General features: G+C 44.7%; 1 protein-coding gene, 1 long non-coding RNA gene and 1 pseudogene across 2 annotated transcripts; all 3 read right to left on the bottom strand.

The window, feature by feature from the left end:
• Positions 1-11,091, bottom strand: part of LOC121003107 — a 363,872-nt pseudogene extending 352,781 nt beyond the window's left edge.
• A 56,002-nt stretch (positions 11,092-67,093) lies between these two features.
• On the bottom strand, positions 67,094-266,043 carry LOC121003106 (canalicular multispecific organic anion transporter 1-like). The gene is made up of 32 exons (XM_040434685.1): positions 265,848-266,043; positions 254,476-254,649; positions 252,981-253,127; positions 252,506-252,640; positions 248,397-248,507; positions 243,205-243,260; positions 240,758-240,986; positions 239,642-239,802; positions 190,306-190,483; positions 189,844-190,098; positions 153,963-154,028; positions 153,733-153,870; positions 142,900-143,046; positions 139,936-140,020; positions 134,042-134,108; positions 133,515-133,641; positions 133,223-133,399; positions 98,174-98,341; positions 97,759-97,942; positions 90,598-90,721; positions 90,371-90,488; positions 88,206-88,425; positions 87,790-87,944; positions 87,264-87,419; positions 86,616-86,815; positions 86,132-86,258; positions 84,286-84,387; positions 83,285-83,428; positions 81,553-81,711; positions 68,526-68,692; positions 67,999-68,193; positions 67,094-67,464 (listed from the first exon to the last, which is right to left on the bottom strand). The coding sequence occupies exons 1-32, from the start codon at positions 265,887-265,889 to the stop codon at positions 67,335-67,337; spliced, it is 4,644 nt and encodes a 1,547-aa protein (XP_040290619.1). The 5' UTR covers positions 265,890-266,043; the 3' UTR covers positions 67,094-67,334.
• Positions 157,007-177,570, bottom strand: LOC121003109. The gene is made up of 3 exons (XR_005779419.1): positions 177,389-177,570; positions 169,635-169,637; positions 157,007-157,018 (listed from the first exon to the last, which is right to left on the bottom strand). It is a non-coding gene; the product is annotated as an uncharacterized LOC121003109 (long non-coding RNA).
• Positions 266,044-288,358: the final 22,315 nt, after the last annotated feature.

Genomic DNA, 288,358 nt, shown 5'->3' with positions numbered 1-288,358 from the left:
AAGTGCACTTATTCTTTGTTTTATTTTGTTATATGTCCCAATATTTTGGGGGATACCCCAATTTTAAAATAAAAAATAACACAAATCAGTGTTGGCTACCTATTCCTACTTCACCGCCGCTTCCACCTACACCGCCACATCCACCGCCTCCTCAACCTCCTACTCCTAGATCCAGATTGTTATTTTTAATTTTTCTGTATTTTATGTTATTTTAAGTCATTTCCCTATCCACATTTGTTTGCAGAACAGTTGTCATGCTCTTAAGCACATTTTGATGCCTTTTGCAGCCCTCTAGCCCTTTCCAGGACTATTTTAGAGCCATTTTAGTGCCCAAAAGTTCGGGTCCCCATTGACTTCAATGGGGTTTGGGTTCGGGGTCAAGTTTGGGTCCCGAACCCAAACTTTTTTTTCAAGTTCGGCCGAACCTGCCGAACCCGAACATCCAGGTGTACGCTCGACTCTAATCACCATATGTTTGCATGTTCGGCAAATCGCGAACGAGCAAAGTTCGCCGCGAACTGCAAGGCCATCTCTACTTGAAGGTTACTTCTATAGAAAAGACGGGGACACCTTCCAACAAGCTTGGGAAAAATTGAATGCAAGATATGGTCATCCTTTCTTAGTACAAAGAGCTTTTAGAGAGAAATTGAATAACTGGCCTAAAATAGGTCCTAAAGAACACTTCAGACTTCAAAAGTTACTATCTGCAAGCATGCAGCAATACCACCCCTCATGTTCAAGGGCTAGAAGTACTGAACGACTATCTAGAAAACCACAGGAATCTAACTAAGCTACCTAAAGAAGTGACTTCTAGATGGAATAGCTATGTGACTGAACAGTTTCTGTAGATCTAGGTAAGAACTTCCCAAGTGTTAGAGAGTTCTCTGAGTTTGTCAATAAGGAAGCACAAATAGCATGTAATCCAGTAACAGCATCTTACGTCTTAAAAACCTTAGAAGAAAGGACTGCAAGAGATATAAGACGCGCAAGAGCAACTAGCTTTGCAACCAACGCAGCAGCTAAAGGTCTAGATACCTACGAGAACAAGTTTAAAGTCACTACTGGGATCAGTAGAGAGACAAAACTGACAAATCTTCAGACTACCTTCAAGTGTATGTTCTGTGGAGAGAACCACTCCATACACAAGTGCCAACAATTGTTGGAGAAGTCCCCAGATGAAAAGAAAAAAATTTGTACTTGATAACCAACTGTGTTTTGGATGTCTAAGAAAAGGCCATATTACTAAGGAGTGTAAGAAAAGGGCCACATGCAGCATTTGCAAGGGACGCTATCCCAAACCACTACATGAAGAATGTCCAAAGAAAGGTAAATCCTCAATACCAAAAGATGCTGAGGAAGATACAGTGGGGGAAATAATTATTTGACCCCTCACTGATTTTGTTTGTCCAATGACAAAGAAATGAAAAGTCTCAGAACAGTATCATTTCAATGGTAGGTTTATTGTAACAGTGGCAGATAGCACATCAAAAGGAAAATCGAAAAAATAACTTTAAATAAAAGATAGCAACTGATTTGCATTTTATTGAGTGAAATAAGTATTTGAACCCCTACCAACCATTAAGAGTTCTGGCTCCCACAGAGTGGTTAGACACTTCTACTCAATTAGTCACCCTCATTAAGGACACCTGTCTTAACTAGTCACCTGTATAAAAGACACCTGTCCACAGAATCAATCAATCAAGCAGACTCCAAACTCTCCAACATGGGAAAGACCAAAGAGCTGTCCAAGGATGTCAGAGACAAAATTGTAGACCTGCACAAGGCTGGAATGGGCTACAAAACCATTAGCAAGAAGCTGGGAGAGAAGGTGACAACTGTTGGTGCGATTGTTCGAAAATGGAAGGAGCACAAAATCACCATCAATCGACCTCGCTCTGGGGCTCCACGCAAGATCTCACCTCGTGGGGTGTCAATGGTTCTGAGAAAGGTGAAAAAGCATCCTAGAACTACACGGGAGGAGTTAGTTAATGACCTCAAATTAGCAGGGACCACAGTCACCAAGAAAACCATTGGAAACACATTACACCGCTATGGATTAAAATCCTGCAGGGCTCGCAAGGTCCCCCTGCTCAGGAAGGCACATGTGCAGGGCCGTCTGAAGTTTGCCAATGAACACCTGAATGATTCAGAGAGTGACTGGGAGAAGGTGCTGTGGTCTGATGAGACCAAAATAGAGCTCTTTGGCATTAACTCAACTCGCTGTGTTTGGAGGAAGAAAAATGCTGCCTATGACCCCCAAAACACCGTCCCCACCGTCAAGCATGGGGGTGGAAACATTTTGCTTTGGGGGTGTTTTTCTGCTAAGGACACAGGACAACTTATTCGCATAAACGGGAAAATGGACGGAGCCATGTATCGTGAAATCCTGAGCGACAACCTCCTTCCCTCTGCCAGGAAACTGAAAATGGGTCGTGGATGGGTGTTCCAGCACGACAATGACCCAAAACATACAGCAAAGGCAACAAAGGAGTGGCTCAAGAAGAAGCACATTAAGGTCATGGAGTGGCCTAGTCAGTCTCCGGACCTTAATCCAATCGAAAACCTATGGAGGGAGCTCAAGCTCAGAGTTGCACAGAGACAGCCTCGAAACCTTAGGGATTTAGAGATGATCTGCAAAGAGGAGTGGACCAACATTCCTCCTAAAATGTGCGCAAACTTGGTCATCAATTACAAGAAACGTTTGACCTCTGTGCTTGCAAACAAGGGTTTTTCCACCAAGTATTAAGTCTTTTTTTGTTAGAGGGTTCAAATACTTATTTCACTCAATGAAATGCAAATCAGTTGCTATCTTTTATTTAAAGTTATTTTTTCGATTTTCCTTTTGATGTGCTATCTGCCACTGTTACAATAAACCTACCATTGAAATGATACTGTTCTGAGACTTTTCATTTCTTTGTCATTGGACAAACTTACAAAATCAGTGAGGGGTCAAATAATTATTTCCCCCACTGTATATAAGGAGGTTATTTTCCCTAAATTGTTGGGGGTCTTTGCTGAATCAGTGGAGGAGGGGACCCTACCGGGTTCAATGTCGGAAGCTGTAATAATATTAATTCCAAAAAAAGGTAAGGACCCCATAGAATTGAGATCCTACAGACCGATTTCATTGTTGAACGCGGGCGTAAAGCTCCTTGCAAGGAATTTGGCCACAAGACTCTCTGGGGTCATCTCCTCCATTGTCCACCCGGACCAGAACGGTTTCATCCCAAATAAGGGTACTCATCATAATCTTCATCGGCTTTTAGCTAATATACAGGCCCCTGGGGGGTCTGCTCGCTCCATCCTGTCATTGGATACCTCTAAGGCCTTTGACAGGGTGGAGTGGCGATTCCTGTGGAGGGTCCTTGCCAGGATGGGCTTTGGGGAGAGATTCATAAATATGATTAAACTATTGTATAGATCCCCCACGGCTAAGTTGAGTCTCAATGGGAGCCTTACTACTAGTTTTGATTTAAATTGAGGTACTCGCCAGGGCTGCCCACTGTCACCACTCCTGTTTGATATTTATATTGAGCCCCTGGCTCTGGCTATTAGGCAGGACACTCAAATTAAAGGATTTGGAATACTAGGCGTGGAGGATCAGATTTCCCTATATGCGGACGATGTCCTCTTTATAGATAATACAGAAATACAGTATGAGGCGCCAGTCGAGGCAGAGGAAGGTATCAATGAAGGTATCTGGAAGGTACGTATATTTGACCCCTACAGATCAGTAATACTGCCACCAGAAGTGTCTAATATTAAGACCAATTGTTAGTCGCTGGATGGCGATAAGTGCATTCAGTAGAATGTAAACAGGAAAAATCCCAGAACATTCAAATCCTGAATAGGTATGGTACAATAAAATCAAATAGCAATGAGATCCACACTGATAATACCAGGTTTGGTCCCATATATAATCAATACAAAAACATGTATATGAATAAAATCAATATAAAATCAATAGGTATTAGTGGTCTCCACTCACTTCACTGGGAGGAAATTTTGAGGGATAAAGCTCAAGACACCCAGCAAAAAATCGCTTCAAGAATCTTAGGATGAGGCAGCAGTCCCAGAGTCGCTACTTCTTGCAAAATTCCTTTATTTTCAAAACAACAGGAAAATAGAGCTATATCTATTATATCACACAGGTTGTTAAGAATAGAGAGATTAAGTCGTTTGTGGAATTATCACATAATATAGTGAACCTTTCTTGGTTCAGGTATTTTCAGCTTCGGTCTGCACTTTTTAGTTTGAATGACAAATCACTGTTAGAAATAGATAATACTTCTCCGCTAAATGGGTGGTTAGGGAAGATATCACAAAGAATGAAGATTTCAAATATATATAAACTATTACTTAAGTCACGTTTTGGAGATACACAATCGCCGGGACAAAGGTCCTGGGAGATGGATTGCCCAAATATACAATCGGCAGGGTGGGGAAGCATTTTTACTAATTTTGACTTACTATCTCACAACTTTAACCATGTTTTAATACAGTTCAATATCTATCACAGATTATATGTTACCCCCAACTGGTTAAACAAGTGTGTATTAAGAGATACCTCCAAATGCCCTCAATGTAATACTGTAGGTGCGGATATTTGCACGTGATCTGGGCATGCCCAGAACTTGGAGTTTACTGCAACGGTATTAATAATCTCCTCACTCATAAATTAAAAATATTGATTCCTCTTGAGCCACAATTGTTCTTACTGAATGATTTTTCGTCATTAGGTAGCCATAAATATCAAAAGATCTTGTTAGGTAGAATACAAAATTACTGGCCAGAGTTCTGATTAGTCGGAGCTGGTTTGTACGCCATACTCCAGAGGTAAACAACTGGATAAATCTGGTTAAGGTTAAAAACCATGAACGGATTCTCTATAAGCAGAGAGATGTACTAGAGAAATGGACTAAGATATGGGATGACTGGAAGTGCTGATTTAACTGTATCTGGAAGTTACTAACATATATATATGCTTGAAAAAGGATCATTTAGAGCCGAAACGTTGCACCGGATGGTTGAATAAAAGGTATCATCATTTTTTTCATCTTACTGGAGTGCCGTCCTTTTTCTGGATTCTATATATATTGTAAGCATGCAGTGGGTGACATCATAGATGGTAGGTATGTGTCACTGAGGCTGCTACGCTCAGTGATGTAAATCCCGGAGGTAAGTAGTGACCAGTGGTGGTAGATCACTGAGTTGGTGGTAGCTGGAATTTGGGTCCGGGATTTAGGAGTGACTGAAGAGCTTGGGTGGGAAGGTCACTCCCATACTCCATCTCGGGTGTTACCGCCACACACACAGGTGCGAGGGTGATTTTAAAAAGACACTCTGCCAGAGAGCAGTGTGTGTGGATGGTGGTCTGAGAGGAAGACTACTGAACCAAACCTCTTGGCAGTGAGGATTTGCTGGGAGAAAACTGCAGCTGGTGAGAAGCCTGTATCACTGTGTTTTGTTATTTCATTTGGACTGTTCTGTTATTTGAAGAAAGCAAGCCTGTACGGTACTGTGTGCCTAATAAACCCTGAAAAGAGACTGTTTGAGTGGTCCCGTCTCACAATATATATATATATATATATATATATATATATAAAAGGAAAATCCAGCTGGAGCACCAACCAGGATATGGGTGCACGGTCCGACGTAGGGTAACGGCAATACCCAATGATATAAGACGAAAAATGTAGGACTGCACTTCGGAGTAGTAGTGAAATAAAAGATTTTAATCACCCATAATATGGAAAACTTGCTAGTATATATATACAGCACAGACCAAAAGTTTGGACACACCGCAGAGTGAAGGCAAAAGGGCCAACAAGTGCTAAGCATCTCTGGGAACTCCTTCAAGACTGTTGGAAGACCATTTCAGGGGACTACCTCTTGAAGCTCATCAAGAGAATGCCAAGAGTGTGCAAAGCAGTAATCAAAGCAAAAGGTGGCTACTTTGAAGAACCTAGAATATGACATCTTTTCAGTTGTTTCACACTTGTTTGTTATATATATAATTCCACATGTGTTAATTCATAGTTTTGATGCCTTCATAGTCATGAAAATAAAGAAAACTCTTTGAATGAGAAGGTGTGTCCAAACTTTTGGTCTGTACTGTATATATATATATATATACACTGCTCAAAAAAATAAAGGGAACACAAAAATAACACATCCTAGATCTGAATTAATTAAATATTCTTCTGAAATACTTTGTTCTTTACATAGTGGAATGTGCTGACAACAAAATCACACAAAAATTAAAAATGGAAATCAAATTTTTCAACCCATGGAGGTCTGGATTTGGAGTCACACTCAAAATTAAAGTGGAAAAACACACTACAGGCTGATCCAACTTTGATGTAATGTCCTTAAAACAAGTCAAAATGAGGCTCAGTAGTTTGTGTGGCCTCCACTTGCCTGTATGACCTCCCTACAACGCCTGTGCATGCTCCTGATGAGGTGGCGGATGGTCTCCTGAGGGATCTCCTCCCAGACCTGGACTAAAGCATCTGCCAACTCCTGGACAGTCTGTGGTGCAACGTGACGTTGGTGGATAGAGCGAGACATGATGTCCCAGATGTGCTCAATTGGATTCAGGTCTGGGGAACGGGCGGGCCAGTCCATAGCATCAATGCCTTCGTCTTGCAGGAACTGCTGACACACTCCAGCCACATGAGGTCTAGCATTGTCTTGCATTAGGAGGAACCCAGGGCCAACCGCACCAGCATATGGTCTCACAAGGGGTCTGAGGATCTCATCTCGGTACCTAATGGCAGTCAGGCTACCTCTGGCGAGCACATGGAGGGCTGTGCGGCCCTCCAAAGAAATGCCACAACACACCATTACTGACCCAATGCCAAACCGGTCATGCTGGAGGATGTTGCAGGCAGCAGAACGTTCTCCACGGCGTCTCCAGACTCTGTCACTTCTGTCACATGTGCTCAGTGTGAACCTGCTTTCATCTGTGAAGAGCACAGGACGCCAGTGGCGAATTTGCCAATCTTGGTGTTCTCTGGCAAATGCCAAACGTCCTGCACGGTGTTGGGCTGTAAGCACAACCCCCACCTGTGGACGTTGGGCCCTCATATCACCCGCATGGAGTCTGTTTCTGACCGTTTGAGCAGACACATGCACATTTGTGGCCTGCTGGAGGTCATTTTGCAGGGCTCTGGCAGTGCTCCTCCTGTTCCTCCTTGCACAAAGGCGGAGGTAGCGGTCCTGCTGCTGGGTTGTTGCCCTCCTACGGCCTCCTCCACGTCTCCTGATCTACTGGCCTGTCTCCTGGTAGCGCCTCCATGCTCTGGACACTACGCTGACAGACACAGCAAACCTTCTTGCCACAGCTCGCATTGATGTGCCATCCTGGATAAGCTGCACTACCTGAGCCACTTGTGTGGGTTGTAGACTCCGTCTCATGCTACCACTAGAGTGAAAGCACCGCCAGCATTCAAAAGTGACCAAAACATCAGCCAGGAATCATAGGAACTGAGAAGTGGTCTGTGATCACCACTTGCAGAACCACTTCTTTATTGGGGGTGTCTTGCTAATTGCCTATAATTTCCACCTGTTGTCTATCCCATTTGCACAACAGCATGTGAAATTGATTGTCACTCAGTGTTGCTTCCTAAGTGGACAGTTTGATTTCACAGAAGTGTGATTGACTTGGAGTTACATTGTGTTGTTTAAGTGTTCCCTTAATTTTTTTGAGCAGTGTATATATATATATATATATATAGTACAGACCAAAAGTTTGGACACACCTTCTCATTCAAAGAGTTTTCTTTATTTTCATGACTATGAAAATTGTAGATTCACACTGAAGGCATCAAAACTATGAATTAACACATGTGGAATTATATACATAACAAACAAGTGTTAAACAACTGAAAATATGTCATATTCTAGGTTTTTCAAAGTAGCCACCTTTTGCTTTGATTACTGCTTTGCACACTCTTGGCATTCTCTTGATGAGCTTCAAGAGGTAGTCCCCTGAAATGGTTTTCACTTCACAGGTGTGCCCTGTCAGGTTTAATAAGTGGGATTTCTTGCCTTATAAATGGGGTTGGGACCATCAGTTGCGTTGGGTAAAAGTCAGGTGAATACACAGCTGATAGTCCTACTGAATAGACTGTTAGAATTGGTATTATGGCAAGAAAAAAGCAGCTAAGTAAAGAAAAACGAGTGGCCATCATTACTTTAAGAAATGAAGGTCAGTCAGTCAGCCGAAAAATTGGGAAAACTTTGAAAGTAAGGGCTATTTGACCATGAAGGAGAGTGATGGGGTGCTGCGCCAGATGACCTGGCCTCCACAGTCACCGGACCTGAACCCAATCGAGATGGTTTGGGGTGAGCTGGGCCGCAGAGTGAAGGCAAAAGGGCCAACAAGTGCTAAGCATCTCTGGGAACTCCTTCAAGACTGTTGGAAGACCATTTCAGGGGACTTCCTCTTGAAGCTTATCAAGAGAATGCCAAGAGTGTGCAAAGCAGTAATCAAAGCAAAAGGTGGCTACTTTGAAGAACCTAGAATATGACATATTTTCAGTTGTTTCACACTTGTTTGTTATGTATATAATTCCACATGTGTTAATTCATAGTTTTGATGCCTTCATAGTCATGAAAATAAAGAAAACTCTTTGAATGAGAAGGTGTGTCCAAACTTTTGGTCTGTACTGTATATATATATATATATATATATATATATAATATTTTTTTTTTCTCTTCTCTTCCATTTCTTCCTATTCTTTCTCTGGCCTTTTAGGTTGGGGGGGGGGGGGGGGGGGACGCATCACGGGGGGGGGGGGGGGGGGGGGTTAGGGGTAAAATGGTATTAATTACACTAAGCTTGAATTTTTTTTTGTGTATTTGTTTTGTATATCAATAAAGAAATTGTCACGAGGGTATCGAGAACCACGCCTGACTCCGTTATACCCGGGGTCAGGAAGTCGCAGCGGTTGGCTGCACGCTCTATTTAAGATAGGGCTGTTTTCCTTATGGTAGCTTTCTGGGTTTGCTTTGCAAACCCTTTTGGCTCACTCAGGGATCCGTAGCTCCTTCTCCTCAGCTGTTCCTTGTCCAGCACTCCCAAACCTCCTTATATTCCTCTCTCACACTTCTCTGGTTGCCAGAGATAGAACTTCCTGCCTGGACATCTATTCTGACCTTCTGGAGCTGTGTTGCTGTGTTCTCCGGTAGTTGGGCCAGAACGCTACCCTCCGGATCCCTGTTGGACCTTTGTGGTCTATTGTGATCGCCCACCTGGGTGTATGTGTTTGTCTGTTTTGTCTGTCCTCTCCCTGGTGTTTCCCTCTTAGTGATAGTGGTGCGGACTAGCGATCCCACCGGCCCGTTCACTATCTAGGCCTCATTTTAGGGAAAGCCAGGGTTTAGGCACGTGATCACCGCACGGGTGAGGAACCCGTCTAGGGACGTCAGGGCAGTCAGGTGCCAGCCGCAAGGTGAGTTAGGGGTCACCACCTTTCCCTCTCCCTTGGGCAGGGCTTTCCCTTTTATCCTCCCTGTGCGTGACGTCGGTCATTACAGAAATTGAAATAAAATAAAAAAAGTTGCTAAGGAAGAAAAGAAAGTATCGGTATTCTCTTGCAGAGTGAGGGAAGGAGAAAGCAATGGCACATCAATGGTTGTACCAGTGTGCATTTCAAATCCTAAAAGGAGGAACAAGAAGGTATACGCCTATGCGCTACTGGATGCCCAGAGTGATGTCACCTTCCTTGATCAAGAAATCTGCAAGAAATTACAAGTGGCTACAGAACCAGTGAAGCTCAAACTCACCACAATGACGGAAAGAGACACATTAGTGAACAGTCAAAAGGTCAAAGGACTGAGAGTTAGAGGACTTCATTCAAACTTCACATTAGATCTACCTCCAGCTTATACAAAAGACGATATACCTCTAGATCGAGCTCTCATACCTACCTGTGAAACAACCAATAAATGGGAGCACCTATCTGAAATCTCCCCGCTGAAGGAGTTTGGTGTTGGACTGTTGATAGGTTATTATCCTGAAGCCTTGGTACCACAAAAGGTAATCATAGGAGGAAAGAGTGAACCTTACGCTGTTCAAACTGATCTAGGATGTGGAGTTGTTGGAGGAAAACAGCAGATTGCAAACTCAAGACAGGTGACAGGATTGTGTCATCGAATATCTGTCCAAGAGTTACCAATTGTAAGTCCAGCGAATGTAATCAAGATCCTTGAATCTGATTTTGAAGACACAATTTCTAAAGAAAAGATTGTAACCCAAGAAGACATAAAGTTCATACACTCTAGAAGAAAGCATTAAGCAGAATCAACAAGGTCATCTCGAAATGCCCTTACCATTTAGGAAATGACCTCATCTGCCAAATAACAGAGATCTTGCCCTAGCGACATTGAAATGTTGGAAGAAAAAGATGGGAAGAGATCCCAAATTCAACAAGGATTATTTTGAATTCATGGAAAGCTTCCTCAAAGAAGGACATGCAGAGAAAGTTAATAGTCGACCTAAAGAAGAAGTGTGGTATATCCCACATCAAGGAGTTTACCACCAAATACAATGGTGTTGCATTGAATGATCGTCTATTAAAAGGACCAGATCTTACGAACACTCTGCTTGGAGTACTCTGTAGATTTAGAAAGTATCCCGTAGCAGTCATGTGTGACGTTGATGTTCCACAAGTTTTGTGTGAAGAATGAAGATAGAGACTTCCTGAGGTTCCTATGGTGGGAGGACGGAGATACAGATACAGAACCAGCAGAATACAGAATGAAAGTACACTTGTTCGGAGCAGCAACGTCTCCAGGTTGTGCCAATTATGGTATGAAGTACCTGTACCAATCAGCATGAAAAGGATTGCCCATCAGCAGCAAATTTTCTTAAGAAAAACTTTTATGTATGCAGCATGCCGGGGCTTCCTATGGATGATGCGTGCGTGACCGTACTAGTGATAAGGTGCCGAGGATAGTAGTACTCACTGTTTAGTTGTCCCTTGGGCCTCGCAGTGCAGTGGATGGTAAGACAGCACGAAATCCTCCAGGGCACTCTCAGTTCCAGCAAACACCAGCCAGATGTTTGTTGAGGTGCCCTTGATGGTAATTTGCGTAAGGTGCTTTTGCGACTCGTCCCCTGGTTCAAGACACCAGCACCATTAGGTGCAAATGTTGGTGGTAGTAGTTGAAATGATCATATAGAATAAGGGAGACTAGAGCTTTTAACAAACTCCCAGTACTTTACTGAAGCTAAACCACAGATCAACAAGGTATGCAACTGTTATTTACATAAAGGCAGCTTTCACAGTGATTCACATTAGTTCCCAGAGGTTGCATAAGGAATCATCCTCTATAACAATCAGTCTTTCTCTCTCTTATTTCTCCAGGTTGGAGGGATGAATATCTCTGTTGTACTGTATAATGCTGTACTTCTGTATCCTCTTCTAGGAATACTATACTCAGACAAATGGTCCTTTTGTCTTTAATTATGGTGGGTAGCTTGTAGCTTTGGATCTCTCCACCTGATGCAAAGGAGTCTGGAGTCTGATAAATGACAGTTACCTTCCTTTGTCAATATTATCATTCCCTCTCTGGGTTCCCTGGAGATCCATAAAAACCTTCATAACCCTCCCGGCCGACCCATAGTGGCATCCACAGAATCGATTTTATCCCCTCTGTCCATTTTCCTGGACAAGGTCCTTACTCCTTATGTGAAGCGGCCCAGATCCCTCCTCCTAGACACTAACTCCTTCCTTGAACTGATCAGACAATTAGACCCGTTACCGTCAGATACGTTTCTTGTCACTTGGGATGTCACAAGTCTGTACACCTCAATACAACATGAAAAGGGCATTACCGCAGTAACTACCATGCTGTCCAACACTGATTTACATTAAGATACCATCACACTTTGTCTGGACCTTCTTAAGCTAGTACTGTATCACAATTTCTTCATGTTTCAAGATTCATTTTATCTACAGGTACAGGGTACCACGATGGGGTCAAATGTGGCCCCCCCATATGCCAATTGCTTTATGGCACACTTTGAGACAACCCATATATACCCACACGAACTCTTTGTATCCCATTGTCTATTATGGGGAAGGTCTATAGACATTGTTTTCTGCGTCTGGAATGGAACAGAGGAATCACTCCTCACTTTCCATAATCACCTTAATTCTATCTGGCCCGAACTCTAGTTCACTATTCATTACAGCAAATTGCCCATAGCCTTTCTTGACACAGTCGTGACAATTAATTCCCAAGGCAAACTCACAACTGACTTATATCGCAAACCTACCGACCGCAACAGTCTATTACATTTTACCAGTTTCCATCCACCTATGACTAAGAAATCCCTTCCATACTCCCAACTGAAAAGAGTCCAGACTATAGTGGAGGACCCCATCATGCGAAAAGAGAAAGAAAACGAAATGAAACAAAGATTTAGGGCCAGGGGCTATCCAGAACATACCTTTAAGATTAATACCAAAAACAGAAGACCAAGGGACAATAGCAAAATAATCCCATTTGTCCATACTTTTAATCCCAGCTCCAATAAGATTCTCCACATCTTTCGTAACCACTGGCCAATCCTTAAAAAAGCTTATCCGAAAGTTAAGGAATTCCGCAACCCAGTCCTGTCTTGTAACCGACGTCCACGTAATCTGCGAGACAATTTGGTGAGGGCAGACTTGGGCTCTGAAACACATTTACCCAGACAAATTTTCCTACAAACCCAGAGGAAAGGTACTTTCCCATGCCTGACGTGTTCACAGTGCTCCAATGTACAAAAGGGCTCTCAATTTACACACCCCCAAACTGGCAAAACATATAACATCAATGGCTTTTTTACAGCGACACTGATTTTGTGGTATATCTCATAAAATGTCCTTGCAGAATAGCGTATGTGGGAGAAACCACACAAAAAGCAAGGGATAGAATCTGCCAGCATAAATCGATAATACGGAGAAAAAATCTGCTTTTACCAGTTTCGGCACACTTTGAATAATACAAACACTCCATTTCACAACTTAAATATCAGATAATTGAGCAAGTGCATCCATCCCGGAGAGGAGGCAACAGAATCAGGAACCTGAAGCTCAGAGAGGCCTATTGGATCCACACATTCCATATGCTTTATCCAAAAGGAATGAATAAGGAATATGAGATCCAGTGTTTATTATGATACAATAGTGTCTTTGTGTTGCTCTGAACTGTATTGATCATGTTTGATCTCATCACTATACTAATTTGTTTTTCCCCTTTTTTCCGATAGGCCTCCTGATCCCCATCTCCTGGACCACGTGCCGTTCCTTATATCCTTTATCAGTTTTTTTTCCTCATACAGCTCACACTCATACCTAACAGGATAAGGTAATACAACAACACAGACACAAATTACATGATCATCTCTTTCACGTAACATACACACACTTATCTCACTTACCTATCTCATACATCCTATATACACACTATACTCATCAGACACATTTCATTACTATAGACCTACCATGGTACAACCCACACGGACTACACAATTCTAGTTTATTACATACCTGATTTATTTATATTGCTTATATTTACCATACATTTCTAACTCTATATACAATAAACCGCAGACTCTTATCATTATATCATCATATCCCTTGTTATCATATATATATATATATATATATATATATATCACACTCCTTTTCTCCTTTAATTTCTTTTCTACCCCTTCTCTAGGTCGCCAGTGTTGTTCTCGGCATTTGCATTCCACGACCGAACTACTTCCGGTCCGTGGAACGCAATCACATGACCCGATGCTTTCCATTGGCGGATCTACTTCCGGCAAATGGAACGCACGGCGTCACATGTGCAGCAGCCTTCCAGGCCCGCCCACCCCTTAGGCGCGCTTCCTGGAATCTTTTTAAGCAGTATTCACTACTGCTAGGGGCACACACAGAACCACTGGTGTGAAATAGCTGATTATGTTAATTAGTGTGATGCGTTCTAGTTGCAAAATTGCAGCTCTTTATAATGTATTGGTTCACTGGATGAACTATCTGCATACCATCTTCTTTATGTTACTTGTCGTCCATGGTACTATATGTTATATATATCTATGTAAGCACTTTGCACATGTATATGATACCATTGCTTTTCTTTTCATAGTGTCTGATGAAGGCTAATGTAGCCGAAAACGCGTTAACACGTTGTTGCCGCATTTCACTGTATCAGAAAATAAAACGCAATTTAAGGAATCTTCTCTACTGCTGTGATTTCTATTACAATTCCCTGGAGATACTGTAATCTTTTCCCTTTTATGGGCTGGTGCATGGATCTAAATATGGAGCTTTTATATCTCTGCAAAATGGCTGCTGAGGTTCAGCTTGTCCTCAGACATCACACACTGACCTTCTTCTTCCTGCACTGTGCACTGAGTGTGGGGCGGAATTAGCCCTGGGAGGCTTGTTAGCACCTCCCCCTCCCTATGCAACTGTATGAGAACAGATTTACAAGTAGAGTTTACATGAAACACAATCACAACATTAAGCAGTGTGTTTCAGGACACTCCATGTAGATGATGGTCTTATAAGTCTAGAGTCCATAGAATCTGCAATCAAACTAGTGAAAGAAAGCGAAGAGTTATGCGCAAGAGGAAACCTGCGCCTTCACAAATTCATCTCAAACAACAGAGAAGTACTGTGTAGAGGGAAGGGTGATATTTAAATATATATATATATATATATATATATATACACTGCTCAAAAAAATAAAGGGAACACAAAAATAACACATCCTAGATCTGAATTAATTAAATATTCTTCTGAAATACCTTGTTCTTTACATAGTTGAATGTGCTGACAACAAAATCACACAAAAAAAAAACACACTACAGGCTGATCCAACTTGATGTAATGTCCTTAAAACATGTCAAAATGAGGCTCAGTAGTGTGTGTGGCCTCTACGTGCCTGTATGACCTCCCTACAACGCCTGTGCATGCTCCTGATGAGGTGGCGGACGGTCTCCTGAGGGATCTCCTCCCAGACCTGGACTAAAGCATCTGCCAACTCCTGGACAGTCTGTGGTGCAACGTGACGTTGGTGGATAGAGCGAGACATGATGTCCCAGATGTGCTCAATTGGATTCAGGTCTGGGGAACGGGCAGGCCAGTCCATAGCATCAATGCCTTTGTCTTGCAGGAACTGCTGAGACACTCCAGCCACATGAGGTCTAGCATTGTCTTGCATTAGGAGGAACCCAGGGCCAACCGCACCAGCATATGGTCTCACAAGGGGTCTGAGGATCTCATCTCGGTACCTAATGGCAGTCAGGCTACCTCTGGCGAGCACATGGAGGGCTGTGCGGCCCTCCAAAGAAATGCCACCCCACACCATTACTGACCCAATGCCAAACCAGTCATGCTGGAGGATGTTGCAGGCAGCAGAACGTTCTCCATGGCGTCTCCAGACTCTGTCACGTCTGTCACATGTGCTCAGTGTGAACCTGCTTTCATCTGTGAAGAGCACAGGGCGCCAGTGGCAAATTTGCCAATCTTGGTGTTCTCTGGCAAATGCCAAACGTCCTGCACGGTGTTGGGCTGTAAGCACAACCCGCACCTGTAGACGTCGGGCCCTCATATCATCCTCATGGAGTCTGTTTCTGACCGTTTGAGCAGACACATGCACATTTATGGCCTGCAGGGCTCTGGCAGTGCTCCTCCTGTTCCTCCTTGCACAAAGGCGGAGGTAGCGTCCTTCTGCTGGGTTGTTGCCCTCCTACGGCCTCCTCCACGTCTCCTGATGCCTCCTACCTGAGCCACTTGTGTGGGTTGTAGACTCCGTCTCATGCTACCACTAGAGTGAAAGCACCGCCAGCATTCAAAAGTGACCAAAACATCAGCCAGGAAGCATAGGAACTGAGAAGTGGTCTGTAGTCACCACCTGCAGAACCACTCCTTTATTGGGGGTGTCTTGCTAATTGCCTATAATTTCCACCTGTTGTCTATCCCATTTGCACAACAGCATGTGAAATTGATTGTCACTCAGTGTCGCTTCCTAAGTGGACAGTTTGATTTCACAGAAGTGTGATTGACTTGGAGTTACATTGTGTTGTTTAAGTGTTCCCTTTATTTTTTTGAGCAGTGTATATATATATATATATATATATATATATATATAAAACAAAGAAAGTTCGCAGCACTCCTTGAAAGATAAAATGTGCTCTTTTATTCACACATATCAAGTGACAACGTTTCGGTTCTCTCACAGAACCTTTCTCAAGTCAGACCTGACTTGAGAGAGGTTCTGTGAGAGAACCGAAACGTTGTCACTTGATATGTGTGAATAAAAGAGCACATTTTATCTTTCAAGGAGTGCTGCGAACTTTCTAGTGGTAGCATGAGACGGAGTCTACAACCCACACAAGTGGCTCAGGTAGTGCAGCTTATCCAGGATGGCACATCAATGCGAGCTGTGGCAAGAAGGTTTGCTGTGTCTGTCAGCGTAGTGTTCAGAGCATGGAGGCGCTACCAGGAGACAGGCCAGTACATCAGGAGACGTGGAGGAGGCCGTAGGAGGGCAACAACCCAGCAGCAGGACCGCTACCTCCGCCTTTGTGCAAGGAGGAACAGGAGGAGCACTGCCAGAGCCCTGCAAAATGACCTCCAGCAGGCCACAAATGTGCATGTGTCTGCTCAAACGGTCAGAAACAGACTCCATGAGGGTGATATAAGGGTCCGACGTCCACAGGTGGGGATTGTGCTTACAGCCCAACACTGTGCAGGACGTTTGGCATTTGACAGAGAACACCAAGATTGGCAAATTCGCTACTGGCGCCCTGTGCTCTTCACAGATGAAAGCAGGTTCACACTGAGCACATGTGACAGACGTGCCAGAGTCTGGAGATGCCGTGAAGAACGTTCTGCTGCCTGCAACATCCTCCAATATGACCGGTTTGGCATTGGGTCAGTAATGGTGTGGGGTGGCATTTCTTTGGAGGGCCGCACAACCCTCCATGTGCTCGCCAGAGGTAGCCTGACTGCCATTAGGTACCGAGATGAGATCCTCAGACCCCTTGTGAGACCATATGCTGGTGCGGTTGGCCCTGGGTTCCTCCTAATGCAAGACAATGCTAGACCTCATGTGGCTGAAGTGTGTCAGCAGTTCCTGCAAGACGAAGGCATTGATGCTATGGACTGGCCCGCCCGTTCCCCAGACCTGAATCCAATTGAGCACATCTGGGACATCATGTCTCGCTCTATCCACCAACGTCACGTTGCACCACAGACTGTCCAGGAGTTGGCAGATGCTTTAGTCCAGGTTTGGGAGGAAATCCCTCAGGAGGCCGTCCGCCACCTCATCAGGAGCATGCACAGGCGTTGTAGGGAGGTCATACAGGCAAGTGAAGGCCACACACACTACTGAGCCTCATTTTGACTTGTTTTAAGGACATTACATCAAAGTTGGATCAGCCTGTAGTGTGTTTTTCCACTTTAATTTTGAGTGTGACTCCAAATCCAGACCTCCATGGGTTGAAAAATTTGATTTCCATTTTTAATTTTTGTGTGATTTTGTTGTCAGCACATTCAACTATGTAAAGAACAAAGTATTTCAGCAGAATATTTCATTAATTCAGATCTAGGATGTGTTATTTTTGTGTTCCCTTTATTTTTTTGAGCAGTGTATAACCATTGTAATATAAATATATACATACATATATATATATATATATATATATATATATATTGGCCTTGAATGGCCAGTGAGGATATATAGTACAGACCAAAAGTTTGGACACACCTTCTCATTCAAAGAGTTTTCTTTATTTTCATGACTATGAAAGCATCAAAACTATGAATTAACACATGTGGAATTATATACATAACAAACAAGTGTGAAACAACTGAAAATATGTCATATTCTAGGTTCTTCAAAGTAGCCACTTTTTGCTTTGATTACTGCTTTGCACACTCTTGGCATTCTCTTGATGAGCTTCAAGAGGTAGTCCCCTGAAATGGTCTTCCAACAGTCTTGAAGGAGTTCCCAGAGATGCTTAGCACTTGTTGGCCCTTTTGTCTTCACTCTGCGGTCCAGCTCACCCCAACCCATCTCGATTGGGTTCAGGTCCAGTGACTGTGGAGGCTAGGTCATCTGGCGCAGCACCCCATCACTCTCCTTCATGGTCAAATAGCCCTTACTTTCAAAGTTTTCCCAATTTTTAGGCTGACTGACTGACCTTCATTTTCTAAAGTAATGATGGCCACTCGTTTTTCTTTACTTAGCTGCTTTTTTCTTGCCATAATACAAATTCTAACAGTCTATTCAGTAGGACTATCAGCTGTGTATCCACCTGACTTCTCCTCAACGCAACTGATGGTCCCAACCCCATTTATAAGGCAAGAAATCCCACTTATTAAACCTGACAGGGCACACCTGTGAAGTGAAAACCATTTCAGGGGACTACCTCTTGAAGCTCATCAAGAGAATTTAACCCAAGTGGTTTCACACTTGTTTGTTATGTATATAATTCCACATGTGTTAATTCATAGTTTTGATGCCTTCAGTGTGAATCTACAATTTTCATAGTCATGAAAATAAAGAAAACTCTTTGAATAAGAAGGTGTGTCCAAACTTTTGGTCTGTGCTGTTTATATTCCCTGTATGTGTACATTGGCCCTGAATGGTCAAGTGGGATACATATGTAGAGGGCCAGTATGTACATATATATTTATATATGTTGGCCCTGAATGGCCAGTGGGGGGGGTCCAAGTCTGTGTGTGTATGTGTATATATAAATATATATATATATATATATATATATATATATATACCCCATACATACATATCTATATATACTTTTATTTTCCCCAGGTTGTGCTGCCAACATGTCCCGCCAATAACGGGTGCCCCCCCAATCTATTGTATCCTCCTGCAGACGCATGCCAGCGAAATGCCGTCCAGACAACTGGACAAATATTAGATGTGGAAAAACCAGCACTCGCTCAGGTGCATGCTGCCCGGGAGAAGAGGCCACTCCACAGCAATGGTACAGGAAAAAAAAATATGTCCAGTTGTGGGCGCAGCAAAAGGCAGAGGATCAAAAGAGATCTTCTGCCTTTTGTTAAACATCTCCAGCAGCACCGGAGATGTTTTACATAGCAAGGACAGGGGAACAAAGAGTTTCTCTGCCCCTGTATGTCACATACCTCTGACACTGTAATTACAGGACTAGAGGTATGCGGTCACTTCACAGGTGGTAGGATCAAAGCGATCCTCCGCCTGGAAGCGCGTGCCCGGATGTGCAGGCTGGTGCGGTGACATCCTATCACCGTGTCAGCCCACGTGGACTTGCCTGCAGGCATGCGAGCGCCTCCGGGTCTAAACAATCCGGCAGCGCTGCACTCAGGGGAGAAGATGGATTGAGCAGAGAGAAGTTAACCCAAGCATCCCCAAGTGAGAATTAACCCCTAAGGAAATGAGCCAAGGGAGAATCAACCCCAGGACTATGAGCATTAACCCCTGGAGGACGAGAATATACCTCTGGACTGGCTGAGTAACCCTTTACCCCCTAGATAAATGAGGCATTTAACCCCTTGTTCCCATTTAACCCCTGTTACCCTATATACCCCTGCATTCCCACTGCCACCAATATTCCCCTGCCATTAACCCCTGCAATTCCTGTCCATTAACCCCTGCATTCCCAGCAGACCCAGAATTAACCTTAATAACCCCTGTAATCTACCATACCTATATCCCTGGCCTGCATATTTTAACCCTTGCAGTGGCACCATAACCCCTGATCCCTACCATTAACTCTTTGTTAACCCCTGATCCCTGCAATATCCTGTAGGGACAGTGTGTAGCCAGGTGGGTGGGCACTGCTAATTACGTGTGTGAGTAAGTGTGTTGTTTAGATAGAGTTTGGCGTGGAATGGTGTACTGTTTTGTGTTAGTGTAGTCAGGTTTTGTAGTGTTGTTACTGTATTGCGGTGTATGTCTATATGTATATATATTTATAACCATTGATATAAATATATATAGATATAGTAGAATATATAAAAAAGAAAAGAAATCAGCAGCACTCTATAGGTTTGCCAGGTGCAAATTCCGCAATAGTTCCCGGACCAGGAACAGTAAAGTAAAAATGATGAAGAAAGGGAAGCACTCCGGTCTTGTAGTGAAAATCAGGTGATGTTTATTACACCCAAAAGCAATGCTGCATTTCAGCTCTCTCAATGGAGCCTTTGTCAAGCTAGTCAAGCTTGACAAAGCCTCCATTGAGAGAGCTGAAATGCCTCATTGCTTTTGGGTGTAATAAACATCACCTGATTTTCACTACAAGACCGGAGTGCTGCCCTTCATCATTTTTAGTAGAATATATAGATATACAGACTGTCGACTTGTATTTGTTAAATAAATTCCTTTTATTGTTCAATACGCAGTTTATAGTCTTTTGTAGTCGCCGCTGTAACATAGCGCACGTAGTTAGAGAAGTTTAGCATCAAGGTAGTTTGTATTTATAGTATAAATAGGCGGAGTCATCAGTTGACGACTCACGTCTATTTATAAATATTAATTATTAACACTAACACAAAATTGTAATAATTAATATTCCCTTTTACATACTGGAATCCATCAGTGACTCTGAACGTGTATCAACAATGAAAAATGTAGATCTCAATTAGGATTATCTTCCACATCAGAATGTACAGTACTTGGAATGGGATGGAATGTAGAGAACGACATGTTCTTCTTTGAAGTATCTACGGAAGAGAAAGTTGCAACTAGACGTACCATTCGTTCCGCAGTGGCTTCTATATTTGATCCATTGGGATTCTTGGCCCCAGTGATCCTCAAACCAAGAGAAATACTGCAAGAATTATGCAGACAGAAGTTAGGATGGGATGAACCCATACCTGAAAATTTGAGGCCAAGGTGGGAGAGTTGCATAAGAGACTTGCAAAACTTGAGAGAAGTTTGGATACCCAGATGTTTTGTACCTCATGATTTCGGAAATTACAAGAAAATAGAACTTTTCAGATGCCAGTAGTTATGGTTATGGTCAGTGCTCCTACATTAGAGTGATCGGAGAAGGAAAAATACACTGTGCCCTGGTTTTGGGAAAGGACAGAGTTGCACCTACCAGTATTCAGACAATATCAAGACTTGAACTGACAGCAGCTGCAGTTTCAGCATCAGTAAGCAAGTTTCTGAAAGAAGAATTGGAATTGAAAATAGATGAAGAATATTTTTGGACAGATTCACAAGTTGTCCTAGGACACATAAACAACGAAGCTAGAAGATTCCATATCTTTGTTGCCAACAGAGTTCAGAAAATTTGGGAAACAACAAATCTAGGACATTGGCATTACATTAATACAAAGCGGGAGGAAAGGGATGCAAATGATCTCTTAACAAGCTCTGCCTCTAATGCCACCAGATGTAAGGCAGCTATCCTATAAGTCAATGTTCAGCTCTTTAACTAAGCCTTGAGACATGACTTGGATATTAAATAAGCCAGCACCTCATCTGCAAACAGCTGTTTCGGGGTGATTGCCCCTCATCAGTGCAGAGCAGAGAGAACTGGGTAAGAGGCCTGTCAGGGTTAGGGGGGTACTATCTCTCCTTAGGGAGAGAGCGCCCAGCAGATCATGCTTCAAGGGGTCTGAATGTAATAGAATTGAAGAATTCAAATTGGTTCACAGGTTCATAGATCCTTTGGGAAAAAGAAATCATGCCCAGCAAAGGTTACTAGTGTTGAGCGTGAATATTCAAATAGTGAATTTTAATTGCTAATATCGGCACTTCGAGAATTCGCGAATATTTAGAATATAGTGATATATATTCGTAATTTCAAATATTCGAGATTTTTTTTTTCTTTCATCAGTAACATCCCTTTATGCTTGTGGGCCAATAAGAAGGCTGCACTTTCTTTGTCTGAGCTTAGCAACATCCCTAGCAACCAATAGGAAAGTTGCCTACCCCTTACTATATAAGAAGCAGCCATTGTATGCAGTATTTTGCAGATCTGAGAGAGACATCAGTGTTATTGCTGTGCTCTGTGCTTTCCTGTGTCATTTCATTAGATAGTTAGTTAGTTAGTTAGATAGCTTATATATATAATACAGATAGTTAGTGGTCGATGGTCAGTGTAGGTTAGATAGTGATATAGTGTAGCTGATAGGTTCTGCTGTCCATACATACATGCTACATACATAGTGCTGTGATTTCACAAGTTCATAACAATACTTAGTGCACCAATCACTAATAAGTAGTCAGACCTGTTAAAATGTGTAGTTGCACGTATTGTGCCAAAATATTCGCATCATTGGTGCCAATTTCGCAATCGCGAATATATTGGAGCACTCTATCTGCATGCAAAGCTATTGTAATGTTCTGCCATGCCAACAATTTTCTCCAGTCTCAGAAAACTTCTAGCAGCTTGAAAAATGTAGCTATAGTGACCCACGTCTGTATTGTGCGAGCTTTACGCGAATATTACATTGTCGATTTCCGCAATCAAGAAAATAATAGCGAATTCTCGAATTCGCGAATATATGACGAATATTCTACAAAAGATTCGCAAAATATCGCAAATTCTAATAGCCCCTGCCACTCATCACTAAAGGTTCCACAGAATTGTCTATGGGTGATCCAGAAGTAAAGGTTGTACAAACATTGACCACTGCAGCCAAGTGTCAAGATGAGATACTTGAAAGACTAGCCAGATGTTCAAAATGGAATACGGTCATAAACGTAGTAGCTTGAATTCAACGTTTGGCAAAGGGAATCAGAAAGAAGGAATCATTGAACGTAGAGAAAAGAATGAAAGCTGAACAAACAGTCATAAGACTCATTCAACAGAGATTCTACAGTGATCAGTCAAGAACCACCCATTGTACAAGCTTAATCTTGTTCTGCAGGATGGTATACTTAAAGGGAACCTGTAATCAACTTTATGCTGACCTCACTGAGGGAAGCATACTATAGTGACAGACATGCTGATGTCAGCGGTGTGTCACTCATGAGCTAAAAGTAAGAGGTTGCTGAGAACCAGGATCATAATCATTGCAGCACAGGCCATGAAATGAGTCAAATCTACCTGAAAAGAGTCCTGGTTATTATAATCTCCTGCTCTCTCGCCCAACTGCTGATAATTTGCAGTTCTCTCCTAGAGAGAAAGGGAGAAAACTAGGTAGAAGCCTGTCAATCACCAGCAGGTATGTAGCGAGAGCAAGAATTCATGAATAACTATGACTCTTCTCAGGTGGCTATGACTCTTTTCCAGGCCCAGTCTGCAATGATTGTGAAGTTGATTCTCGGCAACCACTTACTTTTAACTTTTAAATGACAGACCGCTGAAATCAACTCACCTGTCTCTTCTTTATGCTGTCGTTAGTATGGGCAACATAACGTTGATGACAGGTTCCCTTTAAAGTGGGAGGGAGATTGGAAAATGCATCGTTACCTAGCAAAGTTAAGAATCCATAAATTCTACCCCAATATTATACCTCCACAAGTTTGATTATTGATCAACAAATCCTTGCACCACGAAAGAATCTTTACCCAAAGCTATTTGAGAGAAGGTGGTTACTGGATAGTGAAGGGAAGCAAAGTTATAACAAAGTATATAAGTAAATGTGTAATCTGTAGAAAGGCACGTAGACCTACCGAAGAGAAGAGCAAAGAATGGCAGATTTACCAGCAGATCGTGTAAACCCATCACCACCATTTTTTTTATAGTGGAATGGATTGTTTTGGCCCATTCATCACCAAGCAGAACCGCAAGGAGTATAAAAGATATGGACTAATATTTACATGTCTAAGTTCCAGAGCGATTCACCTGGAATTGTTAGAAGATATGTCAACTGACGCATTCATCAACGCCTTATGAGGTTTCATAGCCATTAGAGGTACAGTCAGAGAGCTTAGATCTGACCAAGGATCTAATTTTGTTGGAGCAAAGAATAAATTGAAGAAAGCCATAAAGGAGATTGATAAAGAAAAGGTAACTGAGTATTTGTTAGAGAAACAGTGTGATTTTCACATGGATGCTCCAAACACAAGCCATAGAGGAGAAGTTTGGGAAATACAAATCAGAACTGTAAGAAATGTGTTAAGTTCAGTGTTGAAAAAGAATGATGATGCTTCGCTTAGGACCCTATTCTATGAAATAATGTCTATTGTTAACAGTCGTCCACTTACAGTTGAGAACATCAACGACCCAACAATTTTGGAACCTTTAACTCCCAACCATCTACTTCACCTTAAGGGCTCATTCAGGCGGCCGTATGCTGCCCGCAAAAATGCGGATCCGTTTTTTTGCAGACAGTTCAGCATGTCCGCAAAAAACGGATTGCATTCAGTTTTTTTGCTGACCCATAGACTTCAATGGGGCCATGTCCTGTGTCACAGTCGTTACCTCTGGCTGTGACATTTTGTCTATGCTCTCGCTGCAGCTCCGTTCCTGTGTGTTGCTTGTGGTTCGTTATGGGTTAACTCCCCTATGTTCCTATCTGGAGTTAATCCTCTCTGTCTGTTCCATGGGTGTGGCCTCTCTGCTGCACCCATGGGACCTGTATATAAGGCTGAGGTTTCCTCAGTTCTGGGTCAGCTCTCCTGGTATGTGTTGTCTTGTCCTGCTCCTAGTTTGTATTCATTCTCCCATGCTGCTGACCCATGGGATCCGTGTCTGTCTGTGCTCTGTGGGTTTCCTACTTGTTCATTCCAATCCTCTTTCCTGTGTTTTGTAATCTGTTCTGTCAGTTATGTTTGAGTCACCTTGTGTATATTCATATGTCTCTGTTCAGCAAGCCATTGCTGCAGCGTGCTTTGCTGCAGAGTGCTATGGGCAAGGCCACGCAGTATACCACTGGTGGAGCTAGTCCTTCTCTGCTCATTGCCACACCTGCTCCCTTGCGTGAACTCCTGCTTGTGTTTTCAGTTGCCTGCTTGTATTTGCTTGTTTGTTATGTTTGCCTATGTACCGTCGGTACCTTCTGGTACCTGTTGTCCGTTTTCTCCTGTTGTCACTGTCTAGTTCACGCTCCAGAGTGGACCCTGGCAACTCCCTGCGGCAAAGCCTAACCCTACCATCTGGGGCCCTAGTGAATACCAGGAGTTGCTTAGTCACGCCCCTCTGGAGTATGACTAGACAGTGGCGCAGTGGGGGTTTTCCTCCCACTGTGCGGACGGTACATAGAGCTCTCAATTTCCCTGTGTTTCCCTCCTTGGATTCTGTTTGTGCAATAAACTCTTGTGTGTCTGTACCTGATTTCCATTTGTTTTTGCTTGACGACGCAGAGGTCTTTCGCTGGATCTCTAACTCGTGACATCCTGATTTTCACTGGACATGTTTCATTTGTTTTGCTGAGCCGTGCAATGGAAGAAAAGGCCCCATAGAAGTGAATGGGACAGCATCTAATTTGCAAAAAAACGGATCCGCATTTTTGCGGACAGCATACGGCCGTCTGAATGAGCCCTAAATCTGATTATATACAGCCACCGCCTGGCAAGTTCACCAAAGAGGATTTATATGCTAAAAGGAGATGGCGAAGAGTTCAATATCTATCAGAACAGTTTTGGAATAGATGGAGGAATGAAAACTTAGCCAATCTGATGCTAAGAAGTAGAGTAAATGGCTAACACGCAGAAGAAATGTCCAAGTTGGTGACATAGTGTTAGTAAAAGAAGAAGATTTACCTAGAAGTCAATGGAAATTGGCCAAAGTTCTAGAAGTTCAAGAGGATGAAGACAGATTAGTAAGAAGAGTGTTGTTACAAATAGGAGACTCAACACTTGACAAAAAAAGGAAAACGTCTCACTTCTTCACTCAAGTTGGAACGTCCTATACAGAAGTTAGTTGTTCTGCTTGAGAGTGATAAAAGACACTTGGAAAGTTGAGAACCTGAGGGAAAATTCCCCAAATTCATGTTTAAATCCTACCACTAAGAACATAGAATTATAAGCAATTTTGGTGGGAGTGTAGCTAAGACCTGTCCTAGGTTGCTAATATGGCCTACATGTTTATACAGCTAGAACTGCCAATAATGTTAATACAGTTCCTATGTTTATATGTTAGAGACAGGAAGTTAGAGTTATTTACAGTAACTTCATGTTTCTGGATGTCATATAACAGTTAAACACTGCCTGTCCCAAAAAAAGTCGCCACCAAAAAAATAAAGATTCTCAATGGGGTTAAAGGTCTGGACTCTGTGGTGGCCAATCCATGTGTGAAAATGATGTCTCATGCTCCCTGAACCACTCTTTCACAATTTGAGCCCAATGAATCCTGACATTGTCATCTTGGAATATGCCCATGCCATCAGGGAAGAACAAATCCATTGATGCAATAACCTGGTCATTCAGTATGTTCAGGTAGTCAGCTGACCTCATTCTTGGAGCACATACTGTTGCTGAACCTAGACCTGACCAACTGCAGCAACCCCAGATCATAGCACTGCCCCCACAGGCTTGTACAGTAGGCACTAGGCATGATGGGTGCATCACTTTATCTGCCTCCCTTCTTACTCTGATGCGCACATCACTCTGGAACAGGGTAAATCTGGACTCATCAGACCACATGACCTTCTTCCATTGCTCCAGAGTCCAATCTTTATGCTCCCTAGCAAATTGAAGCCTTTTTTTCTGGTTTGCCTCACTGATTAGTGGTTTTCTTACGGCTACACAGCTGTTCAGTCCCAATCCCTTGAGTTCCCTTCACGTTGTGCGTGTGGAAATGCTCTTACTTTCACTATTAAACATAGCCCTGAGGAGTTCTACTGTTGTTTTTCTTCGATTTGATTTCACCAAACGTTGAAGTGATCGCCGATCACGATTAATCAGGATTTTTTTCCCGCCACATATTTATTCCTCGAATACGATGGGTCCCCACTATCCTTCCAGTTTTTAATAATGCGTTGGACAGTTCTTAACCCAATTTTAGTAGTTTCTGCTAAGATGTTTTCTCTGCTTGATGCATGCCAATGATTTGACCCTTCTCAAACAGACTAACATCTTTTTCACGACCACGAGATGTGTCTTTCGATATGGTTGTTTAAGAAATGAGAAGCAACTTTTGGACAGGTAGTGTATTCTGTGCTCACAGAAGCAGAAAAGATAATATGCCTTTAAGATTCAGTAAATGAATGCAAGTTAAGCTCAATGACACAGCAGAATTAACAACAGAATGCATAAAGTTAAGGCTACTTTCACACTCGCGTTTTGGGTGGATCCGTCATGGATCTGCAAAACGGATCCGTTACAATAATACAACCGCATGCATCCGTCATGAACGGATCCGTTTGTATTATCTTGTAACATAGCCAAGACGGATCCGTCATGAACTCCATTGAAAGTCAATGGGAGACGGATCCGTTTTCTATTGTGCCAGATTGTTTCAGAGAAAACGGATCTGTCCCCATTGACTTACATTGTGTGCCAGAACGGATCTGTTTGGCTCAGTTTCGTCAAGCGGACAGCAAAACGCTGCAGGCAGCATTTTGGTGTCCGCCTCCAGAGCGGAATGGAGACTGAACGGAGGCAAACTGATGCATTCTGAGCAGATCCTTTTCCATTCAGAATGCATTAGGGCAAAACTCATCCGTTTTGGACTGCTTGTGAGAGCCCATGATGGATCTCACAAACGGAAAGCCAAAACGCGAGTGTGAAAGTAGTCTAAACTGTTGTTACTGCCCAGAAGTCTTGACTAATCACAGCCAGCCTCACACTTCAGAATCTTCTGGAGTCAGTATAGACCAGAGAAGAGGAGCTGAATAGTCACATCCAGTCAAAGCTGTGTTTTATGGGAACAAAAGGCCAAATAGGTATTTAGAACAGTTATATGATGTTCATATTGTTAATACTGTGATTCGAACTGTATAATGAACCAGTTATATGTTTGTTTACAGTTCCACCAAACTGTGACCAAACTGCGCAAACTGAGCAAAGCAAACCAAATAGAAATATTGGTTAAGAATAGAATACACGATAAACACCAAATAAGGATATGATTCTTACTAAAATAAGATTGTAAGGTTGATCTATAAGACTAAAATACACGTATATAATATCAATCATCATTTTTATATATCTTATATGAGTATACTATTTGCAATGACCTCATTACTCTCACATTACTCCCCTCTTTTGTTTATCATTACTCCACGAGCCGTACAGATTCCCTATCTCCCTGTTAGAGGAAAATTGTTTAAAAAGAATCCTCCTGCTTACACAAAGTGACTGAATGCTAATTCTGGCAAATTGTGGGATGACCAGCATCCATCCAGAGGGTCCCAATCTTTCAAACAATCTCCACTACCTATCCTTCCTATTTAAACTAAACAGTTATTCAATACATTCCAGAACTCTAAGGCCCCTTTCACACGGGCGAGTATTCCGCGCGGATGCGATGCGTGAGTTGAACGCATTGCACCCGCACTGAATACCGACCCATTCATTTCTATGGGGCTGTTCACATGAGCAGTGATTTTCACGCATCACTTGTGCGTTGCGTGAAAATCGCAGCATGTTCTATATTCTGCGTTTTTCACGCAACGCAGGCCCCATAGAAGTGAATGGGGTTGCGCGAAAATCGCAAGCATCCGCAAGCAAGTGCGGATGCGGTGCGATTTTCACGCATGGTTGCTAGGAGACGATCGGGATGGAGACCCGATCATTATTATTTTCCCTTATAACATGGTTATAAGGGAAAATAATAGCATTCTGAATACAGAATGCATAGTAAAATAGCGCTGGAGGGGTTAAAAAATAAATAAATAATAATTTAACTCACCTTAATCCACTTGATCGCGAAGCCCGGCTTCTCGTCTGTCTCCTTTGTTGAACAGGACCTGTGGTGAGCATTAAGTACCGTTACAGGACCTGTGATGATGTCACTCCGGTCATCACCTGATCCATCACATGATCTTTTACCATGGTGATGGATCATGTGATGGATCATGTGATGACCGGAGTGACGTCATCACAGGTCCTTTTCCTGTAATTAATGCTCACCACAGGTCCTGTTCAACAAAGGAGACAGACGAGAAGCCGGGCTTCGTGATCAAGTGGACTAAGGTGAGTTAAATTTTTTTATTTTTTTTTTAACCCCTCCAGCACTATTTTGCTATGCATTCTGTATTCGGAATGCTATTATTTTCCCTTATAACCATGTTATAAGGGAAAATAATACAATCTACAGAACACCGATCCCAAGCCCGAACTTCTGTGAAGAAGTTCGGGTTTGGGTATCAAACATGCACGATTTTTCTCATGCGAGTGCAAAACGCATTACAATCTTTTGCACTCACGCGGAAAAATCGCGGGTGTTCCCGTAACGCACCCGCACCTTTTCCCGCAAAGCCCGTGTGAAAGAGGCCTTAGGATTACATAGCATCATAAATCATCTTTAAGTATCTCTTTATGTTGAATGACAAGTTTGAACAGTTAAACCACCATTTTGTGCATACTGCCATTTTGTGATACTTTATGCAACACGTGTTTGTACATGGACGATCTGCTGCGGAGGTGGCAGTGTTATATATTAAGAAAAGTTGACGTTAATAAAGAAATTATTTTAAGCATTTGGTGTGCTCCTTAAGCCTACTGTTTCCATAGAACGGCGCTAGAAGAATTGAAGGGCTTCTGTCACCCCACTAAACTGATTTTTTTTTTTTGTGTACTTATAATCCCTATCATTCGATATTGCTATACCTTATGTTATTAATAATTTTCGTTCAGTAGATTTTGCAAAAAAATTACTTTTATAATATGCTAATTACCTTTCTACCAGGGGCGTCTACTTGCTGGTAGCAGCCGCAGAAAACCGCCCCCTCCTCTTGTTGATTGACAGGGCCAGCCGCGATCTCCTCCTCCGGCCAGCCCTGTCAGCATTTCAAAAATCGCGCGCCTGTGTTGATTCGGCGCAGGCGCTCTGAGATAAGGAGGCTCGCCTCCTCAGCACTCCCTCAGTGCGCCTGCGCCGATGACGTCTTCTCCTTCGGTGATGTCATCGGCGCAGGCGCACTGAGGGAGTGCTGAGGAGGCGAGCCTTCTTATCTCAGAGCGCCTGCGCCGAATCAACACAGGCGCGCGATTTTTGAAATGATGACAGGGCCGGCCGGAGGAGGAGATCGCGGCTGGCCCTGTCAATCAACAGAAGGAGGGGGCGGTTTTCTGTGGCTGCTACCAGCAAGTAGACGCCCTACTTGCTGGTAGAAAGGTAATTAGCATATTATAAAAGTACTTTTTTTGCAAAATCTACTGAACGAAAATTATTAATAACATAAGGTATAGCAATATCGCATGATAGGGATTATAAGTACACAAAAAAATAATATCAGTTTAGTGGGGTGACAGAAGCCCTTTAAAGCAGAATAACAGACAGTCTGGTTGGACTAAAAAGTTAGAGATATCAAATTTTTCTAATGCCACAGAGCAAAAGACATTTCATTGTGCTGCTCCTGTCACAAGTCACTCCCTGCCCGTCTAGCTGCTGTCCATGCTACACGCAGCGATTACTCTGGATACTGTCTGGCTGTCAGAATAATGGGACTCGACTGTGTAATACGTATAAAGCGAAATCACCTCTAACTATAAAGGAACTAAATGCACGTAATTGTTTTTATACTATTTAATTTAATAAACTTTGAAATCCATAATACTCCATACTGTCATATTTAGAACACTTAATAGACTCATTAACCAATTCTGTAACCTTACCGGCTTTTCCCCCACTTTGTAATCACCACACTAGAGATGGAAACAATAATGGTAATCAGAACTATAGCAGAATTCAACAAACTGAACTAAAACCATGAATTAAGGTACAAAATCAAGGTGTTCATAGGTATAGTATCCGTAAAGGTACATTCCCAGCTGGGGCATTTATGATATCTATAGGACGGGCATGCTCAACCTGCGGCCCTCCAGCTGTTGCAAAACTACAACTCCCATCATTCCCGAACAGCCTACAGAAGGGCATGGTGGGAGTTGTAGTTTTACAACAGCTGGAGGGCCGAAGGATGAGCATCCCTGCTATAGGATATGCCACCAATGTCTGATAGGAGTTGGGTCCCAGAGGAGGAAACAACAACTATCTCAAGAATAGGACCTGGAAGTGAATGAAGAAAGTTTTTCAACAGTCCCATAGCAGTGAATGGAGGGGTGGCAGAGCCTGCACAGCACACTCTCCATTGACTGCTATTAGACTTTTAAAAATAGCCAGCCTGCTTATTTAAAATGGTTGTCCGGGCTTTTACTATTGATGACCTATCCTCAGGATAGGTCATCAATATCAAATCAGCGGGGGTACAACACCCGGTACCCTAGCCGATGAGCTGTTTGAGGAGATGGCGCGCGCAGTGCGTACTTGCCATCTCCTTTCTCTCTTCCTGTTCGCTGCTGCGGTCTATGGTCTTTGCCATAAACAGCAGCAGCAGAGCAGGAAGAGAGACTGGAGACGGCACATGCGCACTGCGAGCACCGTCTCCTCATACAGCGCATCAAGCGGGGGTGCCGGACCCCCGCAGATCTGATATTAATGACCTATCCTGAGGATAGGTCATCAATAGTAAAAGCCCGGACAACCCCTTTAACTATTTCTATAGCATAGCAGTTAACTGAGAGGATGCTACGCATGCTGTGTGCTCTCTGTCCCCTGCGGGACCTGTTCTTCAGATAGGAGCAGGTCCCAGAGGTGAGATCAGACATTTATGGAATATATTCTGTTCATATGCTATAAATGTCTCAGATGGGAATACTCAACTGAAATGAGGATATGTTGCCTATTGTGCCCAAAATATGAATAGAAGGCGGATTATAGGTCCTATAGACACCTTTAGGGGTATAGACGTAAGGGCCAGCCTAGACATGAGGGGCGTAACGTATTGATTAGACAGGCACAGTGGCTCATCCGCATGGACAGCCACAGCTGGTATCTCAGGTATTCTTGGTATTCTTATATTTAAGAAAACCACCTAAAAGGTTAAGCTCCAGTAGCAGATTTCTAGGAGCACTGGTGTCTACCCTGCTTTAAAAAAATAGTAATGAAAACATTAGAGCCGTGTATAAATCCAGACTTAGGAGAAGTCCACTACAGTTGCCTTTTACCTACTTTTAGGGCTTCCATGTGAAAGAAAATGATGATTTCACTCACCGGTAATCAGATTTTCCAGACCCCCACGACAGCACCACCAAGAGAGGATCTGCCCTCAGGGACAGGAAACTTGCAGAATAAAAAAGGTAGAGCCTCTCTCCCACCTCAGTAGTTTACAGAGCGTGAGTGACTTCAACCTAGTTTAGCTCATCTAATTATGTATACATTTATTTATATTTTTATTGCTACACCCTGTGCAAGTTAAAACAGAGAACCATAAAACACCAGGGAGGGAAAAAGGAAGGGTGCTGTCGTGGGGTGTGGAAAATCTGATTACCGTGATTGTAATCATCATTTTTTTCAACCTTAACCCCTTAAGGACACAGCCTTATTTCACCTTAAGGACCAGGCAATTTTTTGCAAATCTGACCAGTGTCACTTTAAGTGGTGATAACTTTAAAACACTTTGACTTATCCACGCCATTCTGAGATAGTTTTTTCATCACATATTGTACTTCATGACACTGGTAAAATTAAGTTAAAAAAAATCAACAAATTGCAAATTTCCAGGTTTCAATTTCTCTACTTCTATAATACATAGTAATACCTACAAAATAGTTATTACTTTACATTCCCTATATGTCTACTTCATGTTTGGATCAATTTGGGAATGATATTTTATTTTTGGAGGATGTTACAAGGCTTAGAAGTTCAGAAGCAAATCTTGAAATTTTTCAGAAATTTTCAAAAAGCCACTTTTTAGGGACCAGTTCAGGTCTGAAGTCACTTTGTGAGGCTTACATAATAGAAACCACCCAAAAATGACCCCATTCTAGAAACTACACCCCTCAAGGTATTCAAAACTGATTTTACAAACGCCGTTAACCCTTTAGGTGTTCCACAAGAGTTAATGGCAAATGGTGATAAAATTTCATAATTTAGATTTTTTGGCAAATTTTCAATTTTAATCCATTTTTTCCAGTAACAAGGCAAGGGTTAACAGCCAAACAAAATGCTATATTTATTGCCCCGATTCTGTAGTTTGCAGAAACCCATCATATGTGGCTGTAAACTACTGTACAGGCACACAGTAGGGCGTAGAGGGAAAGGTGCGCCGTATGGTTTTTGGAAGGCAGATTTTGCTGGACTGGTGTTTTTGAAACCATGTCCCATTTGAAGCCCCCCTGATGCACCCCTAGAGTAGAAACTCCATAAAAGTGACCCCATCTAAGAAACTACACCCCTCAAGTATTCAAAACTGATGTTACAAACTTTGTTAACCCTTTAGGTGTTGCACAAGATTTAATGGAAAATAGAGATACAATTTCAAAATTTCACTTTTTTGGCAGATTTTCCATTTTAATATTTTTTTCCAGTTACAAAGCAAGGGTTAACAGCCAAACAAAACTCATTATTTATGGCCCTGATTCTGTAGTTTACATAAACACCCCATATGTGGTTGTAAACTGCTGTACGGGCACACGGCAGGGCGCAGAAGGGAAGGAATGCCATACGGTTTTTGGAAGGCAGATTTTGCTGGACTGGTTTTTTTGACACCATGTCCCATTTGAAGCCCCCCTGATGCACCCCTAGAGTAGAAACTCCAAAAAGTGACCCCATTTTAGAAACTACGGGATAGGGTGACAGTTTTGTTGGTACTAGTTTAGGGTACATATGATTTTTGGTTGCTCTATATTACACTTTTTGTGAGGCAAGGTAACAAGAAATAGCTTTTTTGGCACAGTTTTTTTTTGTTGTTATTTACAAAATTCATCTGACAGGTTAGATCATGTGGTATTTTTATAGAGAAGGTTGTCACGGACGTGGCGATACCTAATATGTATTCAATTTTTTTTATTTATGTAAGTTTTACACAATGATTTCATTTTTGAAAAAGAATCATGTTTTAGTGTCTCCATAGTCTGAGAGCCATAGTTTTTTCAATTTTTGGGCGATTATCTTATGTAGGATCTAATTTTTTGTGGGATGAGATGACGGTTTGTATGGCACTATTTTGGGGTGCATATGACTTTTTGATCGCTTGCTATTACACTTTTTGTGACGTAAGATGGCAAAAAATGGCTTTTTTTACACCGTTTTTATTTTTATTTTTTTACGGTGGTCACCTGAGGGGTTAGTTCATATGATATTTTTATAGAGTCGGTCGATACAGACGCGGCGATACCTAATATGTATACTTTTTTTTATTTATGTAAGTTTTACACAATGATTTCATTTTTGAAACTAAAAAAATCATGTTTTAGTGTTTCCATAGTCTAAGAGCCATAGTTTTTTCAGTTTTTGGGCGATTATCTTGAGTAGGGTATTATTTTTGCGGGATGAGATGACGGTTTGATTGGTACTATTTTGGCGTACATGTGACTTTTTTGATCACTTTTATTACCTTTTTTGGGAAGTAAGGTGGGCAAAATTTCAATTTCCTCATAGTTTTTATATTTTTATTTTTATGGTGTTCACCGTGCAGGGAAAGTAACACGAGCATTTTATAGATCAGGTTGTTACGGACGCGGCGATACCTACTATGTGTAGTGTATTTTATTTTTTAAAATTTTTATCCAGTGATAAATGTGTTTTTTTTATTCTTGAAGATCCAGTGGGTCTGATGTCTGTATAATACAGTACAGTACACTATATAGTGTATTGTACTGTATTTTACTTACACTTTGTATGAATAGATCATGGGAAACGTCTCGTCTGCCACCACTGAGCAGACGGGGAAGGGGAAGGAGGGGGGCTGTCTGGGGGCGTACGGACCGCGGTATGGAAAGGGTTAAACGGCTGACATCAACAGCACAGATTTCAGCCATTTATACCAGAGTGTCAGCAATGTGCTGATACTCTGGTATAACCACTGGGCACCAATGATTATTCAAGAGGAGGCGGGAGGGGGATCGCGATCCCGCCTGCCGCACCGCCCGCCTCCCGCACCGCCTGAAACTGGGGGGGGTGAAAAATATATATTTTGGGCGATTTAAAGTTTCTGATCCCCGCGGTCAGGACCGCGGGGATCAGAAACTGCAGAAAGCGCAGCAAACCGCAGGTCTGAATTGACCTGCGGTTTGCGGCGATCGCCGATATGGGCGGTCAGGGGACCCCCCCGCGCATTTAGCCGAGGTGCCTGCTCAATGATTTGAGCAGGCACCTTGTTCCGATCACCGCCCGCCGGGCGGCGGTGATCGGAACAACACATGACGTACTGGTACGTCATGTGTCCTTAAGGACTCGGGACACATGCCGTACCAGTACGTCATGTGTCCTTAAGGGGTTAAATAGGCGTAATAAATTATTGTATATGATACAGTTTATGTGTCCTCTGCGTGTAACCAGATATAGAGTGTCAGTCTACCAATTAAGTTTTCTTACCTCATACTACTGACTGGGTGAGTCAGCCAGACTTTGAGCACCAGTACATGACAATAGACGGGTGAGCGACTTTATAATTCTGTATCTTTTATAATCATCATTTTTCCCTTCCCCCACGACAGCACCACAGAGAGAGATTACAGAAAAGAAAATACCCCTTCCTTACGGGGGGCCACCACTTGTAGAACTTTCTTACCAAAGAGAAGATCATAGGCAGAATTTAGTTGGAACCGATAGTGACGGTAGAAGGTAGAAGGAGAAGACCACGTGGCAGCCTTACAGATTTTCTCAATAGAAACAATAGCTCTTTCAGCCCAAGAGGTAAAGACGGCGCGAGTACAATGTGCTTTCAGAGAAAGAGGAGGAGAACTTCCAGAAGAGATGTAAGCCAGAGAAATAACTGTCCTAATCCATCTGGCTAATGAACTCTTTGAGGTCATCTTACCCTAATTTATGCCAGAAAAGAGAAAAAATAGCGCAGGGGACTTTCTCCAATCTTTGGTTAACTCTAGGTAATATATAAGGCATCTCCTAACATCCAGGCAGTGGAAAACTCTTTCCTCCTGGTCCCTGGGTTTATCAAAAAAGATTTGGACTATCTCCAAAAAAAAGATTTGGACTAAAAAAGGACTATCCCCTGGAGTCTGTTACATTTGGACAGAACCTTAGGTAAAAAGAAAGGATCTGGTCTAAGAATCACCCTATCATCCAGGATAGACATAAAGGGAGAATTGATAGAGAGCTTGAATTTCGCTGACCCTTCTCGCAGAGGTTAAAAAAATGCATGAGGGAATTAACACATAATTGACTGTCTGGTACAAGCTATTGCAAATATAGTTATGTGCACATATCCAAACAATCGAATAGGGGTAAGTGTAAATACAAGTGTATCATAAAGCAGCATTCAATGTCCCCACACCTAAGGTTTGCAAATGGTTCAAGTGTGCACATCATGGCATTTGTCCCAGACAGCGCATAATATCCCTCATACAACTAATAACACGTGTTACAGACCCATAAAAAAATGGGATGGGTTCCCATTTTTTTTATGGGTCTGTTACACGTGTTATTAGTTGTAGGAGGGATATTATGTGCTGACTGGGGGAAAATGCCATGATATGCTGATGTGATTGTGCACACTTGAACCATTTGCAAACCTTAGGTGTGGGGACATTAAATGCTGCTTGTATTTACACTTACCCCTATTCGATTGTTTGTAACCTCTGGTTTGCACGTGACCAAGATGTGGATATGTGCGCATAACTATATTTGCAATAGCTTGTACCAGACATAGTTAATTATGTGTTAATTCCCTCATGCATTTTTTATATTTATGCTCAGCCGCCGTAGGTGTACACTGCGTGCAGAATTATTAGGCAAATGAGTATTTTGACCACATCCTCCTCTTTATGCATGTTGTCTTACTCCAAGCTGTATAGGCTCGAAAGCCTACTACCAATTAAGCATATTAGGTGATGTGCATCTCTGTAATGAGAAGGGGTGTGGTCTAATGACATCAACACCCTATATTAGGTGTGCATAATTATTAGGCAACTTCCTTTCCTTTGGCAAAATGGGTCAAAAGAAGGACTTGACAGGCTCAGAAAAGTCAAAAATAGTGAGATATCTTGCAGAGGAATGCAGCACTCTTAAAATTACAAAGCTTCTGAAGCGTGATCATCGAACAATCAAGCGTTTCATTCAAAATAGTCAACAGGGTCGCAAGAAGCGTGTGGAAAAACCAAGGCGCAAAATAACTGCCCATGAACTGAGAAAAGTCAAGCGTGCAGCTGCCAAGATGCCACTTGCCACCAGTTTGGCCATATTTCAGAGCTGCAACATCACTGGAGTGCCCAAAAGCACAAGGTGTGCAATACTCAGAGACATGGCCAAGGTAAGAAAGGCTGAAAGACGACCACCACTGAACAAGACACACAAGCTGAAACGTCAAGACTGGGCCAAGAAATATCTCAAGATTGATTTTTCTAAGGTTTTATGGACTGATGAAATGAGAGTGAGTCTTGATGGGCCAGATGGATGGGCCCGTGGCTGGATTGGTAAAGGGCAGAGAGCTCCAGTCCGACTCAGACGCCAGCAAGGTGGAGGTGGAGTACTGGTTTGGGCTGGTATCATCAAAGATGAGCTTGTGGGGCCTTTTCGGGTTGAGGATGGAGTCAAGCTCAACTCCCAGTCCTACTGCCAGTTTCTGGAAGACACCTTCTTCAAGCAGTGGTACAGGAAGAAGTCTGCATCCTTCAAGAAAAACATGATTTTCATGCAGGACAATGCTCCATCACACGCGTCCAAGTACTCCACAGCGTGGCTGGCAAGAAAGGGTATAAAAGAAGAAAATCTAATGACATGGCCTCCTTGTTCACCTGATCTGAACCCCATTGAGAACCTGTGGTCCATCATCAAATGTGAGATTTACAAGGAGGGAAAACAGTACACCTCTCTGAACAGTGTCTGGGAGGCTGTGGTTGCTGCTGCACGCAATGTTGATGGTGAACAGATCAAAACACTGACAGAATCCATGGATGGCAGGCTTTTGAGTCTCCTTGCAAAGAAAGGTGGCTATATTGGTCACTGATTTGTTTTTGTTTTGTTTTTGAATGTCAGAAATGTATATTTGTGAATGTTGAGATGTTATATTGGTTTCACTGGTAAAAATAAATAATTGAAATGGGTATATATTTGTTTTTTGTTAAGTTGCCTAATAATTATGCACAGTAATAGTCACCTGCACACACAGATATCCCCCTAAAATAGCTAAAACTAAAAACAAACTAAAAACTACTTCCAAAAATATTCATCTTTGATATTAATGAGTTTTTTGTGTTCATTGAGAACATGGTTGTTGTTCAATAATAAAATTAATCCTCAAAAATACAACTTGCCTAATAATTCTGCACTCTCTGTATACCGATCTTTATTCTTGATGCCTTTTGTCTTCATTTTTTTATGTTTTGTAATTCTTTGAATAAAAATATACTGTATACTTGTAGCCCGTTAGGACTCAGTTTTGCTTGTTTGGGAGTTGGTTACGTTGTTTAATATTGGTTGTTACTCAAGTGGCGTAACTAGAGTGTTATGGACCCCAGTGCAAACTTTGGATCCCCCCCATTTTTACAAAGAGGCAGCAGATTTCCTTTACACTAAGCCCAATACATGTCTACACTCACCCAGTCCTAACTAATAAAATCTGGTCCTACCTCATCCAGGGTGTCGCTGGCGTTGGCATGATGTTCACTGGATCCAGAAAAAGGTCCCTGTGGTGATAGAGAAAAAAAGAATAATCACATAAGGAAGGGATGGTGACTGCCCCTGTGAAATCACCAGTAGGGGCGCTGTGCTGGCCTGTAAGACTGAGCTATGCCAATGTATAGCAGGGAAATCTAGGACATTTCCCCTAAGTGCTACCACACTGTACTAATTCCCATATTGTGGCCACTCACAGTACTAATGCCCACCTTGTGGCCCCACACAGTAATTAAGCCCACCTTGTGGTCCCTTTAAAATAGCTATGTCCTTCTTGTGGCCCCTCACAACAGTTATGCCCACCTTTGTTCCTGTCACAGTAGTTATGCCCACATTTGTGCCACCTCACAGTAGTTATGCCCAGATATGTGCCCCCTCACAGTAGTTATGCACAGATAAGTGCCCCCTCACAGTAGTTATGGGCAAATATGTGCCCCCTGACTGTATTTATGGCCAGATATATGCCCACTCACAGTGAATATGGCCAGATGTGTGCCCCCTCACAGTGGTTATGCCCAGATATGTGCCCCCCACAGAGTAATTATGCCAGATACTGTATGTGCCCCCTCACAGTAGTTATGCCCACATATGTGCCCCCTCACAGTAGTTATGCCCAAATATATGCCCCCTCACAGTAGTTATGCACAGGTATGTGCCACCTTACAGTAGTTATTCCAGATATGTGCCCCCTCTCAGTAGGTATGGCCAGATATGTGCCCCTTCAGAGTAGTTAAGACAGATATGTGCCCCCTCTCAGTAGTTATGGCCAGATATGTGGCCCCTCACAGTAATTATGCCCACATATGTGCCCCCTCACAGTAGTTATGCACAGATATGTGCCCCCTCACAGTAGTTATGCCCACATATGTGCCCCCTCACAGTAATTATGCCAGATTAGGTGCCCCCTCACTCAAAGTAGTTATGCCCCCCCTTCCTTGCCTCTGCGCCCATGGCGCATATTACACATGTTTGAAGAGCGCCCTGATGGGATCCGGCATTGTCACTGTACTTCATGCTGGGCCCCGTCAGAGCGCTCCCATTACATTTGAGTTCAGCAGGCCCCCGCCAGGCCCGGTCGCGATCGCACCCTTTGTGACCTTGATCGTTACACCCCTGGCTACAGCTGACTGATTGTCCGACATTATCCTCACATGTTTTAAATTAATAAAATGTATTGCTGCCTCCAAGGCCAGCCTTATAGCTAGCAATTCTTTTCTGTTTGAGGAGTATGTTATCTGTACAGGTGACCACTGTTCCTGAATGATCTGGTTCAAAATATGTGCCCTCCATCCCCAAAGGCTGGTGCAATGTCCGACAGCGGCAAAGGGTCCCTTTAAAGGGTTTCAGTCACCAGAATTAACCCTCTTAAACTGTCTGACATTAGCGATGTGCTAATGTCAGCAGAATCCAACTCTGCTATTTTTATGTTTATTGATGCCCCCTTACTGCACAATTCTTACTTTTGTAATATGCAAATTAGCCTCTAGTAGCAGGGGTGGGGCATTAATCCTGCTCCTAGAGGCTCCATTCTCGCACCTCATTCCACGCCCTGCCATCCTTGATTGACAGGCCAGCTTTCGTCTTCTGCCGGCCCTGTGTGCTGGGTAAACGGCACTGCGCAGGCGCGAGACTTAACCAGCACATAGGGCCGGCAGAAGACGAACGCTGGCCTGTCAATCAAGAACGGCAGGGCGTGGAATGAGGTAGTAGAACGGAGCCTCTAGGAGCAGGATCAACGCCTTCCCCTGCTCCTAGAGGCTTATTTGCATATTACAAAAGAAAGAATTGCACAGTAAGGGGGGCATCAATAAACAAAAAAATAGCAGAGTTGGATTCTGATGAAATTAGCACATCGCTAATGTCAGACAGTTTAAGAGGGTTAATTCTGGTGACAGAAACCCTTTAAGAAGTGTTTTCGTGATGCAACAAAGCAACAATGGGACAGGGTCCCTTGAAGAAATGGTGTTAGTGGTACCCAGGTGTAGGAATGGCCGAGTGGTATAGGGTGGCCTAAAATGTCCCTTTATGTTTTGTATGAGTGTGTTACGGTGCTCCTACCTGGATACGCTGCACCCCAGGCGTTGTCTTCCAAAGCAGACAAATATGGTGAATAATTGAGGGATTTGAAGAAATGATTAAGCCCAGACCTTGTATATAGTTGAACAGCAGCTTTACTTGAATAAATGTTTCTCCAAACGGTTCACAGACTTTGTCTTGGTTCCCAGCAGGCGTTAGCATTAACTCTGGCAGGCAAACAATCTCAACTCTGCTCTCTGGCTCTGCTGTACTGACCAGCTTAAATGGAATCTTTTACTTTGCTGTATGCTGCAACTTCTCTCTGTAGTCTGTCTCCTAAGTAGTACCTGGGAACTATACCTCCTGGCTGCAGAAGCTCCAAGATGTGGCCTCCACATCCAGCAGAACTGAAGGTGCTCTAGCTGGCTTGGGCAGGGCCTGTCCAGCCGGGGGTAAAACTAAACTTTCCCCTAGAAGGGGGTAAGCTGAACTGACCTCTAACTAACTAGTCCCCCCCCCCCTTCCCTAGAGGGAGAGTTGGAATGGAAAGAAGGGTTCCATTCTCTACAAATGTAGCTCTGCCATGCTTGCTGCCAACTTTTGGTGAACCAGGTAAATTACAAGAACAATAACAGTTTCATAAAAATAGTTATGCATATAGTACAGGACCTAGATAATGTCACGGCAAGTGGGGATAAGAGGAACACTAAGTAAACAAACAGCAACAGGTAAACAGACTAGGCCCCAAAGCTAGGGAGGAGGGAATGGTAACCTCCTAACAATCCCTGAGCCTCTCCCTGACTGCTGACAGTATGAGTAAGTCCTGATGGTGAACGAACTCATACGCTGGAACCTAAGCCCTGCTGACACTGCAGCAAACCCTAACTTAGGGAGCGGGGAATGAGACAGCCGGTATCTTCCACCGTGAATGGACCAGCGTCTCCCTGAGACCTAGAAGCAACACACGCACAAAGGAGAAAACAGGAGGACTTAGCTTGAGACGAGAGGGAAGTAGAGGATCCACAAACAACCAGTAAAGAACTCCAGAAGGAAAATATTAACCGCAAAGTCAGCAGTAAGAGGCAGACTTAAATAGAGCCTTATAAACAGCTAACGAGCAGAACCTGTGGAGAGGTGGGATCCTGCCCACAACAACAAACAGAAAGGAAACACCGAAAGACCTGTCAGATAGACTCACTGTCAATCCGGTGACAGGTTTTAGAAGGTCTGAAAGATTATCTGCACATTAGTGATCTGACAGCCTCTTTTCGTTTTGGCTTCACTTTGTCTGTGTGTTGCTTGTATGTCCACACCTCCTGTTCAGGTGTGGTTCATGTGACCTTTACCTCCCCCTATTTGGTATGACTTTACCCATCACTCCTTGCTCTGGATAGCTTAATTTGGTTTCTGGAAGAGCTGGAGTGTGGTTCTAGTTGAAGTCCTGTTCATCCATCATCCATCAGCCTCAGAAGTTAAGTGTTGCACTTGTTGTATTTTGTATTCCCCCCCACCTTTGTTGTTTTTAACTAGGCCTCAGCAAGACGCTGGTTCCTTCACCAGGGAAGGAGCGGGTTGTCTCTGCCCTGTCATTACCATTAGGGCATCCGAGGGCCACCAGGGTTTTCTAGGTTCCTGTGTATGAGCATCTCTACCATCGAGAGGTGCCCATACGGATAGGAGTGAGGGCCAGGAGCAGGGTTTTATAGGTGGTGACCCTTTTCCTTCCCTAGCGGTGAGGCCTAGTGTCTTTTCCATTCCTTCTTGTTGTCTTTTGGTGTTCTCCCCTACTACATCCGTGACACTCACGTGCTGCAAGTCTATCCGATCTTCTCAGATCTCTCACAGGGCAGGTAGTGACAGATAAATACACAGATGACATTAGGTTAGACCAGTAGAGATAGTAGCGGGGTGCAAAAGATGGTAATGCCACTCTGGGGCGTTACATTAACCCTTACTTAAAGGCAAGCCACACTCGGCTTGTGATTAGGGTATTCTCTAAGGGTACCAAGGAAAAGTCAAAGTTCTGCATGAAAATGTAGACTATTACATACATATATAGACGTAGACACAGCTACCAATAGATTCCTGCCTGTATGAGTAGGGTGTCTAACCATGGTTTTCCCTCTCGCAGTGAACCAGTAAACCAAAATGTCTGCACAAAGCGCTCAAATACTCCACGACGTGGCTATAGTCGTATATGGAGCGTGAGGGTGTCATGTACTTTAATCCTTTCACGATGCTATGCGACGTCTGCAAATAGAAGGGTGGCTTCATCCTGTATTCCCTTCCAAGTACCAAGGTCTAATCATGCTTTACGCTTTGTCACCTTGATGTCTGAACTGGTAGCTTTTCACACATCTTTCCTAAGACAGTGCACAGTACCTTAAGGCACCTAGAACTAGGAGACAGAACCAGCCCACCTTCCATAGCTCCCATGAGGGTTAATCCCCTCTTAACTCACATCTATAGCAGCGGGGTTACCCTTTAAAGATGTTTAGACTGCTTGTGACTTTACCACTCACTCAGTCCTCCCTGTGTAGCAACAACACATGAACCCAAAGACACAGGACATAGGGGCTCCTTCCCCTCCCAAGTCTGTGGAGAGAAAAAAGTTAAAGGCATATGCAAATCAGACAATATTATACTGTCACGGACGTTCCCAAGACAGGTGGCAGGAGATCGGTGAGACTGGCAACATGTGGTTTGATATGACAGGTTTTCCTTTTGGATCAATAGACGTCTGTGTTGTTTCTGGTACTGACCACACCCCTTGCTCATGTGGTGAATTTAACCTTCCTTATTTATTGTTGCTTCTCCCACAATGCTGTGCGGGTTATAGCTTCAGTTTCGGTTGTGGATTGCTGATGTGTGGATCTCGCCGGGTCCCTGGTGCTTCTATAGCCCTTTGAAGTTAAGTCTTTCCTTTACCTTTTTGTATTTTGTATGGGTTGTGTGCTGACTTTCCCTATTGTTTGTATGAGGCCTGAAGGAGACTCCTGTTTGTCCTTCCTTTTGGAGGAACGGGTAGTCTTGTCCCTTCCATTATTACCAGGGTCCTATAGGGCTAGATAGGACTCTAGGTATTCCTGAGTATGAACACACCTACCACTGGGGTCTGTTCATACTAGTAGTCAGTTGGAATTTTGATTAGGGTTTTGCTAGGAGGTGTCCATCTTTCTTCCCTAGTTCTCAGGCCTGATTCCCTGTTCCCCCTTCCCTCTTATGTTCGGTGTGGTGTTTCCCTTCCACACCGAAGCGTGACAAATACCCAGGTTTTCTAAAATAAAACAAGGTAAAATAGGACCATTAGTATTTTTGAGTCCTCAGAGGCAGTCCATATGAGCGATGGAGTAAGGATGCTAACTATTTAGCTAACAATGTAAAGTCCAAAGTCCATATAAAAAGTGCATAAGAGGTCACATTGTTGTACCCATAAAAGAGTCCATACAATGGGCTAAAGTGCTTAAAGAGGACCTTTCATGGGTCCAGACTTTATAAACTAAGTATTAGGGTACGTACAGTGGGGATTTAATAGCGCTTACTATTTTTTCTGGGCGCTGCTTGGTTCGCCCGCTGTGGCCCCCTGTTTAACCACTTCAGCCCCCCTAGCTTAAACCCCCTTAATGACCAGACCACTTTTTACAATTCTGCACTACACTACTTTCACGGTTTATTGCTCGGTCATACAACTTACCACCCAAATAAATTTTACCTCCTTTTCTTCTCACTAATAGAGCTTTCATTTGGTGGTATTTCATTGCTGCTGACATTTTTACTTTTTTTTATATTAATCGAAATTGACCGAAATGTTTGCAAAAAAATTACTTTTTTCACTTTTGGTTGTAACATTTTTCAAATAAAACTACATTTCTATATACATTTTTCTCTAAATTTATTGTTCTACATGTCTTCGATAAAAAAAATGCAATAAGTGTATATTTATTGGTTTGGGTAAAAGTTATAGCGTTTACAAACTATGGTACAAAAATGTGAATTTCCGCATTTTGAAGCAGCTCTGACTTTCTGAGCACCTGTCATGTTTCCTGAGGTTCTACAATGCACAGACAGTAGAAACACCACACAAATGACCCTATTTCGGAAAGTAGACACCCTAAGGTATTCGCTGATGGGCATAGTGAGTTCATGGAAGTCTTTATTTTTTGTCACAAGTTAGTGGAAAATGATATTTTTTTTATTTTTTTTCTTACAAAGTCTCATATTCCACTAACTTGTGACAAAAAAACTTTTTTTTACATGAACTCACCATACCCCTCACGGAATACCTTGGGGTGTCTTCTTTCCAAAATGGGGTCACTTGTGGGGTATTTATACTGCCCTGGCATTTTAGGGGCCCTAAAGCGTGAGAAGAAGTCTGGAATCCAAATGCGTAAAAAATGCCCTGTGAAATCGTAAAGATTCTCATTGGAATTTGGGCCCTTGGGCACATAGGCTGCGAAAAAGTGTCATACATGTGGTATCGCCGTACTCAGAAGAAGTAGGACAATGTGTTTTGGGGTGTATTTTTACATATACCCATGCTGGGTGAGAGAAATATCTCTGTAAAAGTCAACTTTTCCCATTTCTTTATACAAAGTTGTCATTTTAGAGAGATATTTCTCTCACCCAGCATGGGTATATGTAAAAAGACACCCCAAAACACATTGCCCTACTTCTCCTGAGTATGGCAATACCACATGTGTGACACTTTTTTGCAGCCAAGATGCGCAAAGGGGCCCAAATTCCAAAGAGTACCTTTTAGGAGGGCATTTTTAGGCATTTGGATTCCAGACTTCTTCGCACGCTTTAGGGCCCCTAAAATGCCAGGGCAGTATAAATACCCCACATGTGACCCCATTTTGGAAAGAAGACACCCCAAGGTATTCCGTGAGGGGCATGGCGAGTTCATACAAGTTTTTTTTTTTGGCACAAGTTAGCGGAAATTGATTATTTTTTTTTTTCTCACAAAGTCTCCCTTTCCGCTAACTTGTGACAAAAAATTTAATTTTACATAAACTTGCCATGCCCCTCACGAAATACGTTGGGGTGTCTTCTTTCCAAAATGGGGTCACATGTGGGGTATTTATACTGCCCTGGCATTTTAGGGGCCCTAAAGCGTGAGAAGAAGTCTGGAATATAAAGGTCTAAAAATTTTTACGCATTTGGATTCCGTGAGGGGTATGGTGAGTTCATGTGAGATTTCTTTTTTGTCACAAATAAATCAATTTCCGCTAACTTGTGCCAAAAAAAACCCCATCTTCTATGAACTCGCCATGCCCCTCAAAAGTGATCTTTATAGCGCCGCAGCGATTTTACGGTGTTTTTGCAGTGATCAGAAAAAAAAATTTCTGTCACTGCGCTGGGGCGGACTGAACGCAAGTGTGCGCACAAGATCAGGCCTGATCGGGCGAACACTGCGTTTTTTGTAGAGCATATAGAACATGTCCTATACTTTTTTCCTATGCATTTTCCATATAGTTCTGGCAATGTGCGGATCCGCAAAAGTGTCCATGTTTTGTGGATCCGCGGTGTCCGTGTTTTGCGGATCCGTGGATCCGCAAAACACATACGGACGTCTGAATGGAGCCTTACAGGGGGGTGATCAATGACAGGGAGGTGATCAGGGAGTCTATATGGGGTGATCACCCCCCTGTCATTGATCACCCCCCTGTAAGGCTCCATTCAGACGTCTGTATGTGTTTTGCGGATCCACGGATCCGTAAAACACATACGGACGTTTGAATGGAGCCTTACAGGGGGGTGATCAATGACAGGGGGGTGATCAGGGAGTCTATATGGGGTGATCAACCCCCTGTAAGGCTCCATTCAAACGTCCGTATGTGTTTTGTGGATCCACGGATCCGTGGATCCGCGGATCCGTAAAACACATACGGACGGCTGAATGGAGCCTTACAGGGGGGTGATCAATGACAGGGGGGTGATCAGGGAGTCTATATGGGGTGATCAACCCCCTGTCATTGATCACCCCCCTGTAAGGCTCCATTCAGGCGTCCGTATGTGTTTTGCGTATCCGCAGATCCATGGATCCGCAAAACACATACGAACGTCTTAATGGAGACTTACAGGGGGGGGATCAATGACAGGGGGGTGATCAGGGAGTCTATATGGGGTGACAGGGGTTAATAAGGGGTTAATAAGTGACAGGGGGGTGTAGTGTAGTGGTGTTTGGTGCTACTTACAGAGCTGCCTGTGTCCTCTGGTGGTCGATCCAAACAAAAGGGACCACCAGAGGACCAGGTAGCAGGTATATTAGACACTGTTATCAAAACAGCGTCTAATATACCTTTTTGGGATTAAAAAGATCGCCTCTACAGCCTGCCAGCGAATGATCGCCGCTGGCAGGCTGTAGATCCACTTGCTTACCTCCCATTCCTGTGAACGCGCGCTCCTGTGTGCGCGCGTTCACAGGAAATCTTGCGTCTCGCGAGATGACGCGCGTCAAGGAGGAACAAATCGACCGCCTCCAAAACGCAATCCTGCGTTAGGTGGTCCAGAGGCGGTTAATTCTCCCGCCCTGTATGCTAATTTTTGCATCGGAGCAATGAGGAGGAGACTGAGGGTTTCTCTGTGGGCGGCTCCTTCTCCCTGGCTATGGGCTGTCCAATCGCAGCGGAGAGCGTCACAACCAGGGAGAAAAAAAAGAACTCGCCTTCTCCCTGGCTGTGACGCTCTCTGCTGCGATTGGACAGCGCTATAGCCAGGGAGAAGGAGATGCCCACAGAGAAAGACTTTCTTTGGGTGCAGGCTTGTAATGTTGCAAAACTGGAACATATAATGCAAAAAGGAAAAAAATTAATTTGTCATCCACAAGTGCACAACCTGGAGATAATTTTTTTCGCTGATGGATGGAGTCTTTACAAAACATTACCCTCTGGGTGAGGACCAAACAAGGGCAACAAAAACAAATATGGGCCAACAAGTTCTCACCTTTAAGACTCCGTTCACACTGTGGCTCCAATAGTCCAATGGATGGTTTTCTTCACAGCACAAAGGTCTCTTTAGATAAGGGACCTGAAAGTCCTCCTCCTGGGTCCCATACTTGAGGGCGCAAAAGTCCTTCTTTAAGGCTACTATTACACTAGCGTTTTTGCTGGATCTGGCAGGGTCCAGCAAAAACGCTTCCATTACTGATAATACAACCATCTGCATCCGTTATGAACAGATCCTGTTGTATTATCTTTAACATTTCTTTAACATTGCCAAAACGGATCCATTTTGAATTCCATTGAAAGTCAATGGAGGACGGATCCGTTTTCGATTGTGTCAGAGAAAACTGATTCGTCTCCATTGACTTGCATTGTGGGTCATGACGGATCCATCCTGCTCCGCATCCCAGGACGGAAAGCAAACTGCAGCATGCTGCAGTTTGCTCTCCGGTATGAGAACGGAACAGAATGCATTTTGGAGCATTCCGTTCTATTTAGTTATGTTTTCTCCTCATTGGCAATGAATTGGGACAAAATGACGGATCTCAAGACCGGAAAATATTAACACTAATGTGAAAGTACCATAAAACAGCTTGTTGACTTAAATACTTAAAGGGGTTGTTTCACTTCAGCAGATGAGATTTATTATATAGGGAAAGTTAATACAAGGCACTTACTAATGTATTGTGATTCTCCATATTGCTTCATTTGCAGGCTGGATTCGTTTTTCCATCACATTATGCACTGCTCGTATCCATGGTTATGGCCACAGAGTAAAACAGAGTGTGGTCTTACACTGACAAGCAACAGGGGCACAATGTTGAGAACTTTTGACTTTCCGGCTCCATATCCTTATCAGGCTGGGGATTCTGATGGGGTCTGATTTGTAGCTAGGGGTCCGATCTGAGGCTGGGGGGTCTGATAGGGGCTGATCTGAGGCTGAGGAGGCTCTTATGGGGATGTGATCTGAGGCTGGGGGTCTGCTCTAAGGCTGGGAGGTCTGATGGGAGTCTGATCTAAGGCTGGGGAGGGGAGGAGCAGATCTGAGGTTCAGAAAGGGACAAAAGCAGGGACAGTTGCCAAGGCAGTGTCAGGGAGAGTGAAAGCTGGGTGAACCCCTCTCTGGACCCCCCTGGGATGAGCTTGGCTGCTATTAATGCAAATAAAGTCTAAATATGTAACATTCTGAACCTGAAAATTAGACTGCTATGTGTGGTCAAAATGGCACCTGTACTATATGTAATATAATACAGCACTCAAATTTTTTTTTAATTGAAGAACTATTTCTGTAACTTGCCCCTAAGTCAGTTATATGTTTGACCAAACACACGGATCCCCCATTGACTTTCAAGTTTTTTCCCAACATTTTGGATTATTGTTTATTTATTCTTCTATTAAGGCCTCCTGCACACGACCGTTGTGTGCATCCGTGGCCGTTGTGCCGTTTTCCGTTTTTTTTTTTCGCAGACCCATTGATTTTCAATGGGTCCGTGGAAAAATCGGAAAATGCACCGTTTTGCAGCCGCATCCATGATCCGTGTTTCCTGGCCGTGAAAAAAATATGACCTGTCCTATTTTTTCACGGCCAACGGTTCACGGACCCATTCAAGTCAATGGGTCCGTGAAAAATAACGGATGCACACAAGATTGTCATCCGGGTCCGTGATCCGTGTCCGTGATCCGTGTCCGTTTTTCCCTATTATTTCAATGGCAAACTTGACTTAGATTTTTTTTTTCATTTTTCATGTCCGTGGATCCTCCAAAAATCACGGAAGACCCACGGAAGAAAAAACGGGCACGGATCACGGTACAACGGAACCACGTTTTGCAGGACGTTAAAAAATACTGTCGTGTGCAGGAGGCCTAAGCATGTTTTTTCTATCATGGTTGTATATTTTTTTCTCTTCTTAGTGTCGACTTGGACTACCAATGCTCAGTGTGCATCAGGAAGTCTACGAAGCAGTGCGGCCATCTTAGATGGCAAAAAAAAGTCTGGAGATTGGCGAATCTGCAATTAAAAAATGAAAAGGGCACCATGTGATTGTCTGTTCCTCAATTAATGTGAACTTTTTTTCTTGAACCAGGGCATCTTTTAAGTCTGTAAAGTAGGGAAGGTAAGCCTTACCACCCATTACCCAAATGGCAGTATGCTCCCATGTTCACAGTTTTTTTTTTCTTTTGGTTTGATTTATACAGTAGGTAAATAAATGCATTGAATACATATCTGCGATATTAACTGTTGTCACTAGATGCCACCATAGTTCCATAGACAGGAAAGGCTATATAAAAGGTTGTTGACAGGAAAGGAATCAGTGCGTGGCTAAGCCACATGGTAGGCAGAAGTCACCCGTACTGAGAAGAGCAAAGAAGTAGATGGGAGGCATGGAGTGATTCCCAAAGAAAGGGCCTGACAAAGGTAGTGCCTTAGTAAAGCCTGCAGAGAAAGATACTCTTACAGAGATGTGATATTGGTAGAGGGGTTGCAGTATTTTTCAGGTCAGCCCCTGTGAGAGGCACCCAAGGTGATAGAAAACACATTGCAAGGGCACAGCATCCATGATGGTAGAATGTTGCCAAATGGTGAGATTGTGCTTATTTGGGGCAAAGAGGGCATTAGCTTTGGGACAGGTTAATACACGTTACTTTCCTGGGGACCCAGTACCTCTAAGAAGTGTACCCAAGCTGCTTTATCTGTACAGGGCGACAACAATAGCCCCTGTGAAATCACACTTTGTGGCAATTGACAAAATGACTTCCTTTCGGCCAATAAGAGACCGCCACTAGCTAAAGACACTCTCAGAGTGTACCATGGGGGGTCTGGCCCTACCAGATTTGTATAAATATTATTGTGCAACTCAATTGTCATATGCAAGCTGGTGGCTAAAAGCAGATGCCAATAATCCAGCGACGGTATTGGAAGTGGCGCTCCTGGGGTCCTATGAAGCTTTGACAAATTTTCCCTATAGAGCGGGTAATTACTCAGTTCGATGTCTCACTTCTAACATGAAAGCAGTTATTAAAGTATGGAACCAGTGCGCTTGGGTGTGGGGGGGACGGGGGTGTGGGGGACGGTTGGTCTCCGGTAATGCCATTATAAAGAAATTCCAAACTACCAGAGGTGCAGAAAATGCAAGATTTTGAGTTCTGGCCACAGAATGGGGTTAAATATTTGACACAACTGTACACGGGGGGACTCATTAGAAAACTATGTAGATCTAAAGAACAAATTTCTCCTACCGCGGTCTTGTCTATATAGATATCTCCAACTTAAACATGCTTGCACTGAACAATTTGGAAGGGGCAGGATCAAGGTAAAGTACGGAGAAGTAAAAAAAAATTGCCAGACAGACAACACTATACAAACCAGTTTCTTCCTTTTATTTATTACTACTGAACCGACAGACTTCCCCGTTGTCCAGTGCCATAGCAAAATGGAAGGTAGATATCCGCGAGCTGATGTATAACTGGAGAAACACAGTCATACAGTCAGGTCCATAAATATTGGGACATCGACACAATTCTAACATTTTTGGCTTTATACACCACCACAATGGATTTGAAAAGAAACGAACAAGATGTGCATTAACTGCAGAATATCAGCTTTAATTTGAGGGTATTTACATCCAAATCATATGAACGGTGTAGGAATTGCAACAGTTTGCATATGTGCCTCCCACTTGTTAAGGGACCAAAAGTAATGGGACAATTGGCTTCTCAGCTGTTCCATGGCCAGGTGTGTGTTATTCCCTCATTATCCCAATTGCAATGAGCAGATAAAAGGTCCAGAGTTAATTTCAAGTGTGCTGTTTGCATTTGGAATCTGTTGCTGTCAACTCTCAAGATGAGATCCAAAGAGCTGTCACTTTCAGTGAAGCAAGCCATCATTAGGCTGCAAAAACAAAAACATCAGAGAGATAGCAAAAACATTAGGCGTGGCCAAAACAACTGTTTGGAACATTCTTAAAAAGAAGGAACGCACCGGTGAGCTCAGCAACACAAAAAGACCCGGAAGACAACGGAAAACAACTGTGGTGGATGACCAAAGAATTCTTTCCGTGTTGAAGAAAACACCCTTCACAACAGTTGGCCAGATCAAGAACACTCTCCAGGATGTAGGTGTATGTGTGTCAAAGTCAACAATCAGGAGAAGACTTCACCAGAGTGAATACAGAGGGTTCACTACAAGATGTAAACCATTGGTGAGCCTCAAAAACAGGAAGGCCAGATTAGAGTTTGCCAAATGACATCTAAAAAAGCCTTCACAGTTCTGGAACAACATCCTATGGACAGATGAGACCAAGATCAACTTGTACTAGAGTGATGGGAAGAGAAGAGTACGGAGAAGGAAAGGAACTGCTCATGATCCTAAGCATAACACCTCATCAGTGAAGCATGGTGGAGGTAGTGTCATGGCGTGGGCATGTATGGCTGCCAATGGAACTGGTTCTCTTGTATTTATTGATGATGTGACTGCTGACAAAAGCAGCAGGATGAATTCTGAAGTTATTCAGGCAATATTATTTGCTCATATTTAGCCAAATGCTTCAGAACTCATTGGACGGCGCTTCACAGTGCAGATGGACAATGACCCAAAGCATACTGCAAAAGCAACCAAAGAGTTTTTTAAGGGAAAGACCTGAATCCGATTGAGCATGCATTTCACTTGCTGAAGACAAAACTGAAGGGAAAATTCCCCAAGAACCAGCAGGAACTGAAGACAGTTGCAGTAGAGGCCTGGCAGAGCATCACCAGGGATGAAACCCAGCGTCTGGTGATGTCTATGCGTTCCAGACTTCAGGCTGTAATTGACTGCAAAGGATTTGCAACCAAGTATTAAAAAAAGAAAGTTTGATTTATGATTATTATTCTGTCCCATTACTTTTGGTTCCTTAACAAGTGGGAGGCACATATGCAAACTGTTGTAATTCCTACACCGTTCACCTGATTTGGATGTAAATACCCTCAAATTAAAGCTGACAGTCTGCAGTTAAAGCACATCTTGTTTGCTTCATTTCAAATCCATTGTGGTGGTGTATAGAACCAAAAATGTTAGAATTGTGTCAATGTCCCAATATTTATGGACCTGACTGTATGTGCTAGAGACCAGCTGATACAGGTTAAATGATTGCACAGGGTTTATTTAACTCCGGTCAGACTAGAACATATGCGCAAACTTACTAGTTTGCAATGTACCAGGTGTAATAGAGGGAGGGGCACTCTGTTTCATATGGTCTGGGACTGTCCAGTAATAGCAAGATATTGGTCAGCGGTTCATGAGTTTTTAAGTTTGAAGTTGGGTTTGCCAGAGATGTGCGCCCCAGAGAATAGTTTGCTAGGTTTGGTCAATGAACTGATGCAAGCTAAATATTCTAGGATATTATATCGTCTCCTAATGTTTTATGCTAGGTTATTCTGCTGAATTGGAAGCCCCCAAAGGTTCCCTCGGTCCAGCAATGGGTGCAGCTTATTGACGAGGCTTTGCCAATGTACAAAATGATGTCGTAAGAGAAAACCCAGGGAGATTTGAGAAGATCTGGGGCTCATGGCTGTCTGACGGGATGGAGATGCTCTAAATCAAGGTAGGGGGTCTGCGGCGCTGCGGTGGTGTGTATGAGTGAGCGAATGGTATTTAATGACATTTTGCAGTCAAAATAGCTACAACGGCGATTTTATAGGCTTACACAGATATACTGTTGGTACTTTATGAAGTCTTTACAATGTATCCAGCTAGCCGCTGTAATGTCTATGTACTACATGTCTGGTGTGTGCAGTGCCCTACTTTTACATCATGTTTTTTTCTTTTTTAAAAACAATATATAAAGACTGTTAAAAAAAAAAGTGGCAGGGGCCACTATTAAAGAGGACCTTTCACTTATATACAAACTAAAAACCATCTATATCAGTGGGCAGAGCGGCGCCCAGGGGTCCCCCTGCACTTACTAGTATGTCTGGGCGCCGCTCCGTTCGCCCGGTATAGGCTCCGGTGTCTGCGCTCACTGGACTGATTTTTTGTATGAGGCGTGTCCCTTGCTGCAGCGCTGGCCAATCGCAGCGCACAGCTCATAGCCTGGCTCATAGTGCCATCCACAGATCCCCCTCCCCTAAATAGTGCCATCAACAGATCCCCCTCCCCTAAATAGTGGCCATCCACAGATCCCCCTCCCCTAAATAGTGCCATCCACAGGGGAGGGGGATCTGTGGATGGCACTATTTAGGGGAGGGGATCTGTGAATAGTGCCATCCACAGATCCCCCTCCCCTAAATAGTGCCATCCACAGATCCCCCTCCCCTAAATAGTGCCATCCACAGATCCCCCTCCCCTAAATAGTGCCATCCACAGATCCCCCTCCCCTAAATAGTGCCATCCACAGATCCCCCTCCCCTAAATAGTGCCATCCACAGATCCCCCTCCCCTAAAAAGTGCCATCCACAGATCCCCCTACCCTAAATAGTGCCATCCACAGATCCCCCTCCCCTAAATAGTGCCATCCACAGATCCCCCTCCCCTAAATAGTGCCATCAACAGATCCCCTTCCCCTAAATAGTGCCATCCACAGATCCCCCTCCCCTAAACAGTGCCATCCACAGATCCCCCTCCCCTAAACAGTGCCATCCACAGATCCCCCTCCCCTAAACAGTGCCATCCACAGATCCCCCTCCCCTAAACAGTGCCATCCACAGTATCAGGTGCCTCTCTCCCCCCCATGTGCCAGTATCAGGTGCCAACCCCCCCCCCCCAGGTGTCAGTATCAGGTGCCAACTCCCCCCCCCCCCAGTATCAAGTGCCCCCAGCTCCCCCCCATTAAAAAAAATAAATAAACACTTCTACTTACCGCCATGTCAGCGATGCGATGCAGCCTCTTCCTGTGTCCCGCCCTGTATGTCCATATATGGAGTCAGTGCTTGTATTTCAGAACAGTTTCTACTGGGATTCGAACCCATGACCTTCTGTATCAGAGGCAAAGCACCTAACCACAAGACCATAAGAGCTGCCTTGCTGCTGAATGAAAAAATATGAGACTTCTACTGTTATAGCTGGCTAAGTGTACATCTATACACATGACAGCTGCTCATATATAGAGTTATAGCAGAGCTGAGTGTGCTGGGACAGCTCTCATATAGAGATATAGCAGTGCTGGGTGTGTTGGGGCAGCTGTCATGTGTATAGATATACACTTAGCCAGCTATAACAGTAGAAGTCTCATATTTTTTCAATCAGTTGCAATGCCTCCTTTATGGCTGTGAGGGTAAATGCTTTGCCTCTGATTCACTGAAACATTGGAGGTTGTGGGTTCAAATCCCAGACACATCAGGAGACTTTAGGAGACAGTAAGATTAGCTCACATTAGCGAGGGGGCCAGAACATTAAGACAAGAATCGATATTTAACTAACTTGAAAATAAACTGTCACACACGCTGCCGGGGCGCCGGGCCCCGAAGCAGCTGCTTCCACGGAAGTTACTCCACTGCCTGTGTGCTAGGCATGGTCTGTCGATCTGTTGAAGGACGGAGGAAAGTCCTCCCCAGCAGCTGATAACAGTGCCTGGGCTGTGTGCACTTCTCCCTGTCAGCAGAGCTGGAGAATGCAGAGTTGAATCAGCGCAGACCAGGGAAGGGAGATCTGCCATCTGCTCAGTGTATAAATGAAAGCAACATGTGGTAAGAGGACCCCTTTGTGCTGCAGGAGATTAACCCTGTGGGGAGAGCTCTGGTTACTGACACTTTTGGGGGGCTATTGTTACTGGCTAGTGAGGGCAGGTGGGATTAGCCTCAGGGTGAGGGCAGTGGCGGCCATCTTAACTGAATAGTGAAATTGCAGTTTTATGCAGACTGGTTGCTAAGCGCTGCATCTCATTAAATATGGGGTAAGTCAGTCTAAGGCTGCGTTCACACGGGCGAGATTTCCGTGCGGGTGCAATGCGGTAGGTGAACGCATTGCACCCGCACTGAATCCGGACCCATTCATTTCTATGGGGCTGTTCAGATGAGCGATGATTTTCACGCATCACTTGTGCGTTGCGTGAAAATCGCAGCATGCTCTATATTCTGCGTTTTTCACGCAACGCAGGCCCCGTAGAAGTGAATGGGGTTGCGTGAAAATCGCAAGCATCCGCAAGCAAGTGCGGATGCGGTGCGATTTTCACTCATGGTTGCTAGGTGACAGTCTATTCACTGTATTATTTTCCCTTATAACATGGTTATAAGGGAAAATAATAGCATTCTGAATACAGAATGCTTAGTAAAATAGCGCTGGAGGGGTTAAAAAAATAAACAAATTAACTCACCTTCTCCTCTTGATCGCGTAGTTCCCAGTCTCTTCTGATGAGCTGTCAGCCTAAGGACCTTTGGTGACGTCAGATCACATGCTCCAATCACATGCTCCATCACCGTGGTGATGTACCATGTGATTGGAGCATGTGATCTGACGTCACCAAAGGTCCTTTAGCCGACAGCTCATCATTAAAGAAGTAAAGAAGAGACCGGGAACTACGCGGAGGAGGTGAGTTAATTTTTTTATTTTTTTTAACCCTCAATTGATCACCTACTAAGCATTCTGTATTCAGAATGCTATTATTTTCCCTTATAACCATGTTATAAGGGAAAATAATGCAATCTACAGAACACCGATCCCAAGCCCGAACTTCTGTGAAGAAGTTCGGGTCTGGGTACCACAGTCAGTTTTTTATCACGCGAGTGCAAAAAAACATTGCACCCGCGCGATAAAAACTAAACATCGGAACGCAATCGCAGTCAAAACTGACTGCAATTGCATTCCTACTCGCGCGGGTTTGCCGCAACACACCGGGACGTATCCGGACCTAATCCGGACACGCTCGTATGAACCCAGCCTAATAGTAACTGATTCTGGAATATCATGTTATTAGTAACTACATATATGAAAATTGAAATTAGGGTCTAAGTGTGAATTATCCTTTAAATGAAATAGATGAAATATACCTGTGCGATAACTGATAACCTCCTTTAAGCAACTTACTAAGTTAAAATAAAATAAAAATTGCAGGGTGTGGAACCCTGTTGGAATATCTAAAATTGCTGAGAACAATTATGTTTTAATATATGCAAATGAGCCTCTAGGAGCAATGGAGGCATTGCCATTACACCTAGAGGCTCTCTCTGCAACTGCCACGCCTTCTCCACTTTGATTGACAGGTGTGATCACATTTACACTGCTTGGCCCTGTCAGGTCTTTAACCACTTAAGGACCATAGGTTTATACCCCCCTAGTGACCAGGCCCTTTTTTACAAATCGGCACTTCACAACTTTAACGGTTTATTGCTCGGTCATGCAACTTTGCACCCAAATGAATTTTACCTCCTTTTCTTCTCACAAATACAGACATTTTTAGTTTTTCTGATATTAATCAAAATAGATTGCAATTTTCTAAAAAAAAGTGTATTTTTAACTTTTTCTGGTAAAATTGTTCAAATATAATTACATTTCTATACAAGTTTGTGTCAGAATTTATTGTGCTACATGTCTTTGATAAAAAAAATTCAATAAGTGTATATTTATTGGTTTGCGCAAAAGTTATAGCGTTTACAAACTATGGTACAAAAATGTGAATTTCCGCATTTTGAAGCAGCTCTGACTTTCTGAGCACCTGTCATGTTTCTTGAGGTGCTAGAATGCCAGGATAGTATAAATACCCCCCAAATGACCCCATTTTAGAAAGAAGACACCCAAAAGTATTCACGGAGGGGCATGGTGAGTTCATGTATTATTTAATTTTTTTTCACAAGTTAGCGGAAAATGACAGTTTCTGAGGAAAAAATAAATAAAGTTTCCATTTCTGCTAACTTCTGGCAAAAAAAATAAAAATCTCCCACGGACTCACTATGGCCCTCAGTGAATACCTTGGGGTGTCTACTTTCCGAAATGGGGTCATTTGTGGGGTGTGTTTACTGTTCTGGCATTTTGGGCGGGGCTAAATTGTGAGCAACCCTGTAAAGCCTAAAGGTACTCGTTGGACTTTCGGCCCCTTTACGCACCTAGGCTGCAAAAAAGTGTCACACATGTGGTATCGCCGCACTCAGAAGAAGTAGGGCAATGTGCTTTGGGGTGTATTTTTACATATACCCATGCTGGGTGAGAGAAATATCTCTGTAAATTGACAACTTTGTATAAAAAAATGTAAAAAGTTGTAATTTATAGAGATATTTCTCACACACAGTATGGGTATATGTAAAAATACACCCCAAAACACATTGCCCTGCTTCTTCTGAGTACAGCGATACCACATGTGTGAAACTTTTTTGCAGCCTAGGTGTGCAAAGGGGCCCAAATTCCAATGAGTACCTTTAGGATTTCACAGGGCATTTTTACGCATTTGAATTCCAAACTACTTCTCACGCTTTAGGGCCCCTAAAATACCAGGGCAGTATAAATACCCCACAAGTGACCCCATTTTGGAAAGAAGACACCCCAAGGTATTCCGTGAGGGTCATGGCGAGTTCATAGAAGTTGTTTTTTTTGGCACAAGTTAGCGGAAAATGATTTTTATTTTTCTTTCTTACAAAGTCTCATATTCCACTAACTTGTGACAAAAAATAAAATTTTACATGAACTCGCCATGCCCCTCACGGAATACCTTGGGGTGTCTTCTTTCCAAAATGGGGTCACTTGTGGGGTATTTATACTGCCCTGGCATTTTAGGGGCCCTAAAGCGTGAGAAGAAGTCTGGAATCCAAATATCTAAAAATGCCCTCCTAAAAGGTACTCATTGGAATTTGGGCCCCTTTGCGCATCTTGACTGCAAAAAAGTGTCACACATGTGGTATCGCCGTACTCAGGAGTAGTAGGGCAATGTGTTTTGGGGTGTATTTTTACATATACTGTGAGACAGTGACAGGTCTCACTCAGGTTAGAGGCAAGGAAGGGGTGGATAGTGCGGTCCACACCCCTGTTCCACCACAGGTGAGAGAAGCTGGAGGTAATCAGCCTGGCATAAGGCACCTCCCAGAGTGTCAGAAAGGGGGTAGTGTGTTACCTGTGGACAGAGGCCTGGAGGCTCTGTCTGTGTGGTCTCAGCTGGGCAAGGCTGAGGGACCACAAGGCTGGGAGATAGCCTGGAGTTGGGGGACGCAGCGACGCCTGGGAGGGTCGCAGGGCCATAGTCAGGCAGACTACTGAGCCCCAATCCCCAACAAGAAATACTGAACTGGAGACAGTGGGCGTACTGTGCTCTGTACAGCCAGGAGGCTGTGGGACATTGGCTGACAAAAGCCGCATGAGTTCACAGGGTGTGAACTGGGACCTAGGTGAGTCAGGAAACTTTATGTTTAGTTAGAGCCTGGACGGGCGAGTGTTTATTATTTTGTCATTTTATTGTTGCTGGTGTTGAACAATAAATACACTGTTTGGACCTGAAACCTGGTGTCCTAAAGGTGTATCTGTGAGAATGACCCCCGGTGAAGAGCTAACCCCCCACAATACCCATACTGTGTGTGATAAATATCTCTGTAAATTACAACTTTTTACATTTTTTTATACAAAGTTGTCAATTTACAAAGATATTTCTCTCACCTAGCATGGGTATATGTAAAAATACACCCCAAAACACATTGCCCTACTTCTCCTGAGTACGGCGATACCACATGAGTGACACTTTTTTGCAGCCAAGATGCGCAAAGGGGCCCAAATTCCAATGAGTACCTTTAGGATTTCACAGGGCATTTTTACGCATTTGGATTCCGTGAGAGGTATGGTGAGTTCATGTAAGATTTTATTTTTTGTCACAAGTTAGTGGAATATGAGACTTAATAAGAAAAAACAAAAAAACAACAAAAAAAATCAGTTTCCGCTAACTTGTGCCAAAAAAAACATCTTCTATGAACTCGCCATGCCCCTCAAAAGTAATCTTTATAGCGCCGCAGCGAATTTACGGTGTTTTTGCAGTGATCAGAAAAAAATAAAATTCTGTCACTGCGGTGGGGCAGACTGAATGCAAGTGTGCGCACAAGATCAGGCCTGATCGGGCGAACACTGCGTTTTTTTGTAGAGCCTATAGAACATGTCCTATTCTTGTCTACAATTGCGGACAAGAAAAGGCATTTTCTATATAGTTCTGGCAATGTGCGGATCCGCAAAATGCGGAAAGCACATTGCCGGTGTCCGTGTTTTGCGGTTCCGCAAAACACATACGGACGTCTGCATGGAGCCTTACAGGGGGGTGATCAATGACAGGGGGGTGATCAGGGAGTCTATATGGGGTAATCAGGGGTTAATAAGTGACAGGGGGTGGTGTAGTGTAGTGTGGTGCTTGGTGCTACTTACAGAGCTGCCTGTGTCCTCTGGTGGTCGATCCAAGTAAAAGGGACCACCAGAGGACCAGGTAGCAGGTATATCAGACGCTGTTAACAAAACAGCGTCTAATATACCTTACTGGGGTTAAAAAAAATTGCATCTACAGCCTGCCAGCGAATGATCGCTGCTGGCAGGCTGTAGATCAACTCGTTTACCTTGCGATCCTGTGAACGCGCGCTCACAGGAGCGCACGTTCACAGGAAATCTCGGCTCACGCGAGATGACACCTTTCGGCGTTAGTGTGACCTGGGAGAGCCGCTGCACTCACGCCTTTCGGCGTTAGTGTGAAGGCAAGCGGTTAAACATGGCACCTGCTCTGGTGTTGAGAGAGTGCCATAGCTAGCAGGTGCCTATTTCATACAGCAGAAACCAGCTGCTAATGTCCGTGATTGGCGGTAATGGCGATCGCGGACATTTAACCCCTCAGATGCCATGGTCAAATGTGACCACGGCATCTGAGAAGACAAACAACCCGGTACCACGCGCTACACAGGCAGGAATGCCTCCCCCTTGCAGAGATCAGGGAAGGCGTTCCTTGAAAGTAATGAAATGAGTCTGTACTAGGCTTCTAGGTTCATTATTTTAATATCAGATAATGTACAAAATTCCATTACCCTATACAAATTGTAATCTGAAGATGAATATATATTTATTTTTTGTCACCCCCATTTGCCCAAAATAAAAATAAAATAAAAATCATGGGCTTGTGAAAACACCTGTACTATTCAATTATTCTTTTTAAACATATCGCATACGGTGAATGGCATAACGGGAAAAAATAAAAATGGTTGATTCGCCGGTTTTTCTTCACTTCACCCCACAAAAAAATGAATAAGAAGCGATCAAAAAGTCATGCACACCCCAAAATGGTATTAACAAAAACTATGGCTCGTCCCACATAAAATGAGCCCCCACACATCTCTGTAGACGTTACTATAAAAAGTTCTGTGGGTCAGAAAATCGTGACGAAAAGATTATTATTATTTTTTTCAAAAGTTCTTCTTTTTTTTCAGTATTAAAACGCAAGAAAAACTACACATGTATAGTGTAGCCATAATCGTACTGACCTGTTTAAAGAAGAGCACAAGTCAGTCTTACTGTATAGTGAACGCCGTAAAAACCTAAACCCGTAAAGCTGTGATGGAAATACGTTTTTTTTTCCAATTCCACCTCATTTGGAATTTTTTGCCAGCTTCCCACTATGTTCTATGCAATATTAAACGATTACATTAGAAAGTGCAAAAAAAGAGCCCCATACGGCTATGTGAAGGAAAAAAACTGTAAAAAAATAAAATTATGGCTCCGGAAAGGCAGGGAGCAAAAAACAAAAACGCTGCATCAGAAAGTGATTAATGCAGTCTGTCTACATGTATTCAATGTTTTAAGGCCTCATGCACACTACGGTATTAGATTCTTACAACCTGTCAGTTGTAACGAGCTGTAAGATGGTATTTATGGAGCCATACTGTACCTGCGCGTCTAGCTTCATACATCGGTATACAAAAGTTCTCTGTTGAATTCCATATACCATGTTTCCTCAGATGCCTTATGGCATCTTTATAGTATAGTCATACCTAAATCTAGGCAGAACCCACATAGATTCTGCTGGCAAAGCTATGAGCAGCATAACCTCCCCCAACACAGGAGCAGGGAACTGTACAGTTGGGGCGGCGATAACATTAAAGTCACTGGTTTGGACAATCCCATTTTGTCACACAATGATATGCTTGTTAGAGGATGTCCTGCTGCTTGACCCTCAGCAATCAGCTGTGATCTATGGGGAGATCCAGCAACAAATGTGCCCTTTTTCTGCAGCACCACCACAGGAGAAATGAAGCATTACACCTTTACAATTAAATGATTTAGGTGCAAATGCCTCAAAGTACAAAACTGTATGATACTGGACAAATTCCAAAGAACGGCACCTGAAGATGAATCTCCTTAACCCCTTAAGGACACGGCCATATTTCACCTTAAGGACCAGGCCATTTTTTGCAAATCTGACCAGTGTCACTTTATGTGTGAATAACTTTAAAATGCTTTTACTTATCCAGGCCATTCTGAGACAGTTTTTTCATCACATATCTTCATGACACTGGTAAAATGGAGTTAAAAAAAAAAAATGTATTTACAAAAAAATACCAAATTTACCAAAAATTTGGAAAAATTTGCAAATTTCCAAGTTTCAATTTCTCTACTTATATAATACATAGTAATACCTCCAAAAATAGTTATTAATTTACATTCCCCATATGTCTACTTTAGATTTGAATCATTTTGGGAAGGCCATTTTATTTTTTGGGGACGTTACAAGGCTTAGAAGTTTAGAAGCAAATCTTGAAATTTTTCAGAAAATTTCTAAAACCCACTTTTTCAGGACCAGTTCAGGTCTGAAGTCACTTTGTGAGGCTTACATAATAGAAACCACCCAAAAATGACCACATTTTGCAAGCTACACCCCTCAAGGTATTTAAAAAATACCTAATTTACCAAAAATTTGGAAAAATTTGCAAATTTTAAAGTTTCAGTTTCTCTACTTCTGTAATACATAGTAATACCCCAAAAAATTGTGATGACTTTACATTCCCCATATGTCTACTTCATGCTTGAATTGTTTTGGGAATGATATTTTATTTTTTGGGGATGTTATAAGGCTTAGAAGTTTAGAAGCAAATCTTGAAATTTTTCCGAAATTTACAAAAACTCAATTTTTAGGGACCAGTTCAGGTTTGAAGTCACTTTGCGAGGCTTACATAATAGAAACCACCCAAAAATGACCCCATCTAAGAAACTACACCCCTCAAGGTATTCAAAACTGATTTTGCATACATTGTTAACCCTTTAGGTGTTGCACAAGAGTTATTGGCAAATGGGGAGGAAATTTGAGAATTTGATTTTTTTGTCTAATTTTTCATTTTAACCCATTTTTTCCACTAACAAAGCAAGGGTTAACAGCCAAACAAGACTGTATCTTTATTGCCCTGACTCTGCTGTTTACAGAAATACCCAATATGTGGCCGTAAACTACTGTACGGCCTCACAGCGGGGCGTAGAGTGAAAGGTGCGCCGTATTGTTTTTGGAAGGCTGATTTTTATGGACTGGTTTATTTACACCATGTCCCATTTGAAGCCCCCTGATGCACCCCTAGAGGAGAAACTCCCTAAAAGTGACCCCATCTAAGAAACTACACCCCTCAAGGTATTCAAAACTGATTTTACATACATCGTTAACCCTTTAGGTGTTGCACAAGAGTTATTGGCAAATGGAGATGAAATTTGAGAATTTCATTTTTTTGCCTAATTTTCAATTTTAACCCATTTTTTTCACTAACAAAGCAAGGGTTAACAGCCAAACAAAACTGTATCTTTATTGCCCTGACTCTGCTGTTCACAGAAACACCCCATATGTGGCTGTAAACTACTGTACGGCCACACAGCGGGGCGTAGAGTGAAAGGTGCGCCGACTGTTTTTTTGACACCATGTCCCATTTGAAGCCCCCCTGATGCACCCCTAGAGTAGAAACTCCATAAAAGTGACCCCATCTAAGAAACTACACCCCTCAAGGTATTCAAAACTGATTTTACAAACTTTGTTAACCCTTTAGGTGTTGCACAAGATTTAATGGAAAATAGAGACACAATTTCAAAATTTCACATTTTTGGCAGATTTTCCATTTTAATATTTTTTTTCCAGTTACAAAGCAAGGGTTAACAGCCAAACAAAACTCATTATTTATGGCCCTGATTCTGTAGTTTACAGAAACACCCCATATGTGGTCGTAAACCGCTGTACGGGCACACGGCAGGGCGCAGAAGGAAAGGAATGCCATACGGTTTTTGGAAGGCAGGTTTTGCTGGACTGTTTTTTTGACACCATGTCCCATTTGAAGCCCCCCTGATGCACCCCTAGAGTAGAAACTCCAGAAAAGTGACCCCATTTTAGAAACTACGGGATAGGGTGGCAGTATTGTTGGTACTAGTTTAGGGTACATATGATTTTTGGTTGCTCTATATTACACTTTTTGTGCGGCAAGGTAACAAGAATTAGCTTTTTTGGCACCGTTTTTTTTTTTTGTTATTTACAACATTCATCTGACAGGTTAGATCATGTGGTAATTTCATAGAGCAGGTTGTCACGGACGCGGCGATACCTAATATGTATTACATTTTTTTAATTTATGTAAGTTTTACCCAATGATTTCATTTTTAAAACAAAAAAAAGTTTTAGTGTCTCCATAGTCTAAGAGTCATAGTTTTTTCAGTTTTTGGGCGATTATCTTAAGTAGGGTCTCATTTTTTGCGGGAGGAGATGACGGTTTGATTGGCACTATTTTGGGGTGCATATGACTTTTTGATCGCTTGCTATTACACTTTTTGTGACGTAAGATGACAAAAAATTGCTTTTTTTACACAGTTTTTTTTTTTTTTTTTTACGGTGGTCACCTGAGGGGTTAGGTCATGTGATATTTTTATAGAGTCGGTCGATACGGACGCGGCAATACCTAATATGTATACTTTTTTTTTATTTATGTAAGTTTTACACAATGATTTCATTTTTGAAACAAAAAAAATTATGTTTTCGTGTCTCCATAGTCTAAGAGCCATAGTTTTTTCAGTTTTTGGGTGATTATCTTAAGTAGGGTCTCATTTTTTGCGGGATGAGATGACGATTTGATTGTTACAATTTTGGCGTACATGCGACTTTTTTGATCACTTTTATTACCTTTTTTGGGAAGTAAGGTGAGCAAAATTTCAATTTCATCATAGTTTTTTATTTTTTATTTTTATGGCGTTCACCGTTCGGGTAAAGTAACATGACCGTTTTATAGATCAGGTCGTTACGGACGCGGCGATACCAAACATGTGTAGGGAATGTTATTTTTTTAATTTTTAATCAGTCATAAATGTGTTTTTTGATTTTTACTTTTTTTTCACTTTTTTTCACTTTTTTTTTACCCAGACCCACTTGGTTCTTGAAGATCCAGTGGGTCTGATGTCTGTATAATACAGTACAGTACAATATATATTGTTCTGTACTGTATTTTACTTACACTGAACAGATCTATGCTTTCAGCACAGATCTGTTCAGCACCATGGACAGCAGGACGCCTGAGAGGCGTCCTGTTGCCATGGGAACCTTCCCCGTCTGCTCAGAACTGCGCAGACGGGGAAGGGTAAGGATGGGATCTGGCGGGGGGCTGTCTGGGAGCTCTCTCCCTCTTCATCGGGGGGCTGCAAAGGCACAGCAGCCCCCCGATCGGAGAGGGAGGGAGCTCCCTCTTACTGTTAACTTTTTCCATACAGCGGTCCGTACGGACCGCTGTATGGAAAGGGTTAAACGGCTGACATCGCATCACCGATGTCAGCCGTTTATACCAGGGTGCCAGCAATGTGCTGGCACCCTGGTATACCCACTCTACACCAACGATTATTCAATGGGAGGCGGGCGGGGGATCGCGATCCCGCCTGCCGCACCGCCCGCCTCCCGCACGGCCCCCACCGCCCGCAACACCCCCCCTGCACCTCCCACCGGGCTAAAATCATTCAGAGGTGCAGGGGGGGTGATAAAAATATATTTTCGGCACACTAAAGTTTCTGATCGCCGCGGTCAGGGACCGCAGCGATCAGAAACTGCAGAAAGCGCAACAAACCGCAGGTCTGAATTGACCTGCGGTTTGTTGCGATCGCGGACATAGGGGGGTCACGGGACCCCCCCGCGCATTTAGCCGAGGTGCCTGCTCAATGATTTGAGCAGGCACCTTGTTCCGATCACAGCTGGCCGGGCGGCAGTGATCAGAACAACACATGACGTACCGGTACGTCATGTGTCCTTAAGGACTCGGGAAACATGCCGTACCGATACGTCATGTGTCCTTAAGGGGTTAAACGGCTGACATCACAGCACAGATGTCATCCGTTTCAAGCAGAGTGTCAGCAATGTGCTGACACTCTGCTTGCTAACTGCTCGGCCATCCTGAAAATGAGGGGGCGGGATGATCGCGTGCCCGGACGCCCGCCCCCCCAGCACCTCTTTCCCTGCACAGCCAGCCGGCATATAATGAGGGCTGAGGGGGAGGGGGGGGGAATGGGGAGTTAAAAATGAAAATTTAGGTAATTTTGAAGTTTCTGATCCCCGTGGTCACGGACTGCGGGGATCAGAAACTTCCGACAGCGCTGCAAGCCGCAGGTCTGAATTGACCTACGGTTTGCAGTGATCGGCCGATGCGGGGGGGTCACAGGACCCAGGGTGTCTTCTGATTGATTTCAGCAGGCACCCAGTTCCGATCACTGCCTGCCGCATGGCGGTGATCGGAAATACACACGATGTACCGGTACGTCATGTGTCCTTAAGTACCGTGACATCATGACGTACCGGTACGTCATGTGTCCCCAACAGGTTAAACTAGCAAATCCCATGCCCAAGACAATTTCACCAGAGAGCCACAGAGCGGCACACAGAAAGTCTTGTTAGCTACCCACCAGTGTCAAGTGACCTTAACATCTTAGAGAGATGCAAGTGGACATCTGCCTTATTTGCCATGATAACCCAACATACAAGAAAAAGGGGCACTAAAGCAGAAGAATTAGTTCCTTGGATGACCGGGTGCCACAACTAGAATCCCAACTTTTTGCAGCCCATTCTTTCCGGGTTGTTCTTCACCATCATATGCAAGACCAGGAGAAAAGAATCCACTGCTGAAACTTACAGTTTGTTGGCATACCCAAAGACACAGAAGGTTGTGATTCTTGGAAAACCTCTTTTTGACAAAACTTAGCCATGGCAGCTTCTCCACCATACATGCAGTAGAAGGTGCCCATTGCATTCCCACACAGCTCATCTGGCCTGGGACACCTCCATTAACTTTTATAGCAAAGTTTTTGAGATAGAGACCAGGACATCCTCCTATGCTTCACAAGTATGATGTTCATATCCACGTCTACCCTGGCTTCACAGTTGAAGTCAATTGCAAGAGATCACATTTTCCCTCAGTCAAAAAAGTGTCTAAAGATGCAGTATTTAAATATGCCATGTTCCGCCAAAGTACCCAAGACTTTTACAGAGAAGGTATGATGAAGCCATATGGACAGTGCTACAGTCACATAATTATTACCGTATATTTACTTGTTACTATAAATTCAATGACATCACACAAGATTGGTCATCTTAGCTTATAATCCACTTTCCAATCAACAATATTCCCCTCCATTGCTGAGAATCTTTTTCCCAAAGTTTACATTGCTTCATGACTTGGGTTGGCCGCAGTCAATGCTCAAAGAGTTCTAAGAGAGTCCGTGCTGAGGTCTCATCACACACGTCTACATCCTCTAGGCCTCACAGTGATATGGTGTTGGTGTCTTCAATGCCAGCATCTCTGGCCATAGAGGCAAAGTGTCCTTTGCTCACCAGGAGGTCTTCTGGACTACCATATTCTATTATCTTTCCAGCGTCCAACACCATGACCCTGAAAACGAAAAAGACAAAAGATACTATTATACTACTATTTTTACTTACAAAATCCATTTTAGTTGTTTTAAAACCTGGAAGTGTCCATGATTTTCTAAGATGAAACTTGGAAAATCACTAGGACTTATAGCAAAACTACAACTCCCGAGCAGTCCTGACCCTGGGTTACAGCTCATAGTCTGCCTCTAATGTACTTACTCATTGAAGTACATATTTTTACTGTACTTAGGGGACAGTATCTACTTAGGTCAAGAACTCAGGGGACTTGAAATGTGACAACCACTTTTTATGAGTTAGATATATGCTTACAGTTGTCAGTTCCCTTCACACACTCATGTGATGTCAATCAGGTGTGGTGGACGTTGGTGGGGAAATTCATACAAAATGCCAGAACAAAATTTACATGAGGTCCTGTCAAACCATGGACCGTGCCTACAGAGGTTGTCAGCTTTGACTCTACACTAACACCTATGCTGCCCAGTGTCTGACATGATTGAGCCTAAGGAGAAGGGAAGATAAGCATTGTCCTCACTTGTTACTGTGCATGATGGTGTGCAGCCGATGTGCAATGGTCAACACTGTGCAGTCTGCAAATTCACTGCGTATGGTCCTCTGGATTAAATTATCCATCTCCAGGTCCACGGCAGCCGTGACTTCATCCAGAATGAGGATCTTGGATTTGCGAAGTAGCGCTCGAGCCAGACACACCAGCTGCCTCTGCCCGACACTGCACACAACAACATTTGTGAGGGAAATGCAAGACAATGTACAAGTTTACAAGTTAAATTTTTCAATGAAAACGGGATACAATTAAGACTAAAGTAGATTAAAAGTAGAAGCAAGAGCATGACAAGGTGTGAATGTGAAGATGTGCAGAATTTGGTAAATCACTAAAACTGTGAAATTAACAAAATCACAAAAAATACAAAGTGGCTTAATAAATGTCATTTAGCCAAGGGGGGGGGGGGGAGCAACTTGTGTCTTAAGATTTGTCTGTCAGAAGGAGCCTGCTGTGATTAACACAAGATAGGAGACTCCTCAGTGCGGCTGTGCTCTTACCTTAGGTTCTCTCCTCCTTCACTTACTTCGTAGAAGAGCTTTTCCTGCAGCTCTTCTACATATGGCTTGAGGTGAGAGAGTTCAAGAGCTTTCCAGACTTCTTCATCCGTGTACAGATCGGACGGGTCCAAATTCATCCTCAGTGTCCCAAAGAACAGCACCGGGTCCTTCAGAGGAAAAGTACATTAAGTGAATAGGCCAACAGACTGCAAGGCAGTGATATCACTATTGCTTTACGGGAGCCAAACTGCTGTGGTAACCCGCCACCAACCGTTCCACGTGTTATAGATATCCATTTGCCTGCAAAATTATGTAATCATATATTTTGTTACCTCCAGTCTATCCCTGAAAATATCGGTAATGTTTACAAATTAGTCCCTGTCTCATTGTTTTTCTACCTAAAAGACATAAGCACAGATAGTACTGCTGCCTGGACTCCTTGAAGAAAGACCATATAGTACTGCCTCTGTCTCTCCTTGTAAATAATATACAGTCGTGGCCAAAAGTTTTGAGAATGACACAAATATTAGTTTTCATAAAGTTTGCTGCTAAACTGCTTTTAGATCTTTGTTTCAGTTGTTTCTGTGATGTAGTGAAATATAATTACATGCACTTCATACGTTTCAAAGGCTTTTATCGACAATTACATGACATTTATGCAAAGAGTCAGTATTTGTAGTGTTGGCCCTTCTTTTTCAGGACCTCTGCAATTCGACTGGGCATGCTCTCAATCAACTTCTGGGCCAATTCCTGACTGATAGCAACCCATTCTTTCATAATCACTTCTTGGGGTTTGTCAGAATAAGTGGGTTTTTGTTTGTCCACCCGCCTCTTGAGGATTGACCACAAGTTCTCAATGGGATTAGGATCTGGGGAGTTTCCAGGCCATGGACCCAAAATGTCAACGTTTTGGTCCCTGAGCCACTTAGTTATCACTTTTGCCTTATGGCACGGTGCTCCATCGTGCTGGAAAATGCATTGTTCTTCACCAAACTGTTGTTGGATTGTTGGAAGAAGTTGCTGTTGGAGGGTGTTTTGGTACCATTCTTTATTCATGGCTGTGTTTTGGGGCAAAATTGTGAGTGAGCCCACTCCCTTGGATGAGAAGCAACCCCACACATGAATGGTCTCAGGATGCTTTACTGTTGGCATGACACAGGACTGAAGGTAGCGTTCACCTTTTCTTCTCCGGACAAGCCTTTTTCCAGATGCCCCAAACAATCGGAAAGAGGCTTCATCGGAGAATATGACTTTGCCCCAGTCCTCAGCAGTCCATTCACCATACTTTCTGCAGAAGATCAATCTGTCCCTGATGTTTTTTTTTGGAGAGAAGTGGCTTCTTTGCTGCCATTCTTGACACCAGGCCATCTTCCAAAAGTCTTTTCCTCACTGTGCGTGCAGATGCGCTCACACCTGCCTGCTGCCATTCCTGAGCAAGCTCTGCACTGGTGGCACTCCGATCCCGCAGCTGAATCCTCTTTAGGAGACGATCCTGGCGCTTGCTGGACTTTTTTGGAAGCCCTGAAGCCTTCTTAACAAAAATTGAGCCTCTTTCCTCAAAGTTCTTGATGATCCTATAAATTGTTGATTGAGGTGCAATCTTAGTAGCCACAATATCCTTGCGTGTGAAGCCATTTTTATGCAACGCAATGATGGCTGCACGCGTTTCTTTGCAGGTCACCATGGTTAACAATGGAAGAACAATGATTTCAAGCATCACCCTCCTTTTAACATGTCAAGTCTGCCATTTTAACCCAATCAGCCTGACATAATGATCTCCAGCCTTGTGCTCGTCAACATTCTCACCTGAGTTAACAAGACGATTACTGAAATGATCTCAGCAGGTCCTTTAATGACAGCAATGAAATGCAGTGGAAAGGTTTTTTTTGGGATTAAGTTAATTTTCATGGCAAAGAAGGATTATGCAATTCATTGGATCACTCTTCATAACATTCTGGAGTATATGCAAATTGCTATTATAAAAACTTAAGCAGCAACTTTTCCAATTTCCAATATTTATGTAATTCTCAAAACTTTTGGCCACGACTGTAGACACAGATAGTAAGATAGTACTGTCTCCATGTGTGTCCATGTATATAATGTAGGCACAGATAGTACTGTCTCCATGTGTGTCCATGTATATAATGTAGACACAGATAGTACTGTCTCCTTGTGTGTCGATGTATATAATGTAGACACAGATAGTACTGTCTCCTTGTGTGTCGATGTATATAATGTAGACACAGATAGTACTGTCTCCTTGTGTGTCCATGTATATAATGTAGACACAGATAGTACTGTCTGCATGTGTGTCGATGTATATAATGTAGACACAGATAGTACTGTCTCCTTGTGTGTCGATGTATATAATGTAGACACAGATAGTACTGTCTCCTTGTGTGTCCATGTATATAATGTAGACACAGATAGTACTGTCTCCTTGTGTGTCCATGTATATAATGTAGACATAGATAGTACTGTCTCCTTGTGTGTCGATGTATATAATGTAGACACAGATAGTACTGTCTCCTTGTGTGTCCATGTATATAATGTAGACACAGATAGTACTGTCTCCTTGTGTGTCGATGTATATAATGTAGACAATGCGGCAGCACTCTGCAAATCAGACAAAGTACAACAATGCTTACAAAAATTATGGTGCTAATACTACGCTTATTAATAAAAGCGAGATGCTTGGTCAATGCATTTTGTACAAAACCATCTAAGCCCGTATGCCAAACGTCAAGGCGATCTCTGTTACACGGGTCCTAACAATAAATACTACCTGTTATGCGCCATAATGACCGCCATAAAATTCAGGGAGTGTTGGACCCACATGCATGTTGGATCCACTCTGCCTTTTTCCGTTTTTTGTGCCAAAATGGCCTCCATTACAAGGGATGCAGGTACCAACATGCATGCTGAGCCCACTCTATACCCTTCCTGGTGCTAGACAGCTTCCAATGAATGTAGTGAGAGCAGGCCACAGCTTTATACTGAAAATAATTAAAATCAGCCTATGGGGCAGACAGGCTAATCAGGAGTGCACGACTCGCTGGAGTGCCACATCTCCAGCATTGTAAATCTGCAAAAAAAGAGGGTTAGTCAGCACCTCCCAGTGCGCAGGTGCACGCCGCCATGGCAAAAACCTAGAGGAAAAAAAGGAGACAATGCGGCAGCACTCTGCAAATCAGACAAAGTACAACAATGCTTACAAAAATTATGGTGCTAATACTACGCTTATTAATAAAAGCGAGATGCTTGGTCAATGCATTTTGTACAAAACCATCTAAGCCCGTATGCCAAACGTCAAGGCGATCTCTGTTACACGGGTCCTAACACTAAATACTACCTGTTATGCGCCATAATGACCGCCATAAAATTCAGGGAGTGTTGGACCCACATGCATGTTGGATCCACTCTGCCTTTTTCCGTTTTTGGCGGCGTGCACCTGCGCACTGGGAGGTGCTGACTAACCCTCTTTTTTTGCAGATGTATATAATGTAGACACAGATAGTACTGTCTCCATGTGTGTCCATGTATATAATGTAGACACAGATAGTACTGTCTCCATGTGTGTCCATGTATATAATGTAGACACAGATAGTACTGTCTCCTTGTGTGTCGATGTATATAATGTAGACACAGATAGTACAGTCTCCATGTGTGTCCATGTATATAATGTAGACACAGATAGTACTGTCTCCATGTGTGTCCATGTATATAATGTAGACACAGATAGTACAGTCTGCATGTGTCCATGTATATAATGTAGACACAGATAGTACTGTCTCCATGTGTGTCCATGTATATAATGTAGACACAGATAGTACTGTCTCCATGTGTGTCCATGTATATAATGTAGACACAGATAGTACTGTCTCCTTGTGTGTCGATGTATATAATGTAGACACAGATAGTACTGTCTCTTTGTGTGTCTATGTATATAATGTAGACACAGATAGTACTGTCTCCTTGTGTGTCAATGTATATAATGTAGACACAGATAGTACTGTCTCCTTGTGTGTCCATGTATATAATGTAGACACAGATAGTACTGTCTCCTTGTGTGTCGATGTATATAATGTAGACACATATAGTACTGTCTCCTTGTGTGTCGATGTATATAATGTAGACACAGATAGTACTGTCTCCTTGTGTGTCGATGTATATAATGTAGACACAGATAGTACTGTCTCCATGTGTGTCCATGTATATAATGTAGACATAGATAGTACTGTCTCCATGTGTGTCCATGTATATAATGTAGACATAGATAGTACTGTCTCCATGTGTGTCCATGTATATAATGTAGACACAGATAGTACTGTCTCCATGTGTGTCCATGTATATAATGTAGACACAGATAGTACTGTCTCCTTGTCTCTCCCTGTAAATACATTAGGCACACATAGTGTTGCCTCCTTGTAAATTATGAAAACACACATAGCCTCCCTTTAAACGATGGAGACGCTGACAGCACCACCTCTCTGCTTCTCCATGTAATTAATCTAATAGCTGCAGGGAGATTCCTCCATTATTAACCACCTCAGCCCCCATAGCTTAAACACCCTGAAAGACCAGGCCACTTTTTACACTTCTGACCTACACTACTTTCACCGTTTATTGCTCGGTCATGCAACTTACCACCCAAATGAATTTTACCTCCTTTTCTTCTCACTAATAGAGCTTTCATTTGGTGGTATTTCATTGCTGCTGACATTTTTACTTTTTTTGTTATAAATCGAAATTTAACGATTTTTTTGCAAAAAAATGACATTTTTCACTTTCAGTTGTAAAATTTTGCAAAAAAAACAACATCCATATATAAATTTTGCTCTAAATTTATTGTTCTACATGTCTTTGATAAAAAAAAAATGTTTGGGTAAAAAAAAAAAATGGTTTGGGTAAAAGTTATAGCGTTTACAAACTATGGTACAAAAATGTGAATTTCCGCTTTTTGAAGCAGCTCTGACTTTCTGAGCACCTGTCATGTTTCCTGAGGTTCTACAATGCCCAGACAGTACAAACACCCCACAAATGACCCCACTTCTGAAAGTAGACACCCTAAGGTATTCGCTGATGGGCATAGTGAGTTCATAGAACTTTTTATTTTTTGTCACAAGTTAGCGGAAAATGATGATTTTTTTATTTTTTTTTTCTTACAAAGTCTCATATTCCACTAACTTGTGACAAAAAATAAAAACTTCCATGAACTCACTATGCCCATCAGCGAATACCTTGGGGTGTCTTCTTTCCAAAATGGGGTCACTTGTGGGGTAGTTATACTGCCCTGGCATTCTAGGGGCCCAAATGTGTGGTAAGGAGTTTGAAATCAAATTCTGTAAAAAATGACCAGTGAAATCCGAAAGGTGCTCTTTAGAATGTGGGCCCCTTTGCCCACCTAGGCTGCAAAAAAGTGTCACACATGTGGTATCTCCATATTCAGGAGAAGTTGGGGAATGTGTTTTGGGGTGTCATTTTACATATACCCATGCTATGTGAGATAAATATCTTGGTCAAATGCCAACTTTGTATAAAAAAATGGGAAAAGTTGTCTTTTGCCAAGATATTTCTCTCACCCAGCATGGGTATATGTAAAATGACACCCCAAAACACATTCCCCAACTTCTCCTGAATACGGAGATACCACATGTGTGACACTTTTTTGCAGCCTAGGTGGGCAAAGGGGCCCATATTCCAAAGAGCACCTTTCGGATTTCACAGGTCATTTTTTACAGAATTTGATTTCAAACTCCTTACCACACATTTGGGCCCCTAGAATGCCAGGGCAGTATAACTACCCCACAAGTGACCCCATTTTGGAAAGAAGACACCCCAAGGTATTCGCTGATGGGCATAGTGAGTTCATGGAAGTTTTTATTTTTTGTCACAAGTTAGTGGAATATGAGACTTTGTAAGAAAAAAAAAATAAAAAATCATCATTTTCCACTAACTTGTGACAAAAAATAAAAAATTATATGAACTCGCTATGCCCAACAGCGAATACCTTGGGGTGTCTTCTTTCCAAAATGGGGTCACTTGTGGGGTAGTTATACTGCCCTGGCATTCTAGGGGCCCAAATGTGTGGTAAGTAGGTAAATGACCTGTGAAATCCGAAAGGTGCTCTTTGGAATGTGGGCCCCTTTGCCCACCTAGGCTGCAAAAAAGTGTCACACATGTGGTATCTCCGTATTCAGGAGAAGTTGGGGAATGTGTTTTTGGGTGTCATTTTACATATACCCATGCTGGGTGAGAGAAATATCTTGGCAAAAGACAACTTTTCCCATTTTTTTATACAAAGTTGGCATTTGACCAAGATATTTATCTCACCCAGCATGGGTATATGTAAAATGACACCCCAAAACACATTCCCCAACTTCTCCTGAATACGGAGATACCACATGTGTGACACTTTTTTGCAGCCTAGGTGGGCAAAGGTGCCCAAATTCCTTTTAGGAGGGCATTTTTAGACATTTGGATACCAGACTTCTTCTCACGCTTTGGGGCCCCTAAAATGCCAGGGCAGTATAAATACCCCACATGTGACCCCATTTTGGAAAGAAGACACCCCAAGGTATTCAATGAGGGGCATGGCGAGTTCATAGAAAAAAAAAATTTTGGCACAAGTTAGCGGAAATTGATTTTTTTGATTTTTTTCTCACAAAGTCTCCCTTTCCGCTAACTTGGGACAAAAATTTCAATCTTTCATGGACTCAATATGCCCCTCAGCGAATACCTTGGGGTGTCTTCTTTCCAAAATGGTGTTATTTGTGGGGTGTTTGTACTGCCCTGGCATTTGAGGGTCTCCGCAATCATTACATGTATGGCCAGCATTAGGAGTTTCTGCTATTCTCCTTATATTGAGCATACAGGTAATGAGAGGTTTTTTTTCCGTTCAGCCTCTGGGCTGAAAGAAAAAAATGAACGGCACAGATTTCTTCATTCGCATCGATCAATGTGGATGAAAAAATCTCTGCCAAAAAAAGAAAAAGGAGGGGAAAGGCGTCTGCCAGGACATAGGAGCTCCGCCCTACATCCATACCCACTTAGCTCGTATGCCCTGGCAAACCAGATTTCTCCATTCACATCAATCGATGTGGATGAATAAATCATTGCCGGGATTTTTTTTTTTATATATACAAAGTGTGTGCCAAAGTATATGAACACCGCCACCTCCTCAGCTCATATGCCTCGGCAAACGTATCTTTTACTGCAGAGGAGAAATCTTGTCTTGCAGCGCCGCATACACCGACTTGCGTGTAATCTGACAGCAGCGCAATGCTTCTGTCAGAATGCACATCAGTGCTGCAGCTAGTCGATCGGTTGGTCCACCTGGAAGGTAAAAAAAACAAAACAAAAAAGAAAAAACCAGGCCGCAACGCAATAAATTTATTAACTTTTGAACAGAACATATAAACTTTTTTTAACTTTTTTAACTGAACGTTAACTTTTTTACTTACCGGTATTTTTTTTTTTGTTTAGTTTTTTTTACCTTTATAGAACAAACCTCTCCTTCCCCATGGGACAATGTGCAAAGCGCAAATTGCCCAAAGATGTGGCGAAGTACGTTATGCACTTTATCCCAGGTGAAAGGAGAGGTTTGCAGCAGCTGTGAGTAAAAGGGCCCTAATAGCCCTGTGTGCCTGTCCTGGTGAGATGCGATCCCTATGCTAGGTGTACCTGTGTGTGGTACTTCCGGAAACACTCTCCATAGCATAGGGCAGGGTGGTCAGGACAGTCAGGACAGAAATAGCAGGTGTCACGCCTTATTCCACTCCTGCTACAGACACGACATCTTTTTCGGGGTGACGGTTGGGTTGAGGTACCAGGAACGACACTGGGGAAATGTCGCTCGTGTAGACGGCTAACTACACTGGTGGATGGGGCCACGGAACCTCCTGGATAAAGGAGGTTCTCGATGATCTCTTCCTGGAATTTGAGGAAGGATCGTGTTCTCCCAGCCTTACTGTAGAGAACAAAACTATTATACAGCGCCAATTGAATTAAATATACAGACACCTACTTATACCAGCGTCTGGTGCGTCGGGAAACTAAATACGGAGAAAACATCTGGTCATTGAAGTCCACCCCTCCCATGAGCGCATTATAGTCGTGGACACAGAGGGGCTTTTCAATGACACGGGTTGCTCGCTCAATTTGTATTGTCGTGTCTGCGTGAATGGAGGAGAGCATGTAAACGTCACGCTTGTCTCTCCATTTCACCGCGAGCAGTTCTTCGTTACACAAGGCAGCCCTCTCCCCCCTTGCAAGACGGGTGGTTACAAGCCGTTGGGGGAAGCCCACGCGACTAGTTCGCGCGGTGCCACAGGCGCAAATCCGTTCTAGAAACAAATGCCTAAAGAGGGCCACACTTGTGTAGAAATTGTCCACATAAAGATGGTACCCCTTGCCGAATAAGGGTGACACCAAGTCCCAGACTGTCTTCCCACTGCTCCCCAGGTAGTCAGGGCAACCGACCGGCTCCAGGGTCTGATCTTTTCCCTCATAGATCCGAAATTTGTGGGTATAGCCTGTGGCCCTTTCACAGAGCTTATACAATTTGACCCCATACCGGGCACGCTTGCTTGGGATGTATTGTTTGAAGCCAAGGCGCCCGGTAAAATGTATTAGGGACTCGTCTACGCAGATGTTTTGCTCGGGGGTATACAAATCTTCAAATTTCTGCTTGAAGTGGTCTATGAGGGGCCGAATTTTGTGGAGCCGGTCAAAAGCTGGGTGGCCTCTGGGACGGGAGGTGGTGTTGTCGCTAAAATGCAGGAAACGGAGGATGGCCTCAAATCGTGCCCTGGACATAGCAGCAGAGAACATGGGCATGTGATGAATCGGGTTCGTGGACCAATATGACCGCAATTCATGCTTTTTTGTCAGGTCCATGTTGAGGAGAAGGCCCAAAAAAAATTTAATTTCGGAAACTTGGACTGGTTTCCACCGGAAAGGCTGGGCATAAAAGCTTCCCGAGTTGGCGGATATAAATTGTGTGGCATACCGGTTTGTCTCTGCCACGACTAAGTCCAAGAGCTCCGCAGTCAAGAACAGCTCAAAAAATCCCAGGGCCGAACCGATTTGAGCCGTCTCAACCCGAACTCCAGACTGGGCGGTGAAAGGGGGAACTACAGGTGCGGCTGAAGTTGGGGACTGCCAATCAGGGTTTGCCAGCACCTCAGGGACTCTAGGGGGTCTACGGGCCTGTCTGTGCGGTGGCTGCGACGAGGTAACTACTGCACGTGCCACCGTACCAGCTTCAACTGCCCTTCTGGTGCTCGCCACGTCACCATGTTGTACGGCAGTGCTGGTACTAGGTCCAGGGAGGGCTGCGCTGCTGGTGTATGCCTCACCACGTGATCCGGCAGCGACAGCCCCACTCTGCTGCTCTTGAAGCGGATCCTGCACAACCTGTGGTCTAGCGACACGGGGCCGGGTACGCCTGGTGCTGTCAGGGACCTCCACCTCCTCGTCCGAACTTTAGGTCAGAGAGCCACTGCTTTCTACAGGTTCATATTCTGACCCGCTAGATTCGTCAGATGAGGGTTCCCATTCCTCATCCGACTGGGTCAGAATCCTGTAGGCCTCTTCAGAAGAATACCCCCTGTTTGACATTTTGGACTACTAAATTTAGGGGTATTCCCTGAGACTACCCAAGAAAAAAAGCAAGCCTGTCTTACAAAGGGGAGGCTAGCGAAGTACCGGAGGCCGCTGCGGTTGATAAAAAATATCAAAACAGATTTTTTTATCGCCGCAGTGCGTGTAAAATGAATGTGCAGTGATCAAAAAAATATATATTTTTTGTCACTGCGGTGGGGCGGGCGTGGGTGAACGCACGTGTGGGCGACCGATCAGGCCTGATCGGGCAAACACTGCGTTTTGGGTGGAGGGCGAGCTAAGGTGACACTAATACAATTATAGATCTGACCGTGATCAGTTTTGATACTATAAAAGTACAAATGCTGATTAGCGATACGCTAGAAACAGCGAATAAGTGACTGCGGTGCGGTGGGCTGGGCGCTAACTCACGCTAAACTACCTAACCAAGGGGCCTAAACTATCCCTAAAACCTAACAGTCAATACCAGTGGAAAAAAAAAAGTGACCGTTTACACTGATCACTTTTTTTCCTTTCACTAGTGATTGACAGGGGCGATCAAAGGGGTGATCAAAGTTTTAATTGGGGTGCAGGGGGGTGATCTGGGGCTACAGTGAAGTGTTTGGTGTACTCACAGTGATGTCTGCTTCTCTGCTGGATCCAACCGACGAAAAGGACCAGCAGAGGAGCAGAGAAGCCATATAACAGATCATATTTACTAATATGATCTGTTATATAACTTGTGATTGGATTTTTTGAAAATCGCCAGCCTGCCAGCCAATGATCGTTGCTGGCAGGCTGGTGATGAACTTCTTCTTATATGTACTGATGCTTTTTCCATTTCTTAAGTTACTTTATCAGATTTCTTATTCTGTCTTGTGTCTTGTCTTTGCTTTATGTCACATTTCTTGATAATGAACTGACAGGCAGATTTATTTTCATGGTGCTCTTTGATACAACTCAGAGCTGCTCTGCACATTCATTGTATGCAGTGGATTGACAGCAGAAGATCTGTTCAGTTTTTAAAGGGTAGCTGTCGTATTTTTTTATTTGCTAGGCATGTACACCTGAGTTAGTCTGTCAATGATTGTCAAAAGATCAGTAATTACCTTATAATAACAGCTTTCATTAATGTCCTCTGTCTCTTTCCACTGCTCCCTTAAAAGACAGTTGCTATGGCTTGTCTGTCTCTGGCTAAGAAGACAGGAAGACAGAGGGGCGGTCCTTCACACTGCATGCCTGCATTAGGCTTCAGAGTGAGGAGGCGTGTCTCTCAGTAATCCAGTCTGATTGGCTGGCAGGGAGCTGCTGGCTACAGCAAGTGTGTATGGGAAGTGAGGGAAAGCAGTTTTGGCCTCAGAGAACTGGCACAGGAGCCATCTTGAGAAGGTCCTCATATTGTAAATGTTTAAACAGTCGTAACTAAGGGAAAAATGCAAGGAAAACAGTGGTATGTGAAGAAACTAAAGACTGCTTTATGCATAATGCTGCTGCAGCAGTAGCATATGCAAACTTTTTTTTTAAATGAAAACATGAGTTACCCTTTAAGGGCAGAGAAAGTGAACGATTCTGGGCATTTATACTCATACATGTTCATATAGCAGATTAGATATGTAGAAGAATTTGATGTCATCCCTCCACGCACAGTTGAGGGTCACTTATTTTTCCTGTTAAGAAAACAAGGTGACTACTATTGTTGGGTGAGCCGCTATTGTGTCCACATCACAGTGGACTCCTTTTTCTGGCATCTTAATAGTTTCCAGCTCACAGATTTCAAATACTTCATGTGAGTGATGTAATCCTTATATATTAGATATCCACATGCTGTTAAGCCACCTGTGAAATTAAATTTTACAAGCTAAGTCTTGCCAGGAAACCTCAAACATCAAGAAAGTGGAGGAAAGCAAATGTAATTTTTCGCTGAGTAAACAGTCGCTGCTCACTATGGCTTTACATGTGTAACTGCAGCCACCTAGTGTTAGTTCTGATAAGTGCGATCTAAAGAAACACACAGCGACTTTATACACGCAGCTATGGACAGACCTAGTCATTTGGGGTGTGGGATCTGCTGATGATTTAGGGTACGGCCACACAGCGATTTTGGGCATAGCAGTGTAGCAGGGCTGCCACAGAAATGAATCAGGTCACAGTGCAGCTCGCAAGTAGGCTGCAACGGCAACATCCCAATCTCAAAAGAATTCAGCAGTTCGATTTTTTTCCAATACATGTGTCGCAGCACACCCCATTCATTCCTATGGCAGCCTTCTACACTGCAAAACTTGGGCCCACCATCCACTTAATGTGCACTAATGTACATGCAAAATCTGTAAAATGGTCCCCGTCTACCATATGACATTTGTAATACTGGTGTCTTTATGTAGCATCGGGTGCCCCATCAGACACCAGGGCCTGGGTGCAGCAGTCACCTATGCACAGCTTTGCCCCAGTCTGGAGAAGTCAGGGTTAATAAGTCAGCCATGTCAGATTTTTTTCATTATTTACTCTATAGAAAATCAGTTTCTAAGGACATTAATGGTGATAACTAACATTACATGTCTATAGCGTGTTCACCCTTGAACACCATTTTTTATTTTTATTTAAACCAATCCATTATTATGTGTTGATGGATTTCATATTAAATCTTTAAAGTGGTCAGAGCCCTTTTTGCTGAGACAAATATACAAATTTGTCGCTTAGACAGAATTAAAGCGATTGTTCCATCTGGGACATTTATGGTAAATAAACATTTATGGGACATTTATGGTAAATAAACAGGATATGTCATAATTGTCTGATAGGTGCTGATCCCAGGAACCTGCTCCTGTCTCAAGAACAGGGCCCCAAAGTGAACAGAAAGCACATCATGCATGCGCGGCTACCCCTCCAATCACTGCTATGGGATTTGTGAAAATAGCCAAACCAGTGCTCGGCAATTCTGGTCCCACAGCAGCGAATGAAGGGTGGGTACGTATGCACAGCTTGCTCTCCATTTACTTCAGGCCCTGTTTTTGAGATGGGAGAGAATCCCAGAGGTGGAAACCACACTTGCTGGACACTTACGGCATATCATGTTAATATGCCATTAATGTTCCAAATTGGGATAACCTCTTTAAAATGAGAAAATTATGTTTGCCTACAACCACCACTAGAGGGAGCTTTCTACTGTTTAGACACTTAGGTCTATATAAACACAATGTGCAGAAAGCATGTAAGCTCCCCCTTGTGGTGATTACAGGAAGACATCATTTTAAATTTAAAGGGGATTAACAGGATCATGAAGAAATGGGCCAAGGGGAAGGAGGGGTGTACTGCCTCAGCCATGAGACCAATCACAGTTTTACCACTGAGACCAGTGACTATGTGATTAAACTTATTACATATGAAAGCTAGCCTTCTAGTCAGCCATAAATGATGGGTGAATTACCTGAGGAATTATAGTTAGTTTGTTGCGCAGATCATGGAGGCCAATGGTGGAGATGTCCAGACCATCAATGATTATCTTCCCCCCTGCTGCCTCGATGATCCGGAAGAGGCAATTCGTAAGGGAAGATTTTCCAGCTCCCATCTTTCCAACTATTCCAACCTGAGGGACAGATCAACAGTTATATGCAGTCACATGGAGTGTTCAGTTACAGATGAGGGATGAGTGTTTCATTTAACTCATTACTGATCCCGATCAGGACCTGCATTTCTGCTGACTGCTGCTAGCATCCATCAACACCCTGTCAGCAGCCACCATACAATGCATTTAGCTGATCATGCACTGATCGAGCTGCACTGAATTCTGGGAGATTATGTTTGCATTACAGCATAGTGGCCGCACTTTCCACAGTCCAACTCGCCAGAGCAGGAATATACAGGGGCGGACGGTGAACTTTAAGTATATTATATTACATAGTAGTTTATCATCTCCTTACATACATCCTTCAATGGAGGACCTCCATAATATGGAGTCCATATACAGACCCTGAAAAAAATAAAATAAAAGTGGCCCCATGGTGTAGGTGGGTCCATACTGACAGAAGACCAACACAAGGTGAATACAGGACAGAAGAAGTAGGTGGGCCCAGCAATATCATAGTGCAGCACAAAATACCAAACCAGCAGAACCAAATACCACTAGGCAGCACAAAATACCGCCATTGAATACAATGGCCATAATTCAAAACCACAAGAAGTCAGTATCTGAGCGCTTTGAAAAATGGTGAAAAGTGAACCACCATTGTAATATTTCCTTCCTAATTTCCTATATAACACCTTTTGGGATACAAAGTGCACATATTGTCACCACAGTAAACATTGTAGAGCGGTGAACCTGAATATTAACCTTTTAGCAGTAATTTAGAACATTAACCCTTTTAGCTGTGAACCACTGGGTTACTGCACCTCCAGTGCAGAGTACGTATTACCACTAGTGCCTGTGGTGAGGAGAGTATTTTTTTGGGATCTATCGCTCTTGTAGCCAGCTAATCAAATCTCTCTCTCATATCCATTTCGTATCTATCTATCAATCTATGGATTAAAAGCAAACAAGAACTACAAGTTGCAGCATGTTACTTTCTGCACAAAGACATTCTGGGAAAAGTAGAATCCAGCTATGGGATACTCTGAATCAATGCACTAGGCAGAGTGACCTATAGCTGGATTCTGCATTGTCCTGAATTTTGTAGGACAAAAGCACAGAAGACAAGACTGGTAGTGTCAGTCCTGCTTGATAGAAGCCACCTTGTCGCTGGTAGATGGGCCCGACATTCTTGATCAAAAATATGTGCAAAGAGCTTTAAATATTGATATAGTAAGTACAGCAGAAATGCAGTTTACATTTTTTCATGTTTTCAATGTTTGCATGTGTATTTGCGCATAAAGCAGTATGCTGATACTTGTAGTCCTTCTTTGTTTTTGCACTGCAGCCATGGTAGCATGCACCTGAACTCCCCTTATACATAGCTTTGAGTGGCTGGTCTAACTGTCTTTTGCATTATCTATGGACCCATCCATCTATCTGTCTATGGACCCATCCCCATATCCATCTATGGATCCATCCCCATATCCATCTATGGATCTATCCACCAACCTATGGATCTATCCACCAATCTATGGATCTATCCACCAATCTATGGATCTATACATCCATCGATCATACAGTCTCGTATTACCTTTTCCATACTGTTAACAGTGCATGAAACCCCATGTAGAACAAGGTCTAATTCAGATCGGTAACGGGCCTTGTAGTCCACAAACTGCACAACGCCTCTATCTGGCCAGTTCTGTGGGGGGCGCTTCTGATTCGTCCACTCTGCCTGATAGATGAACATAGCAAAGAACACTGAGTTTATACAATGATATATACAGTATATGTATAAAATATTTACTTTCTACATGTACAATACACTGAACTATATGGGAGTCCATCACGCTGGGGCTGCAGGGGGGAGGGCTGAAGCCAGAAAGCTCGGCAAAGTGTCTGACATACTGACGTCAGAACTCCTCCCTGCTCAGGGCAATGTTGCCGAGGGCCCGCTCAGAGTTAGCTGTGGGTGGGAGCACCGCCAGACAGGACGTGTCACAGTGCCGGCCACCAAATTGCCAGTCCGGCCCTGCCTGCCTGCCTATAACCGGGCCCTGTGCACATGCCCACAGAGAGGTCTCTGAGTGCCCCATTTTGCATGCGTGCCATAGGTTTGTCACCACAGACCTATATCAAAACCCCTGCATAAACCTAAACATGACCCGTAAACAATAATTACTGTATACAGGACGTCTAGCAAATATATCAAACCAACATAAGCTATTCAATTTCTGTTTAGAATTATCTAGTTATATAATGAATAACTGTTATGGCTCCACAGGTTTTCTAAACTCCGGTGTCAATCAGACCAGAGACTTCTACCTAGTTTACAGCCTATATCTATAGTATTACCAGGAAGGACATGGAGTATAGATTCTCAGTGTCATCCGTGAGGGAGGTAGCAGCTAACGTCTCCTCATACATGCTAATTTCAACAGAAATCAATATAGAAACAGTCTGTGACATAACTTCATAAAAAGAGAAGTATGACATGGGATTTTTATGACAAATAAGACTTAAAGGTAATCTATGTGATAAACTGACTTTATCCTTAGGTCTATGGCGTTGGCCGACGCCCTCAGAACTTACTTCGTTCTCTACTTTAACGTACTCATCCACACGCTCAACTGCAACAATATTGGTCTCCAGCTCTGATGTTATCCGCACCAACCAGTCCAGTGTCTGTGTAATCTGTACAATAAGAAATTAAAATATAATATAAAATGATCTGATGATCAACGGTCGCAGGAGCCCTCCTCAACTATATTACCGTCCTCATGAAGGTGATACAGTTGAATAATGTGGCTGAGGCCGCAGTAGTTTTTGCTGTCCTGCAGTATTTGGTTCTGCTGGAGCGTAAATCTGTGCTGCACAAAGAAAATGCAGGTCCTGCCTACTTCTGTTGTCCTCATCTACTTGTTTCGGCCCATCTTCTGTCAATTTGGACCCACCTACAACATGGGGCCACTTTTATTCTTTTTTCTAGGGCCAATTTAAGTTCCAAATCTGCCCCTGCATGGAAACACTGGAGAACCAACGAGTAGAACTAGTCCAAAGTTCATGACATACAGTACAGACCAAAAGTTTGGACACACCTTCTCATTCAAAGAGTTTTCTTTATTTTCATGACTATGAAAATTGTAGATTCACACTGAAGGCATCAAAACTATGAATTAACACATGTGGAATTATATACATAACAAACAAGTGTGAAACAACAGAAAATATGTCATATTCTAGGTTCTTCAAAGTAGCCACCTTTTGCTTTGATTACTGCTTTGCACACTCTTGGCATTCTCTTGATGAGCTTCAAGAGGTAGTCCCCTGAAATGGTTTTCACTTCACAGGTGTGCCCTGTCAGGTTTAATAAGTGGGATTTCTTGCCTTATAAATGGGGTTGGGACCATCAGTTGTGTTGAGGAGAAGTCAGGTGGATACACAGCTGATAGTCCTACTGAATAGACTGTTAGAATTTGTATTATGGCAAGAAAAAAGCAGCTAAGTAAAGAAAAACGAGTGGCCATCATTAATTTAAGAAATGAAGGTCAGTCAGTCAGCCGAAAAATTGGGAAAACTTTGAAAGTAAGGGCTATTTGACCATGAAGGAGAGTGATGGGGTGCTGCGCCAGATGACCTGGCCTCCACAATCACCGGACCTGAACCCAATCGAGATGGTTTGGGGTGAGCTGGACCGCAGAGTGAAGGCAAAAGGGCCAACAAGTGCTAAGCATCTCTGGGAACTCCTTCAAGACTGTTGGAAGACCATTTCAGGGGACTACCTCTTGAAGCTCATCAAGAGAATGCCAAGAGTGTGCAAAGCAGTAATCAAAGCAAAAGGTGGCTACTTTGAAGAACCTAGAATATGACATATTTTCAGTTGTTTCACACTTGTTTGTTATGTATATAATTCCACATGTGTTAATTCATAGTTTTGATGCCTTCATAGTCATGAAAATAAAGAAAACTCTTTAAATGAGAAGGTGTGTCCAAACTTTTGGTCTGTACTGTACTTCTCCTCAACTAATGAAGCACATTAAAAGGACTTGGATGGATTGATGTGTTGGTGTAAATCAGAAAAAAAATAGGGAACACACTATTGTTTACTTCTATGGGTCCTCCTGTAGCCAATGAATACTTCAGATACAAGGATATTTAAAGGGTTTCTGCTTTGAACAATCTCTACTCAGTTCCTTGTCAAAAGGTTGATTACGGAAACTGTCCCTGTTGGGACCTCTAGCAATCAGAGGTAATCAGTGGGGAAAACTGGAAGTGCTTAGTTTCCCTGCAGCGACACCACTGGGAAAGTCAATCATTACAATGCAGTAATGCAGGACAGGTCCTCCAGAGGCTTAGATGCTCTTTGTAACAGTTATCCATTCTAGGGTTTCGAAAAAGCACAACTCATTTATCGTATTTCTGGTTCACATTGACTCACATTGAAAGCTGTGGAAATGGATAGTCCAACAGTCCCACTGTCCACCGTGCCACGGCCTAACACAGCGAATAGAGCAGCAAAGAACACTGTCAGGTTCCCAACAAATTCAAGTCGAATGGCCAGCCACCTGCAGACACATCACATAAGGAGATTACTAGAGATTACTCCAGATTACCTACTCACTTGCCTTATAAATTTCTTAAGGTCCCTTTACACGGGACGATACAGCAGCAGATAGTCAGGAAGGAATCATGCTATCGTTGTGTATGCCATCGCTCGTCCCCATACACAGCACAATCTGCTGCGGGCAAACGATAATTTTTGTGAACGCACAAATGATCTATTACTCGAATGAGCATTTTGCTCGTTCATCAGGAAAATCGCTGGTACATTTACCCCACCAGATAATTGCTATGAAGCGTTTTTATGAATGCTCGTTAGCGAATATCTACGGAATTTTCAGCCCGTGTAAAGGGCCCTTTACCTGTTGGACACAACCCAGGAGTAAACACTCTTCTGGTTGATATTTAGGGTGTCTTCATTCTGCTGGATGAATCTCTGTTGATGTCCATAAGCTCGGATGACTGACAGACCAGAGACTGTCTCCCCAAAGTGAGAGTAGATGGGTGACCTGGTGACTGAATCCAGACGTCTCAGCTGACGTGAGGTGGCAACATAAAACCTCTACAGGTACAATGACAATAAATTATTGTTATAATAAAAAGACATTTACAGGATTATGGGTCTTTAAGGGAACATGTAATCTATAAGAGAAATCTAGGAGGGGTAGGAGCATGACACAGTGATTTTTAGAACATCAAAGACATAATCCCTGTGTTACTTTGTAAGTTTGGGGATTATTTTATAGACTTGAACACTTATTGCCCTGAAAAGGAAACTTTAGACTCCTCGGATGTTGTGTCCTTTAGCTAGCCATTTTCCCAATAGATTTTGTAGGTGTTTTGCACTCCATTGGTGGCTTTTCTTGAGGTCCAGACACTTTAACTAGCCCTTTAAGGAATGTAATAGAAAAAAATAAACATGGGGAATATAATGGTACTGGATGCCCTGGGAGAACTGTGAAAGTAGGACATTACCCTATGGAAGATGAGGAAAGGAAACAGATGCTTACCTGGACTAAATAATACACAATGGCCAGTGGTATGATGACAGCGGCAAAGATTGGTGTTGCAAAGGAGATCATAAACAGGATGCCTATTACTCCAAAGATGCAGGCAACCCAGTTCCGGAACGACATGGGGATGGTTTCATCTACATTGTAGATGTCCTGGAAGCAAACAACAACATATTGTCCTATTTACATCACTATAGATAACCCATCATGGTGGCCAGCAGCAACTGGACAATGTGGTCAAGCGACATCATTATGGACAACATGTTGTCCAGCCAGAGTCTAAAAACAGGAGCAAATGGAGAAAGATACAGAATTTCACAGATAGGTATTGAGCAGTGTTTCTTACTATTTTATGTGGTGGAGCGTCTAGGTGTTTGACTATTCAGGAAACTCAATGTCTTGTTACTTCACCTTTACAAGGATTCTTACAAAGATAATTTTATCTTAATATGCTAACATTCCTGTCCCAAACCTGTGAGCTTTAGATTAGTAAAAACATTAAATGAGACTAAAAGGAACTGACCTTGGCAAACCTGTTGACAATGCGTCCAGTTGGAGTGGTGTCAAAGAACTGCATAGGAACGTGCAGGATATTTAGAAGTAATTGTGAATGGAGGAGCCGTGATGCACGTACTGTACCGACAGCAACCAGAAAAGCACCGAGGAACACAAAAATACCTAAAAAAAATTACATATAGAACCCATTAGTACCTCCATAGCATGTAATAATGCCACACAATAGTGGAATATGGATCAGAGACAGCCTCTCTCAGAAAGGATCCAATTAACAGCTGAAGGACATCACACCCAGTCAGACATTTCCCCTGTAGCAGCCATAAAGATGAATGGCTGTCATGTATTACATAGATGGCTCAATTGTTGCTTGATAATCTTTTTTTCTTGGTTTTATAAATAAAATACATAACAAAACAAAGTTACCTTGTGCCACCCCCAGGGCTGCATACACCCCGACCCGCATGTCTCTCTGTGAAGTTGGATAGCTCTGATTAAAATAAGTCACAGCGTCCGACGTCCAGTCATTGATCCAAATGTTCTGTCCGACAAAGGACACGGTCTGTAAAAAGTAGCTCGCCAATACCAAGGAAGAGTAAACCCATCCAACTGCACGAAGGTACTTCAGATACAGAGAGAACTTCACCTGCAAAAAAAGATACAATGGATGAGATTGATCAAAATAGAACAGGGAGGGATAAGGAGAAGTCATCCACAGCAACCACTTCTAGATCTGATTTTATTTTTCAACATGAAAGCAGAATCCAGATCGGTTGTACGAGTAACTGTTCCACTTTTCTTTTGCCCGACTTTTCTCTAAATCTCACCTTGATGTTATTGTCATAATGTATAAATCTTCATTGTCTAGTATGAGCCTTATCTTAAAGGAGTTGTTGAGGATTTTGATACTGAAGACCTATTCTTGCTGGGCCCCTGCCGATTTGATATTGATGGCCTATCTTTAAAACATCAAAGTCCTGGACAACCCCTTTAAAAATCTGAAAAACAGATCTGTCAGGTACCTGGCAGAGCAGACAAGTTTGCCACAAATGCTGCCAGCAACTGCCACTAGGAAGAGTTAGCTAGATCTATTTCTATTATTTCCATTGCGTTCAATAGAAGTACAAGTGCACAGCATGAGCAGTGAGCTCCCCCTGGTGGTGGATGCAGGCAGCCAGAATACTTTCATTGAATTCGGTGGCAAACCACTGAGCAGCATTCTGTTATCAGTAGTGTTTATCGGGGGCTGCACTGCTTAAATATTATGCGTGGTACTGTTTATAGGGGTACTCTCTTGGCAGTTGATGACAGAAGGTTAGCAGATACACTGGCTGTTGTTGTAGAGACTAGTGATGAGCGGCAGGGGTCATATTCAAATTTGTGATATTTTGCATATATTTTGTAGAATATTTGTTGAATATTCGTGAATTCGAATATTCGTTATATTCTACATTTTTATTTTTTACTCGAAAATCGGCAAGGTAATGATCGCGTAATATGCGAATTTCTACGCGATCAATACAGGCGTGAGTCAAAAACTAATATATAGAACTATAGAATATAGTGCTATATATTCGTTTTTAGAATATTCATAATTTTTTCCATCTGAACACATGATTCCTCCCTGCTTCTTGCTTGTAGGTCAATGAGTCATTGGTCCACAAGCAACTTAAAGGGATTCTGTCACCTCTTTTTACCCTATAGAGATGCGGACATGAACGGCTAGATCGCCGCTAGCATGTCCGCAATATACCTGTCCCATATCTGTGAGTGGTTTTATTCAGTTTAAAAAATGATTTTATATATATATGTAAATCAGCCTGGTAAGGAGCCCAAGGGGCTGTACGCATGCACAGTGCCGGCATAAGTTCCTTCCCTGTGCTGGCATCAGCCTCAGGGAAGGAACTGCGCATGCGCGAGCTTGTGCATCGCGAGATTACGCGATCTGACTTTGTGAGCAAGGAGGAGATTCGTGTATACAGGCGGTGCTGGGCTCCTTCACAGGGGGGCGTGGCTGGTCTCCAGAACGGTTAGTACAGCCCCTTGGGCTCCTTACCAGGCTGATTTACATATATATAAAATCATTTTTACACTGAATAAAACCACTCAGAGATATGGGACAGGTACATTATTCCTCCCTGCTTCTTGCTTGTGGGGCAATGAGTCATTGGCCCAGAAGCAACTTAAGCAGGGAGGAATCATGACTTCAGATGGAAAAAATTATGAATATTCTAAAATACGAATATATAGCACTATATTGAATATAGTGCTATATAAATTAGTTTTTTAGAATATTCGTCATTTTTTCCCATCTGAAGTCATGATTCCTCCCTGCTTAAGTTGCTTCTGGGCCAATGACTCATTGGCCCACAAGCAAGAAGCAGGGAGGAATCATGTGTTCAGATGGAAAAAATGAAGAATATTCGATATAACGAATATATAGCACTAAATTCTAAATATTTGTAAATTCTCGAAGTGGCGATTCGAGATAAAAATTCGCTATTCGAATATTCGTGCTCAATACTAGTGGAGACATGACCTGTTACTATGGGTGCTGCCTGAGAATGATTGCAGTACATTTGTATTTGTACCTTTCCAGTCTCCACTGTCTCCTTTTTAATCAGCTTTTGTCCTTTTGCAATTGTCTTCTCATCTTCTCCCTTGTTCTTTGCTACTTCCTTCAGTGACCTCCTTAAACTGCCATTCATACTGAATCACATAGTTGCAGGTAGAGAAGAAATCATAAATTACAGATTAGATGGCGTGCATAATCTATGCCATAATGTAAATTACAAATCCATAAATCAGTCAGACTCACCTGCTAAGCTTCCTCCTGTGTAGACTGTTTTCTCTCTTAAGTGTCATTGTCACAATGTCTTCTGCTACTTCGGGGGCTTGTTCTACGGGATCTTCCCCATCATCTTCATCTGTATTGAGTAGTACTTCAAGAAAGAAAAAGAGAAAATCAGATGAAGACTCAAAACCATACAACAGTTTGTTGACCTTATGGAGTCAACTACTCAACCACCACCAGTGAGATGTATGGCATCAATTATGGAGCGTTTGAAGGACCAAGCAAGGAAAATTTTTCATCAACTCAGTAAATAATCATATACTAAATTATTTTAAATTTTAGGTTTCAACTCTCGCAACATATACAACTGAAATTATACACTTAAAAAGGGGCATTCCTCCTATTCAGAGGAGGGGGATAACCATCAGATCGGTGGGGGTACTACCACTGGGACTGCCACCGATCACAAGAACAGGGGCCCTGTACCCTCTACAGGCCCCCTGCTGCTCCCCTGAAATGACTGGAGCGGCTAGTTGCACATGTCAACTCCATTAATGTCTATAGGTGTCCTGGAGATAGCCGAGTACATCGCTCCACTATCTCCAGAACTCACATAAAAATGTATGGAACAGCCGCTCCGGTCATTTCAGGGGAGCAGAAGGGGGCCTGCAGAGGGTATGGGGCCCCCGTTCCCTTGATTAATGGGGTTCCCAGATGTAGGATCCCCACTGATCTGATAGTTATGTCAGATATATTGAGCAGAAAAGGAATCAATATTATCAAAGCCTCTATACAGATTACATTTAAAGATGGGTATATGGACATTCCGGTAGCCATCTTGTCTGTTTTCTGAAAGGGAAGTGTGAGTTCAAGCTTTCTCAAGACAGAGAATCACTGACTAAAAAGTTAAGAATGCTTGCTTAAACAATTCCCAGGTCGTAAATTGAATGGGGGAGGTAAAGATGTACCATAAAACATGCAGGCCCCTGCAAAACCATGGACTAATTATTATTATTATTAATTATTAAAGCGCCATTCATTCCATAGCGCGGTACATATGAGAAGAGGTGCACATACATAATACAGACAATTGCACTAATCATAAACAAAACGAGTTACAGACTGGTACAGAAGGAGAGAGGGCCCTGCCCGTGAGGGCTTACAATCTACATGGTATGGGAGAAGGACACAGTAGGTGCGGGTGAAGTTGGTCATGGCGGTATAGAGGCAGCAGGGTCACGGGTTGTAGGCTTGTCTGAAGAAGTGGGTTTTTAGGTTTCTTTTGAAGGATTCCACTGTAGGTGAGAGTCTGATATGTTGGGGTAGTGAGTTCCAGAGTATGGGGGATGCACGGGAGAAATCTTGGAGTCGATTGTGTGAAGAGGTAATAAGAGGAGAGAAGGAGGTCTTGTGAGGATCGGAGAGTGCGTGTGGGGGTGTATCGGGAAATTAGCTCAGAGATGTAGGGAGGGGACAGGTTGTGGACGGCCTTTTATGTATTTGTTAGTACTTTGAACTGAATTCGCTGGGCAATGGGGAGCCAGTGAAGGGATTGGCAGAGGGGAGAGGCAGAGGAGTAATAGGGTGAGAGGTGGATTAGTCGGGCAACAGAGTTGAGGATAGATTGGAGGGGTGCGAGAGTGCTAGATGGAAGGCCACAGAGGAGAGTGTTGCAGTAGTCTAGGCGGGAGATGATGAGAGCATGCACAAGCATTTTCGCAGATTCAAAGTTACGGAAAGCACGGATGCGGGAGAGGTTTTTGAGTTGGAGGCAGCAGGTGGTGGAAAGGGATTGGATGTGCGGTCGGAAGGAAAGGGCAGACTAATGTGCTAAAGTTTTTTTTCCCATCCCAATTAATAGAAGGGGATACATTTTATATTCATTGTATGGAGTATATAGCTATAAAGGGATTGTATTGTGCATTATATATTTTATCCTACATGTTATGTTCTAAGAAACTGAAATCAATTAGAATTCATTATTGGTAATTAAAATATATTCCTGGTATATAGAATTAGGTGAGGTTACATAGAACCATAGTGCCCCCTTGTGGTAAAGTTAAGGTAAGAAAAAGGGGATGATATAATACAAAATGATGTCATAGTCCCGTGGAAGACCAAGTCAAGCCCCTTTTCAGGAAAGAGATAAAAGATAGTATGAGGGGACACAGGGGGAGGCCATTACATCAGATCGATCCATCCATCAGATGAATCCAGGAAAGCCACAACAAGACGACAAAGCCACATAAGAGAGAGGAGAGATCAGAAGGAAAATAGAACCTTGAATCTTGAATTTGAACATTGACGCTGGTTTCTTCCAGACAGATTCTCTGGTATAGTATACATTTTTGTATGTATATTAGGCAACTGATTGCCATATACACATATACATATTTATTCAAACAGACCATATTGTTCTTTGTAGGATCTAGATTGATTTGAGATAATTGTACCTGCAGCATCAATTGAGTCTTTTCAATCTAGGGAGATTAATCTCTATACAATTGATATATATACACAATTGTGTGATCTCCAGAGAACCGATTATAGTTCTAGTCATATAGTCTAATTGAATTGATATATATTACATCAGATGGTGAAAGCCTAACTTTACTTTGAATCAGGAAAATCTGTTCGCTGTGAGAAATCAAGTGTCAATCTTAAATTTTCTTTTGTGTCTGTTATTACTAAAATACCAGTTTGATTATATCTACATCCTATAGGCTATTTTGTCTTATTGATTGCATATACTGTATTTTTCGCCTCATAAAAAGCACTTTCTTTCCCCCAAAAGTGGGGGGAAAATGGCACTGTCACCGGGCCCCCCACATAGCGGTATTCATATGTAAAGTGTAGGCAATCCATATGTAAAGTGTAGGCAATCCATATGTAAAATATAGCAATCCTCTGCGGTAGCGCAATCCACCTAGTACTAACTATGAAACTCCCTTACTAGCAGGCAGGCTGGCAGGTCACTCACTTCGTCACGTGCATGCTCCACCTGCTTCATTAATAAAGTGGGAGGAGCATGTGCGTGACGAAGTGAGTGACCGGCCAGCCTGTCTGTTAGTACGGGAGTTTCATAGTGAGTACTAGGTGGATTGCGCTACCGCAGAGTATTGCTATACATGGATTGCCTACACTTTACATATGAATATTGCTATGTGCAGGGCCCGGTGTAATAGAGTACAGTGACTGCACCGGGCCCCACCGCGATTTCCACACCATTTGCCGGCCTCCACCCCCTGTATTGGGGGTCACTATTTACACAGGGACACTGTTATGGAGTGGGAGTCTGTGAATGACACATATATAGCATAAGATGCTATATATGTGTCATCCACAGATCCCCCCATAGCAGTGTCATCCACAGATCCCCCCATAACAGTGCCATCCACAGATCCCCTATAACAGTGCCATCTACAGATCCCCCATAACAGTGCCATCCACAGATCCTCCATAACAGTGCCATCCACAGATCCCCCATAACAGTGCCATCCACAGATCCCCCATAACAGTGCCATCCACAGATCCCCCATAACAGTGCCATCCACAGACCACCATTAGATCAAACCCCACTAAAAGCACACCTTTTGGTTTAAATTTTTTTTTTTCTTATTTTCCTCCTCAAAAACCTAGGTGCGTCTCGATTATTCTTTAATTGCCACCAATTTTCTATCATATTATATTTTATTTTATTTTTTATTATTGCACTGAAATATTATTAATAAATATATATACAGTACAGACCAAAAGTTTGGACACACCTCATTCAAAGAGTTTTCTTTATTTTCATGACTATGAAGGCATCAAAACTATGAATTAACACATGTAAAATTATATACATAACAAACAAGTGTGAAACAACTGAAAATATGTCATATTCTAGGTTCTTCAAAGTAGCCACCTTTTTGCTTTGATTACTGCTTTGCACACTCTTGGCATTCTCTTGATGAGCTTCAAGAGGTAGTCCCTGAAATGGTCTTCCAACAGTCTTGAAGGAGTTCCCAGAGATGCTTAGCACTTGTTGGCCCTTTTGCCTTCACTTTGCGGTCCAGCTCACCCCAAACCATCTCGATTGGGTTCAGGTCCGGTGACTGTGGAGGCCAGGTCATCTGGCGCAGCACCCCATCACTCTCCTTCATGGTCAAATAGCCCTTACTTTCAAAGTTTTCCCAATTTTTCGGCTGACTGACTGACCTTCATTTCTTAAAGTAATGATGGCCACTTGTTTTTCTTTACTTAGCTGCTTTTTTCTTGCCATAATACAAATTCTAACAGTCTATTCAGTAGGACTATCAGCTGTGTATCCACCTGACTTCTCCTCAACGCAACTGATGGTCCCAACCCCATTTATAAGGCAAGAAATCCCACTTATTAAACCTGGCAGGGCACACCTGTGAAGTGAAAACCATTTCAGGGGACTACCTCTTGAAGCTGATCAAGAGAATGCCAAGAGTGTGCAAAGCAGTAATCAAAGCAAAAGGTGGCTACTTTGAAGAACCTAGAATATGACATATTTTCAGTTGTTTCACACTTGTTTGTTATGTATATAATTCCACATGTGTTAATTCATAGTTTTGATGCCTTCAGTGTGAATCTACAATTTTCATAGTCATGAAAATAAAGAAAACTCTTTGAATGAGGTGTGTCCAAACTTTTGGTCTGTACTGTATATATTTTGTATACAACTGTCTTCCTTTTGTCTTCAACTTAGCACAAATCACGAGCACTTGTTAACTTTTTATATGTGGAAAATAAGTTGGAATCTCCTCGATTATAGATCCTAACTTGTTTACATAAATAAATTAAACTGTTTATCAGAGCAGTACAAACATTCTGATAGTTATCCCCTATCCTGTGGATATGGGGTAACTTTTACCTATCAGAATACACCATTAAACCAAAGAATAGTAAGGTATAAATAATCCTGGCTCAGTGTGGTATATAAATTGCATATAATAATGCGAATGCTTAAAGAGGACCTGTCACCGCTCCTGACATGCCTGTTTTAATAGCTTCATGCATTCCATATGTAATAACAATTCTAGAGCATCTATTTAATGGCTCTATGGTGTGCCATTCCTTTATCATACTGCGTGCAGAATTATTAGGCAAATGATTATTTTGACCACATCATCCTCTTTATGCATGTTGTCTTACTCCAAGCTGTATAGGCTCGAAAGCCTACTACCAATTAAGCATATTAGGTGATGTGCATCTCTGTAATGAGAAGGGGTGTGGTCTAATGACATCAACACCCTATATTAGGTGTGCATAATTATTAGGCAACTTCCTTTCCTTTGGCAAAATGGGTCAAAAGAAGGACTTGACAGGCTCAGAAAAGTCAAAAATAGTGAGATATCTTGCAGAGGGATGCAGCACTCTTAAAATTGCAAAGCTTCTGAAGCGTGATCATCGAACAATCAAGCGTTTCATTCAAAATAGTCAACAGGGTCGCAAGAAGCGTGTGGAAAAACCAAGGCGCAAAATAACTGCCCATGAACTGAGAAAAGTCAAGCGTGCAGCTGCCAAGATGCCACTTGCCACCAGTTTGGCCATATTTCAGAGCTGCAACATCACTGGAGTGCCCAAAAGCACAAGGTGTGCAATACTCAGAGACATGGCCAAGGTAAGAAAGGCTGAAAGATGACCACCACTGAACAAGACACACAAGCTGAAACGTCAAGACTGGGCCAAGAAATATCTCAAGACTGATTTTTCTAAGGTTTTATGGACTGATGAAATGAGAGTGAGTCTTGATGGGCCAGATGGATAGGCCCGTGGCTGGATTGGTAAAGGGCAGAGAGCTCCAGTCCGACTCAGACGCCAGCAAGGTGGAGGTGGAGTACTGGTTTGGGCTAGTATCATCAAAGATGAGCTTGTGGGGCCTTTTCGGGTTGAGGATGGAGTCAAGCTCAACTCCCAGTCCTACTGCCAGTTTCTGGAAGACACCTTCTTCAAGCAGTGGTACAGGAAGAAGTCTGCATCCTTCAAGAAAAACATGATTTTCATGCAGGACAATGCTCCATCACACGCGTCCAAGTACTCCACAGCGTGGCTGGCAAGAAAGGGTATAAAAGAAGAAAATCTAATGACATGGCCTCCTTGTTCACCTGATCTGAACCCCATTGAGAACCTGTGGTCCATCATCAAATGTGAGATTTACAAGGAGGGAAAACAGTACACCTCTCTGAACAGTGTCTGGGAGGCTGTGGTTGCTGCTGCACGCAATGTTGATGGTGAACAGATCAAAACACTGACAGAATCCATGGATGGCAGGCTTTTGAGTGTCCTTGCAAAGAAAGGTGGCTATATTGGTCACTGATTTGTTTTTGTTTTGTTTTTGAATGTCAGAAATGTATATTTGTGAATGTTGAGATGTTATATTGGTTTCACTGGTAAAAATAAATAATTGAAATGGGTATATATTTGTTTTTTGTTAAGTTGCCTAATAATTATGCACAGTAATAGTCACCTGCACACACAGATATCCCCCTAAAATAGCTAAAACTAAAAACAAACTAAAAACTACTTCCAAAAATATTCAGCTTTGATATTAATGAGTTTTTTGGGTTCATTGAGAACATGGTTGTTGTTCAATAATAAAATTAATCCTCAAAAATACAACTTGCCTAATAATTCTGCACTCCCTGTATTTCTACTAGAAGTTATAAATGAATTGCTAGCGGTCTGCAGTAAGGGTACAGAGGGGTGGTGACAAGTTGGAGGTGTGTCCCTGCACAGAAACTCTCTATCCAATCAGTGCTGCCATTTTGAGACTGTGCAGTTACACCCCCCCCAAGATGGTTACCTCCCGTCTGTACCCTTATTGCAGACTGCTAGCAATTCATTCATAACTTCTAGTAGAAATAATAAAGGAATGACATAACATAGAGCCATGAGAATAGATGTCCCAGAATTGTTATTACATGGGAAATGCATGAAGCTATTAAAACAGGCCTGTCAGGAGTGGTAACAGGTCTTCCTTAAGTGGGAGACCTCTCTATATCTCTACCTGGTCGCTGGCATTGAAAATACTACAGTTATTTTTTTCACTTGCAGGATTTCTTCCAAGTCTAAATTAAAAGGATACAAATACACATGCATTTGACATGAATTGTATATGATTTGTAAAAGAAGATTTCATATCTACAATACAACTATAATCTAGATTGTCTTTACCTGTAGGCTCTGACTCCTTGGTATTGTCTTGCTTAGCGTACTTCCTGAGGAACTCTGCAAAAGCTCCATTGTTTGCCAGTAATGTTTTATATGAGCCGGTCTCAGTAACGCCGCCATTCACCAACACCACAATCTCATCGGTGTGTTTCAGAAAGTTTACACCATGAGTGACCAGGATACGGGTCTGGGAAGAGAGGAGAAGAGATAAGCATACAAACACGCAAAATATAGAATGATGTGCTACATCAGACTAGTACTGTTGGATCACATATAATGACCATGAAGTGATACAGCCCTGTGCTTTCGCACATTGGAGGTGGGTGTTATTATAATGTTGGTTGATTCTTATGAATTGATATTTCCATTTGAACAGTGGTTTACATCACAGAATAGAGCTGCATTGTCTTCTGTTTACCTTGTTGTTTAGTAAACCATTGGGGCCAACCACCTTCTCGAATATGTGTTTCCCCACGTGAGCGTCAATAGCAGAGAGAGGGTCATCAAGGATGTAGATGTCTGTATTCTGATATACTGCCCGAGCCAAGCTCACCCGCTGCTTCTGTCCTCCACTCAGGTTTATTCCCTATAGGATATACATAAAAAAATGATAAAATAGAAAAATAGCTCCTGGGTGGGGATTCATGTGTCCTAACAGGACACATGGAAAAAGTATGTCATGAAGGGAGTAACAAAACAGCACCTACATAATAGTGCCTAATAATACCTAATAAAAAGTCAAAATATAGATATACTGCTGGATAATTAAAACAGCCATATAGTGCGCAAACAATAGCATCATTCAGTGTCCACAAAATACTGTCATATAGTGTACAAGGAACAGTATCATAAAAGTGCTCAAAGAATAGTCCTTTACACAGGGAAATACACAGATCTCACAGGGCCCCATTGCAAAATTTAGTATGGTCTCCCTGCCCCACCCAATTTCCCAGTACGTGTCCGTCAATCCCTCCCAGGCAATGCAGAATGAAAAGCACAATGCCCCTGATTTCAGGTGAATTTTTTTTTTTTTTTTTATTAAGAGGATAACATTTTTATTAACAAAGGTAATAAAGTCTCCCTCAGTTTTACCCACATTATCTGACTTCTATCAGTAAAGTGGAACAGGTGCTTCATAAATTAGTGTTGATCACGAATATTAGAATTTTTATCGCGAATATAGGTACTTCGAAAATTCGTGAATATTTCTAATATAGTGATATATATTCGTAAATTTCGAATATTTAATTTTTTTTTAAATCAGTACACATGATCCCTCCCTGCTTCTAGCTTGTGGGCCAATGAGATGGCTGTGGTATATTTGACTTTAGGAGTAGGGATGAGCGAACCCGAACCGTATAGTTCGGGTTAGTACCGAATTTTGGGGTGTCCGTGACACGGACCTGAACCCGAACATTTTCGTAAAAGTCCGGGTCCGGGTTCGGTGTTTGGCGCTTTCTTGGCGCTTTTTGAAAGGCTGCAAAGCAGCCAATCAACAAGCGTCATACTACTTGCCCCAAGAGGCCATCACAGCCTTGCCTACTATTGGCATGGCTGTGATTGGCCAGTGCAGCATGTGACCCAGCCTCTATATAAGCTTGGGTCACGTAGCGCTGCACGTCACTCTGCTGATTCAAGCATAGGGAGAGGTTGCAGCTGCGACGTTAGGGCGAGATTAGGCAGATTAACTCCTCCAAAAGACTTCATTCTGTGATCGATCTGCAGCTGTGGATCATTGAAGTGCTAATATCGACTTGCTCACTTTTTTGAGGCTGCCCAGAGCGTTTTTAGATCACTTTTTTCTGGGGTGATCGGCGGCCATTTTGTGGCTTGTGGTGCGCCAGCACAAGCTATCACCAAGTGTATTTAACCATCAATAGTGTGGTTATTTTGTGCTATATCCTAGATCAGCTGCAGGCTGAGCCTGTGTCACCCAAATGCATTTAACCATCAATAGTGTGGTTATTTTTTGCTATATCCTACATCAGCTGCAGGCTGAGCCTGTGTCACCGAAGTGCATTTAACCATTAACAGTCTGGTTATTTTTTGGCCATATACTACATCAGCTGCAGGCTGAGCCTGTGTCACCGAAGCGCATTTAACCATCAACAGTCTGGTTATTTTTTGGCCATATACTACATCTGGTGCAGGCTGAGCCTGTCACCCAGCGCCTAAAAAATAGACCTGACATTTCTATTCAACCAAATCTGTACTGTTTTAGCTGGTCAAGTTATTTGTAGTGACCGTAAAAGCACACTTTTTGTTCTGGGTTGAAAAACTATTCCCAAATTTGCCATTCTCAAAATAACTAGTTTCTGTTATATGAGGCCTACTTGAAATCTATCCCAAAAAGGATATCTTACATTGAAGGTGCTGATAGTGTCATTCAGAAAAACCTAAGACACACGCTACCGTGCAGATAGAAGTCTGATTCTGTGATTAAACCTATACCTGTCACACAGCGCAAAAAAAAAACAGGCCTGACATTTCTATTCAACCAAATCTGTACTGTTTTAGCTGGTCAAGTTATTTGAAGTGACCGTAAAAGCACACTTTTTGTTCTGGGTTGAAAAACTATTCCCAAATTTGCCATTCTCAAAATAACTAGTTTCTGGTATATGAGGCCTACTTGAAATCTATCCCAAAAAGGATATCTTTCATTGAAGGTGCTGATAGTGTCATTCAGAAAAACCTAAGACACACGCTACCGTGCAGATAGAAGTCTAATTCTGTGATTAAACCTATAACTGTCACATAGCGCAAAAAAAAAACAGGCCTGACATTTCTATTCAACCAAATCTGTACTGTTTTAGCTGGTCAAGTTATTTGTAGTGACCGTAAAAGCACATTTTTTGTTCTGGGTTGAAAAACTATTCCCAAATTTGCCATTCTCAAAATAACTAGTTTCTGGTATATGAGACCTACTTGAAATCTATCCCAAAAAGGATATCTTACATTGAAGGTGCTGATAGTGTCATTCAGAAAAACCTAAGACACACGCTACTGTGCAGATAGAAGTCTGATTCTGTGATTAAACCTATACCTGTCACACAGCGCAAAAAAAAAACAGGCCTGACATTTCTATTCAACCAAATCTGTACTGTTTTAGCTGGTCAAGTTATTTGTAGTGACCGTAAAAGCACACTTTTTGTTCTGGGTTGAAAAACTATTCCCAAATTTGACATTCTCAAAATAACTAGTTTCTATCCCAAAAAGGATATCTTACATTGAAGGTGCTGATAGTGTCATTCAGAAAAACCTAAAACACACGCTACCGTGCAGATAGAAGTCTGATTCTGTGATTAAACCTATACCTGTCACACAGCGCAAAAAAAAAAAACAGGCCTGACATCTCTATTCAACCAAATCTGTACTGTTTTAGCTGGTCAAGTTATTTGTAGTCACCGTAAAAGCACACTTTTTGTTCTGGGTTGAAAAACTATTCCCAAATTTGCCATTCTCAAAATAACTAGTTTCTGGTATATGAGGCCTACTTGAAATCTATCCCAAAAAGGATATCTTACATTGAAGGTGCTAAAAGTGTCCTTCAGAAAAACCTAAGACACACGCTACCGTGCAGATAGAAGTCTGATTCTGTGATTAAACCTATACCTGTCACACAGCGCAAAAAAAAAACAGGCCTGACATTTCTATTCAACCAAATCTGTACTGTTTTAGCTGGTCAAGTTATTTGTAGTGACCGTAAAAGCACACTTTTTGTTCTGGGTTGAAAAACTATTCCCAAATTTGCCATTCTCAAAATAACTAGTTTCTGGTATATGAGGTCTACTTGAAATCTATCCCAAAAAGGATATCTTACATTGAAGGTGCTGATAGTGTCATTCAGAAAAACCTAAGACACACGCTACCGTGCAGATAGAAGTCTGATTCTGTGATTAAACCTATACCTGTCACACAGCGCAAAAAAAAAACAGGCCTGACATTTCTATTCAACCAAATCTGTACTGTTTTAGCTGGTCAAGTTATTTGTAGTGACCGTAAAAGCACACTTTTTGTTCTGGGTTGAAAATCTATTCCCAAATTTGCCATTCTCAAAATTGTGGTGAACGGGAACAATGAGGAAAACATCTAATAAGGGACGCGGACGCGGACGTGGATATGGTCGTGGTGGTGTTAGTGGACCCTCTGGTGCTGGGAGAGGACGTGGCCGTTCTGCCACAGCCACACGTCCTAGTGAACCAACTACCTCAGGTCCTAGTAGCCAGCAGAATTTACAGCGATATTTGGTGGGGCCCAATGCCGTTCTAAGGATGGTAAGGCTTGAGCAGGTACAGGCATTAGTCAATTGGGTGGCCGACAATGGATCCAGCACGTTCACATTATCTCCCACCCAGTCTTCTGCAGAAAGCGCACAGATGGCGCATGAAAACCAAGCCCATCGGTCTGTCACATCACCCCCATGCATATCAGGGAAACTGTCTGAGCCTCAAGTTATGCAGCAGTCTCTTATGCTGTTTGAAGACTCTGCTGCCAGGGTTTCCCAAGGGCATCCACCTAGCCCTTCCCCAGGGGTGGAAGAGATAGAATGCACTAACGCACAACCACTTATTTTTCCTGATGATGAGGACATGGGCATACCACCTCAGCACATCTCTGATGATGACGAAACACAGGTGCCAACTGCTGCGTCTTTCTGCAGTGTGCAGACTGAACAGGAGGTCAGGGATCAAGACTGGGTGGAAGACGATGCAGGGGACGATGAGGTCCTAGACCCCACATGGAATGAAGGTCGTGCCACTGACTTTCAGAGTTCAGAGGAAGAGGCAGTGGTGAGACCGAGCCAACAGCGTAGCAAAAGAGGGAGCAGTGGGCAAAATCAGAACACCCGCCGCCAAGAGACTCCGCCTGCTACTGACCGCCGCCATCTGGGACCGAGCACCCCAAAGGCAGCTTCAAGGAGTTCCCTGGCATGGCACTTCTTCAAACAATGTGCTGACGACAAGACCCGAGTGGTTTGCACGCTGTGCCATCAGAGCCTGAAGCGAGGCATTAACGTTCTGAACCTTAGCACAACCTGCATGACCAGGCACCTGCATGCAAAGCAAGAACTGCAGTGGAGTAAACACCTTAAAAACAAGGAAGTCACTCAGGCTCCCCCTGCTACCTCTTCTGCTGCTGCCGCCTCGGCCTCTTCTGCTGCTGCCGCCGCCTCGGCCTCTTCTGCTGCTGCTGCCGCCGCCTCGGCCTCTTCCTCTGCCTCTGGAGGAACGTTGGCACCTGCCGCCCAGCAAACATGGGATGTACCACCAACACCACCACCTGCGTCACCAAGCATCTCAACCATGTCACACGGCAGCGTTCAGCTCTCCATCTCACAAACATTTGAGAAAAAGCTTAAATTCCCACCTAGCCACCCTCGATCCCTGGCCCTGAATGCCAGCATTTCTAAACTACTGGCCTATGAAATGCTGTCATTTAGGCTGGTGGACACACACAGCTTCAAACAGCTCATGTCACTTGCTGTCCCACAGTATGTTGCTCCCAGCCGCCACTACTTCTCCAAGAGAGCCGTGCCTTCCCTGCACAAACAAGCGTCCGATAAAATTAAGTGTGCACTGCGCAACGCCATCTGTGGCAAGGTCCACCTAACCACAGATACGTGGACCAGTAAGCACGGCCAGGGACGCTATATCTCCCTAACTGCACACTGGGTAAATGTAGTGGCGGCTGGGCCCCAGGCGGAGAGCTGTTTGGCGCACGTCCTTCCGCCGCCAAGGATCGCAGGGCAACATTCTTTGCCTCCTGTCTCCTCCTCCTCCTACTCAGCTTCCTCCTCCTCTTCTTCCACCTGCTCATCCAGTCAGCCACACACCTTCACCACCAACTTCAGCACAGCCCGGGGTAAACGTCAGCAGGGCATTCTGAAACTCATATGTTTGGGGGACAGGCCCCACACCGCACAGGAGTTGTGGGGGGGTATAGAACAACAGACCGACGAGTGGTTGCTGCCGGTGAGCCTCAAGCCCGGCCTGGTGGTGTGCGATAATGGGCGAAATCTCGTTGCAGCTCTGGGACTAGCCGGTTTGACGCACATCCCTTGCCTGGCGCATGTGCTGAATTTGGTGGTGCAGAAGTTCATTCGCAACTACCCCGACATGTCAGAGCTGCTGCATAAAGTGCGGGCCGTCTGTTCGCGCTTCCGGCGTTCACACCCTGCCGCTGCTCGCCTGTCTGCGCTACAGCGTAACTTCGGCCTTCCCGCTCACCGCCTCATATGCGACGTACCCACCAGGTGGAACTCCACCTTGCATATGCTGGACAGACTGTGCGAGCAGCAGCAGGCCATAGTGGAGTTTAAGCTGCAGCACGCACGGGTCAGTCGCACTGCAGATCAGACACACTTCACCACCAATGACTGGGCCTCCATGCGAGACCTGTGTGCCCTGTTGCGTTGTTTCGAGTACTCCACCAACATGGCCAGTGGCGATGACGCCGTTATCAGCATTACAATACCACTTCTATGTCTCCTTGAGAAAACATGATGATGATGGAAGAGGAGGTGGCCCAGGAGGAAGAGGAGGAAGAGGGGTCATTTTTAGCACTTTCAGGCCAGTCTCTTCAAAGTGACTCAGAGGGAGGTTTTTTGCAACACCAGAGGCCAGGTACAAATGTGGCCAGACAGGGCCCACTACTGGAGGACGAGGATGAGGAGGAGATGGAGGAGGATGAGGATGAAGCAGGTTCACAGCGGGGTGGCACCCAAAGCAGCTCGGGCCCATCACTGGTGCGTGGCTGGGGGGAAACACAGGACGATGACGATACGCCTCCCACAGAGGACAGCTTGTCCTTACCTCTGGGCAGCCTGGCACACATGAGCGACTACATGCTGCAGTGCCTGCACAACGACAGCAGAGTTGCCCACATTTTAACGTGTGCGGACTACTGGGTTGCCACCCTGCTGGATCCCCGGTACAAAGACAATGTGCCCACCTTACTTCCTACACTGCAGCGTGATAGGAAGATGCGCGAGTACAAGAGCACGTTGGTAGACGCGCTACTGAGAGCATTCCCAAATGTCACAGGGGAACCAGTGGAAGCCCAAGGCAAAGGCAGAGGAGGAGCAAGAGGTCGCCAACGCAGCTGTGTCACGGCCAGCTCCTCTGAGGGCAGGGTTAGCATGGCAGAGATGTGGAAAAGTTTTGTCAACACGCCACAGCTAACTGCACCACCACCTGATACGGAACGTGTTAGCAGGAGGCAACATTTCACTAACATGGTGGAACAGTACCTGTGCACACCCCTGCACGTACTGACTGATGGTTCGGCCCCATTCAACTTCTGGGTCTCCAAATTGTCCACGTGGCCAGAGCTAGCCTTTTATGCCTTGGAGGTGCTGGCCTGCCCGGCGGCCAGCGTTTTGTCTGAACGTGTATTCAACACGGCAGGGGGCGTCATTACAGACAAACGCAGCCGCCTGTCTACAGCCAATGTGGACAAGCTGACGTTCATAAAAATGAACCAGGCATGGATCCCACAGGACCTGTCCATCCCTTGTGCAGATTAGACATTTATAACTACCTCCCCTTAACCATATATTCTTGTACTCCAGGGCACTTCCTCATTCAATCCTCTTTTTTTAATTTTACCATTATATTGCGGGGCAACCCAAAGTTGAATGAACCTCTCCTCTGTCTGGGTGCCGGGGCCTAAATGTGTGACAGTGGCCTGTTCCAGTGGTGGGTGACGTGAAGCCTGATTCTCTGCTATGACATGAAGACTTATTCTGTGCTTACATTAAGCCAGATTCTCTGTTACGTGACCTCTCTCCTCTGCCTGGGTGCCTGGGCCTAAATATGTGACAGTGGCCTGTTCCAGTGGTGGGTGACGTGAAGCCTGATTCTCTGCTATGACATGAAGACAGATTCTGTGCTGACATAAGGCCAGATTCTCTGTTACGGGACCTCTCTCCTCTGCCTGGGTGCCTGGGCCTAAATGTGTGACAGTGGCCTGTTCCAGTGGTGGGTGACGTGAAGCCTGATTCTCTGCTATGACATGAATACAGATTCTGCGCTGACATAAGGCCAGATTCTCTGTTACGGGACCTCTCCCCTCTGCCTGGGTGCCTGGGCCTAAATGTGTGACAGTGGCCTGTTCCAGTGGTGGGTGACGTGAAGCCTGATTCGCTGCTATGACATGAAGACAGATTCTGTGCTGACATAAGGCCAGATTCTCTGTTACGGGACCTCTCTCCTCTGCCTGGGTGCCTGGGCCTAAATGTGTGACAGTGGCCTGTTCCAGTGGTGGGTGACGTGAAGCCTGATTCTCTGCTATGACATGAAGACAGATTCTGCGCTGACATAAGGCCAGATTCTCTGTTACGGGACCTCTCTCCTCTGCCTGGGTGCCTGGGCCTAAATGTGTGACAGTGGCCTGTTCCAGTGGTGGGTGACGTGAAGCCTGATTCTCTGCTATGACATGAAGACAGATTCTGCGCTGACATAAGGCCAGATTCTCTGTTACGGGACCTCTCTCCTCTGCCTGGGTGCCTGGGCCTAAATGTGTGACAGCGGCCGGTTCCAGTGGTGGGTGATGTGAAGCCTGATTCTCTGCTATGACATGAAGACAGATTCTGTGCTGACATAAGGCCAGATTCTCTGTTACGGGACCTCTCTCCTCTGCCTGGGTGCCTGGGCCTAAATGTGTGACAGTGGCCTGTTCCAGTGGTGGGTGACGTGAAGCCTGATTCTCTGCTATGACATGAAGACAGATTCTGCGCTGACATAAGGCCAGATTCTCTGTTACGGGACCTCTCTCCTCTGCCTGGGTGCCTGGGCCTAAATGTGTGACAGTGGCCTGTTCCAGTGGTGGGTGACGTGAAGCCTGATTCTCTGCTATGAGATGAAGACAGATTCTGTGCTGACATAAGGCCAGATTCTCTGTTACGGGACCTCTCTCCTCTGCCTGGGTGCCTGGGCCTAAATGTGTGACAGTGGCCTGTTCCAGTGGTGGGTGACGTGAAGCCTGATTCTCTGCTATGACATGAAGACAGATTCTGCGCTGACATAAGGCCAGATTCTCTGTTACGGGACCTCTCTCCTCTGCCTGGGTGCCTGGGCCTAAATGTGTGACAGTGGCCTGTTCCAGTGGTGGGTGACGTGAAGCCTGATTCTCTGCTATGACATGAAGACAGATTCTGTGCTGACATAAGGCCAGATTCTCTGTTACGGGACCTCTCTCCTCTGCCTGGGTGCCTGGGCCTAAATGTGTGACAGTGGCCTGTTCCAGTGGTGGGTGACGTGAAGCCTGATTCTCTGCTATGACATGAAGACAGATTCTGCGCTGACATAAGGCCAGATTCTCTGTTACGGGACCTCTCTCCTCTGCCTGGGTGCCTGGGCCTAAATGTGTGACAGTGGCCTGTTCCAGTGGTGGGTGACGTGAAGCCTGATTCTCTGCTATGACATGAAGACAGATTCTGTGCTGACATAAGGCCAGATTCTCTGTTACGGGACCTCTCTCCTCTGCCTGGGTGCCTGGGCCTAAATGTGTGACAGTGGCCTGTTCCAGTGGTGGGTGACGTGAAGCCTGATTCTCTGCTATGACATGAAGACAGATTCTGCGCTGACATAAGGCCAGATTCTCTGTTACGGGACCTCTCTCCTCTGCCTGGGTGCCTGGGCCTAAATGTGTGACAGTGGCCTGTTCCAGTGGTGGGTGACGTGAAGCCTGATTCTCTGCTATGACATGAAGACAGATTCTGCGCTGACATAAGGCCAGATTCTCTGTTACGGGACCTCTCTCCTCTGCCTGGGTGCCTGGGCCTAAATGTGTGACAGTGGCCGGTTCCAGTGGTGGGTGATGTGAAGCCTGATTCTCTGCTATGACATGAAGACAGATTCTGTGCTGACATAAGGCCAGATTCTCTGTTACGGGACCTCTCTCCTCTGCCTGGGTGCCTGGGCCTAAATGTGTGACAGTGGCCTGTTCCAGTGGTGGGTGACGTGAAGCCTGATTCTCTGCTATGACATGAAGACAGATTCTGCGCTGACATAAGGCCAGATTCTCTGTTACGGGACCTCTCTCCTCTGCCTGGGTGCCTGGGCCTAAATGTGTGACAGTGGCCTGTTCCAGTGGTGGGTGACGTGAAGCCTGATTCTCTGCTATGACATGAAGACAGATTCTGCGCTGACATAAGGCCAGATTCTCTGTTACGGGACCTCTCTCCTCTGCCTGGGTGCCTGGGCCTAAATGTGTGACAGTGGCCTGTTCTAGTGGTGGGTGACGTGAAGCCTGGTTTTCTGCTATGACATGAAGACTGATTCTGCGCTGACATAAGGCCAGATTCTCTGTTACGGGACCTCTCTCCTCTGCCTGGGTGCCTGGGCCTAAATGTGTGACAGTGGCCTGTTCCAGTGGTGGTTGACGTAAAGCCTGATTCTCTGCTATGAAACGAAGACAGATTCTGCGCTGACATAAGGCCAGATTCTCTGTTACGGGACCTCTCTCCTCTGCCTGGGTGCCTGGGCCTATATGTGTGACAGTGGCCTGTTCCAGTGGTGGGTGACGTGAAGCCTGATTCTCTGCTATGACATGAAGACTGATTCTGCGCTGACATAAGGCCAGATTCTCTGTTACGGGACCTCTCTCCTCTGCCTGGGTGCCTGGGCCTAAATGTGTGACAGTGGCCTGTTCCAGTGGTGGGTGACGTGAAGCCTGATTCTCTGCTATGACATGAAGACAGATTCTGCGCTGACATAAGGCCAGATTCTCTGTTACGGGACCTCTCTCCTCTGCCTGGGTGCCTGGGCCTAAATGTGTGACAGTGGCCTGTTCCAGTGGTGGGTGACGTGAAGCCTGATTCTCTGCTATGACATAAAGACAGATTCTGCGCTGACATAAGGCCAGATTCTCTGTTACGGGACCTCTCTCCTCTGCCTGGGTGCCTGGGCCTAAATGTGTGACAGTGGCCGGTTCCAGTGGTGGGTGATGTGAAGCCTGATTCTCTGCTATGACATGAAGACAGATTCTGTGCTGACATAAGGCCAGATTCTCTGTTACGGGACCTCTCTCCTCTGCCTGGGTGCCTGGGCCTAAATGTGTGACAGTGGCCTGTTCCAGTGGTGGGTGACGTGAAGCCTGATTCTCTGCTATGACATGAAGACAGATTCTGCGCTGACATAAGGCCAGATTCTCTGTTACGGGACCTCTCTCCTCTGCCTGGGTGCCTGGGCCTAAATGTGTGACAGTGGCCTGTTCCAGTGGTGGGTGACGTGAAGCCTGATTCTCTGCTATGACATAAAGACAGATTCTGCGCTGACATAAGGCCAGATTCTCTGTTACGGGACCTCTCTCCTCTGCCTGGGTGCCTGGGCCTAAATGTGTGACAGTGGCCGGTTCCAGTGGTGGGTGATGTGAAGCCTGATTCTCTGCTATGACATGAAGACAGATTCTGTGCTGACATAAGGCCAGATTCTCTGTTACGGGACCTCTCTCCTCTGCCTGGGTGCCTGGGCCTAAATGTGTGACAGTGGCCTGTTCCAGTGGTGGGTGACGTGAAGCCTGATTCTCTGCTATGACATGAAGACAGATTCTGCGCTGACATAAGGCCAGATTCTCTGTTACGGGACCTCTCTCCTCTGCCTGGGTGCCTGGTCCTAAATGTGTGACAGTGGCCTGTTCTAGTGGTGGGTGACGTGAAGCCTGGTTTTCTGCTATGACATGAAGACTGATTCTGCGCTGACATAAGGCCAGATTCTCTGTTACGGGACCTCTCTCCTCTGCCTGGGTGCCTGGGCCTAAATGTGTGACAGTGGCCTGTTCCAGTGGTGGTTGACGTAAAGCCTGATTCTCTGCTATGAAACGAAGACAGATTCTGCGCTGACATAAGGCCAGATTCTCTGTTACGGGACCTCTCTCCTCTGCCTGGGTGCCTGGGCCTATATGTGTGACAGTGGCCTGTTCCAGTGGTGGGTGACGTGAAGCCTGATTCTCTGCTATGACATGAAGACTGATTCTGCGCTGACATAAGGCCAGATTCTCTGTTACGGGACCTCTCTCCTCTGCCTGGGTGCCTGGGCCTAAATGTGTGACAGTGGCCTGTTCCAGTGGTGGGTGACGTGAAGCCTGATTCTCTGCTATGACATGAAGACAGATTCTGCGCTGACATAAGGCCAGATTCTCTGTTATGGGACCTCTCTCCTCTGCCTGGGTGCCTGGGCCTAAATGTGTGACAGTGGCCTGTTCCAGTGGTGGGTGACGTGAAGCCTGATTCTCTGCTATGACATGACAACTGATTCTGCGCTGACATAAGGCCAGATTCTCTGTTACGGGACCTCTCTCCTCTGCCTGGGTGCCTGGGCCTAAATGTGTGACAGTGGCCTGTTCCAGTGGTGGGTGACGTGAAGCCTGATTCTCTGCTATGACATGAAGACTGATTCTGCGCTGACATATGGCCAGATTCTCTGTTACGGGACCTCTCTCCTCTGCCTGGGTGCCTGGGCCTAAATGTGTGACAGTGGCCTGTTCCAGTGGTGGGTGACGTAAAGCCTGATTCTCTGCTATGAAATGAAGACAGATTCTGCGCTGACATAAGGCCAGATTCTCTGTTACGGGACCTCTCTCCTCTGCCTGGGTGCCTGGGCCTAAATGTGTGACAGTGGCCTGTTCCAGTGGTGGGTGACGTGAAGCCTGATTCTCTGCTATGACATGAAGACTGATTCTGCGCTGACATAAGGCCAGATTCTCTGTTACGGGACCTCTCTCCTCTGCCTGGGTGCCTGGGCCTAAATGTGTGACAGTGGCCTGTTCCAGTGGTGGGTGACGTGAAGCCTGATTCTCTGCTATGACATGAAGACAGATTCTGCGCTGACATAAGGCCAGATTCTCTGTTATGGGACCTCTCTCCTCTGCCTGGGTGCCTGGGCCTAAATGTGTGACAGTGGCCTGTTCCAGTGGTGGGTGACGTGAAGCCTGATTCTCTGCTATGACATGACGACTGATTCTGCGCTGACATAAGGCCAGATTCTCTGTTACGGGACCTCTCTCCTCTGCCTGGGTGCCTGGGCCTAAATGTGTGACAGTGGCCTGTTCCAGTGGTGGGTGACGTGAAGCCTGATTCTCTGCTATGACATGAAGACAGATTCTGCGCTGACATAAGTCCAGATTCTCTGTTACAGGACCTCTCTGCTCTGCCTGGGTGCCTGGGCCTAAATGTGTAACAGTGGCCTGTTCCAGTGGTGGGTGACGTGAAGCCTGATTCTCTGCTATGACATGAAGACTGATTCTGCGCTGACATAAGGCCAGATTCTCTGTTACGGGACCTCTCTCCTCTGCCTGGGTGCCTGGGCCTAAATGTGTGACAGTGGCCTGTTCCAGTGGTGGGTGACATGAAGCCAGATTCTCTGCTATGGCATGAAGAGACTGATTCTCTGCTAACATGAAGCCAGATTCTTTGCTATGGCATGAAGAGACTGATTCTCTGCTGACGTGAAGCCAGATTCTCTGCAATGGGACCTCTGTCCAATTGATATTGGGTCATTTTTATTTTTTTAATTTTTATTTTAATTCATTTCCCTATCCACATTTGTTTGCAGGGGATTTACCTACATGTTGCTGCCTTTTGCAGCCCTCTAGCTCTTTCCTGGGCTGTTTTACAGCCTTTTTAGTGCCCAAAAGTTCGGGTCCCTATTGACTTCAATGGGGTTCGGGTTCGGGACGAAGTTCGGTTCGGGTTCGAATTCCGAACCCGAACATTTCCGGGAAGTTCGGCCGAACTTCTCGAACCCGAACATCCAGGTGTTCGCTCAACTCTATTTAGGAGTAGTGTTGTTTGCGAATTTTCAACTTACAACTATTAGACAACGAAGATCATAGCACTATATTAGCTAAATTGCTCTACATTAATTTTTTTTTCGAATATTCGCTATATTGCTATAACTTAGTTTTTTCGAATATTCGTAATATTCTAAAACAAGAATGTATAGCAATATAGCGAATATTCGAAAAAAAAACCTAATATAGAGCAATTTAGCTAATATAGTGCTATAATCTTTTGTCTAATAGTTGTAATTTTTTTCTCATCTGAAGTTCAGATTGGAAAAAAATTACAACTATTAGACGAAGATTATAGCACTATTTTAGCTAAATTGCTCTATATTAGTTTTTTTTTGAATATTTGCTATATATTTTTGTTTTAGAATATTACGAATATTCGAAAAAACAAAGTTATAGCAATATAGCAAATATTCGAAAAAAAACTACAAATATAGAGCAATTTAGCTAATATAGTGCTATAATCTTCTTTGTCTAATAGTTGTAAGTTGAAAATTCGCATATTACACGATCATTACGTTGCCGATTTTTTGAGTAAAAAAATCGTAAGATATAACGAATATTCGAATTTGCGAATATTCGACGAATATTCGACAAAATATTTGCGAAATATTGCGAATTCGAATATGACTCCTGACACTCATCACTATCATAAATATGAGGCTGATTCTGACTATCGTATTTCTCTGTATTCACACCAGACAGCTGGCATAAATTTACTGCTTCCCATTAGAGATGAGCGAATCGAAGTTGACAAAGTGGAATTCGATCCGAATTTCAGGAAAAATTATATTTGTACCAAAGTCGAATTTCCTCTTGCTTCATCATAAAGAATTGTATTTTTTTCTAAAATGGCTGCTGCACGTGTTAGAACAAGGAACTAAGAACTCTGGGAAGGTGGGATCACCCACAAGGCCATGCATGCAGCCAATCAGCAGCCAGCCAGCCCTGTGATGTCATAGCCCTATAAGTAGCCTCAGCCATCTTGGATTCAGCCATTTTCCAGTGCGCTTAGTGCAGGGAGAGACGTAACAGGCACTAGGGAAAGTGCTTGGAAAGACTTTATTCAGCAAAAAAAAACAAATGAGCAATTCAGGGAAAGATCATTCATAGTGTAGGGAAAGGATAGGGAGGCATTATTAACACTAAGGAGAGAGTAGGGACGAATAGGGCATTTTAATGCCTGGGTAATAGGAGCAATTACTATTACACCTGGTTGCACTAATTGGGGATCCAAATTTCTCCTAAACTACTGCTTTCAGGTTGTTTGCACTATATGATACATCAGTAATTCCAGTAATCCTTGCTTGTTTTTGGGGTGAAAGTGCTGTCTGATACAACCAGTTTTGGGGTTTATTTGTAGCTGGCCAGCTAGGACCTGTCCTAGGTTGCTAATATAGCTTGTATGTTTATACAGCTGGACCTGCCAATAACCTTAATACAGTTCCTATGTTTATGTGTTAGAGACAAAAGCAGAGTTATTTACAGTGACTTCATGTTTTGGGTGTCATATAACTGTTCTATTTTGTATTCACAGAAGCAGAAAAATATTATATGCCTTTAAGATTCAGGCTCAGTGACACAGCAGAAACAGAAAGCATAGTGTTAATCTGTTGTTGCAGCGCAGAAGTCTAGACCAATCACAGCCAGGTTCTCACACAGCAAGAGTTTTCACCGATAACAGCCAGCCTCACACACAGCCTGTCTGGGAATTCCCCTAGCAGAAGCTGCTAGAATCATTATTCACCAGAGACAGGAGCTGAAGAGACATTCACTTCACTGAGAGCTGTGTTTTTATGGAAGCAGAGAGGCCAAAAAAGTTCCACCAAATTCAAATTGCCAGCATACAGTTCCATTAAATGCAAATTGCAAATACAAATTGCAAATACAAATGGCAAGCTACAAATTGCAAGCATGCAAATACCAATTTAAACCATTCAAATTCCATGCTGCAATCCAAATTGCATACAAACATACCAGATCATACTCAACCAATCTGCAAATAGTTACTGCTAACTGCATACTGCAAATTGCGACCAAATTCAGCAAGTGAACTATTAGTTAGACCTCAGATATACCTCTCAGAGAGATCATAAAGTGCTTAAATGACTTAAAGTGAGAGTACAGATACTCAAGAGAGAAATATATCCACCATTTTATGTTGAATGACAAGATTGAACAGTTGAACCACCATCTTAATCACACTGCAATTTTGTGATATATTTTCAACACGTGTTATGTACATGGACTATCTGTTGCGGAGGTGGCAGTGTTATATATGAAGAAAAGTTGAAGTTAATAAAGAAGTTATTTCAAGCATTTGGTGTGCTCTTTAAACCTACTGTTTCCATGAAACGATGCTAGAGGAATTACAGAGTAACAGACAGTCTGGTTAGACTAAAAGTCAGAGATATCAAAATTGCTGCACCTGCCACAGTGGAACTTTTGCCCTCAGAGGTCGAAGCGATAGTGCTCCTCAACTTGCCCAGTATAGAGCACATTAGAGCAGCGGAGCGCCAGCATATACCGCCGCGCAGCAACTGTTCCCTGAGTGAGCAAGCAAAGACATCTCAGCGGAGCTACCATAAAGGCCATAGAACATGTTCATTCGTCAAACTGCAGCCGACTCTTAAAGTGGCAGAACGGCAAAGGCAAAATAGTCAGAGAAAGAGCGCCAACCCTCCTGCGATCCCTAGTAAGTCACTAAAGTGCCTGCACCGCTATTCATGGAGAGACCACGTACTGCAGCCAGCTAGTTTCCCGCCACTAGGCCCAAAGCCTGCAACAGTGTATCCAAGGCAGCGCATCGCAAGTCATCACAGATCGTCGCAAGTCATCACAGATCATCGCAAGTCATCACAAAGCATCTCAAGTCTGCACAGAGCATTGCAACTCAGCATAGTGCATTGCAAGTCAGCGCAAACATCACATTATATCAAGAAAAGACACGTCTCCCTTAACAGCCGGTTCAGACCTGCGCGTTTTACAGCGCGTTCCTACGCGCTGTAAAACGCTCAACAAGGAGAAACCAATGCTTCCCTATTGGCATGGTTCTCACCTGAGCGTTTTACAGCGCGTACGATCGCGCTGTAAAACGCCCGACGCCCCAAGAAGTTCAGGAGCTTCTTTGGGGCGTAGTGTCGCGCGTTCCCGTATATAGACTTCCGGGAACGCGCGACAATGGGCGTTCGCATACTTCCGGAGCCATGTATGTGAGACGCCGGAGAATGCATACAGAGCGCTCAGGTCGGTACGCTCAGGTCTGAACCGGCTGTTAGATTGACATTTGTTCCTGCTCTTCAGAATAAGGTCAGAGCTTTCCTTTTATTACTTATCATTGCATATAGGCTTTGGCATAAAGAGACATTTTTTGTGTTCAGAAATTAGAGATTTTTAATAAAAACAAAGGACAGTTTGCAGTACACGGACTCTAAAGCATTTAAAGTGAAAGTCATTTATTGCCTGCATTTATCGCTGTTGTATGTAAAGTCATTTATTTATTGATTTTCAGTATTGCATTTAAAATAAAATGTCAGCACCTAGTATTACCATGCCACTGTTAGAGGATACAAAGATAGATAGAGTAGAGGGGGAAGAGCAAGGGAACCTGTCTGAGGTAGAAGAGTCTGATGCAGCATAAGTCTTGCCTCAAACAAATATAGCCCAAACAGATGAACTAAGACATTCACCACGTGCCAGAAAACCGACCCCAAAGATGCTGGAAAATTTGGAGCAAGAAGCAGCACTGAAAGGAAAACAGTTCGCCAGAATGTATGATAATTGGAAATTATACATTCTTAAAAAGCTAAAGCAAGTAAGTATAAAAGGGAACTTGAGTGATATGGTAGAGACGGTAGAAGAATCTGAATCAGAGCTTATTGCAGCATATGTCAACCTACGGTCATTTACGACACCTTCCCAGGATATTGTAAGGAACATGGACACATGTACTGCGGTCAATAAAGATTTAGTAAAGCTCATGAGAGAACTATCATCTGCAGAAAACTATGATGAAGTTAATGCAAGAAGTAGAATGAATGAGCTTTTTATGAGAAACTATGCTAGGTCCTTAGGTGGTACCACAATCTCAAGTGTTACTTCCTTCGCTAGCAGAAGTGCCACCCATATATTAGAGTTCTCAATGCTTCAGCCAAAAGAAAGGAATTAGCTGAACAACTTGCTGTCAAGAGAGCAGAAATTGAAATGGAAGCTGCCATCGAGGCGCAGCGCCAACTGAGGACTGAAAAGGAAGCTGAAAAGGATGCACAATGCCATCAGATGGAAGCTGAAATGGAGGTACAGCGCCATCAGATGGAATCTGAAATGGAGGAACAGCGCCATCAAATGGAAGCTCAATTGAAAAGTCTGGAAAGGTAAAAAGAAGTTAAGATCATAGAAGCCAGACTTACAGTCATAGGTTCAAATAGTGAGGAAATAGGTCATTATTATCCTTCTATCCCTGCTCAGAAAGACAAAGAGAGGCCTAGTCCAGTGTTAGGAAAAAGGTATGTGTATTTACCCTCTCTCTCTACCGGAAAAGATGAAGAAAAGGACTCGCCTAATTCAGAAGTAAGTGAGAAAAAAAGAACCGGATGATTCTATTCCTAGATGCCACGGCAATGCTCAGAGGAATGTTACAACCATTGTCCCAGCAAGACCTCAGAGAACAGTCCTAGCTAGACTTCCTGTTTTGGTACCTACTGTATTTTCAGGAGACGTACTGAAGTTCATAGAGTGGAAGGCAAGTTTTGAGATGATCTTTGAGCATCATAGCTTCAGTCCAGTTGACACGTTATTCTACCTTCAGAGATATGTTGGCGGAGAAGCCGAGGAAGTTCTTGAAGGTAACTTCTATAGAAAAGACGAAGAAGCCTACAAACAAGCTTGGGAAAAATGTAATGCAAGATATGGTCATCCTTTCTAAGTACAAAGAGCCTTTAGAGAGAAACTGAATAACTGGCCTAAAATAGGTCCTAAAGAACACTTCAAACTCCAAAAGTATGGTGACTTCCTGCAAGCATGCAGCAATGCCATCCCACATGTATGAGGACTAGCAGTACTGAACGATTATCTAGAAAACCACAGGATGCTAACTAAGCTACCTGAAGAAGTGGCTTCTAGATGGAATCACTATGTGACTGAACAGTTAGATCTAGATAAGGACTTCACAAGTTTTAAAGAGTTCTGAGTTCATTAATAAGGAAGCAGGGATAGCATATATTCCAGTAACAGCATCTTACGTCTTAAAATCCTTAGAAGAAAGGCCTGTAAGAGAGATATAAGACGTGCAAGAGCAACTAGCTTTGCAACCAACACAGCAGCTAAAGGTCCAGATACCTACGAGAGCAAGTCCAAAGTCACTACTGGGATCAGTAGAGAGACAGAACCGACAAATCTTCAGACTACCTTCAAATATTATTCTGTGGAGAGAACCACTCCATACACAAGTGCCAACAATTGAAGGAGAAGGCCCCAGATGAAAATAAAAAATTTGTACTGGATAACCAACTGTGTTTTGGATGTCTAAGAAAAGGCCATGTTACTAAGGAGTGAAAGAAAAAGGCCACATGCAGCGTTTGCAAAGGACACCATCCTACACCACTACATGAAGAACGTCCAAAGAAAGATAAATCCTCAATACCTAAAGATACTAAAGAAGGAAAGAAAGTATCTGTATTCTCTTGCAGAGTGAGGGAAGGAGAAAGCAATGGCACATCAATGGTTGTACCAGTTTGCATTTCAAATCCTAAAAGGAGGAACAAGGTATACGCCTATGTGCTACTGGATGCCCAGAGTGATGTCACCTTCATTGATCATGAAATCTGTAAGAAATTACAAGTGGCTACAGAACCAGTGAAGCTCAAACTCACCACAATGACGGGGAGAGACATATAGGTGAACAGTGAAAGGGTCAAAGGACTGAGAGTTAGAGGACTTCATTCAAACTTCACATTAGATCTACCTCCAGCTTATTGAAAAGACGATATACCTCTAGATCGAGATCGCATACCTACCTGTGAAACAGCCAATGAATGGGAGCACCTATCTGTCATATCTCATGAAATGTCCCCGCTAAAGGAGTTTGGCGTTGGACTGTTGATAGGTTACAATTGTCCCGAAGCCTTGGTACAATGAAAGGTAATCACAGGAGGAAATGGTGAATCCTACTCTGTTCAAACTGACCTAGGATGGGGTGTTGTTGGAGGAAAACTGCAGATCGCAAACTCAAGACAGGTGACAGGATTGTGTCATCGACTATCTGTCCAAGAGTTACCAACTGTAAGTCCAGCGAAAGTACTCAAGATTCTTGAATCAGACTTTACAGACATAAGTTCCAAAGAAGAGCGTATCTCAAGAAGACAAAATTCGTACACATTCTAGAAGAAAGTATTCAGCAGAATCAACAAGGTTATCTTGAAATGCCCTTACCTTTTAGAGAGCGACCTCATCAGCCAAATAACAGAAATCTTGCACTAGCAAGATTGAAAGGTTTGAAGAAAAGGTTGGGAACATATCCCAAACTCAAGAATGATTATTTGAAATTCATGGAAGGTATCCTCAAAGAAGGACATGCAGAGAAAGTTAATAACAAACCTAAAGAAGGAGAAGTATGGTACATCCCACATCAAGGTGTTTACCACTCAAAGAAACCAGATAGGATTAGAGTAGTATTTGATTGCTCAGCAAAGTACAATGGTGTTGCATTGAATGATCATCTACTAAAAGGACCAGATCTTATAAACGATCTGCCTAGAGTACTCTGTAGATTCAGAAAGTATCCCGTAGCGGTCATGTGTGACGTTGAAAAGATGTTCCGCCAGTTTCATGTGAAGAATGAAGATAGAGACTTCCTGAGGTTTCTATGGTGAGAAGATGGAGATACAGATACAGAGCCAGCAGAATACAGAATTAAAGTACACTTGTTTGGAGCAGCATTGTCTCCAGGTTGCGCCAATTATGGTATGAAGTATTGCCCATCAGCAGCAAATTTTCTGAAGAAAAACTTTTATGTAGATGATTGTCTTATAAGTCTTGAGTCCACAGAATCTGCAATCAAACCAGTGAAAGAAAGCCAAGAGTTATGCGCAAGAGGAAACCTGCGCCTTCACAAATTCATCTCAAACAACAAAGAGGTACTGGAATCCATCAGTGACTCTGAACGTGCAGCAACAATGAAGAATGTAGATCTCAATTATGATCATCTTCCAGTTCAGAACGTACTTAGATTGGGATGGAATGTAGAGAACGACAAGTTCTTCTATGAAGTATCTATTGAAGAGAAAGTTGCAACTAGACGAACCATTCTTTCCGCAGTGGCTTCTAGATTTGATCCATTGGGATTCTTGGCCCCAGTAATCCTCAGAGCAATAGAAATACTACAAGAATTATGCAGACAGAAGTTGGGATGAGCCCATACCTGAAAATTTGAAGCCAAGGTATGAGAGTTGGATAAGAGACTTGCAAAACTTGAGAGAAGTTCGGATACCCAGATGTTTTGTACCTCATGATTTCGGAAAGCACAAGAAATTAGAACTTCACCACTTTTCAGATGCCAGTAGTTATGGTTATGGTCAGTGCTCCTACATCAGAGTGATAGGAGAAGAGAAGATACACTGTGCCCTGGTTATGGGGAAGGCCAGAGTTGCACCTAACAGTATTCAGGCAATACCAAGACTTGAAATGACAGCAGTAAAGTTGAGCAGACACCTGGATGTTCGGGTTCGACAGGTTCGGCCGAACTTCACAAAAAAGTTCGAGTTCGGGACCCGAACTTAACTCTGAACCCGAACCCCATTGAAGTCAATGGGGACCCGAACTTTTGAGCACTAACATGGCTCTAAAAATGTCATGGAAAGGGCTAGAGTGCTGCAAATGCCAGAAAACTGTGGTTAAGAGCATGGCAAGTGCTCTGCAAACAAATGTGGATAGGGAAATGACTTCAAATAACAAATTATGTAAAAATAAAAAATAATAATCTTGATCTAGGAGGACGAGGTCCATATGGAGTAGGTGGTTGAGGAGGCAGTGGACATGGCGGTGTAGGTGGAAGCGGCGGTGGAGGAGGAGGAAGCATACACTGGTTTTTGGTTTTAATTTATTTTTTTACATTAGGGTACACCCCAAAACATTGGGAAATATAACCTGTGATAACCCCCTCCAGGCGTGCTAAACAAACGTTCAGACAATACACTGGCTGCAGGGCAGGCCAGCACCTCCATGGCATAAAGGGCAAGCTCAGGCCATGTGCCCAATTTGGAGACCCAGAAGTTGAAGCGGGAAGACCCATCAGTCAGTACGTGTGCACACATACAGCCCCACCATGTCACACATCCCCGTGATGTTCACGATCCAATTGGATATCTTCTCTATCAACTTTGATGTTCTTTTCTGCGCCTACCATGTTTATCACGGTTAGCGGTGAATCAAGGTTCCACGCCAGAGAGGGAGTGTGAGAAAGGGATACCACATACAAGGGAGGTTAATTGTTTGAAATTAAATGTGATCGAGCGGAAAAGTGGGACAAATTATTGAAGCGCAAATGTGGGACAAGTTGTTAAAGTTAAGCATTGAATGAAAGGAGGGGGCGCACGTCAATTAAAGAAGAATTTTAGAAATTTTATTCTCTGTCACCTATGCAGAGCAGGGGTTTGTATACGGAAAAAAAAAAAAAAAAAAAACGGTAAAATGTCAACTGACAATGTAACAGACGATTTTTTGAAATTGATGTCCCTGTCACCTATGCAGAGCAAGGGTTTAATCATGGCAAAAATGGTCAAATGTCATCCAAGAATGTAACAGACAAATTAGTGAAATTTGTTTACTTGTGGTCGGATCGGCTATCAGAAAGGGGAACCTAACCTATCTAACCCCTATCTACAACAAGCAGTGGAGTTATGCCAGGACTGCTGTGGTAGGGCAGCCTAAAGGGGCCAAAAAGAGCAGACCTTGTTTAGAGTTAATATATATATACCGTTACGACACCCGATTTTGAACGGAAAAGACCTTTCACGATGAAGGTGCGGAATATACCGTATATATCACAGTGACTTCCATCTACCTTACCTCATGTGTACCGCCACATCGTTCTTGGAGATGGTTAATGCTGATGCAATTGAAAGAGTGGCTGGTAACCAGGAACGATTTACTCCTATGTTGACTAACATATGACCATATTACGAGAAGGTCTGAAACCTGAGAGCTGCAGACTGAAACAAACAATGGTGAATCTGTTGGAAGGGCCTAGATGAACTCCAACCATCCGCCAAGGGCCCTGATCGGGCACCAACTGTTCCTGGTGGCAAAATACTTTACCTCTACTTATTCCCCAGGCCACACTTTCTATTAAGGGCCCAAAAGTCAGAACATGGCATCTGCCGTCTTACTGTAGTAGTAAATTAAGTGAAATGTGTAAACCCACCAGGCCTGGGGAACCATCCACAGGAATACATGGCTATTTCGATTAACGAGCTAATGTTGCCTGTAATAAGGACAGAACGTACACAATACCTGCAGTTGTGACAGAAAATGCTTAAGGCCGTGATAAACTATGTATGCTGCGCCTGTAGTCGTGATAGGACTTGTCGTGTCAGAAGACATGACAGACTTCGTAAACTGCGCCTTATTACTGTACCTTCTACTGGAAGATGGACCGATACCCAGGACTTAGGCCGGACACCAACACCCTCAGCCCGAGTTTGTAGATGAAGTAAGCATGCCTGGGAGAAGATGATGTCCGCAAAGGCAGGCTTGGGATGACTGCTTATGAAGAAAACAATGAAAACCCAACAACTTGTTGTGGGACCACGCAGCCGGCCTCGAATGGCGGAGTTATGTGTAAAAATTTAAACGGAGAAGCCATGCGTGAGAGACTAATGGCGGAGTCATATGTAACACTAAAAGGGAGAAGCCATGCGTGAGAGACTAATGGCGGAGTCATATGTAACACTAAAACGGAGGAGACATGCGTGAGAGACTCTAATGGCAGAGCCATGTGTGAGAGACTAATGGCGGAGTCATATGTAACACTAAAAGGGAGAAGCCATGCGTGAGAGACTAATGGCAGAGTCATATGTGTAAACCTAAAAACAGAGAAGCCATGCGTGAGAGACTCTAATGGCGAAGCCATGCGTGAGAGGCTCTAATGGCGGAGTCATGTGTGTAAACCTAAAAACGGAGAAGCCATGCGTGAGAGACTCTAATGGCGGAGTCATGTGTGTAAAACTAAAACGGAGAAGCCATGCGTGAGAGACTCTAATAGCGGAGCCATGCGTGAGAGACTCTAATGGCGGAGTCATATGTGTAAACCTAAAAATGGAGAAGCCATGCGTGAGACTCTAATGGCGGAGCCATATGTGTAACACTAAAACGGAGAAGTCATGCGTGAGAGACTAATGGCGGAGCCATGCGAGAGAGACTCTAATGGCGGAGCCATGAGTAAAACTAAAACGGAGAAGCCATGCGTGAGAGACTCTAATGGCGTATTTTTTTATTTATTTTTTTAAAACACTTATGCAGCACCAGTATAACCATGACCCTCTCCGACAATAAACCTAGGACGCTAACCAGCCTACAACGATATTGTACCCCTAACGAACAACATGAAGAATGGTCATCGGGCCCCCGAAGCCATGAGGCCCCCTGAAGCCAAGAGACTGACCTGGATGACCTTACAGTGACAAATAAGTAATTAAAACGTGAGCCAGACCTAATGGAAAATGCATAGACATTAGTGATCCGAACCACTTGCATGAACGAAACATTAACCAACCGCGAAATTGAAACAGATGGGAGAAAAACAAGAGCCAGAGGCATTGCAGTTCGCTAAGAAAAGACCCTTGTCGTGACAAACAAATGAACAACTGTGAAAACATAGTAGGAACTTACTCCTATTGGCCCACTGTCCGCTAGGGAGCTATTTAGTTAACTGGGGCGGGAGATCAATCTGAGTGAATGCGAACCAGAAAGTAAAAGGAGACCAGTCTGAGTGAATGCAAACCAGGATTAAAGAACACCACCCATTCTTCTATTTTCTCCTCTCTCTTCCCCCCAAGGTAACAGAAAAAGGTAGGCCTAAGGAATGTAAAAAACCACAGAGGAAAGAAACGTAAGCCTGAAAAGAAAGCAGCTATGTTTATCGGAAGAGCAGTATCAGAGCGGTGTGCTGATAGCCCTAGTAAGAATACTGAGTAACCATTATGTAGCAATGAAAAGAAATGCAGCTTTAAGTGGAAGCAGAGTATAACACATGATGTAAGAACAAGGTGCGCTACGTCACTTCCGGTTTTCCGAAGCGTTGCGGTGATGTATAAAACTCACCTTTCTTTTAAACTGGCTCCCTAGAAGGACATCCTGGACTTAGGCTTAGTCTGGGGAGACAATTTTCGTATAGGTAGAGCCAGTATAGGCTCTGGTTTTTCTACAAGAAAAAAAAGGGAGTGGTGCTGATCTCGTTTCAGGAACCCGCCCATTGGGCGGGGCTTCCTCCTTTTAAGCCCCCAGAGCCCATCAGTCAGTGCTCTGGTTGCGTTGCTTTCACAAGTTAGCTCCGGAGCGCTCCTGTGCTTTGTGATATTCCTGCAGTATTGCTTTGCTTGGGTTTTGTACTTCCTCTTCTTTCAGCTCTATTTCTTCTAGTGCTGGTGGGCCCCCTTAAGGTCTGGTTTTCTCCACCTCCTGATATTGTAGGTGTTATGACCTGTTTTGTTTCTTCCATTACAGACTATGGCTTCCCCTAAGGAGCAGGATCAGCAGAAGCCTGGGGCCAAGAGGAAGCATTTGGCATGTTACGAATGTAACACACCCCTAGATGACAGCTGTCCTTACTCCAGATGTGAGAGTTGTTGCACGGCATCCACGGAACCCACGATGCAGGAGATGTTCCAATGGACCAAGACATACGTGGATGATTCCATCAAGGGAGTAGTTCAGCTGCTTAATGAGAGGCTACCAGGTCCCTCTCAGACTCCCATGGAGGTGGTCGCACCGGTCGAAAGACCTACCCCCTGTTCAGTGGGGTCTTCTTCTTCTGAGGAAGAAGAATCTACTTCTTGCTTTTTCCCTCCAGAAAAGACGCAGAAGTTACTCAAGTCCATCAGGTCGGGGGACCAGAATGTTGACATGGGGGAGTCCTCCGATCCCGCCGGTCGGACACAGCGTGTCTTTAGAGCGGATGAGACCCTCCTCTCTGTGATGCGCACAGAGTGGAAAAAGCCTGAGAAGGGTCCAGTGCTTACCAGAAAATTCAGACTCATGTACCCGATGGCTAAACCCTTGGTGGAATCGTGGGGTTCCGTTCCCAAGGTGGACATGGCTATAGCCAAGTTGTCCCGGCGCACTCTAGTCCCTGCAGACGATGGGTCTAGCCTGCAGGACCCTCTAGACCGGAGGGCAGAGTGCACCCTTAGGAGGGGTTACGCGGCGGCCGCTGCCTCCGCATCTACTTCCATTGCGGCCACTGAGGTAGCCACCTATCTACGCTCTAGGCTTAATCAAATTCAGACGGATGTGGACCAGAGCGTATCAAGAGACGACATCCTGGCAGCCTTCAAGTCAGCCAACCTGGCTATGGACTTTTTAGTTGATTCCTCCCAGATGCAGCTGAAGCTGGCCGCCAAAACTATGGCCCTAGTTTCAGCTGCTCGCAGACCACTCTGGCTGAAACCGTGGATCGCGGATAACGCATCCAAGTTTAACCTTTGTGGGCTCCCCTTCGAACCAGATAGGTTATTCGGGTCCGAATTGGACAAAATAATGGAGGGGCTCTCCGATAAAAAAGGGAAGAGCCTCCCCCAGCAGCCCTTTCGGGGACGCCCCAGACAGGAAAAGAAGGGCGGAGGTCGTCCTGAGCAGCAGTCTAGGCGCAGAGATTGGGGGGGGGCCGTCTCGTAAATATCCGAGACGCCCCCGCAAACCCACCAGGGAGGCAAAACCCTCCTGACTATGGGCCTACTCAAGGCTCTTGGATAAGCCCTGCTGCCCCTGCAGTGTCTCCTCTAGATTTTCCCGTACCCCTCCCCCAGATTCCCGTGGGGGGCCGTCTTACCCATTTCAAAGACTCTTGGAGCCGGTTGATTGCAGACCCCTGGGTCCAGGACATAGTTTCCGCCGGGTACCGGGTAGATCTTATCTCTCTCCCCCCAGAGAGATTCATCGCCACACGAAACTTCGGGTCTGCCAAACAGGTGGTCCTAGAATCTTACATTCAGGACTATATTTCCAAGGGAGCCCTAGAGGAGGTACCGGCAGGGGAGAGGGGCCTAGGGATTTATTCACCAGTGTTCCTGGTTCCCAAGAAGACAGGAGATCTCCGGATGATCATCGATTTGAGATTCCTCAATCGATTTATAAGGAAAACAAGGTTTCGCATGGAAACCATAAGGTCAGTCAGCCATATCCTCAATCCTGGGGACGTCATGGCTACTCTGGACCTTCACATTCCGATCCATTCCGCTTCCCGGAAACTCCTCAGGATCGCGGTCCAGATTTCAGGGGTTTGCAGGCACCTTCAGTTCGCTGTGCTTCCCTTCGGAATCTCTTCTGCCCCCCTTATCTTCACCAAGGTGGTGGTTTCGGTGGTGGCAGCTTTGAGACTCCAAGGACTGACTATTATTCCTTATCTGGACGATTGGCTTTTCATAGCCTCTTCAGTTCCGATCCTTACCCACCATCTTCAGGTCGCAATCTCTTTTCTCTTCCGCCTAGGCTGGATTATCAACTGGCAGAAGTCGAATGTGAGCCCATCGACTTCAATCCATTACTTAGGATTCGTGGTCGACTCTGTGGAGATGTCCCTCCGGTTGACTCCAGAAAGGAGAGCGCGGATTCAGGACCTGGCAAAGGTCCTTTATGTCCCTCGTCGAGTCTCTATCCGGACTCTCATGAAGATGCTGGGGCTCATGTCAGCGGCTGCGGATGCGGTCCCTCGGGCGCTATGGCACCTCCGTCCTCTTCAGTCGGAGGTCTTACACCTATGGAACGGCAGCCCTGCGGGGCTAGATTCCCTGTGTTCCCTGTCCGGTCAAACCCGAAATTCCCTCAGATGGTGGTTTCAGCTACCAGCAGGGAAGTCTATGACCCAACCAGCTTGGGTCATATTGACTACAGACGCGTCCCTTGTAGGCTGGGGCGCTCACCTGGACGGATCCCCAATTCAGGGATCTTGGTCTTCTCTGGAGCGGCATCTTTCCTCCAATCTTCGCGAGATGCGAGCTATCCGGCTAGCCCTCCTTCACTTTGCGCCTCAGATCCGGGGCAAAGCAGTGAAAGTCCAGTCAGACAATATGACTGCAGTTCTCTATATAAACAAACAGGGAGGCACAAGATCATTGCCCCTTCTGTCAGAGATCGGGGTAATTCTTCGGTGGGCAGAGCTGAACCTTTCCCATCTATCTGCCGTTCATATTCGAGGCTCCCTCAATATGATAGCGGACCGCTTAAGTCGAGGATTACCGACCATGGAGTGGTCTCTGCATCCGGAGATCTTCAGGCAGCTAGTTCACAGATGGGGTATGCCAGAAGTGGATCTCATGGCAACCAGGTTCAACGCCAAGGTGATGAGGTTCTGTTCCCTCTACAGGGAAGACAACCCCCTGGCGATAGATGCTCTGTCAATACCGTGGAGGTTCAGGCTGGCTTACATCTTCCCTCCCTTTTCCATGATACCGAGGGTATTGATGAAAATCCGTCAGGATCAGGCCTCGGTAATAGCCATCATACCGTTTTGGCCCAGAAGATCCTGGTTTACCCAGCTCATTCAGATGAGTCGGGGACAATACTGGAGACTCCCCCCGGAGCAGACCCTGGTGTCGTGGGACACTCACCTCTGCCTAGATCTGCACAGGTTCAACCTGACAGCCTGGAGGTTGATCAGTCCCTTCCCAACATAGAAGGGCTTTCCGAGTCGGTCCTGAGAACTTTGTCGCATTCCCGAGCAGAGTCTACAAAGAAGGCCTACTCCAGGATCATGAGAATCTTCGAGGCATGGTGTGATTCCAGACAGGTGGCGTCTGCAGATCCGCCCCTTCCTGCGATACTTCAATTTCTTCAGGATGGATTAGATAAAGGCCTATCTCCAGCTACCTTGAAGGTACAGGTTTATGCCATCTCGGCCTGTCTCAACAGGCCACATTCTCGGGACCCACTCATCAAACGCTTCCTGAAGGGAGCTGAAAGACTAAAGCCTACTATACTGAAACCTATCCCCCAGTGGGATCTTTCAGTAGTGCTCAGGGGGCTAGCATCTCCCCCCTTCGAGCCCTTGGAGGAGGTAAATTTTAAATTTTTGACTTTAAAGATGGTCTTTCTTCTGGCTATAGCTTCAGCCAAAAGAGTTTCTGAATTGCAGGCTTTCTCCGCAATTCACCCGTACATTATTTTTCTACAGGATAGAGTACTCCTGTAGTTTTTACCTTACTTCAGGCCTAAGGTGCCTACTTTCCAGAACATCAATCAGGTAATATCTTTACCAGTTTTGTTTACAGCCTCCTCCTCTGATACTCCAGCTAGAGACTCGCTGGATATTTCAAGATGCCTCCAGATCTATGTGGATAGATCTAGTGAGTTCAGGATAGATGAGAATCTTCTTATCCTGTTTGCCGGTAAGTCTAAAGGCCGTAAAGCGTCTAAAGCCACCATTAGTCGCTGGATCAAGGAGGCCATTATGGAAGCTTTCGTCTCCCAATCCTTAGATCCTCCTGAGTTTGTGAGGGCCCATTCTACTAGGGCGGTCTCCACCTCGGTTGCGGAGAGAAGACTCCTCCCCTTAGAGTTGATCTGTAAGGCGGCCTCCTGGAGCTCTGAGTCAACCTTCATCTCCCATTATAGGATAGATGCTAGGATGGCAGAGTTTTCGGCTTTTGGGCAGACTGTTCTTAGTTCTGCCAGGCATGAGGACCCTCCCTAGGGGATTCTTCTTGCTATCTCCCCATCTGTGCTGCTGTTGAGGACGTAAGGGAATCGTTAATTTCTAACGATAATTTGTTTTCCCTTAGTCCTAACAGCAGCACACAAATATCCCACCCTAAATACATTATGCTTGTTAAAAACACAGTGGGCTGGGGGGTGATCTCCTCCCTTTCAGGGAGCTGTAGATCGTTTATTGGTTCTTGGGCTCATTAAAATTCCGCCGGTCCTACCAGTCCACAGGGGCAGTTAACCCCCATCTGTGCTGCTGTTAGGACTAAGGGAAAACAAATTATCATTAGAAATTAACGATATTTTGCCCAAAATGGCTGCAACAGGAGCTCCACCAGAAGCACCACGACCGGGGCCACTTCCCTTATTCAACACTCTTCTCATATTTCTCAAATTTAGGATCTTGCCCAAAATGGATGTTTTTTCAATAACATAATAAAACACCAGTATCTAACACGTGTATCTCACACTGACAGATGCAGCAAAGGCTGCAAATTTAGTTTTTTGTCCAAAATTGGTGTTTTTTCAAGCTCGTCTTTCACACTGACAAATGCTGCAAAGGCACCAGATGTAGGGTATTGCCTAAAATGGGTGTTTTTTTAAAACCAAAAAATTATTGAAGTATTGCAAGCTTGTCTTACACACTGACAAATGCTGCAAAGGCACCAGATGTAGGGTATTGCTAAAAATGGGTGTTTTTTTAAACCCAGAATATTATTGCAGTATTTCTAGCTTGTATGTGCAGTAAGCCGGATTGGGGCAATTGCACACTGGCGCAATATTAATAGGTTTTAGTTCGTGACGCCAATTGCAGCTTGGCCAGGTACTGTAACAGGGCCCTTTAAGATGTTATAGCTCACGAACCAGGTGAGGAATGCCAGAGGGGGAATAATGTCTCTGTGTATGTCAACAGTGTCTCCTACCTTGGTACGGCTGGACTCCTGGATCCTGGCTCACATGCAATAAAATGAGTGCGGTTAGTAGAAGTAATTGAGGAATGAATGAGATCCAGACTGGTGATATAATCCAACTTGTCTTTACTGAATGCAGCTTGAATCCATACAGGTACAGCATAGGTCTTGGGTCCCAGCAGGTATTGGCAATATGTGGCAGGAATCAATATGTATTCTGCTTCTTGTCATATGCCTAGAGGATCTGGCAGGTATATATCTTCTGCTCTGTCTATCTTCTTGATGTGAGCCTGACTAGCTGAGGAGGTATTTGGCTTCTCCTGGACTCTGGATAAGTACTCACAGGACTGCCTGCAGGGAATGGCTTTTTCCTGGAGATTTGTAGTTCTGGAGGTGCTGCTTGCTTTGTCACCAGCTGAGGTAGATGACTCAGGCTGGGAAGAGTGATCCTTGGCCTCAGCCGAGGCTGGATCCAAGGTTGGGATCCCTGTTTCTAGGAGCTCCTACCAACACAGCCTTCCCCTAGCAGGGGGCTGGAACACACTCTAACTTAGAGGGAATCTGTCACCTGCTTTTACCATTTTAAGCTGGCACCATCGCTATGTTCACTAAAGTACCTTATTTCCAGCAGTCTTCTTTTTACTGTATTTCGTTTTGTCCTTTTGATATAAAAGCGCTTTTTATGTTATGCTAATGAGGCTCCAAGGTGCCCAGAGGGGCGTTTTTTTCCCTCTCCGGTGCCCAGCGACACCCCCCTGCAGTGCCCGAGAACGCCTCCTGATCCTAAAATTACCTCCCACAGCCCGGCAAATGGTTCCGCCCCCTCCCCACGTCATCGTCTACCTTATAGTAATGCCCCGTCCTTCTTCCTGTCAGCGGCCATAAAACTCGCGCAGGCGCAGTACCGCCTGCGCGATCATCAACTTCCTCAGGGCAACAGCGCTCAGGTTACATCACTGGGCTCGGCGCATGCCCAGTGAGACTTTTGAGGCTGTTGCCCTGAGGAGGTTGATGATCGCGCAGACGGCAGGCGGTACTGCGCCTGCGCGAGTTTTCTGGCTGCCGACAGGAAGAAGGATGGGGCATTACTATAAGGTAGACGATGACGTGGGGAGGGGGCGGAACCGTTTGCCGGGCTGTGGGAGGTTATTTCAGGATCAGGAGGCGTTCTTGGGCACTGCAGGGGGGCGTCGCTGGGAACCGGAGAGGGAAAAAAACGCCCCTCTGGGCACCTTGGAGCCTCATTAGCATAACATAAAAAGCGCTTTTATATGAAAAGGACAAAACTAAATACAGTAAAAAGAAGACTGCTGGAAATAAGGTACTTTAGTGAACATAGCGATGGTGCCAGCTTAAAATGGTAAAAGCAGGTGACAGATTCCCTTTAAAGCGAACCTTTCACCTGCATTTCACTTAATAAACTATCAAAAGTACCTTATAGATCATCCTCATTGTGTTATCAAACAGTCTTGTCCCGCTTTTCTGCCATGTATATACATGAAAAAATCGCCTTATAAAGTACTCTTCTCCAGCTCCACAAGTCACGTTAGAAGTCAAAGGGGTAGCCCTTCCCTCACTCCAGGCTGTAACTCCCCTGCCCTATCCCCGCCTCTATGCAGTCTAATTGACACCCGGCTCAGTCGCCGGGACCGCGCTTGTACAGGCGCACATGCGCCGTTGGACTCAAGCGTGATCCTGTAACTGAATCGCTCATGCGCCGTCCCCGATGCCTGCCTGTCTTCTCTTCCTCACGCGCGCGCGCCCCGATCTTCACACTCCATGCATCCACGTGATCACTGTTGACTTGCTGCAGATCGCAAGCCAGTGATCATCTGGAGCATTGTTATCATATTCAGCAGGTATTATATGTTAAAAACTCTGCATATTTCATGGGGCTATCTATCTATATATAGACAAACCCAGATTTAATTAGATGGCTATCTTGAAGACAGGCAGGCATCGAGGACGGCGCATGCGTGATTCAGTTACAGGATCGCGCTTGAGTCCGACGGCGCATGCGCCGCCTGTACAAGCGCGGTCCTGGCGACTGAGCCGGGTGTCAATTAGACTGCATAGAGGCGGGGTTAGGGCAGGGGAGTTACAGCCTGGAGTGAGGGAAGGGCTACCCCCTTGACTTCTAACGTGACTTGTGGAGCTGGAGAAGAGTACTTTATAAGGCGATTTTTTCATGCATATACATGGCAGAAAAGCGGGACAAGACTGTATGATAACACAATGAGGATGATCTATAAGGTACTTTTGATAGTTTATTAAGTGAAATGCAGGTGAAAGGTTCGCTTTAACTTCCTCTCCTCCCCATGAGGTAGGATATGGGAACAATCCACTCCTCCTCAAAGAGGGGGGAACTTAGCTGGAATGTACTATTCCAGTCTAGTAAACAAGAAAGACTTTTCAAGTCCAAGAGATTACACCCCTATGAGAAGCGCCAAAACCCAAAGTGCATATCAAAGAAATAATTGGTTATATAAACATTTAGACGTTCACCCTAATTAGGGTGACTAAAAAGTAGAGGGGTGAGTAAATGATGAACACACCACTATAGCGTACCTATAATTAATAGATGGAAATAGTCACATAAAATAGCCGTATAACGGTATATTAAAATAGCCAAGGATAATAATTATTATTATTAATAACTCACTTCACTGGGGGTGGCCAGCTGGATAAACTCAAGACACCAGCGTGGACCAAAAACCCCCCAGCCAGGAGCGCCCGTAGAGTCTTCAAAACTGATGGTTGCCCAATAGGATGGAAAGAAGGGAACTTCACCTCAGTGTTGTTGTTGAAGGCTTTGGCTTCTTTATTAGTGCATAAAAGGCTCAACGCGTTTCGGGGTGTGCAAACCTCTTCATCAGGAGCAGGTACAGATAAAAAGATGCCTGTAATAACGATTATTACAGGCATCTTTTTATCTATACCTGCTCCTGATGAAGGGGTTTGCACACCCCGAAACGCGTTGAGCCTCCGCGTCCTCCATTAAGAAATCGAATCCTGGCTTTCTCCTCGCCAACTGAAAATCGGAACCATGGTCACCGACAACAGGAAGAACATGGTGTCAGCGCTGCATCAAGGAGGGCTGAGCCATGCACCCTGCATGGGCACGTGTTTAGTCCGGTTGTAAAGCAGTTCCTGAAGTCTTCCATCCATCTGCAAGACATCCTGAAAATGGCCAGGAAACTGTGCATGCACTTCAGCCACTCTCACACTGCAAAGCACACCCTCCTTGAGCTACAAAGGCAGAAGGGCGTTGCCAAACGTCGGCTGATATGCAATGTTTCAACCCATTGGAACCCCACCCTCCATATGTTGGACCAACTATATGAACAGAGGAAGGCCATAAACGATTTCTTGATGATACAGGCGGACAGGAGTACTCCACTGTGTAACTTCGTTAGCCAGTGGCAGCTCATGCATGACACCTGCTGTTTGCTCAGGCCCTTTGAGTAGGCCACTTTATTTGTCAGTCGCCAGGACTACAGGATGAACAACGTCATTCCACTGATCCATGTCCTGGAGCAGATGCTGCTAAATCTGGCTGGCCAGGGGACAGGAGACGTGGCGCCTACATCTCACAGCTACATAATCCCTGTGGGGCTGACCTGGAGGAGGACATTCACACACAAGCAATGTACACCAAAATGGGTGGTTTTTCTGCACAGGTCACAGGAGAGAAGGAGCTACAGGGCGATGAGGAAGACTGGGCAGATGACCCAGACACACTGTGGCAGTATGCAGTGGAGATGGAGGCTGGGAGTCCCTCCGAGTCACTTGCGTTTCTCCTGGCTACCTGCTTCAGCCACTATTCTGATGCTGCCACCTGCCTGCTGCCACACATCTGCTGCCAGGTGCTCCTACTGACACCCACCATCTTGTGCTGGTACTGCCACCTCCCCACTCTGTGATTGGGCCACTGCGTGGACTCCTCATTCTGTTGCCACATCACCACTATGACGGAGATGCTATTTTCCCTGTTTGGCCTTGTTGACATCACCATTTATTTTACCCTTCTTCTGATCTCTCAGAAGGATGGAAAAATGAGACACACAACGAATCCTGTCTTTGGAGCAGTCATAAGGCCTGTATGACATAGTCCCTATTTTGCATCAGGATTGGCTCATGATTTGGTAGCCAAAAGCAGGAGTGGGTACAAAACACAGAAGACATGCAAATATTCCATTCACATGTCATCTCTGTTTTGGATCCACTCCAGGTTTTTTGGCCTTAGCAATTCTGATGGATTACTGCTGACACCCTCTCCACTCTGTTGGGGGGGGAGGGGCTCTACTTGTATCAGCGTGTAACAGAACAGCTTCTGTAGATATCTGTGGAATAAGCTGACAACGGTATAAAAGGAGTGCGAATTTCACGCTATTTTTGAAAAATTCACTCATCTCAACTTCCCATCTACTACAAAGCTGTTATGCAGGTACAATTGACTGAAATAGAAGCTGTAATTATGTGTCCCTAGTGGTGGCTGCATGAAAATGCAGTGTTTGCACACTAGAAAGAGAAGGTGTTCAGCACCGGGTCCCGTCCCCCAGGCCCCTATAGCAGTTGAGTGGTCTGCCTCCATTTAAGTTTTGCCACTGCCTACACAGTGTATAAATGCCACCTCTATATCATGCCTAAAACTAAAGTGGCTCAGTGTTTAAATAACACTCAAATACAATGCTGAAATAATACTGCCTACAGTGCCTATATAATCATTCTATATGGAATACAAAACAGTGGCCTAAACACCCAAGTCATATTACTATATGGTACCAAAAGCAAGCCACCACCCATACAGTGCAGAAACAATAAAGCAAAACACTTTTTCTTAATAGGATCACCTTTTCTCCTATTTCAGACATATCCCCTCCCGGCAGCATCTGTAAATCAGGAAGCAAGGCGCAGGCTTCTAGAACTCGCTGATATCTCGCCTCATCTAGAGGTGACCCAAACAAGATGTTATCTTTCAGCGTGGCATTCTGGATCCAGGCTTGTTGAGGAACATAGGCCACAGAACCCTGAAACACAAAGTTGCATTACTAATAAGACATTATATTACCCATAATGTTATACAAAGCTATGTGCAGTATTTTAGACAGATAGAACTCACAAAATACAGTGTTGATGTTATACCTTTATGTTGATGTGTCCATAGACATGGTCCATTTCTCCAAGCATCGAAGAAACAAGTGACGATTTCCCAGAACCAACCCCACCAACTACAGCAACCAGGTTACCTTCCTTGATATTCAGGTTGACACTGCAAGAAGACAGCACATATGAACATCAGAGGTGTAGACATGTACGAAATTCTCAAATTTACCCATACAAAGCCTAGAGGGGGAACATCTACTTCTACTACAGTGGTCCACCTATCAGATATTGATAGTTTATATAGGACCTGTCCACCTTGAAAATAGCTGTACACTTGGCAAAGCTTGAAACCTCAGCTGACATGACTACACTTAGACGTCAAGAATCTGGTGTCCAACAACATTAAGCAATCGGTAGATGAATGTAGAAATACAGGCGATAGGTGTCACTAACTCACTACCTTGGGTTCTTATATCTGTACCATGTGCTGTATTATTATGCTACTACTACTATTATTATTTTGGTTTGTGGCAACATAAAAGTGCCAAAATGCAATATCGCCTTACTTCTTCACTGCTGGAGATGTACCGGGCTCCCAGGTAAAAGTGGCATCAGAAAACTGGATAGCAGCATCTGTGAATGATAAGGTACGTCTCACATTATGAACCAAAACACTATAAAACCTAGCAAGTCTTAGACTGGAAAACTGTTGTGCCTAAAATAGATGCAATTGCTATGTGGCTTGTGGTTCGAGGGGGGCAGAAAGCTGAGCTTCTCCTAGTTCCCGAGTCCCGACACAGGGTCACATTATTTTCCTGCAGCTGCCACTTGTCACCGCCAGTTCTGTGAGAAGATCTGGCAGACGTTCTTCTCTACCTCTTGTATGATGTTCTTTGTTTTGGTTTCACTTTCTCATCTCCTTTCCTTCTGCCAGGTGTCACTTATTTTGACTAATCGTCTTCCTTTATAATCTCTCCCATACTGCCTCACTTTGCAGTTTATACTACTTCCTGGATGAGGTGTTCACTGCTGGAGGCTGCTTCTGCTGTTTGTTGAGATAAGTCATTTACTTTATTGTGTTTCCTTGCTGGCTTGATTCTAGGTGACCCTGACTCCGTCCGTATTAAGTGCAGGGAGCCGGTGGTCGTGTCCCCTCACTATTATAGGGTTTTCAGGTGTCACACAGTATTAGGTACGCGGGCATGCAATCGTTTACCATACAGACCCTTGCATGTGCATAGCAGTAAGGGAGAGCTCTTAGGGTTTTATAGGGCTCACCTATAAGCTCCTTAGTTTGGGATCAAGCCAGTCGCTCGTTTATTTATATGTTCCAGCTATCTGCTAACTTCATCCGTGACACCCCTCAGGGGAGTCACAACGGAGATTTTTACAGCTTCCTCTAAGTTCACTAGCAGCTGTACAGCTAGCTCCCCCTAGAGGTGGCTGCAGGCCACCAGAGTCTTAGTATGTACAATACAAAGTGAAGCAGGGGGTTTGGAGCTGTATGGAGTAGATTTATCAATTTATGAATTGTAAATTTATTTTTATTGGATTTATAAAAGGTCATGGTACATGTAAAAAACAGAACTTAGAATTAAAGATGCTTTAAAATTGTTTGCATATACCTTGCATATAAGCAATTGCATGTTTCATACATTAAGAGCAACATGAAAACATACTGAACGGAGGCCTTTTTTTGGCCTACAATAGGTTTGCCTTCCAACCAACAGGCGAGCAGGAAAAACAAGTGTTAATATTTCAATTATGTCTCACCCAAGAGTTGAATAGAGCACAATTATAACAAAAATAGCAAAAGTAAGTATAACAAAGGCAGCAAAGAGGTCCAGGGGCAACCACCAGCGTCCACGTCAGGGAGGCGCATCGCGTATCTCCCCGAGCAGTCACATTTAGGGTACGGACAAGTGGTCAGAGGTTAGCACTGACATAAAGTCACTCCATGGCTACCAAAGTCTGTGGAACTTAAAGCTATGAAACAAAGCTCCTCTACACTGCGTGCAGAATTATTAGGCAAATGAGTATTTTGACCACATCATCCTCTTTATGCATGTTGTCTTACTCCAAGCTGTATAGGCTCGAAAGCCTACTACCAATTAAGCATATTAGGTGATGTGCATCTCTGTAATGAGAAGGGGTGTGGTCTAATGACATCAACACCCTATATTAGGTGTGCATAATTATTAGGCAACTTCCTTTCCTTTGGCAAAATGGGTCAAAAGAAGGACTTGACAGGCTCAGAAAAGTCAAAAATAGTGAGATATCTTGCAGAGGGATGCAGCACTCTTAAAATTGCAAAGCTTCTGAAGCGTGATCATCGAACAATCAAGCGTTTCATTCAAAATAATCAACAGGGTCGCAAGAAGCGTGTGGAAAAACCAAGGCGCAAAATAACTGCCCATGAACTGAGAAAAGTCAAGCGTGCAGCTGCCAAGATGCCACTTGCCACCAGTTTGGCCATATTTCAGAGCTGCAACATCACTGGAGTGCCCAAAAGCACAAGGTGTGCAATACTCAGAGACATGGCCAAGGTAAGAAAGGCTGAAAGACGACCACCACTGAACAAGACACACAAGCTGAAACGTCAAGACTGGGCCAAGAAATATCTCAAGACTGATTTTTCTAAGGTTTTATGGACTGATGAAATGAGAGTGAGTCTTGATGGGCCAGATGGATGGGCCCGTGGCTGGATTGGTAAAGGGCAGAGAGCTCCAGTCCGACTCAGACGCCATCAAGGTGGAGGTGGAGTACTGGTTTGGGCTGGTATCATCAAAGATGAGCTTGTGGGGTCTTTTCGGGTTGAGGATGGAGTCAAGCTCAACTCCCAGTCCTACTGCCAGTTTCTGGAAGACACCTTCTTCAAGCAGTGGTACAGGAAGAAGTCTGCATCCTTCAAGAAAAACATGATTTTCATGCAGGACAATGCTCCATCACACGCGTCCAAGTACTCCACAGCGTGGCTGGCAAGAAAGGGTATAAAAGAAGAAAATCTAATGACATGGCCTCCTTGTTCACCTGATCTGAACCCCATTGAGAACCTGTGGTCCATCATCAAATGTGAGATTTACAAGGAGGGAAAACAGTACACCTCTCTGAACAGTGTCTGGGAGGCTGTGGTTGCTGCTGCACGCAATGTTGATGGTGAACAGATCAAAACACTGACAGAATCCATGGATGGCAGGCTTTTGAGTGTCCTTGCAAAGAAAGGTGGCTATATTGGTCACTGATTTGTTTTTGTTTTGTTTTTGAATGTCAGAAATGTATATTTGTGAATGTTGAGATGTTATATTGGTTTCACTGGTAAAAATAAATAATTGAAATGGGTATATATTTGTTTTTTGTTAAGTTGCCTAATAATTATGCACAGTAATAGTCACCTGCACACACAGATATCCCCCTAAAATAGCTAAAACTAAAAACAAACTAAAAACTACTTCCAAAAATATTCAGCTTTGATATTAATGAGTTTTTTGGGTTCATTGAGAACATGGTTGTTGTTCAATAATAAAATGAATCCTCAAAAATACAACTTGCCTAATAATTCTGCACTCCCTGTATACGGGAGATTTGAGCCACTTTGGAGATCCATTGAGAAACCGATGGCGCAATAGTGTCTTTCCAATGCAGGGGTATCAGTGCTTTTGCATCAACCACTAACGTGGCCCAAAGGTGTCTGTTAAAGCGAGGAGGGAATGTCGGAGGGATGCCAAGAAAAATGATTCTTGGGGTCAGGTGTGGGGCCCCAGGGCAAATTTGTGCTATAAGATCCCCTATTCTCTTCCAGAATGATTTAATAAGGTCGCAATCCCACCAAATGTGGGTATAAGTACCCACATGCGAAGAACAGCGCCAGCAAAAGTTGGGGATAGATGCGTTGATTCTATGAAGGACAACAGGGGTTTTATACTAGCGGGATGTCCATTTGTAGTTAATTTCCTGTAGTGTGATGCATCTGGAGGGGCCACAGCTATGTTTGTAAATTTGTGTGATTTTGCTAGAATCAAGCGTTTGGCCCAGTTCCTGTTCCCAGGCTTTGATATATGGCAACGGGAGGAGGGGGGTGGGGGTTCCGGGGAGGCGCAACCAGCTCCTTGTATATCTTGGAGACAAGCTGGAGAGCGAGCTGTGTATAGGCTCTCCAGCCAAGTAATGTCTCGGGGCAGAGGACCCAGTTTCAGGAATGTCCTGAAGCCCAAAGTGATCTGGTTATATGTTATCTGGGTCATAAAGGTAGAAGGAAACTGATTGCGCATCTCAGGGAACTCTGGGATTTATCAATTTACTTATTAAGCCAGTTCTATTCCATAAATACATTTAAAAAATTGGTATTCAGAAGTATCTGCGCCACTTTTTCCAACATACAAACGAGGGTAAAGTGAGCTCTGGGGCACATCAGATATCACAGGGCCCCATAGCAAAACTTAGTAAAAGCTCCCTGTTGATATTTCTGAATTTTTTTTTTTTTTTAACTTGTGGATTAGGCAGAGTGCTGGTTCTCCTTAAGGAGACCAGATATCTAAGGAAACTTACTGGTAGTGCTCCATTGTATGGAAGTTATTGGCAATGCTCCATGGGAAAAGAATATGCAAAGAGATATTTCCCAAGGAAGAGAATCATCTCTTGCGGAAATGCAGTGTCCTGAAACACCCTGCTTAATGTTGTGATTGTTTTTTATGTAAATTGTGCTTGTAAATGTGTTCTCATAAAGTTGCATAGGGAGGGAGAGGTGCCAACAAGCCTCCCAGGGCTAACTCCGGCCTACACTCAGTGCACAGTGCAGGAAGAAGAAGGTCAGTGTGTGATGTCTGAGGACAAGCTGAACCTCAGCAGCCATTTTGGGAGAGTTATCCAAACTCCATACTTAGTTCCATGTACCAGCCCATGGAAGGGAAAGATTATAGAAGAACCAGGCAACCCAGAGAGGGAATGAGAGTATTGATAAAGGAAGGTAACTGTCATTTATTGGACTCCAGACTCCTTTGCATCAGGTGGAGAGATTCAAAGCTACAAGCTACCCACCATAATTAAAGACAAAAAGGCCATTTGTCAGAGTATAGTATTCCTAGAAGAGGATACAGAAGTATAGGATTATACTGGACAGCAGAGATAGTTCATCCCTTCAGCCTGGAGAAATAAGAGAGAGAACGACTAATGCCATAGAGGACTATTCCTTATGCAACTTCTAGGAACTAATGTAAAGTACTGTAAAAGCTGCCTTGACGTAAAGGACTTTTGCATACATTAATGATCTGTGGAACAGCTTCAGTAAAGTACTGGGAGTTTGCTAAAAGCTCTAATCTCCTTATTCTATATCATCATTACTACTACCACCAACATTTGCACTTAACGGTGCTGGTGTCTCGAATCAGGGGCCCAGCCGCCACAAGCACCCTAAACACCACCACCATCAAGGGCACCTCAAGTTCCATCTGGCTGGTGTTTCCTGTAACCAAGAGTGCCCCGGAAGATTTTGTGCTGTCTTCCCATCCACTGCACTGCCGACCCAGGGAGGCTCTTCTAACCGTGAGTACAAATTAACTGCTACCCCCCATCGGCCCACCGTGAACCTCACGCGTTTCCCCTGCGGTCCGGCTCGCTGCAGAAATGGCTCCAAAATCCGACTTTTTAACTAACTTCCAGTAAATATCTATACATAGCTGGTCTCTTTAAGGATACCCAGGAGGCTGCCTAAGCTGCATTCAAGCCGGAATTCGACTCCTAGAAAGCCACTTTTACAAGGTGGCGCTAGCGAGATGTTTTTCTTTCCTTAGGAGATATCTCTTTGCATATTCTTTTCCCATGGAGCATTACCCATAAGTCTCCATACCGAAACAGCTGTCTATGCATGGATATTTGGCTTGGGTGGTCTGTGAGAAGGCATAAATGTTGTTCTTGGGCCAACCCCTTCAAGCTTAAGTTTTACTATTGGGCCCTATGATTTCTATGTACAACCCTGCTGCAAAATAAATACTGGACTATAGTAGTGACATCTACTTGCAATTCATAAGACCAATGTAGTGGGAATTTAGGAGGAGGAAATTTATCTCCTCTTTACTCCCATTTTTTTTTGTCGTAGAACAGTCACAAACTTGGGGTCTGAGACTAAATTTTGTCGCAATTAGAGATTTTATGCTGCCCTTGTTAGTTTCCAAATAGGAGGCATGGCGAGGGGAGTAAATGGGTGGGTCCATCAGCCACAGCATATTTATCATCATTTATGTTAGAAACTGGCATAAACTATGACTGAAATCTACGCCAACTACGAGCTGGCATAGATTTCAATCAGGCACATGGACTGCATGTTGTCATGAATGCATACTCTGGCGGTAAGGGCATATGAAGACTGGAGTAGAACACACCGATCTTAAAAAATCAAGATTTGGAACCACTGGGCTACCACTTTAAATGTATGAATATGGATGAGACTTTGATGTTTACTTCTTACCAACAGTGGGATCATTGCTTATAGCAGAGTTATCCAAGTCATCTCCTCCCAAGTATTTCTCCAGGCGAGCACAGGATACGTTTGTCTGGAAATTGAAAAGAGTCATTAGAAGACCGTTATATACACAGTGGTTACACACAGTACAACTATAGTTACGTTCTTAGTAAAGTTAAAAACTGACCATTTGAGCAGTGCCCAAGAGCCACTGCCCAGGGGTGGCCCACATCCCCTCAGTAAAGACAAGTTGAGCAGAGGATCCAGACATAACTTTTACGGTCTTCCCCAACCTGGTCATGCGTGTATTCTGCACGTCTGGTATCCATGTTGCAGCTGCAACACATAGGTGCATTTTCAATATGACAATAGGTCTCTATGTCAATGTGCAACTAGCGCCTATCCCTAGGGTCCTCTATATCAGTGGTCCCCAACTGTAAGGGCCGCGGCTCAGGACCGGGCCCTGGAAGATTGTTTGCCGGGCCATGGCAATACAGAGGAGCGGAGACGCCAGAGGAGGGGAGGGACTGTGGCCACCGTGCCACCAATGATAATTAACCAGAGGACCTTTCATGGGTCCGGACTTTATTAACTAAGTAGCAAGACATGCAGAGCGGCAACCAGGGATATCCCTGCACTTACTATTATTCCTGGGCGCCGCTCCGTTCGCCCGCTGTGGCCCCCATTACATTCTCCCACGCTGCATGCTAATTACTACTATCAGAACACTAGGGAGGAGACATCAGCTTTTCTCCCTGGCGTTCCTTCTCCCTGGCTGTAGCGCTGTCCAATCACTGTGCAGAGCGTCACAGCCAGGGAGAAAAAAAAACTCACCTTCTCCCTGGCTGTGACGCTCTGCACTGCGATTGGACAGCGCTACAGCCAGGGAGAAGGAACGCCAGGGAGAAAAGCTGATGTCTCCTTCCTGGTGTTCCAATAGTGGTAATTAGCATACAGCGAGGGAGATGGTAATGGGGGCCACAGCAGGCGAAGGAAGCAGCGCCCAGATATAATAGTAAGTGCAGGGAGATCCCTGGGTGCCGCTCTACATGTCTTGCTACTTAGTTAATAAAGTCCGGACCCATGAAAGGTCCTCTGGTTAATTATCATTGGTGGCACAGTGGCCACAGACCCATGAAAGGTCCTCTTACAGATACAGGAGGCGGGTGCGGCATTTGAGGGATTAACTGCCGCTGATCGCAGCTCCCTGTCAGAGGTCGGGTGCCGGCTATATGATTCTGCCGCACCTGCCTCCTGTATCTGTATTAAAGGTTAATTATCATTGGTGGCGCAGTGCACCCCCCCTAGTATTAAAAACATTGGTGGCGCAGTGCACCCCCCACCAGTATTAAAATCATTGGTGGGAGTGGCAGATTCTCATCCGAGCCCCAGCAGTGTAATCCTGGGGCTCTGATTGGTTTCCATGGCAGCCAGGACACTACTGAAGCCCTGGCTGCCATGGTATTCTCCCTGCTGCTGTGTGTACTATGCACAGGGCAGCAGGGACAGTGTAAAGTCCTATTTACCCTAATACAGCTCTATTAGGGTGAGTAGGACAAGGGATGAAAAGATCCCAGGTTCTAGCCCCTAAGGGGGGAAATAATTATTAAATAAAAAGTAAAAAAAAAGTTTAAAAAAACACCAAAATATTAAGTATAAATCATCCCCTTTTCCAATATTACATATAAAATATATAAACAATAAATAAATAAACATATTACATATCTCCATGTCTGAAAAGTCCAAACTATTAAAATATTTTTAAAAAATTCCTATGTAGTGAGCGCCGTAACAGAAAAATAAAAATTAAATCCCTAAGCCACGCCCACCACTAAGCCCCGCCCCAGAACCCCCTCTCCCACCCAGTCCCTGGGAAAATTGTCTTGCATGAAACTGGTCCTTGGTGCAGGTTGGGGACCACTGCTCTATATAACGCGCGCGTCCCAGGTGTAGTAAAAATGTCGAGTGGTATAGGGTGGTCTAAAATGCCTATTTATGTGTCACAGTGCTCCTACCTGGATGTGGCTGGACCCCAGGCTTTGACTCAGAAGCAACAAATAGGGGGAATAATTGAGGGATAAAAGACTAACTTCAGTCCAGACCTTGAGATGAAGTTCAATGGCAGCTTTACTCTGCCTAAACGTTCTCCAAAATGGTTTACAAGCTTTGCCTTGGTTCCGGCAGGCTTTAGCATGAAACTGGCAGGCAAACTCCACTCTGCTATATCTGTTTCTCTCTGACTCTGCCGTACTGACAGGCTGGCTGTATAACTTAGCTTCTTCTGTATGCTGCACTTCACTTTGTAGTCTGACTCTAGGTTATGACAGGGAACTTTCCTCCTGGCTCCTGAGGCGTAAAGCTTTGGCCTCAATGGCCAGCAGAGCTTAGGGTGCTCTGGCTGGCGTGGGCACATCCAGCAGAGACGTGCCCCTGCACACCTTTCCCCTAGCAGGAAGTAAGCTAGACTAACTAGAACTTCTGCCTCATCCTTCCTGCAGGAAGTAGGGCTAGCCCACCCCCACTACAGAGGGTGGTTAGAATGGAATGGAAAGTTCCACTCTATCTAAGTATAGCTCTGTCGTGTTTGCTGCCACCTGCTGGTGAACCAGGCACATTACATGTTATAAACAGTTACATAACATTAGGAATGCACAGTGTGGAGGACCTGGAATAAATGCATAAGATGACATGAGGTTAGACCAATAAAGACAGTAGCAAGGTGCAGAAGTGGTAACACCACTTTGGGGTGTTACAAATGTAGGACACAGACCCGACACCCAATGGTCTCCAGGGCCATGAGAAATGGAGCAGAATAGTGCACGCCCTGAATTTCTATGCAAGGACCCTTGGAAGGAGGTATGGATGGCACCACGATGGGTCCGTGTGCAGCCTGCGTCCACACATATGTACATTATATTTGTCTGAATAAGACCTAAAACGATAGATGTATATAGAAGATCTTTTACTTACCTGAACCATTCTAGCTATAAGCATAGGCAACATGGAGAGGGGGAAACGGAGGATGTTAAACAGGGAGATGGATGTGAAGGCTGTCCTTGCATCAAGCACATTTTTTGGATCAACCACGACGTAAACCGCAAAACTGGCCACTGACACCTGCAAAAAAAAGAAACAGCATCATAGTAGTTTAGGCAGATTTCGCAAAACTGTGTAAAATGAAGACTGTCTTTGTTGCGCACAGCAACCAATCAAAGATCAGCTTTCATTTCTTAAACTGCCTTCGTAAAATAAAAGCTGTACTGTGATTGGTTGCTATGGGAGACAAGCCTGTAACTTCAAAGAGGCCTATGTGGGAAATGGCACAGTTGTCCATAGCAACCTGTCAGATAACATTTAATTTGTCATGTTACCGACAATGAAAGAAAAGACTATGGGCCTTATTTAGAACTGTCTAATAGGAAAAATGTCTTAGTTGCACATAGCAACCAATCAGGTCTCACCTTTGATTTTTTTTCAGAACTAGGGATGAGCGAACCCGAACTGTATAGTTCCGGTTCGTACCGAATTTTGGGGTGTCCGTGACACGGACCCGAACCCGAACATTTTCGTAAAAGTCCGGGTTCGGGTTCGGTGTTCGGCGCTTTCTTGGCGCTTTTTGAAAGGCTGCAAAGCAGCCAATCAACAAGCGTCATACTACTTGCCCCAAGAGGCCATCACAGCCTTGCCTACTATTGGCATGGCTGTGATTGGCCAGTGCAGCATGTGACCCAGCCTCTATATAAGCTTGGGTCACGTAGCGCTGCACGTCACTCTGCTGATTCAAGCATAGGGAGAGGTTGCAGCTGCGACGTTAGGGCGAGATTAGGCAGATTAACTCCTCCAAAAGACTTCATTCTGTGATCGATCTGCAGCTGTGGATCATTGAAGTGCTTCTATTCAATTGCTCAGTGTTTTTAGGCTGCCCAGAGCGTTTTTAGATCACTTTTTTTCTGGGGTGATCGGCGGCCATTTTGTGGCTTGTGGTGCTCCAGCACAAGCTATCACCAAGTGTATTTAACCATCAATAGTGTGGTTATTTTGTGCTATATCCTACATCAGCTGCAGGCTGAGCCTGTGTCACCCAAGTGCATTTAACCATCAACAGTCTGGTTATTTTTTGGCCATATACTACATCAGCTGCAGGCTGAGCCTGTGTCACCGAAGTGCATTTAACCATCAACAGTCTGGTTATTTTTTGGCCATATACTACATCTGGTGCAGGTTGAGCCTGTGTCACCCAAGTGCATTTAACCATCAACAGTGTGGTTATTTTTTGGCCATATACTACATCAGGGGCAAGTTGAGCCTGTGTCACCCAGCGCCTAAAAAATAGACCTGACATTTCTATTCAACCAAATCTGTACTGTTTTAGCTGGTCAAGTTATTTGTAGTGACCGTAAAAGCACATTTTTTGTTCTGGGTTGAAAAACTATTCCCTAATTTGCCATTCTCAAAATAACTAGTTTCTGGTATATGAGGCCTACTTGAAATCTATCCCAAAAAAGATATCTTACATTGAAGGTGCTGATAGTGTCATTCAGAAAAACCTAAGACACACGCTACCATGCCGATAGAAGTCTAATTCTGTGATAAAACCTATACCTGTCACACAGCGCAAAAAAAAAAACAGGCCTGACATTTCTATTCAACCAAATCTGTACTGTTTTAGCTGGTCAAGTTATTTGTAGTGACCGTAAAAGCACATTTTTTGTTCTGGGTTGAAAAACTATTCCCTAATTTGCCATTCTCAAAATAACTAGTTTCTGGTATATGAGGCCTACTTGAAATTTATCCCAAAAAGGATATCTTACATTGAAGGTGCTGATAGTGTCATTCAGAAAAACCTAAGACACACGCTACCGTGCAGATAGAAGTCTAATTCTGTGATTAAACCTATACCTGTCACACAGCGCAAAAAAAACAGGCCTGACATTTCTATTCAACCAAATCTGTACTGTTTTAGCTGGTCAAATTATTTGTAGTGACCGTAAAAGCAAATTTTTTGTTCTGGGTTGAAAAACTATTCCCAAATTTGCCATTCTCAAAATAACTAGTTTCTGGTATATGAGGCCTACTTGAAATCTATCCCAAAAAGGATATCTTACATTGAAGGTGCTGATAGTGTCATTCAGAAAAACCTAAGACACACGCTACCATGCAGATAGAAGTCTAATTCTGTGATTAAACCTATACCTGTCACACAGCGCAAAAAAAAAACAGGCCTGACATTTCTATTTAACCAAATCTGTACTGTTTTAGCTGGTCAAGTTATTTGTAGTGACCGTAAAAGCACATTTTTTGTTCTGGGTTTAAAAACTATTCCCAAATTTGCTATTCTCAAAATAACTAGTTTCTGGTATATGAGGCCTACTTGAAATCTATCCCAAAAAGGATATCTTACATTGAAGGTGCTGATAGTGTCATTCAGAAAAACCTAAGACACATGCTACCGTGCAGATAGAAGTCTAATTCTGTGATAAAACCTATACCTGTCACACAGCGCAAAAAAAAAACAGGCCTGACATTTCTATTCAACCAAATCTGTACTGTTTTAGCTGGTCAAGTTATTTGTAGTGACCGTAAAAGCACATTTTTTGTTCTGGGTTGAAAAACTATTCCCTAATTTGCCATTCTCAAAATAACTAGTTTCTGGTATATGAGGCCTACTTGAAATTTATCCCAAAAAGGATATCTTACATTGAAGGTGCTGATAGTGTCATTCAGAAAAACCTAAGACACACGCTACCGTGCAGATAGAAGTCTAATTCTGTGATTAAACCTATACCTGTCACACAGCGCAAAAAAAACAGGCCTGACATTTCTATTCAACCAAATCTGTACTGTTTTAGCTGGTCAAATTATTTGTAGTGACCGTAAAAGCAAATTTTTTGTTCTGGGTTGAAAAACTATTCCCAAATTTGCCATTCTCAAAATAACTAGTTTCTGGTATATGAGGCCTACTTGAAATCTATCCCAAAAAGGATATCTTACATTGAAGGTGCTGATAGTGTCATTCAGAAAAACCTAAGACACACGCTACCGTGCAGATAGAAGTCTAATTCTGTGATTAAACCTATACCTGTCACACAGCGCAAAAAAAAAACAGTCCTGACATTTCTATTCAACCAAATCTGTACTGTTTTAGCTGGTCAAGTTATTTGTAGTGACCGTAAAAGCACATTTTTTGTTCTGGGTTTAAAAACTATTCCCAAATTTGCTATTCTCAAAATAACTAGTTTCTGGTATATGAGGCCTACTTGAAATCTATCCCAAAAAGGATATCTTACATTGAAGATGCTGATAGTGTCATTCAGAAAAACCTAAGACACACGCTACCGTGCAGATAGAAGTCTAATTCTGTGATAAAACCTATACCTGTCACACAGCGCAAAAAAAAAACAGGCCTGACATTTCTATTCAACCAAATCTGTACTGTTTTAGCTGGTCAAGTTATTTGTAGTGACCGTAAAAGCACATTTTTTGTTCTGGGTTGAAAAACTATTCCCTAATTTGCCATTCTCAAAATAACTAGTTTCTGGTATATGAGGCCTACTTGAAATTTATCCCAAAAAGGATATCTTACATTGAAGGTGCTGATAGTGTCATTCAGAAAAACCTAAGACACACGCTACCGTGCAGATAGAAGTCTAATTCTGTGATTAAACCTATACCTGTCACACAGCGCAAAAAAAAACAGGCCTGACATTTCTATTCAACCAAATCTGTACTGTTTTAGCTGGTCAAGTTATTTGTAGTGACCGTAAAAGCAAATTTTTTGTTCTGGGTTGAAAAACTATTCCCAAATTTGCCATTCTCAAAATAACTAGTTTCTGGTATATGAGGCCTACTTGAAATCTATCCCAAAAAGGATATCTTACATTGAAGGTGCTGATAGTGTCATTCAGAAAAACCTAAGACACACGCTACCGTGCAGATAGAAGTCTAATTCTGTGATTAAACCTATACCTGTCACACAGCGCAAAAAAAAAACAGGCCTGACATTTCTATTCAACCAAATCTGTACTGTTTTAGCTGGTCAAGTTATTTGTAGTGACCGTAAAAGCACATTTTTTGTTCTGGGTTTAAAAACTATTCCCAAATTTGCTATTCTCAAAATAACTAGTTTTTGGTATATGAGGCCTACTTGAAATCTATCCCAAAAAGGATATCTTACATTGAAGGTGCTGATAGTGTCATTCAGAAAAACCTAAGACACACGCTACCGTGCAGATAGAAGTCTAATTCTGTGATTAAACCTATACCTGTCACACAGCGCAAAAAAAAACAGGCCTGACATTTCTATTCAACCAAATCTGTACTGTTTTAGCTGGTCAAGTTATTTGTAGTGACCGTAAAAGCACATTTTTTGTTCTGGGTTGAAAAACTATTCCCAAATTTGCCATTCTCAAAATAACTAGTTTCTGTTATATGAGGCCTACTTGAAATCTATCCCAAAAAGGATATCTTACATTGAAGGTGCTGATAGTGTCATTCAGAAAAACCTAAGACACACGCTACCGTGCAGATAGAAGTCTAATTCTGTGATTAAACCTATACCTGTCACACAGCGCAAAAAAAAAACAGGCCTGACATTTCTATTCAACCAAATCTGTACTGTTTTAGCTGGTCAAGTTATTTGTAGTGACCGTAAAAGCACATTTTTTGTTCTGGGTTTAAAAACTATTCCCAAATTTGCCATTCTCAAAATAACTAGTTTCTGGTATATGAGGCCTACTTGAAATCTATCCCAAAAAGGATATCTTACATTGAAGGTGCTGATAGTGTCATTCAGAAAAACTTAAGACACACGCTACCGTGCAGATAGAAGTCTGATTCTGTGATTAAACCTATACCTGTCACACAGCGCAAAAAAAACAGGCCTGACATTTCTATTCAACCAAATCTGTACTGTTTTAGCTGGTCAAGTTATTTGTAGTGACCGTAAAAGCACATTTTTTGTTCTGGGTTGAAAAACTATTCCCAAATTTGCCATTCTCAAAATTGTGGTGAACGGGAACAATGAGGAAAACATCTAATAAGGGACGCGGACGTGGACATGGTCGTGGTGGTGTTAGTGGACCCTCTGGTGCTGGGAGAGGACGTGGCCGTTCTGCCACAGCCACACGTCCTAGTGAACCAACTACCTCAGGTCCCAGTAGCCAGCAGAATTTACAGCGATATTTGGTGGGGCCCAATGCCGTTCTAAGGATGGTAAGGCCTGAGCAGGTACAGGCATTAGTCAATTGGGTGGCCGACAGTGGATCCAGCACGTTCACATTATCTCCCACCCAGTCTTCTGCAGAAAGCGCACAGATGGCGCATGAAAACCAAGCCCATCGGTCTGTCACATCACCCCCATGCATATCAGGGAAACTGTTTGAGCCTCAAGTTATGCAGCAGTCTCTTATGCTGTTTGAAGACTCTGCTGCCAGGGTTTCCCAAGGGCATCCACCTAGCCCTTCCCCAGGGGTGGAAAAGATAGAATGCACTAACGCACAACCACTTATTTTTCCTGATGATGAGGACATGGGAATACCACCTCAGCACGTCTCTGATGATGACGAAACACAGGTGCCAACTGCTGCGTCTTTCTGCAGTGTGCAGACTGAACAGGAGGTCAGGGATCAAGACTGGGTGGAAGACGATGCAGGGGACGATGAGGTCCTAGACCCCACATGGAATGAAGGTCGTGCCACTGACTTTCACAGTTCGGAGGAAGAGGCAGTGGTGAGACCGAGCCAACAGCGTAGCAAAAGAGGGAGCAGTGGGCAAAATCAGAACACCCGCCGCCAAGAGACTCCGCCTGCTACTGACCGCCGCCATCTGGGACCGAGCACCCCAAAGGCAGCTTCAAGGAGTTCCCTGGCATGGCACTTCTTCAAACAATGTGCTGACGACAAGACCCGAGTGGTTTGCACGCTGTGCCATCAGAGCCTGAAGCGAGGCATTAACGTTCCGAACCTTAGTACAACCTGCATGACCAGGCACCTGCATGCAAAGCATGAACTGCAGTGGAGTAAACACCTTAAAAACAAGGAAGTCACTCAGGCTCCCCCTGCTACCTATTCTGCTGCTGCCGCCTCGGCCTCTTCTGCTGCTGCCGCGGGCCTCGGCCTCTTCTACTGCTGCTGCCGCCGCCTCGGCCTCTTCCTCTGCCTCTGGAGGAACGTTGGCACCTGCCGCCCAGCAAACATGGGATGTACCACCAACACCACCACCTGCGTCACCAAGCATCTCAACCATGTCACACGGCAGCGTTCAGCTCTCCATCTCACAAACATTTGAGAAAAAGCTTAAATTCCCACCTAGCCACCCTCGATCCCTGGCCCTGAATGCCAGCATTTCTAAACTACTGGCCTATGAAATGCTGTCATTTAGGCTAGTGGACACACACAGCTTCAAACAGCTCATGTCACTTGCTGTCCCACAGTATGTTGTTCCCAGCCGCCACTACTTCTCCAAGAGAGCCGTGCCTTCCCTGCACAAACAAGTGTCCGATAAAATCAAGTGTGCACTGCGCAACGCCATCTGTGGCAAGGTCCACCTAACCACAGATACGTGGACCAGTAAGCACGGCCAGGGACGCTATATCTCCCTAACTGCACACTGGGTAAATGTAGTGGCGGCTGGGCCCCAGGCGGAGAGCTGTTTGGCGCACGTCCTTCCGCCGCCAAGGATCGCAGGGCAACATTCTTTGCCTCCTGTCTCCTCCTCCTCCTACTCAGCTTCCTCCTCCTCTTCTTCCACCTGCTCATCCAGTCAGCCACACACCTTCACCACCAACTTCAGCACAGCCCGGGGTAAACGTCAGCAGGCCATTCTGAAACTCATATGTTTGGGGGACAGGCCCCACACCGCACAGGAGTTGTGGCGGGGTATAGAACAACAGACCGACGAGTGGTTGCTGCCGGTGAGCCTCAAGCCCGACCTGGTGGTGTGCGATAATGGGCGAAATCTCGTTGCAGCTCTGGGACTAGCCGGTTTGACGCACATCCCTTGCCTGGCGCATGTGCTGAATTTGGTGGTGCAGAAGTTCATTCGCAACTACCCCGACATGTCAGAGCTGCTGCATAAAGTGCGTGCCGTCTGTTCGCGCTTCCGGCGTTCACACCCTGCCGCTGCTCGCCTGTCTGCGCTACAGCGTAACTTCGGCCTTCCCGCTCACCGCATCATATGCGACGTACCCACCAGGTGGAACTCCACCTTGCATATGCTGGACAGACTGTGCGAGCAGCAGCAGGCCATAGTGGAGTTTCAGCTGCAGCACGCACGGGTCAGTCGCACTGCGGATCAGACCCACTTCACCACCAATGACTGGGCCTCCATGCGAGACCTGTGTGCCCTGTTGCGTTGTTTCGAGTACTCCACCAACATGGCCAGTGGCGATGACGCCGTTATCAGCGTTACAATACCACTTCTATGTCTCCTTGAGAAAACACTTAGGGCGATGATGGAAGAGGAGGTGGCCCAGGAGGAAGAGGAGGAAGAGGGGTCATTTTTAGCACTTTCAGGCCAGTCTCTTCGAAGTGACTCAGAGGGAGGTTTTTTGCAACACCAGAGGCCAGGTACAAATGTGGCCAGACAGAGCCCACTACTGGAGGACGAGGAGGACGAGGATGAGGAGGAGGTGGAGGAGGATGAGGATAAAGCATGTTCACAGCGGGGTGGCACCCAAAGCAGCTCGGGCCCATCACTGGTGCGTGGCTGGGGGGAAACTCAGGACGATGACGATACGCCTCCCACAGAGGACAGCTTGTCCTTACCTCTGGGCAGCCTGGCACACATGAGCGACTACATGCTGCAGTGCCTGCGCAACGACAGCAGAGTTGCCCACATTTTAACGTGTGCGGACTACTGGGTTGCCACCCTGCTGGATCCCCGGTACAAAGACAATGTGCCCACCTTACTTCCTACACTGGAGCGTGATAGGAAGATGCGCGAGTACAAGCGCACGTTGGTAGACGCGCTACTGAGAGCATTCCCAAATGTCACAGGGGAACCAGTGGAAGCCCAAGGCGAAGGCAGAGGAGGAGCAAGAGGTCGCCAACGCAGCTGTGTCACGGCCAGCTCCTCTGAGGGCAGGGTTAGCATGGCAGAGATGTGGAAAAGTTTTGTCAACACGCCACAGCTAAGTGCACCACCACCTGATACGGAACGTGTTAGCAGGAGGCAACATTTCACTAACATGGTGGAACAGTACCTGTGCACACCCCTCCACGTACTGACTGATGGTTCGGCCCCATTCAACTTCTGGGTCTCCAAATTGTCCACGTGGCCAGAGCTAGCCTTTTATGCCTTGGAGGTGCTGGCCTGCCCGGCGGCCAGCGTTTTGTCTGAACGTGTATTCAGCACGGCAGGGGGCGTCATTACAGACAAACGCAGCCGCCTGTCTACAGCCAATGTGGACAAGCTGACGTTCATAAAAATGAACCAGGCATGGATCCCACAGGACCTGTCCATCCCTTGTGCAGATTAGATATTAACTACCTCCCCTTAACAATATATTATTCTACTCCAGGGCACTTCCTCATTCAATACTATTTTTAATTTCATTTTACCATTATATTGCAGGGCAACCGAAAGTTGAATGAACCTCTCCTCTGTCTGGGTGCCGGGGCCTAAATGTGTGACAGTGGCCTGTTCCAGTGGTGGGTGACGTGAAGCCTGATTCTCTGCTATGACATGAAGACTTATTCTGTGCTGACATGAAGCCAGATTCTCTGTTACGCGACCTCTCTCCTCTGCCTGGGTGCCTGGGCCTAAATGTGTGACAGTGGCCTGTTCCAGTAGTGGGTGACGTGAAGCCTGATTCTCTGCTATGACATGAAGACAGATTCTGTGCTGACATAAGGCCAGATTCTCTGTTACGGGACCTCTCTCCTCTGCCTGGGTGCCTGGGCCTAAATGTGTGACAGTGGCCTGTTCCAGTGGTGGGTGACGTGAAGCCTGATTACTTTGCTATGACATGAAGACAGATTCTGCGCTGACATAAGGCCAGATTCTCTGTTACGGGACCTCTCTCCTCTGCCTGGGTGCCTGGGCCTAAATGTGTGACAGTGGCCTGTTCCAGTGGTGGGTGACGTGAAGCCTGATTCTCTGCTATGACATGAAGACAGATTCTGCGCTGACATAAGGCCAGATTCTCTGTTACGGGACCTCTCTCCTCTGCCTGGGTGCCTGGGCCTAAATATGTGACAGTGGCCTGTTCCAGTGGTGGGTGACGTGAAGCCTGATTCTCTGCTATGACATGAAGACAGATTCTGCGCTGACATAAGGCCAGATTCTCTGTTACGGGACCTCTCTCCTCTGCCTGGGTGCCTGGGCCTAAATATGTGACAGTGGCCTGTTCCAGTGGTGGGTGACATGAAGCCTGATTCTCTGCTATGACATGAAGACTTATTCTGTGCTGACATGAAGCCAGATTCTCTGTTACGCGACCTCTATCCTCTGACTGGGTGCCTGGGCCTAAATATGTGACAGTGGCCTGTTCCAGTGGTGGGTGACGTGAAGCCTGATTCTCTGCTATGACATGAAGACAGATTCTGTGCTGACATAAGGCCAGATTCTCTGTTACGGGACCTCTCTCCTCTGCCTGGGTGCCTGAGCCTAAATGTGTGACAGTGGCCTGTTCCAGTGGTGGGTGACGTGAAGCCTGATTCTCTGCTATGACATGAAGACAGATTCTGCGCTGACATAAGGCCAGATTCTCTGTTACGGGACCTCTCTCCTCTGCCTGGGTGCCTGGGCCTAAATGTGTGACAGTGGCCTGTTCCAGTGGTGGGTGACGTGAAGCCTGATTCTCTGCTATGACATGAAGACAGATTCTGCGCTGACATAAGGCCAGATTCTCTGTTACGGGACCTCTCTCCTCTGCCTGGGTGCCTGGGCCTAAATGTGTGACAGTGGCCTGTTCCAGTGGTGGGTGACGTGAAGCCTGATTCTCTGCTATGACATGAAGACAGATTCTGCGCTGACATAAGGCCAGATTCTCTGTTACGGGACCTCTCTCCTCTGCCTGGGTGCCTGGGCCTAAATATGTGACAGTGGCCTGTTCCAGTGGTGGGTGACGTGAAGCCTGATTCTCTGCTATGACATGAAGACAGTTTCTGCGCTGACATAAGGCCAGATTCTCTGTTACGGGACCGCTCTCCTCTGTCTGGGTGCCGGGGCCTAAATGTGTGACAGTGGCCTGTTCCAGTGGTGGGTGACGTGAAGCCTGATTCTCTGCTATGACATGAAGACTGATTCTGTGCTGATATGAAGCCAGATTCTCTGCTATGGCATGAAGAAACTGATTCTCTGCTGACATGAAGCCAGATTCTTTGCTATGGCATGAAAAGACTGATTCTCTGCTGACGTGAAGCCAGATTCTCTGCTATGGGACCTCTGTCCAATTGATATTGGGTCATTTTAATTTTTTTAATTTTTATTTTAATTCATTTCCCTATCCACATTTGTTTGCAGGGGATTTACCTACATGTTGCTGCCTTTTGCAGCCCTCTAGCTCTTTCCTGGGCTGTTTTACAGCCTTTTTAGTGCCCAAAAGTTCAGGTCCCCATTGACTTCAATGGGGTTCGGGTTCGGGACGAAGTTCGGGTCGGGTTCGGATCCCGAACCCGAACATTTCCGGGAAGTTCGGCCGAACTTCTCGAACCCGAACATCCAGGTGTTCGCTCAACTCTATTCAGAACACTTTAAGAAATGAAAGGTGAGCTCTGATTGGTTGCTATGGGCAGTTCTGATAAATGGGGCCCTATGTGACTATAACATGAGATATGTCAAAGGGGATAAACTGATTCTTACCAAAAATGGGGTACAGGTGAATATTAACATGGAGATGCAGAATAGATAGGCGAAGCGTAACATGTACTTCAGCTCCGTCTCACGAATTTCCTGCACCTGTTTCTCAAATGAAGGCTCCCAGGCGTACAACTTCAAGACCTAGAACAAAACACATGACGTAGAGTAAATGTGGCTGCAAACAGTCATGAAGCAGCTAAATACATCACAAGCCGAGTAATAACAACCCTCACCTTTATGCCGTTCAGGATTTCATTCATTATTTTCAGCCGTTTATCTTTGTTTTTCATGTTTTTCATCTGCAGAACACAAGAGTAGATTGGACTTTATGTGTATGTGCCATAGAGGCAGCCATAGAACCGAATAGTGGTCCCCTCCTCCATGTAAGAACAGGCGCAGGCTTCGCCCTCCCTCTAGGTCATTATCGCCTACTTTCAGATGTGTGTCCTGCCCCTTAACCTCTTAAGGACCGCCGGCGTATATGTACGGCAGAAGTCTGGTCTTTAACCGTGGAGCCCGCTCGCGGGGTTTCTGCTATTTTAAATGGCAGAGACCCGTGGCACATGTATGCGATCAGCCATAAGGCTGATCACATACATTTTACCCTCCAGATGCCGTGGTCAAATGTGACCACGGCATCTGATCAGTCCGGAAGCGGAAGTAGTCGCGTGCTTCCGCTCTGGTAACAGAGTTCCCCGGCCTCAAGCAGGCTTTGGTGTCTATTTCAGGAGTATACCAATACAGGCCACTAGGTGGCAGCATTATATTGTTATATTGCAAATGAAATGTTCAATGATGGCTATTTATCCATCAATGAACACAATGGGAAATCTAATAATTGCCAGTTATTATCACCTAAGGTGACTTAAAAAAAAAAAAGAATGTAAAAAAAAAAAAGTTTTTACAAATAGAAAAAATAAAAGTTCAAATCACCCCCTTTTCCTTAAAATAAAAATACTTAACCAATAAAAAAATAAACATCATGGGCATCGCCGTGTGCGTAAATGCCCATACAATTAAAATATAACAATATTAATGGCATAACAGCAAATGGCATAACGGAGAAAAAAATAAAAACTGCCAATTTGCCATTTTTTGCCACTTCAACTATTCAACAGTTTTTTTATAAAAAGTGATCAAAAAGTCACACACACTTTAAATTGGTATCACTGAAAAGAACAGATCGTCCTGCAAAGAATGAGCCCTCACACAGCCCTGTACACATAACTACAAAAAAGTTATAGGGGTCAGAATATGGGTATACAATTTTTATTTATTTTTTCGCTCAAATGTTTTAATTTTCTTTTTCAGTATTAAAACGCAAGAAAAATTATAATTAGATAAAACTGGATCAGTGGCTACACCAAACTGAGAAACCTATGGCTAGGTGCTCTTCCCGGCAACTCACCCTAGAAAGCAGGTTATAGTGAATTTTAGATCTGGGAGGCACTCAAAATATCTAGGGTCGTGTATATTAACCACAATGTAAGTGATACTGTAAATAATTTATTACATTAACAATTAACAAAAATTTAAAAAATTTTTTTTATATACAGTACAGACCAAAAGTTTGGACACACCTTCTCATTCAAAGAGTTTTCTTTATTTTCATGACTATGAAGGCATCAAAACTATGAATTAACACATGTAGAATTATATACATAACAAACAAGTGTGAAACAACTGAAAATATGTCATATTCTAGGTTCTTCAAAGTATCCACCTTTTGCTTTGATTACTGCTTTGCACACTCTTGGCATTCTCTTGATGAGCTTCAAGAGGTAGTCCCCTGAAATGGTTTTCCAACAGCCTTGAAGGAGTTCCCAGAGATGCTTAGCACTTGTTGGCCCTTTTGCCTTCACTCTGCGGTCCAGCTCACCCCAAACCATCTCGATTGGGTTCAGGTCCGGTGACTGTGGAGGCCAGGTCATCTGGCGCAGCACCCCATCACTCTCCTTCATGGTCAAATAGCCCTTACTTTCAAAGTTTTCCCAATTTTTCGGCTGACTGACTGACCTTCATTTCTTAAAGTAATGATGGCCACTCATTTTTCTTTACTTAGCTGCTTTTTTCTTGCCATAATACAAATTCTAACAGTCTATTCAGTAGGACTATCAGCTGTGTATCCACCTGACTTCTCATCAACGCAACTGATGGTCCCAACCCCATTTATAAGGCAAGAAATCCCACTTATTAAACCTGACAGGGCACACCTGTGAAGTGAAAACCATTTCAGGGGACTACCTCTTGAAGCATATCAAGAGAATGCCAAGAGTGTGCAAAGCAGTAATCAAAGCAAAAGGTGGCTACTTTGAAGAACCTAGAATATGACATATTTTCAGTTGTTTCACACTTGTTTGTTATGTATATAATTCCACATGTGTTAATTCATAGTTGTGATGCCTTCAGTGTGAATCTACAATTTTCATAGTCATGAAAATAAAGAAAACTCTTTGAATGAGAAGGTGTGTCCAAACTTTTGGTCTGTACTGTATAAAAAATTAAAAAAAATATATATAATGCAAACTTGAAGTCTCAGTATATATGGCTATAAAATATTCACTGTAAATCCCATTAATGGCCAGTAGTGGGAGCAGTGACATCAAAGTTCTAAATAGTCCAAATTTGTTCACACTGTTTCATGAATGGGCATCCCAGTGAAGAGTAATATAGTATCGCAAGAGATCAGCGACTGTATGTGTCAGAGAGCTTCCCTTTAGCTATGACGATCTTCCTTTTTACATAAGTGCCAGTAAGTGTCTCTCCATCTGATAGAGAGAGAACGTCACAATACATCCAATGTTTTCCGGTAAGTTAGGGTAATATATTTGATGTTCACAAAAGCCTGCAGTATAATAATAATAATATTTCAAACTGTAGCGCTGTCCTGTGTGCGGTGAACACGGTAAAGAATGTCCACTGTATTAGCGATGTACTGCTCCAGAGACAAACCGCATGTTAGCCTGATCAGAGCATAGATGATTGTAAATGACAATGTTTTAATTACATTACCGGTCTAGATGTTCGCGGTAAGAAATGGGGTTGGTTAGCCGAGCTCTACCTGCCCGTATCGTGGCGTCCCACGTGGGCACAGCGGGAGCTACGGCGAGGTGCTGGTTGCTCGAATTGAAGATGCTTTGTATTGCGCGGCTTGTGTCTTGAATAGAATAGCGGAGCTTGTAAACGGTGTCCGGTATTAATTCAAGGGCTGCTCAAGTGTACAAAAAAACATATATTACTGCAGAGATATCATACGCGTTTCGAGGCTCAATGCCTCTTCCTGAAACCACTGAGCCTCAAAACGCATATGGTATCTCTGCAGTAATATAAGTTTTTGGGCATTCAAGACACAAGCTGCGCAGTACAAAGCATCGTCATAGCTAAAGGGAAGCTCTCTGACACATACAGTCGCTGATCTCTTGCGATACTATATTGCTCATCACTGGGATGCCCATTCATGAAACGGTGTGAACGAACTTGGACTATTTAGAACTTTGATGTCACTGCTCCCCCTACTGGACATTAATGGGATTTACAGTGAATATTCTATAGCCACATATACTGAGAATTCAAGTTTGCATTATATATTTTTTTAACTTTTATATATATAAAAAAAATAAATTCTAATTTTTCTTTTTTTTATATAAAATTTTTATCCATCATCTTTTCATTTTTTTTATCCTCTCACAAAGATGTCTGAATTGCTAATGTAATAAATTATTTACAGATCTAAAATTCGCAAGAAAAATTATACAAGTGTGGTATCGTTGGAACGGTACTGACCTGGAGAATGAAGATAACAGGTCAATTATCCCATATAGTGTACAATGTAATCAAAACCTTTATCAGAATTGCGTTTTTCCCCATTCCACCCCATTTGGAATTTATCCTCCGCTTCCCACTACATGGTATGCAATTGTAAATGGCTCCATTAGAAAGTACGACTTGTCCCCCACAAAATAAGCCCTCATAAAGCTATGTGAACGGAAACATAAAAAAGTTAGGACTTTGGGAAGGCTGGGAGTAAAAAACGGAAACGCAAAAATTAAAATCGCCCTGTCCTGAAAGGGTTAAGGTATAGATTGTATCCTCAAACTATTGCCCTGGGACAAAAAGCTATAGTGCCCCCATAACAGTACCAGTCATGTTTCCCCCATAAAGGTGAAAGCCACAGTACCCCACAAAGTGCTTCCATAGGAGTAGCAGCCACAGTTTCCCCATAACACTGACAGCCATGGTGCTCCTATACCACCGAGTCACTGTTCCCCTCTTAAAGGGTTTGTCCACAATAAAAAAAAGCATGGCTTACTAAGAGCACCACACCTGTCCATAGGTTGTGTCTGGTACTGCAGCTGAGCTCCACTGAAGTGAGTGGTGCAATACCCCCACAAAAGACAGGTGTGGCGCTGACTTTGGAAGAAAGCAGCTGTGCTTTTCCTATGCTAGACAACTCCTTTAACAGCGACAGTCATTATGCCCACATAATAGTGACCAACAGAGTGCCCACAACTAGTGGCAGCCACAGAGTCCTCATAGCGGAGACAGCCATGGTGCCCCTGTAGTGTCCCACTCCAGAGTTGCAGTACACCGCAAAGTGCAAAATAATGTTCTTCTCTGTATTACATGTATTTACTGTATATTGTATGCACGAGGTATGTGCCCATTCATATGCCCCACAAAAAAGATAGAACATGTCCTATTCTTTTCCGTCTTGAAGACAAGAATAGGCATGGTTACAATGGATGCACAAAAAAATAAAAAATAAAATAACAGATGCAATAAGGCTGTCATCCATATTTTCTGCGGATATACAGTTGTGTGAATGCACCCTTAGGCTAAATAGTGAGAGGAGTACATGTTGCTGACTCATGAGCCAGCCTGGACCCAAATCCATCAACAGCTGGGCCAGAGAAAACAACTACAAAAGCAGGCCAGATGTAACAGAGGTGTAGAGAAAGCCCAGTAGAGATAACCTGTCTAAGAACTGTATAGCATCCATATTCAGGAGCGCGATGCCTGAGCACACCAAATAACAGTTTGGCCCACCTAGTGCCTGCCACTGTATTCCGGCTGCATCGCTCCGCTGCCACATCCGCAGGTCCCAGGTCTCTGGGAATCGATATGCTGTAGATGGGCAGTGACCTGTAACCCGTGCAGCAAGTGTACCCAATGATGTACCACATGGGTGACAGGTCTTTGCTGCGGCCAGTATTGGCTGAAGCAGTCACAGTCACATGACGCCCATCAACAGGTTGTTGATTCCCAGAGTTTCGGAACTTGATGAGGTGGCAGTGGAGCAATGCAGCCAGAATCTAGTGGTGGGGACCAGGTAACTATGAATCCCACCGCGGGTCCAGCCAATCTCAAGAAGCCTGTTAAAAAAAAAAATTTTGTCTTGGATAACCCTTTTAGAGAGACACTGATTTTCTCACTCGTATCAATGGGGGACACAGAAGACCATGGGTATAGCTGTTGCCACTAGGAGGCGACACTAAGCAAAAAAAAGTGTTAGCTCCTCCTCTCAGCTATACCCCTCCTGCAGACACTAAGCTAATCAGTTTTAGTTTAGTGTCTGTAGGAGGCAGACATGTTTTCCTGCAGGTCTGAAAAAGATTTTTTATTTTTCCGATCGGACTACAGGTGGCCTCCAACCACCTGTTTTCCCCCGGACCAGTGGGTCCTCAAGCCTGCTGCTCGTTCCCAACGTCTGGAAGACAAGGAGGAACAGTGGATCTCAAATCCACTATTATCCGCCAGCTACAGTGTCACCTTATCTGTTACTTCCAGAAGTCCCTCTGTTACCAGTGTAGCCGCCCTCCCCAAGGGGCAGCACGCTGAGGAAGGTGACACTGCTGGAATCGGGGTGGGCAGAAACCATCTAGGTAAGTATTACCTACATTTCCCCTGCCAACATCCCCCCCCCCAGGAGTTAACCTTCCTCCCCTCCTCCCTGTACTGGGTTCTAGGGGTTAACCTTCTGCTGGGTCCCCTTCTCCTATGTTCTCACAGTAAAAGTTTTTTTTTCCTCAAAACCTTGGCCTCTCACAGGCCCTCGGTCCGGCTTCAGTCCCCAGCCCCCTCACCTTCCTCCGGGCCCAGCGGTACTCCGGCACTCACAGGCCTCCTTGGGCGGCCGCTGCTGTCTCTCACTGGGCATCGGTACGCCCATTCCCGGCCTCCTCTGTTCGGGGGGCAAGATCCCCCTGACACTCCCACTCCCTCCATGCGCTGCTCTCTCAGCTGGTCGGCCCCACCTGTAAGCGAGGCCCCGGCTCTGCGGCCTACTATGCCGCATTCCCCAACAGTGTTTGGGGGTCGGGACTGTACTATCAGAGCACGAAACTTCACGCCCATAATCGGTCCACTGAGCTCCGCCCCCAACCTACTTAACCCGCTCCTTGCCTCAGTGTTTCTGTGGAGGCGGGGAAAATAATTACCTATTACTCTTATAAGGAACAAATGTCCAGCTAAATCAATATGAATTGATGAGAAAGGATCATAGAATCAAGGAGTGTCCAGCAGTATTGATCCCTTTAAAACTTAACTTTTACTTCATAAATTATAAAATACTACCACCGTGGTGGTTCACCAGTGAAAAATAGTGAAACAAACAACAATAATATACGATATAACAGCTCCTGGGAGCCAGCTCACGATACACTGGTCAGGTGGTGAGTGAACACAGGGCAGCTGAAGGGAGCAGTGGGTGGAACTCTCCTTTCCCTATGCTCACCCTGACTAAAACCTCAGCCCAGGGACGTCCCCTGATGGTGGAGACTCCCTGTCCTCGTGCCTGGGCTGACTGCCCTGCGTTTACCCTCCTCTCCAACAATCGAATAAAATGCTCCCCAGGAAGCTGACGGGTGTAATAATGCGTCCCTGGTAATGGATTACCCTACGGGACACTAATAGATATTCATAGACCAATACGTTAGAAGGTGAACATAGTAGGTATCACCTATATTAATGCAAAACCAAGCACAGGGGCATCAACCGGTGCGTTCCCAGGCTGGTCCGCATAAGCCCCTACGCGTTTCCCCTATTCCTAGGTTCATCAGGGGGCATTCACGGTCAGGGATACAACCATCATACATAACAAGATATATCAGATATACTTAGGATATAATAGAGGACACAGGACCAGAGACGCAGATGATGATACACATAGGACCAAGGGACCAATTTGATATGTCCCACCTGTAGAGAGTAAAAACAGTATAAGTATAGGTACTGCAGCTGAAGTCTATCCTCGACCTCCTGTAGATCAGCACTTACTTATTGTCCTGTGCATTCAGGAGGCTAGAGGGCCCAGAGAGATAGGGGCCAGTACTTCACCCAAAAAGCTGTAAGCAAGAAATTTACATATACTATCAAGCACATTATATGCCATGATCCTCATTTTCAGCTGTTGGTACATGGTCCTTACTTACATTTGAGCTGCGTCCCTGTGGCGTCCTGTTCCTCCTAACATTCACACTCCCTCTCATTTCCCTATATATCCACTTACCACCTGTTCACATTTCGCGCTAATTAGCGCGTCCAACAGATCGTAACAGGGAGTAGGGCGTCACAGCCGGCGTCACTGCCAGTCCATGCGCCGCATGCATCTGTGACCACCAATCCCTGTAATACATGGAGGCATTTCTTCCGCCTCAGTGCGTCACCTGGTATAGATGGAACGCACTGAGCGTCCACATCCGGTCAGGTGGAACGCATCATCGCGTCACTTCCGGTCCGTGCGACGCCTGTGTTAGGTGAAACGCACGGAGCGGCCACATCCGGTCCTGTGGAACGCATTGCCGCGTCACATCCGCTCCACAAGGCGTCCCATTACCAGTGCATCAGAGTATTATGTCACAGAGCCCAGGCGACGCTTTGTGAACATACATTTGTAGCAGCAATCACACATACTCTTGGTAAGGGGCAGGGGAATGGGGTGTAAAGGGTGATACAGGGATATTCATTATCATATTTTTCACTTGGATTTAATCCCTACGATAAAGATTTTTACTTGGGTGTGTTCCCTGTGATAAAGGTGACACCTAGGGCACATAAAACATATGTGCAGATTAGATACAGAGTGTATCCTATTTATTTTTGTCTTGGCCTTGATGGATTTACTGAATTCGCGTAGTTCTTAACCATAGAGATAAGGGAACCATGAACATAAAGCCACCCCCCCGCAGATCACAAAAAACAGGAGAAAGTGAGTCTCTCGTTAATCCCGAGTGGTGCCTGGGATCTAAAGCGGTGAATCCAGACGCACTCTTTCTGAAGGATTTTCCGGTCCCAGTCTCCACCCCTTGGTGATAGTGGGATGGTTTCAAGGACCGAAAATCGCAGACAACTAGGATCGCCACCATGGACGTCAATTACATGTGACGCGACGGGTGTGATTTTTTTCTTAACCACGTCGTTCACATGTTCACAGATCCGACGCCTGACCTCTCTTATGGTTTTGCCTATATAATCCATAGGGCAAGGGCATTGGCATATATATACCACACCCTTGCTCCTACAGTTGTAGAAATCCCTAATTTGATAGGCTTGGCCAGTGACTGAGCATATAATTGATTTTTCAGTGGAGATAAAAGCACATGCCTTACAGGAGCCGCACCTGAACATGCCGCACGGTTTGCGGTCCAACCAGGTCCCTACCCCAATTGGTGTGGTGTAATGGCTGTGGACCAAGCGATCTCTTAGGAGCATGTTATATCGTATATTATTGTTGTTTGTTTCACTATTTTTCACTGGTGAACCACCACGGTGGTAGTATTTTATAATTTATGAAGTAAAAGTTAAGTTTTAAAGGGATCAATACTGCTGGACACTCCTTACTCTTATAAGGGTTGATGGGATTGGGGCTGCATGTAATTCCCACAGCTATTATTATTAACCCTTGGAGCTCCGCTCCTATTTTGGGCTTAGTTTCCATCGCCTTATAGTAGTGTGTGACCAGCTTGTTATCTTAGTGCTTGTAGTGCCCCATGTTCAGGCTTACACTGTGTCCTCTCTACAGCTACAGCGGAGACAGTGGCGCAATGGATAGGCAGCGTGCTACTGCTAGCTACTTACGACTAGGATACTGTACATCCTGTAGCATTACCCCCTTCCATAGGCAGAGTAATTGCACTTCCACTGGATACTGTACAGCCTGTAGCAATAACCCCTTCCATAGGTGGAGTACTTGCACTACCACTGGACAATGTACAGCCTGTAACATTACCCCCTGCAATAGGTGAAGTACCTGCACTACCAATGGATACTGTACAGCCTGTAGCATTACACCCTTCCTTAGGCGGAGTAATTCCACTTCCACTGGATACTGTACAGCTTGTAGTATTACCCTCCTTTCTTAGATGGAATACTTGCACTACCACTGGATACTGTACAGCCTGTAGTATTACCCTCCTTTTTTAGGCAGAGTATTTGCACTACCACTGCATCCTATTCATTCTGTATCATTGCTCTTTTTTCATAGGCAGGGTATTTGCACATGGGACCCTATACATCCGGTAGCAAGGCCTGTTATCATAGGTGGGGTATTTACTTCGCCACTGGATACTGTACAGCCTGTCACATTACTCTCCTTTTATAGACTGAGTACTAAAAATATCACTGGATACTGTACCTCCTGTACCATTACCCTCCTTCCTAGGCGGAGTATTTGGCACTACCATTGGATCATATATTCCAGGTAGCATTGCCCTCCTTCCATAGTGGGTGTATTTACACTTCCACTGGATACTGTACATTATCCTCATTCCATGGAGTTATTGCGCTACCACTGGATCCTATATAGACTGTAGCATTACTCTCCTTCCTTAGGCGGAGTAATTGCACTTCCAGCAGAGACCATATGTTCTATCGCATTACCCCTTCCGCAGGCAGAGTAATTGCACTAATCTTGGTTATCTTCTGTCCGGTTGGATTTCCAACTGCTATAGGTGGACTACTTGCTCCACAATCGCATACTGTAGATCCTGTTGCATTACCCTCCTTCTATTGACGGAGTAGTTGCACAACCAGTAGTGCCTGCACTACCAGTGGACCCTGTACATCTGTCGGGTTTCCCTCTTTCCGTCAGCGGAGTAACCCCACTACCACTGGAAACTGTTTATCCTGTTACATTATCGGCCTTTCTTAGGTGGAGATGGGTACCACACCTGCATACTGCAAGATCCTGTAGCATTACCCTCCTTCCATCGGCGGGGTAGTTCCACAACCAGTGGAACTTGTTCTACCAGTGGATACTGTACATCTTGTCGGGCTCCCCTCTTTCCATAGGCAGAGTATTCCCACTACCTCTGTGATCTTCCACCCTATCGCATTATCCCCTTGTCGCATTCCATCCCGTACCAAGGGTGGTCTCGTTGCTAGACACAGACAATTGCCTTACCCCCCGTCATAGGCGGTATTTTGGAAGAACCACGGGATACTGTGACTACTTTCACACTATCGTTTTCCTCAGGTAGTTGTTGTACGGATTGGGATGGGGCGCCTACGTGGCAGCCTCTGTCTTTCCAGGGTGTTCACCCACAATATGCCTCTCCTCGTACCTTGAGACCCCATGCGGAGCATTCAAATTTTGTTGCTTTTCCTTGGCACGCTCGGCGTCCACATTCCTTCAGTAGGTGGAACATCTGCACAGGTTGCCAGTTTTCTTCCTTCCTCGGTGGAGTATTGTGCTACTAACAGTTCATGTTGGCCACTGCTGTTTGACCTCATTTTCAGGTGGAGTATATTCTCTGGAGAGGCCATAGGTGCTGGTATGGCTTCCCCCTATAAGGCAGTCTTTGCGCTGGCTGTAGATTTTTTGGCTACTCCTGTTCCGTGGCTACTACTGTGTTACCCCTTCCCAGGGGGAGTTTTTGCGTTCTTCCTTTAAATGCTGACAGTCACTGGTTCTGGCTTACGTCACACATTGTCAGGGGGCTCGGCACTAGAGGTTCTTGCCGCATCCCCTTCCTCCATGTGGGGTATCGACCCTGGCATTTCATGCGGTTTTCTGCAACACATTTACAATGCATGGTATTTATGGTAGTGGCTGATCGGTTCGCTGATTCCTTATGGCGCTGGTCAAATTCCCATACCAAGCCATGCTATAGGTGATGGGTTTGCTCACTTCTGGTAGGCACTAGTGCGGTTTTCTGTACCTGGTATAACCTACAGATTTCTGTGTCACTGGTTTTGCGCCTTGTTCCCTTCACATATCATGCATTGCCTCTACCATCTGCTACGGTGACAGCATCAGCGTTCCCTCCTTGTGGAAATGAGTTGTCTGCACTAGTGTTGATCAAGCATGCTCGGCTGAACATTAGTTCGGCTCGAGCATCTCGATGCTCGGCACATATGGCGGTACTCGGCCGAGTACCGCATGTGCTCGAGCGCAATGCTCGAGTCTCCTCCCCGCACGTAAGGTACTGGCATGCACTGTAATGCCGTAGCCATGTTGGCTACTGGCATTACAATGATTGGCTGGCCGGAACGCGCCATCGGGTGCTATAAAGTCAAGGAGAGCTGAGAATAGGAAGGCACAGACAGTGTAGGCAGTGCTATTGGAAGATCTGTTTTAAAAAAAAAACTTTTCAGAGACCCAAAAGTACTTTTAAGGACTAATGTGTGTGACAGCAGCAATATATGTTTGTAGCGCAACCTGCGCTAAATTGCTCAGTCTTAGGTAGAACAGTGCATAGGAAGAGACAGACAGTGTAGGGAGTGTTATTGGAAGATTTGTTTTAGAAAAACTTTTCAGAGACCCAAAAGTCCTTTTAAGGACTAATGTGTGTGACAGCAGCAATATATATTTTTAGCGCATCCTGCACTAAATAGCTTCTAATAGGCCTCTGCGGACAGTTAAATTATCCACGCCAAATCTCCTGTGTAAAGTGTGCGCATCCCTAAAATATCAGTGACATCTAGTGTACTTTTTCCGTATACAGTGTCTGCTGCGGACAGTTAAATTATCCGCGCCAAATCTCCTGTGTCGGGTCTTGTCGTCAGCACATTGTGTGAAGAAGTGCCATGCCAGGGAACTCCTTGAAGCTGCCTATGGTGTGCTCGGTTCCTGGTGACGGTGGCCAGTAGCAGGCGAACTGTTTTGGCGACGGCTGCTCTGCTTTTGCACCCTGCTCCCGCTTTTGCTATGCTGTTGGCTCGGTCTCACCACTGAGAGTGGCACGACCTTTATTCCATGTGGGGTCTAGGACCTCATCGTCCCCTGCATCGTCTTCCACCCAGTCTTCCTCCCTGACCTCCTTTTCGGTGTGCACACTGCAGAAAGACGCAGCAGTTGACACCTGTGTTTCGTCATCATCAGAGACGTGCTGAGGTGGTATTCCCATGTCCTCATCAGGAAACATAAGTGGTTGTGCGTCAGTGCATTCTATGTCTTCCACCCCTGGGGAAGGGCTAGGTGGATGCCCTTGGGAAACCCTGCCAGCAGAGTCTTCAAACAGCATAAGAGACTGCTGCATGACTTGAGGCTCAGACAGGTTCCCCGATATGCACGGGGGTGATGTGACAGACTGATGGGCATGGGTTTCAGGCGCCACCTGTGCGCTTTCTGCAGAAGACTGGGTGGGAGATAATGTGAACATGCTGGATCCACTGTCGGCCACCCAATCGACTAGCGCCTGTACTTGCTCAGGCCTTACCATCCTTAGAACGGCATTAGGCCCGACCAAATATCGCTGTAGATTCTGGCGGCTACTGGGACCTGAGGTAGTATGTTCAGTAGGACGTGTAGCTGTGGCAGAACGGCCATGTCCTCTACCTGCACCAGAGGCTCCACCAACACCACCACCACGACCATGACCACGTCCCTTATTAGATGTTTGCCTCATAGTTAGCGTTCACAAAGCAAAGTAAAAAGTGTTTAAGTATGTTAAAAATAATTAACCGCCAATAAAAACCCTGATGTAGGGTATTGCACTAAATTTTTTTTTTAAAACTCTATATGACAGCGGTATTTGTGGCCTAAATCTGACACTCACTTATGCACGTCTTATCCCAGATGTGCAGTATATCAGAGGCTTTTTTCACCCCAGTAACCAAAAAGCCGTATTTATGGCCTAAATGTGACAGTCACTTATGCACGTGTAATCCCAGATGTGCAATATATTAGAGGCTTTTTTACCCCAGTATGCCAAAGCCGTATTTATGGCCTAAATGTGACAGTCACTTATGCACGTGGAATCCCAGATGTGCAGTATATAAGAGTCTTTTTTCACCCCAGTAACCAAAAAGCCGTATTTATGGCCTAAATGTGACAGTGACTTATGCACGTCTAATACCAAATGTGAAGTATATTAGAGGGTTTTTTCACCCTAACTAAAAAGCCGTATTTATGGCCTAAATGTGACAGTCACTTATGCTTGTCTAATCCCAGATGTGCAGAATATTAGAGGGTTTTTTCACCCTAACCAAAAAGCTGTATTTCTGTCCTACATGTGACACTCACTTATGCACGTGTAATCCCAGATGTGCAGTATATCAGAGGCTTTTTTACTCCAGTATGCCAAAGCCGTATTTATGGCCTAAATTTGACAGTCACTTATGCACGTGTAATCCCAGATGTGCAGTATATTAGAGGGTTTTCTCACCCTAACCAAAAAGCTGTATTTCTGTCCTAAATGTGATAGTCACTTATGCACGTGTAATCCCAGATGTGCAGTATATCAGAGGCTTTTTTACCCCAGTATGCCAAAGCCATATTTATTGCCTAAATGTGACAGTCACTTATGCACGTGTAATTCCAGATGTGCAATATATTAGAGGCTTTTTTCACCCCAGTAACCAAAAAGCCGTATTTATGGCCTAAATGTGACAGTGACTTATGCACGTCTAATACCAGATGTGAAGTATATTAGAGGGTTTTTTCACCCTAACTAAAAAGCCGTATTTATGGCCTAAATGTGACAGTCACTAATGCACGTTTAATCCCAGATGTGCAGTATATTAGAGGGTTTTTTCACCCTAACCAAAAAGCTGTATTTCTGTCCTAAATGTGACAGTCACTTATGCACGTGTAATCCCAGATGTGCAGTATATCAGAGGCTTTTTTACCCCAGTATGCCAAAGCCGTATTTATGGCCTAAATTTGACAGTCACTTATGCACGTGTAATCCCAGATGTGCAGTATATTAGAGGGTTTTCTCACCCTAACCAAAAAGCTGTATTTCTGTCCTAAATGTGACAGTCACTTATGCACGTGTAATCCCAGATGTGCAGTATATCAGAGGCTTTTTTACCCCAGTATGCCAAAGCCATATTTATGACCTAAATGTGACAGTCACTTATGCTTGTCTAATCTCAGATATGCAGTATATTAGAGGATTTTTTCACCCTAACCAAAAAGCTGTATTTCTGTCCTAAATGTGACAGTCACTTATGCTTGTCTAATCCCAGATGTGCAGTATATTAGAGGGTTTTTTCACCCCAGTATGCCAAAGCTGTATTGCTGGACTTGCAGATAGCCTATGCTGGTGCACTATCGTTGCATAAAATGGCTGCCGATCATGTATTGATATTGACTAACTGAAGAAAAAAAAGTTCGTTTTCAGCAGTAGTTGGCTCAGGGCAGGCTTAAAAAAATTGTGCACTGCACCCACAAAACACTTTTTCTGTAGATCGCTGAGTACATAAACCAGTTCTTGATAAGATTTCTCTCTAATTTCTCACTCACAGCAGCTGCAGCCTCTCCCTACACTAATCCGAGCAGAGTGACGGGGGCGCTACGTGACTCCAGCTTAAATAGAGGCTGGGTCACATGCTGCAGTTGGCCAATCACAGCCGTGCCAATAGTAGGCATGGCTGTGATGGCCTTTTGGGGCAAGTAGTATGACGCTTGTTGATTGGCTGCTCTGCTGCCTTTCAAAAAGCGGCATAAAAATCGCCAAACACCGAACCCAAACTTTTACGTAAATGTTCGGGCCCGGGTGTTGAAAACCCTAAAGTTCGGTACGAACCCGAACTTTACAGTTCGGGTTCGCTCAACTCTACTCAAGAGCTTGACGAAGAGGTTGAGACACAGTTGTCAATCACTGAGGTTTTGGTTAGGTCAACAAGTCAGGAGGATGAGCAGAGTGAGGAAGTGGAAGAGGAGGTGGTGGACGATGAAGTCACTGACCCAACTTGGGAAGGTGAAAAGCCGAGCGAGGACAGCAGTACAGAGGGGGAGGGATCTGCAGCACCGCAACAGGATGGAAGGCAGTGGGGTGGCAAAAGGGAGAAGGCGGGCCACACCAAACAGGCCCGCAACTGTTCCATGGAGCACCCTCTTGTGGAAATCTCCCTTGCCAAGGGGTAGATGTTCCACTGTATGGCGCTTTTTTGAGGAAAGTACGGACGACAAAAGAATAGTAGTTTGCAACCTGTGCCATACGAAAATGAGTCGGGGCGTGAACACTAGCAACCTCACCACCACTAGCATTATCCACCACATCGCATCCAATCACCGTAATAAGTGGGATGAACGCCTGGGTCCACAATTTGTGTCGGCGGGTCACACCACTGCCTCCTCTTCCCCTATGTTATGTGCTGGCCAATTCCCTGTCGAAGGTGCAGGCCCGGATGCCTCACGCCCTGCACCTGTACCTTTGCATGCACCATCAGCGACCACATCCATTTACGTGTCCCAGCGGAGCTTCCAAATGTCCCCCAGGCCTTTGAACGCAAGCACAAATACCCAGCCACCCACCCACCCACAGGTCATAGCACTAAATGGGCAGATTTCCAAATTACTAACCCTGCAAATGTTGCCATTTAGGCTTGTGGACACTGAGGCCTTCTGCAGCCTGATGTCGGAGGCTGTCCCGCGTTACTTAGTCCCCAGGTGCCACTATTTTTCAAGGTGTGCCATGTGCAAGTGCCTTCGGCCAGGGATGCTACATTTCCCTGATGACACACTGGGTGAATGTTGTGGAGTCGTACCCAGGAGCGAGTTGTACCCTGGGATGGCACAGGTGCTACCGACGCAAATGATTGCAGGCCCTACGTCGATCAGGGTTTCCGCCAGCACCTACGTTAGTGGCTCCAACTCCCACTTCTCCTCCTCTGACTCCTCCTCCACTTCCACCTCCAAATTATCCACGTGCAGCACCAGTCAGCCATCAGTCGGTAGCTGGAAGCACTGTAGCACTGCAGTGGGGAAGCGACCGTGCTGAAGCTGATATGCTTAGGGGACAAACAGCACACTGCCGCAGAACTATGGCAGGGAATAAGAGACCAGACTGAGCTGTGGCTCTCGCCACTAAACCTACAATCAGGCATGGTTGTGTCAGATAATGGACGTAACTTGGTGGCGGTTTTGGAGCTCGGCAAGCTCACACACATCCCATGCCTACCCCACATCTTAAACTTAGTGGTTCAGCGGTTTCTCAAAACGTACCCCAATTTGCCTGAGCTACTGGTGAAGGTGCGTCGCATGTGTGCACATTTCCGCAAGTCATCGACAGCTTCAGCCGGTCTGTCAACGCTGCAGCAGTGCTTGAAATTGCCAGCTTACTGGCTGTTGTGCAACGTGAGCACGCTCTGGAACTCGAGGGCATAACTACCATGAGAGAGCACATATCTAGACAAAACTACTGTGAAGGTTGTACAATGAGGGCAATACTATTGTAAAGGGATAACCATTTTTTTTAAAGTATTGGTAGGGGTGCCAGAGAAAGGACCCACCCCGGGTGCCAAACACCCTAGGCACGCCACTGGGGTCAGCTCACCTGCAGGACCTTGCATACATTTTTTTTAGAGGGTCAGCTCACCAGCAGGCTCTCACCTACAATCTTTTACAGGATCAGCTTACCTGCAGGTCCACGCATGTAATGTTTCACAGGGTCAGCTCACCTGCAGGCCCTCGAATATAATGTTTTAGAGGGTCAGCTCACCTGCAGGCCCTCGCATGTAATTTTTTTAAGGGTCAGCTCATCTGCAGGCCCTCACAAATATTTTTTTTTAGGGTTATCTCATCTGCAGGCCCTCACATATAATTTTTTAGAGGGTCAGCTTGCCAGCAGGCCTTCACCTATAATCTATTGCAGGATCAGCTCATCTACAGGCCCTCGCATATAAATTTTTAGAGGGTCAGTTCACCTGTAGGCCCTGGCATATAATGTTTTACAGGAACAGCTCACCTACAGGCCTTCACATATAATGTTTTAGAGGGTCAGCTCACCTGCAGGCCCTCGCATATAATATTTTCGAGGGTCAGCTCACCTGCAGGCCCTTATATATAATTTTTTAGAGGGTCAGCACACCAACAGGCCCTCACCTATAATCTTTTAAAGGTTCAGCTCACCTGCAGGCCCTCGAATAAAATTTTGTAGAGGGTCAGCTCACCTGCAGGCCCTCGCATTTTATTTTTTACAGGGACAGCTTGACTTCATGCCCTCACATATACTTTTGTAGAGGGTTAGCTCACCTGCAGGCCTTCATATATAATTTTTTAGAGGGTCAGCTCGCCAGCAGGCCCTCATCAATAATCTTTTACAGGGTCAGATTACCTGCAGGCCCTCGAATATAATGTTTTACAGGGTCAGCTCACCTGCAGGCCCTTGCATATAATGTTTTACAGGGACAGCTCACCTACAGGCCTTCGTATATAATGTTTTAGAGGGTCAGCTCACCTGCAGGCCCTCGCATATAAAAAAATTTTGGGGTCAGCTCACCTGCAGGCCCTCGCATATAATATTTACGAACGGTCAGCTAACCTGCAAACCCTTACATTAAATTTTTTAGAGGATCAGCTCACCAACAGGCCCTCACCAATAATCTTTTAAAGGATCAGCTTACCTGTAGGCGCACGCATATAATGTTTTATAGGGTCAGCTCATCTGCAGGCCCTCGCATGTAATTTTTTGGAGGGTCAGCTCACCTGCAGGCCCTCACAAATTATTTTTTTGAGGGTTATCTCATCTGTAGGCCCTCACATATAATTTTTTAGAGGGTCAGATTGCCAGCAGGCCCTTGGATATAATGTTTTACAGGGACAGCTCACCTGCAGGCCCTCGCATATAATATTTTCGAATGGTCAGCTAACCTGCAAACCCTTACATTTAATTTTTTAGAGGGTCAGCTCACCAACAGGCTCTCACCAATAATCTTTTAAAGGATCAGCTTACCTGCAGGCCCTCGAATAACATTTTGTAGAGGGTCAGCTCACCTGCAGGCCCTCGCATTTAATGTTTTACAGGGACAGCACGACTTCATACCCTCACATATACTTTTGTAGAGGGTTAGCTCACCTGCAGGCCTTCATATATAATTTTTTAGAGGGTCAGCTCGCCAGCAGGCCCTCATCTATAATCTTTTACATGGTCAGCTTACCTGCAGGCCCTCAAATATAATGTTTTACAGGGTCAGCTCACCTGCAGGCCCTCGCACATAATTTTAGAGGGTCAGCTCAACTGTAGGCCCTCGCATATAATGTTTTACAAGGACAGCTCACCCACAGGCCTTCGCATATCATTTTTAGAGGGTCAGTTCACCTGTAGGCCCTTGCATATAATTTTTTAGAGGGTCAGCAGACCTGCAGGCCCACACATATAATTTTTTCAAGGGTCAGCTCACCTGCAGGCCCTCACATTAAATTTTTTAGAGGGTCAGCTCACCAGCAGGCCCTCACCTATAATGTTTTATATGTTTAGCTCACTTGTAGGCCCTCGAATATAATGTTTTACAGGGTCAGCTGACTTGCAGGCCCACGCATATAATGTTTTTACAGGGTCAGCTCTCCTGCATGCCCTTCCATAAAAGATTTTAGAGGGTCAGCTCGCCAGCAGGCCCTCACCCATAATCTTTTACAGGGTAAGCTCACCTACAGGCCCTTGAATATAATTTTTTAGAGGGTCAGCTCACCTGCAGGCACTCGCATATAATGTTTTACAGGGCCAGCTCATAGGCAGGCCCTCGCATATGATTTTTTAGAGGGTCAGCTCACCAGCAGGCCCTCACCTACAATCTTTTACAGGGTCAGCTCACCTTCAGGCCCTTGCATATAATGTTTTACAGGGTCAGCTCACCTGTAGTCCCACACATATAATGTTTTACATGGTCAGCTCACCTGCAGGCCCTCGCATATAATGTTTTACAGGGACAGCTCACCTACAGGCTCTCGCATATAATTTTTTACAAGGACAGCTCACCTACAGGCCTTCGCATATCATTTTTAGAGGGTCAGCTCACCTGCAGGCCCTCTCATATAATTTTTTAGAGGGTCAGCAGACCTGCAGACCCTTGCATATAATTTTTTCGAGGGTCAGCTCACCTGCATGCCCTCACATATAGTTTTTTAGAGGGACAGCTCGCCAGCAGGCCCTCACCTATAATGTCTTATATGTTTAGCTCACTTGTAGGTCCTCGTACATAATGTTTTACAGGGTCAGCTGACTTGCAGGCCCACGCATATAATGTTTTTACAGGGTCAGCTCACCTGCAGGTTCTTGCATAAAAGTTTTTAGAGGGTCAGCTCACCAGCAGGCCCTCACCCATAATCTTTTACAGGGTAAGCTCACCTATAGGCCCTTGAATATAATTTTGTAGAGGGTCAGCTCACCTGCAGGCCCTCGCATATAATGTTTTACAGGGCCAGCTCATAGGCAGGCCCTCGTATATAATTTTTTTGAGGGTCAGCTCACCTGCAGGCCCTCGCATATAATTTTTTAGAGGGTCAGCTCACCAGCAGGCCCTCACCTACAATCTTTTACAGGGTCAGCTCACCTTCAGGCCCTTGCATATAATGTTTTACAAGGTCAGCTCACCTGTAGGCCCACGCATATAATGTTTTATAGGGTCAGCTCAACTACAGGCCCTCGCATATAATTTTTTAGAGGGTCAGCTCACCAGCAGGCCCTCACCTACAATCTTTTACAGGGTCAGCTCAACTACAGGCCCTCGCATATAATTTTTTAGAGGGTCAGCTCACCAGCAGGCCCTCACCTATAATGTTTTACAGGATCAGCTCACCTGCAGACCCTCGTATATAATGTTTTATAGGGTCAGCTCACTTGTAGACCCTCGCATATAATGTTTTACAGGGTCAGCTCACCTGCAGTCCCACGCATATAATGTTTTACAGGGTCAGCTCACTTGTAGGCCCTCGCATATAATGTTTTACAGGGACAGCTCACCTACAGGCTCTCGCATATAATTTTTTAGAGGGTTAGCTCACCTGCAGGCCCTCGCATATAATTTTTTTGAGGGTCAGCTCACCTGCAGGCCCTCACATATAATTTTTAGAGGGTCAGCTCGCCAGCAGGCCCTCACCTATAATCTTTTACACGGTAAGCTCCCCTACAGGCCCTTGAATATAATTTTGTAGACGGTCAGCTCACCTGCAGGCCCTTGCATATAATGTTTTACAGGGCCAGCTCATAGGCAAGCCCTCGCATATAATTTTTTAGAGTGTCAGCTCACCAGCAGGCCCTCACCTATAATCTTTTACAGGGTCATTTCACCTTCAGGCCCTTGCATATAATGTTTTACAGGGTCAGCTCACCTGCAGGCCCACGCATATAATGTTTTTTAGGGTCAGCTCACCTGCAGGCACTCGCATATAATGTTTTACAGGGTCAGCTCACCTGCAGGCCCTCGCATATAATTTTTTAGAGGGTCAGCTGACCTGCAGGCCCTCACCTATAATGTTTTATAGAATCAGCTCACCTGCAGGCCCTCGCATATAATGTTTTACAGGGTCAGCTCACCTGCAGATCCTCGCATATAATTTTTTCAAGGGTCAGCTCACCTGCAGGCCCTCGCATATAATGTTTTACAGGGACAGCTCACCTGCAGGCTCTCGCATATAATTTTTTACAAGGACAGCTCACCTACAGGCCTTCGCATATCATTTTTAGAGGGTCAGCTCACCTGCAGGCCCTCTCATATAATTTTTTAGAGGGTCAGCAGACCTGCAGACCCTTGCATATAATTTTTTCGAGGGTCAGCTCACCTGCATGCCCTCACATATAATTTTTTAGAGGGTCAGCTCACCAGCAGGCCCTCACCTATAATGTTTTATATGTTTAGCTCACTTGTAGGCCCTCGAATATAATGTTTTACAGGGTCAGCTGACTTGCAGGCCCACGCATATAATGTTTTTACAGGGTCAGCTCTCCTGCAGGCCCTTGCATAAAAGATTTTAGAGGGTCAGCTCGCCAGCAGGCCCTCACCCATAATCTTTTACAGGGTAAGCTCACCTACAGGCCCTTGAATATAATTTTGTAGAGGGTCAGCTCACCTGCAGGCACTCGCATATAATGTTTTACACGGCCAGCTCATAGGCAGGCCCTCGCATATAATTTTTTAGAGGGTCAGCTCACCAGCAGGCCCTCACCTACAATCTTTTACAGGGAAGGTCACCTTCAGGCCCTTGCATATAATGTTTTACAGGGTCAGCTCACCTGTAGTCCCACGCATATAATGTTTTACATGGTCAGCTCACCTGCAGGCCCTCGCATATAATGTTTTACAGGGACAGCTCACCTGCAGGCTCTCGCATATAATTTTTTACAAGGACAGCTCACCTACAGGCCTTCGCATATCATTTTTAGAGGGTCAGCTCACCTGCAGGCCCTCTCATATAATTTTTTAGAGGGTCAGCAGACCTGCAGACCCTTGCATATAATTTTTTCGAGGGTCAGCTCACCTGCATGCCCTCACATATAATTTTTTAGAGGGACAGCTCGCCAGCAGGCCCTCACCTATAATGTTTTATATGTTTAGCTCACTTGTAGGTCCTCGTACATAATGTTTTACAGGGTCAGCTGACTTGCAGGCCCACGCATATAATGTTTTTACAGGGTCAGCTCACCTGCAGGTTCTTGCATAAAAGTTTTTAGAGGGTTAGCTCGCCAGCAGGCCCTCACCCATAATCTTTTACAGGGTAAGCTCACCTACAGGCCCTTGAATATAATTTTGTAGTGGGTCAGCTCACCTGCAGGCCCTCGCATATAATGTTTTAAAGGGCCAGCTCATAGGCAGGCCCTCGTATATAATTTTTTTGAGGGTCAGCTCACCTGCAGGCCCTCGCATATAATTTTTTAGAGGGTCAGCTCACCAGCAGGCCCTCACCTACAATCTTTTACAGGGTCAGCTCACCTTCAGGCCCTTGCATATAATGTTTTACAAGGTCAGCTCACCTGTAGGCCCACGCATATAATGTTTTATAGGGTCAGCTCAACTACAGGCCCTCGCATATAATTTTTTAGAGGGTCAGCTCACCAGCAGGCCCTCACCTATAATGTTTTACAGGATCAGCTCACCTGCAGACCCTCGTATATAATGTTTTATAGGGTCAGCTCACTTGTAGACCCTCGCATATAATGTTTTACAGGGTCAGCTCACCTGCAGTCCCACGCATATAATGTTTTACAGGGTCAGCTCACTTGTAGGCCCTCGCATATAATGTTTTACAGGGACAGCTCACCTACAGGCTCTCGCATATAATTTTTTAGAGGGTTAGCTCACCTGCAGGCCCTCGCATATAATTTTTTTGAGGGTCAGCTCACCTGCAGGCCCTCACATATAATTTTTAGAGGGTCAGCTCGCCAGCAGGCCCTCACCTATAATCTTTTACACGGTAAGCTCCCCTACAGGCCCTTGAATATAATTTTGTAGACGGTCAGCTCACCTGCAGGCCCTCGCATATAATGTTTTACAGGGCCAGCTCATAGGCAAGCCCTCGCATATAATTTTTTAGAGTGTCAGCTCACCAGCAGGCCCTCACCTATAATCTTTTACAGGGTCATTTCACCTTCAGGCCCTTGCATATAATGTTTTACAGGGTCAGCTCACCTGCAGGCCCACGCATATAATGTTTTTTAGGGTCAGCTCACCTGCAGGCACTCGCATATAATGTTTTACAGGGTCAGCTCACCTGCAGGCCCTCGCATATAATTTTTTAGAGGGTCAGCTGACCTGCAGGCCCTCACCTATAATGTTTTATAGAATCAGCTCACCTGCAGGCGCTCGCATATAATGTTTTACAGGGTCAGCTCACCTGCAGATCCTCGCATATAATTTTTTCAAGGGTCAGCTCACCAGCAGGCCCTCACCTATAATTTTTTACAGGTTTAGCTCACCTACAGACCCTCGAATATAATGTTTTACAGGGTCAGCTCACCTGCAGGCCCTCGCATATAATGTTTTACAGGGATAGCTCACCTGCAGGCTCTCGCATATATATTTTTTTAGAGGGTCAGCTCACCTGCAGGCCCTCGCATATAATTTTTTTGCCGGTCAGCTCACCTGTAGGCCCTCACATATAATTTTTTAGAGGGTCAGCTTGCCAGCAGGCCCTCACCTATAAGTTTAGTCTCACTATCCAAGAGTCTGGTCAACACAATCCTCACTGCCGGGGGTCACATAACTAGTTAGCACGGAGGAGTCTTGTTCGTTATCAGAATTAACCAGACAAAACGCTCCACCAGCTAAGAACATCCATGCACCACCACCCACAGAATCGAGAAAGAGATAGCAATTCATCAATCCTTTTCGTGTCCGAGCCGGGTGAGGTTTCCCGTGTTGAGTCAAATTAAGCCGCAGGCTCCATTCCTGGTGGTGCCCTTCCGTCAATTTCTTTAAGTTTCAGATTTGCAAACATACTATCCCCGGAACCCAAAGACTTTGGTTTCCTGGAAGCTGCTCGGCGGGTCATGGGAATAACGCCGCCAGATCGCCGGTATGCATTGTTTATGATTAGCACTAGGACGGTATCTGATAGTCTTCGAACCTCCGACTTTCGTTCTTGATTAATCAAAACATTCTTGGCAAATGCTTTTGCTTTGGTTCGTCTTGCGCCGGTTCAAGATTTTCACCTCTAGCGGCGCAATACGGATGCCCCCGGCCGTCCCTCTTAATCATGGTTCCAGTTCCGAAAACCAAGAAAATAGAACCGGAGTCCTATTCCATTATTCCTAGCTGAAGTATTCAGGCGACCCGGCCTGCTTTGAACACTGTAAATTTTTTCTGTAGCAGGCACTCTCCCATAATTTATTAAATGGTCAGTTCAGCAGCAGGCCCTCAACCATAATGTTTTAGAGGGTCAGCTCAGCAGCAGACCCTCGCATATAATTTGTTAGAGGGTCAGCTCACCTGCAGGCCCTCGCATATAATTTTTTAGAGGGTCAGCTCACCTGCAGGCCCTCGCATATAATTTTTTAGAGGGTCAGATCACCTTCAGGCCCTCACCTAATTATACCTAATAGGTAATTTGTACGCATGCTGTCTTGTTTGGAAATGGTAGCCGTTTCTCAGGCTCCCTCTCTGGAATCGAACCCTGATTCCCTGTTACCCGTGGTCTCCATGGTAGGCACAGAAAATAACATTGAAAGTTGATAGGGCAGACATCCGAATGGATCATCGCTGTCACGGGGATGTGCTATCGGCCCCAGGTTATCTAGAGTCACAAAAGCGGCAGCAGGCTCTCGCCCATAATATTTTAGATGGTCAGATCACCAGCAGGCCTTCACCTACAATCTTTTAGAGGGTCAGCTCACCTGCAGGCCCTCACCTAATTATACCTAATAGGTAATTTGCACGCAAGCAGCCTTGCTTGATTGTGGTAGCCGTAGCCGTTTCTCAGGCTCCCTTTCCGGAATCGAACCCTGATTCCCCGTTACCCGTGGTCACCATGGTAGGCGCAGAGAATAACATCGAAAGTTGAAAGGGCAGACATCCGAATGGATCGTCGCCATCACGGGGATGTGCTATTGGCCCCAGGTTATCTAGAGTCACCAAAGTGGCAGCAGACCCTTGCCCATAATGGTTTAGATGGTCAGATCAGCAGGCTCTTGCTCCAAATGTTTTTGAGGGTCCCCAGCAGGCCATTAATCATAATTTTTCATGGCTGTGTATGTGTAAGAAATGTTGCTTGTAATTTTTGGCAGCCCCTTCACTTAGTGCATAGGATTTATGAGTGTAGGAGTCCCACTACCTGAACAATTACCACAATTACCACAATGTGAATGAGGCCCTCCTTTATGTGATATACAGGTTGTATTGGAGTGCCTCTTGGTTGTAATTTTTGGCAGCACTTGCACCTTATATACAAGTAAATATACAGGAAAGAATGTTTCCTAATAATCTTTCCTCTAAAATCGATTTTATCTTCAAGTTTTGTGTGTATTATTGTCAGTCTGTAAAAGTGGCGTACTACCCGGACAACATCTTTCCCAGCAGCGACCTGAGAGTCCAAGATGCATCCAGACATCCTCCTCATGCTGTTCCCGAACCATTTCTGTCGTGTTTCCATCAATTTCTGACCTTTTCTTATGAACCAGGCACCCTTCCCTCTTCAGAGCAGGGGGTGCCTGGTTTAATGCTCGGGTTCTCCCATTAACTTCCATTATACTCTACCGAGCACCCGAGCATCCCGATGTGTTCGGCCAGAGTACCCGAGCACTTTGGTGCTCGATCAACACTAGTCTGCACTGCTTCCCTCACCGAGTACAGCGGTCCTTGTTGTCACCACTTACACTAGTTCTCTACAGAATAGTATCAGCCTCTTCTACTTCTCCCCTTCAGCAAGGCGAGTAGTTTCACTTCCGCAGATACTGTTTCTGCTTGCTTGGCCAGTTTCCATAGCCGTTCGGATCTTGTAGGCCCCCTTTCTGCTGTGGAGTATCTGCGCGGGTAGTATGGATCTGTTACCATTTTTTTTTTCTGGCATTCAACATCCACACTCCCTTCCTGTACGCAGTATTTATCCCATATCTGGTTCCGGTCTGTCCCTTAGCCTCGGTACTTTTTCTTTAGCTTCCGGTTAGGTCTGCCAGTTCAGGCAGCCTTCCATAAGTATCAGATGGCTTCTCTCTTGTCTTGTTATGGAGCTGAAGTTCCTCCTCTCCATGTCTCTGCTTACCACATTGTCATTCTCCTTGAGGAACATTCTTAAGAGACAAACCCCTTGGCCGTAGGTCTAAATGGGATGTTTTTTTGATCCTGAAGGACACTCTTTTCCTACCAGGTTACTTCCCAATTTTTTTGTGTTTTTTTGGGTCGGTTCCACTGCCTTGTTCCCATTGTGTCTCTTCTCTCCCTTGATATTCTTTTCTTATGGGCCATGGTCATGCCTGACATCCAGGTTCTCTAGCCCTGATTTGTTAAAGGGTTTCTATCACTTCGTATGCCATAATTAGCTCTCAGACACTAGCGATCCGCTAGTGTCTGCTCTGGCACACCATCCTAATATAAGAGCTTTTTGGGCAGCCGTTTTGCTAAAAAAATAACTTTTATAAATATGCTAATGAGCCTCTAGGTGCTATGTGGGCGTCATTAGCACCTAGAGGCTCCGTCTACCTTCATACACAGCCACCGCCCAGCGCGTCCCTCCAGCCCGCCCATCTCCTGATGAATGCGATCCTCCGTGTGACGCAACGGACGAATTCTCGCGCATGCGCCGTGCGCGGCTGTATTCGGCGCATGCGCAGAGAATGTCTGACCGCTTCCCTGCTCAGACATCTCCACTGCGCCTGTTCCTTGGAGCACTATGACGTCATCGGCGCAGGCGCAGTGGAGATGTCTGAGCAGGGAAGCGGTCAGACATTCTCTGCGCATGCGCCGAATACAGCCGCGCACGGCGCATGCGCGAGAATTCGTCCGTTGCGTCACACGGAGGATCGCATTCATCAGGAGATGGGCGGGCTGGAGGGACGCGCTGGGCGGTGGCTGTGTATGAAGGTAGACGGAGCCTCTAGGTGCTAATGACGCCCACATAGCACCTAGAGGCTCATTAGCATATTTATAAAAGTTATTTTTTTAGCAAAACGGCTGCCCAAAAAGCTCTTATATTAGGATGGTTGGCCAGAGCAGACACTAGCGGATCGCTAGTGTCTGAGAGCTAATTATGGCATACGAAGTGATAGAAACCCTTTAATGGTTCTGCTGGGGTGCCTATTCTCCTTTGACAGCCTGGTATGGAGTTTGGGGTTGTCGCCTTCTGACACCTCTATTTCTTCCCCCACAGGGGGGGCAAGATTTGTCATGTCTGCAGTTCTCTGGCCCTTGGTATCCAGACACCATTTTCAGCTTGTTTTCTTCTCATGCCATGTCGTGACTGTTGATCAAGAAGAACAGCCCCGGGGACATAAGCCACGGCTTAGGAGACTTCGGAAGAAGTGGAGAGCACACCGAATATCGACAAGATGGGCAAGAATGAAAACAAGTCAGGCGCCAGAGCAAACGGAGCGACTATGGAATATACCGGAGAGAGAAAACATAACCTGGGCCTAGAAGACTTCTAAGGCTACTTTCACACTAGCGGCACAGACCTCGGGCAGGCTGTTCTGTCGGGTGAACAGCCTGTCGGATCCGTCCTGCCGCTAGTGACCGTGTGCCTCCGGACTGCTGCTCCATCCCCATTGACTATAATGGGGGCGGGGACGGAGTTCCAGGATGGCACTGCAGCGCACGGCGAGAGGCTGCCGGAACAAATGTTGGACATGTCGTAGTTTTATCCCGGCAGCCTCTCGCCATGTGCTGCCATGTCTCCACCAGAACTCCGCCCCGCCCCCATTATAGTCAAGTACGGTCACTAGTGGCAGGACGGATCCGACAGGCTGTTCACCCGACAGAACAGCCTGCCCGAGGTCCGTACCGCTAGTGTGAAAGTAGCCTTAGAAGTCTTCTAGGCCCAGGCTATGTTTTCTCTCTCCGGTATATTCCACAGTCACTCCATATGCTCTGGCGCCTGACTTGTTTTCATTCTTGCCCATCTTGTGGATTATGTCCCCGGGGCTGTTCTTCTTCTGCCCAGCCGGGCGTCTGGTTATTCAGACGCTTTCTGGCTGGCCTTCCTGGGAATGGCTCTTTCTGTCCTTTTTCCGGGGTCCGGGTGTGTCCTTCATTCTGGTCTTGTTCCCTCCCCATGATACTGCTCTTTAACGTCCCATGGTCTTCTGTGTCCACCAATGATACGAACGAGAAAGTAGGATTTTACAGGAAAGACAAAAATCATACTTTTCAACTACCAGTGCAGCCATGAAACCTGTAACATCTGTGCAACAACAGCTAATCCATTGCATGATAACAACTGTCCTTATCTGTTTGCATTTGAATTCTTTAGTGAAGAATAGGGATGAGCGAACCCGAACTGTATAGTTCGGGTTCGTACCGAATTTTGGGGTGTCCGTGACACGGACCCGAACATTTTCGCAAAAGTCCGGGTTCGGGTTCGGTGTTCGGCGCTTTCTTGGCGCTTTTTGAAAGGCTGCAAAGCAGCCAATCAACAAGCGTCATACTACTTGCCCCAAGAGGCCATCACAGCCTTGCCTACTATTGGCATGGCTGTGATTGGCCAGTGCAGCATGTGACCCAGCCTCTATATAAGCTTGGGTCACGTAGCGCTGCACGTCACTCTGCTGATTCAAGCATAGGGAGAGGTTGCTGCTGCGACGTTAGGGCGAGATTAGGCAGATTAACTCCTCCAAAAGACTTCATTCTGTGATCGATCTCCAGCTGTGGATCATTGAAGTGCTAATATCGAATTGCTCACTTTTTTTAGGCTGCCCAGAGCGTTTTTATATCACTTTTTTCTGGGGTGATCGGCGGCCATTTTGTGGCTTGTGGTGCGCCAGCACAAGCTACCACCAAGTGCTTTTAACCATCAATAGTGTGGTTATTTTTTGCTATATCCTACATCAGCTGCAGGCTGAGCCTGTGTCACCGAAGTGCATTTAACCATCAACAGTCTGGTTATTTTTTGGCCATATACTACATCAGGTGCAGGCTGAGCCTGTGTCACCCAAGTGCTTTTAACCATCAATAGTGTGGTTATTTTTTGCTATATCCTACATCAGCTGCAGGCTGAGCCTGTGTCACCGAAGTGCATTTAACCATCAACAGTCTGGTTATTTTTTGGCCATATACTACATCAGGTGCAGGCTGAGCCTGTGTCACCCAAGTGCATTTAACCATCAACAGTGTGGTTATTTTTTGGCCATATACTACATCAGGTGCAGGCTGAGCCTGTGTCACCCAAGTGCATTTAACCATCAACAGTGTGGTTAATTTTTGGCCATATACTACATCAGGTGCAGGCTGAGCCTGTGTCACCCAAGTGCATTTAACCATCAACAGTGTGGTTCATTTTTGGCCATATACTACATCAGGTGCAGGCTGAGCCTGTGTCACCCAAGTGCATTTAACCATCAATAGTGTGGTTATTTTTTGGCCATATACTACATCAGGGGCAAGTTGAGCCTGTCACCCAGCGCCTAAAAAATAGGCCTGACATTTCTATTCAACCAAATCTGTACTGTTTTAGCTGGTCAAGTTATTTGTAGTGACCGTAAAAGCACAGTTTTTGTTCTGGGTTGAAAAACTATTCCAAAATTTGCCATTCTCAAAATAAGTAGTTTATGCTATATCAGGCCTACTTGAAATCTATCCCAAAAAGGATATCTTAGATTCAAGGTGCTGATAGTGTCATTCAGAAAAACTTAACACACACGCTACCGTGCAGATACAAGTCTAATTCTGTGATTAAACGTATACCTGTCACACAGCGCAAAAAAAAATAGGCCTCACATTTCTATTCAACCAAATCTGTACTGTTTTAGCTGGTCAAGTTATTTGTAGTGACTGTAAGAGCACAGTTTTTGTTCTGGGTTGAAAAACTATTCCCAAATTTGCCATTCTCAAAATAAGTAGTTTATGTTATATCAGGCCTACTTGAAATCTATCCCAAAAAGGATATCTTAGATTCAAGGTGCTGATAGTGTCATTCAGAAAAACTTAACACACACGCTACCGTGCAGATACAAGTCTATTTCTGTGATTAAACGTATACCTGTCACACAGCGCAAAAAAAAATAGGCCTCACATTTCTATTCAACCAAATCTGTACTGTTTTAGCTGGTCAAATTATTTGTAGTGACCGTAAAAGCACAGTTTTTGTTCTGGGTTGAAAAACTATTCCCAAATTTGCCATTTTCAAAATTGTGGTGAACGGGAACAATGAGGAAAACATCTAATAAGGGACGCGGACGTGGACATGGTCGTGGTGGTGTTAGTGGACCCTCTGGTGCTGGGAGAGGACGTGGCCGTTCTGCCACAGCCACACGTCCTAGTGAACCAACTACCTCAGGTCCCAGTAGCCAGCAGAATTTACAGCGATATTTGGTGGGGCCCAATGCCGTTCTAAGGATGGTAAGGCCTGAGCAGGTACAGGCATTAGTCAATTGGGTGGCCGACAGTGCATCCAGCACGTTCACATTATCTCCCACCCAGTCTTCTGCAGAAAGCGCACAGATGGCGCATGAAAACCAAGCCCATCAGTCTGTCACATCACCCCCATGCATATCAGGGAAACTGTCTGAGCCTCAAGTTATGCAGCAGTCTCTTATGCTGTTTGAAGACTTTGCTGCCAGGGTTTCCCAAGGGCATCCACCTAGCCCTTCCCCAGGGGTGGAAGAGATAGAATGCACTAACGCACAACCATTTATGTTTCTTGATGATGAGGACATAGGAATACCACCTCAGCACGTCTCTGATGATGACGAAACACAGGTGCCAACTGCTGCGTCTTTCTGCAGTGTGCAGACTGAACAGGAGGTCAGGGATCAAGACTGGGTGGAAGACGATGCAGGGGACGATGAGGTCCTAGACCCCACATGGAATGAAGGTCGTGCCACTGACTTTCAGAGTTCGGAAGAAGAGGCAGTGGTGAGACCGAGCCAACAGCGTAGCAAAAGAGGGAGCAGTGGGCAAAATCAGAACACCCGCCGCCAAGAGACTCCGCCTGCTACTGACCACCGCCATCTGGGACCGAGCACCCCAAAGGCAGCTTCAAGGAGTTCCCTGGCATGGCACTTCTTCAAACACTGCGCTGACGACAAGACCCGAGTGGTTTGCACGCTGTGCCATCAGAGCCTGAAGCGAGGCATTAACGTTCCGAACCTTAGCACAACCTGCATGACCAGGCACCTGCATGCAAAGCATGAACTGCAGTGGAGTAAACACCTTAAAAACAAAGAAGTCACTCAGGCTCCCCCTGCTACCTCTTCTGCTGCTGCTGCCTCGGCCTCTTCTGCTGCTGCCGCCGCCTCGGCCTCTTCCTCCGCCTCTGGAGGAACGTTGGCACCTGCCGCCCAGCAAACATGGGATGTACCACCAACACCACCACCTGCATCACCAAGCATCTCAACCATGTCACACGGCAGCGTTCAGCTCTCCATCTCACAAACATTTGAGAGAAAGCGTAAATTCCCACCTAGCCACCCTCGATCCCTGGCCCTGAATGCCAGCATTTCTAAACTACTCGCCTATGAAATGCTGTCATTTAGGCTGGTGGACACAGACAGCTTCAAACAGCTCATGTCGCTTGCTGTCCCACAGTATGTTGTTCCCAGCCGGCACTACTTCTCCAAGAGAGCTGTGCCTTCCCTGCACAACCAAGTGTCCGATAAAATCAAGTGTGCACTGCGCAACGCCATCTGTGGCAAGGTCCACCTAACCACAGATACGTGGACCAGTAAGCACGGCCAGGGACGCTATATCTCCCTAACTGCACACTGGGTAAATGTAGTGGCGGCTGGGCCCCAGGCGGAGAGCTGTTTGGCGCACGTCCTTCCGCCGCCAAGGATCGCAGGGCAACATTCTTTGCCTCCTGTCTCCTCCTCCTCCTACTCAGCTTCCTCCTCCTCTTCTTCCACCTGCTCATCCAGTCAGCCACACACCTTCACCACCAACTTCAGCACAGCCCGGGGTAAACGTCAGCAGGCCGTTCTGAAACTCATATGTTTGGGGGACAGGCCCCACACCGCACAGGAGTTGTGGCGGGGTATAGAACAACAGACCGACGAGTGGTTGCTGCCGGTGAGCCTCAAGCCCGGCCTGGTGGTGTGCGATAATGGGCGAAATCTCGTTGCAGCTCTGGGACTAGCCGGTTTGACGCACATCCCTTGCCTGGCGCATGTGCTGAATTTGGTGGTGCAGAAGTTCATTCGCAACTACCCCGACATGTCAGAGCTGCTGCATAAAGTGCGGGCCGTCTGTTCGTGCTTCCGGCGTTCACACCCTGCCGCTGCTCGCCTGTCTGCGCTACAGCGTAACTTCGGCCTTCCCGCTCACCGCCTCATATGCGACGTGCCCACCAGGTGGAACTCCACCTTGCATATGCTGGACAGACTGTGCGAGCAGCAGCAGGCCATAGTGGAGTTTCAGCTGCAGCACGCACGGGTCAGTCGCACTGTGGATCAGACCCACTTCACCACCAATGACTGGGCCTCCATGCGAGACCTGTGTGCCCTGTTGCGCTGTTTCGAGTACTCCACCAACATGGCCAGTGGCGATGACGCCGTTATCACCATTACAATACCACTTCTATGTCTCCTTGAGAAAACACTTAGGGCGATGATGGAAGAGGAGGTGGCCTAGGAGGAACAGGAGGAAGAGGGGTCATTTTTAGCACTTTCAGGCCAGTCTCTTCGAAGTGACTCAGAGGGAGGTTTTTTGCAACACCAGAGGCCAGGTACAAATGTGGCCAGACAGGGCCCACTACTGGAGGACGAGGAGGACGAGGATGAGGAGGAGGTGGAGGAGGATGAGGATGAAGCATGTTCACAGCAGGGTGGCACCCAAAGCAGCTCGGGCCCATCACTGGTGTGCGTGGCTGGGGGGAAACACAGGACGATGACGATACGCCTCCCACAGAGGACAGCTTGTCCTTACCTCTGGGCAGCCTGGCACACATGAGCGACTACATGCTGCAGTGCCTGCGCAACGACAGCAGAGTTGCCCACATTTCAACGTGTGCGGACTACTGGGTTGCCACCCTGCTGGATCCCCGGTACAAAGACAATGTGCCCACCTTACTTCCTACACTGGAGCGTGATAAGAAGATGCGCGAGTACAAGCGCACGTTGGTAGACGCGCTACTGAGAGCATTCCCAAATGTCACAGGGGAACCAGTGGAAGCCCAAGGCGAAGGAAGAGGAGGAGCAAGAGGTCGCCAACGCAGCTGTGTCACGGCCAGCTCCTCTGAGGGCAGGGTTAGCATGGCAGAGATGTGGAAAAGTTTTGTCACCACGCCACAGCTAACTGCACCACCACCTGATACGGAACGTGTTAGCAGGAGGCAACATTTCACTAACATGGTGGAACAGTACCTGTGCACAGCCCTCCACGTACTGACTGATGGTTCGGCCCCATTCAACTTCTGGGTCTCCAAATTGTCCACGTGGCCAGAGCTAGCCTTTTATGCCTTGGAGGTGCTGGCCTGCCCGGCAGCCAGCGTTTTGTCTGAACGTGTATTCAGCACGGCAGGGGGCGTCATTACAGACAAACGCAGCCGCCTGTTTACAGCCAATGTGGACAAGCTGACGTTCATAAAAATGAACCAGGCATGGATCCCACAGGACCTGTCCATCCCTTGTGCAGATTAGACATTAATTACCTCCCCTTAACAATATATTATTGTACTCCAGGGCACTTCCTCATTCAATCCTATTTTTATTTTCATTTTACCATTATATTGCGGGGCAACCCAAAGTTGAATGAACCTCTCCTCTGTCTGGGTGCCGGGGCCTAAATGTGTGACAGTGGCCTGTTCCAGTGGTGGGTGACGTGAAGCCTGATTCTCTGCTATGACATGAAGACTGATTCTGTGCTGACATGAAGCCTGAATCTCTGTTACGGGACCTCTCTCCTCTGTCTGGGTGCCGGGGCCTAAATATGTGACAGTGGCCTGTTCCAGTGGTGGGTGACGTGAAGCCTGATTCTCTGCTATGACATGAAGACTGATTCTGTGCTGACATGAAGCCTGAATCTCTGTTACGGGACCTCTCTCCTCTGTCTGGGTGCCGGGGCCTAAATATGTGACAGTGGCCTGTTCCTGTGGTGGGTGACGTGAAGCCTGATTCTCTGCTATGACATGAAGACTGATTCTGTGCTGACATGAAGCCTGAATCACTGTTATGGGACCTCTCTCCTCTGCCTGGGTGCCTGGGCCTAAATATGTGACAGTGGCCTGTTCCAGTGGTGGGTGACGTGAAGCCTGATTCTCTGCTATGACATGAAGACTGGTTCTGTGCTGACATGAAGCCTGAATCTCTGTTACGGGACCTCTCTCCTCTGTCTGGGTGACGGGGCCTAAATATGTGACAGTGGCCTGTTCCTGTGGTGGGTGACGTGAAGCCTGATTCTCTGTTATGACATGAAGACTGATTCTGTGCTGACATGAAGCCTGAATCTCTGTTACGGGACCTCTCTCCTCTGTCTGGGTGCCGGGGCCTAAATATGTGACAGTGGCCTGTTCCTGTGGTGGGTGACGTGAAGCCTGATTCTCTGCTGTGACATGAAGACTGATTCTGTGCTGACATGAAGCCTGAATCTCTGTTACGGGACCTCTCTCCTCTGTCTGGGTGACGGGGCCTAAATATGTGACAGTGGCCTGTTCCTGTGGTGGGTGACGTGAAGCCTGATTCTCTGTTATGACATGAAGACTGATTCTGTGCTGACATGAAGCCTGAATCTCTGTTACGGGACCTCTCTCCTCTGTCTGGGTGCCGGGGCCTAAATATGTGACAGTGGCCTGTTCCTGTGGTGGGTGACGTGAAGCCTGATTCTCTGCTATGACATGAAGACTGATTCTGTGCTGACATGAAGCCTGAATCTCTGTTACGGGACCTCTCTCCTCTGTCTGGGTGACGGGGCCTAAATATGTGACAGTGGCCTGTTCCAGTGGTGGGTGACGTGAAGCCTGATTCTCTGCTATGACATGAAGACTGATTCTGTGCTGACATGAAGCCTGAATCTCTGTTATGGGACCTCTCTCCTCTGCCTGGGTGCCTGGGCCTAAATATGTGACAGTGGCCTGTTCCAGTGGTGGGTGACGTGAAGCCTGATTCTCTGCTATGACATGAAGACTGATTCTGTGCTGACATGAAGCCTGAATCTCTGTTATGGGACTTCTCTCCTCTGCCTGGGTGCCTGTGCTTAAATATGTGACAGTGGCCTGTTCCAGTGGTGGGTGACGTGAAGCCTGATTCTCTGCTATGACATGAAGACTGATTCTGTGCTGACATGAAGCCTGAATCTCTGTTACGGGACCTCTCTTCTCTGTCTGGGTGCCGGGGCCTAAATATGTGACAGTGGCCTGTTCCTGTGGTGGGTGACGTGAAGCCTGATTCTCTGCTATGACATGAAGACTGATTCTGTGCTGACATGAAGCCTGAATCTCTGTTATGGGACCTCTCTCCTCTGCCTGGGTGCCTGGGCCTAAATATGTGACAGTGGCCTGTTCCAGTGGTGGGTGACGTGAAGCCTGATTCTCTGCTATGACATGAAGACTGATTCTCTGCTGACATGATGCCAGATTCTCTGCTATGGCATGAAGAGACTGATTCTCTGCTGACGTGAAGCCCGATTCTCTGCTATGGGACCTCTGTCCAATTGATATTGGTTAATTATTATTATTTTTTTATTATTAATTTCCCTATCCACATTTGTTTGCAGGGGATTTACCTACATGTTGCTGCCTTTTGCAGCCCTCTAGCTCTTTCCTGGGCTGTTTTACAGCCTTTTTAGTCCCGAAAAGTTTGGGTCCCCATTGACTTCAATGGGGTTCGGTTTCGGGACGAAATTTGGGTCGGGTTCGGATCCCGAACCCGAACATTTCCGGGAAGTTCGGCCGAACTTCTCGAACCCGAACATCCAGGTGTTCGCTCATCTCTAGTGAAGAACTGTTCTGCATTGTGCAAAACAAGTGGCAGCCACAAAGTCCCATAAAAGTAATAGTCATGGTGTGCCTATACCAGTGTCCTCTACAGTTTCACCTATAACAGTGACAGCCATAGCTTTTCCTTTAATGTTCCAGCTATAGTGCCCCCTTTAAAGTGTAAACTACAGCACCCGCTTCTTATTGTTGGCAGCAGGAACAATCTCCAGCTGCCATTAAAAAAAATCTAATAATTAGGTTGATTTTCAAGAAAAATTGGAAGTCTGAAAGCTCTGTCCTTTTTTCAAGTGTCTCCTGAACTTGGCAGGAGTGTGGGCATGTGTGTCATGGTACTGCAATATTAGCAAACAGTGGACTATGCCAACTTGAAGGTGATGAAGTCCTCCAACATGACGCCAGTTTGGGCAAATTGGGGCATGCCCAGTAGATGTTGACAGCCTCACCTGGAATGTCTTTGATTTAGTAGCTAGGACTGCGTTGATTGGTATCAAAAGGATTATCACTCCAAGTCCTGCCAGGACTGACGGTCCCAGTTCTGCCCAGAGGAATACCACAGAAACTATGACCTGCAGAGGTGAGGACCAAATGAGATGAATGGAGTTCATTAGATCCATGAATTCCTGTGCATCTGCAGACATCAGGTTCACGGTTTCTCCTACTGTTGACTCCTTCCGGATGGCATTTGAGACAGTCAGAGCCTAGAGGGATAGAGAAGACCACGGGTCAATGACAGATCTATTCTTCTGTTTTAAGAGGCGCCATAGATTTTAAATAAGTTTTTGAATCCTGATCTTCCTGATTCATCGACAGACACAATTGTTGCATGTAGGGAAACCCTGAAGTTATATTGCAATAGCCTTACAAGCCCATGTAGACCTTGTATACCATTCATCATGTATACTCACTTTTTTGTACACGGCAGCGGTTAGTGTTGTACGGACTCTCATTCCCAAGACGAAGCAGCCCTGGAAATATTGTTGCAGGCAGAGTGACTGGATTAAACCTGTTACCAGCAGCAAGGCCGCATAAAAAAATCCCTTCCATAGATACTCCTTAGGGTTGGATGTGAATGAAACCATCGCTCTGCAAATCAGCAACAGGACACATTACAATACATTAAAATACTGTAACATCAAGTAGTATTTGCCCTGAAAAAAAAAAACTGAGATGGAGCTTAAAGGGCTTCTGTCACCCCACTAAACAGTTTTTGTTTTTTTTGGTTACTTATAATCCCTATACTGCGATTTATGCATACATACTGTAATTAATCATTTTGGTTCAGCAGATTTTGGTAAAAACGTACTTTTAAAATATGCAAATAACCTTGCTACCAGCAAGAAGGACGGCTACTTGCTGGTAGCAGCCGCATCCTCCTATCCTAAAAACGCCCCCTCCGCATGTTGATTGACAGGGCCAGCGGACGGGATCGTCCTCTGGCTGGTTCTGTCTGCTATCAAGATCTCGCGCCTGCGCCGTAACGGTATTCAGTCGGCGCAGGCGCACTGAGAGGCGGACGCTCCTTTGGCCGCTTCATCCTCAATGCGCCTGCGCCGATGATGTCACATCTACACCCGGCGCAGGCGCATTGAGGATGGAGCAGCCGAGCGAGCGTCCTCCTCAAGTACGGCGCAGGCGCCAGATTTTAAATGCAAACAGGGCCAGCAGAGAAAGATCCCGTCCGCTGGCCCTGTCAATCAACATGCGGAGGGGGCGTCTTTAGGATAGGAGGATGCGGCTTCTACCAGCAAGTAGCTGCCCTACTTGCTGGTAGCAAGGTAATTTGCATATTTTAAAAGTACGTTTTTAACAGAATCTGCTGAACCAAAATGATTAATTAAAGTATGTATGCATAAATCGCAGTATAGGGATTATAAGTAACCCAAAAAAATAAAAAAAACAGTTTAGTGGGGTGACAGAAGCCCTTTAAAGCTTCTGGACCTCAAAGCAAAATCACTAACAGGCCGGTATTCTGCTCAGACTGTCGGGTTGCTGTTTTTTTTACCGGCACATTGACTTGACTGTATCTTCTCTGCACTGCTTTGGAGGACTGCTCTGACTCCACATATGGCTTGCTTAGGAGTCCCTTCTCTGTGTCCAAATATCTGTAAGCCGTGTACCAGGGCGGGCTCCCCAGGATACAGCGAAGTCACGAACGAGGAAAGCAACTCCAACACCAGCTTTTACAAAACTGAATTTTTACTGAAACGTGATAATGAACACAGCCCCAAATGCTGGGAAACATAAAATTTATTTGCATACACTCAGTCCAAAGGCTGAGACCCCTGTGCTGCACAGCACGGCGCCCTCTGATGGATGCTGGAAGAAATTTGCGGTAATTTACCTACTGGCGGGCACAACTAAAACTGCCTTGCCGTACCTTTTATTACCCTGAAGCAAACACGAACAATTTTTTGGGTGCTTAGTACGGGCTAGACTGCGGTGCAGCTGTCACAAGTAATGGGGAGGGGAAAACACCAGATAGCACACAGAAGGAAATAGACAGGAGTCTAGGCCTCAAAGCTAAGGGGGAGGGATGGTGAACTCTCCCTGACTCCTGCCAATATGAGTAGACCCTGAAGGTGGAAATACTCATACACCGGAACCTTAGCCCTGGAGACCCTGGAAAGCCCTAGGAGTGGTGGCAGGGAATGAGACTACTGGTTCCTTCCCCGATGAAGGAACCAGCATCTCCCTGAGGCCTAGAAAACAACAAACACAAGAGAACAACAAAATGCAAAACAAAATGCACTTAGCCTAAAGAAGAATGGAGGAGCAGGAGATCCAAACCAGCTCAACCAACTCCAGCAGGAAATATCAATTGCATGGTAAGCAGTGTGAGTCAGAACTAAATAGAGCCTCAGTAATGACCACAAGCTGCACCTGACAAGAGGTGTGGTCATTACCAAACAAACACACTGCAAGGAGAAAACAGAGAGACTGTCAGATACCCTCACATGCCGCCAATCTCTCAGATCTTCTCACCTCTGTCATGGGAGGGACCGTGACAGTACCCCCCTCTATGGATGACCTCCGGACACCCAGGGCCGACTTTATCAGGATGCGCCCTGTGAAAGGCCTTCACAAGGCGACTGGCATTAATGTCGGTCGCAGGAACCCACATTCTTTCCCCTGGACCGTAACCTTTCTAGTGCACGAAATACTGAAGAGATCGACTGAGAATTTGTGAGTTCACTATCCTGGCAATCTGAAATTCAAGATTACCGTCCACCAAGACAGGAGCAGGAGGTAAGGAGAACGGTTCAGCAGGTTCGACATATCTTTTCAGTAAAGATTTGGAAAAACATTATGAATTTTTAAAGCCTGCGGAAGTTCAAGATGAAAAGCAACTGGATTAATAATGGCAGAGATCTTATATGGCCCAATAAACTTTGGCCCCAACTTCCAAGAAAAGGTAGAATCCAGCTTCCAAACAATGTGTTAAACTTTAATAAATAAGTGCTTTAAAATCCAACATGTACATCCAAGTCTACGCGTTTCAGATCATTCCATACAGATCCTTACTCATGACAAAGAAGGAATGTAAGACTCTGACCTTAAATAAAGGGCAGGTCAAACATGCCAGGTGGAAATAATCAGCAACAGCTCCACCTCTGAGACACTAAAACATGTATTAAGAACCAAAAACAATGCATCAGGATCAGTAATGCAATATAAGATCGTGTCTACGATTTAGACCCATTGGTACACAGGTGTTCATAGAAAAAATCCAATAGGATTCTCTATTCAAAAGAGCCCTCCTATGGTCTCCTCCACGTTTAGGATAATTAACTCTTTCCACCTCCTGCACAATAAGACCTCTAGTATCTCCTGCATGACAAGCCGCATAATGTGAACTGACCGCAGACACATTTCTTGTTAGCACATGGGGAATATCAGAGATGTGACTGCGGATTCTAGTTTTAAGGCTATTAGTAGTGCAGCCTATATATTGCAACCGACATATCGTGCAGGTGATACAATAGACCACAAAATTGGTGTTGCAGTTAACATATTGTTTGAGTGAAAAGTTTTTTTGATTAGCCAAAGAAATAAGTGTTTGGCCAATTTGAATACAAAACAGGCATAAAAAATATACATTTTTTGGCAAATACACAGTTAAATCACACAAGATGGTAATACACATTTACACTTAACATTATGAAGCAGGGGAACAGAAGTTTAGTGACATACTTCAGGATGTTACACTTCTTAACTATTTGGCAAATCTTCTTATGTTCAAGACTATAATTAAAAAGGTATTGCAAAGGCTCTACTGACTTGCACGACACGGCTAGGTGCTCTCTCCAAATATGGCAGTACCAATTGCCAAAGTAATCGATATAGTATAAATTTCACAGAGTGGAGGGCACTCAAATGACTGGGTGTATAGAAAAATCCAATTGCATATGAGGTATAGAGAAATCCAATTGCATATGAGAAATATCTCGTTTCTTTATTAATTATAAAATTATACCTTTCTATATATTGTTAAATAAATAAATAAATCAGATTGGAATTGCACCGTTCAATGATGATATGACATAAAAAAGCAATAAAATTTCATCACGCAGTCAATAAAGGTTATTAAAGATTGTATCAGGAACACTGTGATTCCTCTTAGTATATCCCAAAAGGTAAAAAAGTAAGAAAAGTCCTTATATGACTGGAGGAGGCCTACCTATGCAGATGATCAGTCTGCGTATAGGTCTTATATGACATGCACTAAAGTCTTATGGTGAAGTAAGTCCGCTTATGTCCTGAAAGTACAATCACCTTAAGGAAGAAAGCAGGAACAGTCTTACCCCATATAGATGTATTCCGGGGAGCTGCTGCAGAGAGGTATCCTTACTAAGGTCGTCTGATCCTATGCGGTGTGTAGCTGTGGTGCGCACGTGTTCTTCGGTGTCTTCTTCTGTTCCGGCTTCCTGGATCGCTACGTTACTCTCCGCTATACAGGAAGTGACGTTCTTATAACCGGAAGTGTCGGTCCGTTGTTCCGACCAGCTGACCGATTTTGTCAGCGAACTATATAGTTGATGTTCACCTTTAGTTTATAGAAAGGGCTTTTTTTAGTTCAAAGTCCAAGTACTATTCTGGATAAGACCAAACGCGTTTCGGTGCACTCCTGCACCTTCATTAGTGGTGAATAGTACTGTTAATTTCCTTCCTTTTATAGGGGAGGGATCATTAAGATTCTAGGTTGAATCCAAACTGTGGGGTGGAATTCGGATATATTCCACCAATTGTAAGATCATAAAATGGTATATATAATATAATAAATTTCAATCTATATAAATGACTTAAAAAGCTATTAGTATCGCGGAGCATTAAATAAGATATATGACATATAGAACAATAATAAATCTATAATAATAGTAGTGTACTATCATAAACAATAGGGGTATATTATTATCAATACTTGACATCAATATTAAAATATATATGAATAACAAAATGATGATATACATATTCCTATAAGTTATATCAACGTTAGTATAAAAAAATCTCAAAGTTCATATAACATGATAAAATGATAAAATTTAATAAGAGACATAAAATTGACAGAAATTTAATAGATCATAGATGACTAAAAATTATTATTATTCCTCTTCTTGCTGATCTGGATCTAGTTATACATCTATCTTGATTGTGTTGGATATGAATATATCTATAATTAGTAACAAAAACTGGGGCCCTATTCCGGGAGGCCCTACTAGACTTTGTAAAGGTACCTCTATTTCTACCATTAGGAAAAACCAAATCTGCCTGCAGTTTAGTTGATACGAGTGCCCTGGCTTGTTTTTAAAAGATTAGCACTATAGCCACGGACAGCTAAACAGTCCGTGGCCAGACTCAACTCTTCCTGAAAACCAACATCGCTAGAACAATTTCTTCTGAGGCGTATGAATTCGCCTCTAGGAATGTTACGAACAACACGAGCAGGATGGCATGATGAAGCAAAAAGCGTGCTGTTCCCAGCAGACTCTTTGCGGTAAGTATGGGTAATGATAGTAGATTCAGTGACATCACCCACCAAAGTAAGATCTAAAAATGAAATAGATGTAGAATAAAAATTAACTGTAGATTTCAAATTTAGTGAATTATTCAATAACTTCCCAAACAGTTGTACGGCAGCATGGTCACCTGACCAAATAAACAATAAATCGTCGATATAACGACCGTACCACTGTAGGGAAGCTACCCATACATTGTCTTCAGAGACGAGATATCGATGTTTCCACCACACCATATAGATGTTTGCCATGGAAGGCATGTGGTCTATTGTATCACCTGCACGATATGTCGGTTGCAATATATAGGCTGCACTACTAATAGCCTTAAAACTAGAATCCGCAGACACATCTCTGATATTCCCCATGCGCTAACAAAAAATGTGTCTGCGGTCAGTTCACATTATGCGGCTTGTCATGCAGGAAATACTAGAGGTCTTATTGTGCAGGAGGTGGAAAGAGTTAATTATCCTAAACGTGGAGGAGACCATAGGAGGGCTCTTTTGAATAGAGAATCCTATTGGATTTTTTCTATGAACACCTGTGTACCAATGGGTGTAAATCGTAGACACGATCTTATATTGCATTACTGATCCTGATGCATTGTTTTTGGTTCTTAATACATGTTTTAGTGTCTCAGAGGTGGAGCTGTTGCTAATTATTTCCACCTGGCATGTTTGACCTGCCCTTTATTTATGGTCAGAGTCTTACATTCCTTCTCTGTCATGAGTAAGGATCTGTATGGAATGATCTAAAACGCGTAGACTTGGATGTACATGTTGGATTTTAAAGCACTTATTCATTAAAGTTTAACACGTTGTTTGGGAGCTGGAGTCTACCTTTTCATTTGTATTTGCCTATCGCCTGGTTCCTGGCGTATGTCCGGGTCTTCCTTCAACATAGACCAGGTGAGCCTCAACACCCCTTTTCTACCAACTTCCAAGAAGGTACCTTTAACCTAATGTTTCTTGTGGACAGCCACACAGAATCACCCACTCTTAGGTCCAGACCACTTATACGTCTCTTGTCAGCCATACGTTTATACTTTTTGCCCATTTTTTTTTTTTTATTGTTTTGAATTTTCCGCCAAATAGATGACAACGAAGAGGAAAATCTTTCCTCTTCCGGTATACCAGAAGTCTCAGTACCAAAAAATGTGCCAAACTGCGGATGGAACCCATATGCTCCGAAAAACAGCGACTTATCAGTGGACTCCTGTCTACAGTTATTTATGGCAAACTCAGCCAACGACAAAAATGAAGACCACTCCTTCTGAATCTCAGAGACAAAACATCTCAAAAAAGTCTCTAGATTCTGGTTAGTGTGTTCAGTCTGTCTGTTCGACTGAGGATGAAAAGCAGAAGAGAAGGACAATTGGACCCCCAGGCAAGTACAGAACGCCTTCCAGAATCTAGAAACAAACTGAGTCCCCCTATCAGACACCACATCAGAGGGGATAGCGTGTAGTTTCACAATGTTATCAACAGACACTTGTGCGAGAGTTTTAGCATTAGGTAGACCTGATAATGCTATAAAGTGCGACAGCTTGCTGAAGTGATCAACAACCACCAGAATCACAGTTTTCCCTGAGGAATTAGGCAAATCTGTGATAAAGTCCATGGACAAATGAGTCCACGGTTGGGACGGGATAGACAAGGGAAGTAGAGATCCTGAAGGCCGAGTATGTGTCACCTTGGCATGCGCACAAGTCTCACAAGCTGACACATAGCCCTCAATACATTTATGCAATCCTGGCCACCAGAATCTCTTGGAAATGAGATCAACCGTGGATCTTCTCCCAGGGTGTCCTGTAAGAACAGTACTGTGAGATTCTTGAAACACCTTGTGTCGTAGTTCCCTGGAGGACAAGAATCAGGTGGATCTCCCTGGGCCTCCAATACCTCTGCTTTAAGTTCGGGATAAAGGGGGGATACAACCACCCCATCAGCTAATATCGGGCCAGGATCCTCCGAATCACCCCCGCACCCCCCCGAGAAAGCTACGCGACAAAGCGTCCGCTTTGACAATCTTAAACCCCAGGGCGATAGGTGACAACGAAATTAAATCTGGTAAAAAACAACGACCACCTGCCTGCTTTGGGTTCAGACCTTTAGTCGTCTCCATATAAGCCAGATTTTGGTTATCAGCAATTAACGTAATGGGATGAATCGCTCCTTCCAACCAATGACGCCATTCCTCAAAAGCCAACTTAATGGCCAGCAACTCTCTATTACCTACATCATAATTTCTTTCAGCAGTAGAGAGTTTTTTTTTAGACAAAAAAGCACATGGGCGCCATTTGCTAGGAGAAGGACCCTGTGACAAGACTGCTCCAACTCCTACCTCGGATGCGTCAACTTCCACAATGTATGGCTGTGACACATCAGGTTGCACCAGTATAGGAGCAGAAGAAAAACATTCCTTTACCGCTGAAAAGGCATGTAATGCCTCATCAGACCAGACTGCGAAATCCGCACCTTTCTTAGTCATATCTGTTAATCGTTTAACAACAGTCGAGTAATTCAAGATAAATTTACGGTAGTAGTTGGTGAACCCCAAAAATCGCATGAACGCTTTCAGATTTTCGGATCGATCCCAGTCCAACACAGCACGGACTTTTTCCGAATCCATACGAAAACCCGAAGATAAGAGTAGGTAACCCTGGAATTGCCCTTCTGGAACTGCAAATACTGTACACACTTCTCCATCTTAGCATACAATTTATTCTCCCTTAGGATCTGTAAGACCTGTCTCACATGATCCTGATGCTTCTCCATGTCGGGAAAATAAATTAAAATATCATCCAGATACACCACCACAAACCTGCCCACCAGATAATGAAAGATGTCATTGATGAAATGTGGAAAAACAGCAGGAGCATTGGTCAACCCCGAAAGGCATGACCAAATTCTCAAAATGACCTTCAGGGGTATTAAAGGACTTTCATTCGTTCTCCTCCTTGATCCTTACCAGATTATATGCCCCCCTCAAATCCAATTTAGAGAACACCTTGGCACCGACAATCTGATTGAACAAATCTGGGATCAAAGGAAGGGGATAGGGATCACGGACAGTAATGCGAATAAGCTCACGGAAGTCCAAACATGGCCTAAGAGTTCCGTTTTTTTTTTAACAAAGATGAACCCTGCATCCACTGGTGATTTGGATGGTCTAATATGACCTTTAGTCAAACTCTCGGGGATATATTCTCTCATAGCTACTCTTTCGGGTTCAGACAGATTATACAACCGAGACTTGGGCAACTTAGCTCCGGGAATAAGGTTGATGGGGCAATCATACTCCCGATGTGGAGGTAACTCCTGGTCTCCACTTTCAGAGAATACATCCGAAAAATCAGAAATTAAAGAAGATATTATTTTAGTGGTTACAACAGAAAGCGACGTGCTAAGACATTGTCTATGCAAAAATCACTCCAATCAAGAATCTATCTCGATGGTAGAGTTATGTTTGGCTAACCACGGTAAACCTAGCACTAGGGGAGCAGGCAGACCCTCCAGCACAAAACATGAAATGGATTCTTGATGATAATCTCCCACCTTTAGGTGAATGTCCTGCACCATTTGTGACAAATACTTTTGCGAGAGTGGAACGGAATCAATCACAAACACCGAAATATTTTTGTCTAATGCGCTTGTTGTCAAACCATGCATACGGACGAATTGGCCATCCACTAGGTTAACTCCTGCCCCACTGTCAATAAATACTTCAATTCCCACAGTTTTGGAGTCTAGCACCACCTTGGCAGGCAGAAGAAATCAGAGACTACCAGTAAATGACAAAAGTACATTCTCAGATTCCCCACCCACACCACCAAGAGTGAGAAGAGAACTAAACACATTATTTTTTTTCCCCTTTTTCACCTTGACGTTTAACATAAGGACATACGTTAACAGAATGTCCCCCTTTACCACAGAAAAAGCAGAGTCTTTTCTTAACCCTAACGTTTTTATTACCACATCCAGGAGTGACTTCCCCCAACTGCATTGGCTCATCATCAGACATGAGCTCAAGTGCCTCCCTACCCAAAGAGTCGGAAGAGGCTGCCTCCCCATATGATAGTGCGTCCCGAGCGAGAGGAACCTTAGATCTCTCCCTCAGGCGTCTATCAATACGTACAGCCAGAGACATGGCTGCCTCCAATAACTCTGGATATCCGTGAAATGACAATGCGTCCTTCAGGTTCTTGGATAACCCTTGACAGAATTGACTACGGAGGGCTGGGTCATTCCACTCAGTATCAGTTGCCCATCTCCTAAATTCAGAGCAATAGGACTCAGCAGAATGCTCTCCCTGCCGTAAACCACGCAACTTAGTCTCGGCCAGGGAGACCTGATCTGGGTCATCGTAGATAAGAGCTCTGAAAAATTCATATACCGACCGGAGGGATTGTGATCCGGTCGGCAAAGAAAAAGCCCAAGACTTAGCGCCTCCCTGAACCGAACAAAGTTGTCACTTCCCCCGGAAAACCTATCCGGGAGAGCGACCTTAGGTTCCGGGCAGGCCTGGTTCCCGCTGCTGGAAGCCAACACCTGTGGTCTCTGAAACTGTTAAACGGCCGTGCGGAGGTCAGCCACCTCCAAAGACAGTCCCTGCATACGATTGACCAGTGCAGAAACAGTAAACATTGCACTAACTGACACAAACAAAATATGTTTTTTTGACGGTTGATAATGTCACAAGTAATGGAGAGGGGAAAACACCAGATAACACACAGAAGGAAATAGACAGGAGTCTAGACCTCAAAGCTAAGGGAGAGTGATGGTGACCTCCAAGAAATCCCTTGACCTCTCCCTGACTCCTGCCAAGGTTTCTCCCAGAACCTTAGCCCTGGATACCCTGGAAAGCCCTAGGAGTGGTGGCAGGGAATGAGAGTATAAGACTACTGGTTCATTCCCCGATGAAGGAACCAGCATCTCCCTGAGGCCTAGAAACACAAACACAAGCAAACAACATAATGCAAAACAAAATGCACTTAGCTTAAAGAAGAATGGAGGAGCAGGAGATCCAAAGGAACAACACCGGGTCTGAAACCAACAACCTTTTGCACTGAAGGCAAAGACTGTAACCACTGAGCTATAGGGTTCAATGTTAGTAAATGGAAGATGTTCTATGGCTAAAAATGTCAGTAGTATTTTTCCCAGGTATAATGTACTCAGATGTACAATGTATTGGTATGTGCAGATACATCTCTATATATACACCAGGACGTTGTATGGTAGTTATATATATATAGAGAGCGATCTTGAATAGCCGCAGAAGTGGAAGTTGCAAGGGAGGAGAGGGCTGAAAAGAAGTTGCAGGGAGGGGCTATCAAAAATTTGCTGTGGGCCAGTCATTTCTAGTTACTCCACTGACTATAAGGCCTCATGCACACAAATGTATCTGTTTTGCAGTCCACAAACCCTGGAACCGAAAAATACTGATACCGTCCATGTGCTGTCCGTATCTGTATGTCCGGTCAGCAAATTACAGAACATGTCCTATTCTGATCCGTAAAATGGACCCACAAAAATAATAAGTATGGCACACAGATGGCCGTGGGTTCTATATCCGGCAGAGACAACTTTAAAATACAGACTTAGTAAATGTTAAATACACAACATGAAAAAAATAGGTTATTTAGATTCCAGAACATTGTATATGTGAATACATAATAAATCGGGAAAATACAAAGGAGTGTCTCCAACTGGGAAAAAATATGTTACTTAATATACTGACCTGTGCCTTTGCCGTTCCGATGGTGCTAGGATCCCTGCTACCCTCCATTGCTTGCTCCTGTCTTGACGTGGCAGGAAATAGCTGTGAAAGTGGCCAATCACCGGTGGTAATTATGACCTGCCTCAGCCAGTGAGCCACAGTCACAGCCATTCACTGCTATGTCAAGACAGGAGCAGGTGGTGGAGACCAACCAGTCCTTGGCTCTGTCAGAATGGCAGCGGCGGGGGAATCAGTGAGGTGAGTATAAATCGCTTTTATTTTTTTTAATACCATTTGCTGCCAGGAGAACTCTTTTTGCTTTGGTTGGAATACCTCTTTAAATACCCTCCATTTACTGTCACAAATGTTGAAGTGTGTATAGGTGGCTTTCATAGGGCTGTACTGTAGACGTGCCTCCTCAAATTTTTAATCTTTTAAATCTGATGCTACTAATTTAGTGTAATATCATTTTTATGGAGAAAAGAATGCATAGCTAATGCTTTAAAGGATGTTCCGCTTTAAAGGATATACCATAAACAGCTAAGACAGCTAAGACCTGTCCTAGGTTGCTAATACGGCTTATATGTTTATACAGCTGGACCTGCCAATAACCTTACATGTTTATATGTTAAAGACGAAAGCAGAGTTATTTACTGTGACTTCATGTTTTTGGATGTCATATAACAGTTATATACACTGCTCAAAAAAATAAAGGGAACACTTAAACAACACAATGTAACTCCAAGTCAATCACACTTCTGTGAAATCAAACTGTCCACTTAGGAAGCAACACTGAGTGACAATCAATTTCACATGCTGTTGTGCAAATGGGATAGACAACAGGTGGAAATTATAGGCAATTAGCAAGACACCCCCAATAAAGGAGTGGTTCTGCAGGTGGTGAGCACAGACCACTTCTCAGTTCCTATGCTTCCTGCCTGATGTTTTGGTCACTTTCGAATGCTGCCGATGCTTTCACTCTAGTGGTAGCATGAGACGGAGTCTACAACCCACACAAGTGGCTCAGGTAGTGCAGCTTATCCAGGATGGCACATCAATGCGAGCTGTGGCAAGAAGGTTTGCTGTGTCTGTCAGCGTAGTGTCCAGAGCATGGAGGCGCTACCAGGAGACAGGCCAGTACATCAGGAGATGAGGAGGAGGCCGTAGGAGGGCAACAACCCAGCAGCAGGACCGCTACCTCCGCCTTTGTGCAAGGAGGAACAGGAGGAGCACTGCCAGAGCCCTGCAAAATGACCTCCAGCAGGCCACAAATGTGCATGTGTCTGCTCAAACGGTCAGAAACAGACTCCATGAGGGTGAAATGAGGGCCCGACGTCCACAGGTGGGGGTTGTGCTTACAGCCCAACACCATGCAGGACGTTTGGCATTTGCCAGAAAACACCAAGATTGGCAAATTCGCCACTGGCGCCCTGTGCTCTTCACAGATGAAAGCAGGTTCACACTGAGCACGTGACAGACGTGACAGAGTCTGGAGATGCCGTGGAAAACGTTCTGCTGCCTGCAACATCCTCCAGCATGACCCGTTTGGCATTTGCCAGAAAACACCAAGATTGGCAAATTCGCCACTGGCGCCCTGTGCTCTTCACAGATGAAAGCAGGTTCACACTGAGCACGTGACAGACGTGACAGAGTCTGGAGACGCCGTGGAAAACGTTCTGCTGCCTGCAACATCCTCCAGCATGACCGGTTTGGCATTGGGTCAGTAATGGTGTGGGGTGGCATTTCTTTGGAGGGCCGCACAGCCCTTTCATTTGCTTGCCAGAGGTAGCCTGACTGCCATTAGGTACCGAGATGAGATCCTCAGACCCCTTGTGAGACCATATGCTGGTGCGGTTGGCCCTGGGTTCCTCCTAATGCAAGACAATGCTAGACCTCATGTGGCTGGAGTGTGTCATCAGTTCCTGCAAGACGAAGGCATTGATGCTATGGACTGGCCCGCCCGTTCCCCAGACCTGAATCCAATTGAGCACATCTGGGACATCACGTCTCGCTCTATCCACCAACGTCACGTTGCACCACAGACTGTCCAGGAGTTGGCAGATGCTTTAGTCCAGGTCTGGGAGGAGATCCCTCAGGAGACCGTCCGCCACCTCATCAGGAGCATGCACAGGCGTTGTAGGGAGGTCATACAGGCACGTGGAGGCCACACACACTACTGAGCCTCATTTTGACTTGTTTTAAGTACATTAAATCAAAGTTGGATCAGTCTGTAGTATGTTTTTCCACTTTAATTTTGAGGGTGACTCCAAATCCAGACCTCCATGGGTTAAAAAATTTGATTTCCATTTTTTTTTTTTTTGTGATTTTGTTGTCAGCACATTCAACTATGTAAAGAACAAAGTATTTCAGAAGAATATTTAATTAATTCAGATCTAGGATGTGTTATTTTTGTGTTCCCTTTATTTTTTTGAGCAGTGTATATTGTGTTCACAGAAGCAGAAAAGATAATATGCCTTTAAGATTCATTATATGAATGTAAGATAAGCTCAATGACACAGCAGACACAACAGAAAGCATAAAGTTAAACTCTTACTACCCAGAAGTCTTGACCAATTACAGCCAGCCTCACACTGAGCAGGAGTCTTGGACAATCACAGCCAATCTTACACTCAGCCTGTGTGGGAAATCCCCTGCTAGAGTTATTATACACCAGAAAGAGGAGCTGAACAGACACACAGTTCCAGTCAGAGTTCAGTTTTATGGAAGCAAGAGGCCAAAATAGGTATTTAGAACAGTTATATAATGTCCCTATTGTTAATGTAGTGATTAGAACTGTATACTGAACCAGTTATATGTATGTTTACTTACAGTTCCACCAAATTGCAACCAAATTGCAAATTACGAACTGCTCATACCAGATCATACTAAGTCATAGAAAGTAAACTGCAAACCAAGTTGAGCAAGTAGAACTATTGGTTAAACCTCAGATATACCTCTCAAAGAGATCATAAAGTAAATAACTTAAACTGAGAGGGGGCATACTAAAAGGAATGACAGAGTGGAATGCCCATAGACTTTAACAGAAAAGTGGAATGCCCATAGAGAATAATGGAGCCGAGTGGAATGCCCATAGAGAATAATGGAAATGTAATATTTGAATTAGAGACAAAACCATATGACATATTTAATAATTATTTAGCAGACATACTCTCCAAATTCAGTGGGATTATTTAATGTTCAGATTAAGTGGAATTATCACTGTTTTCTGCAGAATGACGAGGATGAATGACACAATGGAATGCCCATAGACTATAATGGGAAGTAAAATATGACTTTATTTGCAGGTAAATCTGTGTTATGTAGGAAATTAACCTTTACCGCGAGTTCTCCCTGGGTCGAGTAGCATATTGTAAAATGAAAATTACCTTGGATTATAACAGTTTTCTATAGAATGCAAAGGGGAATGACATAATGGAATGCCCATAGACTATAATGGGAGGCAAAATTTGATTTAGAGTCTGAACTAGAGATGGCCTTGTGGTTCGCACGACAGTCGGTTCGCGGCGAACTTTGACCTTTCGCGATTCGCCGAACATGCGAACATATGGAGATATTCGCGTCCGCCATGTTCTGTCACATTGTGAAGAACTTTGACTCATGACACATCCATCAGGTGGTACAGGACAGCCAATTGAGACGTTTCAGCCCATGGACATACCCCCTACCCGATCTGGCCGCCATTTTACATTCAGTCTTTTGTCAGTGTAGGGAAGGGTTGCTTTGTGGAGCAGGGACAGACTGTTAGCGACAAAAACGCTATCAAATAGGGCCACAAAAGTCCTTTTAAGGACTGGTATAGGTGTACTATTGATAGGTGTGCAGTACAGAGGGGTGTAATACACTTATAATATACTAACATAGAAAAGCATATTATATTAGATTAGTAATGTGCAGCAGTGGTGATCGTTTCTGCAGCGATACTGCAGTTACACAGATTGACAAACGCATTTAGTAAAAATAATTATAACTGGTGTGATATACCAGTCGCCCCCCCAAAAAAACTGATAGAAGCGGGGTGTTATATACCAATTATATACTTTCTATATAATGCATTTGTTTGCTGTTTTGCTGCACTCCCTCTGCTACACACAGTGACAAACGGTACTGGAAAAAATAATTATAACTGGTGTGATATACCAGTCGCCCCCCCCCCCCCCCCCCCCCAAAAGAACTATTTTGTGCTAGCGCGTACGCGAAATTTATATTGCCGATATTTCGCATTGAAAAAAATTATGACTGGAGATCGCAAATTTGAATAATACATCTGGTATGTCACGGTCCATGTTGTGGGACTATTTGTGCACTTCTAGTAATTATTTCTTGGCTGCAAATATGAGGTGAAGGTTTTTCAGGTTCGCCTGCCATTAAAATGAATGGGACCTGCCGCGAACTTGCGGTTCGTGAACATTTGATCACAATCGCGTTTGCGAACCGTCCCGGGACGATGTTCGTCCATCACTAACCTGAATCATTTAACATATCAAGTAAATCATTAGCAGGCTTACTCGTCAAGTTCAGTGTGATTATTTAAAATTGAGATTAAGTGGGATTATCATTGGTTTCTATGAAATGACAAGGGGAATGACACAATGGAATGCCTATAGACTATAATGGAAAGTAAAATAGGAGTTTATTTGCAGGTAAATCTGTGTTATGTAGGAAATTAACCTTTACCGCAAGTGTTCCCTGGGTAGAGTAGCATATTGTAAAATGAAAATTACCTTGGATTATAACCGTTTTCTATAGAATGACTGAACACAACGTAAAATCTACAGCATCAAATATATGCAGGATACAGTACGTTTGAATACACCCTTAAGGTAGGGTCACACTGAGCGCATACGCAACGTATTTTAGGCTGCGAGAAATGTGCCAGACAGCGGGAAATACACTGCGTATGTCTTAGGAGCAGACACACAGGGCTTTCCCTCCGCGGCACTGTGTGTGCAGTAAGGTTCGGAAGCGGGCCGAGCACACCGACGTAACTGTGACGCGCAAGGCCACCTCCAAACCTCACTGCAGGCACAGCGGAGAAAAGCCCTGTGTGTCTGCTCCTAGCGCATACACAGCGTATTTTCTGCTGCCCGGAACATTTCTCGCAGCGTCAAATATGCTGCGTATGCGCTCAGTGTGACCCTACCCTTAATTTGTAAAAAAAAAGCCTCTGAAAAATTTATGAAGTAATCTGTTTGGTTGCTATGGGCAACTGTCAGCTGTTCCTCTGTACAGATTTTGATAAATCTCCCCCTATGTTTTTAGGTTTAGCAATTTGTTGCAACATTGTTCTTGGTTTGTTCACCCTTTTCTCTGACAATGTACTTTGCTACTTCATACACTCCCCTATGGCGCTGCCTTTGTTTACCACTGCGTTCTTTTTTTGTCTCGGAGTGTCATGTTTTTCCTGCTGTAACAGAAATGTCGATGTTTATTTGTATACTTTTTATTTTGACCCCTCCCCACTTGCCATCCCTTCTTTTTTTTTGCCTCCCTCCTATTTTTGATAGAGCTGCAATACCACACACAACCTGAGGACAGGTGTGGTGCTGTTTTTGGAAGAAAACTGTAGTTTTTCTAATCCTGGATTACCCCTTTAAATAAGAAAAAATTTAAATAAAATAAGTATTTACACAATTTCTATAAACTTGTCAGTTTTCATTCTCAGTAATACCAACATACTATAGGAGTTTCTTCAGTTCCCCCCTACATTTTATGAGTAAAATTCTGCTCAGGAATTACACTTGGAAATTTTGATGCAGCAGAGCCCCATTGCAATCAATGGGATTCCGCTGCACAGTGCACACTACAGAATTTCAGCCGTGAAGCTTTCCACTGAAATTTCCCTGTCGAAAGAATGAACATGTTCATTCTTTCAGCGGAATACTGAGCGGAATGCACTGCCAGCTAAAAGTAACTGCAATGGCTGCGCTGCCCAAGCACCGACTAAATCAGTTGGGGCGGGACACATTTGGAATTTCCGAACTGAATTTCTCTGCTTGGAAATTCAGTAGTGTGCATGGACCCGTAGTTGCCCCCATGTATCCTCCACCCCAAAATCAGAGCCCATTCCTAGTCCTGGGCCTATAGTTGGTGAGGGGGAGGAAAGTTGTTGTGTCTTTAGTTCAAAAATTCAATTTCCATTATTCTCTAGGGTTATTCCACTTCCCATTATACCCTTTGAATCACCTTTCATCTCCAATTTATTATTTGCCACTGAATTTGGAGATTATGTCTGCTACATATTTATTTCATATGTTGAATGGTTCACACTCCAAATCACATTTTACTTCCCATTATTCTGTATTGGCATTCCATTCTGTCACTCACATGTTATTCCATAGAAAACAGCTTTAATCCCAGATAGTTTTAAATTTACAATGTGCTACTCTACCCAGGGAACACTTGCGGTAAAGGTTAATTTCCTACATAACACAGATTTACCTGCAAATGAGCTCATAGTTTACTTCCCATTATAGTCTATAGGCATTCCATTGTGTCATTCCCTTTGTCATTTCATAAAAACCAATGATAATCCCACTTAATCTCAATTTTAATAATCCCACTGAATTTGAAGAGTAAGCCTGCTAAAGATTTACTTGATATGTTAAATGGTTCAGACATAAAGTCACATTTTACTACCCATTATAGTCTATGGGCATTCCATTATGTCACTAACCTTTGCTTTCATTAGAAGACATTTATATTCCAAGATAATTTTCATTTTACAATATGCTACTCTACCCAGGGAACATTTGCGGTAAAGGTTAATTTCATACATAGCACAGATTTACCTGCAAATTAACTCATAGTTTACTTCCCATTATAGTCTATAGGCATTCCATTGTGTCATTCCTCTTGTCATTTCATAGAAACCTATGATAATCCCACTTAATCTCAATTTTAAATAATCCCACTGAATTTGAAGAGTAAGCCTGCTAAAGATTTACTTGATATGTTGAATGGTTCAGACACCAAGTGACGTTTTACTTCCCATTATAGTCTAGGGCATTCCATTATGTCACTCACCTTTGCATTCTAAAGAAAACAGTTATAATCCAAGGTAATTTTCATTTTACAATATGCTACTCTACCCAGGGAACACTTGTGGTAAAGGTTAATGTCCTACATAACACAGATTTACCTGCAAATGAGCTCATATTTTCCTTCCCATTGTAGTTTAAGGGCATTCCATTGTGTCATTCACCTTGTCATTTCATAGAAACCAATGATAATCCCACTTAATCTCAATTTTAAATAATCCCACTGAATTTAAAGAGTATGTCTGCTAAAGATTTATTTGATGTGTCATATGGTTCTTATCTCCATGGCCCATCTTTCTTCCTATTATACTCTATGGGCATTCCATTGTGCTATTCACCTGTTATTCCATAGAAAACAAGAAAAATCCAAAATTATTTCAATTGTAAAATATACTGTATACACGGGGAAGATCTGTGGTAAGGGATAAATTGATATTTTTTTCAGATTTGCCTACAAATTATCTGATACTTTGCTTCCCATTATACTCTATGGGCAATGTGTTTGGCTTCATTATAGTCTATGGGCATTCTCTTCCCCTGTCAAAGTCTATGGGCATTCCATTCTGTCATTCCTTTTAGTATGCCCCCGGCTGAGCGCACGAATATCGCGATGTGTTCGGATCGAACACCCGAACACTTTGGTGCTCTCTCATCACTAATAATGAATCTTAAAGGCATATTATCTTTTCTGCTTCTGTGGACACAATATACAGTCAGGTCCATAAATATTGGGACATTGACACAATTCTAACATTTTTGGCTCAATACACCACCACAATGGATTTGAAATGAAACGAACAAGATGTGCTTTAACTGCAGACTGTCAGCTTTAATTTGAGGGTATTTAAATCCAAATCAGGTGAACGGTGTAGGAATTACAACAGTTTGCATATGGGCCTCCCACTTGTTAAGGAACCAAAAGTAATGGGACAGAATATAATCATAAATCAAACTTTCTTTTTTTAATACTTGGTTGCAAATCCTTTGCAGTCAATTACAGCCTGAAGTCTGGAACGCATAGACATCACCAGACGCTGGGTTTCATCCCTGGTGATGCTCTGCCAGGCCTCTACTCCAACTGTCTTCAGTTCCTGATTGTTCTTGGGGCATTTTCCCTTCAGTTTTATCTTCAGCAAGTGAAATGCATGCTCAATCGGATTCAGGTCCGGTGATTGACTTGGCCATTGCATAACATTCCACTTCTTTCCCTTAAAAAACTCTTTGGTTGCTTTTGCAGTATGCTTTGGGTCATTGTCCATCTGCACTGTGAAGCGCCGTCCAATGAGTTCTGAAGCATTTGGCTGAATATGAGCAGATAATATTGCCCGAAACACTTCAGAATTCATCCTGCTGCTTTTGTCAGCAGTCACATCATCAATAAATACAAGAGAACCAGTTCCATTGGCAGCCATACATGCCCACGCCATGACACTACCACCACCATGCTTCACTGATGAGGTGGTATGCTTAGGATCATGAGCAGTTCCTTTCCTTCTCCATACTTTTCTCTTCCCATCACTCTGGTACAAGTTGATCTTGGTCTCATCTGTCCATGGGATGTTGTTCCAGAACTGTGAAGGCTTTTTTAGATGTCGTTTGGCAAACTCTAATCTGGCCTTCCTGTTTTTGAGGCTCACCAATGGTTTACATCTTGTAGTGAACCCTTTGTATTCACTCTGGTGAAGTCTTCTCTTGATTGTTGACTTTGACACACATACACCTACCTCCTGGAGTGTGTTCTTGATCTTGCCAACTGTTGTGAAGGGTGTTTTCTTCAACAGGGAAAGAATTCTTCGGTCAGCCACCACAGTTGTTTTCCGTGGTCTTCTGGGTATTTTGGTGTTGCTGAGCTCACCGGTGCGTTCCTTCTTTTTAAGAATGTTCCAAACAGTTGTTTTGGCCACGCCTAATGCTTTTGCTATCTCTCTGATGGGTTTGATAGGTTTGTTTTGTTATTTCAGCCTAATAATGGCTTGCTTCACTGAAAGTTACAGCTCTTTGTATCTCATCTTGAGAGTTGACAGCAACAGATTCCAAATGCAAATAGCACACGTGAAATGAACTCTGGACCTTTTATCTGCTCATTGTAATTGGGATAATGAGGGAATAACACACACCTGGCCATGGAACAGCTGAGAAGCCAATTGTCCCATTACTTTTGGTCCCTTAACAAGTGGGAGGCACATATGCAAACTGTTGTAATTCCTACACCGTTCACCTGATTTGGATGTAAATACCCTAAAATTAAAGCTGACAGTCTGCAGTTAATGCACATCTTGTTAGTTTCATTTCAAATCCATTGTGGTGGTGTATAGAGCCAAAAATGTTAGAATTGTGTCGATGTCCCAATATTTATGCACCTGACTGTATAACAGTTATATGACATCCAAACATGAAGTCACAGTGAATAACGCTGCCTTTATCTTTAACACACAAACATAGGAACTGTATTAAGGTTATTGGCAGGTCTAGCTGTATAAACATATAAGCTATGTTAGCAACCTAGGACAGGTCTTACTTAGCTGGCCAGCTACAGCCCTGCACTCCTGAACCTTGGGCACAGGAGGAGAGCTCTGGAAGCAAGGCAGGAGGGAGGGGGCTGTAAGTGAGGATGATTGCTGTGAGTGAGGAGCAGGCTCTGTCTGCTGGGCTCTGTACGTGTCTCCAACTACTCCAAAATTCTCACCATCCCCGTGGGGACTGGTGGGGGACATACTAGTACTGATATGGAGGTGAGGGAGGGGGCTGTGATGGAGGATGATTGCTGTGAGGAGCCGGCTCTGTCTGCTGGGCTCTGTAAGAGTCCATTCAGACGTCCGTAGGTGTTTTGTGGTCCGCAAATTGCGGATCCGCAAAACACCAAACCGCACATGGCCGGCACCCCAATAGAAATGCCTTTTCTTGTCCGCAGCTGCGGACAAGAACAGCACATGTTCTATTTTTTTGCGGAGCCACGGACCGGAAGTGAGGGGCCGCGGAATGGAAGGGCGGATGCGGACAGCACACTGTGTGCTGATTGCATCTTTTCCGTCCCCCATTGAAAATGAACAGGCCGCACCCATTATGCATATTTGCGGAACAGATCCAGACCCATTAATCTGGACATCTGAATGGACCCTAAGTGTGAGGAATGTCATCAACTACCCTAAAACTCTCACCATCCCATGAGGACTAGTGCAGGGGGGGGGATACTACACCTCATGTGGAGGGGAGGAGGAGAAGTGCTCCAGTGTCTGCCTGTCTGGAGACCATTTACCGTATCTCTTATAGCAGGCTTCTTGCTTCTTGACCTTTGAGCCCTGTATACCGGGCTGGGGCTCAGGCGTTGAGGTGGACGAGAGCGTCTGGACCTTGCTGGTGACACAGGTGGTGGGGATGATGCAGGGAGTGCAGAGGGTCCCATGTCTTCATGATTCTTGTCACCTTGAAAGACTTAAGCTGCAAAGCACTTTGTGCTGAAGAACTAACACTGAAGGTAGGAGCTAACCCCTCCATCCCAAGGAGGGTGACCAATAAGGAGAGGAAAATCAAAACTAGGTTTTTGACTGGAATATGTGACCCAGACATGACCCCTGCCTTGCTGGATGCTAGGGCTAGTCATGACCTCCGTGGCCTCCATACAGAGGCCCCGAAAGTCACTATATGAAGAGGGTTTACAAAAAGTGGGTGAGCAGACTTCACTTCCTATGGAAACTAAGGTCATTTAATGTCTGCAGGAAAATGTTAGAAATGTTCTACCAGTCTGTTGTGGCAAGTGCCATCTTTTTTGTAATCGTATGCTGGAGAAGTAGTGTGCGGATGGCTGACGTTAATAAGCTCAACAAGTTTATCAGATAGGCACGTGCAGTTGTGGGTTGCCATTTAGACACTTTTGAGAAAGTAGTGGAGGAAAGAATTCAAAAGAAGCGTATGGCGATTATGAACAATAATGCACACCCATTATATGAGCGGTTTGAGGCAGAGGAGCAGCTTCAGTAACCATCTTATCCTACTAAGGGTACTTTCACACTAGCAGCACGGATCTCCGGCAGGCTGTTCCGCCGGGTGAACAGCCGGTCGGATCCGTACTGCTGCTAGTGCACGCATGCCCCCGGACCACCGCTCTTGCCCCATTCACTATAATGGGGTCGGGTGGAGTTCAGCCGCCGGAACAGCCTGTGGAAGTCCCTTGCCGATAGTGTGAAACTAGCTTAAGGTGTAAAAATTGTTCGTGCAGACTGCTATGGGATTCTATAACAACTACCTAAGTGTGGAATCCTTCAAGTGACTGTTGTATTACTGTTCTACCAATGGGGTATTGTACTGGCCTGTCATGAACAGACATGTATGTAATTATTTTGGGAATTGAGTCAGCACAACCTGTATATAGGTGCAGATCACTATGGCGAAATACATATACAAACGGAGAATACAAATGTGATCGCACTCTATATCCAGCATTCTGCCTCCATGCTGGATGAGACATTGGTGTACATTTTGGCCAAAGCGTAATAAGCCACTCACCGCATCAAGGTTGCCTCCATTTGAGTGGTCCCTATCACTAGTTCCTACCTGTTCATGGGCCATGACAGCCACACAAAATCCAGGGAATGCAGGTCAGCGTGCACGCCAAGCACACTCTGCTTTTAACCCCGTCCGGTGCCATTACAGCTTTCATCGGATCCAGGGATGCAAGTACCAACATGCATGCTGAGCCCACCATATACTTCTCCTGGGGCCAAATGGCCACTGGTAGGTTCTATATAAGCAGACTCAGTCTCATCCAGCATGGAGGCAGGGCAGAATGCTGGATATAGAGTGCGATCACATTTGTATTCTCCGTTTGTATATGTATTTCGCCATAGTGATCTGCACCTATATACAGGTTGTGCTGACTCAAGTCCCAAAATTTTTTCTTTGTAGTATGTATTGGAGGCGTGGCGATCTCCTTTGAGTCATGCACACCTGACCAGTTAATCTGTCCTGGAGGCTGGTTTTAAAGTCAGTATAAAACTGAGTCTGCTTATATAGAACCTACCAGTGGCCATTTGGCTCCAGGAGAAGTATATGGTGGGCTCAGCATGCATGTTGGTACTTGCATCCCTGGATCCGATGAAAGCTGTAATGGCACCGGACGGGGTTAAAAGCAGAGTGTGCTTGGCGTGCACGCTGACCTGCATTCCCTGGATTTTGTGTGGCTGTCATGGCCCATGAACAGGTAGGAACTAGTGATAGGGACCACTCAAATGGAGGCGACCTTGACGCGGTGAGTGGCTTATTACGCTTTGGCCAAAATGTACACCAATGTCTCATCCAGCATGGAGGCAGGGCAGAGTGCTGGATATAGAGTGCGATCACATTTGTATTCTCCGTTTATGTATGTAATTATACTGTCAATTGTCTACTGTGATCCATGTCTATGTTGTGCTGCTGTGATAATGAAATTTCCCTCGGGATCAATAAAGTGTATTGTATTGTATCGTACAGCACCAGAAACAAGCTCATTACATAAATACAGCACCAGAAACAAGCTCATTACATAAATACAGCACCAGAACCAAGCTCATTACATAAATACAGCACCAGAACCAAGCTCATTACATGAATACAGCACCAGAACCAAGCTCATTACATGAATACAGCACCAGAACCAAGCTCATTACATAAATACAGCACCAGTACCAATCTCATTACATAAATACAGCACCAGAACCAAGCTCATTACATGAATAAAGCACCAGAACCAAGCTCATTACATAAATACAGCACCAGAACCAAGCTCATTACATGAATACAGCACCAGAACCAAGCTCATTACATAAATACAGCACCAGGACCAAGCTCATCACATACATACAGCACCAGAACCAAGCTCAGTACATAAACACAGCCCTAGAATCAAGCACATTACATAAACAACACAAAAACCAAGCAAGTCAGGCCAGACAGGAGCGCAGCGGTGGGGGAGGACGAGCATGAAGGGGCTTGGCGGTGAAGGACAGGTGAGGAAAGGGTCAAGTGTGAGTGGGGGCGGGATCGGGGAAGAGGCACGAGTTGCTAGGGCAGCGGGGGGTGTGGCCGGAGCAGAGACAGAGGAAGATGGCGGAAGCAGGAGCAGTGCGGCCAGGGGATTGAAACGCCCACCCGCCCGTATCTAATGGAAGTAGTAGTGGGGGGAAGTGTTGGTGTTTTGTTTTGTCGCGGCAGTCGTGGAGGCGGGGGAGGTCCTTGAAGTGGAAGAATATGGTGGTACCTGAGGATGGGAGGGCCCCGCGGGAGGGGCTGGACTCTCATTGAGGAGCTGGTAGTAACTAGTTATGCGTCCATCAGCTGCTGCCTCCAAGCTGGGTTCAACGGCTGGGGGCAAGATGGAGACGCAGGTGTTCCAGTGTTTATGAAGTTATTGGGGCTTCTAGGACCTCCCTCGTCATTGGTTAACTCATGTTATATATTTTGTATTTATTCAATAAACGGCTGCTGTGGCCGATTAAATCCAAGCAGTGGTGTGGTGTGTTTATTTCTATGGGTTAGGTGGGGGGGTTGGGGGTAAGGTATTGGTTAATCTGGTGGGACTGAACAAATAGCCAATGCCCTCTTCATGTATAGTGCAAAACTACAGCTCCCACTATGTCCTAAACAGGTGAAAAGAGGATGCTACCACCCATCATCACACTAGAAACCATACAAGTGACTACAGCACTGATCAGATACAGTCAGTGACAGAATAATCATTGACATTTAGTGACCTCCGGAGTTCTTCTCCTTTTCTTTCTATCAAGTTCACACTACCATAGTTGGCTTCTCCCAGCCTCTGCAGAGTTTGCTGCCAATATATCTTCGACTCCTCACTTTTCCAACTCTTCCAACGTACCATATTAACTAACACAAACTCCACTCAGTGCTACATGCTGTGCCCTGAATATAATGGCAGCATACACTCTGCCCCATATTTTGCCCCCTAAAAATAATGCTCCATGCACACAGTGTCCTCTATAGATAGAGAAACAAAGTTTGTTCCCCCATTCATAGTGCCACATGCTCTGTGCCCTTATTCATAGTGCCACATGCTCCGCGCCCCCATTCATAGTGCCACATGCTCCGTGCCCCCATTCATAGTGCCACATGCTCCGTGCCCCCATTCATAGTTCCACATGCTCTATGCCCTCATTCATAGTCTCACATCCTCTGTGCCCCCTTATACAATGCTCTGTGAACACCCCTAAGGCCACCCATGCATCCCTACAACACAGATCCATTACATGGACATATGCATGTAGTGATGGACAAACATCGACCGGGACGATTCGCAAATGCGTGCTCGCGATCAAATTTTTGCGAACTGCGTGTTCACCGTGGGCCTCATTCACTTTAATGGCATGCGAACCTGAAAAACCTTCAGGTCATATTTTCAGCCAGCAAACACTTTCCCACAACATGGACAGTGATATACCAGAGGGGGATCATTGTCAAAAATTCCCACAAAAAATATGTATTTTAATTAGGGGCCATTTTTATGCGTCTTAAAGGGAAACACTCAAAAATGTGCCCTGCTGGAGCTTGGAGAAATGTTATTTTAGGCCACGGAAGTACAGACCCCAAAGATTTGGCATTCACCGGACAGAAAAGAACTTTGGCTGATGTGGCTGGAGATACATTAGGCGATCACTGGATAAAAATTTTACTGTAGACCACTGGAGTACAGACCCCCAAAATCTGGCATTCACCAGACAGAAAAGAAATTTGGCTAATGTGGCTGAAGATACATTAGGCGGTCACTGGATAAAACTTTTACTGTAGACCACTGGAGTACAGACCCCAGAAATTTGGCATTCACCGGACAGAAAAGAACTTTGACTGATGTGGCTGGAGATACATTAGGCGGTCACTGGATAAAAATTTTACTGTAGACCACTGGAGTACAGACCCCAAACATTTTGCATTCACCGGACAGAAAATAACTTTTACTGATGTGGCTGGAGATACATTAGGCGGTCACTGGATATAAATTGCACTGTAGGCCACTGGAGAAGAGGCCCCAAAAAGTAGGCATTCACCTTACAGAAAAGGCCTTTTATGCTGCTGTATATACATAAGAGAAGGACCATTCTTTGTTCTGGGTGGTGGCGGATATGTGTGGGCTGGCATGAGGAAATTCAATTACATGTGGTCGTCATAAGTGTTGAATTCCTCTGAGATCCGTGCCTCATTCATTTTTATAAATGTGAGGTAGTCCACACTGTCGTGAGCTAGGTGAGTGCGCTTATCGGTCACGATCCCCCCTGCTGCGCTGAACGTCCTTTCGGACAGGACACTCGACGAGGGGCGGCCATGATTTCCATGGCATATTGTGCCAGCTCTGGCCACAGGTCAAGCCTGCACACCCAGTAGTCCAGGGATTCCTTGCTTCTCAGAGCGTCCACCTAGGCCGTTAACCCGATGTAGTTGGACACCTGTCGGTCTAGGCGTTCCCTGAGTCTAGATCCGGAGGGCGGCTGTCGATGGGTTGGTTGCAAGAATGATCTCATATCCATAGTGACCAACACATGTTCAAACCGCCCTCTCCTTGCAGACACGGTAGGATTGGTACCCGCACCTGTTTCGCTGTGGGTCGAAATTCCTCTGCCAGAACCCGCAACAGCAGAATGCAGCATCTCACGCAGCAAGGCCTGGAAATGCTGCATTCTGCCAGCCCTCTGTGATGCTGGTAGCATGTCCGCCATAAAGGGTCCTTGCCCTTTATGCTTTTTATACGGGGGTCACTTTGCAGACACTGAAGCATGAAGGCCCCCATTTGCACTAAATTGGAAGCGGTGGAGCGCCCTGGGTCCTGATCATCGCCCAGGAGAATGTTGTCCTCGGTCTCCTCCTCCCAGCCACGGACAAGACCATGGATCCCTGAAAAGTTTGAAGTCCCCCTCAAAGCCTGCTCTTCTTGCTCCTACCCCCAGCCACCATCCTCCTCTGACTCCTCTTCAGACTCCTGCTGACTTGTCTCAGATGGAGTAGCCCCACCTGGGAATTTATTCAGCATTGCGACTTCCTCATCTTCCTGCTTCTGCTCCTTGACGGCTTGATAAATGACACGACGCAATGCACGCTCCAGAAAGAAGGCGTGAGGTACGATGTCACTGATGGTGCCCTGGCTGCGACTGACCAGTTTGGTGATCTCATCAAATGGCCGCAGAAGTCTGCATGCGTCGCGCATGAGCAGCCACTGGTGCGGGGAAAACAAACCAAGCTCCCCAGAACCCTTGATGCTGCAGAGTTCGTACATGGCATGTTGCTGCTGGAGCAGCCTATCAAGCATATACAAGTTGGAGTTCCAGCGTGTTGGGCTGTCACAAACCAGACGTCTGACGGGCAAGTGGTGTCACCGCTGAATGTCAGCAAGGCGAGCCATGGCTGTGTAAGATCTTCTAAAATGGCCAGAGATTTTCCTGGCCTGCCGCAAGACGTCCTGGACCCCGGGGTATTTGGCAACGAATCGCTGCACGACTAAGTTCAGGACGTGTGCCATGAACGGCACCATGTGTCATTTTGCCCTGCTTCAGCACGCTCAGCAGATTGGCACCGTTGTCACACACCACTTTACCAACTGTTAAATTGAGCAGGGTTTGCCACTGATTGGCCTGTGACCGCAGAGCTGAAAGCAGTGCAGGACCGGTGTGGCTCTTAGCTTCCAGGCACAACAGCTGCATCACAGCATGGCAACGTCTCACCTGGGACTCTGGGACGTCGAATAGGTTCTGGGGAGCTTGGGGGGGCGCAGCGGAAGAGGCGGTAGCAGTGGAAAAGGAGGGGTCAGCTGAGGAGAAAATGTAGGATGTAGAAGGAGGAGGAGAAGAAGAGGCAGGCCTGCATGCAATCCGTGGTGGTAACACTAAATCCACATGGGAGCCACGGGTTACATGCTTGACGGCCGTCAGAAGGTTTACCCAGTGGGCAGTAAAAGTTATGTACCTTCCCTGCCCATGTTTGCTTGACCACATGTCTGTGGTCAGATGTATCTTGGCACCGACACTGTGTGCCAGAGATATATTCACTTGCCGTTGAACGTGGCCATAAATTTTCTGAAGGCCTCCGAGTCCACCAGTTTATATGGCAGGAGTTGGTAGGCTAGCAGTTCCGACAAGCCAGCGGTCAGCCGTTGGGCAAGAGGGTTATCCGGCGTCATCATCTTTTTACGCTCGAACATTTCGGCTACGGAAGCCTGCCTAATGCCAGATGAACGCACGGTGGAAGGTGGAGGACAAATGGGAGGAGAGAGTAGAAGGAGAAGAGGCAGGACATGGAGTGTCGGGAGTGTGGCTTTGTGGGTTATGACAGCATTGCTCCCACTGGGCTCGGTGATAGGAGGCCAGGTGCCTTCCTAAGGCGGTCGTCCCTAGGTGAGTGTTGGGCTAACCGCGACTTATGCGTTTACAGCAGAGGCTGCAGATTGCAACACTATTGTCAGCAGCTGACACGTTAAAAAAAAGCCCACACTGCGGAGCCATGTGCCAGTTTCCTGGGAGCGCCAGAAGTGACTGTGCATGGTGGATGGCTAGCTCCAGATACATTTGCAATCTGATTTTTGCCTCCTGTGCCCTGCGAGCTGTGCCGGCTTCTCCTCCTTCTTCTCCCTCTCTGCTGCTCCATCTCTCCCTCTGAACTCCCCTCCTCTTCCTCTCTTGTGGGCACCCAGGTGACATCCATTGACACGTCGTCATCCTCACCTTCACCACCACTGACAGTTAAGATCTCGGAGTAGGCAGCAACAGCGGGGACCTCTCTCCTTGGGCTGATCTGGGTACTGTGGTCAGACCGCTGGGTGGCTGCCGTTGCTACCTCCTGTTCCTCATCCGATGTCAAGAATGGGTGCGCATCGGTAAGGTCTGGGAATGGATGGGAAAATAATTCCTCTGACTCGAGTGGAGGGGCTATGGAGGTGGTGGATTTGGGGGTGCACACAGCTAAGAGTGAGGAGGATGCAGATACAGAGGATGAGGGAGGTATAGAAGCGGAAGGGTGAGTGAGCCACTCAACCAACCCTGGTGCGTCCTTTGAAGTAATCGCACGCGCCTTCTCCAACTTCCCACTTAGGCTCCGGCCTGGTGCACCTGCCCGACCCATACCAACCCTGCGGAACCACTTGCCTCTTCCTCTGCCTGTCATTTTCAAAATGACCCTGTGCCTAATTCCCTAGAGAAAGAGCAGTATTTGTGGAAGCAGGTATATTGAAGGCCTCAATCGACATTTGGTGGAAGCAGGTATATCTAACCCCTTAATCAGTCTTTTGTGGAATCAGGTATAACACACCCCTCAATCAGTTTTTTGGGGGGTCTACAGGTATATCACACCCGTTGCAATTAGTTGTTCAAATACCGTTTGAACCTCTATATAGCTGCGGTATCGCAGCAGAACCGCACACAACTACTGAACAGTTCAAATGCACTATATAGAAAGTATGTATAGAAAATAGTATTGCGCAATACTTAGGGTGCACCCCAATGTTAAAGCTTGCTCAGGAACATTTAGGCGCAGCCAGGCTACTTCATGGACATTGGGGAAAATTACGCAAGTACTGGGTTAGTGTTAGGTAGTACTATACTTATGCTCTGTTACTATTCTGTTTATGTATGCTCAGTTACTCGTTCACTATAACTGTTCAGTAAACACAAGTGTTGTAAAAGAACCGCTGTCTGTGTCTCTGTGGCATCGTGTACCCTCTGAATCTGTGGGCCTAGCCCTCGGTCTTCTTTCATTTGGTGCTGCGAGCAGGGTACATTGATCACCATGCAGAACCCAACCGGTTCCGTGGCGGCTCCAGCCATAGCCCCCATAATCGTCCCTGCCGTGGGAGTAGCTCCGACCATGTGTTTGCTCGCAGGGACAATAGCGAATTAACTAGTGCAGTTTGATGGACAAAATATGCTGTTAGAAAACTGGGCCACACACCTTAAGACCACGCTCAGGTTGTACAACTTGACTTCGGATCTACAATCGGAGGTGGCGCTTAACACTCTGGAAGGGGATTCTAGACGCACTGTAATGTTACGTCCAGAAAGGGAAAGGGAGACATTAGATGCTATATTCTCGATTCTCGAGTCTATTTACGGAGAAACGGCCAGCATTGGCACCCTTATGTCCCACTTCTTCACTCGTTTCCAGCATGAAAATGAGTCTATTCCCCAGTTTTCCAACGCCTTTCAGGAGATCTGATCATATGTACAGAAGAGCGAGGCCAGCGGTGCTAATGTCCTTGGAAATGGAGATCAAATCCTCCGGGATCAGTTCGTCCTTGGATTGCACAGCCCGCCCTTGCGCCAGGCTCTCACGGAACGTATTCTGGTAGACACTACATTGCAGTTTCAGAAGATACAAGCTGAGGCTGTGGCCCCAGAAAAGGAAGAGGCGTATGGGTCTTACGCCATGAGGATGAAGGTTGCAGAAAGTCGAAAAGCCCCATCTGAGAAAGAGGATCTGCGAGAGGCAGTGAAGGCACTGAGTGCATCACTGGAAGGAATTCAGAGGCAATTGACGCAGTTACAAGCTCCAACGAGAGCCCCAGTTCAGTCTGATTAACGGGGAAGGGGTGCTGCCCCCAGGGGTCCCCCTCTATATCCTGCAACTCCACAGGTTGGCATGAGAGATTCTCCCATGCACTGCGCTGCGCTGGCACTACCTACAGAGGCACAGTCGTGTGGTTGTACAAGGGACCGGTTGGGGTCTGAAGAATCCGAGTCTTTAAAGGATCTGATCCAGGCCCTGCGGGCAGAATTGAGAGAACTTCTGTTGGAAGTGTCCCAGATGAAGGCCAAACCACTCCAGTCTCCGGAAATGACTCCACTGATCCGCGACGCTCCACCCAGGATGACCCAGGAGGGGGGACCCTCTATAAGAGAGCCTTGCTGTTGGGCTTGTTGGCAGTACGGTGATGTGTGCACAGAGTCCCCAGAACAAGTAGAGTTCGAGCCAACGTTAAACGGGATGGTCAGGAGTTGTAGTCTGCAAAAGAGCAACATGTCCCGTCGACGTGAAGGCGCCGCAAAGGGCCCTGGTGAAGATTGCACCCCGACAAGAACAAAGAAGGGCCGAAGAGGAGCTAGAGGACACTGAGACTCCTGACCTTGGTCGATTACCTCTGTTCCAGGACGTTCCATATTCAAGTGGGGTGGCGTCCAGGATGTCCATGGTGTTGGGAAGGACGCTGGATAATTGGTAGAGAGTCCAGAATGGCTGCCCGGACCTATGGAAAGTGAAACAATGGGTCCAGACCAGGGCCTTGGCCCTGCTGGAAGACCGGGCTCGTTTGACCGCAGAGGGCAAAAAGTTGTTGAGGCAGTGGAAAAAGCTGACCATTACCCAGGGCCCCCTGCAACGGACCATATACTTACGGTCAGAGCTACAGTACCAACAACAAATTGTCATTGTGACCAGAGGTCCCCCGGGGAGCCCATGAAAGGGACACTAGTGATCAGCGAGTAATACCTGCTGCTGCTAATCAGCCAATAAACGTGCAGGTAGGTACTGCAAGCACTGTAATGCCAGTAGCCATGTTGGCTGCTGGCATTACAGTGATTGGCTGGCTGGAACGCGTCATCAGGTGCTATATAGCACCCGATGACACGTGCTTGGATCAGTCATAGTCAGGGAGAGCAGAGCGTAGGAAGGGAAAGGCAGTTTAGAGAGCGAAATTCACAGTTATTATTCAAAGAAAGCTTTTCAAAGACCCAAAAGTCCTTTTGAAGACTACTGTGTGTGTGTCTGTGTGTTTTAGAGCAGCAATATATTTTTACCTGCGCTAAATTGATCAGTCTCAGGGACATCCGTGCTGAGGAAGGGTGAGAAATTTGCTCTTTTTACTACCAAAAGTTTTTCAAAGACCCTAAAGTCCTTTTAAGGACTACTGTGTGTGTAGTTGACAGCAGCAAGATATTTTTCTTTAATCCGTATTAGTGACATATACTGTAAATCATCCGCAGACTGTGTCTTTTTGCATAAAATCAAATAATCAGCGGCACATTTATTGTCTATAGTGTGTGTTTAATACACATCCGTGACATATACAGTACGCCATCCGAAAACTGTTTCTTTAGCGTAAATTTAAATAATCAGGGGCCAGCCCTCATCTACTGTCTCTGTAGTGTGTGCGTGTCCCTCGGTACGCAGTCCCCAGCAGCCACTATTTTTCCCTGTGTGCCGTGCCCACCTTACAGCATGTGTCCCAGAAGATCACCCGTGCCCTAACCAACGCAGTTACTGGGAAGGTCCACTTAACCACGGACACATGGACAAGTGCTGGTGGCCAGGGACGCTACATTTCCCTGACAGCACACTGGGTGAATGTTGTGGAGGCCGGGAGTGAGTTGTACCCTGGGATGGCACAGGTGCTACCCACGCCCAGGATTGCGGGTCCTACGTCTATAATGGTCTCCACCAGCAGCTATGTTACTGGCTCCAATCCCGACCCTCTCCTCCTCCGCCTCCTCCTTCACTTCCACCTCCAGCAGCAGTCAGCCATCAGTCGCTAGCTAGAAGCAGTGTAGCACTGCTGTGGGTAAGCGTCAACAGGCCGTGCTGAAGTTGATCTGTTTAGGGGACAAACAGCACACCACCGCAGAGCTTTGGCAGGGTTTAAGGGACCAGACCGGCAACCTTACATACATCCTATGCCTAGCCCACGTATTAAACTTAGTGGTTCAGCGGTTTATCAAAACCTACCCCAATTTGCCAGAGCTACTAGTGAAGGCGTGCCGCGTGGGTGCCCATTTCTGCAAGTCGTCCACAGCTTCAGCCGGCCTGTCAACGCTGCAGCAGCGCTTGCGGCTTCCAGCTCACGACTGTTGTGCGACATGAGCACACGCTGGAACTCTACGTTCCACATGTTGGCCAGGCTTTGTGAGCAGCAGAGGGCAATTGTGGAATACCAGCTGCAACATGGTCGTCGCCTTTCGAGTCAACTGCCACTATTCACAAGCGAGGAGTGGGCATTGATGTCAAACCTCTGTGAGGTTTTAAAAAACTTTGATAAATCCACACAGATGGTTAGTGGCGATAACGCTATTATCAGCGTAACCATCCCACTGCTCAAACGATCGCTGCTCACAATTAAGGACGACGCTCTGAATGTGGCAGACGAGGAAATGGGGGAGTACATTACACAGGGTGATAGCCAGACCACCCACAGTTCGTCTTCTCAGCGCAAATTGGACCATGAAGAGGAGTAGGAGGAGGAGAAGCTGGAGACAGTTGCCTCTGCTGCAGAGGGTAGTACCCATGGAACTTTAATTCCATCTGTTCAGCGTGGATGGGCAGAAGAGGAGGAGGAGAAGGAGGATGAGGAGATGGAGAGTCATCCTGATATCGACATCGACGTCTTGCCTGTTGCTACCCTGGTACACATAGCTGACTTCATGTTAGGCTGCCTTTCCCACGACCCTCACGTTATATGCATTTTAGATAACACGGATTACTGGATGTTCACCCTTCTCGACCCCCGCTACAATGAGAACTTCTCATCTCTAATTCCTGTGGTGGAGAGGATGAGTAAAATGGTGCAATACCAGAAAGTACTTGAGAGATTGCTCCAAAATTTTCCATCTGACAACGTGGCTGGGAAAGTCCATACTTCCTTAGGCAACCGAGGAAGGGAGACAAGGGGAGCACACAACAGTTCCAACAAAGGCAGGGCAACACTCTCCAAGGCATGGGACACTTTCATGACACCCCGCCAGCAACCTCACCCTGAAGCGTGGCCTAGTGGTACAAGGAGGGAAAAGTTTTGGAAGATGGCGAAGGAATACATAGCAGACCGTGTCAGCGTCCTAAATGATCCCTCAGTGCCTTACAACTACTGGGTGTGCAAGCTGGACACGTGGCACGAATTGCGCTCTACGCCTTGGAGGTGCTGGCCTGCCCTGCCGCCAGCATTTGTCTGAGCGTGTATTTAGTGCTGCTGGTGGCATTATAACAGATAAGCGTATCCGCTTGTCCACTGGCAATGCTGACAGGTTGACTCAGATAAAAATGAACAAGGCCTGGATTGCCCCTGACTTCTCAACTCCACCAGAGGAGAGCTGAGCTGAATCATGAATATAAAGGAAATTTCAATCTATCATTTATAATGTACTAATGTACTAATGTGTACATAATGTGACGAATACCACGCCTCGTGCTACGTCGAGCTCACGAGACGCAGTATGGTCACTTGTTACCAAAGCGTGACGTTACGCCCTCCAGAGGAGCAGGTAAGGTCAGCTTGGTACCGTTTACACAGACACCTCTTGTCCACGCGGGCACAAAGAGGCAACAAGCTGAGAGAGCCTTTTCACTACCGCAGTGAAAACAGCGCTGTCTCAACCCGGGTAACTGCCACCAGCTTCTTGTTTGATATAAGCCCGGACCGCTAACTGGATTATATAGGGTGAGAAACCAACCTGCGGTAGCTAATAACTAGGCTGCAACACAGACGTGAGGATTCGTGATCGAGATACAAAATAGCACAAGATTAAATTATATATTTAATCGCCTTAAGGGCACACTAGATGACACAATATACACAGAGAATATATACAGTGGTCTGAGGTTACAAATAAAGGTGATATAGGTACAACAGGGTTAAGCAGAGTAAAAGTCAGTTACCTTGTAGTTGAAAGTTCTATGATGGTGGAATAGTCCTTGGCTGCAGTCACGTGGGGCGGTGATGTCAGCAGTTTCCAGGTCTCTCCAAACACATTTGCATGATGTGACCCCCTTTCAGAAAAAGACATGCCCGGTGGCCTGACCGAGCTTGATGGCGGCTGCTTGTTAGCAGAGCTCTCGCCACCAGTACCCATCTTAGCCTCTATTTCAGCACTATCCTGATATCGGCATGAAGATCCAGCTGAAGGATTGCACACAGACTGCATCAGGGCACAGAGACGACCCAGGCCCGAGCCAAGATATGTAAAAATACCTTAATAAATCGAATTTGCAGCCGCCGGCGCGGCCCTCCAAGATGGCGCGGCCACAGGCGATCCTGCTCCTACCCAGACATCTAAGGTACGGGAGAACAAGCCTTCGGGTGATAATGATACAGCGTCTGGCGGGAAGAGGTCCGATCTTACCAGAGAATTTCTGGAGGGAGCATTGCAGAGAGCGCTAGCTCCACTGGCTGTGGACCTGGTGTCCATAAAGGCAGATGTCCACCATATCGGTGACCGCGTTGAGACGCTGGAACAAACCCAGGACGCCGTGCTCACGTTTAATTCAGCGGTGAAAGAGTCCCTTCTCTCCCACACTAGGGCAATGAATACACTCCTGCTCCAAATGGAGGACCAGGAGAATAGAAACAGGAGGAGGAATATTAGACTCAGAGGCCTACCTGAGGCTGAAGATAAGGAGGACTTGTTTCAAGTCATGGACTCCCTCTTCCGCATGCTGCTTGGCCCAGAGCAAGCAACCCATGTCACTGTTGAAAGGGTACACAGAGCCCTGAAACCAAAGCCGGCGTCCCGCGATAACCCGAGGGACATAATCTGTGGTATCCTGAGCTATAGGGACACTGAATTAATTTTACAAGCAGTGAGGAAAAAGGGAGATATAAAGCTCCAAGGAGCCAGTGTCCAGATTTACCAGGACTTAGCGGCGTCCACACTGCAAAAACGGAGATTAATGAAGCCACTTACGGACCTTCTGTGGTCATCCAAGTTCCCATACAGATGGCTCTTTCCGTTTGGGATTTTAATCACAGCAGGGAACCGCCGTATAACTGTCCGAACGCCTGAGGATCTCCAGCCGGTCTGGGAAGCGCTGCAACAACCGCCAGTCGAGATTCCCTCCTGGCTACCTGTCCTGCACATGGAGGACTTACCACCACTTCCCTAAGCGTCAAGATGGTTGAAACCGAAACCCCAGAGATCCGGGAAGAACAAGAGGGCATGGTCCCAAGGAGCTCCAGATTGAGGGTTTGCTGATAATGCCATTTTTTCCCTTTTGTCAGTTGCTGCTTCACTGTTTAGCTTGGACAGTTTTCTTTTCTCTTCTCACAAGCGTTTACCATTTCCAATGTTGGTGATGGCTAGGTGTTTTCACTGGCCCCGCTTATTTCCTTTCAAACCCGTGAGTCAGCTGCAAACTTCTAACACACTGCAAATTGATGTTAATATGCCTATTGCAATGTACTTTCTCTTTTCCTTTTCTTTATTGTCTCTACTTGCCCGGCAAAAAATATCTGCTAGGATAGTTTTTCATGCATCTTGTTCACAATTACTGAGGCTAAGAGTTGGGGTTCTGGGCTGGTCGGGATGCACATGGTATTGACATGTGCAATTATTTTACTCCCCCCAGCTCAAAATTCCATACATATCTGGAATCACCTCTAAGTTATGGTTATTGTTTTACATTGTTCAATGCCTTGTTTTGTACATCCTCGATACCTGGTTGGCTATGCGACTTTAATTCGCAAAACAACACCTGGTTAAGATGGCTCCATTAACTCTATGCTTAACCACCTTTAATGTACATGGTTGTAACAACCCTAAGAAACGCAGTAGAATTTTCCAAATTCTCAAGAAAATTAGTGCAGACATAGTACTCCTTCAGGAGACTCACTTCTCTCACTCACATGTTCCTAACCTCAGCAACTCTCCCTTTAATGTTTGGTATCATGCCACTTCTGATAGTTCTGCGGCTAGAGTGGTCAGCATAGGTTTCAAACGGGGCACCCCCTTTACACTACATTCCGAAGTGAGGGATCCTGAGGGGAGGTACCTATTATTGAAAGGGGAAATAGGCCACTTCGCTGTCACGATATGTAATTTGTACGCGCCTAATGTGAGACCGGTCAGTTGGCTAAAAGACGTACTGGGCAAAATTGGTGCATTCACTACGGGTATGCTGCTAGACTCACAAACTCAGGTTGATTCTATATAGCAGAAATTACAGGCGTATTTCACTACCAATGCAACGCCCAATATGTCCCATACAATAATTTGGGAGGCGCATAAGGCGGTAATTAGGGGGGAATTTATCGCGTTGGGATCTTATGTAAACAAGAATAGAGCGAGTAAATTGACAGACCTCCTATCTCGTATTGCTAATCTAGAATCATCACATAAACGCTCATACGCGCGTAGAGATCTTGACGAGTTAAAAGTCGCGAGACGAGAGCTACAGGAGCTGTTAAATCTTAAGGCGTCCAGGGCCTACTTGAAGGTCAAACATAAACATTATGTCCATTGGAATAGAGGTGGTAAGATAATGTCCGCGCTCATTAAAAAACGTGATGACCAAGTTTTTATCAAACACATGAGGTCACGGGAGGGACCCCTCGTAACAGACACTCAGAAAATATCAAAGGTCTTTAGGGATTATTATCATGACTTGTATAATCTTAGGCGTGAGGAACATAGCGACATACAGACAGTGCGCAAAAGGGAAATAGACAATTTCTTGGGGACATTGAATTTACCGGTCCTTAATGACACCTCTAGATCGTCGCTAATGGCCCCCGTCACCTTGGCTGAGGTGAAAAAGATCTTAACTACGACGCCGTCCAGCAAAAGCCCGGGCCCTGACGGACTCACTGTGGCTTATTATAAAAAGTTTTTCTCGGTTCTGGGTCCACAGCTAGTAAATTTCTTTAACTCCTTGCTAACTGGAACACCCCTGACTAGACAAGCTCTAGAGGCACATATAGTTGTGTTACCAAAGCCGGGCAAAGACATTGAAGTCCCATCTAGCTTCAGACCGATATCTCTGCTAAACGCAGACGTGAAACTATGGGCTAAACTTCTGGCCAATAGGCTCTCCCCTTTCCTACCAGAGATTATATCCCCTGAGCAGTCAGGCTTTGTGGGGGGCAGGGAGTGCAGAGACAGCACCTTTAGAGTCTTACAGGCCCAACAATTCGCCTTGAAAAAGGGAAAGAAGCTCGTATTCCTCAGTACCGATGCTGAAAAGGCGTTCGATAGAGTGGACTGGAACTACATGAAAGCCACACTGCTGAAATTCGGCCTTCCCTCTCAATTTGTAGAGGTGGTGCTGTCTCTGTACTCTAACCCCTCCGCAAGAGTGAAAGTTAATGGCGTTCTGTCACCCCCCTTTGAGATTTCAAACGGGACGCGTCAGGGCTGCCCGCCTTTCGCCCACACTATTTATTCTATGCTTAGAAACGTTCATACAGTCTATTAGACAAGACCCCGCTATTCAAGGGCTTATGGTGGGCAGGGATATGCATACTGTCGCCGCATTCGCGGACGACATGTTTATCTTCTTAACAAAACCTGAAGCGGTGCTACCGGCTCTCCTAAAGCAATTGGATGTTTATGGTTCCTTGTCCAACTTTAAAATCAATCTTTCCAAATGTACGGCCATAGGCATTAATATTTCCCAATCGTCCGTGGCAAAATTTGAGAGGGACTTTCCGTTGAAATGACATAACTCACATATTAAATACTTGGGTGTCAACGTAACAAAAGACCCTGGCCAACTTTTCCACCAGAATTATACACCATTGCTTTCCAGTATCAAACAACAATTAGCTGACATAAAGATCCCCTTTCTGTCTTGATTGGGGAGAAAAAATCCCAAACTAGTGGTGAGGTGAGTAGTAATGTAGGCAAGTAGGGGCTTGATCCACTGAAGGGAGTCATAAACACATGGTCTAAAATATCATCATCCTTATGCCCTTCCCCTTGCATATCCCCGTTCACTCCCACTTGTTTTGTCCCATATTTGACAATACAGGGTTTTCAAGACGATCTGGGTCTTTGGAAGGCGTTGGGCTATGTAGCAATAAGAGACATCTTGAAACAACGAATTGTCCCTCCCATTCAAGACTTGAAATTAAGTTTCCCTCATATCCCATGGTCACCCATACACTACTCACAGTTTTCGAGAGTATGCAACCAATACTTGGCGTGTACCCCTAGTAAACTCGACCCCACCTGGTATGACACGATTTTACTACAACAGGCGGGGAAAAAAGGGTCAGTTTCTAAGATATACAACAAATTACTAGATGACGCAGGCCCCTATAGACCCTGGTTCATATCCCAATGGGAAAAGGAGATGAACACCACTTTTGATGATAGCACAGTAGATAGGATTTTATGTCACTCCCATGGGTACTCCAGGTGTATTAGGATACAGGAGAATGCCTATAAACTGGTAACTAGGTGGTATAACACGCCAGTCAAACTTCATGCCTTGGACCCCTCACACTCGGATCAATGTTGGAGATGTAGGGAAACTGCAGGCACCCTATTGCATATCTGGTGGACCTGCCCCTTGATATCCCCATTCTGGGACATGATTTCCAAACATATTCTAGATATTATCTCCTCCTCGTCGCCACTTACTCCCCTGGTGGTCTTGCTAAACTTGCCCAGTGTAAAATCTATTCTTGCCAAACACTCTTTGTTGTCCTCTTTGGTAGCTGCGGCAAAACTACTGATCCCAATGTTCTGGCTTACCAATAAAACACCGGGGCTGGCAGACTGGATTAATAAAGTACAGGAGATTCGCCAGTTGGAAGAGATGTCTAGCTGGGAATCCTTGTCCCACGACAAATATCTATTGGTGTGGTCTCCATGGCTGAAGTGGCAGGCTACACGTCAAATGGACCTGACATTGCCGATGACACCCATCACTGGCGGTATCGGTTAACTAATGTTATTTCTTATGTAATACTGCAAACACGTTAAGATGGAATCGGGATGTGGCTGAAGTACCGTTAATGCATGGAACCAATTTGGGTAACTAATTGCTATGTGTAAAGCGTTTTATGTGACCTTATATGCCCTTTTTTCCTATCTGCAACCGTGAACTGTACTAGTAATTGTAATTTACCTATGAATGTAATCCTCTTGCCATCGAAACTTGCTTATGTTTTTGTGCAAAATCAACTCCTGCGAGCCAGATTATGTATCTTGAACATTCTGATTCAAACTAAGGATGTACACTTCTGTTATTACTTTATTGTCTGATGTGCACTAGATTATTGATTTTCCAGTGATGATAATCTTAAATAAAGATTTGTTAAAGAAAAAGACACGCCCGCTTGCTTGCACAAGCCTTTTAACCTGTAGCCAGCGTCTCCCCTCCCAGCCTCTGGGAGTGGTCCCCCCTCCCTGCTGTTCCTGGCAGCTCAAGGACCTACAAAACCCTTTAGGGTTCATAGCTCCAGGCCAGAAGGTCACACAGAGATGGTCCTGGGACCAACGGATCCGCCTGGGTTCCGGCTATAAGTAGAGTCCAAACATGGCACCATTATTTGGTTTCTGTGGGGAGATAGGGATATCTTCCTTCCCTGGCACCCCACCCTCAAACAAAGACCATGGGCATGTTCATCGTGACCACCGGGACACAAATATGTATTTGGTTTGCGCCTTCGATGGCCGTGCAATTCATAATTCCTTATGAAATGTAGGTGCCAACATGTCTGGGAGGTATCATTGATCCTGGCAAAGGCTGATGCCTCATGCTGGGGTTTTTCCTGCAGGATCCGTGCTGTCTGACTGGAGGTGTGAAATGTAACCAAATGTGGCCTGCTAGGAGTTTTCTGCTATTTGGCTGTGGCTTTGAAGCAGGGCCCCCTGTGGAGCTTGATTTCCTCTGCCATCTTTCAGCAAATGGTGGGTGTGAGGACATGGCTGACAGTAAATATTAATCCATATTCCTCACACCTCCCCCTTTTAGAGGGCGCCAGGGGGCAGCACATTCCTGTGTTTCCCTGTGCGCCCATCCGCACCCTCTCCTTGCCGGGATAGCCCATCAGCGTTCCCGTGGTCATGGCCCTTCTTGTGGCGAATAGTCAAGTGATACTGCTGGAGAGCTAGGCTCCAGCGTAGCAGCCTTCCATTCATCCCGGATATGGTGTTTTACCAGCTGAGGGGGTTGTGGTCGGTCTCCACAGTGAAGCAGTGCCAGTATAAATACGGCTGCAACCGTTGCAGTGCCCAGACAATGGCCAGGCACTCCTTCTCCATTGAGGAGTATGCCACCTCCCTCGGCAGGAGCTTCTGACTCAGGTACAGAATGGGGTGTTCCTGGCCCGTAGTGTCGACCTGGCTGAGTACGGCACCGAGGACAAAATCACTAGCGTCGGTCTGTACTATAAATGGCCGCGTGAAGTCGGCTGCCTGTAGTACAGGGAAGCTCGAGAGGGCAACCTTGAGCGCCTGGAAGGCCGTCTCACAGTCGTTTGTCCAATCGACTGCGGAGGGCAGCTTCTTCTTGGTGAGGTCCGTCCAGGGCTTCGACAGGCTAATAACAGACAAACCTCCTATAGTACTCGGCGGTGCCCAGGAAGGACATCACCTGTTTTTTGGTCCCGATGGTGGGCCAGGATGCGATAGCATCCACTTTCCTGGGCTTTGGCTTCAGGGTTCCCCTGAGTACCCGGTGCCCCAGGTAGTGGACCTCGCTCATGCCCAACTGCCACTTTTCCAGCTTGATGTTCAAGCCTGCCTGGTGGATCCGCCCTAGCACCTGCGTCAGGTGCTGTAGGTGATCCTCCCATGTAGTACTGAAGATGGCAATGTCATCCAGGTACACTGCCGCGTACTCTTCAAGTCCCTTACCAGCGTGTGGACAATCTGCTGAAAAGTGGCAGGGGCATTCTTTATGCCGAACGGCATCACCGTGGATTCGTACAATTCAAAGGCGGTGATAAAGGCAGAGTGTTCCACGGGTCAGGGGAATCTGCCAGTACCCCTGCCTCAGATCCATGATGGTCAGGTACTGGGCCCCGGCCAACTGATCAAGCAGGTCATAAATGCGTGGCATAGGGTACGCATCGGTGACCGAGACAGCGTTGAGTCCCCTGTAGTCCACGCAGAACCGGGTAGTCCGGTCCTTCTTTGGGACGAGGACCACAGACGAGGCCCAAGCGCTGTTCATGCCTGGATGACCCGCAGCTTCAGCATCTCGTCACTCTCCTGGCGCATGTGCTGCTGCACCTCCAAGGAAACCCGATATGCTGAACGCCAGATTGGGGGGTGATCCCTATTGTCCACGTGATGGACAGCCAACTCTGTCCTTCCGGGCTTGTTGCTGAACAACTCCTGGAAGGGGTGAAGGGTGACCATTGGTCCTTCAAGAGCTGTTGGCCCACATCCACATCCTTGATGGACCCACCCGCCGTCGCCTGGGCGAGCATGTCCCCCTCATCTGGAAGGTTGCAGACAGGGAGGGCACATGCCTCCCTGTCATGATACGCCTTCATCATGTTCACAAGGAAGGCTTTACGCCTTCCCCGGGCGTAGTCCAGGGTGACCATGTACGTCACAGCGTTGAGGCGCTGATGCACGAGGTATTTGCCTTGCCAGGCCGCATGAAGCTTGTCCTGAGGTACGGGGACCAGTACCAATAACTTTTGACCCACCTGGTAGGTCCTCTCACAAGTGTTTTATCATACCATCGCTTCTGGTCGGCCTGGTCCCGCTCCATATTATCATGCACTAGCTGCAACAAGGCCTGCCTCTTGTTTCGGAATCGCATGACATACTCGATGACTGACACTCCAGGGGTGGCTACATCTCCCTTCCGGGCCTCTTTAACCAGAACCAGGGGCCTCCGCACAGGTCGCCCGTACAGGAGCTCGAAGGGGGAGAACCCTGTGGAGGCCTGTGGGACCTCTCGGTAGGCAAACAGCAGATGTGGGAGGTACTGCTCCCAGTCACGCCCGTGGGAGTCGACCAACATCTTAAGCATCTGCTTTAAAGGGAGTCTGTCACCACTATATGACCATATACAGCACTTACATGGCGCTGTAGCACACCTATACATGATTCTAATGGTACCTTTGTTATTTTCTTTAGACATCCAGAAGCAGGAAAAACAACGTTTATTTCATATGCAAATGAGCACTCGCAAGTGCCCAGGGGCGGTGTTCCGTGTGTAGGTGCCTAGGCTGCTCTGCCTTTTTAACCGTTACTCCTCCCCCGGCCTTTTCCTTTGCCCACCCTTTTTCTCCCTTGTATCATCGCTAGGTCCAGCCGAGATCCCGCTGTGCGCACTGCTTCGCCGGGTCGGGGCATGCACACTGCAATGCCCATTTTGGGTACGGTATCAATTCAACTAGTGCGCATGCGCCGGCCGGCGAAGCAGTGCTCAGGCGCGGGATCTCGGCCGGACCTAGGGATGATACAAGGGAATAGGAGGGCGGGCAAAGGAAGAGGCTGGGGGAGGAGTAGTGGTTAAAGAGGCAGAGCAGCCTGGGCACCTACACACGGAACACCGCCCCTGGGTACTTGTGAGGGCTCATTTGCATATGAAATAAACATTGTTTTTCCTGCTTCTGGATGTCTAAAGAAAATAACAAAGGTACCATTAGAATCATGTATAGGTGTGCTACAGCGCCATGTAAGTGCTGTATATGGTCATATAGTGGTAACAGACTCCCTTTAAGGTGCCATTAAACCGTTCGCACAGGCCGTTGGTCTGTGGGTGGTATGGGCTGGTCACCAGATGTTGCACCTGTGTTTGCCTGAAGAGGGACTCCATCAATTGCGACATGAACTGGGTCCCCCGGTCAGTAAGCATTTCCTGGGAAAAGCTTACTCTGGAGAAAATCTCCAGCAAGGCGGTGGCCACATTGTCGGCCCGAATGGATGACAAGGCTACCGCCTCCAGGTACCGGGTGGTGTAGTCTACTACCGTCAATATGAAGCATTTCCCGGAGCTGCTGGAAAAGGACAGCAGTCAATTCAGATCCACAGCCACCCTCCTGAAAGGCTCTTCAATTATGGGCAGCATTACCAGTGGGGCTTTGGGGCGCCGCCCCGCCTTCCGCACCTGCTGGTAGGTGTCACATGAACGGCAGTAGGCAACCACATCGGCCCCCATCTTTGGCCAGTAGAAACGTTGGTCTAATCTGGCCTTTGTCTTAGCCAGCCATCGGAATCTCATACGCAACCCGCAACAACTTCCGTCCTGAACTGATAGGGTACCACTAGCTGTCGGTCGCTAGGCCACGCCTCCGGTGAGCTCTGCTGGACTGTGACCCGGTACAGCCGTCCTTGGTCCCAGACCATCCGCTCGAGGTCTGAGTCCGAGGGGGGCTGTTCCGCTTGCTCCTTGAGAGCGTTCAGGCTGGCGTCAGCCACTAACGCGTCCTGAAACTCCTGACTGGACGTGGCCAGAATAGACGAAACTGCCCGGGACCTGTCTCCTGGCCTCCATCTGACTCAGCAGCCACTTGGTCAGAAGGGGGAAAGCCATCAGACCTCTGAGGGGCCCCTAGGGCCCCAGCACTCCCACTGCGCGTTACAGCAGCTATGGACGCTGCCACCACTGGTAGTGCCTGCTTCCAGACGGACTAACCTAGCCCTCTGACATCCCAGTGGTGGAGGAATCCTGCACTGAGGCTTCACCTTGCAGCCCTACTTCTCCTGGGACAGCCCTAACCTCATTTGCATCCTCCTCCCCCGCAGCTGTCTGCCCCCTGCTTGTCCCCTCAGTCACCACACCGGAGGACAACAGGTTCCAGCAGGCTTGCTGGCCACACCCTGGGGCTTCAGCACAGCTGGCAGGAATGACCCCCTCCCCACTGAGGGGAGAGGTACACATTACATCCCCCCTCCCCACATCCCCATCAACAGGCATGTTATGAACATTTACAGTATCATCAGGGGGGGACATTACATCACATTCTGGGGAATCGTACCTCGGGGTGTCAGCGGCCACGTACTTAGACACAAGCCACCCCAGCTCCGCCCCCAGCAAAACACTGGCGGGGGTATTTGCGGATACCCCCACCTCCCTTACTCCTCGACTGGCGCCCCAATCCAAATAGACCTTAGCGACGGGCAGCGACAGTTCTAGTCCTCCAATCCCGGAGACAGTAAGGGATCTCCTGAGCAATAAATTATGCCACGGCCTAGCCCAGGGTGAACGGTTGCAAATTGTCAAGGGACCTCCCACCACCCCCACCCACACACAACACAGTGGATGGTTTCCGGGTCAGCGACTGGGACGGGTCCCTTTGGGCGCTGGGGACACATGGCGTTGAAGTGTCCTGGCTACTTACACAGGTGGCACAGTCGGGGTTCCCCCACTGACGTGGAAAGCGTAGCAGGGGCTGGTGCAGCATGCAACTTACCCCCTTTCCAGTGTTGTTGGTGTATTCATCGGCCAGGGCTGCTGTTGCGAAGGCCCCCTTTGGCTTCCGGTCGCTGAGGTACTGCTGTAGGTCCTCCGGGCAATTCCACAAGAACTGCTCTGTGGCGTTGAGCAAATTCAGCTGCTGGACGGTGGTGAGCTCCAATACTGTGGTTCATTGGTCGACCACTCTCAGCAAGGCACGCATGTGATCGGCCCAGCTTTGGGTATAACCCCACTGCAAATTCCTGAGCTTTCTCCGGTACGACAGGGGTTAACTTGTACTGCCGGACCAGAGCCTGTTTGATGTCCTCATAGCTCAGGATGGTCTTGCTGGGCAGGTACTTGAAGATTTCAAGGGCTTTTCCCCTGAGCTGTGGTGTGAGGAATCTGACCCACTGGTCCTCTGGCAGCTGGTACTGATGGCAGGCCGTCTCAAATGCCAACAATAAAATGTCCCAGTCCCCATCTTTGTCCAGCAGGGGAAAGTCCTCCGCCCGCAGTTTGGGAATCCGGATCTCTGGAGACTCAGATAGGGCTGGAGAGGGCTGCTGGAATTGGAGCTTCAGCTGGAGTATTTGTAGCTGGTGCTCACGCTCTGCATGCTCGCGACCTTCTCGTTCTGCAGCCTCTGTTCGTTCGCGATGTTCTGCAGCTGCCATAAGGATCTCGTAGGAAGCCTAGTCTTCGGCCTGGAGTCAGTCTAGGGCAGCCTGTAGGAGACCAGCCGAACCGGCCTGGCTGGGAAGATGGGCAGGTGGAGTGAGGTCCACTGGGGACCTCACCTCCGGCAACTGGCTCCTTGGGGAGCTTTGGCTGTGCTACCCCTCACATGGAAGAAAGTCGCCTTCCACCTCCTCTCGACCCCCTATCTGGACTGCGTCCTCCTCGCCATCATTCATAGCCTCAGCCATCTCCTTAGCCTTGCTTCTTGTGTAACTGGCCATCATTGCCACGGATGGTCACTGATATGGACTGCAAACTGATGCACACACACCTTATTGTATTTGCACTCAGACTGTCTAGTGTTGAGCTGATCTTAAGACTCCAGCGGCAAAAGCTTCTGTTGGTCGTCTTTAATGTCTGGGAGTATGGGTCTCACACTCACACACACTATTATCTCGATTCCACTTTGCTGCCACCAATATGTGACGAATATCACACCTCGTGCCCGCTTGACATCACCTACATCTAGCTCACGAGACGCAGTATGGTCACTTGTTACCAAAGCGTGATGTTACGCCCTCCAGAGGAGCAGGTAAGGTCAGCTTGATACAGTTTACAAAGCTGAGAGAGCCTTTTCACTGCCGCAGTGAAAACAGCGCTGTCTCAGCCCGGGTAACTGCCACCAGTTTCTCGTTTGATATAAGCCTGGTCCGCTAACGGGATTATATAGGGTAAGAAACAAACCCGTCTGTATCAGTCTGTAAAAGTGGCATACAACTCGGACAACATGGTTCCCAGCAGCGACCTTGGAGTCCAAGATACATCCAGACATCGTCCCCATGCTGTTCCCGATCCATTTCGGTGGTGTTTGTCACTTTCTGACTTTTTCCAATGGACCAGGCACCCTCCCCTCTTCAGAGCAGGGGGTGCCTGGTTGTCTCCCATTGACTTCCGTTATACTCGGGTGCTCGGCCGAGCGCACGAATATCGCGATGTGTTCGGCCCGAACACCCGAATACTTTAGTGCTCGATTATCACTAATTATCACCATTAGGACTAAACTCTGACATGGAATTGTTTGGGTTCCTTTGAAGAAGGGATTGGGCCCAAAGCTGATGGGACATCAAGGTCCGGCTATTCTATACCAGCACCTTGATCTCCCCTTGGAATAAATACTGTAACCATAAAAATAACCAACTTTTATGGTGGATGGAATTATGCAGAGTAATAAAGTTTGTTACATATTTCCTGGATGGAATAATTTCTCCTATATGAGATACAGTATAGATATAAGATAAGAGAGCTGATGAAGTTCATCTTGAGTCGTTTTTTTTTACCCTTTTTTATCATTATTTTTATTTTTAATTTTTGGTAATCCAAATATGGACTAGCACATTCAATAATTCATAATGCAAATATTTCTAAATAAAACGCATCAAAACCCCCAAAAAACGCATAGAAACCGCAGGGATCAGAATAGGTAATGTATAGTATATGGAAACATGTGAGTGTGTAGATGAATGAGGAAGCTGTATATATGTAACAAGGAGATATAAGATCATGGCAACAAAAGAGACAGTATAATTCCAACAAGAATCCTATATGAAATGGTTCCATATACGGGTTTTACCCACAACTTAATCGTGGATCAATCCGATCCAGCTTTGTAATCACTCCACAGAGCGATAATGGATTATAAATAGATGACATCGCTACATCTGCAAATGTAAGCCACTGAAGGAGCTAGTGCTACGAAACTCGTTTGGTATCCACAGGAAATATAACTCTATCTATATACACAGTCCGGACCCTAGGTGTATATAGTACTGCTTATCCTGGAGCGAACTCGCTGCTGCTGATGTGTCCAAGCTGAAGGAGGAAGTAGCGCGCTACAGCCAAATACAAACTAAGGCCTAGTTCACACGACCGTTTTTTTTGCGAGTGTACGGGCCGTTTTTTTGTGTTCCGTATACGGTCCGTATACGGAACCATTCATTTCAATGGTTCCGCAAAAAAAACGGAATGTACTCCGTATGCATTCCGTTTCCGTATTTCCGTTTTTCCGTTCCGTTGAAAGATAGAACATGTCCTATTATTGCCCGCAAATCACGTTCCGTGGCTCTATTCAAGTCAATGGGTCCGCAAAAAAAACGGAACACATACGGAAATGCATCCGTATGTCTTCCGTATCCATTCCGTTTTTTGCGGAACCATCTATTGAAAATGTTATGCCCAGCCCAATTTTTTCTATGTAATTACTGCATACTGTATATGCCATACGGAAAAACGGAACGGAAAAACGGAACAGAAACGGAAACACAACGGAAACAAAAAACGGAACAACGGATCCGTGAAAAACGGACCGCAAAAAACTATAAAAGCCATACGTTCGTGTGAACTAGGCCTAACTGTTTGATGACTCGAAACATACAAGCTTGCTACTACAGGAACCTCCATAAAGATAAAATCATCCAGCGCTGAAGCAGAAGAAGGAGGGGTAAGTGCACAACCCCACATACCTCGGGACTGAAAAGCTTGCTCCAAGTAAGTGAATGACATTCCAAGCAATGCTGGTGATATGAATCCACACTAAAATAGGATGTTAAGACTGAGCTTGCTGGTCATGTTGAGCTTTGGTAAAGCCACATTCACATGTCAGTGTTTTGGTCAGTGATTTCCATCAGTGATTGTGAGCCAAAACCAGGATTGGAGCCTCCACAGACAAAAGGTATAAGGGAACGATCTGCATCTGTTCTGTGTTTAGAGCCGTGCCTGGTTTTAGCTCACTGATGTTAATCACTGACTAAAACACTGACGTGTGAATGAGGCATAACACTGCTCCGCTCCTTACTGTACATTGTGGAGGCTCTTGTATCAGGCAAGACGCGCGCGCTTGGCTTGCTGAGAAATACCAGCCAGCGCGTGCTTGCTGATAATCACTAGTCAGCCTTCCTACTTCTTTATTGTGGAGTGAATTGTTTTGTTTTCTCAGAGTGAGGACTATGGATTGATTGCAATGCTCATAGATATTTTTATGGACTGATCATGATTTTTGGTTTATGATACCTCCGTTACTGGACTATATTTCCATATATACAGGCTGCTCACAACTAAATATTATATATATGAAATGTGGTATGAAATCGCTGTCATGAATCCATAATGTATATGAAATTTTAGATATTTGAACTGGTATATATTGTAAGCTATTTAGTGGGAGTGTACCATATGACATTGCCCTGCATGGTTTGTTACCAGCGACCTCAAATATCCCTTTAAACAATCATGCATTGCAATTGATAGTGGAATCATGTACTGTTATCTCATATTTCTATAATTCTTGGGATTGTATATAAAAAAAATTGGGGAGTGTTTTTATCTATTATTTTCTATATAATTTGTTTTTATTTAATTTTATTAATAAACAATTCAATCCTATATGCAAAACCAGAAGGAGGAGTGCACACCTTGTTTTTGTACACTTTTTGCAGTTGTTTCTTGCTGGGACTTGGTGGCCCATTAAGGTAGTGAACCCCCACTATCCATTAAGTCCAGGTTGAGAGCCCCTGCACTTTACCAAAAGTGGTACTGTACCTATAAAAAAAGATTAGACCCTCTTTCTTTATCCAGACACCCCCTATAAAAATCTGGCAGATTCCTCAGCACACACAAGCTGCCGTTTATGGTTGACTGTCCCCAATATAAAGACAGTGAAAGAGATAAAAGGGGAAAACAAATCTTACTTCAAGATCTGGGGGCTGACGAACACTAAGATGTCATGAACGAGTTTAAAGAAAGCCGATTGTAGGAGGATCTTTGCATTTGCTTTAATCAAGGTCTTATATAGCCAGGATTTGGGGAAATCTTTAGATGTTCCAGATACAGACTCTTTCTTCTTTTTTTTCTAGAAAGGGACAAAGAAAAATTCAGATAATGAAGCAGGAAATAAAAGTTAAAAGGATTTTTTTCTAGAAAGGGACAAAGAAAAATTCAGATAATGAAGCAGGAAATAAAAGTTAAAAGGAGGTTGATATGGTGGGTGAGGGTTTTGAGGAATGTACTGCTTCCATAGTTATGCATAGTTGCCAACAGTCCCTATTTTGCAGGGAATGTTTCTAATTTTTAGAGACAGTCCTGGGAAATTCAGGCTTTCCCTGGTCAAAAATGGGTGGGGCTTGAATAGATCCTGTCCATAAGTGGAAAGTCCTGCCAGGTTTGTGGGTATTCCTGGTGGCAGGGCTTAAAGAGGACCTTTCACTAAAATAAAAAATCTAAACTAAGCATACAGACATGGAGAGCGGCGCCCAGGGATCCCCCTGCACTTACTATTATCCCTGGGCGCCGCTCCGTTCTCCAGGTATAGGCTCCGGTATCTTCATATGTTCGGCTCAATTGGGTGGAGCCTGCCGGCGTTTCCTTCTCCCAGGCTGTAGCACTGGCCAATCGCAGCGCTCAGCTCATAGCCTGAGAGTTTTTTTTTTTTTTCTCTCAGGCTATAAGCTGAGCGCTGTGATTGGCCAGCGCTACAGCCTGGGAGAAGGAGACGCCGGCAGGCTCCACCCAGTTGAGCCGAACATAAGAAGATACCGGAGCCTATACCGGGAGAACGGAGCGGCGCCCAGGGATAATAGTAAGTGCAGGGAGATCCCTGGGTGCCGCTCTCCATGTCTGTATGCTTAGTTTAGATTTTTTATTCTAGTGAAAGGTCCTCTTTAAATGACCCAAATATTTCAACAAGAATGCTGGTTAATATGGTTCTATGATGGATGGGTATAGTTGTAGTACATAGATCCCAATGAACATGAACACCTCTATAGACAAACAGTAGCCCACACAACGGAGTATGTCTAGGATCTTACCTCGACCAGTACTTCCTGGCTGTGCACCTTGCTCAGCCCGTTCATTTCAATAGCTCCGTCCTGCTGTTTCCTCTTATTCCTACGTTTCTCCAGAGCTTTCCTTGCTTTCGCCACTTCCACCTTCCTCGCTTTGTCGAATGCTTCATAGTTGTGTTGGGTCTGATTTTCTTTGCTCAGTTCCCAGAGATCTTCCATGACTAAAGGTCTCCTGAACCCTTTAACAACTATGCTGCACGAAACAAAGTGTTAACGGTTAAAGTGTGAGATATAACAATGGAGACCACTCAAGTTGACATTAAATGGTGTGTGTACTTTTCAAGCCATTATGATTCCTCCAGCCCGTCTATAAGAAAAAGAATGAAGCAATTTTTCATGTAATATTGTTTAACCCCTTAAAGGGGTTGTGTAAGAATGGGGGGGCGTTGGAACATATGATAAAGCCTGACCCGGGTTTCGCTCCTGCTTCGAAACCCAGGTCGGGCTTTATCATATGTTCTATGTGATGTTCAAGATTACGATCTTGTAAGTATAATAAAGAAGTGTGAATTATTTTACATGCGGGTCTGTGCTATGTTGATACTCTCTTTGAAGGCGTGAGAAGCATACCCTCTACCGCTCGTTGGTTCAAGAGACTAAGAAGCTGCGAAGGAGGAAGGATAAGGAGGAGATTGGAAGAAGCAGCATAAAAAGAACCAGTGACTTTTGTGTTACCCCTAAGCTTTCCTTTATTGCAGCGCGGACCCTAACCCCTTTTTATACGTTTTGGGAAGCAGGTAAGTAAACTACCCTTTACAGGCAAAAAGCCCTCCATTTTTGCACAACCCATTTAAAGATTAAGCCTATTTTGGCCTTTGGGACACAGTCCCATTTTTCAAATCTGACAGGTGTCTGTCACGGAAGGGGAGAGCGTGCACAGCCCTGAGCTCTACCCACACCTCTGTCCCTGCCTACTTGCACAGTCCGCCCTATGCGACGGTATACAACTGGACGACGTTCCCTAAACTGAGTACGTGCTGGGCCTTAAAGGGAACAATGAAACAGGAGAAAATAATAAACAAAGTGACAGGTAGGCACAGAGGGGTAAATACACCAATAATGCAAGTATAAGCAGCGGTCAAAATACAGGACAACAAATACATAAAAGAGTAAGCAAGGTCAAAACAAGCAGAGGTCAACACCAGGAGGTAATGTCTGTACAAAGAAATAACCAAATCACAACAAAGACAAGCCGAGGTCCGAATGTTAGGAGGTCACGTCAAAACAGAGGAAACAAAAGCGAGGTCAAGGTACAATGCAATTCAATACAGAGAACTTGGTAAATGAAAAGACCTAATTCAGAGGCAACCTGTGGCCAGCAGGCTGCCTGTTTAAATAGGCCTGGCTGGTAAGTCAGATGACGTGGCCAGCGTCACATGACTCACAGCAGCCAAACTCAGCCAAGCACCTATCATCATTATCGGCGCTCGGCTCTCCTGCAGCTCGCCTGCTGCCATGGAGATGAGGTCGCAGGCTATGTCCTTGCCACTCTCCTTGCGCAGGGTGATGGCGGTGCTTATGTTATTATGTGATTATGTTAGTAGGAAATTTTGGCCAATATATTTCTTGTTTATAACAAAAAAATTATAAAATTTTACTGCATTCAAGATAAATAGTGATACCTCAAAAATAGTTAATCATTAATATGTACCATACATCCACTTAATGTTGGCATCGTTTTTTAATCATACTTTGAGAGGTGAGAGGTTAAAAGGCTTAGAAATTTAGCAGCAATTTTATACATTTTCAAGAAAATTTCCTAATCCTGTTTTTTCAGGGACCAATTCAGTTCTGAAGTGGTTCTGAGAGGCCTGCATATAAGAACCCCCCGCTCTGCCCCCATACATCGCCCTATTTTAGAAAAATGCACTTCTCAAAGTATTCAATAAAATTAATGCAAAATGGAGGTGAAATGCAAACATTTTTTGGTAGATTTTAATCCATTTTTGGAACACAGCAGGTGATAAAATAGAACTAACCCCCAACATTTATTATCCCTATTCTTCAGTTTTTATTAATTATTAAAGTGATACTTGCCATGCCATACGTTTATAACATGGTGTGGGAAAAACTAAATTCCTACCTTTATGGTTATACAACACTTACAGATCTATGTATCTCCATGGTAACAGACTACAAATAAACTCTGCGTAGTCTGGTCCCATAGTTGTGTGTTACTCTCATGTGCCCTCTCCTACAGTACAGAGGTTAGAAATAAGAGAGCAGATGACATGGAGTAACACATGTCTACATGATCAGACTACACAGAGTTTGCTTGCGGCCTGTTACCATGCAGTCACATATGTCTGCATAGGAGGTGAATACACAAAAGAGACTATTTGGAAAGTTTTTGTCCCACTGGTCTGTCCGATCATGCAAGAAATGGGCGTAGAATCATGCAGAAAACCTACCTGTCATACCAGCTGAAGGTGACTCTGCTGAAAAACGATGCTGTTAATTCAGGATTCTAAAAATGATATAAAAATATAAAGGGAGTTAGTAGAAAAAAAAATATTATATTTATTGTAAGCCAAAAACATCTAAAAAAATATGAATATTCTGCCCTATTGTCCTAGTTTATAAACTTAAATCACGTCCTGTGGCCAAAGCTCCTTAGCTGTTCATGCGCTGATGACAATGGTCATGTAACTGCTGAACGTTATGTCCCCTGAAGCTGTACTGTCTACATTTGACTAAGACGCATATGGAGATTCGCCACAGCAAATCATGAAGCTACCATCATAGGAAAAAAAAAGCAATCTCTAAACCTAAAGGGGTTCTCCGGGCTTTTGGTATTGACGACTTATCCTCAAGATACCCCCGCCGATCAACTGTATGAGGAGACGGCGCATGCAGTGTGCACGTATTTTCTCCTGTCTCTCTTCCTGCTCTATCCTGAGGATAGGTCAATATTAAAAGCCCAGAGAGCTCCCTTAAAGTATAACTGTCATTTCAGTTTATTTTTAATACTGGGTAGGGACAGGGATGTTAAGCATTTTTTGTAATCTACTTTATTAGGGAAAGATGCTTTTTTGTAGGATGTAAAGAGTCTCCTTAGCAAAGCTCTAATGGAGTGTTGCTAAGAAGAGTCTGTCTTCAGTCTTGAGTCTTCAGTCCTAATGAGCGCTGAAGATGCCTATGTCTAACATACAGAGGCTTCCTTCCTGCCTCTTGTCATTACCCCGGTCCCTGACTATGGACATGTGGCCTAATTATCTGTAGCTGGCCAGCTAAGACCTGTCCTAGGTTGCTAATATAGCTTATATGTTTATACAGCTAGACCTGCCAATAACCTTAATACAGTTCCTATGTTTGTGTGTTAAAGACAAGGGCAGAGTTATTTACAGTAACTTCATGTTTGGATGTCATATAACTGTTATATATATTGTGTTCACAGAAGCAGAAAAGATATTATGCCTTTAAGATTCATTATATGGATGTGAGGTAAGCTCAATGACACAGCAGAAACAACAGAAAGCATAGAGTTAAACTGTTTTTGCTAATCAGGAGTCTTGACCAATCTTAGCCAGCCTCACACAGCCCAGGAGTTTTGACCAATTACAGCCAGCCTCACACACAGCTTGTGTGGGAAATTCCTCTAGCAGGAGCTTATGGAATCATTATTAACCAGAGAGAGGAGCTGAACAGACACACACTCCACTAAGAGCTGAGTTTTATGGAAGCAAGAGGCCAAAATAGGTATTTAAAACAGTTATATAATGTTCCTACTGGTAAAATAGTGATTAGAACTGTATACAGTTATATGTGTGTTTACTTACAGTTCCACCAATTGCAAACTACAAAGTTCACAATACAAATTCAAATTCATATTGCAATCCAAATTGCATACAACCATACCAGATCATACTCAACCAATCTGCAAATAGTTACTACTAACTGCATACTGCAAATTGCGACGATAATTCAGCAAGTGAACTATTAGTTAGACCTTAGATATACATCTCAGAGAGATCGTAAAGTGCTTAAACTGAGAGTACAGATACTGAAGAAAGAAATATATCCACTATTTTTATGTTGAATGACAAGATTGAACAGTTGAACCACCATCTTATGCATAACGCCATTTTATGAATCTTTATGCAGCATGTGTTTTGTATATGGACTATCTGCTGTGGAGGCGGCAGTGTAATATATGAAGAAAAGTTAAAGTTAATAAAGAAGTTATTTCAAGAATTTGGTGTGCTTTTTAAACCCACTGCTTTCATAGAACGGCGCTAGAGGAATTACAGAGTAATAGACAGTCTGGTTAGACTAAAAAGTCAGAGATATCAAAATTCTTCTAATGCCACAGCACAAAAGGCACTTCATAGTGCTGCGCCTGCCACACTATCACTGCCCATCACCCTGCCTGTCTGACTTGTTACACACAGGCCTCTTCAGCGCTAATTAAAACATTGAATACTGAAGACAGACTCCCCTTAGCAATGCTCAAAGCTTTTGCTAAGAAAACTCTTAAACCCCTTGTACAAATAAACATCTTTCTAAAGTATATTTCAAAAATGCTTACCTTCCTGTCCCTTTACTATATTAACTATAAAATGCAACAACACTTACACTAAGTGTTATAGGTAAATATGGCTCTCAGCCAGAACCTCAACCTGATGACCACACAAATATGTCTAATAATTGGATATAGTGTATATTGATATCCAGTGGTATTCACCCATTGAGTGATATCAGCATGGCCAGTAGCCATTTGGTCATTGCGTCCCTTGTTAGCATATCAATGGCAGGAAGGGCACATTGTAAAAGCAGTTGGACAACATTCTCTTGGCCAACAGATTGGGAAGATATTTGGGTGGTCACAGGGCGGAGTCCATGGTTGGGGCTGGGACACAGGAAGATATATGCTATAAGAAACTTGGGGACTCTCTCTCGCTCTCTCTTCCTGCCAGCCACTTGGACCAACAGCACTTTAGGAGCAAGCTAAGTTATATGTCTGCTTATGTGTGTATGTATATAAGTATAATATCCAAGTAGACTTTGTGAGTGTACAGTACATATAGATATTTGTAGTCTGCGATTGTATTACCAGTAGATTATATATATGCTGTTTATGCATGAGTCACTATACAGTATGTACATGTACTAATGGTCAGGTACTGGATGTGAGTTGGGTAGAAGAGTACATCCAGTATACAGTATATTGGTGGACTCTGGATATACTGTATATACAGTTGCAAGAAAAAGTATGTGAACCCTTGGTCATAAAATGTGATCTGATCTTCATCTAAGTCACAACAATAGACAATCACAGTCTGCTCAAACTAATAACACACAAAGAATTAAATGTTACCATGTTTTTATTGAACACACCATGTAAACATTCACAGTGCAAGTATGTGAACCCCTAGACTAATGAAATCTCCAAGAGCTAATTGAAGTGAGGTGTCAGCCAACTGTAGTCCAATCAATGAGATGAGATTGGAGGTGATGGTTACAGCTGCCCTGCCCTATAAAAGACACACACCAATTTTGGGTTTGCTTTTCACAAGAATCATTGCCTGATGTGAATGATGCCTCGCACAAAAGAGCTCTCAGAAGACCTACGATTAAGAATTGTTGACTTGCATAAAGCTGGAAAGGGTTATAAAAGTATCTCCAAAAGCCTTGCTGTTCATCAGTCCACAGTAAGACAAATTGTCTATAAATGGAGAAAGTTCAGCACTGCAGCTACTCTCCCTAGGAGTGGCCGTCCTGTAAAGATGACTGCAAGAGCAAAGCGCAATCTGCTCAATGAGGTGAATAAAAATCCTAGAGTGTCAGCTAAAGACTTACAAAAGTCTCTGGCATATGCTAACATCCCTGTTAGCGAATCTACGATACGTAAAACACTAAACAAGAATGGATTTCATGGGAGGATACCACAGAGGAAGCTACTGCTGTCCAAAAAAACATTGCTGCACGTTTACAGTTTGCAAAAGAGCACCTGGATGTTCCACAGCAGTACTGGCAAAATATTCTGTGGACAGATGAAACCAAATTTGAGTTGTTTGGAAGAAACACACAACACTATGTGTGGAGAAAAAGAGGCACAGCACACCAACATCAAAACCTCATCCCAACTATGAAGTATGGCGGTGGGGGCATCATGGTTTGGGGCTGCTTTGCTGCGTCAGGACCTGGACGGATTGCTATCATCGAAGGAAAAATGAATTCCCAAGTTTATCAAGACATTTTGCAGGAGAACTTTAGGCCATCTGTCCACCAGCTGAAGCTCAACAGAAGATGGGTGTTGCTACAGGACAACGACCCAAAGCATTGAAGTAAATCAACAACAGAATGGCTTAAACAGAAGAAAATACGCCTTCTGGAGTGGCCAAGTCAGAGTCCTGACCTCAACCCGATTGAGATGCTGTGGCATGACCTCAAGAAAGCGATTCACACCAGACGTCCAAAGAATATTGCTGAACTGAAACAGTTCTGTAAAGAGGAATGGTCAAGAATTACTCCTGACCGTTGTGCACGTCTGATCTGCAACTACAGGAAACGTTTGGTTGGAGTTATTGCTGCCAAAGGAGGTTTAACCAGTTATTAAATCCAAGGGTTCACATACTTTTTCCACCTGCACTGTGAATGTTTACATGGTGTGTTCAATAAAAACATGGTAACATTTAATTCTTTGTGTGTTATTAGTTTGAGCAGACTGTGATTGTCTATTGTTCTAACTTAGATGAAGATCAGATCACATTTTATGACCAATTTGTGCAGAAATCCATATCATTCCAAAGGGTTCACATACTTTTTCTTGCAACTGTACATACACATTATTAACCACATTTGCTTAGCATCCAGGGAGGGCAGGAACCGAGGCAGCTGTGTGTGGTTGTGTCATCTATGTACTGCCTTATTTGTAGTGTCTGTATCTTCATGTATAATGTGCATTGCTTTGTTATCTCTATGTTATCAGTAAACTATTTTTATATTTAAGTATCTGTGAGGGTTGTATGTTACTCCTGGGGTATATGAAGGACTGGAGGGGTGTATATAATACACAGAATAAGCGGATTATATAGGAAACAAAGACAACAGTTTAGGAACAGAATAAAAGGGACGGAATACAGAGATAGACATAAATCTCTAATTTCGATAAGTACAACCTCCCTTTATCACTAAGTAATAGCTGTCTTATTTTCAAGTCTTACTGCTGGTCATGTTTGGGAAAGACTGGAGGAATTGCCCTATTTCTCCTGCTAAAACCTTCCTATCCCATTGGGGAAACAATAGGATCTGACAGGTAAAAAGCCAACCTATAGGATCCTGTTTTATCTTTGTGGCAAATATGACAAGAATCTTATGAAACTCCTTGTACACAGGGCTGCACCTAGCCTTTCTGCTGCCTGAGGCGAAAACTCAAACAGCACCCCCCCTCCCCCAATGCCAATTTCTTAGCCTAATCCATTCTCTTCGGCCCATAGACCTTCAGCTGCCCCCCCCCCACCCCCAGCCCATTGCCCCTGATGCCTGAGGCGACCGCCTCACCTGGCAACCCTGCTTATACATTTGAGTAAATTTGAAGAAAATTAGTGGGGGACATTATCCTGGCCGAGTTAGACATCATTATCCTCATGACTTTCCTTACCTTTTTTGAGAGATCGCTGGTTTCTGAGATGGAAGAGATGAAAAGAATAAGAACCTGAAGACCAAACGAGATGAAAAACAAACAGAACCGGGGAAGATCCGGAATATCTCCCTGTTAATAAAAAGAAGAGACGTATGAAAACGTTTTATAGGAGACGGACATGTTGTGGTCATATCCAAATACTCATCGTGTGCACCTTGATGCTGTGTAGAGTCTTTGAGATGACCATCCAAAACATGTCAATAGTTGCTGTACAGTAGGTTTTTTTCTGCAGTTTTCAACCTTTGCAATCCAAAGATTGAAAGTAGAGGGAGATCCACTATGGCAAAAAATTAATCCCCTAAAACCAGCCTATTTCAAGTGGTTATTGCTGTGGCAGTTTTCAGCCAGATAACACCGACAGCATTATGTCAGTGTTAAACGGTACATTCCAGAACTGTGAGGGTTACATAGGATCATAAATCAATAAAATGCTATGCATTCCTATCAGTGCTATGTAGGTCAGGACGGGAGCTCTCACGGACATAAAGTCAGGTCCATAAATATTGGGACATCGACACAATTCTAACATTTTTGGCTCTATACAAAACCACAATGGATTTGAAATGAAACGAACAAGATGTGCTTTAACTGCAGACTGTCAGCTTTAATTTGAGGGTGAACGGTGTAGGAATTACAACAGTTTGCATATGTGCCTCCCACTTGTTAAGGGACCAAAAGTAATGGGACAATTGGCTTCTCAGCTGTTCCATGGCCAGGTGTGTGTTATTCCCTCATTATCCCAATTACAATGAGCAGATAAAAGGTCCAGAGTTCATTTCACGTGTGCTATTTGCATTTGGAATCTGTTGCTGTCAACTTTCAAGATGAGATCCAAAGAGCTGTCACTATCAGTGAAGCAAGCCATCATTAGGCTAAAAACACAAAACAAACCCATCAGAGAAATAGCAAAAACATGAGGGGTGGCCAAAACAACTGTTTGGAACATTCTTAAAAAGAAGGAACGCACCGGTGAGCTCAGCAACACCAAAAGACCCGGAAGACCACAGAAAACAACTGTGGTGGATGACAGAAAAATTCTTTCCTGGTGAAGAAAATACCCTTCACAACAGTTGGTCAGATCAAGAACACTCTCCAGGAGGTAGGTGTATGTGTGTCAAAGTCAACAATCAAGAGAGGACTTCACCAGAGTGAATACAGAGGGTTCACCACAAGATGAAAACCATTGGTGAGCCTCAAAAACAGGAAGGCCAGATTAGAGTTTGCCAAACGACATCTAAAAAAGCCTTCACAGTTCTGGAACAACAGCCTATGGACAGATGAGACCAAGATCAACTTGTACCAGAGTGATGGGAAGAGAAGAGTATGGAGAAGGAAAGGAACTGTTCATGATCCTAAGCATACCACCTCATCAGTGAAGCATGGTGGTTGTAGTGTCATGGCGTGGGCATGTATGGCTGCCAATGGAACTGGTTCTCTTGTATTTATTGATGATGTGACTGCTGACAAAAGCAGCAGGATGAATTCTGAAGTGTTTTGGGCAATATTATCTGCTCATATTCAGCCAAATGCTTCAGAACTCATTGGACGGCGCTTCACAGTGCAGATGGACAATGACCCAAAGCATACTGCAAAAGCAACCAAAGAGTTTTCTATGGGAAAGAAGTGGAATGTTATGCACATATGCAAACTGTTGTAAATCCTACACCGTTCACCTGATTTGGATGTAAACACCCTCAAATTAAAGCTGACAGTCTGCAGTTAAAGCACATCTTGTTCATTTCATTTCAAATCCATTGTGGTGGTGTATAGAGCCAGAAATGTTAGAATTGTGTTGATGTCCCAATATTTATGGACCTGACTGTATGCTTCAAGTTCAATGCATTAAACTCGCTCGTGTGAAACCAGCCTTAGGGAATTAAAAAATCTGTCACAGAAAATGTGATCGTGATCAGGGGTGGTTGTCTGAAAGCCGTGGTCTCCTGGAGAGGTTTAGTTTCATTACTATAAAATATATTAGCATTATATAGTATTCTATAAAGTCTTTCATATTATATGGTATTTTACATGAAATAGGGTTTAATGCGCCATTTTATATTACATAGGGGGTCATTTATTAACCTGAAATACGCCTATATTAGAAAGGTTATTTGCGCCGCAATGTGCGACTTTTCCCCACTTACCCCAGGTCTAAAAAAGTGGGCGTGATGTGGGTGAGCCAATTAGGCGTAGAAAATGGTCTAAATGTAAGCCAGCAAGGAAGCCGTCTTAAATTTAGACTGGTGCTGGATGTGCCGAAGTTATGTAGAGGCTGGCGCCTCTTCACCAGATATCGTCATTATTAAGTGTAAAACGCCTGTCTTAATAAATGTTTTATATTGTTACATTATTTTTATAATATATAATGTTTTTCATTGTATAGTGTTCTATATCATACAGTGTTTTAAATTATATGCCGTCTAATATTATGTATTTTTTATATTATATCTTATTTTTATTATAAAGTGTTTTATATGACATGGTGTTTATATTATAAAGTGTTTCATATTATAGCATGTTATATTTTATTTTACATTACCTAACATTTTATATTATTTTATGATGTAGTGTTTTATATTATATATTTATATTGTTTCATATTATATTGTTTTACAATATACATAGTTTTATATTACAAGGGGGTTTATATTAGCTATTGTTTTATATTACATTGTGTTTTATATTATGTTATAATATATAGTGTTTTAAATTCTATGGGGCTTTATATTCTCAAGTGTTCTATATTTGGTGTTTTTTATATTATCCAATCTTTTACATTATATTATATATATATATATATATATATACACTCACCTAAAGAATTATTAGGAACACCTGTTCTATTTCTCATTAATGCAATTATCTAGTCAACCAATCACATGGCAGTTGCTTCAGTGCATTTAGGGGGGTGGTCCTGGTCAAGACAATCTCCTGAACTCCAAACTGAATGTCAGAATGGGAATGAAAGGTGATTTAAGCAATTTTGAGCGTGGCATGGTTGTTGGTGCCAGACGGGCCGGTCTGAGTATTTCACAATCTGCTCAGTTACTGGGATTTTCACGCACAACCATTTCTAGGGTTTACAAAGAATGGTGTGAAAAGGGAAAAACATCCAGTATGCGGCAGTCCTGTGGGCGAAAATGTCTTGTGGATGCTAGAGGTCAGAGGAGAATGGGCCGACTGATTCAAGCTGATAGAAGAGCAACGTTGACTGAAATAACCACTCATTACAACCGAGGTATGCAGCAAAGCATTTGTGAAGCCACAACACGCACAACCTTGAGGCGGATGGGCTACAACAGCAGAAGACCCCACCGGGTACCACTCATCTCCACTACAAATAGGAAAAAGAGGCTACAATTTGCACGAGCTCACCAAAATTGGACTGTTGAAGACTGGAAAAATGTTGCCTGGTCTGATGAGTCTCGATTTCTGTTGAGACATTCAAATGGTAGAGTCCGAATTTGGCGTAAACAGAATGAGAACATGTATCCATCCTCTGATGGCTACTTCCAGCAGGATAATGCACCATGTCACAAAGCTCGAATCATTTCAAATTGGTTTCTTGAACATGACAATGAGTTCACTGTACTAAAATGGCCCCCACAGTCACCAGATCTCAACCCAATAGAGCATCTTTGGGATGTGGTGGAACGGGAGCTTCGTGCCCTGGATGTGCATCCCTCAAATCTCCATCAACTGCAAGATGCTATCCTATCAATATGGGCCAACATTTCTAAAGAATGCTATCAGCACCTTGTGGAATCAATGCCACGTAGAATTAAGGCAGTTCTGAAGGCAAAAGGGGTTCCAACACCGTATTAGTATGGTGTTCCTAATAATTCTTTAGGTGAGTGTGTATATATATATAGTTTGGCATTGCATAGTGTTTCAGATCATAAACTGTTCTATATTACCTGGTGCTTTTTATTTTTTTATATATAGTTTTATATTAGATGGTGTTTATATGATAATATTACATTAGATGGTGTTTTATATTATATAGAGTTTAATAATAAATGGTGTTTTATAATATATAGTGTTTTATATGGTACAACGTTATTACTTACATTCAGTGCAACTCGGATTAGAGACTGAAATGGAAAAATCCCACAAACGACGGAAAGAGTCCAGAAGATGAAGAGGGCTCCAGTGTCTGTCCGGACACAGTGCCTTCGGCCATGGTGGACTATTAATACCAAGATCTAAGTGCACAGGAAGATGTACAATCAGACTACATGTTTTGAGTGCCAATATAAGACATAAATTATTCTGAATAGAGATGAGGAGTATATCAGGTCACATTCACACAAGGCACACTTGTTATTGAGTTTGGTGCAAATCTCCTGGGGACCTTTGGAATACAGACAGCAACTAATCTGAACAGGCAGAGCTGCAGTGCAAAGCATAGGGGAGGGAAAAATCAATAGCCCGTGCCTCACAAACACACAAACTCCATTCTAATGTTTTCCAGGCCAGAGGTGAAAAATGATTGTACTAGTATTTTATATAACATTCAGGACAGATCATCCAAACAGTTCTTACCCATGTTACAGCATGGAGGGCCGGATTTACATAGAGGACGGTAGGAAGTATTTTGGCAGAGTTGGCGCTTGACTGTCCGTCCACATGTTCTGATATTGTGATGCCGATTCCAGCAATCGAAGTGCATAAAAGTAATAACGTCAGGATCTGTAAAAGAGGAAACGTAAACCTAAAGGGACAGGTTCACACTGTAATCAATACCAGACACAACCTGTGGACAGGAGTGGCGCTGTTTCTGGGCTAATCTCGGACAAACCCTTTGACCCTTTTCAAATCAAAAGAACACGAAATTTGACAAGGGAAACACAACCTTTTATATCTGTGTGTGTACACCTACCTATATTATACCTTCCATCATCCTATAGAGGTGAAACTCGAAAAATTAGAATATCGTGCAAAGTTCATTTATTTCAGTAATGCAACTTAAAAAGGTGAAACTAATATATGAGATAGACTCATTACATGCAAAGCGAGATATTTCAAGCCTTTGTTATAATTTGGAGGATTATGGCTTACAGCTTATGAACCCCCAAAGTCACAATCTCAGAAAATGAGAATATTGTGAAAAGGTACAATATTCTAGGCTCAAAGTGTCACACTCTAGTCAGCTAATTAATCCATAACACCTGCAAAGGGTTCCAGAGCCTTTAAATTATTTTTGCAAAATATTCAAATTTTTCGAGTTTCACCTGTATATTACACCACAGCTCAGCTGTGCTCAGGTGGCCTAAAGGTGCCATCACCATCACCGATAGATCTACAGGATTAGATCAAAAATAGTGCCACACCTGTACACAGGTTGTGTCTGGTATTGCAGCTCAATCCCATTCTCTAGAATGAAGCTGTGAAGCTGCAATACCAGGCACAACCCATGCACAGGAATGGCGCTGGGTCTAATACAAAGCAGCCATGTTTTTCTATTATACTGAGCTTTAAGATGGCAACTTTATGTCCCCAACAACATTTTTAGCACCTAAACAGTGCACCTGCAGGGTAGCAGTAATGCTGTCTGTATCCATATGTCCGCGCCTCAATCCTGTAAAATTAATTAGAACATGTCCTATACTTGTCCATTTTGCAAACAAGGATAGGACATTTCTGCAGAAGGGATAAAGAAAATGGCGGCATGCACATGGCTGGTATGCATGGATCGCAAAACATACTAAAGCATATATGGTCGTGTGGCACGAGGCCTAAGTAAAAATGTAAAGGTTGTCCAGGATTAGAAAAAAAGGTTTGATTTTTTTTTCCAGAAACAGCGCCACATCTGTATACAGGTTGTGTCTGGTATAGCAGTTCAATGCATTCACTTGAATACAGATGAGTTGCAATACCAGACACAGCCTATGGACAGATGTGGCACTGTTTTTAGGAAAAAGGGGAAAAAAAGCAAGCAAACCTTTTTTTGTAATCCTGCACAAGAACAACCATTTTATGATCAGGTCGACAGGCCCAAGTGCTCTTTTGTCAGGATTTTAATGTCTGGGTGACTTACCTGCTTGGTCAGATACAGCTTAGTAATAGGGGATTTCACTTTGTCTGATTGACACAAGTTGAGCAGCTGCCAAGGTGCACAAAGCCAAAAGAAGATCAGAGGGATCCAAACCAGAACTGTCTGCTGAAAACATATCGTCAAATCCGGATCAGGACTCTCCAGCAGAGAAGAATTCTGTGAAGAGAAGAAGAGTCAGGACTCCAGGCTTTGTAGACCAGAGATGACTTGTAAACCTTTATCTATGTAGTGGTAATCATATTTGCTTTCCTATGAACAGTGGCATCAGGTAGATCCTAAAGAAGTGACGTCCAGTGTACAATATTTTTAAAATCCTATCATCCATCGATACAGGACACACCCTAAACTAATGCGTTTCAATCACAAGTAATGTAAAAAATAAATAAATAAACAGCCTAGAATCAGACTCAGACTCTAATCAATTCAGACACCCAGCAAGAATAAAGACCCCAGGCTTAGACTCCAAAATAAATTCAAACTCCAGATCAGACCCCCAACATGAAAGTCCCTAAGCTCAGACAAAAATAAATCCAGACTCAAGATCAGACTCTACTTTAAATACAGGCCCCAGACTAAGCCTCAAAACAACCCTAGGCCCAAAAATAGATTCAAACCACAGAGCAAAACTCCAAAATAAATTCAGACTCCAGATCAGACCCCCAACATGAATAAAGACCCTAGGCTCCGACTCCAAAATAAATTCAAACTCCAGGTCAGGCTCTAACTTAAATACAGACCCAGCCTCTTGAATGAAGATAGGTTTTAAGTTCATTATATACAAATATTATATGAACCATCCTTAAAACAAACTTACATAATTAGGGTCTATTCCGATTACATAAATTCAATACATGTAACAATTAACATTTCTTGCAACAATTAGGCGATACTCTCAGCCAAGCCAGTATCAGCCTAAACCTACAAGACCCAACAGGTGTTTTCTGGAAGTTGAATATATTCATGACCTAAACTCAGGATAGGCCATCAATATTAGGTTGGTGGGGGCCCGACTTACGGCAAGTGGTACCTTGGAACTGTACCAGAGTTCTGTTATTACCTAAAGTCTCGTAAAACTTCGCAAAGTAATAACTTTGGCTCATCGGAGCCAATACATTCTGATACTGTACTGAGCGCCCGCTCAGTCTTAGGCGAATCGACTTCGGATGTTTAATCCGAAGTCTATTCGCTCATCCCTAATTGTCACTTATTTTGTGCCAGTAAATGTTTTGCAGTTAGCAAAAAATATATAATATTATACTTCTGCTTTTATCCTCTTAGAAAAAAAAAATAAACAAACCCCAACATACAGTGTACTGTTTTTAGCCTGAGAAAATCCTCCTATTACTACCAGTGGCTCACTGTCTAGGGTTTTATTCTCCCATAAAGAAGGTCCTGGGTCCAAGACCTGGCTGTGACACTTTGGCCTCTTTCACACGGCCGTCACGTGTGAGGGCCGGATAGGATGCGGGTGCGCGGGAAAATTCAAGATTTTTCCGGGCGAGTGCAAAGCATTTTAATGCGTTTTGCACGCGCGTGAGAAAAATCGCCATGTTTGGTACCCAGACCCGAACCCGGACTTCTTCACAGAAGTTCGGGTTTGGGTTAGATGCTGTGTATATTTTATTATTTTCCCTTATAGCATGGTTTTTAGGGAAAATAATAGCATTCTTAATACAGAATGCATAGTAAAATAGTGATGAAGGGGTTAATTTTTTTTTAAAATAATTAAACTCACCTCATCCACTTGTTCGCTGCTGCCCAGCTCATCTTATTTCTTCTTCTTTGAGAACCTGGGAGAAAAGGACTTTTGGTGACGTCACTGCGCTCATCACATGGTCCATCACCATGGTGATGGACCATGTGATGGAGCATGTGATGAGCGCAGTGACGTCACCAAAGGTCCTTTTCCTCCCAGGTCATCAAAGAAGAAGAAAGAAGACGAGTCGGGCAGCGCGAACAAGTGGATGAGGTGAGTTTAATTATATTTTTTTATTTTTTAACCCCTCCATCACTATTTTACTAAGCATTCTGTATTAAGAATGCAATTATTTTCCCTTATAACCATGTTATAAGGGAAAATAATAAAGATCGGGTCCCCATCCCGATCATCTCCTAGCAACCATGCGTGAAAATCGCACCGCATCCGCACTTGCTTGCGGAATTCTCGCACGCATCCGCACCCACACGGAATTCTCGCACGTGTGAAAGGGGTCTTTAAGAGATAGAATAAAAGTTAAATAATAGGTGTATCCTCAAGCCCTGACAGTACTCGGGATACTCCCACCTCATTATCATAGTGCTGACTCAATATATGGGATCAGACAGCAGAGCAGGGACTTCTAACCCATATAGCGACCCCAGATATGGTGTCAGCTAGAGAGCAGAGTAAGGAATTACATACTGATGCTTCAATGTGCTGGTAAAAATTAATTTAACATTGGCCTCCTGCCACAAATACTAATTAAGTTGGTCAGGTGGCAACTCTACTTGTGCTGCCAACAGAGCATTGACCCTTTCAGGCATAGACCACATCAGACCTCTGAAGGTGTCCTGTCACTATCTAGCAGCTAAACCTTTAGTTTCTGTACACTGCGATGTGGGACCTCCGTGGATTCCACTTTTTTTTCCAGCACAATCCCATGGATCCACAATCAGATCTGAAGAATTTGGAGGCCAACTCATCACCTTGATATTTGTTATGTTCCTCAAACTATTCCTAATCTTATTTTGCATGGTGGCCAGGGAATTATCCTGTTTAGAGAGCGTGCTGCCAAAGGGGAATAGTTTTTTCATTTGTGTCCTTTTCTATGCAAACAACACGTGTTTGGTGAGCCAATGTTGTCCCATGCTAACGCAACAGAGAGAAGTAATACAGATCTGCGGAAGGGTTGTTTGGCTGATACCAATCTACTGTCTATAGTGTAATGACCCAGAGCGCTATTACCACTTCTCCAGCCCGCTACTGTCTCCTATGAATAATCCAATGTCATCTGTGTCTTTATTGCAGGTCTTTCACATTGTGAATTCCTATTTCCTATTATGTTATGTAACTGTATATGTTCCTGTAATGTACCTGGTTCACCAGTAGGTGGCAGCAGACTTGGCAGAGCTACATTTGCAGAGGATGGAACCTTCTTGCCATTCTAATGCTCCCTCTAAGGCTACTTTCACACCTGCGTTCAGGTGTCCGCTCGTGAGCTCCGTTTGAAGGGGCTCACGAGCGGTCCCGAACGCAGCCGTCCAGCCCTGATGCATTCTCAATGGAGGCGGATCCACTGAGAATGCATCCGCCTGCCAGCGCTCAGCCTCCGCTCCGCTCAGTGAGCGGACACCTGAACGCTGCTTGCAGCGTTCGGGTGCCCGCCTGGCCGTGCGGAGGCGAACGGATCCGTCCAGACTTATAATGGAAGTCAATGGGGACGGATCCGTTTGAAGATGACACAGTATGGCTCAATCTTCAAACGGATCCGTCCCCCATTGACTTTCAATGTATAGTCAAAACTGATCCGTTTGCATTATCATGAACAAAAAAAAAAAATATATATTTTTTTTTTTTTGTTCATGGTTATGCAAACGGATCCGTTCTGAACGGATGCAAGCGTTTGCATTATAGGAGCGGATCCGTCTGTGCAGACACCAGACGGATCCGCTCCTAACGCAAGTGTGAAAGTAGCCTAAGGAGGGGACGGTTCTAGTTAGGAAAGAGTCTATCTTACCCCCTGCTAGGGGAAGGAAGAAGGAGTACGTCCCTCCTGGACATGCTATGCCCAGGCCAGCTAGAGCACCTTTAGCTCTGCTGGATGTGGAGGCCACAGCTTGAAGCTTCAGAAGCCAGGAGTAAAGTTCCCTGGACAAACTTAGAGATATTCTACAGAGAGAAGTTGCAGCATTCTGTAGAAACAGAGATTCCTTTTCAGCCTCTTAGTACAGCAGAGTCAGAGAGCAACCAGAGTTTATGCTAAAGCCTGCTGGGAACCAAAACAAAGTCTGTAAATCGTTTGGAGAAACATTTATTGAAAGTAAAGCTGCTGTTGAACTTCATACAAGGTCTGGACTCAATTTATTCTATTGCACCTAATCGTGTTGGTGTCATGAACACCAGGGACCCTACTGCCAAGGAACCTTAACAAAAACCCATTCTACTCAGGGCACCAGAAACACCATCTGGCGGGATTCCCTGGACAACAGAGTGTGCCCCGAAGGAACTGGTGCTGTCCTTTCCATCACTGAACGCCGGCCCAGGGATGCTCTGCTAACCGTGAGTAAAAGACTACTACAACCCCAATCGGCCCATCGTGCCTCACGTGCTGCCCCTTGCAGACCCGGGCGCTGCAATAGCAGTGATTTCTAACATCCATCACTCTAGCTGTTGTGAAACTACAACTCCCAGCATGCTCTATTCATTTCTATGAAATTCTGAGAACAGCCAAGCAAGTGTGCATCCTGGGAGTTGTAGTTTTACCACAGCTGGAGTGCTGGAGGTTAGCCATCACAGGTCTATAGCCACAAGCATATACTCTACTCTAAAGTGCTATGAGATACTTCATTGGCGTTCCACCATTTTCTACCTCTTAGGGGTGTCATTTAAAAACTGGAAGTTCTAAGAACATTGTACCGTACTGTAGAGGGAACCTGAAACCTGAGAGAACCTGATGTTGTTGTAGAATACAGGTGGACTCTGCTCCAGGAACCCCTGCTGATCAGCTGTTTGAGGAGGCCGCGGCTTCCTATGGTGTAAATGAGTGGCGTATATTGAATCATAAATGACCCCCATTGTGCCTGGTTTATCAGTGAATTTCCTGGTGACAGATCCTCCTTAATATTAGGAACCCATACCAGGTGCCATAATACTAGTAATTTGCCCTTGTCACCCAATGTTTTGAGATTTTTAAAATGTAATTTTATTTAAAAAAAATATTGGCTCCTAACATCAATGATAATAAATAAAATCTATATTTCCAAAGGAAGATCAACGAAACATCAGTTGCCCTGTAACTGAATTCCTGGGCATAGAACTATAAAAAAAAATTCTGGAGCCTTTCACCGCTCAACTATATTAATAGCTTGTGTCGTAATTTTAAGCTCCTGGATCCCATTGCAAAATCATGTGCCACTTAAAATCCTGGTATCTTCTCATAGGGCAGAAGATTCTTTATGTCCTCACAGTCATTAGGACCCATGTATGACTTCTACACCCCTATAGATATTCTTTTGGTCTGTGTTACTTCATGCGTGGTTTCAAGGTGTTTCCACATCTCATAAAGCCATCTACTACACAAAACATAGAAGAGGATTCTGTACGGTAAGAGCAGCGAGATTATGGAACTCTCTGCCTGAGGAGGAGGTGATGGTGAGTTCACTAAAAGAGTTCAAGAGGGGCCTGGATGTATTTCTGGAGTGTAATAATATTACAGGTTATAGTTACTACAGAGGGGTCGTTGATCCAGGGAGCTATTCTGATTGACTGGTTGGAGTCGGGAAGAAATTTTTTGCACCTAAAATGAGAGCTTTTTTCAGCCTTATAAACTATGTTACTATGATGGCATTGTGCTAGAACATGCCATTACTTCTGAACGGTGGAGACCCTTCAGTGTCTTTACTGGATGGAAGTACAGCCCCACAGCATTCTTCATTGGTTTTAGTGGACGGAAGCACTGCTATGTTGTCCCCCAATCAAAAAAAAAAACATACTAATCGATAGACTGGCTTCAGATAAATTTGCCCCTCCAGTGTGTGTATGATACAGTAAATTAGATTGTGATCCCCATAAGGGACAGGTATAATATATATATATATATATATAGTATGTGAATTCCGGCAGCACTCACTTTAGAGATTATCCGATGCAAGCGTCTCGCCTTTGACAACAGGCTTGTATATTCATAGAAAATCAACGCAGCACTCTTCTTGTAAAAAAACGCAGTGTTTTTATTCACACATGTGACACAAAATAGGCAACGTTTCAATCCCCTTCCGGGATCCTTCTCTAAGCACTTGGCTTGAGAAGGATCCCGGAAGGGGATTGAAACGTTGCCTATTTTGTGTCACATGTGTGAATAAAGACACTGCGTTTTTTACGAGAAGAGTGCTGCGTTGATTTTCTATGAATATATATATATATTAATATATTACATTGCATACAGTGCCATGAAATGCATTCAGGGCCGGCGCCACCTGTAAGGCGACCTAGGCAGCCGCCTAGGGCGCAATTTAGCAGGGGGCGCCGGCCCCGTGCGGTATAAAAAAAAGCGTTGCTGCAAGTTATTTTATTTAAGTACGGCGGCGGCGGGCCCTCCCCTGAGAGTGACAAGGGAGTGGGAGGGGGGAATGAGAGTGACAATGGAGTGGGGGGATGAAAGTGACAAGGGAGGGGGGGGAATTATGAGAGTGACAAGGGAGTGGGGGGGGTGAGAGTGACAAGGGAGTAGTGGGAGGAAATGATGAGAGTGACAAGGGAGTGGGGGGGAATGAGAGTGACAAGGGAGTGGGGGGGAATGAGAGTGATAAAGAAGGGGGGGAGGAAATGATGAGAGTAACAAGGGAGTGGGGGGAATGAGAGTGACAAGGGAGGGGGGAATGAGAGTGACAAGTGGGGGGGAAATGAGAGTGACAAGGGAGGGGGATGAGAGTGACAAGGGAGGGGGGAATGAGAGTGACAAGTGGGGGGGAAATGAGAGTGACAAGGGAGGGAGGGGAGAGAAGAGAGTGACAAGGGAGGGGGGAGAAGAGAGTGACAAGGGAGGGGGGAGAAGAGAGTGACGAGGGAGGGGGGAGAAGAGAGTGACGAGGTAGGGGGGGAGAAGAAAGTGACAAAGGAGGGAGGGGGGAGAAGAGAGTGACAAGGGAGGGAGGGGGGAGAAGAGAGTGACGAGGGAGGGGGGAGAAGAGAGTGACGAGGGAGGGGGGAGAAGAGAGTGACGAGGGAGGGGGGAGAAGAGAGTGACGAGGGAGTGGGGAGAAGAGAGTGACAAGGGAGGGAGGGGGGAGAAGAGAGTGACAAGGGAGGGAGGGGGGAGAAGAGAGTGACAAGGGAGGGAGGGGGGAGAAGAGAGTGACAAGGGAGGGAGGGGGGAGAAGAGAGTGACAAGGGAGGGGGGAGAAGAGAGTGACAAGGGAGGGGGGAGAAGAGAGTGACAAGGGAGGGGGGAGAAGAGAGTGACAAGAGGGGGGGGAGAAGAGAGTGACAAGGGAGGGGGGGAGAAGAGAGTGACAAAGGATGTAGGGGGGAGAAGAGAGTGACAAGGGAGGGGGGGAGAAGAGTGTGACAAGGGAGGGGGGAGAAGAGAGTGACAAGGGAGGGGGGAGAAAAGAGTGACAAGGGAGGGAGGGGGGGAGAAAAGAGTGACAAGGGAGGGAGGGGGGGGAGAAGAGAGTGACAAGGGAGGGGGGGGAGAGTGACAAGGGAGGGAGGGGGGAGAAGAGAGTGACAAGGTGGGGGGAGAAGAGAGTGACGAGGGAGGGGGAAGAAGAGAGTGACAAGGGAGGGGGGAGAAGAGAGTGACAAGGGAGGGAGGGGGGGGGAAAGAGAGTGACAAGGGAGGGGGGAGAAGAGAGTGACAAGGAAGGGGAGAGAAGAGAGTGACAAGGGAGGGGGGAGAAGAGAGTGACAAGGAATTGGAGAGAAGAGAGTGACAAGGGGGGGGAGAGAAGAGAGTGACAAGGGAGGGGGGAGAAGAAAGTGACAAGGGAGGGAGGGGGGAGAAGAGAGTGACAAGGGAGGGAGGGGGAGAAGAGAGTGACAAGGGAGGAGGGAGAAGAGAGTGACAAGGGAGGGGGGAGAAGAGAGTGACAAGGGAGGGGGCAGAAGAGAGTGACAAGGGAGGGGGGAGAAGAGAGTGACAAGGGAGGGAGGGAGGAGAAAAGAGTGACAAGGGAGGAGGGAGAAGAGAGTTACAAGGGAGGGGGGAGAAGAGAGTGACAAGGGAGGGGGGGCGTAGAGAGTGACAAGGGAGGGAGGGGGGAGAAGAGAGTGACAAGGGAGGGGGTGCGTAGAGAGTGACAAGGGAGGGAGGGGGGAGAAGAGAGTGACAAGGGAGGGGGGAGAAGAGTGTGACAAGGGAGGGGGGAGAAGAGAGTGACAAGGGAGGAGGGAGAAGAGAGTTACAAGGGAGGGGGGAGAAGAGAGTGACAAGGGAGGGGGGAGAAGAGAGTGACAAGGAAGGGGGGAGAAGAGTGTGACAAGGGAGGGGGGAGAAGAGTGTGACAAGGGAGGGGGGAGAAGAGTGTGACAAGGGAGGGGGGAGAAGAGTGTGACAAGGGAGGGGGGAGAAGAGAGTGACAAGGGAGGGGGAGAAGAGAGTGACAAGGGAGGGGGGAGAAGAGAGTGACAAGGGAGGGGGGAGAAGAGAGTGACAAGGGAGGGAGGGGGGGAAAGAGAGTGACAAGGGAGGGGGGAGAAGAGAGTGACAAGGAAGGGGAGAGAAGAGAGTGACAAGGGAGGGGGGAGAAGAGAGTGACAAGGAATTGGAGAGAAGAGAGTGACAAGGGGGGGGAGAGAAGAAAGTGACAAGGGAGGGGGGAGAAGAGAGTGACAAGGGAGGGAGGGGGGAGAAGAGAGTGACAAGGGAGGGAGGGGGAGAAGAGAGTGACAAGGGAGGAGGGAGAAGAGAGTGACAAGGGAGGGGGGAGAAGAGAGTGACAAGGGAGGGGGCAGAAGAGAGTGACAAGGGAGGGGGGAGAAGAGAGTGACAAGGGAGGGAGGGAGGAGAAAAGAGTGACAAGGGAGGAGGGAGAAGAGAGTTACAAGGGAGGGGGGAGAAGAGAGTGACAAGGGAGGGGGGGCGTAGAGAGTGACAAGGGAGGGAGGGGGGAGACGAGAGTGACAAGGGAGGGGGTGTGTAGAGAGTGACAAGGGAGGGAGGGGGGAGAAGAGAGTGACAAGGGAGGGGGGAGAAGAGTGTGACAAGGGAGGGGGGAGAAGAGAGTGACAAGGGAGAAGGGAGAAGAGAGTTACAAGGGAGGGGGGGAGAAGAGAGTGACAAGGGAGGGGGGAGAAGAGAGTGACAAGGAAGGGGGGAGAAGAGTGTGACAAGGGAGGGGGGAGAAGAGTGTGACAAGGGAGGGGGGAGAAGAGTGTGACAAGGGAGGGGGGAGAAGAGTGTGACAAGGGAGGGGGGAGAAGAGAGTGACAAGGGAGGGGGAGAAGAGAGTGACAAGGGAGGGGGGAGAAGAGAGTGACAAGGGAGGGGGGGGAGAAGAGAGTGACAAGGGAGGGAGGGGGAGAAGAGAGTCACAAGGGAGGGGGGAGAGAGTGACAAGGGAGGGGGAGAAGAGTGTGACAAGGGAGGGGGGGAGAAGAGAGTGACAAGGGAGGGGGGGAGAGTGACAGGGGGGGGGGAGAAGAGAGTGACAAGGAAGGATGGGGAGAAGAGAGTGACAAGGGAGGGAGGGGGGAGAAGAGAGTGACAAGGGAGTCCCCAGAGCCAGACTGCAGCCATAGACCAGATCATCTTATTGTCCTGGTGGTAAGTAGACAATGCAATATGTTTATTATTTAATTGTTTAGTTATTAATACTACATTAGAAACTAATTTACCTCACATTAAAAGGACACTATAGTCCCAGAACCAGTACAGTTTAATGTAGTGGTACTGGTGTCTATAGCCTGTTCCTGCAGAGAAAAGACACTCTGCAGTACTGGTGGTAAAGGAGCACTATAGTGCCAGGAAAACAAACTCATTTTCCTGGTACTATATAGTTGTTAGGAGTGGGGCACCCTCGTGTCCCCCTCCCACTGGGCTGAAGGGGTTAAAACACCTCACTGGGAACTCTTCTCCCCGATCCTCCTCTCTGCTGCGAATGCGCATGCGCACGCATTCAAAACTATGTTCCGCGTCTTCCCACTGTAATTTTCACAGTGAGAATCGCGGAAGGACCTCTAGCGGCTGTCAGGGAGACAGCTACCAGAAGCTTGATTAACCCTAAGGCCCCTTTCACACGGGCGAGTATTCCTCGCGGAAGCGATGTGTGAGTTGAACACATTGCACCCGCACTGAATACTGACCCAATTATTTCTACGGGGCTGTTCACATGAGCAGTGATTTTCACGCATCCCTTGTGCGTTGCGTGAAAATCGCAGCATGCTCTATATTCTGCATTCTTCACGCAACGCAGGCCCCATAGAAGTGAATGAGGTTGCGTGAAAATCAAGCAAGTGCGGATGCGGTGCGATTTTCACGCACGGTTGCTAGGAGACGATCGGGATGTCGACCCGATCATTATTATTTTCCCTTATAACATGGTTATAAGGGAAAATAATAGCATTCTGAATACAGAATGCATAGTAAAATAGCGCTGGAGGGGTTAAAAAATAAATAAATAAAAATTTAACTCACCTTAGTCCACTTGATCGCGATGCCCGACATCTCCTTCTGTCTCCTTTACTGAACAGGACCTGTGGTGAGCATTCATTACAGGTCAAGGACCTGTGGTGACGTCACTCCGGTCATCACATGATCCATCACATGATCTTTTACCATGGTGATGGATCATGTGATGACCGGAGTGACGTCACCACAGGTCCTTGACCTGTAATGAATGCTCACCTCAGGTCCTGTTCACGATCAAGTGGACTAAGGTGAGTTAAATTTTTTATTTTATTTTTTAACCCCTCCAGCGATGTTTTACTATGCATTCTGTATTCAGAATGCTATTATTTTCCATTAAACCATGTTATAAGGGAAAATAATACAATCTACAGAAAACCGATCCCAAGCCTGAACTTCTGTGAAGAAGTTCGGGTTTGGGTACCAAACACGCGCGATTTTTCTCACACGAGTGCAAAATGCATTACAATGTTTTGCACTCGTGCGGAAAAATCGCGGGTGTTCCCGTAACGCACCCGCACATTTTCTCGCAACGCCCGTCTGAATGAGGCATAAGGGAAACATAGCAGTTCTTTTAATTTAAATGCTGAGAAAGGGGTGGAACATATGTGATGCCATGATATGGGCAGATCATCTGATAAGGGGGGGGCGGCAATTTTTATCTTGCCTAGGGCGGCAAAAATCCTTGCACCGGCCCTGAATGCATTGATGAAAAGTATGTATTACATATTACAAATTCCCTTCAGATCGCCATAACATTTTTTTTTACTCTAGTTATGTTAATCATTTTCCTAACTGCAGAGTTTTCCCTCAACAGCCTCATAAGGCGACTCCTAGAGTTACGTACTCTTTCTTTCGCCATGAAATTTGTTAGATTTTTCTTTTATTCTTATTTGCATATTTGGGGTAAAATGAAGCAGAGAAGATTCAGACAACATATTTTCTGATGTATTAACTCCATGTGCTTAGGAAAAAACTGCCCGTCTATACAGAACAATCGTAACAAGTAGAAATAAGAAGAGAACTTACCCAGAACACAGAGCCGCAGTAGTCATCCAGAGCCTTGGACATTTTTCAAGGTGGGGAGAACAGCCTTCTGCCGCCCGTCCACGGTACCTAGGACAACACTGAGACGTTGGATTATTACATGCCTAGATAATCATCATGGTTTATACCAGTGCACTGTCATCACCCAGTAAGTTTAAAAGCAGTTTAAAAGTCTCTTTCCCCCACCCACTCCAGTTAATACCCTACTGAAGGGACATCTCAGTTCATCAGAGACCTATTGGACTATAGTTAATCGCTTTCCTAACTGCAGAGTTTGTCCTGAATAGACTCAGAAGGCGGCTCCTAGAATAACGTACTCTTTGTATTCTGGTCACGTGACTTTTTTTTTTTAATAGAAACACTGAAGATTGACGACATATGGTCCATTTATAGGGTAGCCAACCGTCCAGAAATTTATGGACAGTCCAAAAACATAGTTAATCAGTCTATGATTTTGTGGTATTTGACTAGATTCTTTTGGTGGTAATTATAATTTTATAGCCCACCATAAATGCTAGTGATGAGTTCTTATGACTATATTGGGCCATACACATTTATTACTTATCTTTATCACTCATTATGGTTTTCTAATTTGTCCATAAAAAGAATTGCTTGTTTGTCGCGATTTTTGAAAAACTCTGGCTGGCAACCCTGTCCATCTAGTCTGTCCTTATATGATTATTTATCTTAGGATAGACTTGTGTTTAGCCCAGGCAAGTTAAAATTCACTTGCTCTCCATTTCCCAACCACATCTGCTGAAAATCAATATACTATATAGAGTGGTTGTGCACACCTCATTTGGAAGAATCCATGTGTCATTAATTTAAAACAAATTGCTGGTATATAGTAACAGTTTTATTCAATAAAAAATAAATAAAAGTGGGAATCTCAGAGATATTCAACTGCGTAGACCTAGGTCAGGTGGACCATAAATGTTAGGGTCTCTGCAATGATTATTCTGGATTGTCCTCAGGTAGCTATATGGCTCAATTCAAGCAAAGTAGAAATCATATATCAACATTGATCAGATAAATCAGTATAGTATTGATGCTAATACCTGTAGAAACCAATATTATGGGGCTAAGAAGGACGATATTAAAATCTATCCACAATCCAAATACTTTTGTTAAAGTGAATACATGGAAATAAAAATAAAATGAAAATAAAAATAACTCCACCTATCACAAAATAAAAAACGTGAAGGAGGTTATTCTGAAAAAAAAATATATGTCCACCTATTGAAGGTATAGTGGTTGTGTTGGAAAAGGAACCTTGTATTAAAGTGTGAGATAATTCCACCTAAGTAGACGATTTTTCCACCTAAAAAAAGAGAGTACTTCCACCTAAAGTAAAGTAAAAAGAGTTCCACCTGTACAAGGAAAAAAAGGGAAAGATTCCACCTGAAGGGAAATTGCTCCAATAGCTATATAGTCCGCAATGCAGCTGCAGGGGTTAAAAATAAAATAACGAATTCATCCACTGTAGGAAGATCGTGTTGCCTGTTGTGACAGATGGATATATGTTTCCAGTTGTTTGCCACTGTATCATTTCAGTATTAAAAGTGAGGTAACATATGCTGGAGATTCGTTACCAGCAGCTTTCAAAAGTTCCCGCAATACACATGAAAAGTAGGGTTTGGTGGTAATGCCCTTACTCACGGTTTGTTGTCCTGGTTGGGAAACAGCCTGGCGGTGGTGAACGGAGGATCAAGTGATGTGTTCCGCTATCCGCCGTAGATATTATTTACAGTGTTTGGAGCGATATGCTATTATTGATGCTTGTGGCCGCGGCGTCCCACGTGCCTACAGCGCTAGCAGTGCTGTGGTCTTTCGGCGTCTCCTGCTGGTCTGAAGGGATGGCGGAATTGCAGGGTCCAGGTGCCGGTCTAATTGGAACAAGTTGCGGTTGGCGTCAAATCCTGCATAAATAAAAAAGGGGTTAGAGCGCTCTAACATATCCTCAGATGGCGTGTGGTTGGGGGTCCTCACCATACGCGTTTCAGAGATCTCAGTCTCCTTCCTCAGTGGCTAGCATTATTTTTTTATTGTTAGAGTTATTTTTATTTTCATTTTATTTTTATTTCCATGTATTCACTTTAACAAAATTATTTGGATTGTGGATAGATTTTAATATCGTCCTTCTTAGCCCCATAATATTGGTTTCTACTGGTATTAGCATCAATACTATACTGATTTATCTGATGAATGTTGATATATAATTTCTACTTTGCTTGAATTGAGCCATATAGCTACGTGAGGACAATCCGGAATAATCATTGCAGAGACCCTAACATTTATGGTCCACCTAACCTAGGTCTACGCAGTTGAATATCTCTGAGATTCCCACTTTTATTTATTTTTTATTTATTTATTATTTATTTTTTATTGAATAAAACTGTTACTATATACCAGCAATTTGTTTTAAATAAATGACACATGGATTCTTCCAAATGAGGTGTGCACAACCACTCTATATAGTATATTGATCTTCTTTCTGTAGAACGGGTGTGTCTATATTAGTTGGGGCACCCATTCCATTTGCATTAATCAGGTGAGCCATCACAAACAATCATATTTTCATATCTGCTGAAAGTTTGTTCCAAGCCTCTACTACTCTTTCAATGTAAAAATATTTCCTGACACTGATTTTGATCTTCCGCCCCCTCCCCCCCAACTAATTTTAGATGGTGCCCCCTTTTTCTTGTGATACATACGATTATGGAATGAATTTCTCACCAAGACCATGGAGACCTCTCTCCACCTCAAGCCAGTCATTCTGATCAAGTGTACAGATCTCCAAGATATGGAACCTACAAAGCAGTATGAGATTGGAGTACACCGGGGACATTGAGGCTATCCTTTGATCTCATGGGCCATGTTGTGGTTGGAAATTGATCAGAACCTTGGAACAATCAATGGATCTGCAGATCTTCTGGTGGGCTGTGATTATAAAGCCACCACTGTACTTCACTCTCATTACTGACAAGACTCAAATGTCAGATTTTTACCAGGCTTTTTGTATAATAATCCTACTATATATACAGGGTGGCCCACGAAAAAGTAGCCCGCCTCAAGTCATAGTACGACAAGATGAACGAGCAAGTGGATTTTTTTTTTTTTTTACCCACAAGTCACAGAAAATGCTGAAAGTGCTCCCCGTTCAGGTCTCCGTCTCTTTGGGCTTGTTGGATTATGTTAGCTGAGCGGCTTGCAGCTCTTCAGCAGTGACGCTGCGGATAGTGTTTGTGATGTTCTCCTTGAGTTCATCCACGGAATGTGGATTGTTAGCGAACACTTTCTGTTTTTAATTTTCCTCACAGATAAATATCGCATTGTGGTCAAGTCTGGGGAACATGGTGGCCATAACCCCTTGTTCTCAGTTCGCTCCTCCGTAAACAGTTCATGAACCCATCCAGCTAGATCCGTGAGGTGCGGCATGTTGCCCCATCTTGTTGGAAAAAGCAGGACATTTTTCTTCTGTAGCATCACAAACAGTACCAGCCAACATAATCCAACATGCCCAAAGATGCAGAGACCTGAACGGGGACCACTTTCAGCAATCCACTGGCTCGTTCGTCTTCTCATACTATCGCTGGAGACTGACTACTTTTTCGTGGGCGCTATATATATATATATATATATATATATATAGACACACACACACACCTCTATGACATCTGATTTCTTGAAAATTTCTCTATAACAAATATAATTTAATTGGTTACTATTCATTTGTATGTCACAGATAGTATCTTAGGTGTTAAAGGGGTTGTCTCATTAGAGGCATCTTTAAGGAAGAAGCCACCTTTTGGGGGAGGGGAGGACGCAACCAGCAGCTGACCTTCTAGGAGCAGAGAAGCTGGTGCCAAACTCCAAGCCCAAGCATGGCAAGACTCAGAACGAGCAAAATATAGGCAAGAGCTGTGAGATGGGGAAACAGCTCCCTTTGTCTGAACACTGTTTGTGTGGATTACGTTAAACTATCTGGACTGACATTTTGCTGTTTGGCCACAAGATGCCGCTGTTTCCTAAACACAGCTACAGACTGCATATATTTTGCATATTAATGAGAGGTGGAGAAGAAGAAGAAAGGCAGCCATCTTAGAAGGAGCAGAGACTTAGGAACTGTGTGAGCAGAGGATCTGACCGCATCCAGGTGTGAGAGCCTACCTCAGTGACTAGAGCTGCAGCTAAGTGAAGCTGATCATGTTCAAGACCCTTATCCTGTCTAGAGGAAGGAGGATTGCTTCCAGGAACCCTGATGAGAGCTGAGGAGCAAAGCTACATACCCTGCGGGACCGCATGCTTGTTGGAAAAGCTTTTGTCTGTTCAGAGTCACCAGCGGATGCAGAGCAGACCCGGGTCAGTAAGATCGTGCATGCACCTCATTACAGTGCTGCTACTGTTCATTACAAGGACTCCATCGGAGAGCTGATAAACGTCCAGCAAACTCTAGCCAGGCTGGTGTTTTGCTCAGGAGGAGTACTCAGGCACATGCTACAGGACCAGTTATGGAAGGGGGAATACTGTAGAGCACTGTAAGATTGCAAGCTGCTGTGCTGCACCGCAGGCGAGCCCGTACCACGCACCCAAATAATTGTTTGTGTTTTTTTTAGGGTAAAATTTTAGGATAATAAGGTAAGGTTGTGGCAGTTTAGTTGTGCCCGCCAGTAGGTAAATTAATGTATTTTCCTCCTGCATCCATCGGAGGGCGCCGTGCTGTGCAGCACAAGGGTCTCAGCCTTCGGGCTGGGTGTATGTAAAATTTATGTTATGTTCCCAGCATTTGTGGTTGTGTACATTACCACATTTTAGTAAAATTCTGTTTTGGCAAAAGCTTGTCTCGGAGTTGCTTTGTCTCGTTTGTGACTTTGCTATATCCTGGGGAGCCCACCCCAAACATGGAGCAGTGGCAGGAAGGCAGAATGGGAACCCAGACAAACAGATTACCGGAACATGGACACACAGAGGGACATTTATTAAGACCATAATTTTTTCTAAGTCTTTTTAGTTTCTTTTATACCGATATTCCTGACGGAAGATGCACCTGCTGGAAAATTTATGCCAGCCCCTAGCTGGGGTGGTTTTCTAGCAACTTTTATGCCTTTTTCCTGGCATAAAATTAGTAAATTTGCGAGGGCTGGAGTCCCACCATTGGATACTGGACAACAATGGTGAAGACGACTAGGCAGAAACATGCACAAGATGCTCGCACTGGTGTAACAGGGCACTGTACAGACACAACAGTTACAGGAATACGGACGAAAAGCTGCACACACAGATAAGACGCAATTAAGACTTAAACTTGGGAGTCCAGAAAAGTACACAAAGACTGTAGATATTAAAGTTGCACAACCAGGGCAGGTTATAGAACTCAAGACACAGAGCTCAGCAACATACATCAGTCTGACACAGAACTAGGAACATATAGAGCAGACTGAAGGAGCACAACCGGTGCAGAATCAGACAGTGGAATTAACCCCACAAGGACCAGACTGGAAAGATACATGTCAGGGTGGTGCAATTCACAACCACAAGCAATGCTCCTAGTACACACTGACCGAAGTGAATGTGCACTGCCACACGGAGAAATGACCCTAGCTACACATCAACAAGTATCCAGCAACCAGCCCACACGACATACAATGGTAAACAGCGAACAGACATGTCAGGCCAGGTTCACATCACTGTTTCGTTTTTCTTTTTTTCTTTTTTTTTGTGAACAATTAATTTTTATTCAAAAGTTTGACATAATAAATGACATTGTGCCGATTAACTATCAATGGGAGATTGTACAACTGAATAGCACATTATAAAATAAGGTGAAAGATTCATAACGTACATAAAGTGGATAATAATGAAAATATTAAGTATAAAGTAAGGTAGTAGGTTACCCTTAAAAGGGACAATTATAGAAACTAATCATAGCAGTATCAAGAAAATAATGCCCGACAAATTGTGCATGTGCAAACTTCTTAAGTTCTAATAAATGAGTTTGTATCAATCTTACAGATTTTACTGTCTAACCACAACTTCCAAGAATCCTTAAATTGTGACTTTTTGCTTCTAGAAGAAGCCCAAATTCCTTCATAGACACAATTGTTATCAAGCATTCTGGAAACTCTATTGCTAATGGGGATAGAGTCAGATCTCCAACAGGCTGCAATTCTACTCCGGGTAGCAATAATAGAGTGCATGACTAGAGATCTTGTATTTTTAAGCAATGAGTTCAGGCCTATGGACAAAAGGGCTAGCTCTGGAGATGTAGATATCTGAACGCACACAATATTTGAGACAAGAGCGAAAACCTCAAGCCATAATTGTTTAACGTGAAAACAGTCCCACCACATTTGAAGGTAAGTACCTGTATCCCTATGGCATCTCCAACAGAGCTGGGGGAAGCTAGGGAAAATTGCGTTAAGAGAAGCAGGGGTTCTATACCACCGATAAAGAATTTTCCTAACTACTGTACTTCCAAATGATTGGCACATCTGGTATATTTGGAAGTGACGGAAAAAGCTTCTTTCCATTCTTTTATAGAAATGGTCTTATTTAGGTCTGAATTCCATGACTCTAACAGTTTTGATAAAGGGTCTATATTGTGACATTTCAGAAGTTGGTATCCGATAGTAATCCCTTTGTCTGCTGTGTTTGTTGAAAATAACCAAGTGTGCAATTTCTTGTCTGTAGGAGCACAAGAAAAAACATGAGGGGAATTCAATAAGTGTCTGAGTTGGAGGAATTTGTAAAATTCTTTGTTGGAGATGCCATACGACCCATGTATATAGGCGAAATCAACCAATACTCCTCTTTGCCAAAGTTGTGAAATTTTTGTTAAGCCGGCTTGTACCCAGCCTTTCAAAGAAAGATCAGGGATAGCAAGTTCACAGATTTTGAGAGGAGCATCCATCATTGATATAGGTAGACGTTTTTCAACTCTAGTAATTTGTTTCCAGATTTTGGATATAGTAGAGATGGATAACAATGGTGACTTAAGTGGGGAACCAAAAATGCTTTGGGTCAATAAATGTAGATATATATTCGCTGAGTTCAAAAAACTTTTTTCAATAAGTACCCATTTTTTGGAATCATCAGGTGTAATCAATGACCTGAGTTGGGATAAGATATTTGCCTTATAATAATGAGAAATCGAGGGGAAGTTGAGGCCTCCTTGATCAAGGGGTTTGTATAGTATAGAAGCTTTGACCCTAGGCTTACGTTTACCCAAAGAATAATGGTTGATTAATGATTGTATCTTTTTTAGGAAGTATTCTGGTACCGAGATCGGCACATTTCGGAATATATATAAAATTTTGGGAAGGATCACCATTTTGATGGCTGCTATTTTCCCCAACCAAGACAAAGAGTGAAGACGAAGATTGTCTAAGCTCGTTTTAATTCTATCCAGTAAAGGTAAGTAGTTATGATTAAATAGGTTACTAGTGGGACAGGTGATTTTTATTCCTAAATATTTGAGAGAGCCTTGTGCCCATGAAAAATCTTGAGAGGCTGAAATCTCTGCCTTTGCATGGTGTGTTAAACCCAAATCCAGCATTTGTGATTTATTAGCATTTATTTTGTAGTATGAGGCCTGTCCAAATTTATGAATAATATTGTTTATGGCAGGTAGGGAAGAAGTCAGATTGGAGGTGATAATTAGAACATCATCGGCAAAAAGTCCTATCCGGTGTTCTTGTCCACATGCTTTCAGACCTTTTATGTCAGGATAAGTTCTTATGTGTTCTGCGAAGGGTTCCATAGTCAGGGCAAAAATTAGCGGGGACATGGGGCAGCCTTGTCTAGTTCAATTTTTTATAACAAATGGACCAGACAAGAAATTGGATGTGTAAACTGATGCACTAGGATTTGAATATAAAGCCATTACAGCATTTAGATAAAATCTGTTGAAGCCAAATTTTATTAATGTCTCCCGTACATAACCCCAATGTATTCTGTCAAACGCCTTCTCTGCATCCAGGGAGAGGAGCAGAGAAGGCGTTTGAGATACCCGGGCTACATCAATTAAGTCTATAAATCTTATAGTTCCGTCTGACGACTGCCTATTGGAAACAAAGCCAATTTGATCGCTATTAATCAGGGAGGGGAGTAGTTTAGAGAGTCTATCGGCTAATATTTTTGCATACATTTTGATATCCGAATTTGGTAGGGATATGGGGCGAAAGTTGGCCGGAGTATTTGCTGTTTTGTCTGGTTTTGGTAATGTTATAATGAGGGCATGTAGCATATCTCTCGGGACAGATTCAAGGGAAGTGATCAAATTGAAAGTACGTACAAGATACGGAGATAATATTTTGGAGAAAGTTTTATAATATTCATTTGAGAGTCCATCCGGACCTGGTGATTTATTGAGTTTCAATGAGTATCAACTCGGATTCAGATATTTTTTCATTTATAGCTGACCTTTGAATGGGTGTCAAGGAGGGGAGAGAAATCTCATTAAGAAATCTAGAGATAGTATCGGGGTTTGGTTGAAAAGTTTCTGGGGAGTTGTTAAGGTTATATAATTTGGAGTAAAAGTTCGCAAATTCGTCCGCAATTAATTTGGGGTTAAGAATTTTACCGCCTCTCTCATCATACAAAAATGGGATTTTGGTTTTCAATTCTTTCTTCCTGATCCTATTTGCTAGGAGCTTAGATATTTTATTTCCTTGCCAGTATTGCTCAGCTTTTAATTTACGAAGGTGGAGTTCATATTTATGGTGAAAATGGAGTTATACAGTCTGGTCCATAAATATTGGGACATCGACACAATTCTAACATTTTTGGCTCTATACACCACCACAATGTATTTGAAATGAAACGGACAAGATGTGCTTTAACTGCAGACTGTCAGCTTTAATTTGAGGGTATTTACATCCAAATCAGGTGAACGGTGTAGGAATTACAACAGTTTGCATATGTACCTCCCACTTGTTAATGAACCAAAAGTAATGGGACAGAATAATAATCATAAATCAAACTTTCACTTTTTAATACTTGGTTGCAAATCCTTTGCAGTCAATTACAGCCTGAAGTCTGGAACACATAGACATCACCAGACGCTGGGTTTCATCCCTGGTGATGCTCTGCCAGGCCTCTACTGCGAATGTCTTCAGTTCCTGCTTGTTCTTGGGGCATTTTCCCTTCATTTTTGTCTTCAGCAAGTGAAATGCATGCTCAATCGGATTCAGGTTAGGTGATTGACTTGGCCATTGCATAAGATTCCACTTCTTTCCCTTAAAAAACTCTTTGGTTGATTTTGCAGTATGCTTTGGGTCATTGTCCATCTGCACTGTGAAGCGCTGTCCAATTAGTTCTGAAGCATTTGGCTGAATATGAGCAGATAATATTGCCCGAAACACTTCAGAATTCATCCTGCTGCCTTTGTCAGCAGTCACATCATCAATAAATACAAGATAACCAGTTCCATTGGCAGCCATACATGCCCATGCCATGACACTACCACCACCATGCTTCACTGATGAGGTGGTATGCTTAGGATCATGAGCAGTTCCTTTCCTTCTCATACTCTTCTCTTCCCATCACTCTGGTACAAGTTGATCTTGGTCTCATCTGTCCATAGGATGTTGTTCCAGAACTGTGAAGGCTTTTTTAGAGGTCGTTTGGCAAACTCTAATCTGACCTTCCTGTTTTTGAGGATCACCAATGGTTTACATCTTGTGGTGAACCCTCTGTATTCACTCTGGTGAAGTCTTCTCTTGATTGTTGACTTTGACACACATACACCTACCTCCTGGAGAGTGTTCTTGATCGGGCCAACTGTTGTGGAGGGTGTTTTCTTCACCAGGGAAAGAATTCTTCGGTCATCCACCACAGTTGTTTTCCGTGATCTTCCGGGTCCTTTGGTGTTGCTGAGCTCACCGGTGCGTTCCTTCTTTTTAAGAATGTTCCAAACAGTTGTTTTGGCCACACCTAATGTTTTTGCTATCTCTCTATTTTTTAGCCTAATGATGGATTGCTTCACTGATAATGACAGGTCTTTGGATCTCATCTTGAAAGTTGACAGCAACAGATTCCAAATGCAAATAGCACACTTGAAATGAACTCTGGACCTTTTATCTGCTCATTGTAATTTGGATAATGAGGGAATAACACAGACCTGGCCATGGAACAGCTGAGAAGCCAATTGTCCCATTACTTTTGGTTCCTTAACAAGTGGGAGGCACATATGCAAACTGTTGTAATTCCTACACCGTTCACCTGATTTGGATGTAAATACCCTCAAATTAAAGATGACAGTCTGCAGTTAAAGCACATCTTGTTTGTTTCTTTTTAAATCCATTGTGGTGGTGTATAGAGCCAAAAAATGTTAAATTGTGTCGATGTCCCAATATTTATGGATCTGACTGTAGGTCATGCCTAGCTTTCTTCAACTGAGAGCCTATGATTGGATCTAGGGAGGACTTATGTTTCTTCTCTAGATCTCGGATTACAGATGTTAAGGTATCAGTGGTTTTTTGGCGCATCTTTTTTTGAGTAGCTGCATGTTTTAATAGGTGACCTCGTATATAGGCTTTGTGAGCACACCATAAAGTCGTGTCAAGTACTGAGTTATCATTTAAGAGAAAATATTCCATAAGGGAATTTATAATGTTATTACTAATGGAGGCTGACTGTAGTAGAGAGTTATTCATTCTCCAAGGAGAGTATACTGTGTTAGAATATTGGTCTTTAATTGTTAATGTAATAGGAGCGTGATCCGACCAGGTTATGTTATGTATGCTGGAGGAAAAGATCTCCTGAAGCAACCATTTGTCTACAATAGTTAGATCTATAATTGAGAAGTAATTGTGGGTGTTAGAGTAAAAGGTATAGTCCCTTTCATTTGCATGGAGGACCCGCCATGTATCATATAATCCCTCCTCGAATAGGTATTCTTGGAAACAAGAGGTTTTGGATGTTTGTGGTAACTGTGGTGATTTATCTAATATAGGATTAGGACACAAGTTAAAATCACCACAAACTAGAAACAATCCTTGTTTGATATCCTGAGCTAGACTGATGGTTTTCCTAATAAACCTAAGCTGATGTTTATTAGGGGCATATATATTTAATATAGTATAGCGAGTATTGTTGATATTGCATATAATAATTATGTATCTGCCTTTTTCGTCTATTATAGTATTGTGGAGAACAAAGGCGATTGAATTCCTGAAACCTATCAGCACTACGCCTTATTCATGGACAGCAGGAGCGAAGAATAGGAACGGGAAATCACGATGATGCAATCGGTAAGTATCTGAGGCATTTAAGTGTGTTTCCTGAATACAGATATCACTTTTTTGTTTCTTAGTTTCAGACCATAGTTTGGTCCTTTTAAAAAGACTATTAAGCCCTTTCACATTAAAGGATAAGAGTTTTAAACCCATAATAAAATTGAAATGGTGTGCTGTGGAGTATTCCTATCATAAAACATGTGTAGAAGCGAGTAAAGCCAGAGAGGAAAAATACAGTGTTTAATTATAACATACTAACAGATGCGCAGTGCAGAATAACAGGCAAATGGCGACTGGTGGAAATGTCCTAAGTTCAGATAAAGTCGTCTTGTTGTGAGTTCGGGTAACCTTCTAGAACAAATAAAAAAGAAATAGGAAAAAACAGCATGTAACCATAAGTGCAGTAACATTACAAAGGAGGTCCAACAGGACCGCAGTCTTCAAGAAGCTGGATATTTACTTCCAGGAGGGGTGAACTATAACGTAGGATTAGAGTGCAATCTAGGATCAATACCATTGGGCAACCATGTTAGGCCTGGCCAAATAATATTTGTCCGATGCTACCAACGAGTATGAAAATGTCATATATCAGCCATATCGACTACCACTTTTCAGCCTACTTTTGACCACTCATGAGATAGGTTTGACATCCTTTTTCTTGGAGGTGAGTCCGATGACGAAGGATCCTTGACATCATTGCGGACCTCAGGGAAAGGAAGATTCCATTTAGTGATAAAGGCTGATGCATCGTGAGGAGAATTCCAGACAGATGAGGTGTTTTGATGTCTGACTACTCGTTTCACTGGGTACCCCCACTTATAGGGGATGTTATTATCCCTCAGGATTTTTGTATATTGCTGAAACTCTCTTCTTTTTGCGAGAGTGGAAGGAGACAAATCAGTAAATAAAAGGACATTTTGAAATCTTTCTGGGAGAGCATCCTTTTTCACAGAGGATCTCATTAGCTCTTCCTTTACATGGTAGAAGTGAATTCTGGCTAATACGTCTCTGGGGACTTAGGGAGCCAGTGACTTTGTTTTAGGAACGCGGTGCGCTTTGTCTATGATCAGATCAGTACTAGTGGCGTCAGGAAGATATGCCACCATGAGGTCTGTTATAAATTCTGATACCTGTGTGTCACTCACTGACTCAGGGATATTTCGAAATCTGATATTGTTCCTTCTGGAATGGTCCTCCAGATCGGCCAGTTTTAATTTAATTGCGGAAATCTCGTCCTCCACTGTGTTATGGACGTCCACAAGAGAGTTGTGCGCAGTGACAAACTCCTCCATTTTATCCTCTAGATGGGCTGTTCTTTCACCTATGGCCACAATCTCAGCGTGTATAGTAGATATAGTGTCTCTAAAGTCTCTATGTATAGACTTTTAATTCAGTGAGCATATCTTGCATAATGGCTACTGATATGACGGTATTTTTAGGGTTAATGGAGGTTTCAGTAGCTGATGCAGGAGATGAAGAATGTGAAGGATAATCACTCACCCTTTTGTGCTTTTTGTTGTCTTGCAGGGGAGAGCTGGAGGGGTCCTGCTGTGTGCTCGGCATGAGCATAGGCGGACTAGAGCCAGAGGATCTGGGTGAGGAGCGGGGAGTGTCTTCTATCTGGCGGGAATCTGCGCCATCATGCTTACAGGCTGTCATGCCCTGCTCGGACGGTGTGCGGAGGTCTGTCAGATTGGCAGCACGTGTCTAACCATTTGTTTTGTTTTGTTTTGGAATCATGCTGGATCCGCCTTCCTTCAGGTGCTCTGGGTGGGGTCATTGGCTTAAATTGCCTTCACTCCCAGAGGGCCGTGCGGGTTATAGAATTCAGTCTGGCCTTGGATTCAAGGAAGGAAGGATTGTCTGTTCCAGCTCAGATAAGTTTGGTTTCTGTTTGTGTTGTTTGCGGTCTAGGCTATTTGTGTGTCTTCTGCCCCTTCTCCCCTTTCACCATCTCAGGGATTCTAGGGTGTTTGCAGTCCAGGCACGAGGACACATCATTCCTACCATCAAGGTCTGAATGTGGGCTTAGCAGCATAGGGAGAGAAGTCAGGGATGTGCTAGGAGGTGACCTTTCCCCAGCATCTAGCCTAGACACTTGTGTATTTGGTTGTCTGTGTATCTGAGATCCTGTCCGCCGTGACACAGGCCTTAGCTGATGAGAAGAAGACCGTCATCTTCTGCGGCCCTGAGCCTTTCTTCTTGCCCCTTGTCATCATCTGCGGCGTCCTCGGCAGCTATGGAGGCACAGGAGGTGGTAAGTGGCTGAAAATCCCTGCTGTTGGCTGCGCTGTGAGCCGCTTAATAGCCTAGTCTCACAGAGCCCTTCTTCTATGCATCCGTCACGCTCGGCATCCGGCCACGCCCCCCCCCTCTTTCTTCTGATTTATCAGAATAACAGATAACGAAAGAATTTTTTTTTTACATCCATTATTTTAGACTGAAAAAAGTCCTCCCCAAAGTCCTTTTTCCCATCTAAAAGCTGTAATAGGACTTACCGGTAATCCCGTTTCCTTGAATCCACCATGACGGCCACAAGTGAGAGATGATGCTTGAATACACAGAGAGAGTTTAAAATGTCCCAACCCCTCTCCTCCCTCAGTGTTTTTAAATTATCAAGGAAGGTGAACCAATGGTTGTGTCCCCCTTTGAGTATTACATCATACCCAAGTAGTTAGATATCTTGACACTGTCAATATATTTATATATAATGTAACTCCTTATATATGTTTTTTTTTTATGGGAAGGGAATATATATGGGCCGTCATGGTGGATTCAAGGAAACGGAATTACTGGTAAGTCTAATTACGGCTTTCCATTCCATCCACCATGACGGCCACAAGTCAGAACTAGCGGATATCTACATAGGGTGGGAACCCGCCTACAGTACTTTTTGGCCAAATGCTAGATCTGCGGATGCCGAAAGATTAAGGCGATAATGTTTAACAAACGTGTTATTACTAGACCGAGTAGTAGCCTTGCAAATCCGCTTTCTCTGCCCAAGAAGAAGCAGTTGCTCTGGTAGAATGAGCTTTGATAACTACAGAACAAGACATATTCTGAAGGGAGTAGCAGCAATCTATAGTAGATTTAATCCAGCGGCCTATTAAAGCCTTAGAGAGCTTTTTTCCCTTGTTTCGTCCTCCAAACTGAACTAGAAGATTGTCCTCGTTCCTGAAAGATTTAAACATTTCTAAGTATTGTATGATGGTATCTTTAACATGAAGAACATGCAATCTTTCCCCAACCGTGTCTCTAGGAGAGCTGGAAAAGGATGGTAAAATAATCTCCTGGTCACAGTGAAAATTTTATACAACTTTATGGAGAAAACCTGGATCTAACCTCAACACTACCCGGTCCTCATAAATCCTAAGATATGGTTCTCTGCAGGAAAGGGCTTGAATTTCACCCAAACGTCTAGCAGACGTGATGGCTATCAGGAAAGCAGTCTTGTAGGATAGATGTTTGATAGAGATCTCTGATAGAGGGATAAAGGGGGCTCTAGTCAAACCATTTAATACTGTGTTGAGATCCCACTGAGGAATCCTAGAACTCAGGGTCGGTCTTAATCTAGAGGATGCTCTAACAAATCTTCTTATCCACCTGTGCTCGGCCAGACCTGTATCATAAAAGGCGCTTAGCGCTGAAATTTGGACCTTAAGGGTGCTAGGCCTCAACTCTAGTTCTAGGCCAGTCTGCAGGAAATCTAGTATTTTATTTATGGCAAGTGAAGAGGTGTCCGGATGATCTTCTCCTAGCCAACTGCAGAACCTTTTCAAGATTTTTAGATAAATAGCCGCTGTAACCTTTTTCCTACTTGCTTTGAGTGTGAGGATTACTTTGTCTGAGAGACCCTGTCTTTTGAGTGATTCGCCTTCAGGATCCATACAGATAGATTGAAGATTTGTGGGTTTAGATGAATTATTGGCCCCTGAGAGAGGATTTCTTTCTGGAGGGGTATTACCCAAGGTTCCTCCAAAGCCATCTGTTTCAGGGCTAAGAACCAGCTTCTCTTCGGCCATTGAGTAGCTATTAAGATTACTGTTGCTGGTTCCCTCTGGATCTTCTGTATTACCCGAGGAATATTTGGAAATGGCAGAAATGCGTAAACCAGGTCCCAGGTCCATCTTATGGAAAGGACGTCCACAGCCCACGGTTTGTCCCTGGGATCTAGGGAACAAAATTGATGTATCTGAGCATTTCGACTTGAAGCAAGTAAGTCTATTTCTGGTAGTCCCCACCTGGGAGTGATTTTTTTTTTAACCACCTCCGGACCGCTGTACGCACAGACGCGTCCTGGAGGTGGTTGATTCATTCCGAGTGGACGCGCCGGGGCGTCCTCTCGCGAGACGCGAGATTTCCTGTGAACGCGCGCACACAGGCGCGCGCGCTCACAGGAACGGAAGGTAAGAAAGTGGATCTCCAGCCTGCCAGCGGCGATCGTTCGCTGGCAGGCTGGAGATGTGATTTTTTTAACCCCTAACAGGTATATTAGACGCTGTTTGGATAACAGCGTATAATATACCTGCTACCTGGTCCTCTGGTGGTCCCCTTTGTTTGGATCGAGCACCAGAGGACACAGGTAGCTCAGTAATATGTTGCACCAAGCACCACACTACACTACACCCCCCCCCGTCACTTATTAACCCCTTATTCACCCTTGATCACCCCTGATCACCCCATATAGACTTCCTGATCACCCCCGTCATTGATTACCCCCCTGTCATTGATCACCCCCCTGTAAAGCTCCATTTAGACGTCCGCATTTTTACGGATCCACTGATAGATGGATCGGATCCGCAAAACGCACACGGACGTCTGAATGGAGCCTTTCAGGGGCGTGATCAATGACTGTGGTGATCACCCCATATAGACTCCCTGATCACCACCCTGTCATTGATTACCCCCCTGTCATTGATCACACCCCTGTAAAGCTCCATTCAGACGTCCGCATGATTTTTACGGATCCACTGATAGATGGATCGGATCCGCAAAACGCACACGGACGTCTGAATGGAGCCTTACAGGGGCGTGATCAATGACTGTGGTGATCACCCCATATAGACTCCCTGATCACCCCCCTGTCATTGATTACCCCCCTGTCATTGATCACACCCCTGTAAAGCTCCATTCAGACGTCCGCATGATTTTTACGGATCCACTGATAGATGGATCGGATCCGCAAAACGCACACGGACGTCTGAATGGAGCCTTACAGGGGCGTGATCAATGACTGTGGTGATCACCCCATATAGACTCCCTGATCACCCCCCTGTCATTGATTACCCCCCCTGTCATTGATCACACCCCTGTAAAGCTCCATTCAGACGTCCGCATGATTTTTACGGATCCACTGATAGATGGATCGGATCCGCAAAACGCACACGGACGTCTGAATGGAGCCTTACAGGGGCGTGATCAATGACTGTGGTGATCACCCCATATAGACTCCCTGATCACCCCCCTGTCATTGATTACCCCCCTGTCATTGATCACACCCCTGTAAAGCTCCATTCAGACGTCCGCATGATTTTTACGGATCCACTGATAGATGGATCGGATCCGCAAAACGCACACGAACGTCTGAATGGAGCCTTACAGGGGCGTGATCAATGACTGTGGTGATCACCCCATATAGACTCCCTGATCACCCCCCTGTCATTGATTACCCCCCCTGTCATTGATCACACCCCTGTAAAGCTCCATTCAGACGTCCGCACGATTTTTACGGATCCACTGATAGATGGATCGGATCCGCAAAACACACACGGACGTCTGAATGGAGCCTTACAGGGGCGTGATCAATGACTGTGGTGATCACCCCATATAGACTCTCTGATCACCCCCCTGTCATTGATCACCCCCCTGTCATTGATCACCCCCCTGTAAGGCTCCATTCAGAATTTTTTTTGGCCCAAGTTAGCGGAAATTTTTTTTTTTTTCTTACAAAGTCTCATATTCCACTAACTTGTGTCAAAAAATAAAATCTCACATGAACTCACCATACCCCTCACGGAATCCAAATGCGTAAAATTTTTTAGACATTTATATTCCAGACTTCTTCTCACGCTTTAGGGCCCCTTGAATGCCAGGGCAGTATAAATACCCCACATGTGACCCCATTTCGGAAAGAAGACACCCCAAGGTATTCCGTGAGGGGCATATTGAGTCCATGAAAGATTGAAACTTTTGTCCCAAGTTAGCGGAAAGGGAGACTTTGTGAGAAAAAAAATAAATAAATCAATTTCTGCTAACTTGTGCCAAAAAAAAAAAATTTCTATGAACTCGCCATGCCCCTCATTGAATACCTTGGGGTGTCTTCTTTCCAAAATGGGGTCACATGTGGGGTATTTATACTGCCCTGGCATTCTAGGGGCCCTAAAGCGTGAGAAGAAGTCTGGGATCCAAATGTCTAAAAATGCCCTCATAAAATGAATGTGGGCCCCTTTGCGCATCTAGGCTGCAAAAAAGTGTCACACATGTGGTATCGCCGTACTCAGGAGAAGTTGGGCAATGTGTTTTGGGGTGTCATTTTACATATACCCATGCTGGGTGAGATAAATATCTTGGTCAAATGCCAACTTTGTATAAAAAAATGGGAAAAGTTGTCTTTTGCCGAGATATTTCTCTCACCCAACATGAGTATATGTAAAATGACACCCCAAAACACATTCCCCAACTTCTCCTGAATACGGCGATACCACATGTGTGACACTTTATTGCAGCCTAGGTGGGCAAAGGGGCCCACATTCCAAAGAGCACCTTTAGGATTTCACAGGTCATTTACCTACTTACCACACATTAGGGCCCCTGGAAAATGCCAGGGCAGTAAAACTACCCCACAAGTGACCCCATTTTGGAAAGAAGACACCCCAAGGTATTCCGTGAGGGGCATGGCGAGTTCCTAGAATTTTATATTTTTTGTCACAAGTTAGCGGAAAATCATGATTTTATTTTTTTCTTACAAAGTCTCATATTCCACTAACTTGTGACAAAAAATAAAAACTTCCATGAACTCACTATGCCCATCATGAAATACCTTGGGGTGTCTTCTTTCCAAAATGGGGTCACTTGTGGGGTAGTTATACTGCCCTGGCATTCTAGGGGCCCAAATGTGTGGTAAGAAGTTTGAAATCAAAATGTGTAAAAAATGACCGGTGAAATCCGAAAGGTGCTCTTTGGAATATGGGCCCCTTTGCCCACCTAGGCTGCAAAAAAGTGTCACACATGTGGTATCTCCGTACTCAGGAGAAGTTGGGGAATGTGTTTTGGGGTGTCATTTTACATATACCCATGCTGGGTGAGAGAAATATCTTGGCAAAAGACAACTTTTCCCATTTTTTTATACAAAGTTGGCATTTGACCAAGATATTTATCTCACCCAGCATGGGTATATGTAAAATGACACCCCAAAACACATTCCCCAACTTCTCCTGAATACGGAGATACCACATGTGTGACACTTTTTTGCAGCCTAGGTGGGCAAATGGGCCCACATTCCAAAGAGCACCTTTCGGATTTCACCGGCCATTTTTTACAGAATTTGATTTCAAACTCCTTACCACACATTTGGGCCCCTAGAATGCCAGAGCAGTATAACTACCCCACAAGTGACCCCATTTTGGAAAGAAGACACCCCAAGGTATTCCGTGAGGGGCATGGCGAGTTCCTAGAATTTTTTATTTTTTGTCACAAGTTAGTGGAAAATGATGATTTTTTTTCTTTTTTTTTTTTCTTACAAAGTCTCATATTCCACTAACTTGTGACAAAAAATAAAAACTTCCATGAACTCACTATGCCCATCAGCGAATACCTTGGGGTGTCTTCTTTCCAAAATGGGGTCACTTGTGGGGTAGTTATACTGCCCTGGCATTCTAGGGGCCCAAATGTGTGGTAAGGAGTTTGAAATCAAATTCTGTAAAAAATGACCTGTGAAATCCGAAAGGTGCTCTTTGGAATATGGGCCCCTTTGCCCACCTAGGCTGCAAAAAAGTGTCACACATGTGGTATCTCCGTATTCAGGAGAAGTTGGGGAATGTGTTTTGAGGTGTCATTTTACATATACCCATGCTGGGTGAGAGAAATATCTTGGCAAATGACAACTTTTACCATTTTTTTATACAAAATTGTCTTTTGCCAAGATATTTCTCTCACCAAGCATGGGTATATGTAAAATTACACCCCAAAACACATTCCCCAACTTCTCCTGAATACGGAGATACCACATGTGTGACACTTTTTTGCAGCCTAGGTGGGCAAAGGGGCCCACATTCCAAAGAGCACCTTTCGGATTTCACCAGCCATTTTTTACAGAATTTGATTTCAAACTCCTTACCACACATTTGGGCCCCTAGAATGCCAGGGCAGTATAGCTACCCCACAAGTGACCCCATTTTGGAAAGAAGACATCCCAAGGTATTCGCTGATGGGCATAGTGAGTTCATGAAAGTTTTTATTTTTTGTCACAAGTTAGTGGAATATGAGACTTTGTAAGAAAAAAAAAAAAATCATCATTTTCCGCTAACTTGTGACAAAAAATAAAAAGTTCTATGAACTCACTATGCCCATCAGCGAATACCTTAGGGTTTGTACTTTCCGAAATGGGGTCATTTGTGGGGTGTGTGTACTGTCTGGGCATTGTAAAACCTCAGGAAACATGACAGGTGCTCAGAAAGTCAGAGCTGCTTCAAAAAGCGGAAATTCACATTTTTGTACCATAGTTTGTAAAAGCTATAACTTTTACCCAAACCATTTTTTTTTTTACCCAAACATATTTTTTTTTATCAAAGACATGTAGAACAATAAATTTAGAGCAAAATTTATATATGGATGTCGTTTTTTTTGTTAAATTTTACAACTGAAAGTGAAAAATGTCATTTTTTTGCAAAAAAATCATTAAATTTCGATTAATAACAAAAAAGTAAAAATGTCAGCAGCAATAAAATACCACCAAATGAAAGCTCTATTAGTGAGAAGAAAAGGAGGTAAAATTCATTTGGGTGGTAAGTTGCATGACCGAGCAATAAACGGTGAAAGTAGTGTAGATCAGAAGTGTAAAAAGTGGCCTGGTCTTTCAGGGTGTTTAAGCCATGGGGGCTGAGGTGGTTAAAGATTGTGCGTTTTAATATCCATTCTCCTGGATCTAATGTTTGCCAACTTAAAAAGTCTGCTTCAAGATTTTCTGATCCCTTTAGATGAACTGACGTTAAGGAGAAAACGTTTGTTTCTGCCCAAGAGAATATTCTTCTTGCTATCTCTGCCAGGGGATTGGATCTTGTGCCGCCCTGATGTTTTAAGTAAGCCACCATTGTGAAGTTGTCCAAAAGGATCTTCAGGTGTCTGTTCTTTAAAAGGTAATGGCCTTTTGTCAGGGCCATTTTTTATGATCTCTGACCAGTTCCCCTGGAAGTAAGGGCTTCCTACCTAAGGTCCCCAACCAGAAGCGCTGGCGTCGGTCACTATTTGGACCTCTGGGATCTTGAGCAAGCTTTTGCCCTGAAGTAGATTTTCTTCTTCTCTCTACCAGTTTAGATCTATTTTCACTGTAAGTGGAATGTTGATTTTCCTGTCTAGGGATGACTCATTCTTGTCCCAATTCTTTAGGATCCATGATTGCATTATTCTAGTGTCGGCCTGACTCCATGGGACTGAATTTATGCAAGAGGTTAGGATACCCAGAATGCTCATCGCATTCCGAATAAAGCATCTGTGGAGCTTTTGAAAACCTATTATCTTCTGTCTGAGGGATGTTGCTTTGTCCTGGGGTAGAAAGGTCCTCTGGGATACAGAATCTAACATGATGCCCAGGAATCTTATTTTTGTGGATGGAGTGAATGTGGATTTTTTTTGATTTTTCAACCAGCCCAGATGTGAGAGAGTGTCTAAAAAATCCTTTGTGACCTTGTAGGTTTCTTCTTTTGAGTTGCCAATTACTAGGAAATCTTCCAGATAGGGAATGATATTCGCTCCTTTTCTTCGTAGAAAGGCAATCATTTCCACCACTTGTTTGGTGAAAACTCTTGGGCTAATGATATGCCAAAAGGAACAGTCACATATTGAAAGTGGTGGAGGGAAACCCTGGGATCTCTCACCGCGAACCTTAAATACCTCTGAGAGGCTTGATGAATTGGTATATGTAAGTAGGCGTCCTTTAAGTCTACTGACGTCATAAAGGCACATTCTGGAATCAGGGGAATTGTAGAGGCAACTGACTCCATTTTGAACTTCCTGTACATTATTGATTTGTTTAAGGGTTTTAGATTTATTATTATACGGTAAGTATCATCGGTTTTTTTTGACTAGGAAGAGTCTTGAGTAAAGTCCTTTTCCTCTTTTGGGGTCTGATACTTTTTTGATGACACCTGATCTGACTAGGTCCTGAAGCCCCTGCCAAATCTTTGCTTGGATTCCCGTGTTGTGGGTGGTAATGATGAATCTTCTTGGATGAGTTGAAGAGAATTCTATTTTGTATCCCTGGGCTATGAGGTTTAAAGCCCATGGGTTTGACGTATTGAGATTCCCATAATTTAGAAAACTCTTCAACCTGCCTCCCACTCTGGTGTCATTGTTTATTTCCATGTTTGTTCTGGGGATTAAGGATAAAACCCCTACCCCTGTCTCCTTTTGTGTAGCTCCAACGATAAGTCTTACCCTTCCCCCTATAGGGTCTAGATTGGAAAGAAAACGAACGAAAGGATCTCTTTTTAGGTTCTTTCTCCTCTGGAAACCCTTTCTTTTTGTCTGCGGCTTTTTCCAGTATTTTATCTAACACGGGCCCGAATACAAATTCTCCCGAGAAGGCAATAGAACATAGCTTGGCTTTGGAGGCCTTGTCCCCAGACCAAGCTTTTATCCACAAGGCTCTTCTGGCCGCATTAGAGAGAGCTGCATCTTTGGCCACAAACCGTACTGACTCAGCAGAGGCGTCGGGCAAAAATGCTGTGGCAGATTTTAATAAACAAATGTTATTTATGATATCTCCCCTGGGAGTTTTGTTCTTTGCTCATCTAATTCCAACAACCAGAAATACATTGCTCTGGCAATTGATGTGGCTGCAATATTGTTTTTTAGGCCAAACATAGAAGCTTCCCAAGCTTTCTTTAAAAGGGCGTCTGCTTTACGTTCCATCGGATCATATAACTGTGATGAATCCTCAAATGGTAACGCTGTCTTCTTAACTACCTTCGCCACCTGAATGTCGATCTTAGGAATCTCAAAGATCTTACATTCATCCGGATCATGTCCTTAACATTTTCA

This window comes from Bufo bufo, chromosome 6, assembly GCF_905171765.1.
Source record: "Bufo bufo chromosome 6, aBufBuf1.1, whole genome shotgun sequence".
Classification (NCBI taxonomy): domain Eukaryota; kingdom Metazoa; phylum Chordata; class Amphibia; order Anura; family Bufonidae; genus Bufo; species Bufo bufo.
This window is presented reverse-complemented; position numbering and strand designations above follow the sequence as displayed.

What these genes read in the sequence shown, in the direction of transcription:
- LOC121003106 (XM_040434685.1), bottom strand. Translation starts at nt 265,889, where the DNA reads ATGTCCAAGGCTCTGGATGACTACTGCGGCTCTGTGTTCTGG. An exon ending in CTAAATCAAAGACATTCCAG is followed by an intron (nt 154,029 to 189,843) that starts GTGAGGCTGTCA and finishes TGTGTTCTGCAG; the next exon opens with ATGAAAAACATGAAAAACAA. An exon ending in TTATAGCTAGAATGGTTCAG is followed by an intron (nt 140,021 to 142,899) that starts GTAAGTAAAAGA and finishes TTCAATTTCCAG; the next exon opens with ACAAACGTATCCTGTGCTCG.